Here is a 243793-nt window from a genome sequence, read left to right on the forward strand (position 1 = left end):
CGCCATTTATTACAGAGGCTCAATCATATCAATAATAAAGCGTATTCAATTGTTGAACAGCTATTGTTAACATTATTTGTAACGCTGGGTGTTAGTCGTTTTATTCCATAAGAATAAGTTAGTGTTAAGCTCCAAATCAATTTTAATGCGTTAGTGTACAATATGCACACACTAAATTTAAGTATTGCAACATCTTTAAAATAGAAGTTTTCTGTTCAAATTGAGTAAACACCCAATCAGCTATCAATTCTACATTACGTAACATATGTCAAGATTCTTCTGACGAAACAGTTAATACTAACCTAGTCACAATTGTTGTTCAATTTGGTGGTAAAATACATTAAACTAATATACAGTGGCATAGCCAAATGAGGCAAAGGGGCAGCTTCCCCCTGTGAGAAGTCTTGCCCCCTGTGAGAGGATTTTTTTTTAAATTCTTTTTTTGTAATTTGTAGTCCATTTTTAACCATTTTCGTCAAAGTTTTCCCCTGAAAATTTGCATTACCCGCCTCTGAAAAAGTCCTGGCTATGCCACTGGTAATATATATCAAGATTCCTTCCATGAAACAGTTATTACTAGCCTAGTCACAGGGAGAAATGGTGTTCAAGAGTTACAAGAGCTAAAAATAGAAGAAGTGCAAGAAATCGTTCAAACGCAGAGAGGGTGAGGCTTTTGATTCATATAATATCCGGAAGGCTACAGTATAGGAGCCAAAGGGTTTATTTGGCATGGATAAGGTGTCCAGGAAATGGTAACGTTTGAAAGTTGCAAAGAATAGGTGGTCAGAAGAAACCGACATAGAAAAAAGATGGAAGTATTCCAAAGATTGCGAGACTGCAATAAGAAGGTCGTGTGGCAATCGAAAAACAGTTTTAACAACTTTTATCACGTCCAGCACCAGTACGATCTCATGGCGTGAATGAATATAATTTTTGTGCTTGCAGTCAAAGATTTTCAGTCTTTTTCAGTCTCGCGATATTTGGAATACGTCTGTCTTCTTTCACGGTCGGTTTTTTCTAATCACCACTTCTGTGCAAATTTCCCCCGTCACCATTTTCTGGACACCTTACCCAGGCCAAATAAACTCATTGACTCCAATACCGAAACCTTCCGGGTATTCTCTGTACCACAAACCTTGCCCTCTCTGCGTTAGACGATCTTGCCCTTCCACCATGTTGCCATCAAATTGAACACCCTTTCGCCATATGACTAGGCTAGTATTAACTGTTTCATGGGAGTTATCTTGATACATATCACTTTCATGTACAATCGATAGGATCCGATTGCGTCGTTACTCATTTTTGCTCTATTTTGAGAATGTTATAATACTTATGTTTAGTGTGTGTTAAGTTAAAATAAATAAGACTCTTAGTCATTTTAGTTTTCTCTTCATGCATTTTATGGAACATTTATTATGTTTATATAACAATTACTTTTAAAGGCACAAATATTTACATATATTAATTTTTATAAGTTAAAAATGTACATTTAATGAAATTGTATTACCACATGTTGTGTAGTATTTATCATACATGTATTAGAATTCTTGTAACTAGAACAGGGCCCTTAGAGATAAACAAAAATAAATATATATATATATATAAATAAATAAACATAATATATCAAGAGATAACTAAATAAATAAAACGTAAATATGAGTTGAAAGCTTGTTCGTTTACTGTTTAAAGAACTAAATACATATCGCAACGAAAGTACAAAAACGTACTTAACAAAATGAGTTAAAATTACTCGACCCTTTTATTAAAGGCAAACACCTTTTGCTTTAATGTTATGAAGACGTATTGAAGTGAATACATTAATCAATTTGAAAGCGTTAGTATCAATGTTGAAAATAGCCTGTTTAAAATGTTACGCTCTTAAAATAGTAAAATAGGTACACAGTTTCTATATGTGTAATTGAGATAGAGCCTTCTGTCATTTAAATGTGAAGCTATACTTAAGAAGGCAATATAATTGTGTTACTCCACATATGTAGCCTTATCTTTGAAATACTCACTACATAACATTATACATCAAAATCAAGAAGTAGTGTCGACGAAAAAGTACCTTATATTCTGTGTAACTTGAGTTGACCATTTCAAATCGAGGGGTTTGTGCAACAAATTTGTAACTGAAATTTTTGTCGAAATTGAGTTCTTGATAACTTCGAAACAATATTTTATTTATATAATTATAAAGTTTTTAAAAATGAACCACCAAAACTATTCTGTAAAATGGTCATTTACGACTTTATTGAACCCCACAAAATATGTTTAAAAAACAAGCTAATGATTGAATTAAGAAAAGGCTAAATCTAAATGCCACTAATATAAGAGTGGCCTTTGCCGGGTCATTTTATATGTACATACATATCAGTCTCAAAATAGACTTACTTATTTTAGACCTTATACCGATCTTGGTTTTGATTCAGATATCTCACTTCTCATATATGTGATGCAATCAAGCAAAATCAGTCGGAACTCGGAAATATTGATTTTGAGATATAGCCAAACAAAGGAATTATTTCCTTTTGTTTCCTGTTGTTTTGCAAATTCTTTAATTACTCATATCTTTGGAACTGGTTGTTCAATTTAAATAGAGTTTTCTTCAAAATGCAGCTTTGTAAATGATGTTTACTCTCATATAAGAAACTGAAAATTTATTATTTCCGAGTTCCGACTGATTTTGCTTGAGCATATTATAAACTCTTTGTTATAAATTGAACATTTCTACCAATATCAAAAATCCACATAACATAATGAAACAAATGGTTAAAATGCTAATAATAAGAAAATACTAGCTACTTTTGTTATCACTTACCAAAACAGTACGTTTTTTAAACTATACTATAGATGAGTTCCGTAACTACGGAAGCTTCTTTTCTTTTCTTTTTCCGAAAATCAAAATATCAACAACAACAAATAATTTTTCCATGTCCCCGATTTTGTGGGAACGGATCACATTTTTGTATACTTGTAAGAACGGTGTCATATTTGTTTCTTCTGTAACTAACTTGATGTCATTGTGTTGCTCTATTGTGAATGATGAGCTTCAAACTGGGCAAAGTCTTGCAGAATCATTGGCAAATATCGCTTCATACTGTGAAGAATCTTGAAATCCCGAACCATACGCTCAGTTTGTCCAGTTGCTTCTTCCAATGGCTGCACTGACGGTAAGGTATCGACTGGCAGACCCAGCTGTCCCATCTATAAAATTAATGATATTGATAAACATTGTTAATGTTTTAGAAAATAACGTTTGTAGTTAAGACTAGGTGTTCACAAGGCAATGACAAAAGATTGAAATTATCTTTTTCTAATATGTGACCGTACAGCACGAATGAGCCGTAAATTCCCTAGCTGGCGTGACATCTGTCTCATTTTTATAGTCAAACACCAATCAATAATCCTAGTTGTTGAAGAGGATAATAAGCTTCTACCTCAGATGGCTGTAGAATTTTAATAGCTCTGGTCTTTGTTTGCTTTGGCTAATCCTGTTCAAGTGATGGGTTACCAGGCATTGTATTTTGTATAGGTATGTATAACCAACCATTAACAATGAGAGAACTTCCTTGAACCTCGTTTACTTGGGGTGATTTGAAATGACCGCCAGTTATGACTGTTTGATATTTATTGTGATATTTATTGTGGAAAAAGAGACACATGTAGAAACGAAAAAAAAAGCTACCATTTTGTTGAAGGAGCGAAGTTCAACAAACCATAACCCCGCTTCTGGATACCGTTTGAAGTCAAATAATATACCATTTTAAAGCTTATGATGTATATTTTCTAAGCACGAAATAAAACAAAATTTACCAAGGGAGGAATTTACGGCTCATTCGCCGTGTACGGTCACATATGTAGAACGATGCATCACGTGGTTGACAAACGGAGGTGTTTAGGTACTTGCAATGTGCATCCAGATTGGACTGAACGGCAATAAAACATTCCTCAACCTACATAGTATATCAGTCAATTGTCTGGCTACAAAAACGAATTCGGTTTCTAAATGTGTGTGTCAAATGATTAAGTTGTTGAAATTGCAAACAAACAATTTTGAGGTTATTTGCAGTTTTCACTCACCACATTCTCAATCAAGGACAGTACTCGTTCATTTCTCTTTTGCACCTCGTCAATTTTGTGGGTAAAGTCTGGAAGAGTTTGCATATACGCTTCATCTCGGAACACCTCGCCCAGGAGCTGCTTGTATCTGTATAAGTTTTGACGATGGATGGGTAACAGTTGGTCCTCCTGAAATGATAGTAAACTATATATTTAGCTATAATGTTGAAATATGATCTGCATCAACGTAGATTTTTCAAATCATATCTTGTTCCGAAACTTGTTTTTTAATGCCAATTGAGTACACATCTAAATGGTACTGGCATTTGGCGGTGTTAGAACTGTATAGAAAAGGTTATTTCAGTTAGGTATCTTATAGAGTTACGGTTTGTTATAACGAAAATATGCACAAAATAATTGCCTTGTCATTTTGTACTTACTCGAAGTCGGCTCCTGATAACGGCAGAAAGCTCAACAAAATTAGGCAGACCTGCAATCTGTATTGGTGGATCAACTTCTATACCATGAAGTCGCTCTTCCATCTGGAAAGGGAATATAAAGGAGAAGTACATATAAGTTTTATCTATCTGTGAACTTCTTTTTCTTTTATATCGATCCATCTCTCTCTCTCCCTTATCCAATCTACCCCTTTCCATTTATTATTTTTCTCCTAGAGCTTAATTATTATCTTCGGTTAATCGTGTTCATTGACAGCTCATGCAATAGTTTAGTAAGAAAATCAACTTGTGACTTATTAAAGATGAGGAAAATATCTTACATATTCCTCGTACAGCTCATTCAAATAGTGATTCAGAATTGTTGTCCTTTCAAGAAGTTGGTGTGATAAATTTTCTATCCTGATATGTGGTGAGACTGTGGTCACTGTCATTGGTGGTGTACTAGGTGGATGCGTGCATTGGAGATACAAGAAATCCTGCAATGGTAGCTGGAGGTATAGATTCATTTCTTGTAGTATGTACAGACTCCTACGGTTTCTTTCATACGCCTTCTCCAAATTGTTCAATTTTATTTCCGGTACATCAAGGTCGTTGTGAATTACGTTCAACTGACTCATCTGTAAACACAAGCAGTCACATGTTTAAAGATAATAATGAAAATGAAAAGAGTGATAATTATAATAATCATTAAGAAATAGATTGAAAAGGCATTCTCAACATAATAATAAATAAAACTCTTTCCATATTATGTCTTCTTTTTTAATATTTCCTAGCGAATCTTATTCTGCTTAGCAAACTATGGGTTCTAGCTCTACTGATTTAGCTGATCCGATTTAGTTACATTTTCACTCCCCCACCACCTCAACCACTATCAATAATCACCTCTCCAACTCCATACACACACCCTCATACGACCCCTCCCCACTAATATTCCCGAAGTCCAAATGTCCTCGGTGTGTTTTCATGTCAAGTGCTTAAAAAGTCGGTAAAACCGAACAAGTGTTAAAACGGTTAACGCTGCGAGGACATAAGCTATAGAAGGGGTAGTAGGGTATAAGACCTCATTTTCGCCTTTTAACGAGGTTTCTGTAAGGACAGGTGTTAATTAGGTCCTCGTTAAGCACGAGGTCCACAGTGTATCGGTGTGTTGTTATGTTGGAGTCCTCGAGAGTAATACAAACCAAACGCCCACATACACACCCCCACCCCACACACCTTTTTCAGATTTAATATACTTACCACGTTTAGAATTCTGTTCGTAACAGACAGTGTGAGTGTCTCAAGAGTTTGCAATTCAGGTGTAAAATCCTTGATTGACTGGGATAGCGTCTCGTCATCGATGACTTTCTGTAAAACTGCTTTATATGCACGTAGGTTGGTCAGATGAGTGAGCAATAACTCACTCTCCTAGATAAATAATAAATACTAATTAATAAATATTAAAACATTTAAGAATCTTACTCAGGGGTGTGAGTGACCACAGATAAAAAAAAAATTTGGAAAGCTCCTGTACTTTTGTACAGACGAAGTGCCACAAAAGAGATAAAAATCAAGATCAAAAAGTCTTAATTCAGATTTTAATCTGAACTCTCACACCCCCTGCTTACTTTAATAATATTGTTTAGGTACAGATTTGCCGTCATTGTGTTTATTAAACAGTATGAGATCCTCTTCAATTGACGTCTAACCATGATAGATATAATACAGATAATTTTCACGATATGAACGATAACCACTAAAAATTATTTTAAAAAAATGGTACTTCTTACTTCATTAGTACAGCATGTGTTTTGGACACCGAGATAAACCGACGCCGTGCTATTATACTTATTTAATACCAAATATCAACAATATGTAGTTTGATCCAACTTGAGTAAAGCTTTAATACATTTTACTCACAGTCATTTTACGTCTGTTGCTAACAGTCATAGTGGAAATATCTGGTAGGCCGTCGATCTTCATAGCTGGCAGTACATTGTCAGGACTGATGTACCTGTCCGCTCGCTAAAAAATTAATAAGAGAAATATGACAATATTACAATAATGTATGCGAGTGGATACGTAGAAGTGCATTATTCTGTACACTTTCTCGAGCAACAAGTGATACGCTTTTATTGTCATACACGAGAAAAAAAATCCCGTGATTTTTGCTATTTTAATAACAAAATGGCCATTAAAGTCCTTGTACTGGGATGTTTCACTCCCAACAATTATTATTAACCTATAATCAAAACACCTGGTTTTTAAATCATGATCTTCTTCCATTTTTCTTCTGACTGTAGTTGTTCACTTACATATTCTTCATAGAGGTCCTTTTCGTGGTGCTCCAGGCTTAGTGTTGATTGAATTAGAAGACCATACTCGTCATAAGTGCTCAGTAGTGTCGCTTCCCTGCTTGAAACCCGGTGTGTTGGAGAACAATAGCAAGATGCAATGACGGAAATCAAGAACAATGCTGAAAATAATCAGAATACATTTATTACTCTTGGTCATTTTATTATAAAACAAACACATCTAAACAATCTTGTAATTACAAGGTCCTTGATTTGAGTTGACGTAATGTGCGCTGCATAAAATGCAACCTTGGTGGTTGAAAGAAAAATAGTTTTAATTTCTGTTTGGTACAGTTTGGTTTAATTGTCCAAAAAATGCGCGGCATATGTAAGTATGTCCCAAATTATCCCAGAGTCTTAACCCAAAGTCGATAGCTCATTTTCTAATTGAATTTGCCTTTTCAATAATATTTAACAGCAACATCTAGTCAAGGTATTATTGTTTAAACTAATAATAATCAATTTTAAAATTGAAATAGTGATAATGATGGTTTATTCGCAACACTAAATATTTTTTTTATACCAACCGATGAGAAATAATGTAGGTCTCTTTCCATCTGGTGTTTGAGTTGCCATGGCAAATATAGAATGCCGGTATCTGTCTTAGCTCGCAAAACAATCAAAGTTAAAGTGAAATCGCTAGGTGGTTCAGTTCAAAGTTGCTCACAAATATGAATGGGATTACAGACTTGGATTCATATTTATAATATTTTCAACAGGAAAAACAAAGAAAAAATCCTCACCTTGTTATAACTTTTGACTCATCATCGGTTTAAAATAATTTTATGTAACTATCGTTATATTCTGTCACGCAAGTGTCATTTCAGCACGCACCTACCTGGTAATTCTTACACGGTTGACGTATAGTATGTGCATCCATGCATACCGAGAACACTACAACTGAAATTACAGCACTCGGGTTACCTTGAAAATCAGATATTAAGCAAAATCAGAAAGTTGAATACTTCGTTGCTCAATAGAGAATATTGCGTTACTGTGCGTTTGACTTAACTTGTATTGTTACGAAGAAAATAATCATGTTTTAAGTTGTTCTTTTACCTTTAATAAGAGGCAAATAATCTGAAGTAAGCATTATTCTTTACTTTGCATTGTTATTTTGTTGGCAAAGTAATGTTATAAGCTGTTATAAATACTTGTAATATGCTGGGTACACTAGGTTGGGAATCCAGGTATGAAAAAAAAATCAACTTTCTTTATAAACTCTTTCGATCGAAGTTGCAAAAATATTGCAAATTAAAAAGTAAAAGAAAAACCTTAATTTTGCGCTGAATAAATCCGGTTGAGAACCTCAAGTGACGTCATTGTAAAAATAAAGCTATATGTATATGTGATGGGGTATATCGAAAGGAGACAATTTTGTGCAGGATCGTAAACGGAGAAATAGTACAAAATATGCCCGGGTGATTTTTTTCACAATTTGGGGTTTTTGCAAATTTGTAAATGTTTAATATTGTCTTCAGTTTCAGACCGGAATATAGCTGGCATCTTGCGTTTTTCAATGTACATATGCATGTACATTAATTGTCAATAATATTTTAAAGGCCGATATATCTCAATTTCCAATTTTATAATACCATAACTTACGAACTCAATATCTTCACTCAGGAATGTCCGACTTCATTGGGGAAAACGGCGTTGTAGAGCAAAATATCTCTATATTTAAGAAATTTTAAACACTCAAAATTGATAACCTGCCCCAAAGTGTCTCTTTTTGATATACCACGTCACAAATTCAAATTAGTTACTTAATTAGCTTATTATGGACTGAAAATCAATTCAGGTTGAGGATCTCCACCCCTACGGATTTCTGATATTAGGAAAGAAAGGAAAACCTATCCAAAATGGAACACACGGAAATACATCCGGACACACATACATACAAACACACAGAAGGACTATACCATCACAATATCCCCCTCTATGGTTAAAGTCAGGGGGATAAAAACAGGATGTTTTGTAGCAGCTTGTTTAAAACATCCGGGCTACATTTTTATTTTACATCATTATTATCATATTCATGTAATTTTCAGATTCATTATATTAATCACGATATGTGTCCTTGAAAAATTATTAAAAGTTGTGATACGTCAAATACGTCACGCATTTAACAAATAGTTTTCAAATTGATTGAGATTGCACAAGAAATATAAAAATACTGGAATTTCTGCCTGTCAAATTCAGCTTTTCAAAACTACACACAAACTGATTTATCTTTAGTTTTCCATCAAAATGGAGATTTTGGTATCAAAAAGAAAGCCCATATTCTCAAAATGTGTCAAAGGTGGGTAAACCCATGCATTTCTTATTCACACGGTACTCTATGGACATTCCAATGCACTTTATATATCAACATGAAAGTGTATAGCTAGGGCTGCAAGGTGCAAGTCGAACATGAAGAAATAATAGGACCAGCCTCCTTTATATATTTTTCGGATTTGTTTTTGTAACCCATTACGGTCTAGACTAGTTGGAATGTGGTGTTTCATTTGGGTGTAGGCATGTCCACACCCCCATCCACGGGGCCCTCCTACAGCCGCACACACTTCTAACCACCCACACACCCCCTTCCCCATATCCCTAACCCCGCACCACCATCCATACCCCATACCAACACACTCTCTGTCCACTTATCAGACAATACCTTTCTCTAATGCTAAATTATTGCAATTGATTTACATGACCTTAGGGAAGCCCCTTATACCTTTTCACAATGCCAATTAAGTGCTTAATCAAGCATAACATTTTCGTTCAACATGTGTTAGTTGGTGTGATAACCGTGTACGATAATGGACAGAACTGACTCATAAATGGTGCAACAAAATATGGCAAATTTCATTTTGCATCCAATGTTTGAGTTGAAGAGAAAAACATTCAATTTAGTTTATCTTGCTATTGTTGGGTAACAGTTTTAGCTTTGTAATGCTTTTTGTTTTATTGAAGACCTGTTGATTCGTTATTAGCCATTTTAAGTGAACGAATTGATTCAAGAGTTACTTTGGGAATAGTCAAGAATTGCATGACATTATTTCTTCAAAAGCTGTGCTACTTTTTGACACTTAACAGCCCAAAGCTCATGCAAATAAAGTCAAAATAGATGCAATATTTCAAGAAATTATTATTTGTATTATTTTATTTGCAATCCATTTCTAAACATATTTCGATATTTTTTAATTTGCGTAAAATGACCAACAAATGTAATGTAATACCATGGATTTTACATTTAATTAATCCCAAATTTGGTACTTTTTGAAAACAATACTTTATCTGATATGGATTCTTTTCACAGCATGGGAAAATTGATGTTTTTCAAGGTTATTTATTGCTGATCATGTTGTCTTGTCATGCTTTAGTTGTGTCTGAACGAAAATTATGCCAAAAGTGGCATGGCACAAACCTGACTTTGGGCAACTTCCGTCGTCTTGGCATGTCTCATCAAACAATCAGCAATATTGTACCACTGGTTTGTACCATTTGATGAGGAGGGCGCCCTCAATGTTTTTCAAAATTACATTTTACATTTTACAAGATCATTACGATTGCAATGAACTTTTAGCGAACTAAAATACCCCGTAAAAATCAAGGCTTTAAGTGCTGCAAATATGACTGCAAAAATATACTGCTAGTGTTTATAGTGGGCAAGTATCCGGATAATCTCTAACCGGGTAGAAATTGTACCGCAATGTACCGCACATCTGCTCCCACTATAAACACGCTCTATAGATATATGGATAGTAATATCTACACGGATTGATAGGATAGCAAGATTCTTGTGAACAGGTTATAACAGTCTGATACACTAGTTCGATTCCTTTGTTGAGAGACCAGCACGCAGATATGCTCAATTGCTTAGTAATTATTGCAATGTACGTTCCCTTTGTGTACATTTGGGAGGAATTTATCACCAAAGCAGTTTATAGAAAACACATTATTTATAGAAAGTGCAAGTGAATTTTGACATGTAGTCATTGGGATGGCACTAAATTCACGTTTTGTATTACCAACTCAAGCCTATTCGCTACTTGCACGGTTCCGCCATTATGCACTATGTGCGGGAGAGCCTCGAACTGGCAGCATACATGAATGGGAATTGAACTAGTCATAACGTTCTGTGTAAGGTTACATAATTTTTCCTTTCATGTATGCTGCCAGTTCGAGGCTCTCCCCGCACATAGTGCATAATGGCGGAACCGTGCAAGTAGCGAATGGCGAATTATGTTGGCTTGCTCTCAACAAAATGAGGCAATGTATCGATCGCTTATGAATAATTCACATCAACTCTTACTTGGCCCATGTGATTGAGGTCACCACATAAAGGTGTCGTAAGTCAGGCAGCAGTGATTGTTTTTTTCCAAGAAAGTCTTCTAATATAATGACGGAAAGTCTTTTTGCTATATACAGGGTGTCCAAAAAAAAGAGGCCCCTCATTGCGCCCTCTTTTTCTCCTATTTCTGAAAAGTTGATTAAATATATTTTGGTATGTAAAGAATTCTTTAATCATTAGCTTTAATAAACCAGTACAATTATTTCAATCGGCTCACAACTTTTGAAGATATGCCCTTTTGAATAAAAGTACTCGTTTTCACTCTGTCCACGGATAGCAAACAGAGTGGTTGGGATGGCTCATGCTGTGGAGTGGCCTGCACGATCACCAGACCTCACACCACTTGATTTTTTTTCCTTTGTGGCAAAATCCAAGATCTTCGTAAACGTATTACTGAATGCATTCGCAAGTATCCGGCGCACAGGGATGGTACACAACGCAATTGATGCAATGAGAACCAGGGCTGAAACCTGTATTCACCAAGGAGGCAACCAGGTAGAGGGCAGAGCAGCACAGTAAACTCACTTCAGAAGAACCAAAGACAAACCAAACAGCCTTTCAGGGCTACCTTTTATCCTAAAAAGAGAAATGACTTATGTTGTAAAGAAAAAAAGAAGAAAAAAAAGTAAGAAAGTAAAAAACATAATAAAACAAAAAGGCATAAATAACCAAGAAAAATAAGTAATTCCAAGTAAAGCAAAAGAAGTCCCATTCGGCAATGTTCGGCATCCATTTTACCCACTATGACACTATTAACAAAATCCATTGCCATAATCCACCGGTAAAGCCCATTCCATAAATAAAGTTATTTTGAGGAATGTTTGATATTCATGCATGGTATGTGTACTCCTCGCCAAAGTAGCCAAACCTTCTTCGTGGACAGAGTGAAAAACAGGTACATTTCTTTCAAAGAGCATATCTTCAAAAGTTGTGAGCCAATTGATATAATTGTTTGGGTTTATTAAAGCTAACGACTCAAGGCTTCCTTACATACCAAAATATATTTGATCAACTTTTCAGAAATAGGAGAAAAAGAGGGCCAAATGAGGGGCCTCTTTTTTTTGGGTCACCCTGTAGTTATGTCGAAATTAGAACTTGCTGACAATAATACGAAGGAAATGCATGACAGGTATAAGATATGGAATACAAGTGAGTATTTGAAGTCACCAAACATGTGGGACCTCACGTGATCTTGGCGTCGTATTTGCCTGTGTGTTTGTAATTCATTCATTCATTCATTCATTCATTCACTTTATTTATACACGGTTACATGTTCAAAAATATTTGTTCTTCCACACGTCCGTGGTGTAAAACATTAAACATAAAAACAAGATTAAAAGATAGATATATAAAAGAACATTATTATATACAGGTTATTGCAAAACATGATAAGAGATCGTTTTAAAAACAATTATCTTACAGATGTAAAGAACTTTAAGAAAAAAATACATAAATCTTTAAATAATTCAAAGTTAAATTTACAATTTTTCAAAATAATAACACCAAAAACAATTACACAAATAATATCTAGTTAAAACATAAAACATATTGAGATGGATTGCATTTAAAAATAATGTTTCTTAAGTAACCTGTTTTGAAATTGCGAAATATTGCACGCTTGTTTAGTCAAATCAGGAAGAGCATTCCAGCATATTGCACCTTTATACGATAATGATCTTTTCTTGAACTCTGTTCTGGGTTTTGGGATGAGAACGTTTTTGTGGCCCCTTAGATTGTACCCACAATTTCTTATAGAAAATCTATTTGTCAGATAGGAAGGCACATGGTTATTCATTATTTTATACATAGTACTTGCAAGGTGATTATCATGCCTTTTTCTTAAATTGTGCCACTTCATAGTGCTTAATGCTGCCGTCGCAGATTCATATCGACCAACACCAGTAGATATTCTAGCAGCTCTGTTTTGGAGTTTTGGACCTTATGAAAAGAAGATTGGTTGCATGTACCCCATATAACATTACAGTAATCAAAGTGAGGTGCAACGATGGTCTTATATAACACATCGAGTGTCTTGGATGGAATAAGTGACCTTGCTTTATTAAGATAGTACAAGCCTGGTTTTACCTTCTTTTCAATATGATGTACATGGTCATTCCATGACAGATTTTCGTCAATTATGAAACCAAGATGTTTACATAATTCATGTCCTCGTGAGAAACATATCAATCTTTACTAATCAGATATAGTGGTATTTGGCTCCCGGTATGAATTATTTATTTTATAAGTAGGTACGGAATATCACACAATATTGACTACGGTGTTAGTGTAAAGTACCAATGAACCAAAAAGTTTGACTGAGGTAACACTGAGGTTGCAGTGACGTGGTCTGGATTCGCGGATATCACGTGGGCAGCCTGCAGTATTTTAAGATGGTTTACATGTAGTTAATTTTCATTTGTACACTCGATTGTTTATCTTGGTCAATTAGCATCTTTTTTAAATGCTGATAAATCTTGGTGTGCTGTACTCCTAGATCTGTGTCTCTAATGGCAGTTTGCTGTGTTTACATTCTTACCGACTCCCCCTACCAAGATCTACTTCAATGTCATCTGAATGAATCGATGGACTACTTAAAGACAAAGTATCCAGACATAGGATTTGTCGTGCTTGGGGATTTCAATAGAATGAATGTCAACAATGTTTTGCATGCACAAGACTTAAAGCAATTGATTACTTTTCCCACCCGTGGAGATGCAATTTTAGATTTAATTATGACCAACATGAGTTCTTATTTTGAAAACCCACTTGATGTGAGTCCCATCGGTAAGACTGATCACACATGCATTGTCTGGAAGCCTTATAAGATGTATCGCCAATAAAAAACTAATACCGTCACTCTACTACTGCTATTCAACTAGTGTGCATCACTCCACATGAGCTCTGACAAATCACCATAATTACGCTGTTTTTACTTCGGATTACCTATTGAATTTTATATCAACATCTTCATCTTTATGTCTGGAATTTACTGATCAACTTTATTTTATAAACTTGATCACTGTTTTGGAGAAAATATATGACATTTGATTTCATATTTTGTATTATAATTCAACTTGGACTACAACTCTACATCACTGGTATTGATTTTCTTCCAAGAACATCCTGCCTATATAACAATGAACTTAACGAGCATAACAAAGGGAGCTGTCAATCATCTATGGCAGTCTTTCCATGGTACTTTCAATGGATTTACAAATGTGGACATATTTGATCACTCTATGTGGAAAATTGAACCAAAAACTATGTCAACAACAATAGCTGTCAACCCAGATATATTTGATCAACTATCCTATGAACTATGTGCTAGATATGGTACAGCAGAAGACAAGGGCAGGTACGGCTGCATCTTCAGATGTGTTATGCCTGGAGATACATTACAACATGTAACCATCACTTGTTATGCATCTACCAACACTATCTCAGTCCAAGGATCACTCCATCAAACTTGGATAGATACCATCTTAACAGAAATTGGTAACAAATTAGCAGAAGAGAATGTTGCAGCCTTCCCCTTCACACCTGGTCCTTCTACTTCCACGCCAACACATAACCACGCTATCACATCATCGGACAAAAGTGAAAATCTGCCAACATTTGAACTCAATCACGAACTGATGACAGACTCTTCTGTTCAAACTAGAGTTACATCTTGTGATGCACAAACTCAAACTGACTCTGCTCCAGATGAAACACCTCAACTCAGAAGGAAAATTCAAAGCCTGCAAGACAAGGTGAAGGATTTCACCTCACAGCTACAAGAATTTAGAGACTTGCGACAAAACTTTACCCAGATTTCATCAGCATTTCGCGAACTCAGTGAGCGTAACAGTGTACTAGAGGCTGAAATTTTCAGTCTAAAGGAGACCCATGTGCAGAACTTTGAACTTCCCAAAACAGCAAGTCGCCTATCCCAGCCAACAGAAAGTGCACCAGCAGTAACAACATCAAATTCCTACAGCGCTTTATTTGATCAGGTAGCAGAAACTGCTGTTCCTTCAGCCCCCAGCATCGATTTGATGACCCCAGACAAACGTGTCCCCGTTAACTCGGCAAAGTCAAGGCCTACTACTAAACCAACTCCAAGACCAACAAGACAACCTACAACTAGTGAGAAACCACCGCCAAAAGAATGCCCACAGATCCTAATTTTTAGTAACTCTATATGCAAGCGAATTGATGAAGATAGGTTCTACAAAGGAAGGTCCACAAAAGTATTTGCAAAGAGTGGAGCAACCATAGTTGAAATTCAGAGACTTGTAGAGGATTGCGAGTATGAAAACCGAAACATGTCATCCTACAAGCATGGACTAATAATGTTAAGCGTGAATCAACCGAGGCTTGTGAAGCCAAAGCGAGACGTCTTGTCAATGCAGCACTTCGGAAATTTCCTAACGCGCACATCATTGTATCAAGTATTCTTCCCCGACTGATCCCCTTGCAAGAAGTAATGTCTTAAACGGAGTTATATATGAACTGAACACCATCTTTGAACGAAATTGTCACGCTAGTGCTCGCGTATCATTCGCAGACCATGCCCCAGTATTTGTTACAGAAGGAGGACATATTAGAGAAGACTTATATTGGGACAAGGTTCACCTGAACAACCATGGCATCAGCAGACTTGTAAGGAACTTTAGAAATGTAATAGACTCTCAGTCAACCCCTTTTATGTGGAATCAACATCAGCAAGGAACATAGGTCTTTCTTCTCGGATATATAGTGAACATGGTGAAAAACAATGTGAAATTAAAAGGACTATTTCAACCAATCAAACTGATCATTTATATTGTATTGGTTCTACATGTAATGATAACACATCTTCTTCATCTATGACTATTGTAAATAATTCTAATAATAACATCAATAGCCACAATGTAAATTCTATTCATTCACCTCAACATCATGTCTCAAGTGATACCTATTGTGCTCATGAAGTCACTCCCTCTCATCACAATCATCCATTCATTCATTTTCATTCAAGTGTTGTTGATATTATTGACCAAGGTAATAGTGATGATACAAGTAGATTATGTTTTCAAAAAGCAGATGTTTATCCTGAAAGTACTTCTGTAAATTACAATTGTTCCCACAATATACCTAGTAATAACAATGTTCATGTAAATAATATAACAAATGATATAAATATTGTAAATAATATGAGTGATGACACTAAACATGTTAATGCTATTCTAAAGAAATCTGTACATATAACTAGTGCTATTACATGTAGTAATAATGATGTTTCAATCAGTACTTCTGCTATGGGAAATGAAAATTCTCATGATATTTATGCCAATGGTACAGACAATGGAAATCTTGATTATGAAGAAATTACTAGTGTCACAACATGTGACAACAATGAGTGTACACACAAGTGTTGTAAGGTAAAAGATAAAAATAGTACCGGTAAATAAAGAACTGAAACTTTAAACACTGTAAAGACTGTCAAAATTTGCAAGAAAACTGAAAATGATTTTTGTGGTGAGTGTGTAAGAAAAATCTTAAAAATGATCTTTATGTAACTTGTAATAATTGTACTCTTGATTTTCACCTTAGATGTGTTGATGATAATGATGTTAAGCTAAATAATTATTGGTATTGTAAGAACTGTTTTCACAAACTTGCTAATGATGAACTTCCTCTTAATGAGGGCTTTATTGATTTAAAGTGTAAGATTAGGAAGGGTCTTAAAATAGCTCATTTAAATATCCAGGGTTTAATCCACAAAGTTGATGAGGTTAATTTTCTTTTGAATGACAATGCTATTGATGTGCTATGTATTAATGAGACTTGGTTAGATAAGGATGTTGATGACTCAGAAGTAGAAATAGATGGTTATAATACTTATAGACTTGATAGACAAAATGGTAAAATACGGGGTGGAGTTTTATGTTATGTTAAAAACAGTATTTTGTCAAAACAAAATGAGGATTTATATGATAATGATATTGAAGGTATTTTTATTGAACTTAATTTAACCAACACAAAGCCTATTTTAGTTGGCAGTATTTATCGCCCACCAGACTGTACTGTTGATTTTCTTGATAATCTTGATGATATATTTAAGAAATGTAACAATTTATATGATGATGTATATATTTTAGGAGACTTTAATTTAGATCAGGTTAAAATTGGTAATTTGAGTAATTTGAGGTTGGCAAACAATTCTAATATGAAACAAATTATAACAGATTATACAAGAATAACTGAAACTAGTAAAACAAAAATTGACTTAATATTTGTATCAAAACCAGAACTTATTATCTCATCTGGTGTTCATAGTTTAGGTCTTAGTGATCATTCATTAATATATGCTGTAAGAAAATGTAATAAGTTAAAACTTCCACCAAAAATTGTAAGATCCAGATGTTTCAAAAACTTTAATGAAGTAGATTATATTGATACAATCAAAAATATTGATTGGGGTAGAATTCATAATATAAATGATGTCAATGAAGCACTTAATGAATGGCAGTCTTCATTCAATGCTGCCTGTGACAAGCATGCACCATTTAAGGAAATGTATTTTCTATACAGAGATGAAGCATACATGAGTAAGCATTTATTGATAGTGTAATTGTTATCAATTAACAAAGGCGTTTCAGAGTTTGTTCACTCAGGCATGTAAGGTGATTCGGAAAGAATCTAGGCGTTGTCACTTGATGTCTTTCGCTCATAACAGCTAGATCGGTACGGAGTATTGTCCTTGTGCGTGTATGCTTGTTCGATTCGTGGCAGTCATTTTGTACATCGGTTATTAATTACTATGTCCGAGGAGGAATCGGGACCAAGCCAAGGGGCCAGGAGTAAACCTACTGGTTCTACACAAGAATTCGCAGGATTGTTGGACAATTTCAAGTCTTACTTTGAAGGCAAACTGGATAGTTTTCGCAAGGAAATTACGGATCAAAGTTCGCTGACCAGGGAAAAAGTGGAAAAGCTACAAACGCCAGAACCGGAATTTAATTATAAAAGCAACAAGAAACAATGGCGGTTCAATACTGAGGTAGGAGATAAAGTTGAAGAAGCGAGCGTATTTCTTGAGAAGAATAAAGTGGGTGAAGCAAAAGAAGTGCTGAAACAGGCTGCGGCGAGTATTAAACACAGAAATAAGCTGATTCGTCTCGCAGACAAGAGTGACGGGGGCTGGTTGGCGGTAGAAGAATACGAAGAGGATGACCTTGCGTCAGATAGCGAAGATGACAAGCGTATACGGTCAGCACAGAATCGTGGGGCAGCTCGTAAAAACGCCAAATTCGTCACAAATCAGATTCGTCCAAGCGCCGTGCTCAAGACCCAAATTTCAAATCCAACATGGCGGCTACTTCTACTGATTTTTTCGCGGCTCTAACCAATTCAACAGACGCAGTTTTGGAATTGGATTCTCACCGCAAAGCTCCGGTAACTGTTTTGGATGTGGGCGACCAGGGCATTTCAGAGCAAACTGTCCGTTTAAGCGACCCAGTGGCACCCACCCCCCACCTACTGGCTCCCCAGTCATCAACCACTGATTTTCAGAAATCTCTGCAAAGAACAACAGGTTAGTTTTTTAATTAAAATATGAATTTTGCACTGGCATGAATTGATATGGTAATGATAAAATAATTGATCCATGATGGATATATTATCATGTAGGCCTAAAGGTCTTGATCATCGTTATTGTATATGGGCGATGGCCTTTTAAAGAAAGCATACCAGTGTGGGTGTGGTCGCTGACGCGGCAAGTAGTCTATGCCTATATAAAAGGTTGGCATAGGAAATATTTTTGTTTCTTTTTCTTGCCTTGTTTATAGATCTTCCAAGAACATCGGTTTTCAACGCCTCTGATATCATTAATCTACCGGAACTTCCATATTTTTGGACTTTGATGACATGATGAAGAATTATTATGATTACGAAGCGGGTACTTCTGATCCTTTCATTAAAGGAAGACTCAAAACGTCTGTTCAGTTTTGGCGCTCAATTGGTGCAAATGAATTTGTAATAAGTATTATTGAGCAAGGATACAAACTTCCACTTATTTCATTACCAACATCCGTAGTTCTTATGAACAATAAGTCTTCCATAGCTCATGCAGAATTTGTTTCTAAAGCTATTTCTGAATTAGTAAGTGCAGGGTTAGCAGTGGAAGTAAATAGTAAACCGACTGTAGTTAATCCACTGTCTGTTTCTGTGCATAAATCGGGAAAACTTAGATTAATCTTAGACTTAAGGCATGTGAATGTCCATATTTGGAAAGATAAAGTGAAATTTGATGATTGGCAGACTGCTCTTAGTTATATTTCAAAAGGAGATTTTTTATTTTCATTTGATTTGAAGTCCGGTTACCACCATATAGATATATTCCCCCCTCATCAACAATATTTAGGGTTCTCGTGGTTTCTCAATGGTAAAATGAGATTCTATACCTTCACCGTTCTCCCATTCGGGTTAACATCGGCTCCCTATGTCTTCACAAAAACTTTGAGACCATTGGTAAAACACTGGAGAAAGTTGGGTTTTTCCTTGTTTTATATTTAGATGACGGTTGGTGTCGGGCTCCAGATGAAGAATCATGTTCTATTATTGCTAAGAAAGTGAAGTCAGATCTGATTAGCGCTGGTCTTGTTCCAAATTGCGAAAAATCTGTTTGGGTTCCCACACAGCAGTTGCAATGGCTCGGGTTGCTGTGGAATAGTAAAGATGGATATCTGCAGATATCTCATAGTCGGATTCAGGATATTATCGAGTCAATCAATTCCTTGATTTCTTCTCTGCCTAAAACATCTGCCAGGAAGTTAGCATCAGTCACTGGCAAGATTGTTTCAACCTTTCCTGTTTTAGGTAATACTACCAAGCTTATGACACGGTTTATGCATCACGAAATTATTAAGAGAACATCATGGGATGATCTTTTTAATATTCCTTCCAGTAGTTTGAGTATTAACGAGTTGTTTTTCTGGAAGTCCAAGTTCAAAATTCCAGTTAAGCGTGCTTTTGCTAAGTATCTTGTTCCACATACCTTTGTTTTAGTGACGCCAGTAGTACAGGATGCGGAGCTTTCATTTTAGGTTCTGACGTCATCAGTAATCGGACCTGGGACGACACTGAAATATTGGAGAGTTCTACTTGGAGAGAGTTGCATGCCATTCTTTATGCTTTGATTTCTTTTTCTTCAAGGATTACTTCCAGTTCTGTCAAAGTGTTTACAGATAATAAGAATGCAGTTTCTATATACCAATCTGGATCCATGAATTTGAAATTACATGTTTTGAGTCTAGCTATTCACAATTTTTGTAGAGATCGGGCAGTGACGTTGGACGTACAGTGGATACCGAGAGAAGAGAATCAATTGGCAGATGAGATCAGTAGATTTGTAGACTGGGACGACTGGGGCGTGTCATCGGCGGTTTTCTCTTTTGTAGATAACATTTATGGTCCTCACACAGTAGATCGTTTTGCCGATGAAATGAACTCAAAACTACCTAAGTTCAATTCCAGGTTCTGGTGCCGAGGGTCAGATAGAGTCGATGCTTTTTCTTTATCTTGGGAAGGAGAAAACAACTGGATAGTTCCCCCGTTAGCTCTCGTCACAAAAGCTATTTTTCATTTAGTCGCTTCCAAAGCAGTAGGTACTTTGGTGATCCCTGTATGGCCATCTTCTTCATTCTGGCCCATTCTTTTCTCCAGATATAGTAGTGTGAGATATATAGTATCAAGTGTGTTTGAGATTACAGATTCTCGTGGTGTGTTTATTCATGGTTGTAACAACCGCTCATTGTTTGGGTCAGACACATTTCAAGCACCAGTTATGGTAATTAGGCTAGATGCTAGATAAATTGCATCTGATGACAATTATAAATGTCGTGAAGCATGAACATCAACATTGGGTGATGGGTAGTTCGATGGACAAATTGCCAATGGGCATTAAGGCCAATGGGCCAGGCGATGGGTTAGTCGCTGGGAAAAAATTGTGAAGAAAGTAGCCACTGGGCTAGGTATATTGAGACTGGTGTAAGAGATAAGTCACTGGAATAATATAAAAAGCCATAATTGCAAAGGAATATAATTATATGTATATAGAATATGGGTTTTTGATGAATTGAGGACATTACAATTAAATTGGACCCGTATCTGTTTTGGCTTTAAGATGCGATTGCATAGCCAACGGCCTTGTTTTTGTTTTTGTTTTTGCTATTTCAGTTTACGTTCAACCCAAAGCACCTATGAGTAAGAATAGTACCAACATGGCATCTCCTAACATTCCAAACGATTTTCAAAGTGTTCTAAACCATGTGTTACAGTCTTCGAGAGCTACTTCTACATCTTCCAAGTACAATGCGGCGTTTGATTCCTGGGAAAAATGGGCAAGCAACAGAGGTTTTCCATCACTCCCGAGCAATACTGAACATGTCGCAAGTTATTTAGTTTCAATGTTTCAAGAAGATGCACCGCTTTCAAGAATAGAGGCAGCGTTTTACGGTATTAAGTGGAGACATGATATTGCTAATCACGATAATCCTTGCGATTCAAAATTCTTGCATTTAGTTGTTGAAGGTTTAAAGAGAATTCTATCAAAACCAGTTGTCAAAAAATCCCCAGTCTCTGCTTCTATGCTTCTAAAGATTTGTTCACAATTTGCATATCCTTCTGCGTCATTGCTGGATCTCCGCGTCAGTACGTTGTGCTTATTGGGATACGCGGGTTTTTTTAGGTTTAGTGAACTGGTAAATATTAAAAGATGTGACATTCAATTGCATGAAGAATTTGCTCATATTTTCGTGGAGAAAAGTAAAACGGATATATACAGACAAGGTGCGTGGGTTATCATATCGGCTACTGGGAAAGTCACTTGTCCGGTAGCTATGGTGACGCGGTTCTTACAGTTATCAGGGTTACTGGAGAAAGAATTATCTGATCAATTTATTTTTTGTGGGCTTTCTTTTTGCAAGAAATCATCCTCGTTTAAGCTTAGGAACAAACAACTTTCATACACAAGAGCGCGCGAAGTATTCCGTGATGCTATAAAGAAGATAGGAGAGGATCCCAAAAAGTTCTCTCTTCATAGTTTAAGAGCAGGAGGTGCTACGGCTGCGGCTAACTTGGGCGTCCCAGATAGGCTTTTTAAAAAGCATGGAAGATGGCGTTCAGAGAACGCTAAAGATGGCTACATTCAAGATTCTGACGATGTCAGAAAATCTGTGTCTCTCAATTTAGGCATTTAATGATTGTTGTTATTATGTTTGTATAATCTAAAATGAACAATAAGCAATTGTATCATGACTATATTTTTGGCAAGTCAATAATTGATTCTTGATTAGTGTTAATAATAAAATATTGAGCATCCTAATGTTTTCTCCTGATTTTCCCGTTCTTTGATACACTTATGAAGGGGAGCTAGCCCTTAGCTGCTGCGGTAAGACGACTCCCCAGTACAAGGATTTCAATGTTTGTGTATATAACATGTGGCGCAAGCGCGTTAGAAAATGTTTTATTCGCGTTTAAGCAGCGCGTATTTAGCGAATAAATGTATTTTCTATACAGAGATGAAGCATACATGAGTAAGCATTTATTGATAGTGTAATTGTTATCAATTAACAAAGGCGTTTCAGAGTTTGTTCACTCAGGCATGTAAGGTGATTCGGAAAGAATCTAGGCGTTGTCACTTGATGTCTTTCGCTCATAACAGCTAGATCGGTAAATTTTCCAGAAGTGGGTAAGTTTTCAGATTTGATTTGATTCGGTAATAAGGAGGCCCACAATAAAGTCAGGCCTAGTACGTTTTATAGACTCCGGCCCTTAGCTGCTGCGATAAGACGACTCCCCAGTACAAGGATTTCAATGTTTGTGTATATAACATGTGGCGCAAGCGCGTTAGAAAATGTTTTATTCGCGTTTAAGCAGCGCGTATTTAGCGAATAAAAGAAAGTTAAAGGTTGTTTACCTGAATGGGTGAATAGTGAATTTTTGAGACTAAGCAAAGATAGGGACTACTATTTTTCAAAAGCACATAAGACAAATAATGCTGAAGATTGGAGTAAAGCAAAGTCTCTTAGAAATAAAGTAAACAATATGAAATATTCACTGAAAAAGAGTTATTGTAATGAGGCTATAAGTAACAACATAAATAATAGTAAAAATCTTTGGAAAACAATTAAGAAAATTATACCAAACAAAACATCAAGTATACCTTCAGCAGTTGTTAAAAAGAATGGTAATTACTCAGGTAACAAAAAGGATATGGCAAATGAGTTCAATGAGTTTTTCACTTCAATAGGTAATGAACTTGGGAGTAAATTTAATAATAACAATGATAATTATGTATGCACTTGTAATACTGTATGTTCTCATCAAAATCATAGTGTAAACAAATTTAGTTTTAGAGCGATATCTAATGAATTTGTTCTTAAACAAATAAGTAAAATGCAAAATTGTAAATCGTCAGGATTAGATCCATTCAATGTAAGGTTATTAAAGTTGGCTGCGCCTTTCATCTCAAAATGCCTTGTTCATATTTGCAACCTGTCTTTGAATGGGTCTACTTTTCCTGATGCATGGAAGAAGGCTAAAGTAACTCCAATATTTAAATCGGGTGATAAAACTAATGTTAGTAACTATAGACCTATCTCTGTATTACCAATTGTATCAAAGATCATTGAAAGAGCTGTTCATGATCAATTATATGAATATATGAGTAATGTAGGACTGTTATCAAATGCTCAATCAGGATTTCGTCCAAATCATTCCACAACAACAACCCTTCTAGATGTTCAAGATTACATTTTAAAGAATATGGATACAGGTTATGCTACAGGTGTTTTATTTATAGACTTAAAGAAAGCATTTGATACTGTCAATCATGATATTCTGATTAGGAAACTTAAACAATATGGGGTATATGGGGATGAATTATTATGGTTTAAATCGTACTTAAACAACAGAGAACAAACTGTTAATGTTAACTCAACTTTTTCTGACTTTAGGCCAATTGATATTGGTATTCCTCAGGGCTCAATTTTAGGTCCTTTACTGTTTATCATTTTTGTTAACTGTTTACCTAATGCTGTGTCTGAATGTAAAACTGTAATGTATGCTGATGATACCTCTTTAATGTGTAAAGCTAAAAATGAATCTGATCTTAAAATTCAAATGGAGTCATGTCTAAGTAGGGTAGCTGAATGGTTCGAAGTAAACAAACTCACTTTAAATGTTGAAAAGACTAAGTTTATGATCTTTGGTACAAACAAAATGCTTGAAAAGTTCAACAATGTACATTTATTATATAACAACAATGATATTGAAAGAGTAGATGAGTTTAAATATCTAGGTGTAAAATTTGATAGCAAAATGTCTTGGTCAGCTCATGTTGATAATGTTAGTAAAACTATTTCCAAAAGAACTGGCATAATAAAACGTATAAAATATTTCCTTCCATACAAAACCACTGTAATGTTATCCAATGCTCTTGTTATTCCCCACTTTGATTATGGCAGCATGGTCTGGTCAAATTTTAGTGTAGAGTACCATAATAGGCTTCAGGTACTTCATAATAATTTAGCTAGAATAATTCTCTCAGCAGATATAAGGACACCAACTAATGATTTAATGAATACTTTGCAGTGGGTTAAACTTGATCAAAGATGGCATAATACTCTATTAATGACTGTTTTCAAATGTTTAAAGAATGAATATCCATCTTACTTATCTTCTCAATTTGATTTTGTTCATGATAACCATAATCATATAACTAGAAATCATACTTCTAATACATTGATTGTTCCAAAATTTAAATCAAATTCAGGTCAACGTACTTTTCACGTCAGGGCAGCCTATGCATGGAATTCTTTGCCACCAACAGTAAGAGCTCAGATGGAAAATATGAGTTTAGGCCAATTTCAGTCAAAAATTAAAGAAATTTAGGCCTGTCTTTAATTTTGTTCATTTGCTTGCTTGATTTTTGTATAAATATAATTATTGTATTTCTGTATTTTGAATGATGGTATTTATAATTATCTTGTAGTTGATGATACCATTATACTTATTTGTAATATTGTAACTTATGTAAATACATTATACTGTATGCTATTTTTGTAAATATTGTGTATCATACTATATTTTGTTGCTATAACATGTACATGTATACAATGAGGGCCTGCTTGAAAAGCAGTGCTTGTCACTGAAGCAGTATTACCCTCAATAAAGAAAGAATAAATAATAATAATAATAATAAAAAAGGTTCGACCCATGAAAGACTCTCAGATTAGGAAATTTGGTAGTTGGCTTCAGAGTCAAACCTGGGATAATGTCACCAATGCCCAAGGCACACAAGACAAGGCTGATGCACTGTATGGCTATCTAGACGATGCTGTCGAGTCATTCTTTCCAATGAAGACTGTTAAAATACATAACAATAAAAAACCATGGGTTAACTCCAAAATAACAAAATTAATTGAGCTACGAAAAAGAGCCTTCACACCGCAAAGAACTACATAATGGCGTCGATTACGTAACCGTGTTCAGCGGGAGATCTTCAAAGCAAAGACTAATTATTATGCAAATCGTGTGCGTCATTTGCAAAAGACTGACCCTCGCAAATGGCACTAGCAGGTCAAACTCATGACTAATAATAATAAAGTTGAACATACCCATCCCAGGTGTGGAAGATGGTGACCATGTAGGCATTGCCAATGCTATCAATAACAGATTTGTTTCTGTTTCAGATCATTTGTGCCCTCTCGATATCACCAAACTCGGGGGCTATCTTCCTGCTCCTACACCGCCACCTACTTTACACACGTGGGATGTTTATGCTGATGAACTTCAAAAAATAAAGCCATCAAAGGCATGTGAACCTGATGGAATATCTCCTAAATTAGTCAAAGAATTCTCTTATGAATTAAGTACCCCTTTTACTGACTCGCTCAATTGCTCGTTTAAAAAAAAAGCGCAGTGATTTATAGTGCGCTACGCACAGGCACAACGCCTAGACGTTGATCCACAAGCCTCAGCACACTTTACAGGTTGTCGCTGACCACTACGGCCCCACATCATTCCATAAACCGTTTCACAACAAATCAGGGACTTTGCTGCTTAAAGAGCACACACCCTAGACATTCCACAAATAACCATCGCAACCAGGATCAGCTCCCCGAGTTTCGTACGGGTTACAACGAGACAATTAGCAGTAAGTTCCTTGTCCAGGGGAATTTCAAGCTAACTCAATTTTCCACGAGAGCATATTATAGGCACCGCCAGGGTTCGAACCCGCGGCCTCTCGCACCAAAGTCGAATGCCTTAACGATTGAGCTATCTTGACTGCGAAGGTGTGGTCCCGAAACAGTGGAAAAGAGCTGTGGTTGTTCCCATCCCTAAGACACACCCATCCAGGGAAGACAAATGACGCCCTGTAAATTACGTACTGATTGTTTTGCCAAAGTCAGTGAGAGTTTTATTACCAACTGGGTGCTCGAGGATGTTTCAGAGAAAATAGACACTCAACAATTTGGTAATGTAAAGAGGGTGCGGGTGCTGATGTTATCAACAATATTGGTACGGTGGTCCTCACTGATTTCTCAAAAGCGTTCGACATGGTTGACCACACTCTCATGATTGAGAAGTTTATTAATTTGGGAGTCAAGTGGGCCATCGTACCATGGTTGTGTGATTTCATCAACGAGCGTGTGCAATGTGTTAAATATAATCAGTCATTCTCAGATTTTAGAGTTCTGAAAGGGGGGCTTCCACAGAGAACAAAAGTTGGTCTTCTGGGATTTCAAGCCATAATTAATGATGCTGCCACTGATCTTGCCCCAAATTCTAAGTGTTGGAAATATGTGGATGACCTGACACTTGCTGAGAATCGCACTCATTCCACGTCTGGCAAGCTCCAAGAGGTTTTAGATGATTTTTCGCAATGGACCATTGAAAATAAACTGTGTTTGAATCACAGCAAGTGTCAGGCCCTCCAGGTGTGTTTTAAAAGAGACGTGTCCCTTCCATCTGCCTTGGAGATTAATAACACCCCTCTTGATTATGTTAATGATGCAAATATTCTTGGCATGTGGATTCAAAACAATCTTAAATGGGACAAAAACATCCTTGAAATTACTCAAAAGCCAACCGCAGGCTGTGCTTGCTGCGCATGTTGACATAATATAGTTTTAACCATCAAGACCTTATTACCTCTTTTAGAGTATTGTGACATAGCATGACACTCATCTGTAACTGCAGGCCAATCTAAATCACTTGAACAGCTGCAGAGAAGTGCTTGCTGGATAGTCCTAGGCAGGAATTTCATATCTTGTTCTGAGGCACTGAGTGATTGTGATCTGGACTCTCTCTGTGACATGAGGGTGGCAGCGGCGTAGCTGGGATTTTTTTCCAGGGGGGCAAGCCTGCATCGGCGGGGCCAAAATCTACCAAATTCCCCTGCACTAGGGGGGGGGGGGGGGCTTTGCCCAAATAGACAATTTTGCCAGGCTTATTGATAATAATCGTAAAATATTGCATATCGTATGGTTTGGCGAAGGGCTCTCCAAAAATTTCAGAACAAATGATTTACTGGGCGGTCGCAACCTACGCAATGCTGACAAATTGTCCCAGCTTTTTGCCAGAACTTCGCGCTTCCAGTGTAGCCCCATCCCATTTTTTATTAGTTTATTGAATAATTAGAGGTTTTTTTTTTTTACCTGCCCAGGACTCTCCTGCTAACGTAATTTTACCCCTTTTATAATTTTTATTTGCATGACTTATTTACTGCTGTGTGATAAATTGTGTTTTGCAATGTGTCAGGTGCAATATTGTAATTTTGATTGTTGTATATAATATTATATATATATTTTTGATGTGTTTTAAAATGGTAAGTTTCAATGTAATTCAGCCTTAGGGCTGCGATATGAAATAAAATAAACATTACTACAATTACTACATCTATCTGCGTCTTGCAATCTATCTGTTGTCTTGCAATATGCTAGGTTTGTTCGAACGAACATTATGCCATAAACCTGGATTTAGACAACTTCCGTCACTTTGGCATGTCAACGATCAAAATTGAACTAAACGTTAGAAAAGCTGTAGCAGTATAGAAAATCAATTTACTTTAAACTTTAACTCTATTTGTCAGCTACTTGTTCTGCTTTCTTTCTTTCGTTCGTTCGGTGTTTTTTTTAATTTTGTACTACAAATACAGTGATCTCATTTGACCAAGAACTTCAACCGCCAGTGATCTCATTTTACTCAGCATTACGTGAAACGCCAGTCAGATAGCTCAGCTCAGATGCATCCATTACACAGTGCCCAATAAACACAATGCCCAACAATATGTGTCGTTTGGTCTAATAACCGTTAGGTCTAATACTCATATGGTCTAATAACCAGTAAGTCTAATACCATTCGTCTATTTATTAATAAACTAAATGCTTGTAAGACTAAATGGTGTGTAGACCAAATGAGTATTAGACGAAATGGCTATTAAACCTATTGGTTATAGACCAAATGGGTATTAGACTAAATGGTTGTTAGACTAAATGGTTTTAGACTTATTGGTTATTAGACTAAATGGTTATCGGACCAAAAGGTTATCGGACCAAATGATTTTTGGACGTAGTGGATATAGACCTAATGGGTTTAGACGAAATGGATGTAGACGAAATGGAAATTATACCAAATGGTATTAGACCAGATGGCAAATCCCCAAATATACGAGTTAGGTGTGAAACATGCACGAAAGGTTAACACCGTTACACGTCTGCAGATGTACATAGTTGCTAGCTGTTGCTAGTATGAACTTTCCTATACCATTCTGAATCAAGCACATGCACTTCAAAACCAACCTTCTACCTCTTGTCTGGCAAACATAGTCCAAAGGTCCCTTAAACGTAATATAAGGAATAAATAATCGTCGGACTATAGAGCTTCCACCATATAAGGTATATGTGATTCGGTTGTTTTCGTGAGTACAAGAAAAAAATACCGTATGTTAACATTAAGGGTCATTTCATTTAAAATACTTCTCAAAACGCCCCCAAACCAATGATAATCCTTTATTCTGGTAATCCCATTGAAACTTCATCGCTAAGTTAATATTCTATTTAATGCCAATTTTAGAAACAGTTAGTGTTATTATTATTGATCATAATATATTTCCGTGGGAAATTGTGATTGAAAGATGTTTTTGTTATCATTTGGTTATGATAATGTTTCAATGTATAATGGAAAGTATAAAAGGTCACGTTTCGATCTCATCAATTGCTGTTATAATATCTGGTTCCAGGGTGAAATGCTGCGGAAATAGTAAGTAATACACTTCCTGTATTACTTATGAAACAAAAATGAAAATAAAGAAAATCATACAGCCATGGCAAACGCCTTACTGCGCCGGTAGTATATCTTTCACAATAATTATTATACTCCCATATCTTATAACCATTTTTGAAGAAGGAAAACTCCAGTCATCAGAAGGTTTGGTAACTTTGCAAATTATTTATAAAATCTTTGTCACTGGTGATATATATATATAGCAGCCATTTATACATGAGAAATAAATATATTGCACAAAGAAGATTAAAAAAGATACAACTCCTTAACTAAATTGCTACTCTTGATTAAGTACATTTTCCAACATTAAGACATATTCCGTTTAAGCACTCAAAGCGAAGATTTTCATTCTTTTAGACTTTTAGAAAGCGTTATTCTTCTTATTTTCAGATTATTGAGCATTTAACATTCCAAGACCTTAAGGAAGTTCACAATTCAGGGACGTTCACAGTTGCCATGTTTACACTAATGTTACCGGTGAACTAAGATGGTTTACACTTATAACTTGATATGCAAGCTTAACTTTTAAGTTTGTTCGGCTTATAATAGGCGCGAGTCAATAAAGTCCGCACTCTAATCGCCCGCGTAAATTCACACAAGCTCCCGTCAGTCACACATTACGTAACGCGTAACTAGCGTAATCGCCTGTGCCTAACAGCGTGCACGCTATTCTATATCAATATACGATGTTATGGGTCTCATTTTTTTGCGCTTATTATAAGCCGAACAAACTTTAATGATGAGATGGTTGGAACCTCAAGGTTATCCTATCCGACGGGCAGATTCTCAAATGCAACTACCAAATAGCTTAGCTAATTGTCGGGCTCAGCCTTGATGTTGATGTTATACATCTATTGGCCTCAGGTAGCATTGACCTTCTAATCTATTCTTATTCTTATTCATATACGTATTATAGAGGGTATGCAATACCACGTCACTCATGACAGAGTCATTCTCATTTAAATAAAATTCTGACCCCCCCGTAAGGATAATACAATAAAACAGGTGAATGGTTGTGAAATCGAACTAGAGACCTGTCCCTCTGTCACCTGTGCCATTCCAATGGTTATATATAGCGTTCCGGTTGGTTTATTGCATACACTCTATAGGACGAATTGCAAACACAATACTATTTTAGTATACTCAGTTACCTAAGTTGCATCGCTACATAAAGATGGTCTAAATTTATACGACACATCTTAATTTATATATTGCCATAAGTCAATCATTCCTGATATGAAGTTTCATTTCGACCATTCGTTTACTGAATTTTATTCTTGTTTGTGTGTTCCTTGCGATGACTTATCGCCCCCACGAACATATTTGCTTACATCATCATCATGTGAGAATATTTTAGTTTCAATGGTAAAAATATCAAAGTATACTATTTTGTATTTATACGTAAATTGGTTAATTACTGTAAATATTGATGATGCAACAATTCACACTATTTCTAAAAGCCGTTAACTAAGTAATAACGTGAATACTGTTATTATACGACGTATATAAATAAAAATTCACAACACTTTTAAAAAGCGTTATAAGAATATAAAAATAAAGTTACATATAAATACATATAATAATAAATAGATGAAAATATTTACATAGTATTTTGTACATTTAGCAATAAATATCATTCGATATACCTATTCAACCAAATATTGGTTACTAGTATTGGAGGTTATTACCAACCTCATTTTAGCCGTATTTTTGCAAATATTGCATACAGTTTGTCAAATATAATGAATACATAGATTTAAAATAAGTGCAGAACACGCTCACAAATGAAACCCTTAGTGGGCCGGCTCACATGCAATAAGCTTTAAACGATAGAGTATAGAGTGGAAACTGTCCGAAAATTGTAGGAATTCATCTCTAAACAAGATCTGCATTTAAATACCCTGTGTAACTACTAATAAATATAGACCACAAATATTGATCCTTTGAAATATATACATAGTAACTGTTAAAACCGAGTTCAACCCTCTCCTTCATTGGTTACAACGGTAGGCATCTGAGGTGAACAGGTCTAATAGTAAAACATCGTCTGGTGAAACACATAACACGCGTGTGTTAGCTGGATCCACTTATTTGTCAGTCAACCTTTGGCGCCATACCAGCTAGTGAAGCAGGCAAAGAATATTCACAGTTACCAGCCCAGTACAGTCTGTCCACATAGAAGTACAAAGTAAATAGACCTCGGATACTGAAGGTATGAGATCTTATTTCAGTGCAATGCGTGTGTAAATGCTTCTTTGGCGCGCCAACTGCTGCGCGATTTGTACTTGCCGAGCGCACCACGCTCTTTAAGCGTCGCGGGTTTTTTTTTAACACGCAGTGCGTGTGACGCAAAGCATCGACCCCCGATGCCACAGCTTTGGCTTGTACTTCTATGTGGACAGACTGTAGAGAATGTTCTATACCTGAGCTGCCCGACATATTGGAAACTGAATTGTTACCTGTCAGTTGAGCATGTCAGCGATGATACCAAGCATTGGATGTCGTGCTGCGGTACATAATGCGGGACATAATGTCATGTTGTTAAATGTTTATCTCAGGTTTAACCTGCCAGGTTGTATAGAAGAATTGATATCAGTCTCTTCAAGATACCAGCTGAGGCATATCCCTAGCTCTGATGTGTTTCAGCAAGAGTTATGAAAGCCATGCGCGTTATTGGCAGGTATTCATCAATAGCTGCTAATATGAAATAGCCTCGTGTATTCCTTATAGCTTCGTTAGGTTGGTGTGATATAGTTACATTTGGATGCACCTCTTCATCATCATCGTTCAAATATCCAAGCTCATATCGCTGTAACAAACATTTTGGCAAAAAAACATTCTTTTAGAATTAGCAATATAAATTAGCAGCATCAACCAAACACAAATATTCAGCCACTCTACATTGGAAAATCTTGGGTGCCTATTTTTAAACGAGCGCTTTTGATCCAAAATATTAAAACACTTCAAAAACAGAAAGGCTCTACAAGTTTGAGTGGTATAAGCTTGATATGAACGTGCAGCATTTTAGTTTCTGCACGTGATGTGTTTTACCCAATCACAGTGCGCGATTTTGAATGAGTCGTGAGGGTAATAGAATACGCGAATGTAACTAGACTACCGTTTGAAACAGAGACAAAAAGTATTATGTTATCGGGTTTATTTCTAGAAAAGTATTATATTTCTGATCCGGTTTCAAAATACTGAAGTCGGCAAACTCTCTATTATGGATTTTTCTTTTGGAAAACCTTACCACTGTTTCCAGTTGGTTGATTACCCAGGACATAAAAATCTTTGCATTGGCGAGCTCCCTGTCAAATCTTATGATGACATCTGTAGAGTTGGCTTCATCTTCAATGACTTGCAGGAGTCCTTGGTAATATGCTCCTAGGTATTGCTGATGAAGTCTCTAGTTGTTCCTGTTCCTGTAATAAAGAAAAAGACCTTTCAGATTATATGTCCGATTACGACAACGATATAGCGGGGGAAAGGCTACCCAGCAGGTACATGTTAGGATTTCGACGTTGAATCAACGTTGATACAACGCGTCATCGAAGTTAGTTGAACATGTTGAAAGCAGGTTGAAATTTCAACCTAATTTCAACCAACTTTCAATGCAAACATTAAGAAGATTTGAAATCAGATTGAAGTCCATTTGCAAATACAACGTGATTTCAACCTGATTTCGACGTCCGGACGTCCAAATTTTAAGCTGATTTCAACGTGATTTCAACGTCAGGTGTGCCCACTGGGAAGTAAGAATGACTATTGGCTTATGATAACAGGCAACCAATAAAAGATTTCTATCACCCATAACAAAAGCTTTGTTATCCAGGTTTCAAAGGACCCGAAGGGTTTAGGCTTTAACTAACCAACTATACTGCTCCAAGAAAGTATCCTTACACTTGGAAAAATAATCACAATTTCAAACCTGAACCATATTGGGGTAATTTTTATGTTTAGTAGATGCACTGCACCAATGTGACTTCAAGAAGCAAAGTTATAAGCAATTGAATAGACGGAGGTCCAGTTTTAAAAGTGACACTCTGGCCTATTCAAAACTCACCGACTAGACATTTGGTTTGAGAGTGGTAAATGGCTAATTTGTGTGTGCCTTTAATTTAAAACAAAAGGAACAAAAGAAACTGAAACAAACGAGCTAACAAATAAAATGTAAGTTATGAAAAGTACAGAGAAGTAAAAACTGAAATAAATACTGCTCTAAATAAGGCTTCATTGAAGAAACTGTGTAGTCTCTTTGTTGCGCTTGTTGGAATCTTTTTGCGCCTTGTACATGTTGTATAGGCCAATTTGACACTTTTAAAACTGGACCTTTGTCTATTCAATTGCTTGTAATTTTACTTCTTGATGTCACATTGGATTCAATGTGGTGTCATAATGTGCAGGATTAGATAGTGCATCTATTACAAAAACAAATTTACCCCAATATGGTTCAGTTTTGAAATTGTGATTCTTTTTCCAAGTGTAAGGATACTTTCTTGACGCAGTATTTCTTACAATCTACTGCCATATTAACATGTTAAGACATAAAGTATAACATTTGAGATTGTATTTTGAATGAATTGCCTTGCACTAGATGTACGCTGTTTAACTCTACATCGTACCATTGATTATCAAGAAATAGGCATAAAGATTTGAATGTAATTCTTTGGAAATTTCACATTTTGCAGAGCCCAGGTACATTTCACTCGCACTTCCTACTTGGAATTCATCACGAATATCATTTTAAATGATTCATTTTATTAAATAAATTAATAGAGTCAACATTTTCCACATTTTTGGTATAGCTCTACACGGAACAAAAAACCCAGTTCAATGTGAAACGGCATAATATTGCTTTCTGGACAATGTTTTAAACGATCATTGTTTTCTGCCCTTGAATAACCTATGACCAAGATGGCGGTTTTGGTGATTGGATTGTCATTAGAAACTGTTATACATCTCGATATTGACAGTTTTGAACTCACTGTAATATACTTTTTTTATCGGTAAATGGAAGGGACAATCATGTTTTATAACAGGACTTAAATGTTCACTAAAGTATTCTAGTCTAGTTAATTTCACATTACTGTACTGTGCTCGACTTTAGAAGTGATGGAAGTGTGCGGACAGCGGTTAGGGTCTTCTAAAATCTGGGGAGAGATTTCACGCCAAAATGGGCTATTGTGTGAGAAGCCTCCAAAAATGCGGGCAATGGGAGAGAAGCCATTCCAGATGGGGAGCCATTTATTGAGAACTCAGACCTGGAAAATGTTTGGTCCATAACACTGCCGAAATCGGAAAAATGTGTCTAAATTGTATACAAAAATTGGGAAAAATGCACATTTGTTTAAAGAGACGGTCAAACAAGCCCTTTGCGCAGATACGTAATTATACCCGGGCCACGTGAGTATTAGTTTATTGTGGTACCATGGTTACACTATTAAACACTGGAAAATACCACCTACCTCACGAGTACATCATAAGACTTCTTTTTTATCCACGATTAATGTAGTTCACTACATTGGCAATTTTTGTATTTATTTTCCATGAAACTTTTAATGTATTTTAGAAAGTTCATTCACCCCCAAAAATGCTCACGGGCCAAGTTCAGGCCTGTCAAAATCGAAAATCTTACACCAGAAGTGTAAATTTCACGCCTAAGTTGAACACTGTGATTTAAAGAATATAGTATCAAGCATTTTAGTTTTCGTCTGATATTTACTAAAAAAAATTAAATTATTGCTTTTGATTTGGCCGACAAATTAATTTTAAAGTGAAAAGGTGTATCTCGTAATTCGATCAGTTCCAGTGCCTAAATGACTGAGTAAGCACTAGTATAACAATCAACAGCGAGTGACTAGCATGGGTGTAGGGGGGGGGGGGCACACCATAAGATTTCCAAGAAAAGAAGAAACTTCGCCCACTTATCGAGACGAATTTTTTTCAGCGAAAAACTTGCCGCCAAGGCGCCAAAAGAAATTTTGCCTGAACAAACCTTTCATGGCCTCCTGAAAATCTAATGGTGCGCCCATAAAGTATTACTGTGAGCTTTATTGAGAGTGGAAAAGCTATTTTACTAGAGACATGAATCGAATGCCCCAGTCTTGTATGACGCCAACTATTATATGGTACACCAATACTAAGCATGGCCTTCATCTCTTGAAATCAACTTTTTTTTTCAAATCAATACGAACTTTACTAACTTATTCGTTTCTATTCGGAATTCATCACAAATGTCACTTTAAATGATTTGTTTTTATAATAAATAAGTTAATACAGTCAACATTTTCCGCAATTTAGGCATTAGCTCTACCCGGAACAAAAAAAAACCAGTTCAATGTGATGTGGCACACTATTGCTTTCCGGATAATAGTATCCTTTTAACAGAGCATTGTTGTCTGCCCATGACAAATTCTATGACCAAGATGGCGGGTTTGGTGATTGGATTGTCATTAGAATAATACATCTCGATATTGACCGACTTTTGAATGTATTTTTATCGGTAAATGGAAGGAACAATCACATTTTATAACAGCTTCAGGACAAGGTTCACTTAAGTATTCTAGTCATATTTAGTTTCACTTGACTGTACTGTATTATTTAAAACAATTGCATTTTCTCTTTATATTTCCTCGTTCTTCGTCAGGGTATTTTATCCAATTACACAATGTTCCGCCCATTGCTAAAATACCACCCATATTGGTAGGTGACATCAGTAAAATAATAGGTAACAAATTAATTATGCAACTCTGCCATGGCTATTGTGTGGTTACAATAACGTTGAAGGGAATATGGTAGAATGGGGGAGGGTGCTCGACTTTCAGAGTGACGGAAGTGTGTGGCCAACGGTTAAGTATGGGTCTTCTGGGGAGAGATTTGACGCCAAAACCGGGCCATTGTGTGAGGCCTCCAAAAATGCGGGCAATGGGAGAGAAGCCTCCAAAGATGGGAGCCATTTATTGAGACCAGGAATTGGTCCATAACACTGCCGAAATACGAAAAATGTCAAAAACTATGTCTAAATTTTGTACAATGTTGAAGAAGAAAACAAATTGGGAAAAAATACAAGTTTGTTTAAAGAGACGGTCAATAAAGCCTTTGCGCAGATACGTAATTATACCAGGGCCACGTGAGTATTAGTTTATTGTGGTACCATGGTTATACTATTAAACACTGGAAAATACCACCTTACTCACGTGTACATCATAAGATTTCTTTTAACGGAAATACTCCATCAATTATCACTTATTATACCAATCTGTACTCAAATTATGAACAAAACTGGATATTTTTTTAACCACGATTAATGTAGTTCACAGCATTTGTATTCATTTTGAATGAAACTTCTAGTCTTTATCAGAATGTGATCAAATCTGCATAGATATACCTGGGATTACAGAGACTGTCAAACATTCAGTTCCTTAAGTTTCACTGATATTTGTCGAAATAAAAGGGGGAAATGGTATGTTTCCAGAAATGTAATGTTTCCACAGATCCATTGTTGTTATCTCGTCAAAAATGTACACGTGCTTGTATATTGAGGGTTTAATGCCAGAACCATCTATGGCCAAAATTACATAAATAGTAAATACAAGTGACAATGGGGTATGCATGGTCACTTATTAACAGTTAGTTTAAATGCAAAACGCAACGCAACTGACCATGCATATACCCCAAAGTCACTTACATTTGTTATGTTATGGGCAGAATTAACCGTCCATTTGTTGACAAAATGAGTGACATGTAAGGGCTGTGCAATAATTATCAGCCCCCCCCCGGGGGGGTAAAATTTCTGAACGGCTCGCCAAAATCGCTTGCCCCCCCCTCTCGGCCCGCCAAAATCGCTTGCCCCCCTCTCGGCCTGCCAAAAATTCTTTGCCCCCCCCCCTTGAACATGCCAAATTTTTGGGATCCCAAATTCCAAACTTTAAATGGTCTAGATGTATGTTGCGAGCGTAGCGAGCAGGAAAATTTGCATATTTAAGCGTTTCCGTACTGTTTTCCTAAGCCTTTTTAGAGCGTTTTATTAAAAAGGCGCCCTGTGAATGTGTGCCAAAAATCGCTTGCCCCCCCTCTCGGCTTGCCAAAAATTGCTTCCCCCCCTTTCGGCTCGCCAAAAATTTCACCCCCCTGCAATTTTTTACCCCCCCCCGGCTCAATTATTGCACAGCCCCTAATTTTGGACTTAGATGGTTCTGGCTTAAGTTCTCGATATTTTCTTAATTAATTACAAAACAAAACCCTTCAAAAAAGCATGTATAGCACACAAAGAAATAAACAAATATATGGTCCAAACTTATAAACGTTAAAGCGTATAAAGTTCATAATAATCATGTCCATCGTTTTCAAAGGATATTCCGCATATATTTAAGACCGTTAATGGTCGTGGAGGCAATTCAAGGAAGTTTTCGACATAATATATGTTTACCACAGATCAGCTTTGTTTGTCCATGACCCCAGTCTCCAATATACCTGCCCTTTGATTTCAGTAGAGTGGCATGAACAACCTTTTACTCTTTAGTGTAATACCGCTATATGTGGCTTGATATCCGATTGAAAACCGTATATCCCGTGTCCGTGAATTTGTATGAAAATTCTAGTTCCATCCACACGGATCGGATGTGATGATATGAAATATTCATAACCTCGTTAATATTCATAACCTCATTAATATACGCGATACATGCGATCCAATCATTTTATTTATTTGCCAAAACGCAAACGCTGAAAGCGGTTACTAATATCAGCGTAAATATTTAGTAACCTCCGCGCACGCCGTGTTGGGCGTTGAATTCGTATTGGTCGTTCTGTTTTAGCCTAATCTGTAAAATCGATGGAATATGACGGTGATTGTTGAGCTATTATGCATTATATAATTCCTCCGCCATCAGTGTGATTCCATTCACTCCACAAATGAGTGGAATCAAACTCGCGTGCCGCGAAGGCGGAGGAGACTAACACTATAGTTGACGCTGACAAACACATATGCGTTAGTAATATATGTATCTGTTAAAATCCAGCATTGTTTGTAACTTATCACCGGCCATTGGTTTTCCTTATGCACTCTCACCTGCTCACCCGCCTCATATTATACTAGTATCCTTCATTCAGAATCAACCTATTAGATTTGACTGAAATGGATCCATTATGGATCACGTGAACTCCGTAAAATATACTGTAACCTTCTAAAGCAGCCAACATGTTTAGTTAATCTAAATCTCTTTCTACAATTATTCAAATGCGCGTGTCACACACCTATATTCTCTGTGTACTATTTGTTTGTAAAAGACAGGAAATTGTTAAATTCGAAAAGGTTGGTTTTCCTGTATAGACTGAATCAAGTCTAGCTGGCTAGATTATAAACAAACATGACCGTGGTAAATATCATGCCTCTTTATAAGAGTTATCTATTAAACTGATGCATTTTTTGTAAGACATCTATCGAAAGGGATTGTTTCTGGGTTTCTGCCATAAAACGTCCAATATCTATTCTGGAACATTGAATAAGTAAAAATGCGGACAAATCTGACTCCGAAATATTCAATATTATAGATTACATTTCAATCTAAGTCGGTTTAAATGCTTTACTCCAATGGATTTGTTCCTGATCGCAATGGCTTAAATCTAGTCAATGTATGTCTCCTCTTTCCAGTGGTACAAAAAAGTACAAGCACGTCATAATTATTTACGCAAACCTCAAAAATCAGTGAAATTCAACCAAAGTTCGTAAAAGATAACCTCCCCCACCCACCCCTAAGTAGAACGGCGGCCGTGTAGGGACAATTTTTTTTCGCGAAAATGAGCACAAAGGATGGTCAAACGATTACATGAGCCGTTTGGTGGTTTCTTTATGCGCCTTAGTTATCATTAAAAGAGGACTAAAAGAGGCAGGACTAAAGGGGGTTGCATTTATCTACATTTCATTATGCGGGGGGTTAATTTGGTAACCCAGTTTTACTTTTCAAATCTTTTCAAGTTACATTGTTGAGTTGAATAAAGGCAAGTGGACAGGATTAGGATCAGGGTCATTGTATAAAATTGGCACTTGTTAAGATGAATACGCGACAGATATAAACAAAATATGAAAAGATATATACTTACTGTCATCCTGGTCATTGCCATTCTGTCTAATAGAGTAAGGCCTTCAGGAAACCCGTCCATGCCAAAATCGGGTGTAGCGATATCTGGAAGATCGTTTCGATGTTGTTCCTGAAAAAAAAAGAGATTTCTGTTAACGTTTAAGTTTAACACACTTAGCAGTAAAATTTACTTTAAGTACAAAGACACTGCAAGTTATAAGGTTTCATTTATTGGTAACACACTACTACTAGTATTACTACTTGTTGCGATTTGGCGATTTGGTCGTTCACAGCATCCTGTGAATGGACGTGAGTGAGCTTTGGCAAAAATTGCATTCATCATTTCATAGCGAGCGTGTAGAAGGATTCAAATATCACAGGTATACTTTTGTAGGATTGTGGTTCTTGAGTTATGTTGTAAAGAGGGCTGAAACCACATCACCTTAAGTTTGTAAAACGTACATAAGTAATTAACAACAATAAATCAGTGTTCCAAATATATGATTTGTAAAACATCATGGTGTTATATTTCAATAATATATTGATTTAGACAATGAAAATCTATCTTTTTGGATGTTTAGACCAACAATACTTAGTCAACGTTTAATGAGTACGAACAACTCCATAATATCTTAGATATTGTATACTCGAGACAAGAATACTAGTGGAAAAAGATAACTGAGCATTTAGAAGCATCATCATAACGATTACAGTGCAAACGTTCTAATACTTACAAACTCGTCCGTTAAATTACGAATACTGGTGTTCAGGGTGGCCGCTGTTCTTATAAGTATACTATAACTGGAATATATATTGCTTGAAGGTCTGCTAGTCGAATGTTCCGTACTGGTAACTGGTGTTGGATATGAAATGACTACCTTCCTTGTAAGTATAAACCCTAAAACTGAAAACAAAAGATGAAACAAAATTGAACTTCCTGAATAACAGTGCATTACAATAACAACCGTTTAATATAAAGTTAGTTTGGTATGAAGTTAAAACCATGTAGTAAATTCATCTTTATCGAATATCATCTTACAAGTTCTCATGAATACGAACCTATGCAGATACATTTGCGCATTGTATGTTTGTTTAATATTTCCATGTTTCTTGTGACTGATTATCGCTTAATGAATGCTTTACTTAAAGAATGTCATAGTATTTGAACAACCTTCATACTTATTTTATATGATAATGCGAGCCGAAAGCGTTATTGTTAGTCATCGTGGGTATTTTGGAGCTTGCGTCATCAGCCTTTGTTTCAGCAGAACGTGTAAAAGGGAATTCAGAACAAAAATCCTAGGAAAGCTTTCTTAAGGTGTGAATTGTTATTGTTATTTTTGTTTATTTTGCCATAGCAGGTTGCACCAGAGATTGATGGGTGACATTGTAATCATATTTACGCCCAGTAACACACTCTATAATTATGAAATTATTACATAATTATGTTTTTGTTTACTTGTTTACAATTATTATTCTTGTCCCAATTCATAGGTGTCATTGTTCCTTTTATAGGTGTCAGAAAAAATAAGACTAATAAAAAGCAGTGTTAACTATGTCGATTGATTTATTATGTTTTCTTCATATGCTTTTCTTTATAACGTATAATGACGACAACATCAAGACATTTCACCATATCAAGATCAGTTAAAACTTACGTTTCTGGACGTTTCATCAACCCTCGGTTGACTTCATCAACAGTGTTGCTGTTTTGAAGTGATGCGAGAGTTTGAGCAGCATCATTCCCTGTGCAAATTTCCTGTGCAACACATGATCGTATAGATGTAAAAGTTGGTAGGCTCGGTATCTTATCCAGATCCAGATTGCTTCTTTGATCCATTTTGTTTTACTGTTTGTCTCTAAGATCGTGGTCAGAAAGGATAATAGGCGGTACTAACTTAAAAACACATAATTTTTATGTGTAATTCACTATTTTTCATCATTTTCTTTACAATTCTCCCATTTTTTCTGTCACCCTGGGTGAAAAATAGTCTATTGTTAACCCAATTTTTTTCAACAACGCCTTCCGTCTACCGACGGCCTTACATTAACCGACGGCAATGACGAGCGGGGGGGGGGGCACCGGCCCCCCTGCCCTCCCCTCTGGCTACGCCACTGCAGAGCACTAACCCGGCAAAAGAACTCGCTATTGATGATGATCATAATCCCAAGCACCAAAATTAACCTACTTATTTGCCACAGAGTTACTAAATAAAGTTATCTGAAGCAAAAACAACAGTACCGTTTGGAGACTAATATAACTACCAGATATGCAGATGAGATACAAGGCACATATCAACTGATTAAATTAGGATATCATTGAAAGCCATGAAGAAAGCAAAGGCGCCAGGAGAAGATGAAGTACTTAAAGTTTCTCAAAGAATAACTAATACATCTTGCCAAAATAGAGCTAAATTCATCATCGGACTACCAGAAGTTGAGCTCATACACAGCCAGACCATCAAAGGACAGTTGCAGCAGCAACATTTTTCAACATTTTCCAGGAAGATCCGGGACTATTGTGCCAACTGATGCCAGATATGCAAACCCCAGATATTAGACTTCGACGGTCCGTACAAATCCCGTGACCTTGCAGTCGCGAACGTCGAACTCAGCCAAGCAATTTATTTGTACCATCCCGCAGATGGAATGCTCTCCTACGCACACTAACCCCTGGATTCCTTGCTATCAGTCCAGGCCATCAGCTGCAGCAAGGAGGTTAATGGCTATCCGGACAAAAACATGTCAGTAGTCTTTACAAGATGCTAGTACCATGCTTTTACTGCCTAGTTATGCCTTTACATCAATTAAATAATCATTTCAGGTGTTTGTATAGAATGCAGAAAGGGCGGAGAAAGGATAGATTACTTCATTAAATGAAATGTGATATATGTGACCTGCTACGAGGAAATGAGTGAAAAATCGCAAGTTGGTAGTTTGGAGACATCCTGGCTGCTGAGTTGATGTTCTTTGTTTACCACGCATCTGTACACACCAGTAGTATGTCCTTCGAGAATGGCCCATTGTGCCCCATTCACAAATGACATACATACATACTGCTGTCTTGAACAGGTGCACAATAAACAAAGAACACCAACGCAGTAGCCAAGGCGTCTCGAAACTATCAACTTGTGACTTTATGCTCATTTCGTGGTAGCAGGTCACATAATATTTTATTAGCATTGGGCTAGATTTGGATTAGTTAGATTTAATACTCCCCTATATTATTGTTTTACTTTGCGATTATTCTGATCTTTATTGAATTGTTATGGGTATTAAAATACTACTCTGATGTGGACAGACTAGTCACTTTTAAAATTCATAACCTGAATCTAAGATAATATGGACATTCGAGCTAAATGATGAAGCACTGTCATAAAAACGCAGAAGTTTCAACGGTATTTAGCTCGTCTTTCTTACGATTATCTGTCCCAGAATGTTTCTTCATCATTCCAAATTCGGCTTGTCTTTCTTTCCCGTCCTGTCGTTGTATGTTGGGCTAACAGTATAATAGCACATGTGTTGTGGATGTAAGTGGTCATATACAGGGTGTCCCAGAATGATTTATACCATAAAAGATGGAATTATTTAGGCATAAACGGCATTTTTATTGGTCATTTTGTTTTGCATTTTAAGTTCTACATATATTTAGCTTTCTCAGATTTTTTAGATTTTAAAATTTGGACGTTTCTAGTAGAAGTTAGAGAGGATTGCGTAAAAATGGTGAATTCCAAGTTATGACACAGCAACCTATTTTGAAAATCAGTTATTTGGAAAATGTTATGCAGTATATTTGCTGTGTCCTGTTCTTACTTCTACTCTATAGTTGATATCTATCGTTTATTTATGATGTTACGAAGCAAGGATTTGCTACATTTGAATGACCTTAAACTATTCTTTCTTTGGCGGCAGTTTTGAAGACAATTATTGTGGTGTGTGAGTTTCACCATTTGAAATGCCGGCATAGATAGATTTTTCATAAAAGTATAGAGAAGGTTCATCCTTAGTGTCACAGCATGCATTTATGTCCACGGTATATTATGGCAAACCCACAGCTACGTAACGAAGAAGATTCAAATTTAATGCGGAGGATCCTTGAGGAAGTTATATCCTCTGTGATAATGACATTTTGGGTAAAAAATGCGGTAAAAATGACATAAAAAGTACGTTTTTCAACATAAATATCTGATTTAATATTGAAATGTGTCACTTAATCCCATATTAAGAATTATTCAGCATTGTAAGCTCTACATCTGTGCCAAATTTGGTGCATTTCCTATAAAAGAATGCAGGATTTCCCCAATATATTGCACAGTGCGGCTGGACGATGGTGATAAAGAATCCATGTGTTATGATGCCTTTGCACTGTAAATTACACACATGCAGCTTTCGTCCATTTTCAGTAATAGCAATGTCACGCCAAAACGAATCAAGCTATTTCCATGAAAGTCACAGAATAAGTAGGAGACATGTGTGACATTGTATTGCACTTATTAAGATTAGATACACTGTTAACTATATATTTTTGATATTTTATTCAAACATGGTATAAATCATTCTGTGACACTCTGTAGCTAGCATCCCTCTGTGTTTAAGTGCTAAGGGTTTCTGTTACCAAATTTGACATGTTCCCAAACTTACATAGTGGTTTTAGGCCCTTTCACATCCCCAACCACAAGACATGCTAATGCAACTAGCATGCTATATACAGTGTCCCCGCAGAATAATTTTCATATTATGGTGTCAGTTTTATAGAAAACATTTTGTCTTTCCTGATTAATGATGTAATGCCAAAATATTGCTTAGAATATATTTAATTATCTAAAGTGATACGATATTTGATTGCTGCTTTGAGCGAATAGTGTTCAGAAGATTCAGAAGATAATACCGTTTGACCTATCTACGGCTCATCGTTCCGGAGTTATGAGCAAAAGAGGTCAAAGGCAACATTTGTGATCCACATATGGGTCAAAATAGTAAATTTCCTCCAACATTAATGAAAATTGTCTCGTCTGTTCAATCTGTTATAACAATCTCAAATAGGAATAGTTTTAAAAAAAGAACACGTTTTGTTACCTAGGTAACACAGCGAAATAGGTAGATTACCCAAGTAGTCCTAGGTAACTAAATGTTCTAGATCATCTAGATTGTTATTACAAGACGAAACGTTTGAGACCATTTTCATCCAAATTGGAGGAAATCTTATGCTTTGATCTACGTGAAGCCCAAATTAATGTGCCTTTCTTCTCACAACTCTGGAACGATAAGTCGTAAATAGGTCAAAATATGTATTTTGTATGTCGAGCATATCTTGGCATTAACAACTTTTTCGGCCAAGTACAAGTTACCTGGTAAAGGGGGTCGCCGTAATATCGGGCTGGGGCATTTGTATGTAAATGACAGGCTAGTGTTGCCAACAATCGCATGATCGGGCTTATTAACCTAAGGGAACAACCCAAACGTTCGATGAAGCCCTATAAACGAAAGTCCTTTCGTTAGGGAGGGAGGGGGTCAAAAAGTCCGATTAAGTTTGTAAAGAAGTAGTTAAAACATCGGTCAAAGTTGATCTTTTTTTAAGGATTTAATATATAATTGTAAACTTTTAGTATTTTCTGAAGTACATGTACTATATTGACATTTTACAGTGGTTGCTTCAAAATGATTTCAAATAAACACGCGTATAGATTGCAGTACTCGCAACCTGCAACTTGTAAGTTCATTTGTTTTAAAGCAGCTGTACCGAACTTTGATTCTTTTTTATTTGGCAATCCAGCAAGTCCTAATTTTTATGAAGAAAATTATTTCAAAATAAAATAGAATTATTGTTTCTTAAACGTGATCAATATCCTAGCAATGTCAAACCCCTCCACAACCCCATCGACCATAGCGACGGCCCCGTGCCCAATTAATATGGGTTGGAATATTTGATACTTACGTTAGAGGAGAGGGGGAGGGGGCTAGCCTTCGAACGAAAGGACTTTCGTTTATAGGGCTTCATCGAACTTTTGGGTTCTTCCCAAATCGAAACCGACTTTAACGAGGTCTTTTTTTTAAATGGTTAAACTGACCGGCTTTACCAGAAGAACAACGGAGAAAGTGGGTTTGGATTTTTTGGTCCTGCTGTGATTTAAACCCGGGACCTCTCGCACCAAAGGCAAAGACCTCAACCAGTGTGTCGAGCTGTTTCCTCTGTACAAAGTATAATAAAGGCATTAAACTCGTCAAAATAAACAGACTATAATTCAAAGTAGTTCATAAAAAGTAGTGTCACTTTAGATTGACCTTGAACTTCATTTGAACATTTTAAAGATCCTTCTTAATCCGGTAATACTACGGTTATTGCTTCCGTTAGCAGTTGGTTAGCAGTGATGCAGGGTGCTATATGTCCTATGTTTGTTTTTATGGTTACATTGAACATTACGACATTTCTTGAAATTTCGGCAACGAAAGAGAGGTTAAGAGGGTTTCTATTAGGAGAACTTTCGACAACATGCATGACAAATAAAGTGTTTTTTCAACAAGTGAGAAGAAAGGACACGTCGGAACAAGATCTTATTAGCCATAGGCTTCAACCTTGAATTTTGGCGGATTTGCTAGCCACGTTTTACGGACCCTCTGTTACCATACAGCGTGTCGATGGTCATACAGTGATCGACATAAATTCTTATTAAACTCATTGCAAACTTGAACATGTTGCGTATACCTGTATGTACCTAATGTCCCAAAAATGTTGCATGCAATTTTTGAAAATGATTAATAAATGCAAATTTTCTTTTTCGTGCAACTTCACAACAAAAATCAGACACGGTAACAATTCGTAAAATACTTATATGAAAATAATGTGCGAATATTCGTCTTACAAGATTTGCCCGATATGCAAGTAGGATTAAAGAACTGATTATGATAGATTAAGATTGAAACAACATCAAAATATGTGTAACCCCTTTTTCTAACTAGCATTTTACACAATAATGGTGTCAAAATCGTCCGACCACCAAATGGCTTCAATTGGGCCAAGCCCTTAATATTTCAGACGGAAACATTTCCCACACCCCCTGCATATGCACTTTACTTGTATTATGTTGGGGAAATGATTATAAAAGCATCAGTAATGATCTGCTGTACTTGTGTACTTGCGTAATATTTGTTTGTGTGTATTGTATACCTCGACGGCATACATTAGATCCAGCTTTAACAATCGTCAGTTGGAGCTGGTAGACTAATCAGCGTCCATCTAGAGATCGGAAGGTCGTGGGTTCGAATCCCATGCCGGCACATTCCCTTGGGTTGTGTGCCGGTCAGGATTTGTGTTTATTTGTTGTCTTGTTTAATTGTAACACTTTGGGTTGGTAAACCGTTCTTTCTTTCTTATCAATTATTCGTTATGAACACGGCAGAGTGCCGAATACGCAAAATTGCTGTTCTCAGTAAACGGCGTTTGAAAATCTTGGATCCATTCCATTGGTCCTTCTAAAAATTGAGAAAATTCGTGAGCACTCATTTGAAACGTGAATGTTCACGAATTATTTGCAATACTTGCATGTTCTGAAATAATCGATATATCTCTCAAAACGCGTTTTAACAGCTATTCGGCTTTATGATGTATCCAAAATGTCTCTACCACTGCGCCGAGGGTCGAATACGCATTCAACTACGGTGTAAAACCATAGCGCACCTCCTTGATTTGGGGCTTTTGTTTAGAAATTACAGTGGTTGTCCTAAGGCTATGTAAATCATGTGGGGAATGTTTGTACTTACTTAGGTATCACTGGAATGACGATGAACCTATAGCTATACGTTGGTATCAAATATATCAATATAGGACATTTAACATAAAAAATTCGGGGTTTTCAGCTGTACAATACTATAGATCAACCTGATTTGTGTAGCTAAGTTAATGATTCGTCTCTTTGCCGAATTCATTTATCACACTTGGTGCGCGATTCGTCCAAATCAAAATTTCAATAACTACGTCAGGGAGTAAGATTTACCATTAATTTTTGGTGGAAATAAAAGATAACCTGAAACGCAATCATAAGCATACAAAAACTCAATTTGCTCAAAATTCTCGATTCGTCACTCTGCCGAACTCATAACGATATATATAGTCCCTATGTAGATTTTCTCAATATCCGCGGTACTGAATCTTGATTTCATTTTACTTTGCTCACAAGCTGTCTAAGACCCGGGTTATAATCATGGAAAATATGAGAGGGTTTATATTTGCAGAAGATGAGATATGAGGGTGGAGGCACAACTTTTTTGTGTTAAAGTCATAATGTACGATCTTATAATATGAAATTGATTTATTTTTTTCAAACCTGATTTTTTTGCATATTTGTAATGTTTACATATGTCCCAACTTGCACCTAAATGGAATCGGCCAAATTTGTTGTCTTTGTAGGTCAACAGAGCAAAAAAGTTCGACATATTATCATAATTTAAAAATTATGATAATAATTATGTCCTCCCATAGAACTGCATGTTAAATGGCCAAAATAACCAGTGGAGTTTCTTTCACTTTACCTTGTTATTTCAGCTTAAAATGGACAGCAACCCTTCCCGGCAGTTATTACTACATGTAATATTATTTCAACATTCTGAATAAAGAATAACAAAATTAAAAGTTGACGGAAATCGTACAGGTTTTAATGCAATGCAACGCAACGCAATGTAATGTAATAATAACGTAGGAAGATGTATATACTAATAGAAGGAAGATGTATAAACTAATAGTAGGTAATGAATTTCTAAGCCTCCTAAACTAAGTCTCATTTCCCAAAGAACGGTCTTGTAGAAAACAGCTAAAAAAACCCAGGAATATTGTCACATAAAGAATCAATTTTTCAAAATGAAATATCCGTAGTTTGCGTCGTTTCAAATACTATTAACCAGGGGATTCCCGGAGTGTCGACACCGGACCCGGCTTGTGACGTTCAGATTTAGGACTTCCTAACATTTCAAATGATACCAGATACGGTATACCCAAAAGTGAAAATTTCACATTTTTTCGTTTGTACCGGTGTACTACACGGATCCCGAGAACCACTGAAATGAAACAGAAAGTGAGGCTTTTCTCACGACCACTAAACTTTAATAGTATGTAAAGAAGTCAGACGCGCCAACTTATAACATGCACCTTCAAGTATCATATTCGTGAAATAATGGTTTTGTTTTACATTATCCATTGGGGTTATTGACCGTAGCTAATTATTTCAATAGATATATAAACCTGCTTATAGATTATTAACCTCATTATTAATCGTTCTCGTTCCTACTTATCATTTCCTTCTGTAGTACAGTCACCTGTATACGTTGGATTCCCTTTGAATTCCTTCACGTGTCACACTATAATTTTTTGAAGGCATTTACTCACACTTTTCTTTACAACTTTCGTACTAACCTTTTCAAAACTCAGACAAAAATCAGGGATGCCAATGGGTTGTGAAAAAAAAAATCTGAAAGTTGCGAACGTAGGGAGCGAAGCGACCGAAGTCTCGCCCCCACGGCGGGGGGTCCAGGGGCCCGCTTCCGATGGGGTCCAGGGGCAAAGCCCCGGTGGTGTTCGAGGGGGCGAAGCTCCTCGAAGCCAGAGGGTTTCTTCACATTTTACACTGCAGGAGACACCATTTCTGAGGGTAAAATTACATTCAAATGGATTAAAAAATAAGGTTATTTTGAGAAAACAAGCCTAGATAACAGCCTTGAAGACTATCTATTATACATGTAATATTCTTCAAGGCTTGTTTTCTCACAATTATACCATAAAATATGCAAATTAGGTACCTAAGCCCAGGCAATTTTAGCAGAATTAGCACCCCAAAAGACCATTTTTAACATAAAAACCTGTTTTAGACTTTTTTGAAAAAAAAATGCTTCCTTCATCCCAAAAAGTGGTTTTAAATGTTCAGTTTCCTATACTTTTGTACATGAGAGACATTCTCCAAAGTATATTTTGGCCTAATAACATGGCTGAAATGGATATAAACTCCTCAACAAAAGTTTGGAAAGTTTTTTCACACATCTGTATCTCAAATTATTTGTGACATATTCATATCGTGTTGCATATCAATGGATAGCTACAATACTCTCCTTTACAATGACACCCCATTTGAAACAATAAAATTTTTCACGGCTGAGTACACGCCTTGTGAATGAAGTGGGGTCTCGAACAGAATTTGCCAAATTGACCATTATTCTGTGCTCAAACAACGCTAGCCACTAACCTCAATAGCGGGTGGAAAAACCACAGGCAGCCACAATAGTCAGGCACCTTCTCCTCATGCTGCTCACCGACCTGGTTACACGTTACTATGGCATAGCATTCCATTCTTCAACAAGGATTCGTCGCATGTCATTCAATGTGGTTGCATATGGGCTTCTCTGGCACGTACAGCACGATCAAGCTGGTCCCACAAGTATTCAATCGGGTTGAGGTCTGGCCCCCGGGTCTGGCCTGATGGCAGGCCATTTTGGCTCTACTCCCATATTCTGTAGGTAGTCGTTGACTACCGTGGCTCTGTGGGGCGAGCGATGTCATTTTGGAGGATTGCATTAGGTCCCAGATTGTGAAGATATGGATTGCAGCTTGCTGCACAGAATAATGCTCAATTTGGCAAATTCTGTTTGAGACCCCACTACATTCACAAGGCATGTACTCAGCCGTGAAAAATGTTATTGTTTCAAATGGGGTGTCATTGTGAAGGGGAGTATTGTAGCTATCCATTGATATGCAACACGATATGAATAAGTCACAAATAATTTGAGATACAGATGCTTGAAAAAACTTTCCAAACTTTTGTTGAGGAGTTTATATAATGCGCAATATAAAAACGATGATTCATCAAATTTTGACCCCCCCCTATTTTTTTGTTAAATTTTCAAAAAATATTTTTGGCCAAAAAAGCAAGTTATATGTCCTAAATTACTTATTATTTAATGTTCGAAACCATAGAAATACTGCTAATTGCCAATTTATGTTTACAAAGTTGGATAAAGTTGTACATTTTAATTACTTTTACTTCTACTGAACAGCTAGCAATGTATACTACTGTCTGTTCAATTAGCTTAGATTCTTGTATTTTTAAGATATTTGAAAAAATAATAAATTTCGGTCAAAGTCATCAAAGAAAAGTGTTAGCACAGCCTTAGACCCAATGTGATTTTAACTTTTCAAATTCCAAAGTTCAATTTAAAACTCCCATTTCTTTTCAATTTTGCCTCATTTTAGGCAGTTACTTGGGTCCACCAAAAGGGTCCGCGACCTTTTCACAAATCGAGTGGGACGGTCCATTCTCAACTTAGGGCATAGACCCTATCCAATTCAGCAAAACAATCTGTCCACCAATCTGTCCTGCCATTTCAATTGTTATAATGTACCGTTCCGGTTATTGGATAGGGTCTATAGGTGATAATGGTCCACCTGTCTTTGTTGCACGAAATTATATGCGCGATTACGTTTTATGCATAACATTATGCTGAGCATTATCTTTTTCCTAAACAATGACATTAAAATTATGGATTTCGTTCTTATTTCAACTGGTTTACAATGTAAATTGAGTTTTGTTTAATAACATCATTTCTTTCCAAGAATATATATAAATACGCAAGGAATGTATTTATATAAGCTTGGCCTATTCTGGAAAACCTTAGTTCATATTCACATTTTCATAACAACGTAATGTTTCAACAGCGGGGTTTCAACACAAATTAGGCCTACTGGCAAAATAGCTATTTAGCTGGACAATACTTATTGATGCGGATGGTCGCATAAATACTATCTCAGCGCATCTAATTATTATGATATTCGTCCCCATTGCCCTAAATGGATTGATTCAAAAAAGTTTATGGTACCCGACGTTCTACGGCTTTTTATAAAAATATCGCGGGAAAAGACCAAAATTGAAAAGAAATGGGGTTTCAAATTGAACTTTGGAATTTGAAAAGTAAAAATCACGTTGGGTCTAAGGCTGTGCTAACACTTTTCTTTGATGACTTTGACCACAGTGTTTTATTTTTTCAAATATCTTAAAAATACAAGAATCTAAGCTAATTGAACAGACAGTAATTCAATGTGTTCCTGACTGTTCAATAGAAGCAAAGTAATCAAAATGTGCAACTTTATCCAACTTTGTAAAATAAAATTGGCAATTTTTTTAGCCAGTAGCAGTATTTCTATGGTTTCCAACCTTGAATAACAAAAAAAATCGGAATTCCGATTAAAATCGGAAGATTGGCATCTCTGAAAAATGTAGTTTGAAAAACTTAATACTGCTGAAGATGGTGTTTTTTCCTTCAAAACTCCCAAAAGTATATGAACATGGGATAATATTTCCCAGTGTCTAATTTCGCGACCCATGTTTAAGAGCACAATGTTATTTGATTGTTGGGCCCGGGAGGCGATATTTTTTGCCGATAATCATTTGCATAGGAACCGCATAGTCAGCGCCAAAGTTCATTATTGATCGGATATTAGATACGTATTTAATAGTAATAGACTACTGTCTGTTCAATTAGCTTAGATTCTTGTATTCAATTTTGGTCTTTTCCCGCGATATTTTCATAAAAAGCCGTAGAACGTCGGGTACCATAAACTTTTTGAATCAATCCATTTAGAGCAATGGGGACGAATGTCACAATGTGCAGAGATGGTATTTATTCGACCATCCGCATCAGGAAGTATTGTCCAGCAAAATATTTGCCAGTAGGCCTATGCATAATTTGTGTTGAAACCCTACTGTTGAAACATTACGTTATTATTTATGAACTAAGGTTTTCTAAAATAGGCCCAGCTTATATAAATACATTCTTTGCTTATTTATTTATTTATTTATTTATTTATTTATTTATTTATTTCTATTCTAGAAGGTCTAAACTTTGAATATTTATTTATTTATTTATTTATTGTGCGAATGGGTCTGAGAATGGCTCTGAGAAGGTGTAGGCCTATAATAGGCCTATTATAAAACTACACATTTATTTTCAATTTGTTATTTCGTTTTGTTTGTTGAATACAAACTGAAAAAACTGTGAAACAAAAGAACTTTTGTACAAGAAAATATTATTTAAAACAATCAGGTTACAGAAACCAATTCTTGTAAAGTCACTGTATCTGAAAATGTCAAGCGAATGCTGATATTCTTGGGAAGGAATGGTGGTATTAAACAAAACTCAATTTATTGTAAACCATTGAAATAAAAACGAAATCCATAATTTTAATGTCATTGTTTAGGAAAATAAATAATGCTCAGAATAATGTTATGCATAAAACGTAATCGCGCCATATAATTTCGTGTAACAAAAACCGGTGGACCATCACCACCTATATAACCTATCCAATAACCGGAACGGCATAACAATTGAAATGGCAGGACAGATTGGTGGACAGATTGTTTTGCTAAATTGGATATGGTCTATGCCCTAAGTTGAGAATGGACCGTCCCACTCGATTTGTAAAAAGGTCGCGAACCCTTTTGGTGGACCCAAGTAACTGCCTAAAATGGGGCAAAATTGAATACAAATGGGGTTTTAAATTGAACTATGGAATTTGAAAAGTATAAATCACGTTAAGAACAGTCAATGAAAACTGGAATATGTTTAAAACGTTTCTGTTGGAAGCTATGGAAAAGTCTGTCCCCCATCATATGTCCAAGGGGAAACCATCCCACCCCTGGATAAACCATCATATAATCAAGCATATGAGGAAACGGGACAAATTATACAGTGCTGCAAGAAAATCCAAATCTGAGAGACTCTGGAGCTCTTACAAGAAACAGCGTAATCATGTAACCAAATTACTCCGTGAATCGTACCATCACTACATGGAAGAAATCTTAGGGCCTAGTCTTGATACCAGTCCAAAAACATTTTGGTCATTTATAAGATCACTGAGGCGGGAAGCTGTTGGCATACCTACCTTGGTAGTTGATGGAGAGACTTTTACATCTGACAAATCAAAAGCGGAGGCGCTAAATAGACAGTTTTCATCGGTTTTTACACATGAAGACCTGACATCCGTACCTGACAAGGGCCCCTCGCCATTCTCCAGCATAGATGACTTAGACATCGATCTGGCTGGAGTGATTAAACAACTGGCGCAGTTAAACACATCTAAAGCAGGGGGACCTGATATCATTACTGCCAGACTTCTTCACGACTATGCCACTGAGATAGGTCCAATGTTGCATTATATCTTTCGGCAATCGTATGCGACTGGCCAGCTTCCAGATGACTGGAGGAAAGCTCATGTGACTGGGATATACAAAAAGGTACCAAATCCAATCCAGCAAATTACAGGCCAATCAGTTTGACCTGTATCTCATGCAAGATAATGGAGCATATTGTTCTATCACACATGTCCAAACATCTCTCTGCAAATGACATCATAGTAGACAACCAGCATGGCTTCCGGGAAAAAAAGATCCTGCGAGACGCAACTTATCGAGGCAGTTCATGACTGGGCAGAATGCTTGAATAGAAGTGGGCAAATGGATGTTCTGTTGCTGGACTTTAGTAAGGCCTTTGATAAGGTCCCTCATCATAGATTGGCCACAAAGCTAGACCATTATGGCATCAGGGAAGAACATTTTAATGGATACAAGGCTTCTTGTCAGATCGCAAACAGTCTGTTAACATCAATGGTCAGTGCTCAGCTTGGGCCCCAGTACAATCAGGGGTCCCACAAGGATCTGTCCTTGGTCCTACACTCTTCTTGATATATATTAATGATATTGCAAGTGGGATAAAGTCCAACATCAGATTATTCGCCGATGATAGCATCCTATACCGAGAAATCCGGGGACCTGAAGATCATCAGATATTACAGCAAGATCTGCAAGCTGTCTTTGCATGGGCTGACAGTTGGCAAATGGCCTTCAATGCATCAAAATGTCAACATCTCACCATCACCCGTAAAAAGCAGCAGTCTGTCTTCAATTACTCTGTAGCTGAACAAGTCATCCAAAAAGTTGCTAGTCACAAATATCTTGGAGTCACCATTTCCAGTGATTTGACTTTCAAAGAGCACATTGCTAACATTCGATCTAAGGCAGTGAGTACCCTTGGCATCATCCGAAGAAATCTTGGACCATGCTCACAGAAGGTGAAACTAAAGGCTTACCAAAGTTTAGTAAGACCTCAGCTTGAATATGCTGCATCAGCATGGAGCCCATATACATCTAGGGACATCAAGTCATTGGAAACAGTCCAGCGTAAGCAGCCCGATTTATTTGTGGAAACTTTGATAGGCGGGCTAGCGCCACACCACTACTTCACCAGTTAGATCTGGACCTTCTTAAAACAAGGAGACTGTTCATTCAGTGTTCAATGTTCCACAAAATACATCATGGACTCATAAATGTCAACTTTCCACCCATCATCAAACTGCATCCAACCGTTGGGAGATTAACCCACCATCTCCGGTATCAGCCCATCAGAGCATCTCGGGACACTTACAAGTATTCATTCTTCATTCGCACGATACCAATTTGGAACTGCCTGCCTGTGGAAGCTGTAACATCAACATCAGTCCAAGCCTTCCAGTCAGCAGCACTCCCTGCAGTTAGAGCTTTACAGCCTTCTGCAGTCCACCAGGTTCTCTAAGCATCTAGAGTTCATTTTTACTCGCACATCTTGTACATATCCTGCACTATTGGCACATCTGCACCTGTGTTTTGAGCAGCACATTTCTCCTTGGACAAGCTATCTGCTTTATTTAGGAGCATAAAGACTGAAGGTCTAATGCTGTGCTAACACTTTTCTTTGATGACTTTCGCCACAATTTTTCATTTTTTCAAATATCTTAAAATTCAAGAATCTAAGCTAATTGAACAGACAGTAGTAATAGTATATCATGCGTATGCGTATGCGCTTTATTCCGTAACCAAACACCTTTCTGGCAGAACGTAGCATAGTAGTATAGCCTCTGGACTATGGATCCAGAGGTTGTGGGTTCGAACCCCTGGTACTTTTATTCTAATAAATTTCTTTATCTTTTGCACAGTATTTTTTGTGGGAGTTGAGAGTACATCAGACATATCGAATTGCATTCTGAATACGAGGAATTTTTCTAGAATAAGAAAAATTTTCATATTTTTCTAGAAAATAATAGCCCCAAAATAATATGAGAAAAACTGAAATGGGTGTTTCTTATAAGTACGTCCATGATGCTACTGAGGGGAAATGATATTGGCATCTATTTATATCAGTAAACTTGGCAAATTATTGCATGAAGTTATTCAAAAATTAATCACTCTAGTTTGGTATGTAGCTCAAGAACTCATGCTAAAATTTTAAGTATAGCATGGGGATGTGGTTTCCTACCTAAAAATTTCAGTCACGTTGCAAAAACAAACAAACCTTAAACAGACAAGTACATAAAGAAAGGCAAAATATCGAACAAGCATCAGCATACAAGTTAAATGACACTACCATTTGTATAACTGAATTAATAAGATGAGTTAACCTTTCAACAAACTATTTTATTTAAGCTTTAATTTCAATATTAAATCTGAATAGTCGACATAATTTTTCTTCCCAATCAACTATTTATTTGTCTTAATTTTCAGTAACAAATCTGTATTAGTCTATATAATTTGTTTTCTTATCCTGGTTGGAGTTCTTAGTGGAAAGGGGGGTATTATTAGGTTTAGATTTGGGTTGCTCATTTCAGAAAACCTCTCTATTTCCATTGTTTTTAGAAAAATGTACCTTAACTTTGAACAGAAATAATTTGAAGTCCAGAAAATTGGTATATTTTTGGGTATCTTCTTTAACAAATTCTGTACATTTTTGGTGTAAATTTTCAGGATCTCAGCTGCATGCACATCCCACCAAATCTAAAATCAAGGCCACCACACTTGGTACCTTACCCAGAATGCATGCAACATTATACGCAGATTAGTCCAAAATAGGCAGATAGTCTCTGTCCCCCACTTCACCCCTTCATACACAATATCCATAAATAACTTTACAGCATACACACTGTGCCCCAATACTTCCAAACCAATTTGGGACTAATCATAATATAGAAATACTGCTTTAATATGATGTAACATGACAACAGTGAAACACTGTTGCTCAAATGGGACATTGGGGAAGTATTATATGGAAGATAGGAGATCTGTATTAATGTGTTCTGTCATAACTAAATACATCTTGTAATGTAATGCTTATGTATTTATTAATTCTGATTTTTACACCATTGTAATTTTAATGTACTAGCATACTCTACAAAAATCCAGGCCTTAGATGCTGTATTTGTAACAAAATCTTAACTTTTTAAATCAAACGACTGAACAAGTTGTTTGTAAATGATTAAGGTCATGTCTTTGTCTTTGATCACACCACTAAATCAAGTTCCTATTCTTTTATTTGTTAAAAGGTACCTGAGAATTCATCATTTTCTCATAGTTAAAACGCGTCATCGTTCATTCAAAACACAATTTTCTAAAAACTTAGAATATATTCTACCCTAAAACCATCATTTTTTTGGTAGTTGAGTGGATCGATTTTTCACAGTGGTACATCAAACATGATGTAAACCATACCTAACTTTGTTTCCATTCAATTTATAAATATTAGGAGTACTGTGTTTACATATTGTATACAGCACAAACAGTAACTACTTCAAAAAGGTTTACATCTTTTTAGTACAAAAATATACATTAAACTTTATCATAATTATAATAGTACTGAACAACATTGCATTAAAATACTTAGAAAGTAGAAAAGTACTGATTCTTAGAGTATGCTTATGTGAGAATATATGATATATGCGCACAATATTGCAAATATTTCAAACATTAATTCTATTAATATAAAATGGTGATGCAATGGGCTATTCCTGTTGAAATCCATACACCCCTGTGGAAGACATGACCTTAATCTTCTACACACGGAGTTTGAATTTCAAATGGGGTACCTGAAATGGCAACTCCATTTGAAATCTACACCCCCTCATTGCACTTGTGGGAGATTAAGGTCATGTCTTCCATATAGGGTGTATATGGATTTTTACTTGAATAGCCCAATTTGTTTTAATGGAAATAGAAAGAGAAAATCCAATTGTCAGATGCTATACAATCTACTGCTCTTTTCAATTCTAATGTAAATGCAGATGTATTTTCACTTTTTCATTGTACCTTGCCTTTGCATTTTAACTTGAATTTCTATTGGAACATGTGACAATTACAAGGCCAAGAGAAAGTACATGAGCATGACCAGAGAAGATGTAATAACATCTTTTATTACATGTTCTTGGTATAACCAAACATACCCTATAAGGGGGATATACAGGGTTGTGAAAGCTCCCATATTAGACCCAAATCACACCAATGCTGGTGTTCTTTTACCATCAGTCAATTATGGAAATATAACATTTAGGACAAAATGTTCAGCTGAAAGTGTAAAACTAGTAATAGGTCCCAAGGTACACCACAGAAATATGAGTTGGCATTATGTCATGATAGCGTGACAATATCATCATGTCACATGTAGCGTATGTTCTGTAATTGTTCATGGTCATTATGTGGCAAAATATTGTCATATCATCATTACAGTTAACAAGCCAAATGTAATAACATCTTTTATTACATGTTCTTGGTATAACCAAACATACCCTATAAGGGGGATATACAGGGTTGTGAAAGCACATTGTCTTTACATCCTGGAACCACCACTAATTTGCATACTTTCACTAAATCAAAATTCTCAAAATGATTTAGTTCAAACTACCAGGACCCAAAATTGCAATGCTCAACTTCCTTTGAGCCTGCTTCAAACCAAAATTGTCATCATTTTTGGGCATTAAATTTTTTTAGCATCAAAATTGCAGGCATATTTGTCCAAAGTACATTAAGAGAGAGGGTCTGTGGGATGATGTTTATTATAATTTTGCCCCTTGGAAATTCTGCTTAGTATATTCTGGTTTAATGCACAAGACATAAATACATCTTCCTCACATTTCTCTTGCATTCATGTCTTCAATAAGAGTTGCAAAGATGTTGTGATGTGTTGTGATATATCTTGCAATATTTTACTCTTGCTTGCACACGCATTGTGACCCAATATAAATGAGGCTGAATGGATCAAACAGATATTTATATCATAGGCTACTGTTTTATATAAAACAATGATACCAAAATGTTATTCAGCATTCCTTTTTAAAACTTATGAAAAATAGATCATTTCCAATTATCTAGAAGCGTCACTTACAAAAATATATATTTTATTTTGCTATTCAAAATATAGGTATTTGCTATACAACTCTCAACACAAAATATCTGCTCTATATATTTTACAATTGGAGTCCCTGGTTAAACACAAAGAAAGAAAAACACAGATTTTATGAAGAAAATAATTATGTATAAATGTATTTCAGTTATCGTAACATCCATGTTATCAACCCAGATGTGAGTAGAGCTAACAGAAGTACCATTCTGGTTGCAAGTATTGTATCTGACGAATCTCGGTCTGGAAGCTTGTCAACCACTCTGATCTTCCACCCAATGAACTTCTCATCGTATGACTGTATTTTTAAAGAAGAAAAGAAAATGAAACATGGATATAATTACTTCATGAGAGACTTTATATGGTTGATGCACTCTGAATGCCTTATTAATGATGTAAAAGATACTGGGGGAGGTAAATGAATAAAGATAGGTAACAGCATCATCACACACAATATTGCCTCCTCAATACTACTGTAATGAATGAGAGATAAGTAGTTCACACTGTCTATGTGTGACAGGGATGGTCACATTCTCTTAAGTAGCCATATCTCAGTTAACATTTGAGCCCAAGTTTCTCATTGTTACATTCATTGTATGCGCTTCATTCTTCAACATGAATATATGACATTTCTGGTTCACTTGGATAATTTGGTGCCTAAGGGCACTCTCTAGATCCTACCCCTTTTCTATAGCAATATGATCAGACTCATCTATATTATATTTACAGTTTAGTAGTTCACTATTATTCACAATAGAGATTGTCACCTTCTGGGCGGAGAGACTAGTGAGATGAAGAATCTTACCTGTAAAAACGTTGTATGCATGTTGAGGAAACATGCTTTAGGTATATTTTAGATTATGATTGTTTTATGCTTTGCCCTATACCCTACCTGTTACCTTGTCAACTTAAAATATCCAAGCCTACCTGATAATACAACACATCTGGTTAGTTTCATCCAGTTTCCATACCACTCAGAGAAGATATCTTACACTTCCCACAATGCATTTCATTCATTTCAATTTCCTGTAATGATTTGCTATCTAGTGCAACATAAGTCGATTGTGACAAAAGTATCTCAATGAACAGAGCACATACATATCTGGTAAAATATATTGGTCGATAGTCATTGACTATCGACCAATGTTTAGCCAGTTTTTTCTCAACACGAAAACAAAGGGAAACTGTGCAAATCAATAAAGATTGTACTTTCTTATAACGAGGTGATGCCTCATATTGCAAAGGATTCTGGGAAGGGCAAGATATCTTTTCTGGATACCACTCAAGTTGACATGTTTATATTATACTATGTAACTGCACCCTTCAATTTGTCTTCTCAAAGCTTACCTGATAGTATAAGACATCTGGTGTAGTATGGTCTGGTTTCCATACCAACAATGCAGGTTCACCATCCTCGCATGTTTTAAACAAACCAGTTGAGCGGAACTCAGCAACGTCCCATAACCATCAGGAGATGCTCCTTGTGTACTTATCCATTCACAAAGTGGTCCAGCTAAGATAGGAATTCAAATTTGGTTTACATGAGCAATCAAATTAGTGAAATCTTATTTACACCTACTTCTAATCCTCCTTGAAAATAAACCAAAACTCAAAATAAGTTGGCCGAACGCAACACTTAAATAATCCTAAACTGAGATCTTACCCTACAGTAACCAAAACAAGGGTCCCAATCAGGAAGTTGTTACTTCAAAATTCAAATTGGGTCATCAGGTCAAAACTGGATGCTGTGTGACTGCTCAGGAATAAGGTGGGACATTTTAAAATTAAATTGCCTTAAAAAATAAAACAAAACAAAAAACACTGGGAACCCATGCTCAACATGCACCATTATAACTAAAATTTTACTCATACCCTTAAAACAAGTGTATATATTTTTTTAAATGTGCTTTCCCAGATTAAATATAAAACTAATTATAGTAATTTTATGTTTAAAAACAAATTGCTTACTATATATGTGACATGATCCAATCCACTGATTTGATAATTGAGTGCCCGGTATACTTGTTTGCAAAGTTATAACTTTTTTTAAATCCAATTTCTTGTCTTTTTTATTGCTTTTTGCTCCTTTTGGCGTATATATCAATTTCATTATTACACACTTTGGTACGATTAGATCATGCCACATATCTTATCATGGCTGGGCCATCCTTTCAAGTCTGAAATAACAGGGTGTTCAAGACACCTCAACATTCTGATTCTGTCCATAATTTACGTTAATTTATTCATTTTACATTTTTCATTTACTTACTGACTGGTCCAGCATAGATCGTAACTTCCTGTGTATAAAACAAAGAAATAAAAAAATTAAACAAACTATACAGTTGAAAAACATTACAGTTCACATCTGACATAAAGATATTCTGTAAATAGTATGTTTACTTCTTGTGCTGCTGGAAAGATACCAATCTGTAAATTACAGCTTCTTAAAATTTCAGATTTAAATGCAGCATTTTATAATTTTTAAGGCCATCTTAATTTAAGTTTTAAACTTAAAAACTTAATGCATTTTTAACTTTTTTTTTTTTTTATCTGTGGGGCTTTTTTACAAGAATAGACCATCTTTTCATCTCTCAAGAATTTTATTGAGTTTTACAATTTAGGCTACTTTGATGTCTGGCGATGTCAGACGTGAGATTTTTGTGTGGTGGATTTAGAAGGAAAAAAATAGCAGAAAAAAAACTGAATTACATGCAAAAAGCAGGTGCTTTTACTAATGCGTGCTTTGAGACAAAGTATTAAATTCAAATAGCCTAATCAATTCATGAAATCTCACATCACAAAACTAGTAAGACCCTGTTTGGGGAGTAGTAGAATAATGATATTGTTTAGGAAGAGTGTAGACTTGCAACAGTTAACATTTTGAGTCAGTCAAAAAGGGCAATAGAAACTTAATTTCTAGGCCAAACTGTCAACTGACCTGTCTCTCTTCTGGTGTCTGTACTCTGTATCCTCCCATATAGTCATTAGTAAGATAGAATCCATGATCACTACCACCAAATACATTGAAGATATAATACTGCCCTCTCTCTACTGTAACTACTGGTATCAGTTGTCCATTGATGTACCAAGCAATGCCTGGGCTAGGGAAACCTTAGTGAGCACATGGAAAACAACATGTATTTCAATCTTCATTTGTGTCATGTTTGTTTTTGAATGAGACCGTAACTGACCTCAATTACAACTCATAGATTTTAGTGTACTATCCTGGAAAAAGTGGTATGACCCAAATAAATCACAAAATGTGTTGTTAAGCTGATCTTTACCCTTAATCTTCACCTTGTACTAATCCTAAAACACAGGGTGTAGAGCTTTTTATATTTTTATAAAATGACCAGGGCATTGTAAACTTCCACTGAAGTTTACAAAGCTTCATAAGTCTCAAATTCAACTGTAACTTATGACACATCATAAAATTCATTTCACTACAATGACTTATGATCGGTACACTTGGTAAGTAATGGGGATTTACTACAGGGACCCTTCAAAAAGTTACGTCTAGTCAAATGGTATTCTTGCAAATGGTTACATGAGATACGAAGGGTTACAGATTTATTGAAATGGGCCCCCTGCCTGCAGGTCTTGAGTCACACTTACCTGTTATTCCAGTGTATCCACGGAGTCCACCAGCTTCTCCTATCTCAACAATAAACTTATTATCATCATATCCAACTCTGGTTTGTGGCCATGGGTTAGGTGCTATGATAAAAGAATAAATCATGTAGATAGGGAACACTTTTTTTTTAAATTTAAATCAAAATGCAAAAATATGCACCAGTGTTGAAACTTTCAAATTGTTGGTCAAAATTTTAAAAATTAAAAAAAAAGTTTCCTAGATCTTTATCTAGGTTTTGAAAATCAACAAGAAAAAAATATTACACTCAGAAAATAATTTACTTATGTTGTCCAAAAGATTTCGGGTAAAAATGTTGCTTCTTAATGATTTTCTCTAAAAGTGAACATATTTACATAAATCTGGCGCCACAGTTGAATAAGTCAGGTTATTTCTATTCTAAATATGTGTATGTTTATACACTTTAGACCCATAATTTAGCCGTTATGAGGCCAGAATGTTTTCCATAATTCCAGGGTTAAGACCAACTTTAATAGAAAACTCTGTCAGTTGGCCATAGAAACAAATTTATTTTGACCTGTCTTTGAGTTTTAGAAAATTGTTTTTATACAAATTCTCACGCATTATGAGAGTGACAAACCTGGAGAACATCTGCCTTCGTAGGCCCATTCAAGATAAGATGACTGACAAATTGCCAATCGCAGCAGACATAGATTATCATATGTGTTCCCATCTGAGCCACACTGAGGATCATATTCACCATTACAGTCATCAGACGGACATTCTGCAGGGAGAACAGTAAACATTCTTTGTGAGCAGAAGAAACATGGTAAAATAAAACTTAATTATGCAGTGCCTATAAACATGATTACACAAGATAGATATTATAAATGAATAATTTATTCATACATAGAGCTGCATATTCTCGATCAAAGTCGACCCCTTCCAAGGTTATATTGCTGATTGGGTGTGATCTCCAGTCATACAGCAGGAAAATTTCAATAAAAGCAGATATATTGGTAATTGGGATTACTGCCCATCACAGGACTGGATAGTTATTATAATCCCACTTCTACCAAAACTTCTTTGCTCCCCTTTAGAAAATATGTTACCCAATTCGCCTTGCACCTCTCAAAGACAAAAGCTACAACATGATTTGATTGTACTAAGATATAACATGCATCACCACTACTGCGCAAACTTGTCAATGTCAAATAATTCTGATATCGGTGGAGCACAATTACTTGATGAAAGTTGCTGTAACAATTGAGTTTGATGCAAATTCATTTATCCAAATCAAAAGTAATACCTGGTCTACATTCTCCTGCATAAGCTAACTTTAATTGTGGATCATCACAGGCTTGCATCCTAAAGTAGCATGGATTACTATAGGTGTCTCCATCACTTCCACACTGGGGGTTGTACTCCTCTGTGCATACATGTATAGGACAGCCTGTAGTATAACAAATATTATCACAAATTAGCTGAGTTTTTACACTGCTCCGCTATATATCTGTATATTCAAACCTTTTGATTGTTGTGATGTAAGTGCATGTCGCTATTAAGTGAGTCATAAGCACATATCATTAGATTTATTAAAGTTTACTTCGAGGAATGTTAAATATCAAAAATGTAATTTTTTAATAATTTGTCATATAATTTGTATTACATCATGAATTTCAAAAAATCTAAATTATTCGATATCATCAGGACATTCCTCATATTCAGAATGCAATTTTGATGTGTCTCATGTGTTCTCAGGTCCCACAAAAATACTTTGCAAAGTATTGTCGCTATCCAAAACTTAAATTAAGGGGTGGAAATTTCCTGGACTCTGACACCTCCTAAACTACCTACCTGGTGGTAGAGGCCTACAAACACCTTCATGCCTAAATGAAATGGTACCGTCTCTGCATATAGCGACATTCAACCAGCATTCATTGGTGTAAGACACCCCATTTGTGCCACACACTGGAGCATACTGAGCTGTGCAGTGATCGAATGGACAACCAACTGTCAACAAAGATAGAGCAGAGGGAATGTTTGAATAATTAATGGTTATTTTGTAGTCAGATAGAGTCACAGTAAGGAAACACCAAGCTCACTCCAATGAGGGTGCTCATTGAAAATCTTTAAATCTGAAGTACACAAAAATTGATCTCCCCCTTAAATTCCTAGAAAGCAGCTTTGTTCATCCACACCACACAAGATATTACACAGCTGATGTTGCTGAATATGTTTATTTATAATGTTCTTGAAACAGGCACTACACTTTTTCCATCACATGATGCATTCTTCCTCAACACAGTAATATCTTCCCTGTTATAGAGCACAATGGGACTACATGAATCGCCGAAGCATTATTACTAAGATAAACACCCCTATATAGAGTGTGCCTGGGTCCCCATTCCAAAGTGCCCACTTGGTCATTAGTGCATTACTCGGTGCAGTAGTGATATAGTCAACATTCAAGGAAGGATAAGTGTCTACAGTTAACCCCATGAGAACTACCTGCCGATTGACCAAAAATAAGTTTTCATTATCAATTGGACCAATCAGCAACATTGTTAGAATAATTTCACAATGCAAAGAAAATGGGGTGAATTATTTGCAAAGATCCATTCTGATTGGTGATTAAAGTGAAGATATCATGTAATTGACCAATCAGATTGGCAGATAGTGCTCAGGGGGTTAATCATTCATCTTACCTTGACATTCTCCGCTAGAAGCTAGTCTTAGGTTCCTATCAAGACATACTGCAGAACTCAGCTTACATGGGTTATCATATGTGATACCATTACTACCACACTGAGGGTCCCACTCCAAGGTGCAATAGTTAATGGGACAACCTAGGAATGAAGGAAATTTAGGAGGAAAAATTAAATAACAAGCACTATTACTCTGTGAAAAATTGCCATATGTAACCAAGATATTAACTCTCTTCACGCGGGTGTCGACTGCAGACGACAAGTTTCAAATTTTTTTTTAAAATTCACAAATTTCAGTAATGTAAATTTTTATGACCATATTTGAAATAAGCATGAAAAATGCATTAAAATGAGTACCAACAAGCCTAGTATTGGTCCAGTAGTTCTTAAGATAGCCCTTGATATTTTGAAAAAATATTTCAAAACTTCAACTTTTTCCGTTGAAGCGCATGGCTAGCACGCAGAGCATTAAGCATAGCACTGCACAATACAAATTGATAAACCTACAACAATTGGTGAATGAATAGAAAAGATAGAACAACTTTAAAATAGTTGTGGCCATCACCAACATATAATCACAACCCTAACCAAATCTCTAAAAGCTAATTCTCATCCTGATCTTTTTGGGTGGTGGCGTTATTTTAAAGATTGATTTAATTGACTTTCATCCCGACTTGCTTGATAGGGGGATGCTTATATTTGACTGTGTGTACAGATTCACACTAGATATTGTTTGGCATTACAGGGCACCAGTGTTACAGTTATTCACATGCAGTTGAGTTAATACCTTGTATAAAAATATAGATTTTGGTCTTATATAGTTATCAATATAAACTCAATACCACTCCCCCTCATTATTTTACACCATTCGAATCAGGATGTATCACATAGTGACAGATGTCGATTACAACATGAAAGAAATCAGGCAAATGTTGAGTAGGTGAATTGGGTATAGATTATAAACTTGACAATGTTAATGGCCAACAATTCATCTGTCTATTAAAGTAGAATTTTTAAAGTTGTTTCCAAAAGAGTAAAATGTTGTAAAATCATACATGTCACATATGTAAAAGATTGCCAAGGGTATCTGCTGTTACTATGTGATAACCATTTTGTGTGAAATCTCACTATGGATTTTCCTGATGGTTCATATCTATCAGTATGTGATACACCTGACATATTGCTTAGATTTCATTCAAAATCTTAACACAGCATACAAATTAACAGAATTGATCAAAATCTAAAATTCTCTTCAAACTTACCACTGCATTCACGTATTGGACTGCCATCCTCCTCAAAAAATAGTGCAAAGCATCCACCACAGTAGCTAGCCACGCACTGTGCATTGGGATATGAAGGGCAAGAGCTCACATCACAAGGGTTTGCAAAGCAACGCACTGATGGTATCCCTGGAGGACAACCACCTGAAATGAGAGAAACAAGATTACAATAAGATATGTCACTACACACCTGTAAATGCATCAAATCAAGTATAGAGGCCCTGCATTCTTTTATCGATTGGCTCCAAACAAAGGATTTGAACCAGTGTCCTTCACCGTAATCATGGCGTACCAGATCAAATGTTGTCATCAACCTATTTGATCGTAGTGCATTTGTTATGTGTGTGAGATGAACTGTCACGGTAGATTGCAATCATGCTTTTGCTGAATGCATTTGAGAAGTCTGCCATATTTATAGTATGATACGTCATATGCACAACCTCTGTAGGACCTGGTAATTTGTGCTGGGGGGGGGGGGGGTACACTCTAGATGTAATCTGTTCTTTGTGTCATATCCTTCCCCCACAAATACACACACCCCACACACTCAAAATGTGAAAGGGTTGAAAACTTTTTCGAGAAAAGAGCAATATATATCATCTTAAATCATTTGCGGTAATTTTGTAACATTTTTGTTAATTAAGTCCAGTAAGTCCAATAAATTAAGATATTTTCACTCACTGGACACAACATTAATCAATACCAATTTGCATTCTCACCTATTCTGCATTCACCACGATATTGTAGTCTTATGCTTGGATCCAGACATGAGGCAGCTCTACGTAGATGACACAGGTTGGAGTAGGTAGTACCATCTGATCCACAGTGTGGATCATATTCATCCGTAACACAGGTTACTGGGCAACCTAAAATTAAATGTACATGTGTGATAAATTGTATGAAAGGCAAGCCAAATCTTGCTATAGTTAACATAATTATACATTGTATGTAAAACAAATGCACAATTCAGTTTTGAAGCCCAACTGCCACTTACATAAATGAGGTCTAAATGAGTATGTGTTGCTTTGATAAAACATTTTGCAGGCTTCTCTATGCAGCTTCTAAGCGACCCCATTTCAACTTTATTTAGTTCTCATTTCACACCAATATGACTAAATTTCATCTCCCAAAAATGAAAAGCAGTTTACAAACCAAATATCTACAAAATACAAGTTAAGTACTCCTTGATCTAAGATAACCTCCGAGGCTGAATGTTAACAGTGGCTGTTAACAGGGGTGAGTCACGATATAAAAATGATCAAATTAGGAGGGTGAATAGGCCCATTGCCTAACATGGGCTGATTTTGCATGATTTTTACAGATTAAGGGGCAAGTGCATGGCACCCCTGACTGCCCTCATACACCTGGATCCACTCCTGGTTAAGTTTCACTACACCTGCTCTTCCAATGGCTGTGGATCAAGTGTACATATTGATGAAATACACCTTCATCATACACACACATATGCTTATACTTACTACTTGTAAATATTTCACACAATCTGCCAGTGTATCCTGTGTTGCATTCACATATGAACATGGTGCCCATTTGGGTACATGTACCCCCATTGAAACAAGGTTCTCTGATGCATGGGTTGACTATTAAGAATAGAAGGATATTGGCAATGTTAAGAATTTCATATCCTTTATTGTGGCATATAGACATAAACTTAGGGATTCAATCATGTTTTACTGTTATCATTACTGTTTAACAACGATGTCTCCACGTTGTCTGCATCTTTACTTTGATGCCCGAGCGAAGTAAACCACGCAGATGCATCAGACGCGAGCTGTTAAATGGTGATGAACAAAGGTGAAACATGACTGAATCCGTTTCAACAAAGAAAAAAAGCTAAAGTTCGTCTAATTCAGATTAATATTTCATGAGGAAAGTCAGTTAGTCATTGCCACTCAAACTTATAAGAAGTTCAGTGATTTCTTTATTGATACCAGCAATAAAATTTCAGAATAAAATGACAATATTTAGTTGTTACCGCCAACTGAATCCAACATGTAAACACACAAGTTCCAGGCATGGCAAATGCTCACACATAACGCATATGCGCACTTCCGTTAAACTTTGCATACATGCATGCTACTGGAAAAGTGTGGATTCATCACCAATTTTTAACAATGTTCAGCTCCTATACAAGGTATAGGAAAAGATGTTGTAGAGGGGAATCAACCAGTATATCGAATACTGCACCTAACTTGACCTCCCATTTCCATATGGGAAGAGTTCAAATATTACAATGCAGCGCAAGAAACAGAGATAGGGAGAAATAGCTGTGGGGATGGTCATATATTTGGCTTCCTCAAGACAGCAGGGTCAGCATATGATACACACGTATCTGTAGGGGGCATACAGTCACTTTATGAAAGAACCTCAGCTGCAGCGTTGATATGTACTATATGTGACTACAGAAAACACCAACTCAACCCTTCATTTCATAAAACATGCTGCTTAAAAACTACATGTTCTTGGTCTCAAATGATATGCTGTAATTGTCTTTCTGTTTTTGTCTGTCAAGAAGGACAGTTTTGTTTTAGTACTGTGTTCATTGTAGAAAGTGCAGCAATGCTCATAAATAATATTAGTAATAATAATTACAATCATGTGAGAAACAAAATAAATCATAATACTTACCTGAAATTGGAGTTTCACACCTGGGTCCAGTAAATCCCTGTGCACAACGGCATATAAATCCAGTAGTACTGCCTACACATGTGGCACCATTGCGGCATGGGTTGCTGCTACATGGTCCTAATGTAGAATAAAATAACAACATAGGATTTTGATAAAATAATTATGATTCATATTAGTTTGAAAGTTTTATTTAGGTTAATTTGATTTGAAATAAATTACCACTACTGCAACTACTGCTACTACTACTAATTTAGGAAAAGACCATTAACTTTGTTTTCTTCTCTCTTTTTTATTTCCCCTGACAAAATAAACTCAGTCAAAATAAGCTTTCAGATGATCAGAACATTCAATATTACATACATGAAATATTTTCATTATTTGAAAGTGTTAATCACATAATTCTACCAACAAAATGCTTTAAAAACACAATTTTTACCAAAATTGTTGGGTATTTGTAAAACAAAACAAAAATTGGAGAAAAAAATGAACTTGGTTAATTTTTCCATGACAAATGCTCACTGCAAAAACATATGCATGCCACAGCTTTGAGACATATTAAAGGGAGTCATAAATTTACCTGGAAGTTGCGTTTCACACCTGACTCCACCAAATCCTGGCGCACAAATGCAAATTACATTACCAGTGGTAGTAGACCGGCATGTGGCTCCATTGAGGCATGGGGAACTGCTACATGGTCCTGGAGTAGAATGAAACAGTGATATATGATTTATGACTCTGGGAAGCAATATATACAAGGTGATCATGCCTAATCACACACAAAGATGTCAACACTGGGGGCAGAGGGACATTCTTGAACACTTTTCAAAGTGGGAGACACAATGTCCCCCCCCCCCCAATATTTTGGCAACTTTAATCATAAGTCACAAGCATAATGTTCAAAGTTTGATTTCAAGCAAGCACAAAATATACACCAAATGACTTCAAAGGGATTTCACTTTGAAACATTTTATAACTTTTGAGGGGGCACACCCCCAGACACTACCTGCATTGTGCAAGACTATTAGACAGGTGGGCACATTCTGAGGTATGTGCTCCTACAAAATTATAGCATATAAATGTGAACTAAATGGTTTCAATTGGGCATTCTATTTCTGAAAGAAAAACAAATCTGTCGTGCAAGCGAGATGTGTGGCTATTTTCAAACAAATATTTTCCCCTACTTTTCAAGATGGATTAAGCCCCTGATCACACACGGCTGCATAAAATAAGGCACAGTGATAAGGGCACTGTTGCTGTTTAATAAGAACTTGATCAGTTGTGATAGAATGCAAAAACTCAAAGAGACAATATGAAACAATTCTATCATTTAGTGATTTACCAAATCTATCCTTTTCTCTAAATGCTCTGTATCTTTTTGTTTATTTTACTTCATATATTTGCTATCACTTCATTTGTTCAAGAGCCTTAAAGTAAAATTGTAAGATAGCTTACTTAAGATTTTGGGGAAGGGGGCAAATAAATATGAAATGATGTTACAGCCAAGGAGATTTTTCTTAAATGATAAATGTATTTTATGCCAAAGTAATGAGGTATAAACAAAGCTCATTTGCATCACTGACAATTGGTACATTTACTTCTGAATCCTATTCATTTTTTAAATGTAACTTTAAAAATGTTACATTTTAAAAGTTTTGTAAGATTTAAAAATCTTACATTTTGTTGGAGCTTTTTGCTCTTTCTTATTTACAAGTTATTTAGGACATTTATGCACATTTAATACAATAGTGTGAAGATCATACATTTTAGACAAATTGATGCCATCTTTGTAAGCAAATCTTAAAATAATGCTTTAATGATAATAGCGTAATATTGTACTATCCTTACCAGTTGTTGGAATTTCACAATTGCGTCCTGTGAACCCTAAGACACATTGGCATATATAACCACCTGTAGAACTATCCCGACAAATCCCACCATTCTGACATGGCTGACTATCACTGGTGCAAGGAGACACTAAATTGAATTGATGAAAATTATAGTGTTAACAATTTGAAAACAGAAGAACCTAAATTGACACTCACAACAATAAGACACTATGCATATGAATTGACTCTGCTTCTCTTCTAAACAGATGGAACAAACAATGATAAAATGATTCAAAACAATTGTGCTACTAGATGGGGGATGCATTTAAAGATATTATACCAAAAGATTACAGACTCATAATTACACCATATACGTACCGCTATGGCAAATCTGCCATCATGGTTTGTCGCTCATGGAGGGCAAATAAGGTACCGTATTCATTCCAATAAGCGCCCAGTGCGCTTAAAAAAGTCATTTTGGGTGGGCGCTTATTTTTTACCTAATTTATTCGTAAGAGGTGTTTATTCAACGCACTGAATGGTCTATTGTTCTATTGTGTCCGATTTGAGCGCTGACATATTGGAAAATGTTGCCAATCAATATTCATGAGAGTGTACATTCAACGTCCAATTTTCGAAATTGGGTGACTTGTGCTTGGCAGGTGTAAAATACATCTGACTGGGCGTTTTAAATACGTGAACGCATAAAGGCATTGGCATCATCGAATGGCTGCCTATAGTGCTGTTAGTGTTAGGCCTATGTGTGTGTGTGTGGGGGGGGGGCTGTGTTTAGTTTCTATAATAATTATTATAAGGCCTACATTTATTTGTTATTCATTTCTTTTCCTTTCTTTGTACCTGCTAAAGTATTACTCCCTCTTCTTATCTTTCTCCCCTTCTCCATCCCCTCTTACGTTTTGGCCCCTCTCATTTTCCTTACCTTTCTATTTATTTACGTCTATTTATTTATTTCTCTTTATTTCTCTTTCTCTCTTCCTCCAGTCCCCTCTCATTCTTCATATCCCTCCTCCAACCTCATCCCTCCCAAGACCTCTCACAGAAGAGCTGCCCCCTTCAGTACGCAACAGATTATGTCATTCTCCTTATTAAAATAAAATAAAATAAAATAAAATCTCAATTTGTAAAACAACTTTTATATAGGCCTATACCGGTATACTTATTATATGTTACATGCATACGTAGCTCCCGGGACGTAGATACCATTATTGTACTATACACATGGCAGCCTTGATGTGTAATCATTCAGCAGGCGCATTCAATTTATTTAAATGAAGCACCTAACGTCAGTGGGGTGACAACGAACTATGCATTAGCGGCTAATGTGTGCCTTTTGTGCTTACGGCTACTCAATCACACCCTTGGGTTTATGTATAACAATAGGTACTTTTCGTTCCATTAAGCGCTTTCACGCGACTTGCATTTGATCACTTATTGACAGTAGCCTGCTAGGTAAAGCGTTAATACACTGTCGGGCCAGCTTACCGATTTAATGGCGGAAGCCCTTTGTCCCAAACAAAAGGTACCTTTCGATGAATAGCCTGTCAGATTTCAAATCGGCACAAGGTTTCAATGCGTTACGTAATCTATTTCCTCTCCATCTTATAATAGCTCCATGTGTTTATTAGCCATGAATTTATGTACGTTGTAAAAGTGTCCTGAGTAGCTTTTCTGATCCAGAAAATGTAACTAAATATTGCAAGTTTACATGGGACTTCTAATCCCCCAGCTATTTCACTGTATCGACGTCTATCTGTCACTTTTAACATTAATAGTACCCTTTAGCAAGTTGATAATACCCTGGGTGGGAGCTTATTGGGGCATTGACGCTTATTGGAATGAATACGGTACCTCCCGAATTTGATCTGAAGTGCAAGGTCTACATCTGCTTCATGTAAGCATCATTTGAATGGCAACAAAAATGTGTATTGCCAAAGGGGGGCAAGACAGTAGTTATTAACAGTAGTTACTAAGTAATGAAAATAATTTTTTGTGTTATATAACCCTTCTGAAGAAAAATTACCAATTGAAAGGGTACAACAAAATTGAATATACCCCTTCAGCAAAATCCTTAAAGAAAACCCTGTACTATATGCCCACGGTTCCAAATAAGGTCTTTAAGTCAAGTTAATGAGGTAGTAAAAAAAAAACACTGTACAAACACCGCGTGTTGTATGCTTGTATATGCTTGTACGACACCATATATTTATATGCATATTTTACAACAATTGTGTGAAAATCAAATTTTTTTTAGAAAGATTGGGTTGTCATAATTACAAGCAATATTACAATTGCTTTAATAAGCACAAGAAAGTACTATGCTTACCAGGTGTTGGAATTTCACAATTGCGTCCTCCGAAACCACCGATACATTGACATATGTAATCACCTGCAGAACTATCCACACAATCCCCACCATTTAAGCATGGCTGACTCTCACAAGGAAATCCTAAATTGAATTGGAGAAAAAGATTGTAATTTGAATAAATATACACTCAGTCAAAACAATCCCCCCCCCACCCACCTGAATGATAACACACTACCAGTGTTATGTAACCGTGGTTATCTTAAGTTTACGGTGACATATTTTACTGCAACTTACATCAAAGATAGAGGACATTCATAGCCTTACAAACAAATAAACAAATAAATTTCATTGATGTTGGTAGTTGCAGCTTGCACCCGATAATGAGGGCACTCTTAGCTTTACAATACCCTATAGTTTCAATAACATAGGTTATCAACTTCTTGCAGGTTGAGATTCTTTTGACTGGGAGTGTAATAATCCCAACTTTACACTCACAACAATATATCAAGTCATAATGTGTATAACGTGACCAAAAACCTCCAAGATGTTAAACGACCCTAAAAATCTTGAACATTTTTTGAAGACTTATTGAATATATTGTGATTGTTTTCCAAAATATTTAGTCAAAACCAATCCACTTTGGAGAAAAAGTTCCTGTTTTAAATTGATTACAACTAAAACAAATCCTCAAAAGGTAAAATCTGTATCAGTCAGGGACAGGAGAACAGGGTTTTTTCCGCCACCTAAAGTTCCACCTTCTTCCACTGAAACTACATGGACATAACAACCTTTTTTGCCATTTACATCAAACTGCACTCAATGTGACTTACATGTAACCCCCTTTTACATGTAGAACTAGTATCTCAATTAACAATGTTGAAGTGCAAACATTCAATTGCAAACACCATTACAAAATATCAATTTACCGACATATGAAAATATACTGTTTCATGAACAGTGATTCATCATGAAAAATTAAGATGCGGAAAAAACAAACTATTTACCTGAAATTTGATTTTCACATCTGGGTCCAGTAAATCCCTGTGCACAACGGCATATAAATCCAGTAGTACCAGGAAGGCACAGGGCACCATTGAGGCAAGGGGCACTGCTGCATGGTCCTATAGTAAGCAAAAACAACAGAGTAAACATCAAACTCATCAGTTTGAATATACTTCACAAGATTTCATAAATTAACACTGCCACCATGCACCACCACCACCACCACTGCCACCACCACCACTACCACCACAATAACAACCACAACAACAACAACAACAACCACAACCACAACAACAACAACAACAACAACAACAACCACCAAGTCTTTTATTATATTTTATTCCAACCCCACACAGCCATTAAAGCACACAGGAATTAGAATAGGTCCTGGTGCTTCCACATCTTCTTGTATTGCACATCAAGTGATAATTTGTCATCAAACTCACCTTTTGTATCTGAATAGTTAAGAGAAATCAAGCACCGTTATCACAGGTGTAATGGTGTATGTTTTGACTGATTGTCTCTTCCAATTCAAATCATTTTTACAATTCCAATCATTTTTATTCCTGAAGATTAGTCTTAAATTACTTATAAAACTTCAATAAAGGTTCTTGGAAGAACTAAAAATAGAGCATAATATGTACCTGACATTGGAATTTCACATCTAGGTCCAGTATATCCTTGTGTACAACGGCAAATATATCCAGTAGTACCACCAAGACATAAGGCACCATTGAGGCAAGGGGCACTGCCACATGGGTCAGCTGCATTAAAATAAAATAATAATACATGATTTATGGTTCATCGATTTCAACCAACTTTGTCAAACTCACAAGGCCTCATATATCTGATAATATGCAGGTTCTATAAGCTCACTAGCCGTCTCAATTTATATCTTACGATTTAGATTTGAAACCTGTTATAGGACATCATTTGGCAAGCTTTAGGTGAGTCGGAGGGCAGAAGCCATTTTATTTTCAGTTTTTGCCACTGAACTAAAAAAACTGTAGTGTACTTCTTTATATTAATACATTGATATTACAAGAAATGAGGCAAGGAAACCAAAATCTCATTTATATTTCCATAGGCTTTTGGTTCTTGAGTTGGGGCCAATAATGTATCAAAATGAAAGTTTTGGACTTTTTTCCTTTAGCAATAAAAATCATCCATGTGGGGCAGTTGTTGCGATCATTATATTAACAGAATAATTGGTGTGCCGCTTGTTGGAGCAAAAAACTTAAACATATATGGGGAGCATGATGTACCTTATAGGTAAAGGAGGGCCCAGAAGCTGAATTACTTACTGAGAAATGGCTGGCCTTTTGTTTTAATATTGCTTTAAGTAAACTTATTAACCATTAAACCCAAACTCTAGTAGTATTATTAATTATTTAATATTGATGAGGTAGGCTCATGGTGAGTAATAAGGTTACTTTTAAATAAGAAATACTATAAAATTAATCTCTTACATATTTCTGTGTCATAAAATGAACAGACATAGCCAAGAAAAAATATGAAAATCCATTTATAGTATTTCCAAATATATCAAAATTCCATGTTCAATAATTTTCATCTAAAACCACAATCAATGCAAAACTATCTGGATCTTATGATATTTAGTACTTACCAGTGCATACTCCCTGATAGGCCAGAGTGAGTGTCGGATCAGAGCATGCTGCTCTTGCCAATTCACATTCGTTTCCATATGTCACACCATCAGACCCACACTGGGGATCATATAGTGCAATACAAGCTTGTATAGGACACGCTGGAAGAGAAATGCAAATGCAATACACATTTAGTTTTTGTATTGTCATGCCAAATATGTATATATATATATATATATATAAACAAATTCAAAGTATAGACCTCTGGCAAGGCAACGTTACTTAAAGTTTCACGGAATACCCTCACTTATATATATATGCTGCTTCCATACATGTATTGCCCAAGTCATAATAAAATACTAAATAACATAGCATTAATTATTACTTATACATATGTGACACGATCTGGTCCATGGAGGCCAAAAGAGGCACATTTGAAAATGGAGTTACTACAACTATTACCTTATACAAATATTAGGCTACCATATACTGAAAACACCAAAGGTCTAGTATACTTGATTCTTAAGTTATGAAGTTTTGTGATGTCTATTTTCTTATGTATTTTATTGGTTTTTTTTTTACTCCATATTTTTCCCTTTATCTCAATTACTAATTTGCCACCTTTGGCCCTCATGGACCAGATCATGTCACATTATCTTCAGCCTGTTACGTTAATTGCCTAAGTCATTCTTAGCGTAGCAGGCTGACGATATGTGAGATGTACGATTTTTCATATTTTTGCTTTTTTGAAAATAACTTTCAAATTAAAGGTCTGCTTTTATTAGACACTTGAATTACTGAACATTGAAGGCAAGTTTATGGCAAGTGGTATTTCTCATACCATATCATTCCTTCACCCAATAAATATTATCCGTCACTATGTGATAACCATTTTCCTGAAATATCAATATCTGTTATTATGGATTTGTTTTCAAAATGTTGCTAAAGCATAATAAATACAAATTAACAGAATTCACCAAATTCTAGGGTTCTCTACAAACTTACCACTGCATTCACGTATTGGATTGCCATTCACATCATAGAAGAGTGCTCTGCATCCGCCGCAGTAATTAGCCACACACCGTGCATTGGGATATGCAGTGCAAGAGTTCACCTCACAAGGATTTGCAAAGCAATCGACTCTTGGTGTCGTTGGAGGACAAACATCTGAAATAAAATATATACGATAACAATGATATACGACTCTATTCGGAGCGAGGTAAACCACGCAGACACGCCAGACGCGCAGACACGCCAGACGCGAGTTGTTAAACGGTGATGAACAATGGTGAAACATGATTGAATCCCTTTCAACAACGAAACAAGCTAAATTTCATGAGGAATGTCAGTGTTTTCAATATCCGTCATTATGGATTCTACTAGCTTGTTCAAATCCATCAGTATTGTGATACACCCAATACATTGTTTAAATTTTATTTAAAATCTTGTTCAAACATAACATATATAAATTAATAGAATCTAGAATTTCTACAAACTTACTACTACATCCAGATATTGGATTGCCATTCACATCATAGAAGAATGCAAAGCATCCACCACAGAAATGAGCCACACACCGTGCATTGGGATATGCAGGGCAAGAGTTCACATCACAAGGGTTTACAATACAACTGACTGTTGGTGTCCCTGGAGGACAAACATCTGAAATAAAATATATACAATAACAACAAGATGTGAATATACAACTCTACAATGCATCAAATCTCATATTGAGGGAGATACACTCAACAACTATGTTCTTACAAGTCATGTACACTTACAAGTCAGGTCTATACTAGTGCTGACTCTAATTTGAATAAATACATCTACAATTTTATTAATATTTGGAAACGTCATTTTTACTGGAACTGCAATTTTATTAGTATTATGAAACTATTATTTAAACCTCAGAAAAACTCCAAAATCTTAGCAGGGCTCAGAGAGTTTGTTGCCATCAGCCCAAACACTGAGACTCACATTAAGGCATCCCTAATTGTACCAAACATAAAAAAACACAATTCACAAAGCATCTGTAAGCTCAGGTATCTCATGTGATGCCATTGTGTCATCATGGGAATGTATGTGGCCAAGGTAGACCCCTGTGGCAATGTGTGGCCATGTACGTGTCTGGCACCCTTCTTGCAAGGTGCGATTCATCAACTTGGTAAATCAAAACTGCAGAAATTAAACCAAATACTGGAACTTATTTCGTTGACCCCCGAGCGACCTAATCAGTCACCTGATGATGTCTGATGGTTTCGTACGAAATGTTGTTTCATCAAAACATAAGCTCCCGTACTTTATGTAATTTCTGCACTTTTGGTTTGTTCCATTATAATATTAATACTTACCACTGCATTCTCCTGGATAGGCCAGAGTAAGTGTTGCATCAGAGCATGCTGCCCTTGCCAATTCACATGTGTTTCCATATGTCACACCGTCAGACCCACACTGGGGATCATATAGTGTAATACAAGCTCCTATAGGACAAGCTAGAAGATAAATGTGCATATGCAATACACATTTTGTTTTTGTATTGTCAAGCTAAAGAATACATATTAAGTGCTGCCTCCATGACTCCCAAGTCATAATGCAGTATATGAAGAGCTTTGTTGCAAAACCCCTTACATCCACTTTTGACTTTTTGAGAAAAACATCTTTTTTTAATTGTGCAAGTATTACTGGTTCGATTTGATTCAATTTGGGTTTGGATAAAGTGTTGATGAATAGAAACTAAAAGAATAGGTTTGGTACAATTTTAAAGCCTTCCTATTTATTTTATTATATCTTTTATATCGCGCCTTTTGTGGATGTAAGGGCTTTTGCAACAAAACAAATTTACCCCTTTTCTAGAAACCACCTTTGCAACCATATTTGAGCCCATTTGTTTGCATTACTCTATGTAACTTGACTAATGCTATCCAAATCAAAAAGAAAAATTGAAATATCTCATTTACTTTTTTAATTATGAATTTTTAATTAAATTCGGAAAATGGCATTTTTGAGTATTTCCGAAGCCACACCTTTTGTTAATTAAAATGATTTTTTCAAAAATAGTGACCCAAAAACAGTTCCCTTTGGTTGTAATAGGTAAAGAACATTCCATGCTACTATAGTATACATCAAAAAATTAAAGCAAAACAATTCTATATTAATTTTATGTTCAGATTTCGGAAATTCCCTAAGATTTCCCAAACGGGAAATATACCATATCTCCGGAAGGGAAAGTGGTATGAAGGTCAAACCACCACCGAAATGTGTATTTTTACCCACACTATAATGTCATATCAATAACTCAATTTCAGCCAAAAGTGGATGTAAGGGGTTTTGAAACAAAGCTCTTCATATGTTGTACAAATATTAAAAGATGGTAAGAATATTTCCATGAGGTGAAATATGAACTGTTCCAAGGCTTTGCCGAGTTGAATGGAACAGTCTGACTGTGGACAAGTTCACACCATTCAATATTTGTTTTATATAACTCATATATAAGTTCCCTTTCTTCCACTTAATTTTATAAATCACCAGGAAAACAAAGTAAATTAAAAAATATCTCAATGTAATTTATTTTAGAAGAAACACCCGCACCTATAATTGGTGAGTTGAGGTGGAAACCTCACGCTATGTGCTCGCGCGTCTGTCAGCGTTGCTATGGTTGCTCTACGTTAGTGTAATGGAAAAATGACTATTGCATTGGCGTGGAGTGCAACAGTCCTTTCTCAGCTGGCTGCTAAAAATAGCAGAAATAATCAATAGTAATTGGCCAATCAAACAACAAGAAACTTTGTATGAGTTATATAATGTAACGCATACAAAGATTCTTGTCATTTGATTATTTATGCTATATTAAGAAAAAGACTATTGCACTCCACGACAGTGCAATAGTCAATTTTCCATTGCACTAACGCGAAGCTACCATGGCAACCCTGACATACTTGTGCGTATAGCGACCGCACGGTGACCTCCTTGTTAAATTTAACAGTCCATATTTCACCTTATGAAAATATTCTTACCATTGAACTCATAAACATTCAATATTTGTATAATATACCATGCTGCAAAGTATCATCCTAGGCAAAGACCAAGGCTGAGGCTACATGTATATGACACAGAGCGCATGGTATTTTGTGTCAAGACTGAATCCAATAATGAATTTATCATTAAAGTCATTTAAAAACATTCAATTAATGTTTTGAATCATTTTAATTCTTTAAGGTATGCAATAATCCTTACAATGTGTTCACTCCTATAATGGGCTGGTCCAAAGGACATAAAAGGGCATATATAACACAGTACGGGAGGGAGGGGGTCTTCAATCTTTTAGTTTGTTCCCTTATGTGTGCTTACCGCTGCATTCTCCTGGATAGGCCAGAGTAAGTGTCGCATCAGAGCATGCTGCTCTTGCCAATTCACATGGGTTTCCATATGTCACACCATCAGACCCACACTGGGGATTCCATTCTGTTGTACAAGCTTGAATAGGACAAGCTGGAAAATAAATATGCAAATAATGCAATACACATTCAGTTTTTGTATTGTCATGCTTCTTCTTCTTAAGCGTGTCCAAGCGCGGGGTCAAATCGCCCGAGCCAATAGCTGGACTTGAGTGACGTGCAGAACCGTTGAATTCAGCTAGGTCCTCATGTGTGCAGTGTTGCCCTATCTGTGGACACACCAACAGGTGTTCCATAGTCTGTGAAACCGTTCCACACTCACAGGTAGTGTTTTGCCCTTCTGGTAGGTAGCCCCATTTCTGCAAAGCAACCTTGCACCTTCCGACCCCTGATCTTAGTCTGTTGAGACACCGCCACACAGGCCATGTGGAATCAGCTCCAGGTTGTAGCTGCTCACTGGGTTGCAGTCCCATAGCTGGTGAATTGGGAAATCTCTCTTTCCACAGGGTGCGTCTTTCCGCTTCCTTGGTGACTGTCCCAAGAGGATGAACTTTGCTTAGGAAGCTTCCCCTGGATGTAAGGCGTTTGGGTGCAGCAGTCTGGTTGAACATGGGGTGCTTCATATCAGTGGTCCGACGCTCACGCTCTCACATGCTGGTCACTTGCCGACGTACATCTGGAGGGGCTATAGCAGCTAAGGTGTAGAGACTCTCCATTGGTGTTGATCGGAGGCATCCAGTGATAAGTCATGCTAAAGAGTACATATGTGCTGCCTCCATGTCTCCCAAGTCATACTGCAGTATATGTAACTTTTTAAATAATATAGCCTATAATATTAGTTATTGGGTCAAGCGGTGATATGGTATGGGATATACCATGCTGCAAAGTGTCATACTAGGCAAAGACCAAGGCTGAGACTACAATGTATATGACACTGAGCACATGGTATTTCCTATACCATATCAAGGCTGAATCCAATAATGAATTTATCATACCTTAAAGTCACATTTAAAATTCAAAAATCAATGTTTTAATTGAAACAAAAGGGTATGTATGCACCTACTAACCTTGTCCAACACAGTACAGGGTAGAGATATATAGCTGCATACCATATAGTAATTGGTTATGATAATACCTATTATTTGGTAGGCGCATGTTTGAATTCCCAATCCAATAAGGGTAGATTTAAAGGAGTATTTCGTGATCCTAGCATCCTCTTTTTATGACATTTTTCAGTAGATATCAGTGAAAAAAGCTTATTCCCAAAATTTCAGTTGATTTTGATTTTGCGTTTGTAAATTATGCTTATTACACTGCTTCATATTTTTGTAATTTCATTCTGGTATACCAGAACGTAATTCAAATTTGATGATATTTTTGCTAAACGAATTAATCTGCAAGAATTTTTTGTACCTAAACATCATGCAGCCAGAGGTTTCCAGCGGTAAAAAAATCACACTTTTTTGAGAAAAGTGGGGGGATCATGTAATGCTCCTTTAAAATTAACTTTCTCTCTTCCCATCCCAGTTGGCACATGGATATAATATCCTATTACAGAACAGAACAAATTTTTTTGAATAAAGAAAATATTATCCTGTTTTGCCCAATGAAATATAGCTAAATCCTAATCCTTTAGGTAGTCCAATTTTAATATTTAGCCAAATTTTGGAAATAAGGGCCAAAAATGTGTTTTATGAGTGTTTTTGGTATGCAGTGACAATCAAGCCCAAAGACTTGTAAATTTTGGAAAGGACATGTTTCATTCTTATAATCAACCATTTAATTAAAGTAACACAAAAAAGTGAAAATTAGAGCAAAATTTTGGCATATACTTAAGATTTTGAATGCTTAGACTTGTTCTAAGTCTGTGATTTTTGTGACTTGAATATGCTAAAATTGCATGTTTGGCTCTTTTTTCAAGAAATTAGTAAAATAGTGAACTTTTTCTTTTATTTTTTTTATTTATTTTTTAATTTTTTTTATGTCGAGCAAACGAGCATATCTAGGCATTAACAGCTGAAATCTAGGAGATAGCGCTGACGAAACTTGTGCCAGGCACAAGTGACCTGGTGAACGAAGAGGGTCGTCGTAGATAGCTGGTCGGGGAATTTTTACAGGACAGTCAAGTGTAGCCAACAATCGGGCTTATTACCCTGATCGGAACCGACTGTAACGAGGTCTTTTTATCATGGGTCATCTGCCCCGCCATTACCAGATGAGCCAAGGGGAGAGGTTTATCTCCAGTTAGTACTAAATGAATGATTAGGATTGAGCTATGTTTCATTTGGCAGAACTTATTTGGCAGAAATTAGTGCTGTATTTTTCTGGAATGAGGAGTATACACATACCAAATATTCCAGCTTAGCCAAGAATGATCTAATTTACACAGGAAACCCCAATGTACAAGAATACAAGGTTTGGTCCAGGGTTGCCCAGGGAGTGGATTATCTCAAGAATTTAACAACAAATCATGAGTATGAGTCCTCTGTGAATAGTTGGGTTACAATTAACACTAGCGTGTCCAGGCTCTGGACCCCGAAAAAAAAGAAGAGGAGAAAGAAAGGAAGAAAAAAGGAAAGAAAGGAAGAAGTAAAGGATAAGGAAACAAAGAAAGCCAATGATAGCGAACAATATTTGAGCCCCCCCTTCCCCGCTTAATGGATTTAGAGTACCCGGTATGCCGCCATATTACAGGCCTATGATACGTCAGAATAGACGTAGGTAATCCAGGGGAATGGAGGAGATATGCCCCAACATTTTAAGTGGGGTGGGGTGGGGGGTGGAGTATCCTTTTGCCCTGCACCTCCCCCAAAAAATCACATATACCCTTTTTTTCTTGATAATTTGGTGAATTTAGACTAAAAGAGGGCCTGAAATTATGCATTTTAGTTCACCAAATACAAAATTTTCTTACGTAAGGGGGGCCCCCGCCAGGGGGCCAGCCCCGGGGACTGCCGCAAACGCTTGGCGTGCCAGTGTTGACAAGCTTCCTAAACCCACGATCCAAAAAGTGTGCATATATGTATATGATCGATGTGATTTAGAGTAGACACTTTTTAATTTCTCTGCGGACTTTTTGGAAACTTATATTGAATGTATTTTGATTTTTTTTTTAAATGTCTAGTCCAAATCAACCGATTTTGGCAAAAACAGAGCTGGGTTTTCAATGATATGGGCAAAATTTTAACACAATATTCTCCAAAAACACATTTGGGTCATCCGGCTGGTATAGAACTACCTATATTGGTATCGTCTCATCGCCTTTTCTAGAAATTTGCGCCTAAAAGTATTTACCAATTAATTTGCATGATTCCAATTTCAAAAATACAAAAAATTTAGCTTCTCAGAGGACACATCCCCTCTGACACCCCCGGGCATCGGTGGCGGAACCGGGGGAGGGGGGCCAGTGGCCCCTCCACTTTTTTTTGACCGGGGGCCTGCCCCCCACATTATCCCATAATGTGCTGTGTGTAACATGTCTGGGTGAACATAAATAATCAAATCTCTATTCTAGACCCTTAACATGCTTAACATGCTTACAAGAAAGTGTAAAAATGATGCACCAAATGGCTTCAATTGGACTTTCATTTTGCAAATTTTTCCAACTCCCATGTGTTAATACACAGTGTGTATGGATAAACAAATTCCCCTTTTCACTTCACTCAACACTAAAAGCAATAATTTATACAATAATAGTGAACATTTGTCCACGAATGGCTTCAATTTGGGCCTTCATTTAACCCATTTTCAGATTTTTCAACTAAAATTGTACACAATATAGTGCCAGAATGGTCCACCAAATGGCTTCAATTGGGCCTTCAGTTTGCAAAAGTTTTTCACTTTCAGACACCCCCTGCTTTCGCCTTTTTTGTTTCTACTTTGGACACCCGACACTTAATGTTTACAGTAATAATTTATACAGTTAATAACAGTGGGAACTTGTCTACGAATGGCTTATTAATATCTTCTTTTCACCAATTTTCGGCTTTTTCAAACTCAAATTGTGCACAATAATAATACCAAAATAGTCCACCAAATGAGCTCAAATGGTTTCAATTGGTCCTTCATTTTGCAAAAGTTTCTCACTTCTGAGAGGGGCACATCCACCCACAGACACCCCCTACGTCGCGCAAGCGCGACGTAATATACTTAGTGGCGCAAACCATTTAGATTCAGCCCCCCGCAGTAACAAATCCTGCACACGCCCATGATTAAACAGATGAAATGATATAATCTTACCGATGCAGCGAGTCAATGGGTTTCCAAATTGGTCAAAGTAGATAGTCTCACAACTGCCACAGAACTCATCTTGGCATCTTTGTGCTCCAGCACAATTCAGTGGAGAGCAGGGACCTGCAGGACATGTAGTCACTGGTACTCCATCTGGACAGATATCTACAATGGATCAAACCACAAATATGGATCATCTGATGGACCATGAAGACTGTAGTTCAATTACGATGGTGATGATTATGCTGACTGTCTAAAACTGGTCAACTAAACTGTTGTGTATTTGAGTGCATAGATGTGTGCCTCCATCAGTTTTGGACTTTTGTATGAATTTTAAACTCATCAAATTTGGACAAACAAACTCTGTGTATAAAAAATGTTAGTTGTTTAACGTGCGCTTCGCCTATGCATCAGCACACTTCAACAATTATTCCACTACCATTAGGATACATCAGAATAATTTCCGCTTCACCAAGTCCACAACTGATGCGCAGGTACTCTCAGCGACTTAAATTACCCCCAGGAGCTCACCATTTTTACACTTGGGTGGAGTGAAGCAATTGGGAATTAAGCTATCTTGCTCAAGGACACAACACACTGGCTGTGGCGGGGCTTGAACCCGCAACCTTTCGATTATGAAGCTCGCGCCCTAACCACTAGGCCACCGTGCTTCATGGTTATTCTAGAGGGTGCTACATATCTTTGGAAAGAATTAAGTCTATTTCTAGCTCCCCATATAGCTAGCAATGTCAATTCTACTATGTGAAGACTGCTGGATTTTGCCTGTATCAAATCCAAGTGTCCGCGGTTGGGAGTGAATACGAGTGGGGCGTATGTATATGCAGGTGGGTGGGTGTGTGCATATGTTTACCTGCAACCGAGGATTTGTACTCACAAAATTTTTCACATTCACACAGTGGACCTAGCTGCAAACGAGCACTGTTCAGGTCTGTAGTAGGTTCCATTTGCATGCAAAATGGAGATCCACTATTGTGCATTAAAAAATAGCGACCTTGATTGTTCGAGGGACTGACTGTTTATCATACGCATCTATACAGACAAAAAAATTGGCATTTTCGTTATTGGTTTAGCAATTAATTATAGATTTAGACGTCCTCGGTTGTTCGGCAATTCACAATGTCCGCGGTAGGGGGTGTATGTGTGGAGTATTTGTATGTGTGATAAAAGTTAATATACTTACAACAGTTTTGTTCATCGGATGCATCTCCACAGTCATTCCTAGAATCACACTCCAACTCATTAGGTACACACAACTGATTACCACAAGTGAACTCTTGGTCTCCACAGGAAACTATAAGAAGAAAACAAAACCAAGAACAAATTAAATGATACCTATAAATCTCTATGATAAAGGCTGTATCATAAGGATTATTATCATCAGGTTTTTGAGCTACTTATTGAAATGCTTGCTTCCAAATACAAAATTGGATCCTCTTGAACCTGAATCGTTTTATGACCTGGTGTGACACATAGGAGCATCTTATGTTGTAATTTGGTGAGGCAGTCATGTACATTACTGCAAACTGTTGTGTGACAATCATTTGGATACAGCCTGAGGCTATACTGAACCAGTAGGCTAGTGTTATGACAACATAAATGGATAAATTTAAACCACTGAATAAATAAAACTTCTATATCACCATGCAATTAAAAATCAACTCTTTTCAACGTAATATTTATTCTGATATTGATTTAATGATTTGCCAATATGCCTAATGGTTTATTAAAGTCTGTATCAGTGATTTTTCTGCATTGATCAATTAGCCTGGATAGTTTGATCATTTCAATCAAAATTCATTTTTTTGCATAAAATGACATAAGTTAAGTAACCCCTCCAGCCTTGACTGCACACTTCTGTGGTTATCCATGGTTTTTAAATTCAACTGCCTTGCTCGCTTTCCCCTCTGGGCTATTTGCATGATTAATAGCACATGTATATATTGGCATCAAAAATACCAGAATCCAAATAATGAATTTGAGTGTATTTTGTTTGTAAACTGACATTTGCTTTCTGCAAATCACTCCACTGTGAATGAATTTCATAGCGATTGAAGGCATAAACCATGTTGGTATGTACAATCATCTCAGTTGAAAGCCTTAATACTTTGTTTGGCTTTAATATCATTGGCAAAATTATTCAGTTTTTGTTAATTATTGTTATTATTACCCGTCATTAAAGTCCCAACTTACACTTGCGTAAATGCATAAGTGGGCAACGTTAGTCACACATTGCAAAACTCAACCAGCGTAGGTGCTGCACCTAACTGCATACCTGTCATTCTAATGGTTCTATGTCAACCCATGATGTTATAAGTCCTTGCATGCCAATTATAAGCAGGACAAAGTTAAGCTCAGTGTTGCCAAAACTTTTCAGTGTCAAGGCGGCGCATTGACTCGCCAGGTCATGATAAAGGATTCTCAAGTAGCCCAAAAAAGCGCCCAATACCGGATATTTGGGCGGATTTACCCAAATTTAGAACGCAAAACACCCAATTGGGCGGAAAAGCACTTGACTTTGAAACTTCCAGTACTTACTGCGAAGTTACTGACCGATCAATAAATGGTCACAAAACCCATTGTAATTGCAATTTGGAGCTTCAGAGACTCAAATCCTTTATAAATCGGCTATTAAATTGAAAGGAAAATACATCAAATTACTGCCGCGGCCTGAGACTAGCAAAAGTAGCCCAATTTTAGGCAAGTAGCGGCATGCTTTTTTGAGTAGCGGCAAGTGATCGCCAAGTAGCCCAATTGTGCGCCTAAGGCGCGGCGTTGGCATCACTGGTTAAGCTGCAAAGCTCACCTTGAACAGCAACAGGTGGTGGAGGGCCTGGTAACACAATATATGACCCAAGAGTTCCTGATGTTATCAGTGATATCAATGCTGCCTCTATACTATCAGTAACCTGTTGTTGAATTGTTCCTGGGTCTGAGATGTCATCAGGTGGGTACAGGAATACTATATTGAAGTCTGGAATCACACTTCCTTGTCTGGAAATATAAATGAAATATTATGGAGTGTCTAATTGTATATCCTCAACAACAGAGGATACAAAAGATGATGTGTGTTCATCATCTCATCAGGAATACTATATTGAAATATAAATGATACAGCAGTAATGGAGTGTCTTATTGCATATCCCCACAACAGAGGATATGGGTTGTGTGATATCATCTCATTCTACCAAGATTGAAGAGCTATGTTGGCTTAGAAAACTGAAATATTTGATGAAATATGGAACTAATTATATGAATATTCAAATATTCTTAGTCTTATTTTGCTTCTTATGACTTCTTATGACACAAAATGTTATTTTTTTTTTTTACAATTTTTTGGAATTTTTTGAGAAATTGGGGATGGGACTATACTCGAAGGTGGGACTATACTCATGTCAGTACGCTTGTAACATTGTACCATATTGTATTCATAAATGTAGAATTAATTTTTTCCACTTGCATACTTTGCCCACTACAGTCTTCTATTTATGAGTAGATCTACCTTACCTAAAGCCAGTGACAACAATTTCGCCCAGTGCATCTTGAAAGATGTTTCTAAAGTAGTTTGTGAGCTGAAAGTAATAGTAAAATATCAAATTTGAAGACCAAATCATCATTTCATGAATCAATAATGAATGACATGCAAGTAATTCAATTATGACACCATCTGGTCCATGGAGGTCAAAGGCTTCAAATTTAAATTAAGAAAATATGGAGTTAAAAAACAACAAGATACATTAGAAAATAGACATCCCAAAACTTCACAACTTTACACCCACATATGCTAGACTTTGGATGTTTTCAGTATATGATAGTCTTATACTTTGTATAAGGTAATAATTATAGTAACTAAATTTTCAAATTTGGACCAGATCATGTCATAGTTATCTTGCTGTGAAGCAATACTTATTGAGAGGTCTCAAACAAATGATAATATCATGAAAATGAATTCGATACAAATTTGTCAAAAATGTTAAGCTTGCAACAGATCATGCCCTTTCTGTATATTTCTGACTTCACACCTTTGGTCTGTTGTATGATGCGTAGGCCCCTTCCCTTGTTTGTATGATTATATTAGGGCAGGTAAGCATCATTAATTGATCTTGTACACTGGTATTTAATGTGTTGTTTGTACTAGTACCCTGACTCCTCATATCCATAGGTACCAGACTTGGTTATCAGGGACAGTCTGTGTAGCTCAGTGGTTAGAGCGCCCACCCTGCAAGCGAGAGGTCTGGAGTCCCTGCACAGGCAGTAATGTCCGGAGTTTTTTTATCTGGTTTATCTGCCTATGCATGTCATGTTTCCATTTGTAATTTCATGTTTAATTGTGTAGTGTGTCATGCGTAATTCTTCTTTCAACTGTATATTGATATATTAAGAATAATGATTAAGCTAGACATGATCACATTTTGAACATGTGAGGGCGGGCTTCATTAAGCTTACTTGTGCACCAAGATCCTGTCTTAACTGTGTAATCCAATAGGAAAATGAAGACAATTTGGATTTTGACCCTCAAAACTCCAATGTAGCATGATTTTAAAAAAATCTGCATTTGAATAATATTTGATACTATCAAGTAATGAAAGCCACATTTCATGAAACATTTGCGAAAGTTTTGTAAAATGGCCCTTCGTGCTCAAAAATTTAGCCATAAAGTACATACACACATGTTATGACATAGGAAGCCATTGATAATGCTGGGACACACAATTTGGCCCATTTTGGGACATTCAGGCGAGCATACTTTTCCTCATAACATTGCCAATTATAGGCCTACATACATGATTCTCTTTTTAATGAAAGCAATTTTAGATGAATTTATTAAATTTCAAAATTTTATGAACATGCCTAATTAAGCATCATTAATTTGATCTTGTGCATTAATTTGTAATGATTCAATATTTTTATGTTCTAGTGTATGATGCATGGGCCACTTCCCTTGTTCATATTTTGTACTTTGTTCTCAAAATTGCAAAAAATAACTTGGCCATTATCGTAGCAGGGTGATGTAATTTTCCTTACCAAAGCTTCTATTGACCGTTTTAGCTGCTGGTATTCAAATGAATTCTGGTCATTTAAACCAGGTGCAAACACTATATCCAGAGGAATGGAAGCTGAACCTATCACAGAGGGTAAATTAGCTCCTGGAAGACAAAATACAAGCAAAATAACATGAAATTCCTGCAACCATCAAACCCAACATCTGTCAACATTCAAGAGCAGTGGATGCTGGTCACAGGCCACCAACCGTCATAATGTAGGTTTAAAATTTTAATTATAAGATGAAGATGAAATTTGTTTTCAATTTCAGTATGACTTAGGCCACCTTTATTTTGCAAGTGTCAGTACAAGCCTGTTGTGAAAAAATTATCCAACGCCTGTTGCAAATGTTGGGATAGTAGACAAACAAAGTCACTGTTACAAAATAGCTCTTCTCTGTGCTGTGTTGTCTTCTTTTAATATGGAATTTTGTCACAGTGAAATTGGTGCCTCAAGTGCATTTCAACTTAATCTTATGTCTCTCTACAGCAGTATGCAGATATCTCTAGACGCTCTGTAGCTATTTGCGGCAGCGTAGATGTAGTCTATTTATGTCAGATCAGATAAATAAGGAGCATGGTGCTGGTAGAAAGAAAAGTTTTGGGAAAGCAGTCTTTAGATATCACTATAGAGCCAATCCATATCAACTCCAGGCACCTCTTCAATTTTTTTTCTTTTTCTGTGTGGGGGTAGATATTGATGAGAACGTAAAATTCTGAAAATTTGAGCTTCATACTCCATTTCGTTTTCCTGTGCCATCAATTTGAAATTTAGAGGGGGTCAGCGTAAAACATGTGTCGCGACGCGAAAGACGATGTTCGGAAGTCCATAAATGTATAAAGGGAACCCCCTACAACTTTGAAAAGTATTTATCCTGGGGAACTTTTTTGTGAAGAATCTGGCATCAGAAAACTTGTAACTCCTTTACTTTAAAAGATATAGGGCCCTCAAAAATACAACTTCATCCATCCAGGACAAACTTTGGGGGGGTCAGAACTCCAAAAGTAAAAATAATTTTACTGTCCATTTTTTTGCCAGTCATAGCCCTTTGGTAGGACATTACTCTTATCCCATATTGAGCCTATTAGAATACTTTTAGCTGAGATATTACCCATGCAAAAGCCCAATTGTACATTCAATGAATCAATTGTACATGATATATGGAGTAGGCAAACCTAACTGATGTTTTTAAAGCAAAGTCATCAAGAGCCCAAGCCACTATCTCTAAGAAATGTTGTCAAGAACATATTTTCAACATACCTGTTGATGGTGGGGCAAAATGTCTGACATTGGGTCAAAATGTACAAAGATGTACAATTGGGGTTTTGCATGGGTAATATCTCGGCTAAAAGTATTCTAATAGGCTCAATATGGGATAAGAGTAATGTCCTACCAAAGGGCTCTGACTGGCAAATAAATGGAGAGTAAATTATTTTTACTTTTGGAGTTCTGACCTCCCAAAGTTACAATAGATGAAAACTTAAAAATAAAACCTAATTCCAGTAAGTTGTATTTTTAGTTATAACATAATAGAAAATCAAGCACTTTAATGTCTTTAAAATTATTAATAAACCATTTTGATCATGGGTCAAAAGGTCATCCTGTTCTACTGATCATCAATAGGTTTACAGTTGATTTTGTATCATGTTGATTGCATTTCAAGCTTGTGTCAAACAAAATACAAAAAGAGATGGTGCAAAATGTTCACAGTATGTCCATTAAAAATATGGTGGCGGTGGAACAAAAAAGTTTGGAGAGCAGTTTTCAGATATCATTATACAATAAATTACCTTGACAATGATCATATGATGGGCAGCATTCATCATCTGTATATATCGGCTGACAGTTTTCAGCACCAGGTGGTGGAAACGGGCAATCTATAATAGCACAAACTGGTTCTCCATTGTAACAATTACACATCTGACATGGGTCCGTGGATGGGATAGGTTGGTTTTGATTTATAGGACGTCCAGCAGAATCCCTACAAACTGAAAATCAAGAATATACACATCCTGTGAGTGGAAAGTATGAAATCAAACCTTCTGCAACCGTGGACTTTTGTATGTCTTACTAACACATGCCATCCACATTATATTTTCATGTGTAATAGTAAGATTAAAATGCATTGGATTGGATCTATATCCACAATTGGTAACAACCATGTATATCTTTAAGCAAAAAGAGGATGACTGACCTTTTGACCCGTAATAAGATTATTTATTGATTTACAAAGAATATTAAAATTTTGTTTTTCATTTATCTATGTATAAATTTATAAAAACATAATTTTGTGTACTTTTGTTTTATTTAAAACAAACTAATGCAAAAATTGTTCATAATTCTTAGAATTTAATGTAATAATCATAACATACACATGCCTACTATAATATCATTTGCATATGAAATATGTTCTCATTACATATACATTCTCATTACATGAAACTTTAAGGCTTATGAAAACATTTAATGTTCCTTACTAAATCCAGTAAGTTGTATTTTTATTTATACCATAATAGAAAATCAAACACTTTAATGCATTTTTTAAATTATAATAAACCATTTTAATCATGGGTCAAAAGGTCATCCCGTTCTACTCATAGTTAATAGGTTTACAGTTGTTGCATCATGTTGCATTTCAAGCATGGGGTAAAAAAAATACAAAAAGAGATGGTGCAAAATGTTCACCATATGTCCATTCAATGTTACCTGCTCCCATGAAATGAGTGTTGGGAGTTTCAATACGTTCCACTTGTTGAGTTGATGTTCTTTGTTTGAAGACACCTGTATTGCCAGTGGTATGTCCTTTGTTAAGGGGGTACTACACCCCTGTGGTAAATTTGTGAATATTTTTGCATTTTTCTCAAAAAATAATAACACACTGGTAACAAAAGTTATGTATATTATTGGGGCAAGGAATCCTAAAATTCTATTGGGGCAAGGACTTCCGAAAGAGGAATGGAAAGCTGTGGATGTACATGAGCCCAACAGGAAGCAAATATCAACTGGACTATGTTCTGATTCGGAAAAAGTGGAAGAACAGCTTGCTGAATGCCGAAGCTTATAGCACCTTTTCCAGCATAGGATCTGATCATAGGATCGTATCAGCAAGGATCAGACTAAGTCTAAGAAAGAGCAAGGCTTTGGCAAGAAAGAAACACTACGACTGGAGGGAACTGTGTTCAAACAACAAGTTACAGCAGCAATACACAATTGAGGTACGCAACAGATTCCAGCCTCTAGAAGACATCAATGAAAATGCAACCAAGCGATATGAGAGATTCATAAGCGCCACTGCAGAAGCAACAGAAAAGATCATCCCAGTTAGAAAGAAAATCAGGAAGGCGTGCTTCTCAAGTGATCATAGAGTAACAACAGCAAGACAGAAAATCAAGAAGGCTTATGTGACATATCAAGAATGCACAACTGAAGACAACAGGCTCAGTTATAATCAGGCAAAGTCTGAACTAGCAGGAGCCTATAACCAGGCAACAGAGGATGATCTCAACATCAAACTGAGAGAAGTTGAAATGGCTCATGAACAACTGTAAACACAGTCAGAGTTGGAAACTGATTAATGCCATTACAGGAAGAAAATCGTCAATGAGGGGCCAGCTGAAAGGAGACACTCAGATGAAAAGGGTTAACAACTGGTATCATCATTTCAAAGACCTACTAGGAAGTTCCCCAGATATAGAGGGAGAAGATGATACGATAGAGCCCATCACAGATGATCTCGTGATTGAGGTTGGTCCTTTTAGCCATGAAGAATATACAAAGGCAAAGACAGCAATAGCAGAAGGAAAGAGTAGCGGAGAAGACGGCATCCCACCAGAAGTCTTAAAGAGATGTGACCTGGATGACCTGGTGCTAGGATTTTGCAACGATGCATTGCTGAAAGAAAGAATGCCTGATCAGTGGTCTATTCTTAACATAATCCCAATACCAAAGTCAGGAGACCTAAGTCAAGGAGGTAATTACTGTGGCATCAGCCTATCCTCAATAGTGGCCAAAACCTTCAATAGGTTGATACTCAACAGGATAAGACCCAAAGTTGATGGACTTCTGAGAAACAACCAGAATGGCTTCAGAGTGGGTAGAACTACTGTCAGTCACATACTGGCTCTTAGAAGGATAATAGAAGGAGTGAAGGCCAAAAATCTACCAGCCATTATAACATTCATTGACTTCCGAAAAGCCTTCGACACTATTCACCGAGGCAAGATGCTACAAATCCTCAGAGCCTATGGGATACCAAACAACTTGTGGATGCTATTGGACGGACATACAAGAAAACCAGAGCCAAAGTGATCTCCCCTGATGGAGAAACTGAGCTGTTTGACATTGTAGCCGGTGTTCTTCAAGGAGATACCCTTGCCCCGTATCTGTTTGTGATAGTGCTGGACTATGCATTGAGAATGGCTATAGATGGCAAGGAGGAAGCACTAGGATTCCAGCTAGAAAGGAGAAAGAGCAGAAGAGTTGGGCCAGAAGTGGTAACAGATCTAGACTTCGCTGATGACATCGCCCTACTGTCAGAAGAAATAAAACAAGCTCAGGAACTGCTACAAAGGGTAGAAGCATCAGTCGGAAGAGTCAGTTTAAAGATGAATGCCACCAAGACAAAGTTCATGTCTTTTAACCAAGATCAGCAAGTTAACATCAGCACAAATAATGGTACAAAGCTAGATGAAGTGAAAGACTTCAAATATCTCGGAGCATGGATGGCTAGCACAGAGCATGATGTCAAAACACGCAAGGCAGCCGCTTGGAGAGCATGCAACAGCCTAAGTAAGATCTGGAAGTCTGCTCTACCAAAGAACTTCAAACTGCGGGTCTTCAGCGCAACAGTGGAGTCTGTCTTAACGTATGGATGTGAAGCCTGGACCATAACTCCCAAACTATCTAAAGAGCTGGATGGCTGTTACACCCGTATGCTTAGGGCAGTGTACAACATCCACTGGAAGCAGCACATAAGCAACAAAGAGTTGTATGGAGACCTCCCAAGGCTCTCAGAGAAGATCAGAGAAAGGAGAACAAGCTTTGCTGGCCACTGCTTCAGGAGCAAGTGTGAACCTGTCGCCAACCTGATAAACTGGGCACCCAAACATGGAACAAGGAACCCTGGTAGACCACCCCTTACATATGTAGATGTACTCAAGCAAGACACCGGACTGGAAGCATCTGAATTGGGAACGGTGATGCAGGACAGGAGGATATGGAGAGCTGTCGTGGTTCGGGAAAACCACCCGAAATAAGCAAGTAAGCAAGGAATCCAATTACTATACTGAAATTTCAGTGACTCAAGACAAACGGTTCAGTATATATGATAGGAAATGAGGTACATCCTTGCGGTACCTTATTTCTTATCGTAAATAACTGGACATTCGTCTAATCAAATGCTTGTAACTTTACTTCTTGAAGTCACATTGGATTCAATGTGGTGTCATAATGTGCAGGATTAGGTAGTGCATCTATTAAAAAAACAAATTTACCCCAATATTGTTCAGTTTGGAAATTGTGATTATTTTTCCAAGTGTAAGGATACTTGGCGCAGTATAGAATGAAGCCAACAAAAGTAACACCATAGGGATTACAAAGCGACCAAGGTGGCTACTATGGAATACAGCTGACTAAATATGCATTACCATTCTTAGACAGTCCTACTCACTGTCTGTGATCTATACTGGTAACAGTGTGTTTGAGTATGTTCTTATTTGTCCATCATACATAATATGTGTTAATACTTCTAACCACCGTATCAAACTAGTTAAAAAGTGCAATTTTGTATGTGTGTGTATCTTTGTAGGTGCGGCAGCATGTGTTGACCAAATGAAGCATGCTTTTCCAAAACTCTCAAGGTAGATCCAATGCCACCCCTATGTTACTCGCTTACTCTGTTGGTTCATTTATATCAAAAAGAAATTTTTTTTCACTAAAGTATGCAATAAAATCATAATTATAATTATTTACCTTTTCTAAAGCAACCACCTGCATCTCCTCTTGACAAAAAAATGGCTGCTTAAGTGTGACCAAGTATAAGTTAATGAGAAAATAGTGGCATGCAGTGGAACAAACAAGTATTGGAAGAGCAGATTTCAGATATCACTGTACAGTAAATTACCTAGACAATGATCATATGATGGGCAGCATACACCATCTCTATATATCGGCTGACAATTTTCAGTACCAGGTGGTGGCCTTTGGCAAGCCACAATGGCACAAAGTGGGTCTCCATTGTTACAGCTACACGTCTGACATGGGTCCGTGGATGGGATGGCTAGGTCTTGATTTATAGGACGTCCAGCAGAATCTCTACAATCTGAAAATCAAGCATTAAAACATCATCCTGTGAGTGGAAAGTATGAAATCAAACCTCCTGCAACTGTGGACTTTTGTATGTCTTACTAACACATACCAGGTTTCATATGAAATAGTAACAGTAAAAATGCATTTGATTGCTACATCTACAATTGGTAGGTACCTGCATGTATTGTCTTCAAGCAAAACGAGGATGATTGACCTTTTTGACTGGCAGTGATCAAAATTATTTTTTATGATTTATAAAGAATATTATAATTCTTGATTTTATAACATTTTACTATTTTGAAAATAACTTTGAAATTGAAAGTCTACTTTTATTAGACACCTGAATTACTGAACATTGATGCCAAGTTCATTCATTCATTCATTCATTTATTATTTTTCACTCATCAAATTACAAAAAGCAAGAATACATACAAAATCATAATATAAGTGAGAGTGAAGGAATCACAGGAAAGGCCAAGGAGAGGCCTGAAAATCAGTGCTCCCTTGATTGGTTAATTCATCATTTGACATGGCAGCAGACTGTCACTTCAATGAAGTAACAGTAAGCTGTCATATCTTGATATGAATTAACATAAATAAATAAAAAAATAACAGTTAACAATAGTAAATAAGAAAATGCACAACACAAATAAGTAATATACAATATAAATATCCAATGTGGTCATATAAACCAGATACAATAAGAGTTAATAGTAACTTTGCATAAGATGTTTTTTAAATACATGGCGGAATTGATTAATCGATGATGAACTTTTAATGCTGTTATCAACATTATTCCATAACTTAGTAGCTGCATATTTGATGGATTTTTCACAGAAAGCTCTTTTGATAAAAGGAAGCCTCAGACGATCTTTATTTCTGGTGTTTAAGTCATGGATTTTAGACTGTTTTATAAACAAATCATCAAAAACACTTGGTAAAAATCCATTTTCATGCTTGTACATAAATAAACCAAGTTCAAATGTATACATGTCCCTGACACTTAAAGTATTATACCTAATCAGTAAGGGATTAGTGCTACTTCTATAATCACTTGCACTTATAATACTGAAGTGCCCTCTTTGAATTTTAAAAAGATCATTTATGTATGATGAACATGCACATCCCCAAGCTAAAATACCATAGTTGATATACGGTAATATCAACGAACAATACAATGTATGTAACGCCTCATGTGGGAGGAAGTTTTTTAATTTATTAATGATACCTACATTTCTTGAACATGTTTTTACAATATTATCAATATGTTCTCTCCAAGTGATATTCTGGTCGATTTGTAGACCTAGAAACTTAGTGCTTGGCACTCTTTCAAGCGGTGTTCTTGCTGTAGAGTGCCTGTCAGAATCAAGAAAGAGTAACAAGTTGTACTCGGGTTTTGTGTTCTTCTTGGTACCGAGTAACATATAATTAGTTTTTTAGCATTGACAGATAATTTATTTACCTGGAACCATCTATTCACATTAATAAGCTCTTTGTTGAAAACCTCCTCAACAACATTAAACTGATTGTGAGAGTAAAATAAATTGGTGTCATCAGCAAATGAAATCACATCACAAGTTTATAATCTATATAATACAATACAATTCACAGCATGGTATTTCCCATACTATATCATCGCTTCACCTAAGTAATATCCATCACTATGTGCAAATGATATTAAACCATTTTTCGTGAAATCTCAATATCAGTCATTATGGATTTGACCAGACAGTTCAAATCCATCACCATGTGATACATCTGATACAATAGATTTTATTCAGAATCTTGTTAAAACATAATACATACAAATTAACAAAACTGATCAAAATCTAGGATTCTCTACAAACTTACTACTGCATCCGGATATTGGGAGTCCATTCCCATCAAAGAAGAATGCAAAGCATCCACCACAGTAATTAGCCACACACTCAGCATTGGGATATGAAGGGCAAGAGTTCACATCACAAGGGTTTGCAACGCAATTGACTGGTAATATCTCTGGAGGACAAACACCTGAAATAAAATATATACGATAACAATGAGATGAGACCAAATTTTAACGAAAAGTTGTAAATAATGGTATTTTACAAATTGACCTCAAATGACCTTTGACCTCAGTATATGACCTTGAATACCACCAATTTGGGTTCTTATAATGCAGCTATGATCCAAGTTTGATATAAAATTGGATGGTTTGAACCCAATACTACAAATTAATTGGTTGAGCTATGAGTTTTAAAATATTGGACGAGACGTAGTCGAGTCCAATATTTTAAAAATCATAGCGAAACCAATAAATTTGTAGTATTGGGTGAAAAAAAAACCATCCAATTTTATCATTATTATGTTTTCAGAATCTTACATAATTATTTTTTTGAGTCAAAATCAAGTACCGTGACGGTGAAAACAATTAATAAAGTATGGTACCGGTAAAATTATTTATGATCGATAGGTACGCCTGCCTACTGAACAACGACCCTTCGGCTTCAGAAAGTTACGACTATGGTATTGGCAGAGTGAAATGGACCCCAGATATAAAACAAACTAAGTGCAGGCTTCAACATGTTCGATTCAACGCAAAACGGTTCCTCAACAATAATTTGGACCATCATATGACATGTTCATCTCATGCATAATCATCATGATGTAAGCTTACAATTATCTTCCATTTCAATCCAAAACCCTAACGTGTTTGTGGTAATCACACACCCTGTCATGCCTGTCGAGTCTTCTAGTATTCATGGTAGTTCAAAAAAACCTATTGACAGGTAGAAATCCTCAGGTTTTGTCAGGAAATTGGATAATTTTGGTTCATTTTCTATCCCGAAAAACGGCGAGGGTGCCGAATTCGGAAGCTGTTCACATTAAGATTTTGGGCCGGTTTTACAACTTACTTTACTATTGTCACGGAAATTCACCAAACCATTCTTGTTTAACAAATATGAATAAGTAGAAAATGCTACATTGCATTTTCGTGCCTGAAATCCTTGGACAATTCTCTGTCGCTAGAGCCATCGCCGCCAAGCGCTGACTGGCTGACAGCTAAAATTTATTATTTTCATTTTCAACAACATAATTTGCACACGGTACCAAGGACGGTACGATAGTCTCATTTATGTAATTTATGGTCCCCATACCAGCCGAGAAAAATAGGTAGAGAAGCGACACTCTCTGCAAACTGCCTATACCGTGCTATACGGCAGTTGAAGACATCTAATACAGCAGAGTGAGCAGACAGTACATGTACAATGTGATTCTCTCATTTATAATTAGGATTAGGTCATTGCCAGAGCTTTGTTTTGTGAGCGGTACAAAGCGTATAAGTCCGCCCACCGCTGTCAATCATTCTAATGAACAAATAAACAAGCTCTGGCAATGACGTAATCCTAATTATAAATGAAAGAATCACATTGTACATGTACTGTCTGCTGTACTAGATGTCTTCCAACAAGTGCCGGAGTGTCGCGGTCCTGATACGAGTGGTCCTTAAGCTAAACGTACATTGGCGGGAAATTTAAAATTTAAAATGTTCACGCTAAACATTTGGGTATGAGCATGTGAAAAACAGCCCCGGTTTTCAATAAATAGCGCCCAAGTGTGTGAAAAAATCGGGCTCTTCAGCTCTGTACAAAGTATAGGGACCAAGATTCTGAAAACATAATAATGTTTGCATTAGGATTTATATTGTTCATATGAGATCAAATTTTAACCAAAAGTCTCAAATAATGGTAATTTACCAGTTGACCTCATATGACCTTGGCCCTCAGTATTTAACCTTCAACACTTATTTTTCACCAGTACTATTTCTTTATTATACATATGTACATCCATAACTGCTACACGTGTCTCTATTTACATAATAGCTAGGAATAAATACCACTCATAAAATCTCAAGTGGAGGTCACTTCAAATCATACCCCAAGTCACATATGCTTTAGAAATACAGAGATCATTCCTTTTAACCATGGAAGAAAAAGATAAGAAGGAACCACAACGACTTCGATCGGCCAAGTTTTAATCCGCTTATCTATTGACGCATGAAAAGGAAAGCTATTAATGGTACTTCCTTTCATGTATAGTCCATTTACCGCGGTCGCTGCTTGGCGAAATCATAAAAAAAAAAAAATATATAATAAACCCATCCACGAACAACAAATGCTACCGGAAGTAAGATTCTGGAATTTCCCTGATGCTTTGAGCATGCATAGTAGCTTTGTTTCGGGGTTTACAGTCACACTGTTTTCTCGATCGTGTTGTGTAGAATATGTACTTTAAAACATCGAAAAGTTCATCAAAATCGGCCGTTTATTGCTGAATTCCATCTTGATCAAATATGGTAAGATTTTGGTGACTTCATTTCGTAAATGTTTGATGAAAAATAGATGTAATTTCTTAAATAATTCAAAATGTTCCGGTTGAGTCCGGTACATGAAACCTGATGAATTTAGTAGCTTACATATGTATAATCGTAACTAGCTAACTCGTTTCAGTGCCAAAGACTGCCAACTCTGAGAAAAAAGTCATCAAAGTTTAGGAAAATTGGGCAAAATGGAAGATAGAGATGAAGGGCGCCATCTTGTTGTCAAGTCAAACCTTCCCAGCATGCAACAAGAGTGTTTTTTCGGAAAATTACGGTGTCGCCGAATCAATTTGATCACACACGGAAATTACCGAATATGACCGCTGATCACGTCACCAGAGAAAATCATGTAGTGTGCTTGCACGGAAGGTCATTAGTTCAAATCATCATCAAGACACGCTCCAGGAGACATGCAAATGCATGGAGTACAATACCAAACTAATGGGTATTGATCAAAGTAAATCCTCATGAATAACAATGTGAATTAAATGTCGGTAAAGGGAGTGAACAAAGTGAATGCGTTCGTTGTGGTTCCTTCTTATCTCTTTCTTCCATGTTTTAACCAAGTGACTTGGGGATGATTTGAAGTGACCTCTACGTGAGATGAGTCTGGTATTTATTCCTAGCTATTATGTGAAATGAGACACATGTAGCAGCTGACAAGTGCACCGCTTTGATATGGATGTATATATAAATTTGCTTGTGTTTATGTATGGGTGGATGGCAGTGCAGGGTGTGTATGTATGTGAGTGCATTTCATTTGCTTATACAAAATATAACTACATAATATATTACCTTGACAATGATCATATGATGGGCAGCATTCATCATCTGTATATATAGGCTGACAGTTTTCAGCACCAGGTGGTGGAAACGGGCAATCTATAATAGCACATACTTGTTCTCCATCGTAACAACTACATATCTGACATGGATCCGTGGATGGGATAGATTGGCCTTCATCAGCATCTGTGCAAACTGAAAAGCAAGAAAATAAATATACATCAGTTTCAGGTTCATCATCCAATAAGTGGAAGATTTTTTTTAAATATGCAGCTAGAGGGCAACATGTCTAAATGTTGAACATCCATGAGTCCTATGTCTCCCACTGGTACATGAATATATCATGTATACACGTCCATAGCTATATAATTGCATCTTAGTGGATTGTACACGCACTAAAAAAAGAAACTTGCCATTTCATTGAGTGATCATCAATCTGAATACACTTTAATAAAAGCAATAAAACTGATAAGAACATGAAGAATGTTTTATTTTCTGCAGTGTGATACCAAATTTGTGTAGAAACAATTCAATCCAAATGGTTGAGAAATTAATGATTAAAAGAAGTTTGGTGTGATTTAAAAGTTGCAAATTGAAACAGATTAGCCTGACATGGTCCACTCACTGAAGTTATCAGGTTTATGCCATCCATCGATAAAAAAAATCTTTTTACACAGTAAATAATGCAGCAACTGTTTGAATCATACCAAATGTCATTCACTCTTGATTTCTTTTTAAATAAGTGCGGCATGATGTTGCAGCTAACAAAATTCTGTACACGTTCATTTGGATTTGATTGCTTTGAATCAATATTGAGCTGTAATAGTTATGAACATCTACATGTAATCAGGCAGGCTTTTTTTATGTATTTATGTACAAGTTAACCTCAAATCACCTTTGACCTCAGTGTGTGACCTACAAAACCTGTATAAATATATTTAATTAGAATAAATTCTATTTGATCTTACCTGTTGGGCACCCTTCCTCATCTGAATTGTCACCACAATCATTATAATCATCACACACATAGCTCGCTGGTGTACAAAGACCATTGCCACAAGTGAATTCATCATCTACGCAGTCTCTTCGTGCTGTAAATGAATTTAAGATAATAATTTTAAAACTTATTATCAAACAATAACATAAAAATATCATCAAAAGTAGCTACCCCTTTTTTGGAAGATAATAACTCATTCATCAAATTTTCAAACTGATATTGCATAGTGAAGCAAGGGCACAGAGTTGACAAAATCACAACAACTGGTATGTAGATTTTTGGATCACTATAATCGATTTTGGAATAAGCCCCCAAAATTTCAAACCCTATGAAATGAGGAGTCAAATGTTACCTGGAGTCATATTTTGTAATTCCAATGCATTCCTCAGGTAATAAGCACATGAATTTCTTCAATACAATTTTGTTCAGTGAATCTGTATAGTATATTCACTGGCCATTTATCAATTTTCTCTGACCACGATCTACTGTTCAATACACACAAAGCAATGCAAACAACGTTTCCCTAAATATGGGTAGGGCTTTCAGAGTTCCAGATGTTATAAAACAATCCCTAAACATGGGTCCCGATTTGAGAAAAATTGATCAAAAACTATCAAATCAGACAATTTTTTAGGTAAAAGAATCACTATATATAGGTAGGGGTTTCAGCGTTCCAGCATAAAAAATTTAAAAAATGGGGTGTCAAATGGTTTTATGTTGCTCCTCCTCACAAAACAATTCAAATAAATAACTGTCCCTTTGGGGAAAAAAGTTAAATCAGCTCCTTTAATGCCCTTTCAACTAATCAAGACCAAATTCTCAGCAACCAAACAATTTGGAATGTCAAGGTTGGTTATACACCTTCTCCCAACAAATGGACATATTTATGGACACTCAATAAATATTAAAAAGAATTATATCCAAAATTATATCTAACCCCCATCCCGCTAATCAAAACAAAATAGGGTAATCATGATCATTCAGACAGACTCTTGACACAGACTCACATAATAATTTTGTCTGTGAAATTCAGATAAAAGGGATACTTTGGGTAAATCTAAATATGTTGCGTATCAGAAAAATTTCAGAAACAACACAATAACCAAGGTACATCAATCGAACAATCATAATTACTCGCCACAATTATTCTGCTATAATTGTTTTTGGAGTCAGCCAGCACTGAGCAAAGTACATTGCGATTGTCCAGGGAATCGTCTTGATTGATATTTGATATACATGTAGAAAACCAAAAGGCCTTGTTTATCCATTTAGGTTGCTATTACATTTAATGTGTTTAAAACTGTAGTCCTTGAACAACACAAAAAGGTACTTTTCTGTCCAATTTTGTCCTCACGTTTGCATAAAAAGGCGTGGGGATCTAATGAAAAATCTGTGAAAAGGGTATATGAACAATTGAGAAATGCTCATGGTGACCCACTTTTGTGTTGGGGGTGGAATTAAAATCCTTACGACATCCATTTTCATCTTCAGCATCGGCACAATCACTCTCATAATCGCACACATAATCAGGTGGCAGGCAAGCAAAGTAATCAGGGAATGGCTGTTGACATCTAAAGAATCCTGGCGCACAGTCTGTAAAAAACAATGAAATTAGGAAAACAATTCAATATTACCAACATGGGTGAAAGTAGGCTCTCAGTGGGAATGGACAATTCAATATAACCAACATGGGTGAAAGCAGGCTCTCAGTGGGAATGGACAATTCAATATAACCAATGTGGGTGAAAGCAGGCTCTCAGTGGGAATGGACAATTCAATATAACCAATGTGGGTGAAAGCAGGCTCTCGGTGGGAATGGACAATTCAATATAACCAATGTGGGTGAAAGCAGGCTCTCAGTGGGAATGGACAATTCAATATAACCAATGTGGGTGAAAGCAGGCTCTCAGTGGGAATGGACAATTCAATATAACCAATGTGGGTGAAAGCAGGCTCTCAGTGGGAATGGACAATTCAATATAACCAACCTGGGTGAAAGCAGGCTCTCAGTGGGAATGGACAATTCAATATAACCAATGTGGGTGAAAGCAGGCTCTCAGTGGGAATGGACAATTCAATATAACCAATGTGGGTGAAAGCAGGCTCTCAGTGGGAATGGACAATTCAATATAACCAATGTGGGTGAAAGCAGGCTCTCAGTGGGAATGAACAATTCAATATAACCAATGTGGGTGAAAGCAGGCTCTCAGTGGGAATGGACAATTCAATATAACCAATGTGGGTGAAAGCAGGCTCTCAGTGGGAATGGACAATTCAATATAACCAATGTGGGTGAAAGCAGGCTCTCAGTGGGAATGGACAATTCAATATAACCAATGTGGGTGAAAGCAGGCTCTCAGTGGGAATGGACAATTCAATATAACCAACCTGGGTGAAAGCAGGCTCTCAGTGGGAATGGACAATTCAATATAACCAATGTGGGTGAAAGCAGGCTCTCAGTGGGAATGGACAATTCAATATAACCAACATGGGTGAAAGTAGGCTCTCAGTGGGAATGGACAATTCAATATAACCAATGTGGGTGAAAGCAGGCTCTCAGTGGGAATGGACAATTCAATATAACCAACATGGGTGAAAGTAGGCTCTCAGTGGGAATGGACAATGTTCTATTTGAAATCCATACACCCCATATGGAAGACATGACCTTAAAATTCCACACAGAGAGTGTGAATATTAAATGAGGTTACCTGAATGGGTGACTCCATTTGAAATCTACACTCCATATGTGGGAGATTAAGATCAAGTCTTCCATAGGAGGTATGGATTTTATCTGGAACATCCCATTCTTCACCTTGGTAGCAAAATTAAAAGCAGGCGGGTAACCACTACCCTGGCATCAAAAATATATGTGAATGTGGCCAAAAAATAAACATTGATACAGGCTAAAGAACCACAGGCTGCAGTTAGACACATGCTAAGGCCAAAAAATGTTTGTTATATTGGAGTAACGGGCTGATCGAAAATAGGGTAGGTAGGTCGGGATTTTTTTTTTTTTTTTTTTTTAGGAACTGTTTTTGAACAATGTTGAACGAGTTAAAACATTCCTTTTTAGCACGACAAACGCATCCTTCGCAACTTCACCAACTTCCTCTCTTTGTACCTCTTCAAAACTGCATACCACTGTAACCAGATGTCAGTATGAAAGGCCCTGTAAGGTTTACATTGGCTCGATCAATTGCATGTCTCGATATTCCGCGAGTCAAATCGTCCCTCGCTGCCTGGACTCTTTGCACGATATATACGTGTTGGAATTCATCACACAGTTTTGCGCAAAGTCCCCGACCAAAACGTGTAATTCCACCCTTGTAATTGATTGGAATATTGTTTTTGAACCAGATTTACCAAACACTGAAACAGGGTAGCCGTCAGAGTGTTACAAGTAGTCGGAGGCTGCCATGACAAACACTGGTTTGGTACTTCCGGGTTGAGTAAAATTCTGTTTTTTCTGAGGAGCACCGTCATATTTTTGTCGAAAAAAAAATGTTTTTGCTTGTTTTAGGGTCGGTAAATCGTCTTTTTATTTTTATTTTTTTCAAAAAAAAAAAAAAGTGTAGGGTCGGGCCTAATAATAGGGTCGGTCGGGTTACGCCAATATAACAATTTTTTGTTTGGCCTAATTGATCACAAGAATTCATGTGGTGGAATAAACACATTCATCCATGTGCTACACTTTTGGGAATCTTTTTCCTTTGTATTTTAATACCCAACATTCAAGTCTAGATCCTCATAGTATTGCTAAATGAAGATATCAATTTTTCTATGTTTGGGACAGCTGTGAAAAACGGTAAATTGTGCTACAAGCAGAGGACATGATAAAAAAATCATTCATGTTTATTTTGATGGTGTCCTAAAAAGATCTGCCCTTCGTAATTTTAAATTTCGATGTGCAAATGAGATCCAAAATGTAGGCCTTTTTTTTCATTCAAAAAAGTTCTTAGCCAAAAACAAGTTTTAAAAAAAAAATTCATGGTAAACATACACCAACGTCAATGCAAAACATCTTAATTTAAAAAGCATCTTAACTTGTTTCATTTGATACCAAATTTGCTACTTTAGTACTTGCAGATATTTTCCATGTTTTGGATGATGTCCCTGTTTGCTTGTAATTGCCCAGAAGGATTTCTCTCATACAAGTTTGGCCCAAAAAGACATTGGTGATTAAGTCATTTGTTGTAAAACAAACGGCTGTACATAGAAAGTATGACTACTTGGTATATAATGGCCTACTAGAAAAACTGACCAACCCATATAGACATCAATTTCTCCCACATGCCAACCATTGTTTGGCCCACCTTACTAATCAGAATTAATGATCCATTTAGGATCTTGTGGGACATATGATTGCATAAATCATATACGGTTTTCTACTATGGGAGATCAAATATTCCAGAGTTCTGTGAGAAATTAAATATTAAAAAAAATATTGTATATATAGCTGTCCTCATTAGAGGGATGTGATCTAGAATGACAGATGAATCGTTTATACAGTCGGCCATCTCAAAAAAATGTCACATTGAAAAAGAGAAATTAGTCAGATTTATTGTATTTGAGCCGAAGGCTACAGATGTAGACAAAACTTCTACAATATCCTAGATTAAAAAGATGCCTTTTTAATAATTCAACATAGTAAGACATAAAAAAGACATACGTGGGAATGGGATGTTGCATTCTGCATCTGAAATCTGCCTTCCACTGAACTCGTAGAAGACAGCACTGCATTGGCCACAGGTATTAGGCAAACACATTACAGCTGGACCATAGGCAGGGCATGGAGAGGTTTCAGGGTCATAATCGCATGGATCAACCACACACTCCACACGTCCTTGTTCACAATCTACAAAAACAAGTAATGAAAATTGTTAATATACTATCCTTTAACATCTAGGTTTTATCAATATTTTAAACATCTACTAAAACGTAATTACCACCCCCCCCCCTCTATTATGAGATTAATAACTCAAAAGATATGCATCAGAACAAACTGAGATAGCAAAAAGAAAACCAATTTTGTTTTGCAAATATTTATGCCTCATTTGTCTCAATAGTGCACAATTTGTTGCCATGGTGACCCACTGAATGTTGCATTTAGTTGCACTTATATGAGAATGTTGCTTTTGTTGCTAGAGTGACTGGTCATCACTAAAATGACACTGGTCACTGGGGGTCATCCTTGACCAGTAATGTAGAGAGTGTAATGGTGCACTGACTTGAGTAGCTTTTGAGTGCAACTTTTGAAAATGCATCTTTTTCATTCAATGAGTCAGCATGGCTACAAATTTTGAGCTATCAAGTCAAATGAGGTATTAAAATTTGTAGAATTAACCTGGGTTTGTTTTTGCTATTTCAGTTCATAAATAGTGCAATAAAATAAGAGCCAATGGGGATGAAACCAGTTCAATATCCAGTCTAACTTAATATCACCTTGGACTGGGCAGACATATTAATAATATATTATAATGTACTTTGTATGAGGGCCTGCTTGGAAAGCAGTGCTTGTCACTGAAGCTGTTTTACCCTCAATAAAGAAAGATTTCTATCTATCTATCTATCTATCACACAATTAACTATAGAAATTCCTTGCAGGTATATCTAAAACAACATAGTACAAGAAATTCTTTTAAGGTACATTGTACTATGTCTAATTCATTCATTCATTTATTTATTCATTACCACAATTCACTTAAACAAGTTGTATCAAATTTGAATTATTATCTTACCACACAGTTGTGTTTCATCTGTTCCATCAATACAATCTCTAAAGTCATTGCATACTTTGTCAGCTGGAAGCACCTGAATATCTGTATACCACCTTGTATCTCCTCTGCATGTCTGGATGATGTCTACAATTAAACACAACCACAAATGACGACTTCACATTCAGGTGTTTTTGTTACAGTATATAAGAGTCTTTACATTTGTACATAAATAGTTTCATCAAACCATTAATGAAAATAAACATTTAATGCATTCCTTCTTTATAATAAACAAGCATTCTGAATTAATTAATGTCACAATATTTCAATAGCCCTTTGAATGTTTGATTAAAAATGTTCAAATTTTCCCCCTTTAATGTAGTCTGAGTTTTCTCTTCAATACACTCTGGCTCTTTCATATTTTGTTTATTTAGATTTATGACACACTCGTTTGCTTTGCACTATAACATGTAGAAAAATGCAATACCCTGTTTCATGATAGCCTGAAAAATGTACCTAAATCAAACAGATGAACGCAGGACGTCCACTCAAAAATCAGTGGGAGTGGTCTAGTTTATAGACACATAACCTGATATGACAATTGCATGATTTTGGGTGTCATCCATCATGCTGTAGATGTATGATGTTATTATTGATGATCAGAATTATTGATGACATATAAACACACTTGTAGAGATGTGCACATGTAGCAAGATGTATGCAAGACTAATGTAATACTCTCACACACTTCAAGTACACATGACTATAGATAGTGAAGTTGGAAACAAGTTTTGTTCACTCTATAAAACAACATTTCATGATGGTAATTTTATCATAGTGTACAGCAGCTAACTCAAAATATTGGACCTGCGTGTCATCTATCACATATAGTAGAGGATAGCAAAAACAAAATTTCCTATATTTTATTCTCTAAATAAAATACCATATAATCTAGATCATCCTATCTTTTAAGCTTGTGCAATGGGAGTATATTTTGAGCTGACATTTTGAGCTAACAATGCTTGTATTTCAGACTAATACAGACTATTTATGAAGTCCCTGCAAATGGTATGCTGTGAATTCTCGCATATTCATGAGAGCCGGTCTTTGGATCTTGCCGTGTCTAATCTTCACGCCAGCATTTCGTGCATTTGCGTATACGCCATAGGAGGTTGCGTGTCTTCGCGTATGACCGTAAAAATATGTGGTACATGCGCAGCACTTTTGCCTGTCACATTCCATGGAACGATTAGCCCTCCTTATCGGGTGATGCTGAGACTTTGACTGTTTGGAGTTTGTCTGTATCTCGATAGTCCATGGCTTGTACATACTTTAATTCTAGTGAAATATATATCCATGCATTTCCATGAAAAAAAGTTGGATGCAAGATTTGTGACTTCTAAGTCAGTTGAATTTTACCCAATATATTTTAATACACATTTGTGCATATATCGTACCTGTGTCAGTTCTTGTTGACAAATTTATAACAAATGCGTCATCTCTGTAAGGTGCAAAGGCCGTCAAACCGACAAACAGTGTGTTTTCACCAACAGGCGATACCACATCCAACAAAGTCTGAGATGTTCTATAACCTATCCCTGGACCACCATCAGCATTGGGATCAGGGCCGAAATAAAGACGTCCACGTTGCTCTGATGTAAATAAATTAACAACTGCATAAACACGTTGGCCTACAGGAGCAGTAACACGCCATAGACAAGAAAATTCATCAGATGGATAATTCGATGGTACTTGGTAGAAGAAAGATGATGGAGCAGCTATCTCACCACAAACTAGAGGAGAAAGAAGATAAACTGTTAAATATACCGTAAAACCTCGTCTACAAGCATATAGAGTGTCTCTGATAAAAGCTAAATTATTCCAGGCGCCATTATGGAGTTTGAGCAAATAAATTACAGATCCAAGCATATACAAACAAGTATTATTGTAAGACCAATCTATTGTATTGGAATATTTACGCTTGTTTCGTGTTAATTAAGCTTTCATCAAAAACACTTTATATGCTTGTAGACGAGGTTTTACAGTACAATATATCTTTATTCAAATAATCCTGTATGTTTGTGATCTACAACTTTGCAATATTGATGAAGAACAAATTGAGAGCAGCATGGCAAAAATAGTCGAAATCTTTGGCTCTGGTGCAAGAGGTCCTGGGTTTGATCCCTGGTGCAGGCAACAATCATTTATCCAATAATAATTATTCAATTATCTTAGTTCTTTCTCTCATTCTCTCTATTGATAGAACAATCAAAATTTGAAAGAACCAAAAACCATTATAGCAGTTACTATCTATTCAGTGGTTCATCTCAACAAAAGCCCTGCCAACTACTGATATTTGGCCCTTCAACAACTCTAAAATAAAGGAAGAAATGAGAAATTGGGGTCTATTTAGCCCTGAAGCATGTACCTTTGAAATGTGTTTACGTTTAGCCCCTCGTTTAACCCTCAAATAAATAAAGTTAAGAACCCTAGCTTGATCTATATTATTAAGTCATCACTGCCGTGCCCAATTCCTTCCATAAAAAGGCAAATAGTTCCTCAATTTTTTGTGGCTATTATGTATTAATGTACAAACTTCTCAACACTTACAATCGGAACAATCCTTCTCATCCGAATTATCCCCACAGTCATTGTCGCTATCACACTGCCAAGTACTTGGTATGCAGTCGCCATTATCACAGGTGAATTCAACACTCAAGCAAGTATTACACCCGATCTCATCAGATCCATCAGGACAGTCATTTTCACTATCACAGACATAGGTACTTGGTATACAATTTCCATTACCGCAAGTAAATTGGAATTCATTGCAATCAGGACAATTTGCTTCATCAGATCCATCACCACAGTCATTGTCAGAATCACACAGGTATCCCTCTGGTATGCAAAGACCATTGCCACAAGTGAATTCATCATCTACGCAGTCTCTTCGTGCTGTAAATGAAATAAAGATAATAATTTAAAAACTTATTATCAAACAATAACATAAACATATCATCAAAAGTAGTTACCCTTTTTTGGAAGATAATAATTCATTCATCAAATTTTCAAACTGAAATTGCATAATGAAGCAAGGTAAAGAAATAGAGGGCACTCACACAGAGTTGACAAAATCATAAGATTGGGTAGGTAGATTTTTGGATTGTATTTAATTTTGGAAAAGGCCCCCAAAATATTAAGCCCAATGAAATGAGGAGTCAAAGGTTACCTGGAGTCATATTTTGAAATTACAGCAGAGCATTCCTCAGGTCATAAGGATTCAGGAGAAGCATAGTTTGACTTAGGCTGATGAACTGTTTTGAGTTATTAGCAAAAAGGTCCAAAGTCAAATTTTGATCTCCACATGTGGTCAAATTTGAAAAACTGCTCTGGTCTGTGTCAAGTCCGGGGAGAGGTATTGACGTATGTAAGGTATACAGGGATGTGCTCTTGCAAAGAAAAAACCCTACGCATGGATCATGATATGAGAAAAATTGGTTGAAAACTGTCAAATCAGCCTTTTTTAAAGGTAAAAAAAATCCCTAAATGTAGGTGGGGTTTCAGAGTTCCAGATTTGAGAAAAAACATCCCTAAACATGGGTCCCGACTTGAGAAAAATTTATCAAAAACTTTCAAATCAGCCATTTAAAAAAAAAAAAAAAAAGATTAAAAAAATCCCTACATATTGGTCGGGTTTCAGAGTTCCAGCACCACACCCCTGTAAAATTGGGGTGTCAAATGGTTTCACATTGCTCCTCTTCATAAAACAATTCAAATAAAGAATTGTCCGCTCGGAAAAAATTCAGGTAAAATCGGGACCAAAAAAATTAACATAATGTTAAATCAGCTCCATTAAGGGCTGGAGTATGAACGTTTGGACAGTATTTATTTTGGGACATTAGAGCACATCAGACATATCGAATTGCATTCTGAATACGAAGAATGTCATTCTGATATCAAATAATTTTGATTTTTTGAAATTCGCAATTTAATACACATTTTATGGCAAATCATTAAAAATTGATATTTTTGATATTTAACAGTACTTGAAGTAAACTTTATAAATCTGATGATTTATACTTAAAGTGTATGTAGGTGGGATGAAAAGCCGACGATCAATTGAAAATTTTAACCTTTCAGTATTGAAAATATGGATTTTTTCCCAAAACACCAAAAAAAATTAGGTCTTTTTGGGAAAAAATCCATATCTTCAATATGAAAGGTCAAAATTTTCAATTGACCGCTAACTTTTCCTTCCTGCTACATACACTTTAAGAATATATCATTAGATTTATATAATTTACTTCGAGGACTGTTATATATCAAAATTTGAAAAATATCAAATTTTATAATTTGTCATAAAATTTAGATATATTGTAATTTTCAAAAATGAAAATTATTTGATATCAGAAAGACATGCTTCGTATTCAGAATGCAATTTGATAGGTCTGAGGTGCTCTCATGTCGCACAAAAAATACTGTCGAAATGCAATAAACGCTCATTTTAGATCCCTTAATGCATTTTCTCCTAATCCAGACCAAATTCTCAGCGACCAGACAATTTGGAATGCCAAGGTTAGTTATGCACCTTCTCCCAACAAATGGACAGATTTATGGACACACAATTACAGATTAAAAGAATTATATCCAAAATTATATCTAACCCCCTCCCACTAATCGAAACAAAATTGGGTAATCATGATCATTCAAATTATTTTTCCGATCAAATTCAGAAAAAAATGGATACTTTGGGAAAATCTATATATATGTTGCGTATCGGAGAAATTTCAGAAACAACCCAACAACTGAGGTACATCAATCGAACAATCAACATAACTCACCACAATTATTCTGCAATAACTGTGTTTTGGAGTCAGCCAGCGCTTAGCAAAGTACATTGCAATTGTCCAGGGAATCGTCTTGATTGATATTTGATATAGAAAACAAAAATTCTTGGTTTATCCAATTTAGGTTGCTTTTACATTTGATTGAAAAGGGGTGCTTAAAACTGTAGTCCTTGAACAACACAAACAATGTACTTTCTGCCCAATAGTTTGTGTAAAAAAGGGGGAGGGAATTTAATGAAAAATCTGTGTTAAGGGCATTTTAATAATTCAGGAATGCTCATGGTGACCCACTTTTTTTCTTTTTTGAGGGGGGGGGTGAAATTATATATCCTTACGACATCCATTTTCATCTTCAGCATCAGCACAATCACTCGCATAATCACACACATAATCAGGTGGTAAGCAAGCAAAGTAATCAGGGCGTGGCTGTTGACATCTAAAGAAACCTGGTGCACAGTCTGTGAAGAACAAAGAAATTAAAAAAACAATTCAATATAACCAATGTGGGTAAAGGAGCTCTCAGTGGGAATGGACAGAATATTATGAACAGTACATTGGCCTTTCCAGTTGAAATCCATATACACCAAGCCACTATGAAAGACATGACCTTAATCACCCACACAGAGGGTGTTAATTTTAAATGGGGTTACCTGAATGGGTGACTCCATTTGAAACCTACACTCCTATATATGGGAGATTAAGATCATATCTTAGGGGGTATATGGATTTTAACTGGAACAGCCCATTCGTCAACTTGAATGGAATTTGAATCAAGGGACATTTTGGGTAGGAATATTAAAAGCAGGTGGGTAACCACTACTCTGGCATAAAAAGGTAACATTACCCAGCTGTAGTTGGTATAGCTGAATTACATCAGTGAATTCCATATATAGGTGAGGGGGCTTTTTAGGTAGCAGCACCTGGGCTTTGTAACACCATATCTCTTCCCATTAGAGAGGCCCATATTACTTACTTTTATATTTCATCATTTTAAAATCACATTCTGTTTGCATGATATTATTTCAAGTGTTAATTTTCTGTTGCTTTATCCCAGGGCAGTAGTTTGTATACTGCACTTTGATTCTTTATGAAAAAGTGCATTATAAATAAATCATGTATAGGCACAGTACCGACATGTTCTGATTTGATTGGTCAATGACCAAGCATTATGCCCCCATCATACTTTCATGTACACGTCATGCCGCATGCCGCAGCGGCAATCAGCAGAACGTATCGACCAATGACAAGCCTTGATTGTGTCCGTTTGTCTGCAATGCGTGTGTGCCACGCCGCTCAGCGGCAAGCGGCATGGTAGTATGAAACCAGCATTAGGCCTAAGCTCCTCTTTGCAACAAGTCTGTGTAAGTGCATCATTCATTGAAAGCACCTGCTCAGTGAAGTACATCGTAACAGCTAGTCATCACTTGGTTTTTTTAACAACTTAATACAGGCTAAAGAACCACAGGCTGCAGTTAGACACATGCTAATGGCAGCACAATTGATCACAAGAATGCATGTGGTGGAATAAACACATTCATCCATGGTAACTTGTGCTTAACTTTTGGGAATCTTTTTTCCTTTGTATTTCAATACCCAACATTCAAGGCTAGATCCTCATAGTATTGCTAAATGAAGATATCAATGTGTGTATGTTTGGGACAGCTGTGAAAAACGGTAACTTGTGCTACGAGCAGAGGACATGCTAAAAAATCATTCATGTTTATTTTGATTATATGATAGGTAACTGCTCTCTCAAGCTTTATTACCTTGATATACCTTATAAAGATCTGCCCTTCATGATTTTAAAATTTGCTTGCAAAAAACATGGTAACTTGTGCTACAATAACTTGTGCTATGGCAACTCATGCTACAGTTTGTCCGGCCAAAAAGATGGAAACGAATTAAGTAATAAATACATTAACTAATAACTAATAAAACATGAAAAGCATCATAAATATGTAAGTTTCACTATTAAATGAGTCATTTAAAAACAAAAGACATGAAATAGAACCTTAATGAAGATGTGCAAAGGAAATCCAAAATGTAGGCCTTTTTTCACTCAAAAAAGTTCAAATTTAGCCAAAAACAAGATTTTCAAAGAAAATTCATGGTAAACATGCACAGACATCAATGCAAAACATCTTAATTTAAAAAGCATGTTTAACTTGTTTCATTTTTATACCAAATTTGCTACTGTAGTACTTGTAGTTTTAAAGGTATTTTCCGTGTTTTGGATGATGTCCCTGTTTGCTTGGAATTGCCCAGAAGGACTTCTCTCATACAAGTTTGGTTAAAAAAAAGACATTGGTGATTAAGTCATTTGTTGTAAAACAAACTGCTGTGCATATAGAAAGTACGACTACTTGGTATATATGGCCTACTAGAAAACTGACCAATCCATACACAAAATGCCTCCTATATGCCAGCACAACCACTGTGTGGCCCCCCTTACTAATCAAAATTAATGATAAATTAGGATCTTGTGGGACATATGATTGCATAAATCATATACGGTTTTCTACTATGGGAGATCAAATATTCCAGAGTTCTGTGATAAATTACATATTAAAAAAATATTGTATAAAATAGCTGTCCTCATTAGAGGGATGTGATCCAGAATGACAGATGAATCGTTTACAGCCGGCCATCTCAAAAAAATGTCACATTAAAAAAGAGAAATTAGTCAGATTTATTGTATTTGTACCAAAGGCTACAGATGTAGAAAAAACTTCTACTATATCCTAGATTAAAAAGATGGGTTTTTCATAATTCAAACATAGTAAGACATAAAAACGACATACGTGGGAATGGAATGTTGCATTCTGCATCTGAAATCTGCCTTCCACTGAATTCATAGAAGACAGCACTGCATTCACCACAGGTATTAGGCAAACACATTACAGCTGGACCATAGGCAGGACACGGAGGGTTTGCAGTGGTAAAATAGCATGGATCAACCACACACTGCACGTGTCCTTGTTGACAATCTACAAAAATAAGTTATGAAAATTGTTAAAATTGAAAACTGTTAATAGTAAGCATATAGTTGATAATCTTGGGATCATCTATATCCATAATTATATTGATCATTCTCTTCAAAATCTCATATTTATATGAAATAGTAAAACAATTTATTCAATCTTTTAAACATCTAGGCTAGTTGTTTTAGATTCATAACGTCATTCATAACCTCATTAATAAACGCGATGCATGCAATCCAATTACATTTAGTTATTTGTGAAAACGCAAACGCAAATCGAGGTCATTAATATCTCACAATTGACCTCAAAATGCGTAATGGTTTGCAAGTAAATATTAGTAACCTCCACAAGCGCCGTCTTGTGCGTCGAACAAACTGCACGCGCGCTGGCTGCCGTAGTTGGATTGCGCGCTACCATATTTGCACAGTTTGCGATACGCAATTTTGTTATTGGTCGTCCTGTTTTAGCCTGATCGATTCTTGGAAAGGGAAGTTGTAAAAAATCATCTATTTTGACAAACTTTTGAGCAAACTTTTGTGTTATTTTGTAAAGTGAAGAGATCAAAGTGATGGTTATGAATGAAGTTAATAACTTTGCATCGGTAATATGTCGGGCATTGTGAAAAATCTAAACATTTTGCTTTGGACATCAGAATATCCCTCTGTTCACAATGCACTCCAAATAACCGATGCGCAGTTATTAACCTCTAATTGATGGGCCGTTCACAGAATTCATGTCAATGTTTTGTCACTTAATTAGTTACTTGCAGATATCTAGCGAATTCTCTTGGTCGGGCTGATATCACACCAGGAGAAATAGCTTCATGCAAAACCAGTAGGCCTATATATTTGTGCAGGTCCTCTGTTCGTCCAAAGGGACAACAGAAATAATGTTCCCATGTCCGACTTCTGGGGTCCAACTAGGTCCATGATGAGAGGCTTGTGTCGTCTACACCAAAATTAAAAGGCTCATCACACAATCAACTATAGAAACTCCTTACAGGTATGTCTAAATCAATATTCCCTACAAGAAACTCTTTTAAGGTACATATTGTATGTCTGTATCAAAGTTGTATTATTTGAACTTACCACACAGTTCTGTTTCATCTGTTCCATCAATACAATCTCTAAAATCATTGCATACTTTGTCAGCTGGAAGCACCTGAATATCTGTATACCACCTTGTATCTCCTCTGCATGTCTGGATGATGTCTAGAATTAAACACAACCACAAATCACTTTTTATATGCAGGTGTTTTTGTTACAGTATATGAGAGTCTTTACATTTGTACATAAATAGTTTCATCAAACCATTAATGAAAATAAACCTTTTATGCATTCCTCCTTTATAATAAACAAGCATTCTGAATTAATTTCACAATATTTCAATAGCCCTTTGAATGTTTGATTAAAAATGTTCAAATTATTTCATTTTTTCCCTGCAATGTAATCTGGGTTTTTCCTTCAAGCTTGTATCTTACATTCTTATTCAGTGGGAGTGGTCTAGTTTATAGACACATAACCTGATATGACAATTGCATGATTTTGGGTGTCATCCATCATGCTGTAGATGACGTCATCAGAATTATTGATGACATTATGAACACACATGTAGAGATGTGCACATGTTGCGAGTTGTATATGTGTAGGTCTAGAATATATACTCTCACACACCTCCAGTACACATGACTAAAGATGTGAAGTTGTAAACAAGTTTTGTTCACTCTATAAGAGATTTCATGATGCAGGGGTGTGAGAGGCCTCTGACAAAAAAGGAAAATTACTAAACAAGCTGAAAAACAGCGTAAAATCAGGGTAATTGGGGGTGAAAAAAAACCAAAAACATAAAATAAAATAAAAAAAAGCTGAACTCTCACACCCCTGATAATGATAGTGTATACCATAGTACTCAAATATTGGACCTGCCTGTCGTCTATCACACGGTAGAGGGTGGTAAATACAAAATTTCCTATCATTTTATTCTCTAAATAAAAAAACAGAAGATATAGATCATTCTATCTCTTAAGCCTGTGCAATAGGAGTATATTTTGGGCTGACAATGCTTGTACATATTGAATTATATGTATAATATCCATGCATTTCCAAGAAAAAAAGTTGGATGCAAGATTTGTGACTTCTAAGTTCAGTTGAATTTTCCCCAATATATTTTAATAACACATTTGTGCATATATCGTACCTGTATCAGATCTTGTTGACAAATTTATAACAAATGCGTCATCTCTGTAAGGTGCAAAGGCTGTCAAACCGACAAACAATGTGTTTTCACCAACAGGGGATACCACATCCAACAAAGTCTGAGATGTCCTATATGCTATCCCTGGACCATCAGCGTTGGGATCAGGGCCAAAATAAAGATGTCCACCTTGCTCTGATGTAAATAAATTAACAACTGCATAAACACGTTGGCCTACAGGAGCAGTAACACGCCATAGACAAGAAAATTCATCAGATGGATAATTCGATGGTACTTGGTAGAAGAAAGATGATGGAGCAGCTATCTCACCACAAACTGGAGGAGAAAGAAGATAAACTGTTAAATATACAATATATCTTTATTCAAATAATCCTGTATGTTTGTGATAAACGACTGATTTTAACAAATCTATCTACAACTTTGCAATATTGATGAAGAACAAATTGAGAGCAGCATTTCAAAATAGTTGAAATCTATGACTCTGGTGCAAGAGGTCCTGGTTTGATCCCTGATGCAGGCAACAATCATTTATCCAATAGTAATTATTCAATTATCTTAGTTCTCTCGCTCTCTCTCGATTGATAGAACAATCAAGATTTGAAAGAACCAAAAACCCGTATAGCAATCACAATCTATTCAGTGGTTCATTTCAACAATAGGCCTGCCAACTACTGATATTTGGCCCTTCAACAACTCTAAAATAAAGGAAGAAATTAGAAATTGGGGTCTATTTAGCCCTGAAGCATGTACCTTTGAAATGCGTTTAGCCCCTTGTTTGACCCTCAAATAAATAAAGTTAAGAACCCTAGCTTGATCTTTATTGTTATCCTCACAAGTCATCACTGCCATGCCCAATTCCTTCCATAAAAAGACAAATAGTTCCTCAATTTTTGTGACTATTGTGCACAAACTCCTCAACACTTACAATCATCACAATCCTCCTCATCCGAATTATCCCCACAGTCATTATCATTATCACACTGCCAAGTACTTGGTATGCAGTTGCCATTATCACAGGTGAATTCAACACTCAAGCAAGTACTACACCCGATCTCATCAGATCCATCACCACAGTCATCATACTCATCACACACCCAGATGTTTGGTAGACAGACACCATTGTTGCATGTAAATTCATCGCAGTCGGGACAGTCTGCTTCATCTGATAAATCACCGCAGTCATTGTCAGAATCACAGACAAATGTACTTGGTATACAATTTCCATTGTCGCAAGTAAATTGAAATTCATTGCAGTCTGGACAGTTTGCTTCATCTGATAAATCACCACAATCATTGACATTATCACACACATATGCATTTGTTACACAGTTTCCATTATTGCAAGTAAATTCATTGGCATTACAAGCTGGACAGTTTATATCCAATTCATCTGAATTGTCACCACAATCATCATAAGCATCACACAGGTAGCCCACTGGTACACAAAGACCATTGCCACAAGTGAATTCATCATCTGGGCAGTCTCTTCGTGCTGTTTAAAAAAACAAACATAAATAATAAATTTGTTACAAAAATAGTAGCTTGAAACTTAATAATCTTATAGCGTATCAAGACTTACTTGTGATATGTAAAATCCTGCATCCTTGGACTCAAACTTATAATGCTATTGATGACTGTCTCTGTATATGTGACAGGATCAAGGGGAATGAGTCACATGTCAACCCTGGTTGAAAATGAGTTTTACATGTTTTTAATACTATAGAGGACATTTAGAGCTTTCAGAAACTGAAAACCCTGAAAACAATATATAAGAAAAGAATTTGAATGCTTTCTTTGCCAATATCTAAAAAATAAGCGACATCCGACTCATTTCCCTTGATCGTGTCACATATTAGAAGCAGCACACAGATGGTAATTGAAGGGAAGTATAACAACCATCATCTGCACCATCTACCCTCCACATAAACTTTCTTGACCAGAAGAGTTCAGATGTAAAATGCGATATATGCTATTTTCATACTTTTTGAGACAAAGCCACCAACATGTACCATATCCTATATACATGTACTTTTAAAATTCATGTAAGAAAATATACCTTTTATATGTTAACTCTCTTCACGCGGGTGTCGACTGCAGACGACAGTTTCAAAAAAAATTTAAAAATTCAAAAATTTCAGAAATGTAAATTTTCATGACCATATTTGGAATCAGCATGAAAAATGCATTAAAATGAGTACAAACAAGCCTAGTATTGGTTCAGTAGTTCTTAAGATAGCTCTTGATATTTTGAGAAAATATTTCAAAACTTGGAACTTTTTCCGTTGAAGCGCATGGCTAGCACGCAGAGCATTAAGAAGACATTTTAAAACTTTAAGAGCTAAAAGTGCTATAAGGTTGAAATGAATGTACTGAAGGTGATAGAAACACAAACTACCAACAACCACAAACACACATAGACAAATGACAATCGCCACACACAACAAAAAAATCCTTACGGCATCCATTTTCATCTTGAGCATCGGCACAATCACTCTCGTAATCACACACATAATCAGGTGGTAGGCAAGCAAAGTAATCAGGGCGTGGCTCTTGACATCTAAAGAATCCTGGTGCACAGTCTGCAAAACACAATGAAATTAGGAAAAAAGTTAACATATTTTATATCCATACAATGTATGATTGTCAACTGTAAAAAAATAATTCGTAATTTTACACTTCTACATCAAATGAAAAAAAAATCATAAAAATATTGTCATCATGTTCAAAGTAAACAAGTACATATACATGTACCATGGTCATGCGTATATGATGCATGGCCGTAAATGTACCCCTCCCGGCTGAAACATGAATATTAATAAACTGAAAAATGTACGGCAAGAATTTTCGCCCATGTATGTCAGAATTCACTTTTCAATGTGCAAACTGTAGTTAAGATAATGAAAATGGTCAAGTCATTTGAGAAAAATAAAAATGGTGCGCAAGAACCGGACCCTTTCAAGAGAAATATACAGCTTATTTAGAAAATATTGACATAGGGTCATCGGCAGAAATATTTTGCACATAGTTTTCTCAGTCGTCAAACCAGAGATTTTTCTCAGAAGTCAATACCCTGGAACAGATGAACCAAAGATGAATACCCTAGCCATTAGTCCACTAAGAGAAACAAACAAACAAACAAACAAACAAACAAATAAACAAACAAACAAAAAACAATGCATCGAATTCCGTACTCAACCATTTCCTTAACCATTTAACATTAATGATAAAACAAGAGTGACATACTTGGGTTACTGCATTCTGTATCTGTAATCCTCCTTCCATTGAACTCATAGAAGACAGCTCTGCATTGACCACAGTTATCAGGCAAACATGTTGCAGCAGGACCATACGCAGTACACTGAGAGGTTGTGAAGAGAATATCGCATGGATCAATTGCGCAATCAACCCGTCCTTGTTCACAAGCTATAAAATAATACCAAAAATGCATTTTAGAAACAATTTAACTGAAACACATCAATTAAATATTCACACAGAATTATGCAAGTTTATTTACTTGCTAAAGCATTGGAGTGACTAATTTGAATTGTACATTCTGTTGAAATAAGAGCAATGGTCCAAGAATTGATCCCTGTGGGACTCCACAGCTCGCCTGCTCAGTTTCAGAGTTAACCGTTGGAGTTATATGACACAAAATTGTTTTCTATTTGAAATATTATTGCTAAACCATTCATAGGATACCGCTCTGAAACCACAGTGATATAATTTATGTAGTATAATGCCATGATCAATCATATCAAAAGCTTTTGATAAATCCATGAAAATGCCAAATGCCTTTATTAATCACTTTACTGATATCATTAACAAAATCCATCATAGCAATAATGTTGTGCGATTTGTTCAGAAACCATATTGTTTCTTAAAAAGTATATTGTTTTCACACAAGAAGTCATATGTCATATACACAAAGCATTCAAGAATTTTTGTTGAAAGATATGGTAAGGCAGATGAAGCCCCTGAATATATTTCTAATTTCCTTCTACTTGTATGTTCAATGCTTTTCAAGTGATTCATACTGACTTGTCATTCCAAGAACAAACTCAGTCATTGGTGACAGATGTTTTTGCCTCACACTTCTGGAACTTTTTTTCTGAACGCTTGAGACTCTCACAAAGATTTATGCTCTTTTTTGTATTATTTTGTTCAAGTGAATAGTATTACTTCAAGTGAATGTAATCCTCAAATGACTGTCCATTATTTATTTCATTTGTTTATTTCTAAAGATATGCCTGACTAAGTTGCACTATGAGGTTTTCAAAATCATGGAATTTATTTAACTTACGACACAGTTGTGTTTCATCTGACCCATCAAAACAGTCTCTAAAGCCATTGCATATCTGGTTGCTTGGAAGTACCTGGATATCTGAATAACCTGCGCATGTCTGTATGTCTACAAATAAAATGACAATATTAATGACAATTTTTAATCATTATATAAATAAATATAATGATAAATGATACAGTATACAAAATGATACTTAAGATGAATTAATTCTCAAATCATAACATACATGATCAAAGAGTTTCATTTCAACATTGAACTATTTTTCGCTCACGTTTTCACTAGATCGACTATAGCGTCTTCAGCAGATGGTGACACTGTGATATCTTGTTTGTACCTCACTGATTGTAGACAAGACATCACAGCATCAACATCTGCTGAAGACACTAGAACCATTTTATTTACCACTACGTTTGAATATCCATCAGTATACATAATATGCCTCTTTATTATAAAAGGCGGTATAAAACTATATAGTCCACCATTTTTAGGGTGTTTTCCACTCAAATGATTAGCTTTGTTTGTGACTTCATTCTCCATTTTGATATATTCTGCATTAAATTTTAGCTGCTGTGGAAGATCCAGCAGATAATTTACTGTTTCATCCGTAGGCAGCAGGAAAATGTCCAAAAGATGCTGGCCTTTCATTTGGACATCCAAAGGTTGAGTAAATCAAATTATTGGGTAATGCAAATCTGCTTCATTTTGAACAACATTTAAACTATAATAATTGTGTGTACCTGTGTCAATTGTTGCAGACAAGATTACATTAAACTATAATAATTGTGTGTACCTGTGTCAATTGTTGCAGACAAGATTACATTAAACTATAATAATTGTGTGTACCTGTGTCAATTGTTGCAGACAAGATTACATTAAACTATAATAATTGTGTGTACCTGTGTCAATTGTTGAAGACAATATTACAACAAACGAGTCATCTCCATACGGTGCATATGCTGTAAAACCAACCCACAGTGTGTTGTCACCAACAGGTGATACCACATCTAACAAACTTCGATCTGAATGATATGATAAACCAGGACCAGCTACATTTTGTAACTCAGGATCAGGTCCAAAGTAGAGACTACCAGGCGGCTGTGATGTAAATGAATTGATGACTGCGTACACCCGTTGACCTATGGGAGCATTAATACGCCATAGACATGAAAATTCACCACCAGGGTAGTTAACTGGAACTTGGTAACCAAATGGTGTTGGAGGAGCACCGGTAGTTGCTATGGTGATATCTGGATTAGCACAAGCTGAAAGGAAACACAATGTAAAACAACATGAAATATACAAGTACAATACAAATACTATTTCATTGTGGAATGATGTTGTTCAACCTTCTGATAATGTGATTGGGTGATACTCAACAAATTCAAAATTCTGCTGCCAGATTAATCTTGCTACTAAGAAACATGATCTCATTACCCCAATTCCCTGCAATTTACATTGGCTGCCATTTAACCACATTTATATACATCTTTACTGTGTTTTACATATCACATATAAATGTATTTACAGTCTTGCCCCTGTGTAACTTGAAGAACTTTTTAGTCAATATATCCCTACATGTAGCCTTCATTCCTTTACTAAGTTTCTCCTAACCATCTACATGTAATATGCACCATTGACTCATGGTCACTGCTCATTTTTCATTGCTGCTACTGAACATTGGAACCCGGGGGGCGCTCAACTCAACTTTAGAAGTGACGGGTATGTGCCTACCGGTAACAAAGAGTTATTTAAAAAAAGGGGGTCATTAGGTACAAACAAAATAAAAAAGGGGGTCATTGGGTATAATATTTTGAAAAAAAGGGGCTCATTGAGTATAAGATTTCAAAAAAAGGGTCATCGGGTAGAAACTTTTGAAAAAATGGAGCAAAATTTTGAAAGTTTCGGCATAATTTTGAAAAAATGGAGCAAAATTTGAAAGTTTCGGCATTTGTTATTGCCAATTACGCTTATCTAACCATTAACAATGCAAATCTTATGTCATCAACTCATGCAATGCTTACCTCCACAAAATGCTCCTTCATCAGAATTATCTCCGCAATCATTATCTGAGTCACACAACCAACTATCTGGTACACATAACCCATTATTACAAGTAAACTCATCATCCTCACAGGCTGTGCGAACTGAAAATAATTATGGACAGATTTTTAACATTGTAAATGTGTGTTTGTTTGAGGCAATCAATTTTGAAAATTGGAAAATAATTTCATTAATCTGAGATAATTAGTTTTGGAGATATCGTCAAAACAAGTCAAAGGTCAACAACCTTTTGCATAGGTTCAAATTTTTCAACATTTACTTTTGATATACATGACATTTATCTTACCACAGTTATTCAGTTGTATACTCTCATCAGCTCCATCAGCACAGTCTGCCTCCCCATCACATACCCAGTCTGATGATTACTTACCACAGTTATTCAGCTGTATACTCTCATCAGCTCCATCAGCACAGTCTGCCTCCCCATCACAGACCCAGTCTGATGATTACTTACCACAGTTATTCAGTTGTATACTCTCATCAGCTCCATCAGCACAGTCTGCCTCCCCATCACAGACCCAGTCTGATGATTACTTACCACAGTTATTCAGTTGTATACTCTCATCAGCTCCATCAGCACAGTCTGCCTCCCCATCACATACCCAGTCTGATGATTACTTACCACAGTTATTCAGCTGTATACTCTCATCAGCTCCATCAGCACAGTCTGCCTCCCCATCACAGACCCAGTCTGATGATTACTTACCACAGTTATTCAGTTGTATACTCTCATCAGCTCCATCAGCACAGTCTGCCTCCCCATCACAGACCCAGTCTGATGATTACTTACCACAGTTATTCAGTTGTACACTCTCATCAGCTCCATCAGCACAGTCTGCCTCCCCATCACAGACCCAGTCTGATGATTACTTACCACAGTTATTCAGCTGTATACTCTCATCAGCTCCATCAGCACAGTCTGCCTCCCCATCACAGACCCAGTCTGATGATTACTTACCACAGTTATTCAGCTGTATACTCTCATCAGCTCCATCAGCACAGTCTGCCTCCCCATCACAGACCCAGTCTGATGATTACTTACCACAGTTATTCAGTTGTATACTCTCATCAGCTCCATCAGCACAGTCTGCCTCACCATCACAGACCCAATCTGATGATATACATGGGCCATTCTCCCTACGTGGAACCTCACATTTGAACTCACCAAAGTCACACACTATACAACAAAAGAGACAAGATAAGGAAAACAATCAAAATAGTTTAGTGAGTCTGAATGCACAAAAATAGGCCAATGTGTTGGAAATCACATAATTACAATAATTTGCTGTAAACATAACTCAACAGCAAAAACAAGTAGATTAGTCAAACTGTGTCCACATCATCAGAAGGGCAGTTCTTGACTACAATGCTGGATCATGGGGCTTCAACCAACTTTTGAAAAAAAAAAGTTAAACTTTTTTTTTTTTAATAATAAACTTAAACATATTTGTGAAATGACCTTAGATCTCCTTTGACCTCACAACTCTTTATATTGCACATGTACACAAGGGTCATTGTGTCCAATTCCCATCAAAATCTATCAAAGCATGTGGGAGAATTAAATCAACAAAGGAAGCCATGGGTTACCAGACACATGTATATACATCATACAGACAGACAGACAGACAGACAGACAGACATACACTGGAGCTCATTTCATAGTCCGCTTTCAAAACTTTGTTTACATGGACAAAGATGTGACATAATATGAATTGTATATAAGCCATAGGGCATACTCTTTTATGATGAACCTTGAATTTGAACCTCTTTCACTCGCTGAAAGGAACCATTTGCATGGACAATACTCGGCTATTAAATATACCATTCACCAAGTAATTTGAATTTATCTACAACCAGTGTTCTACAGTTAGAACATCAATCAATGTTGACACTCGACAATAATAATGCTAGTAATACTAGTATAAGTAGTATGTTGTCTACATGTAGCTGCAGAAAATAATAGCCTGCTATAAAGAAATGCAACATATATCACAAAAAGATTACTATACCATTTTCACCCTAATGTGGGGATTTCATTGTGCGCAGCAGAGCTTCGCTTAAGGTGCTGGCATACACATACACACAATTACAGATGGCGCATAGATGCACGAGCAAAACAACTGCCTCAAAGTGTTGACATTACTGCCATATACCAGGTTGAAAAATGTTGTAAGACTACCGTATTGTTTGTAATAAACGCTCCCCCTCTAATAAACGCCCCCCTCCAATTTTTCTGTGAAAAATTGACAAAAATGCAAACATTTCCATGCCATCCATCGCATATCGTGCAGGTAAGCTTAAAACTTGCATCAGTCATGTCAGTCACGATCGCTAAATTGAATGGACAAAACCTGTGATGACTCAACTCCCATCCATTTCATTGCCTAATTATGGTAGAATTTCACTAATTCCATGCACTTACAGGTGTAATTTTGTTGAAAGCCCACGAAAATATCATTTTCAGTGGGCGCCGCCATCATGTATAGTCGTAAATCCCTCCTTTTAATAGGAGCACCATCGGGAAATTGAACCCGATTTTCAAGCTTTTTTCAATGACAATTCACTTCCAATAAACGCCCCCCTTTTGGAAAAATGCAACACGGGGCATTTATTACAAACAATTAATACAGTATGTTAATTATTGCAAATAGAAAATCACGATTGAAATGCCAACTCCTTGCTTACATCTTTCTTGGGACCTTTTTTGTATATAGTTTCTTTCTTTCTTGCGACCTTATATTTATTTCTGTATGGGTAGCTCCAATTTATTGCTGGAATTTGCATTACTTTTTAATGTATTTGTTTATTTTACCTGGAACATTAATTTACATATTTTTCTTTTGTTTAACAACCCATCAGGTGAAGTTTAATGGTAAAGAGTTAATATTCATTTGTGGGGACTTAACTACAAAAATGTATATGTCCATTGCTTTTCTTGGCACATTAGGCAAGGATTGCTTGAGGCTCTTACTGAGAATGTATAAAGAATATGTATAGAGGGTCCGTCATTCACTCATAGGAAATTCAAATTTAATACAAAATAAATTTGCTAGCATGGATATTGATATTGATCTGTCATTTTTGACATTTGCTTGAAAAAACCCTGTCAGAACTCTTCCCCCTGTTGCCCTTCCCCCAGTAAAAACCCAAAATTGCAAAATATTTTAACTTTTGCAGCAATTTTGCACAAAATTTGTTGATTTTCACTTGAAATTCACTTTGCCCCCAATGCCCCCGGAAAAAAAATCCTGGTGCCGCCACTGGTCTACTACGCTGAATGAAGATGCCATTATGGTGTTACAAGCAAATGACAAAATAAATTTGTTCAACCAATGTGACATCTCTTACCATTATCTTGCCCATAGAGAGATGCAATGGAGAAAATGGTTGCATGTTTGGAGGTGTGTAATTTAGAGAGGAAAGAAGAATATGAGAAAGAGAAGAAAAGATTATGAGAAAGAGAGGGAGACCATAAGGATGTATAAAAGTTTGGTTGAGTAAGGATGTGAGAATTTGAAAATAGACACATCCATATAATACTTATAATACCAAATTTGGACCCATCATGGACAAATGTAATGCAAATTGCCGAAAATTTTGGCTACAATAGGCAAAATCTGTTATGGGCAAAAATATTTTGAAAAATGACCCATCTAATATTGGCATTGGAAAAGGGGTCATTGATATACATTTGTACCAAATGGCCAAAAATGAGACCCATGTTTGCAGCACATCCTCAAATCTGGTACACTGGTACTGAATACTCCACCCCCCTTGGCGAGAGAGAGGGACGGAGGAGAGTAGGAAGGAAGGAGAAAGATTTACTAATCAATAAGAGAGTGATTCTATCAGCAAGTACTGTAGAATACATCATCAAATCTTACCGCAGCCAATTTCATCGGAATCATCGCCACAATCATAGTAGTTATCACACACCTCCCATTCAGCAATACATGGCCTATCGCTGGGTACCCTACATTCAAATTCGGTGTCTGAGCAACCTATAGAAACAAGAAAAGAAAATGATTTTTTTTACATTTATATTGCATTTATGGACCTCTCCTAAAATATTGATTTTCTTTCATTTTACCTCATTCATTCATTTGATCAGCTCAAAATTAATATGTATCTGAAAACAATATTTTGATAAGGGGATGGTCCATGTATGTAGATTTCAAACTAAAATTAACCTCATAATCGGCAATTTTATCTTAAAAGTGACAATTTTGGCAATTTAATTCCACTTTTACACCATATATTTCATCATTTTAGCTTCATACGGCAATTTTTTGTGCCTTTTGCATGCATTTGTACCATAAACTTATTCTGTCCTCAAAAGGTGCTGGCTTTAATATACTGTGTATCCCCCAAAAAAGGTTACATGTAGATTTTTGAAAATAATTTAAGTTAATGTTAACAAATATAAATGTCCTTTTCATGACATATTCTATATACCCTCTACTAGTACCCCCGTGAATGACAAGTTCACAACTTGCATATTTAGCCCGCATTCCACACATTCCAAAGCAAGCTGTTAAAATGTACAAGAAAATGGAAGAAAAAACAAAAATCATTACCAAAATATAAAATCCTCACATCCTGCATACATATACCCTCATATAATGCTATCATAATTTCCACCTATATGACAAACACCATGGGGATAACTATCATTACAGAATGTCAACTAACCTGGTTGTCCATCAACATATCCAAGAAACAAGATGGCTGTTGTCAATAATATTCCAAGTGGTAAAGCCATGTTTTGTCCAACATTAAAGTTTTAAAACTTTTCCAAGTTGGCTAAAGGAACAAGAATCCTGGACTACATCATTTTAAATATTATATCCAATATCAAATCCACTGGTAAATTCCTTTGAGTATGAACCAGACAACCTAAATAAGTAGCCAAATTCTACACAATTATGCAACACCCATATCACTACAGGTATCACACTCACTGTAACACCTAATACTGCACACATACACACCAAGGGTGAACTTTTAACTCGGTCTTGTGTGTTTTTCATATTCTCAACAACAAGGCCAAGTTCAAAAAGGTACCATAAGTAAACTGAAAAGCGCAGACATTTCATTTCTGATGATGAAATTAATAACAATTGATGTAAAAGAACAATAGGAATTTTGACCTCAAAAGTTGCTTGCTTAATGTAATCAAATTGAAAAGAAGCCTTTATGGATAATCAGTGACCGTCATACTGGATATGTATAAGAAAAAGAAGCTATAATTTACTTTAAAAGGGGAAATTTTTGCGTACATAATTTTTAGCGCTTTACCAATTATGAACCGTTTCACTTGTTTTAAAATTTGTGATTCTAAACTTCCATACATTAAACTATACACAAAAGGAATATGTTTGTGCATTATTATTTTTGAGGGAGCTACTTGAAACATGGAAAGGGCAATAGTAAAAGTAGTGTAAAAATTTATAATTTTACAGTATATAAAGGGGATAACCACTGAAGCATGACAGAGCTCAAGTTCAGACAGTCTTTGTCACTCCCATGCAAGACTGCACACCCAGCCCACATAAAGTCAATGGCTTGGTTCTGTTGGACTGTGATATAAATATACATGGTGCCTCAAAAGTTCCTTTACCATTTTAAAATGCTACATCTCTTGTGCACATCATCTTATGAACAATATGAATGGATTTCTGTAAGAAGGACACTTGTACAATTGTTTTGAAACCAAACTTGACCAGTTTTCTCAGAATAGACACATATCATCACATTAAGAAAATCATACATAAAATAAATCACAGCATTCCACTTGTAAATTGCTACTGGTTCTCTGAACAACATCGCAAGACACTTTCATCACCTCTCTCAAAAAAATAATAACATGTGTTTAATATTGCTTTTCAACAAACAATGAAAACAGTGTGATATTAAAATCAAATGAAATGTTGGGGTTCTACTACTAATATTGCTGTCTTGAGTGCAAGATTGCATAAATGGCTGGGCTGTATTTCATTAGTCATTACACCAAAAATGAGTTACAAAAAAGGGAAACATATCACAAAGGCCTACTGATGAGTAAAATGAAATTGTTTACTTTAATAGAATATATTTGATGACGTTTTCTTGGTCTCAAATGAAATTTCTTAAAATAAACATGCTTAGCATAGTAGTACGGTATCTTAACTTTGAAGTGTAGAAAGGATGGAAGTCCAAAATGACTGCTTATAACACAGGCTGCCATGTGAGCAATTTTGGATAATATCATGGTCATATAGCTGAAACTTAATCAAGTATTTGCTTGTTTTGAGATATTTTGTGACCATATTTAAACTTCAAAAGTCCAAAATCAATTAAATATAGTTGGTAAACAATCCCCTGCAAACACATTCCTGCTTAAATATCTAAAAGTTGATATAAAAAGGGTACTTGAGCTGCACATGAACTCTATGAAATACTAAATATTTGGGTGGTTTGGAAACAGTGTTAACACTTTCAAGGAAAAAGAATATTATATCACGTTTGGTATCAGAATAATCATACATACATGTTTGCTCTTTTCAAATAGCCTATGTATTTTGACTTTCCTTATGATCAATAATACTAATGAGAGATACAATGGTTGAAAATGGTAAAGAGACTTTTGGGACACCCTGTATATGGAGGACAAATTTAGTTAATTAAATCTGGAGTCTCAAAGCTGCCGTGCGTGTTAGTAAAATCCTATTTAAAAATCAAGATTTTTTTAAACAAAAAGGCGAAAATAAAACTCAAAATTCCTATTTGATTTGAAGTCTTCAACAAGTTTAGAAATTTTCAACAAAAACACATTCCACATTAGGTTTTCAATTTCTCACAAGCTTTGAGACTTGAGGATTTAATAAAGGTGGTATAAAGAAATAAACTCCCATAGAAAATGTAGTGGAATTAATTGACAGGGCTACAAAATCCCCGGTATCGTGGTACCGGCGTTCCCAGAAAAAAAATTCATAGTCGCAGAAAAAAAAGCCCGATCGGACAAAGTTTGAAATTTGACCCCTCCGTAATGACCTTTGACCTTGGTTGCCCTCAATTTTATTTCGGGCATATATTCCCCTCGTATCAAGGATTCCACCCACCGAATTTGAGCCCGATCGGACAAAGTTTGAAATTTGTCCCCTCCGTAATGACCTTTGTCCTCGGTTGACCTCGATTTTATTTCGGGCATACATTCCCCTCGTATCAAGGATTCCACCTACCAAGTTTGGGCCCGATCGAACAAAGTTTTGAGAATTTTGATTTCATCGAATGCGGACGTGTTTTCGCACTTCTCCACATCAACATGTAAAATCAATTGGAAAGTATTACGAGTGATTAGGCCTGCTCACTGCATGCAACCAACTACGTTTACTTGACTATTTACTTGGATCTTATTTTATATTGGATGTTACTACACTAAAGTTTTCATTTACAGGATTTTTTCATTTACGGAAGTTTATGGACCTATGCTACTATGGCTTCTGAGGATGTTTCTGTCGCTGTTAGCGACGACGTGGTGAACGACGCATCACAGCAGGTTGTGGACAAACTCGTAAGCATGGTCCAAAATGACCAATCGCTTAAGAAATTACTTAAGCAAACTATTGAGGAAGTAGTTGCAAATAAGCTTGCAAGTGTAACCAAGAAGCAAGAAGAACTGGAACTAGAATCAGAAAAACTAAGAGGAGAAATCCACAAATTAAATGTGGACTTAGCTAAATTACAACAGACCGTAGCACATCTTCAAAAATGTATGAAAGAGATTTCACAAACCGTGTCAACATTACAGATCTTCAACAATATACTAGAAGAAACTGTTTGTTAATATCTGGCATCGCTGAAACCGCAGAGCGGAGGGACCAAGATGGAAAGCTACTTCCAGAAGACACTGATAAAGTCCTTATTGACTTTGCAAAAGAAAAGTTGGACATAGAACTGAAACCAGAGGACATCGATCGCACGCACAGAGTGTCAAAGAACATGAGACGCGATGGAAAACCAAGAGCACTAATCGCAAAACTCACTAGGTATAACACAAGAGACAAACTAATCAGAGCACGACAGAAACTGAAAGGTACCCACAAAGGAATACAAGAACTACTCTGCAAGACAAAGCAAGACCTTCTAAACCGAGCAAAAGACATGGTAACCAAAGTTCCCCGAGCAAGAGCAGCCTGGTCATGGGATGGAGTCATCTACGTTACCATACATGACACTGTAAGACCAGTTCGGCATGTTATCAGAGTTAAGTGGGACATTGACAACCTCATAAACTTATATGGTGAGGTACCAGATGTAGATGTGTCTTAAATTTTCATGGGTGAAAGAATCCACCATTTTGAAAACTGAACATTGTATATATTGTAAACTGAACATGTCATATTCTTCATAGTGTATCGACTTTTATACTGGCTACAAGGCCAACAAAATTAAATACAATTGATAATCTGCTTGCATACAACAGCCGTGATCATTACTTTTACAAGTATATTTTTTGAGTATAGCACTTCATAGTTAATACTTCATATGTTTAATGCGTTGCTCACACCTAATGTATGCGTTATAAACGCCTGATTATTAATTATTCGTATTCTTACTTAAACTATTATATGCAATTGTATACTGTTTAAGATCGATTTGGTTCCTGTTGCATGCAGTGCAGGTATGACCACTTTCTATGATTTAATTGATTTTATCAAAGTTATTTATCTCATTGAAATAGTGAAGATAGTTTATCTTCAAATTTAAGAAGTTTTTTCCTGCTATATAGGCCCTATACGAAGTTGGAAATTTACATTTTATCAATTTTTGTGTTGTTCTTTGTTCTTTTTTATGTTGAGTAAAGATGTATGTGTAAAGTGCTCAAAAACTGTAAACCAATGTCACAAGAGTATATCATGTAAAGTATGTAACGGTTATGTTCATAAAAAGTGCACCTTATTAAAACCAAAAGAATGGATTTGTCAGAAGTGCAGTAGAGTGAGTAGACCTTTTGAAAGTTGCAACAACTCAAATTCTGATATTGAAAATGAAGTAAACGATTTAAACCAGTCCCCGCACGTTAAAAATATATCGGATGTAGACCTAGAAAAATATGATAATATGATTTTTAATCCCTTAACTTTTGATTGCAATTTAAATAATAAAAACTATAATGATTTTGTAGATAGTGTAAACTGCTATACGCATGAATGTTCATATGTTACCCCTGCACAGTTCTGTTCAGACCCTGATGCAAGTCGTGGAAAATTTAATATACTAAATGCCAATATCAGAAGCTTGTCTAAAAATTTTGAAAAACTCAAAACATGTTTAAATACATTGAACCAAAATTTCAGTGTAATTGGTATCTCCGAGACTCATTTGAACGATAAACCACACAACTATTTTAATATTCCTGGATATAATTTGGAGAATATGAACAGGACTGGTCGGGAAAAAGGTGGTGTCTGCATGTATGTTTCTGATAAAGTAAGGTATAAACTCAGGAAAGATCTTTGTCATGCAAATTCAAATTTTGAATCTTGTTTTATTGAAATTGAATGTAAATCTAAACAGAATGTTATAGTGGGAGTATTATACAGAGCACACACTTCAATCAATGATTTCATTACAGACATTGACCCTATTTTTAAGAAGTTAACTTCGGATAAAAAAGATATTTATATTATGGGCGATTTCAACATCGATTTGCTTAAAGTAGACATCGACAGACCTACCCATGATTACCTTGAACTTCTTTACTCCTATTCATTAATACCTACTATTTATAAACCAACTAGAATCACAGAATCAACTGCTACAATTATTGATAATATCCTTACAAATAATGACAATATTATCAAATCAACAATTATGGTTACCGACATAAGCGACCACTTTCCAACTACTTTATCGACCAACCTCGAGGTAGAAAATCGAACGTGTAAAGGGAAAGACGTAATTTACAAAAGAAATCACAATAGTAAGAATATTGCTCAATTTAAAACAAGACTATCCAATGTTAAATGGGGTGAAATTCTTGATAATATTGATGCAAATGATGACTATAATAAATTCATTGACACCTTTAATACGATTTACGATGAATGTATTCCGCTAAAGAAATGTACTGGTAATAGAAAAAAAGAACCAATATCGCCATGGATTACGAAGGGATTGTTAAAAAGTATTAATAAAAAGAATATGTTATACAAACAATACATTCAATCTCCAAACGACAAAAAATTTCAAATATTCAAAACATATAAAAATAAGTTGCAAATGCTTATTCGAAAATCAAAACGCAAATACTTCTTCTCCAAGTTTGAGCATGCTAAAAATAATATGAAGCAAACATGGAAAACAATTAATAATATTATAATATTATATCTACTGGGATTGTTCCTGATAAATTAAAAATAGCAAAAGTCATACCATTATACAAAAAAGATGATGCTGAGGCATTCTCAAACTATCGCCCAGTTTCTCTCCTACCGTGTTTTTCAAAAATTCTTGAAAGGTTGGTTTTTAACAGATGTACGGATTACATTGACAATAAGCGAATCCTTAACCCCAAACAATTTGGCTTTCGGTCAAAACATTCGACCTTTATGGCTGTAGAGCAAATGGTAGACAAAGTTATTGCAGCAGTTGAAAGAAATGACTCGACTATTGGAATATTTTTGGACTTATCAAAAGCCTTTGATACAATCGATCATAACATACTCTTACATAAATTAGAACACTATGGATTTCGTGGTATTGTGTTAGAATGGTTCAGAAATTATTTAAGTAACAGAAAACAGTATGTCTATTATAATTCTTATGAATCAGAATCACACGATATTATATGTGGTGTTCCACAAGGATCAATCCTGGGGCCACTTCTATTTATACTCTATGTCAATGATATAACCAATGCATCTAAAGTACTCGAATTCGTCCTTTTTGCAGACGATACCACCATTTTATACTCCCATAAAAACGTAGAACGCCAGACAAACCTTGTTAATGAAGAGTTAAAGGAAGTAAGCAATTGGTTTAAAGCTAATAAATTGTCAATAAATGCTACCAAAACAAATTACATGATACTTGGCACACCCAAAATGACATCGACGAATCAAGACCTGCAAATCACACTGGATCACTCGGCTTTAGAAAGAGTGCATCAAACTAAATTCCTTGGTGTACTAATAGACGAATGTCTCACTTGGAAATGTCACATAGATTGCGTATCTAGAACAATTTCAAGAAATGTCGGTGTCATGAATAAATTGAAACATTTTGTTCCAAATCGTATTTTATTTACACTTTATTGTACGTTAATATTGCCTTATTTGAATTATGGAGTACTTTTATGGGGAAATACATGTAAAACTTACTTAAATAAAATTGTAAAAATTCAAAATGGGCTATTAGAACAGTGGCAAACGGTCACTACAGAGACCACACAGCGCCATTGTTTGCTAATTATAACATATTAAAAGTTGAAGATATGTACACACTGGAATTAGGTACATTCATGTACAGGTGCTCTATAAATGAGCTGCCCTGTTCATTTGATAATTATTTTACCAAACGTTCTGACATACATAACTACAAGACACGATATGTAAATGACCTAAATCTAACCAAAAATAAGAAAGTCTTTTCTGATCATGCCATACGTACAAGAGGTCCCATTCTTTGGAATTCTTTAGATAAAAATCTGAAAGCTTCAAAATCTGTTAAACATTTCCGTAATCAATTCAAAACAAAACTGATCTCTAAATATAATTAATCTTTTTCGTGAGCACCCCCCCTCCCTTGTCTTTTGGTTATGCTATGTGATGTTGATTTATTTTGTTAATTTCATTTGATTTCAGGGAAAGGTTAACTTTCAGACCTTTTTGGTCTTCCAGCCTTTTCCTCCATATGTACCGTGTTTATATATATTTTTTATGTAATGTCTTTGATTTTTATGGAAATAAAATATGAATGAATGAATGAAATGAAATGAAATGAGTTTGAAATCCATGACCTTTGACCTTGACCTCCGATGACCTTGAAAACTACCCGATAAACAGCGCCCTCCCGGTACCCATATATGTCTGAAATATTGGAACGATGCGTCGAAGCGCGGCGAAACGCATAGCCGGATAGACAGACAGACAGACAGACAGAGCTCATTATTTTATTAGTACTAGTGCACCTGCAGCTGTGAGAGCCCTGATGCTGTGAGAGTACTGGCGCTCTCAAGTTTAAGCCCAATAGGGCAAAGTTTAAATTTAGCCCCTACATGACCTTTGACCTCGGTTGACCTCAATTTTGTTTTATGCATATATTCCCCTCGTATCAAGGATTCCACCCACCAAGTTTGAGCCCGATAGGACAAAGTTTGAAATCCATGACCTTTGACCTCGGATGACCTCCATATAATGTTTTTCATGCTCCCCTCTTACGAAGGATTCCACCCACCAAGTTTGAGCCCGATCGGACAAAGTTTGAAATTTGACCCCTCCGTAATGACCTTTGACCTCGGTTGACCTTGATTTTATTTCGCCCGTATATTCCCCTCGTATCAAGGATCCGACTCACCAAGTTTGGGCCCAATTGGACAAAGTTTGAAAATTTGACCTTTGACCTTGACCTCCGATGACCTTCAAACCCCACGGTCAACATGCATTTCCCGGCACCTACCCATGTCCCAAATATCGGATCGATGCGTTGCAGCGCGGCGGAACGCATAGCCGGACAGACAGAGACCGCTTATTATTTTAGTAGTATGGGCATAGCCGGACAGACAGAGACCGCTTATTATTTTAGTAGTATAGATAGATTTTCCTTCAGATCTGAAAATATTCTTTGAAAACCACCTCTTGTAAAATATATTTCTGCGAACTTTGAGAGCTTTTGAGGATAGCTCATAGCTGATCAATAAAATTGAACGCGAGAAATATTTGTAAACAAAATATGAAAATAAACAGATGCTTTTTTATTAGTTGATTTTAAATTTTGTATGACTCCATCCACTGTAGTCTCTAACGCTGCTGCGTCAACAAGAGCTCCAGACCAGACGACACCGCTGGGATCCCAGAAAGTAAAGGTAGCTATAACTGTCATCTTGTTTTTTGGGTTCATACCACTAAATCCGCTATAGTCTCAACTAAGCATAAAAAATCGGTACAATATTAACAATTTTAGTGTTGAAAATTATGTTTGCTGGAACTTGTGAATGTGATCTCTACAAATTTGAAATGAAAACACAACAATTTAAGCGATATTTACGATTATGTGCGCATGAACAGACAAGGTCAAAACACGGTTAGCAGTCGGATGCCACACAGGAAAATCTGGCCTTTTTATATGGCAATAATTTTCTCAAAAAGTAGACCTAAATTCCGTCAATAAATTCATCAGGATTATCCATAATTCATAATTTGCAAATGTTCTTGTGTACAAATCCAAAAGTATTTCGGTATAAAGATCTTAAACATACCTCAATAATGTTTCGTACTACACCATATAGTACTTTCTCAAACAACAGCCGGCCCCTGCCTGGACCACGCTGGGGCTTCGGCCCTGGACCCCACCCGTTCTTACTCGTGCTCCGGCTCCGCGTGCTGGCAGAAAATATTCCAAACAGCACTTTACGTTCCCAGAAAGGAAATTATTTTTTGCTGCCCTGTTAATTGATACAAATTCTAGATTTGGAATCACTATACACAGAATTAGAATTAAGCACAAACTCAAACTCTTTTGAAAATTTTAATCTATATCTGTCCAACTACTATTTTGTGTCTACAATGTAAACTCCAACGAACTTACAACGCTAGACTAGCAAGCATTTTCAATTGTTTATATAGGCCTTCAGTTTATATACAATGTAGGCAAATCAATTGAATAATAATTATCAAGGTCAAAATTTGAAACTGCTAAAAATGTTGTTGAAAATTTCACCAAATTATTCCTCATTCAACCATTCATTCATTCATTCATTCATTTTATTTCCAGCATTAATTCATTCGTTCGTTCGTTCGTTCGTTCGTTCGTTCGTTCATTCGTTCGTTCGTTCATTCATTCATATAAAAATATCAATATAATTATACACTACAATATCACTACATCAAAATACCATCAAACAAATTATGAAGGAAATGGCAAAAAGGCCAGAGATGGTCAAACAGAAAACCCAGGAAACAAACAACAACAACAACAACAAAAAAACATAAAATCCAGAAAAAAATTTATATTTTGCACCTATTTATAAGCAGAAAAGTCAAAGGTTACAATTTTGGTCTCAGTAAGGATCACAATTCAAAAAATACTCTTCACAATTATTATGTTAAATTGATGAGTCAAAGTGTGATATAAAATTGGACACGCCCACATTTATTGGTCGAGCTATGAGTTTTAAAATATTGGACGAGACGTAAATTTTGTAAAGCAGTACTTGGTGTACATAAGAAAGCTACCAATAATGCCGTATATGTATATGTGGAGAATTGGGAAGTTACCCCATTCTTATTTCTATGATTGCTTTAGCTATGTTTGACCATATCTTGTTATAAGATGCATGTCAATAAAATCTGATTCTGATTCAAATTAATGAAAATCAGAGTTTTATGCTTTTATTAAGCATAAAAATATAATAGCCAGAGTATGGCACAATGGGCAAGTAGACTATGGAGAAGTCTATCTGCATACATGTAATTTGGTAACAGACTTACCAGTGTTGATATCTGTTTCACAATGTACGCCTCCATAAGAAGCTGGGCAGAGACAGAAGTAACGACTTCCCCTTCCTCCTCCATCTCCTGATCCTCCTCCCCCTCCTGATCCTCCTCCCCCTCCTCCTCCTCCTCCCCCGCTACTGCCGTCTCCTGTTTCAAAACATACTCCACCATTCAGGCAAGGTTCACGATCACAGGGAGAGGCTGAAACAAATAATAGAGATTACCAAAGCATAAGGCCATTATTTCTAGTGAGTTATTAGGGTGGTTTGTTAGCCTCTAGTTTGTTTATAATGTCAGAAGCATCGTTCACATTGTTTTGAGGGTATAAGTTTTAAGAAATAGTCACAACATGTTGAGATTTTGGATGTAGGTCCATTATGACTAATAATTAGCATATACTAGGATGTGCATAGACATGATAGAAGAGTAAGTTATCTGGAGGTGGTTTATGGACTTCTGGTAAATGCAGTTTGTTCTAATATCAGTTCTAATATAAGAGTTAAATGGGCCAAGAAAGTCGCATGTAGGCTCCATCTTCGTTGATATATTTGGAGTTGAACATATCTACGAGTGTGTTTTGTACATGTTGAGCTTTATCATGCATTTTATCGTATGGTATTTTTTCATAGTGATGTGGTTCAAAGCTGTTCAACTTTTCTGTGTATCTGTTTGACATGATGCAAATGCCTCTAGTTTGTTTTTGGTTTTTGATGACTACATGTACAGGGTGTCCCAAAAAAAAGAGGCCCCTCATTGCGCCCTCTTTTTCTCCTATTTCTGAAAAGTTGATTAAATATATTTTGGTATGTAAAGAAACCTTTAATCGTTAGCTTTAATAAACCAAAACAATTATTTCAATCGGCTCACAACTTTTGAAGATATGGCCTTTTGAATAAAAGTACATGTTTTTCACTCTGTCCACGGATAGCAAACAGAGTGGTTGGGATGGCTCATACTAGCCCATACTGTGGAGTGGTCTACACGATCATCAGACCTCACACCACTTGATTTTTTTCCTTTGTGGCAAAATCCAAGATCTTCGCAAACGTATTACTAAATGCATGCATTTGCAAGTATCCGGCGCACAAGGATGGTACGCAATGCAATTGATGCAATGAGGACCAAGGCTGAAACCTGTATTCGCCAAGGAAGCAACCAGGTACAGGGCAGAGTAGCACAGTAAACTCACTTCAGAAGAACCAAAGACAAACCAAACAGCCTTTTGTTTCAGGCTACATTTTATCCTAAAAAGAGAAATGACTTATGTTGTAAATAAAAAAAGAAAGCAAGAAACAACAAAGTAAGAAAGTAAGAAACATAATAGAACAGAAAGGCAAATTAACCAAGAAAAAACAAAGTAATTGCAAGTAAAGCAAAAGAAGTCCCTTTTGGCATCCATTTTACCCACCAATTAATGACATTATTTAAAACAAAATCCATTGCCCATGAACCCACCGGTAAAGCCCATTCCATAAATAAAGTTATTTTATAAAGTTTTCATTGAGGAATGTTTGATATTCATGCATGGTATGTGTACTCCTTTTCAATCTTTCAAGTAGCCAAACCTTCTCCGTGGACAGAGTGAAAAACGGGTACATTTCTTTAAAAGAGCATATCTTCAAAAGTTGTGAACCGATTGATATAAATGTTTTGGTTTATTAAAGCTAACAATTCAAGGTTTCTTTACATTCCAAAATATATTTGATCAACTTTTCAGAAATAGGAGAAAAAGAGGGTGCAATGAGGGGCCTCTTTTTTTTGGGACACCCTGTATATCGTGGATGTTATATAGAGTTTATTGTGAAGAGCATTTCTTTCTTTTCTTGCAAGATTTGGTTGTGGCCATGTGAATCTTAGACGGCAAATTTAATTTTTGGTTTTCAGAGTCTAATGGTACCCATTTTGATTTGAGTCTGAAAGGAGCAATTTTGTTGTTGTTTTTAGGAAACGAAAAAAGAAAACCCTGTTCTACGGGCTCGACCGACCCAGAGTTTGAACAAATTGGGAAAAAATATTTTCCTGTACAAATGAATGCTGACCCAAATTTCAGCAATTTCAGGAACAAAATGTTTTCTTTGTATTTTCTCAAATTGCAAATCATTTACAAATTTTGGTGATTTTTTGGGTCATTTTCAAAAAAAAAAAAAAAAAAAAAAAAAGAAGATACTCTCATTTTAATTGCAAAATTGGTGTGTGGCGATGTGCATTTGCACAATTTGCAAACCTTAAACATGTTAAATGGTGTAGATAATATAACGCGAGCCATGCAAATTACATAGGCCTATGATAAAATGTCACTTTCGCATGATTATGCACAAAATTATTATACAAGCCAAGATCATCATTTATGGGTCATTTCAGTTCTTAGTCTTCGGCATTATGTTGACAAACAGTCATTTCTTCTCCTTCAATCTCCATCTCCTTCCAGTGGCGTAGCTGCCGGGGGCAGGGGGGGCACTGCCCCCCTGGCAAAATTGCCGATTTGGGCCCCGCCCCTAGTGCAAGGAAAAAGAGGAAAAAGGAGGGAGAAAGAGGAAAAAAGAGAAGAGAGAGGGAGAGGAGGGGCAGAGAGATGGGGAATCCATACGATATATGCAATATCATACGATTATTATCAATAAGCCTGGCAAAATTTGTCTATTTGGGCCCCGCGCCCCTTTCCCCCAAGTGCAGGAAAATTGGTGGATTTGGGCCCCGCCCATACAGACTTGCCCCCCTGGAAAAAATCCCAGCTACGCCGCTGTCTCCTTCATTCGTCCTACTGATTCCTTCTCTTTTCCTTCCTCTGTCTATTCTTCTCCCCTTTCATCCACCTTATTCTCCTCCTTCTACATCATCTCATTTTTTTCCTTTCTGTTCTTCTAAACCTTTTCATCTTTTTGTGTACATCTAGGCCTATCTACTGGTCCAAATGGGATATGGCCTAAGTGGGACATGGCCTAAGTAGGACATGGCCTAAGTGGGACATGGCCTAAGTGGGACATGGCCCTAGTGGGACATGGCCTAAGTGGGACATGGCCCTAGTGAGACATGGCCTAAGTGGGACATGGACCAAGTGGGACATGGACCAAGTGGGACATGGCCCTAGTGGGACATGGACCTAGTGGGACATGGCCCTAGTGGGACATGGACCTAGTGGGACATGGACCTAGTGGGACATGGCCCTAGTGGGACATGGCCCTAGTGGGACATAGCCCTAGTGGGACATGGACCTAGCGGGACATGGACTAAGTCGGACATGGACCAAGTGGGACATGGCCCTAGTGGGACATGGACCAAGTGGGACATGGCCCTAGTGAGATTGGACCAAGTGGGATTAGACCAAATGGGATTGGACCAAGTGGGAACTGGACCAAGTGGGAATGGACCAAGTGGGATTGGACCAAATGGGATTGGACCAAATGGGATTGGACCAAGTGGGATTGGACCAAATGGGATTGGACCAAGTGGGAATAATCCAGCATGTCTGCCCCCCAACTCAACTTAAAAGTTGGTAACCATGAGAGTTAGAAAAGGGGCAATTTTTTACCAGTAGCGAGGACGAAAAATAAGCAAAAATGGGAGTATTTAATTTGCGCTGTCCGCAAAATTTGACTGTGAAATCAGCAAAATAGGGGGGTATTTAATTTGCACTGTCCGTGAAATTTGGAAAAAAGGGGTAGGCCCTACTTCGGAAAATCCGGTAATTCTATATCAATATTTAGTGTCATTGAAAAGCTTGTTTGTAATTCAAGTCAATTAAAACCACAAAAAAGGGCTTGTTTTTGACCAAATTTTGTCCTCAATTTTGCATGAAAAAGGGGGTAAATTTGATGAAAAATCATTGCAAAGGGGATCTTCAAAAGATTTGTAACTCTCATGGTTACCAACTTATGTGTTGAGTTGTGGGCCGGGCTTGTCTGCTGATTTAAGTATAGAGGTTATATTGGTTACAGTCTTTTTGAAGTCATTTAACCTACCACAATTCATGGCTTCATCTTCTCCAGTCTTGCAATCATTTTTACCGTCACAGATTTTAGAATTGTGGATGCAACGAAACTCTTCAATTTCCTGACATTCATACTGTTCAGTACCACAGGCTACAGAAAGAAGGAAAAACTCATTTTTAGAGATTATTTTGCTACTTAATTTAATTCAATTTCATTTCATTTCAATTTATTTCATTCCATTTTTTTTCTATTTCATTTTTTTCTCTCTTATATTATTTTTCAAATACAAACTGTCTGAAAAACCCTGTCTGGGAATAACCATCATATTATTCAGATATCATACTTCTGCCCTCACTTATATATACTATATGCATGATTAGTTTATACTTATTTTCTGCAAAGCAGGATCGTTTTGACCCTAAACAGAGTACAAGAAAAAAGAAAGAACTAAAAAACAAAATTGCTGATAAAGAATGATCACCCCGGATCTTGCAAGTTCACAAACACCCAATGCACAAATATAATACAATTTTCCCTGCTTCTGTTCACACATAAAATGAGTGCAATCATGCAATTGGCTGTTCCATTTAAAAACCATATGCCCACTGGGGCAGATTTTGGAATTCCAGGCAAATTCAACTGTATACATTAATCCAGATCCAACTATTTTTATAGCATGGAAAATTTTGGCATTCAAAACAAAAATGTAAAGCCAATTTGTGGATTATTGAACTGGATTTTATTTAAGTTTCAACCATTTTCAACTGGAATTTAACACAACACAAAACTAGCACAAATGCCAAGCTGTATTTAACATAAAGTGCAACTGGAATTGAGATGACAGTGAAATCTTGCACAGGAAGTGTGGATTTTCAATGGAATAGCCCAACCCCAGAGACAATCCACCTGTAAATCACATAAAGCTGCAACTCAAGTATATTGAACTAGGGGTCAAATTAAATTGGTTGAACATCAAGTCATATGTAAATATTCTCAAAAGTCCTTGGATTTCATGTTTTTTCTAACAAGTTCATGTCTGGTAAGCAATTTCAAAAGAAATGCCTCAATATGCTGATATGACCCTGTACAGCAGAACATAATTATACAATGCTCAATTCTGATTAAATTGCAGTGTGATATATTTAACAATTATTTTAACCTATATTGGTAGTTAATCCTGTTACATCATCACTACTATGGTGAATAATTAGATGTCTTGAGGCAGGCTGCATAGTGTTGTCTTGATTTACAAAAGTATTATATTTTTAATCAGTATTATTAAATTCACTAATCATTCATTTTGACTTACGTGGACAGCTTAGCTCATCATCTTGCCCCACACAATCCACGTACTCCATCACACCATTTAGCGCCATCCAGACAACGTTCACCAACCGATTCCAGACATTCAAACTCATCACTTTCACAATCTGTTTCAAAGCAAAAATTTTTGTTTACTTTGTGCTTGATGAGTATCACAAACTTGTAGAAGATAATATTGATTTTTATTCATACAAATTAATATTCAAGAACTAGTGAACTTGTCTATTGCCTTTTACAAATCTTAATTGCCAATAAATAAGTGGCAAAATCAACACCTGCTCTTCCATATCACCTCCTTTATCTCATCAGACTCTGTTTACACTGAAGGTGTCACTAGTAATCCCAGATGGTCTGCAGAGATGATACATAACCCATATACTCAAGTTTGGTTTGGGTAGCGATGTGCTGCTGAGAATTTGAAAGTGGACCCATATATATACCAATTTTGGATCCGTCATTATACCAAAACTCAAAAGTTTTTACAACTTTTCCCAAAATTGTTGGCAAATCTTGAAAATTATGGATACAGTTAGGCAAAATTGGGCTACTTTTCAGAAAAAAACAACCCGTCCATATACCAAATTTAGCCTTGATAAAGGGGTAACTGAAATACCAAATGGCTAAAATGATAGCCATGTTTGCAGCACATCCAAATACAGTCATTTGTACTGTGTATGCTGCATTTACATTTTACATAAGAAATAAGACATCCAACCTTAACTATTTCTTAATGTGAGACATCTGATCCAACTAGACCTTCATCCTGGTATCCAAGCATGCTATTCCTGATGTCATTATTATTCACACATACTTGGGTGCTGTATGATGTCAATTTTCTGATGGATGTATTTTACTCCTATTTTTGCCTGTATCTCAATTTCCTATTTGCCACCTTAATTGGATCAGATTGCAATACTCACCGGGAATGTCATCCACTACTTGAATCTTCCATCCTAAGAACCTATGAGTGTAACACTGTGGAAAAGATATATTAAAAATGTTATCAAACACTAAAAGAAATAACCTCTTTCTTGTTAAATAATCATCACTAACTTAAGCGTGTGTTATGACAATTCATGACACTATTTTTGGTTAAACTGCCTGTGATTTCTTTATTGAGACCTTTTTAAACATTATGCTTTTTCACTGAGACCAGTAATGACTCCATTATATAAATTGCGCCTAAGCAATGCAACATATATGGATTTCATTAAATGGACTAAAAATAGCATATACCATATAGGTCTACTTATTGATTCACTATGAAGGCACTTATATAATAGTGCCTACTCCTCAGTTTTATACCAAATACAAACTTTATACCTATTGTACCCAACTAGATTTTCATTATCATGATTAGGCCTACTAATAGGTCACTCTTTTCTAATAAAGAAAAGACATACATTTTAATGAAATCAAAACCACTCATGCTTAATTTTCATAGTAGAATATAATTTCTGTCACTAAATGTTAGCATAGGCCTACAAAATGCCATAATAGACATTGCATTTTCCATTTTTAGAAAAAAAACTCTGTCACTAAAAATGGACCAAATTGCCAATGTCATAAAGTTAGGCACTTTAGACCTAAGTTAATTAGCTATGTAGATCCATGTTTTTACTGTGGACAAATGTACTAAAATACTAGGTGATCTTAAACTTAAGCTGAGCCAAATGTAGCTGATGAGATTAATAAAAAGATCAACTAAGTCTTGATCACCATTAATCGAAACACGTCATACGATAGCTTTCTATAGTTTCTCAAAAATAGAGAAACTCTAGTGTCTTTTTTCCTACACGGAATTAATGGCCTTTTGCTTGGAATTTCTTCACATCCACCCATATTACAACCTCTATACGGATTTTTTGCATAGCAAAATATAGCTTCTTTTTACCTAAAACTTAGCAATTAATTTGCATGAGGGTAAAATATATAGCTATACCAATCTTTTCGATATCTGAACATTAGATCATGTAGCTCTATTACCCCCCTCAATAATAATTCATTGCAAATACATGTACTACTATTTTAAACATATCCATTGCAGTTATAGAAATTTTAAGAAGTATACAAATATTATAGTTAAGTATCAGTTTTCCCTTTAAAAAGAGATTTAAGTATTCATTGCAATGCAATGCTCATTGTAATATTTTGGTTGCATATTTGTTGTTTTAAATGTTCCCTGGACAAACTTCAAGTAAACTTTATCAAAGTAAAACCAACAGTCACATCTGGAAGGAATGTCAGAAATCTAGAATACAAACCTTCCAATGACTTGATTAATGGCTGTTGATACATCCTGTCCATGTTAAAAGATCTCATACACTGTGCCTTTTGATGTCAAGAAAAGACAATTATGGAGGAACTTTGGGTTCAACCCATCATTGGAGACACAATCAATAAACTAAAAGATGTACAGCTGTGCGCAAGTTGATAGACTCAGGTGATAGAACTGGCCCTCATGAATATCCCCATTGCACACAAAGTACATGTACTCTGCCTGTTGATGTGATATCTATCTCTTTATCTATGATCCTACCTGATAATAGACAGTATCTGGAGTGTCAGCATCAGGGGTCCACTCAAGAATTCCTGGGAGTCCTGGTACACATTCTTCTTCTAAGGTACTATCTCTGTAGTCATGGAAACTATCAAAGTCATCAGGTGATCTGGGTGCAACACTTCTCCACTCACACAATGGACCGTCTATTGAAATAATAATTACCATTTTAACAATTAATATTGAGCATGTTTTATGCCTACAATTTACTTGTATCAAAATGATCTACATTGTAGACACTAAAAGATGTTCAACATACATAATGTAGCTTCAGCTATTTAAAAGGAGTTTTCTCCTAAAAATTCTTGCACTTGTCCACAAACATTTATGAACAAACATTTGTGAAGAATTAATGTTTCAATCCCTATATTTTCATCAATATGGAGGTTTTGGTACAAGTAGAAACTTGAAGTAGAAACTTGAAATATATCACACCAATTTTTTTCTAACCCATTTAGTATTCTTTGACATTCAAATGGACATTATTGATCAAATGATTAAAAGTAGGAATTATCAATATAAACCTTTACAGCTGCTAAATAGTGGTCAAGATCATTCCATGTAGATGCGAAATAGCATGTGATTAATTTGGGAATTTGACAAACTTACCCACAGGACCAGCATAGATTTCAATGTTCTGGAATAGAATGACATTATTAAAAATGTTTAGGTTAGGAACTAAGTAAGATGTATAACACCTATAATGGAAGACAGAGATAAAAAGACCAATTTGCGTCTGACGTCATCTGTTAATCAACGGTCGAGCACAGTTTGTTTACAAGTGTTGTGATATGAGTTGCTGAACGCAGCGGTAAAACTGGGCGCCTTATAGTTAATTTTGCACTTTCGAACATACATACCATCTCAAAAGTTAGGTCTTTATAGCACTAAACTTTATTTTGCGAAGGCACCATGTCAACAATGGCTAGAAAAGTTGCTTTTTGCCTTGTAAAAGTACGTAATTTTTCGCCATTTTCTGTTCTTCCTTTTCTCCGATTGGCACTAGATTAATAGATCTTCCTTTTACACGCTATTAACCAATCAAGGATCATACAGCATTTGATATACAGTGACGTCAGACGCACACTAGTCTTTTTATCTGTCTTCAATTTTATACCTCAACAATAGTATCTCATTGATCCTAGAGTATCGGGCGACGCTTGAGGCTTAGGAGACACACTCACTGAAAAAGTGGACATTTTTGCTGAACATTGTTTTTTACACTTTTTTGGCTCATTGCAAGTACCACAAATATAAAAATGTCCGAATGTGTTCTTTATTGTAGAGGTCTATGTAAGAAAACTTAAAATCTCAAATTTAAAAACAAGCAAATCAGTTCAAAATCTGTAAAGTGCAAAATATTACACATATAAAAATTACATTATTATGATAGCTTATGATTGCTGCTGATTGTTTGCTACTCACATCAGAAATTGGCATAACAGGCCAAAACAAATCACAATTCCACTATCAGTTGGATCTACTCACCGTATTACAGGTATTTGAAAATGAAACTCCAGCCTGGTAGAGTGTACTAATCAAAAAATATTATGCAGAATATAAAAAAAGTAGTTCAACTTCCCATATTTTTTTTCGTTTTAACTGACCAGTCTCTCCTGTATGGTAGCTTGACTAAACCACCACGATTATCGTTAGTGATATAAAACGGATGGTATGAAGCAGATAGCTGGTCATCGTCACCGCCAAACACTTCAAACCTATATGTCACTCCCCTTTTGACAGTGATAACTGGGATGAGTAAACCGTTAATGTACCATGCTATTCCCCAGCCAGGTTGACCTGATAAGAAAGCAAGTATACATTTATGATACTGATAATATGAAAGGAGAGACTTTAAGCATCATTCTTTACTTATAGATGAGTTGACCTCAATGTTTATCAACAAAGGCAAGGGACCGGTATATCTTTATGCCTGAGTGAACCCTATGCAACCACTACACTGTTCAATAGTCTTGTTGTGATGTGGCGGGAGTTTTAAAAACACGAGCCCTGAACAAAATATGATGCGCGCGCATACTGCCAGGCAAAAAAACAATGGAAATTATGATGATTCGTGCGCATACTGCCAGGCATTGACGTCAGAAGTCAACTCATCTATACAATGATGTCCTGCATAGCATTAGAGACAAGTTTTACGATAGAATATCTGGTGAATTACATCAACACATTAAGGCACTATTGGGCTATTCCAATTGAAATACATACACCCTCTATGAAATTCATGACCATAATCTTCCACACAGAGATTGTAAATTTCAAATGGGTCACTCATTTAGGTAACCCCATTTGAAATTCACACTCCCTGTATGTGAGATTAAGCGCACATCTTCATAGGCGGAGTATGGATCAATTTCAACAGGAATACACCATTGTGTGTGTATGCTAGCCCTTTTAGCAAACACTCATAATTTCAAGCTGGGCCCAAAAAATGCACACCAGTGTCACTGACTTGCAGAGAGTAAAAAACACTGCAGGTGTATAACTGTAGCCGGTTGGGTGATATCGCATTGATTCTCTTTATTAATTGCTTTGTGATAAATTGAACATTGCAAATAGTATTTCATTGCTGCAACATAAAGACACTAACATGCTAGCAGCAGCTGTTCATATCTTCAAGCGATTTACAATATTACTGGTCATCATAAAGCTTAGATTCTCCTTGTTATGCTATAGCTACATGACACTTCACAACAGCATCTTGAGATCCATTTGTTGGCAGATATAAGTTGCATGCTATCATTGCTGCAACTTTATGGACTAACATATGCTAGCTTGCAGCCGCTATTCTTTCCTTCACATGATTTACAATATTACTTGTCATCATAAAGCTTAGATTCTCCTTGCTGTGCATGCCACACACTTTGATGAAACCAATAAGCTCCATACGGACAACTCTTGTTCTTAGGGCAAGAGTGTAATGATACTTCACAGCAGCGTCTTCAGATCCAATTGTTGGCAGATATAGGTAGCATGTTATAAATCCTTATATTTACTTATTTACCTATCAACACCTACCTATAATCCCCTCATAGCCTCTCCTTCCTCCAGACTGTCCTATAGTTGCCCTAAATGTAGTTGGTGTATCTGCAAAAATGAGTAGCTGTGGCCATGGTGGCATAGGCTGCCCAGGACCTCCTTCTAGAATTTCACATCTAGAACCCCCACGTCCAAAATTTATGCGATGATTTCCTGAGTGAAATTGTAAGAATGGGAAAGATATTAATCAAGTGTCATGAATGCATGACTATAATTAGTATTTTGTACGGATCATGTTTTACCATATCTGACATGATTTGCCCCTGATTGAGACAAGCGCATGTTGGACTGACAGGTGCCCCACATGATGCTTTTAAAGGAGCTCCTACTTCAGTTCAAGACTAAAATCAGCCAGCTTTTATGAATTCCAACAACTAAAGTAAATTGTTTAATACTTCTGTGGTCCAGGTACGTGTTGGTGATCAGTGATCATATAGAATAGTTGAGGTCTGCTCCCATTCTACACGCCGATGACCAATGTGCCAACCATCTTTTTATCAAGACCATTGATCAGCCAATCAGCATGACTGTTTATCACTTCTGCGTTCATGGTCATGTACGCTCGACGCACAACACAGACCATGGAAGTTTTACAAAAATTTGCTTTATATGATTGAATCACTAACCTGTTGGGACACTATGATGTTTTAAGACTCTCCCTTCCTCATCAATTGGTCCTATAGCCCATGCTATATACACATCTCTATCAGTAGGTATCACCTTATCACCATAAATGTCACCTGGTATAAAGGAATACAATTTTGAACAATCACAATCTAAACCTTTTTACCTTTTTGTTTGTTTGTTTGTATTTATTAATGCATAAATCTCAAATCACTTTTATAGATATTTAATAGCATGTATTGGGTGCAGCAAATAGGCCAAATCTGTGAGTCATCCAATCAGATAGGTCTAATGATGACAGTAAGTAAGCTCAAACATGATACAATAGCCCCCACCTACCACAAAACAAGACTATTATTTTTTTAATTTACATCGCCAGGTTTATGTCGCTAGAGCTTCAATCGGCACTCTATTCAACTGCCACTTCATTGGCTTCCTTGATATAGTAGTGTCCATGTGTGACACACCGGTGATTAATATAAAGGCAGTATAGCATGCAGTCACTTCATCCGCATTGCACGCTACATATGTACCACTTTTGATTGCATGTATAGAAGTATAGCATATTTAATTACATACAAATTGCAGCCTGACAAATTACAATTGGCTTATTAATATTAAAATATAATGATAATTAAAACACTTGAAAAAAATAATATACAGTTTCAATAAGATCAAGGAAAAACACAGCAACTGCTGTTAAATAGACTTAGTAGTAGTAAAACTTTATTTATTCAGGGTAAACTCAATTCAGTAATACAATACTGGTCTCCCATGAGAACCTGATAATAGAGGAATAGAGGATACTGCCCCAGTGTAGTATCTAGTCATTTAAGGGGGTGCGACACCCTTGCCCAATTTTGTGCCTATTTTTGCATTTTTCTCAAAAATTATAGCGAATTGCAATGGTGACAAATAAGATATGTGTATTATAGGGGCAAGGACAACAACTACATTTGTACTACACTGGAAATTTTATTTCAGCACAGACAACAGTTGTGGAGTTACAGTCAAAAATGAGGGAAACCAATATTTGATCAATAAATCAATATCTACTTGCCTTGAGTTGCTGAATTTTCAGTGCAGTTGTTGTAGTCCTTGCCCCTATAATATACGTATCTTACTTTATTTTATTTTATTTTTTTATTTATTACATTTGGCAAAAAGCACAGGCAATACCCAATAGTGCTCAAAGAGCACTAAATTAAAGGGAAGCCCTACATACAAAGCGAACAAAAATTAACTGAGAAGCAAAAACAAGATAAAAAAGACAATTAGTGGGTTTTTAGCGGGTTCGCCGTCGGACAAGTTTAGAACAGTTAGACAGTTCTAAACTGGTCCGACGGCGAACCCGCTAAAAACCCACTAATTGTTATGAATTCCCGTCGTAAAAGCCTATCCCACAATTTTATAAAAAAGACAACTATTGGAGGGCTTTAACTGCAGCCTTGAAAGCGGAGGACAAGATGGGACAACAGACAACATTTTCTGGTAGCTCATTCCATAACATAGGACCAAGGTGGAAGAACTTCTTTGACAAAGTGTGAGGCGGCTGAAAGGTAGGTAGAGAGCTCGGGAATGGTTACATCTTGAGTTGGAAGGTGAATGAGGTGTGAATACATTAGGAGCAGATAAAAGGCCGGCAAGTATTTTGAACACATGGAGCACCGTAAAGGAGTCGCGACGGGCCTCAAGAGAGGGGAGGTTAGTTTGGAAAAGGAGGCTGTCATGATCCAGGTCCCAAGTTTGTAATATGACCCAGCAGGCAAACCTCTGAACAGATTCCAGGCGGTTAGTTTGGGTTTTGGTGAGTGGGTGCCAGGTTGAGCTGCTGTACTCAAGAGCTGGCCGGACCAGAGAAGTGTACAAGGTGCGACGAAGCGCTATAATTTTTGAGAAAAATGCAAAAATAGGCACAAAATTGGCCCGGGTGTAGTACCCCCTTAATACTAATAAAAAGGAGCTCTAAAGTAAGAGGATACTTTATATGAATAGCATTAATTTTCTTACAAAATTGCAACTAAACAGATTGCATACATTAAACATTTGTGACCGTACAGTACGAATGAGCCGTAAATGTCCTCAATTGTATTCTGAGTTACAGTGTAAAATGGGCATGAAGGTCGTATTCATAGGTACCTCAATTTGGTGCTACGTGTACCTCATTTAATGAGATACACGTAGCACCAAATTGAAATACCTATGAATATGACCTTCATGCCCATTTTACACTGTAACTCAGAATACAATTGAGGACATTTACGGCTCATTCGCGTTGTACGGTCACATTTGATCAACAAACCTATGAAGTGTGCAGGAAGGTAAGTGTCCCCCCACCCAACCCTTCTGGCTGACAAAAGTGGGTTGTTGTACTCCGCTTCCTTCACCTCCCCCTCCAACACATGCATTGGCTTTTATTCTCACCTGTGTCTAGGGGCCTGGTATATGAAATAGTAGCTATTCCTTCATAGTATGCTGCATACTCATACTCTACATCATCAGTACCAAATAATCTGTCATCTGGACATGCACCTCTGCTATTCCCATTGCTAGTAACACACTATGGCATACAAACAATAAAATTGATAATTAACAAGAACATGTTGGCTTTCTTGCTGTATTCTATCAAACTACAAAAAAGTTTGTTTCCTCTAGGAATGAATATTTCAATTTTGGGACCAATGATTTACACCGTTTAATTTTTTCATTTGAGAAAATTCTACAAGCAATGATAGTTTTAAAATATTTTTTTCATTGAGCTTGTTTACTAGGGAGATGAGATCATTAGTACATATTAAAAATCAATCTAAAGCTTTCCTAAAAGCTCAATTTTTCATATTTACCCTATTTGCAACTGATTTGACAATAAATATACAGGATTTGAAGCATATTTTACATAACTCTTATAAACATATGAAATAGATTAAAATGAAAAACAGCATTTTGGTTTTTGGAACACCTACAAGAAACAAATGTGAAGTTATTTTTTAGTCTTATCAAAACTGGTAGTAAATCATGGCTGGAGTTCATTTATTTTATTTATTCATAATATTTCAATTGATTTATATCATGCAGCTTGGTAACATTACATCTAAAGTCTCAGAATGACTAGTACCCATCCATATGTCAGTTGACATGGTTCCATAAAAACTCGATAGTTGCATATGTGCTTACTATCAAGCGCTTTTGAAAGATGCAAACATGAAAAGCCCCATCCACAAAAGTGTAAAGGGTTTTGAGAAAATCATTGATACACATAGTTACATACGAACAAGTAAACATGCAAATTTGTGTCGCAACCCCATTATAGCTCAGTTGGTGAAGCGCCAGACTTCAAAATTTTCATTTGGCCTTCAACTTGAACATGGTTAAGTGAACTACATGACTGTGTATATTTGCCTTGATTTGTACACTCAATAAATGACTTCAATGTCACAAGATGACCATGACAACCATCAACAAGATGCGGAAAGATTTAGAGAAAATTATGCCCAAACAAGAAACCAAAAGTCTACCTCTGGGCAGACCAGAATGGAGAAGAAGCACTCTGAGGAGACACCCCGTTCTGGGCCACTAAAGCTAGGCAAAGCAAGGCAAGTTAAGGTACATTTCAAGATTCACCTGTGCTTTAAAACAAGATTGCAAAATTAGACATTAACTTTGTTTGTACTGATACAGGGTTGTCTTTGAAAAAGTTCTGGTGTGTACCAGTTCTGATCATTTTGAGACATATGTAGTTTAATTCAAATTTATCCCTTTTATATTATTTGATTTGTATTCACCTTTTATTAACTCGGTAATCATTAGCTTTTATTCAATCAATTAAATGAACCAAGATTTAAATTACTGACTTCAACCTTACTAATTACCAAACAATGCAATCATCCACCCTTACCACCCAAGTATTAAATAATTCCACCCATACACTCAAATCATACAATCAACTTACAATCACTCACTTAATATCAGGTGATACCACAACCAGGGTAACCTTATCAAAGTTCATCCACTCAATATTTTCACCACAAAACAAGTCTTTTCACAATGTACAATTTAATAGTAACAAAACTGGTGCCTTAGGGCTGCATTAAATGCTTACTGACCCATCATATTGGCAAATCCTGTCAAAAACTACGCACAAATTTGGTCTCCCAAATGTCTCCTTTCAACAATACTATTATGAGAGTCTTGTTCAATTTTTTTTCCCTGTAATTTGTTTTGACACTTTTGGTTTACTAACATTAATTCAATATTGAAAGCCCAAATCTGTGAGGGAAAGGAGAATTGAATTTCACTAGTCACTCTACCTTCTTTGTAATTTACCTATAACTATTTTTACTATCCATACTTTAACATACAATTTTATATTCCCTGTTCCAATATAAAAAATGTAATTCCAGATTAAACCCATACACCCCCATATGAAAGACATTCAGGTCACCCCATTTGTAATTCATACCCATTATGTGAAATATTAAGGCCATGTCTTCCATAGGGGGTGTATGGATTTCAACTGTATTAGCCTATTTTTGGGCTTCATGATGAACAGGCAGCTGATTACTGCCTTCTTTAGATACAATAAATATTAGTTTATTGACAACCCGTCACATTGTATTCTAAGAAAAAATCGACACATCTGTAATTGGTCCAAAATTGTGTACAAAAATAGGGGATATAAGCAGTGGTGTAATTTCTTTTTGACAATTGGGGGGGGGTGGGTTTGGGGAAAAAATCTTGAAGTATAGTGAATGCAGCCCCATTTGGCGGGCGACTGGAATAAGTTGATGGTTCAAATGTGCTCTAAATTTTAGCATATTTTGAAGCTAAACTGGTGAAATATGGTGCAAAATGGAATAAATATGCATGAAGCATGCAAATATTGACACTTTTAGGCTAAAATTGTCAAATATGAGGTTAATTTGGTCAGAAACCCACATACAGGCATCAACATGGGGAACTCTACGCCTTTGGGGATAAGAACATAAATTCAGGCTCTATATTTAAAAATGGTTAGTTATTAAATGCTCAGCATTTTAGTCATGGCTAGCGATATCACTAGGAAATTGCCTTGAAGATAACTAGTGGTGATTTAGTGCTAGCTATTTCTGATTGATATATTGGTAATAAAACAGAAATCATCTCACCTGCTCCCTAGAAGACAGGTAATAATCAGTCACATATCCCCCTTGCTGAACTATTGGTTCAATGAATCCCACTACCACATCACTGCCAATCATAGTGGTTTCAGTCTCAGACCCACTGATGCCAAAGGCTAGGTATTCTCCAATCTATAATGCAAAGAGAAATACAGGTTACTATGCATTATCTAAGAATTAGAAGGAAAAAGAGGAATGAAGGAAGAAGGAAAGGGAAGAAAAGGAAAAGGAAAAGGAAAGGAAAGGAAAAGGAAAAGGAAAGGAAAAGGAAAAGCAAGGAAAGAAAGAAAGAAAGAAGAAAGAAAGAAAGAAAGAAAGAAAGAAAGAAAGAAAGAAAGAAAGAAAGAAAGAAAGAAAGAAAGTAAGAAAGAAAGAAAGAAAGAAAGAAAGAAAGAAAGAAAGACACACCCACACACAATAGAAAATAAATGTGATTGCTCTCACCTGGATGCGACCTTCCAAAATGACTTCTATCTCTTCTTCTTCTTCATTAATTCTCCAGTGTACGTGGAATTGATTTCGCTTTAGAACCTCACAGTTGTAATTACCAAATTCATTCTACATATATGAATTAAAACAAATCCTGATCCATGTAATTCATTATGACATTGAAAAATGAAGCATTAATATTAGCAAAATATAACTCATGCAATATGCAAGATCAAGAAAAAATAAAACTATGAGACATTTTTTTACAAATTCAATGACCAACCTCAGAACTTATTTCAACTAAGAAAGTTTAGAAGTATATTGTTTGTAAAAATAGAACTGAAATACGAAAGACACAAATCTAGAAAGTGTTTTCTCAAATTTTTGAATTTTTTCTTCGTTTTCAAAATATACCTTAAATTATCTCAAATTTTGGTCAAAATTGAAAAAAAGGTCAAATTTTGATCTTTATTGATCCATATTATTTTTTAAAACGAAGAAAAATTTCAAAAATTTAAGAAAACACTTTCTAGAGGCCTGTCTTTAGAACACAAATATGAAATTTTCATCCACTTTGATATTTTGGGTAAGTTGTTATGGCGGACAAAAAAAAATTGGCATGGAAAATCAATTTTGGTGCATTTCTCAGAAACGCCTCATTTTTGCAGAAATCTGCCATGCTAGTTGGATTCCTTGTGTCATTTCCTTTCTAAAAATGTATACTTTTATGTACTTATCATGATTACTTTTAAAGATACAATACAATATAATGTTTAAAATTTCTGACTTTGAGTGATCCTGTGTGCCCCCTTAACCTTCCATGAAGTGCTGCATTGAAAAACTGCAATTGTAAACATTCGTATTTTTAGTCCGGTGCCTGTCCAAATTTTGCCAATTTAAAGAGTTAGTCTGTCAAAATGTCACAATTTCTAACAATTTGAACGCTGTCAAAATTTCTGAAAAGTATTTGACAGTTATGCCTGTCACATTTTATTAAAATCTGACAGGCAACTGTTGATATTTGGGTGTATCTTTAGTGTAAGATGATTAACAAAAGATGAGAGAATATTAAAGCATCCCTCATGGTAATCTAGACACCAATTGCTGCACTCTCTTGCACGAAGGCTAAACCAAACAAAATTTGGGAACCCTTATTCTACAGAGTGACAAAAAGTTACTGAAATTTGGCCTCACCAATTGCACATAAGGTGGAATATTCAGATCAGCAGGAGCTGGAATATCAATATGCCCAAAGTTTTGACTAAATGGGATGCACCATAGGCTAATATAGCCAATGTCAAACACAGTCAGCCAATCTGGTAGCCACACAAATATGTCCACAGACCCATCCCAGCCTATACCATCATATGGTATTGGACTGGGATCTACAGTGCGGCGGCTTATTTCATCAACATCTGGTACCCTATAGGTAATTAAAAGAAATAAAAACAGTATTATTCCACTGGTTGATCACCTGCAGGATGATTAAGATCAAATGAGAAACAAAGAATATATGTGACCAAATCAAATAGAACAATATAGGCTATTCCACTTGAAATCCATACTCCCTGTGGAAGACATGCCCTTAATATTCCAAACATGGATGTAGATTTCAAACAGAGTCCCTCATTCAAGTAACCCCATTTGAAATTTACATTCCCTGTTTGAAAAATTTGGATTTCAACAGGAAAAGCCCAATGCCATGTCAAGTCATGTAGGAGGCTGTATCACTTGCATCCATACCTAATTAAACATGACATTTCCATAGCCATATGAGACAAATACTATATGGTAGGCATATTTTCGTGAGGTATATATTTTTGTGCTTTTTCACGTTTAATTTAAGTCTAAGAAGCATAGATTTAAAAGTCTACAAAAATATTTGTTATTCATAGGCTTTAATGTGTAACTCTACTTGTAAACACAAATATGAAAAACTGCAAAACTGTTCTGTAGAGTTCAAATCTCAAAAAATTAATACCGTGAATATATCACACTTTACAATAGTATAGACATCAACTACATGACTTAATATCTTGGTGTGAATTACTTATCCAGTTGGTAGAGCAAAGGTACATTTGACTTGAATCACTCATCTGGTGGTGTCCGATGGTATCTGACGAAAGGTCGAGTTAACAAAATGTAAATTTTTGATTTAATTTTGTATTTTTGTATTACATGACTTTATAATGACTTTAAAAACAACATCAACTTTACTTACTGAAGGTTGTCACTAGCAATTTGCCAATAAGCTTTCCATCCTTTTTCATCTGGAGTGTTACCAACACCAACCCAAAAGTATGCATCTGTTGCAATCAAACAAAAGCAATTCAATGCTAATCTACACTGCTTTATTTTCACATACCTATATACACTCAGATAATTAAAATGATCAGACTTGCATTTTTCAAAAAACAAGAATTAACATTGAGATGTCATTTCATTCAATACTGTTCAGGCAGCAGCACACTTGTACTACCAAGTACTGAAGTCCCATTACAATGAGAAACACTTTGATCAGAACCATGAGAACAGAACAGAACAGAAAGAATGCAATGTCAGTTTCTGATCCTGTCATCTTTGTTTTTTCAGTTTCCCTTCACTCAGAGAATTTCATTCAATGCAAGACAGATACTTAAAATTGTCCACATAGCACTCTATGCATTTCTACTATTAACATACAACCCATACTCACTGGTTGCTTTCACAAAACATGTGTTTGACAGGTACATAGTGGGTAACTCTACATAGGAGGTGGATCTACATTAAAATGCATTCCTGGGATGTATTTCAATGTGATCTATCTTGTGCATTCAGACAGCTTCGCACCATGAGCACTCTACTAAAGTTTGTTCGGCATATATAAGGCGGAAAAAAGACTCATAACACCGTGTATTGATAAAGAATGGCATGCACGCAGTTGGGCGCAATGCTTACGGCTAGTTGTGCATTGCTTAATGTGTGACTGATGCACGCTTATGTGAATTTACGTGAGCGGGGGTTGGGACTTTATTGATGTGGGCAGTAACAAAAGCCGAATAATTTCCGCCTCATATAAACCGAACAAACTTTATTGCATAGCATCGCACCCCTGCACTCACACGCACTGTGACCCACTTATACAAGAACCATGTTCACTACGCAATCATTTTCTGGATGCAAATTTGAGTGCTGTGTAGGCACTTTCTATTATGGATGTGCATCCCGGGAGATCCCATTGATGGAATTTTTGTGAATCCTGTCCTCCTGTGGAGTCACTTATTATATGACCTTTAATGAAAAAGTTAAGGTCCAAACCCATACTTACTTGGTCCGTTGCCATCATAGGACACATCTCTGAACAGGAAGGTATGCTGATCAATAATCTTAACATTGCGTGCATATACATTGTGAACTCGTGGAGTGAAACCAAGATTTAAAAGGTCATGTGGTCCAGGTGCAATAAAATTATCAGGGACTGTGACTGAACCAAAGTTGGCCTGTTAAGTAGAAAATGGAACTTATTAATATTGTTTATATTAGACTGAAATCACAGAGCCATATTGTTTCGTCACACAGTCATTTACACCCACCCACCCCACACACCTATGCGCAGACACTGGCAAACATTACTGTGCACATTTTATATTTGCATACTGTTTTCAATCTAGTAAATTGTGTAGATTTCTCATTTATGTATCCTGGTGTTTATAAAGGCACACCCATAGGAAGTATAGTAAATATTGAACATGTGGTCCTCACGTATGTGTATCTGTATTTTAACGCACTTTTGGGGTATGTATAACATATGTACTTCCAAGGACATAAGGACATGCAAAATATCCTTAGAAGGAGAAAAAAGTGATCAGAAATATGGTATACATGTATTTCAGTACAATGTCTTTGGTAATAGTAATACATCCACACCCCACCCCAGTGCATATACCCATCCCCCACAGCCAACCACAGACCCACACCCACCCATCTTGTAATAACCGACAAATTGAGGATTATCCAACCGCGGACCTTTATCTTAGAAATGACTTTTCACAGCTGAAACTGTTAACCCACTTGAAAATTAAATCCAGCTGAGACCTGACCCTGTATCGGCAAGCTTTATGCATTTTGTACATTGTTTACAGTATGCTGGTGGGGAAAGAAACCAACAATGTTTGTGGTTTGTGTGTGTCTAAATGTTTTCACAAAGCACCTGTTTAAGTCATCACACCAAGGCTAAAAAGGGGTAAAGGGGGCCAAGCACTACGAACTTACACACTATACTGCTGTATCTAAATACTCGACAGCTTTGTAAGGTCAAACTTTTCACTGTGAGGTTACCACGCTTGCTTGCGGAAGCTGTTTTGTGTGACCTTTATGCTAATTCAGTGACCCGTGTTCACTCATGCTGCCCTGCACTTCCCGCCGTGAATCAAATCCTCCTCAGACACGCTCCATAAGATATGCTAATGCATGGAGTACAAAAATTACTTTGATCAATACCAGTTAAACAGGTGATTGGTATTGTACTCCATGCATTTGCATATTATCTGGAGCGTGTCTGAGGATGATTTAACAGAGTAAAAATAAAAACATGTTTCTCGTCCGGTTTAAAAAAGGAGGAAGAGGGGCTTGAGGCCCTTTTTTTATTTTATTGTTCTGGTAGGTACGACCCCGCTAGTGATCACAGAACCATCCAGAATTGTTTCTTGCATATTAGCAAGGCTATAGAAAACATCTCAACTTCCAAGACATCTTTCTTCAAAAGTTTTGACTGAATTTGAAAAAACTGAAAATAAATTTGAAGCGGCCTCAAAAAAGGAAGCGGAAGGGGACGAGAAACATGTTTTATTTTTATTCGCCTTATGATCTTCCGTGCAGTAGAAAGCGGGAAAATCCGAAATATTACTCAAATTTGGTCCAACTTTGGCCTAAATGTAACACAAAAATCGAAAATGTAACACGTTTAAACTAGCACAGTGTTATACTGTGTAGTTTTCCGATGATGCAAAAAATCAAAGTATTCATCGAAAAAATCCAAGAAATTGTGAATCTTGCGATGAAATTTATACATCAAAATGTTTCAGAATTGTCAACTTGCCTAAAAATTCCGTTGATCAAAAACATGTGCCCTGAAAAATGTCATTATTTTCCTTATCTCTTCACCGATTTTCAAGGTTTAAAAACTTACGTGTAGATTGCCATTTTGTCTAAATGGGAGTAGAAAGTTGTCAGATTCAAAACATTATTCAACCCTCAAAGACCTTTCTAAAATCCCGTGCGAACACACAAAGATTAAAAGTTCGGCTGGTCTTTCGGCAAACATCGGCAGAAACTCGCTGAGTCGACTGTGATTGGTCAAGCGGCTGGAGCATGCGCGAGTAATTTAACAAGCATTTGGATACAGTAATATTTGTAGTGCCAAGGGGTATCCATATGTGCATCCTTATTTGACAATACTAAATGCAACTACAAACTACTACAAACACATCCCATCCACCTATTCTATGGCTACAAAGGACTTTTGCAGAAGGAGTTTTGCAGAAAAAGAATGTTGGTTCAGACCGTAAGACCTACTGTTGATTCTTGTAAACAATTTATTGAACAAATTATTTATGGAAAATATTTTAAGATTCTTACAGCAGCCAAGCGGCAGTAGACAGCAATGGAGCCATAGTCATTGATGGTCTTTCCCCTAGGTAGTCTAACTGATACATAGTCATGTTCATACTCATCCCACAATGGGGCGATACTGAAAGATACAAATTAAATATATATTTTTTTAATTAATCTAAACTGGAAAAGAAATTTGCAACTGACTTTGCTTCTTTACAGCCAATACCATTGGGATTTCAATAGGCATCTGATTGATGATAGTGTGACATCAGACAATGGGGAAGGTCTTAATGCCTGGTTTCAAGTGTGTGACTATTGGAAGCGGTGTCCCCTTTCTTGTTAATGGTGGGCTCCTCCACTCTCCCCTATATGGATTCCCTTACAAACCACCGTTCTTTATCCATAATTCTTGGGCCTGCAGACTCCGCTATATATTATGGTGTTTTTACCACTGGCATACTACAAATAATGGGTTTCCTTTTTATCTCTTTAGCTAAATATGTCCCTGGTTTTTCTCTACCAAAATATATATATTTTGATATCATTGCAGGAGAGTCAACAAAATTTTAATTGACCCTGTCAAATATTTGGGCTGACAAATCTTTTGTTTGGTTTTGTAGTGACTGACTCACCTGCCATCAACTGGTAGAATATCTCCATCAGGACTAGGACCATCCCCTGGACTTCCCCAGATATAAGTTGCTGAAAAATAAATAAGAGAAAACAATGTTATCACCGGTACCCAAGAGCTATTTATACTTTTTATAAACATGTTTTGTTCTTTGTTTTGGTTGTTGAAAAAAGACAAAAACACAATTTTAAGTATAATTAAATATTAGGTTTAATGAATTAGAGTCTAGTATCTTTTATCAAGTGAATCTCAATGTGTTGTTGTGGAGCACAATGCAGTTACAGCACACACAAAGAAATTATAATACAGAGAGATTTTAAACCATGCATTATATGTAGAGGTTTGAGTGTGTACTGTGTGCTTGTGATCACGCTCTGAAGGGAAGCGTGGCGAATGGTTAGAGTATAGCGTCCGGGTTAAATTCCGGAGGTTTAGATTTGCTGGGATATTGACTTGAGGAAAAAATATCTGAAATTAAAGCAACCTCTGTATATTAAATTCAGACTTCCGCTCTCCCCATGGTTCATTTAGTGATAGTATTACAACCAGACAATAGTGTTGGCTAACATCTAGAAACAGCACATCAGAGTGATCAAGATTCTTTGTAAGGTCAAACAAGTCTCAGAGGTCCCATGCATTCTTGAAATGTCCCATGTTTTCCGAAGAAGTAATAACTAGTAGCAAATATTTTGTTAAATTATCTGCCCTTTCTGCTAATATTACTTAATATGTATTACCTAATGGAAGACCATCAAAGGTGAAGTCTCTAATAAAGAGTGTATTTTCGTCCTCGGCATAAATTGTTCCTCGAACTCTGTGTTGGTTTTGTTCAACACTACCGTCAAAATTAAAGAATCCAAGTAATTTTCCCAGGTAAGGTTCCTCCAAATAAATTGGAACGTTCAGCTGTGTAGGAATTGTGATGCGACCCAAGCTTCGTCCAGTTGTATGACACCAGATTCCAACATAACTGATATTATGGATGGTGAGTGGTCTTGGTAGGGTTACTGTTACATCACGGTCAGTGAAACTACTGCGTAGTGGATTCGCCCTGATGGATCAAACAAGATAAATATTTTAATCAATCTTACTGAATATTTTTAATTTGAATGAAAGGTACATTTAGGATACTGTGGGGGAAAATTAATGGATATGCATCTGTTGTTTTGAGGGTATTGTGAAAATTGTTAACATTTTGCTTTGGAACCAAGGAATATCCAGGGCAGCCCTTATAATGATATGACAAGCCCCAAGCAAAATGTTACGATTTTCACAATATCTGTAAAAATATCTAATACAGAGTCATTACCATCATTCATAACCATCACTTTCCACTTATTTATTTCATCTGCATTACATTTTTTTTCCTAAATTTGAAAACCAAATACAATTTTAACATTTTTTCATTTTTCTTAATTGAATAGCCAATCGAGAAAATACCACCATGCAGTGGCCAATCATAATATACTCTGATCAGCTTGTAATCAGCAAGACTCATAGCATTGTGGATAGAATAACATACAAACAACTTGGCACATGGTGCTTTGAATATTGCTTGACTGACGAGCACTTTTGTAAATTTACATAGGCGTAAGTTGGGACCTTATTGACGCATGCAAGAAATAAAAACCAAATAATTCTTGCCTATTATGAGCTGATCATTATAGTATCGCGCACAATCATGTGATGTCTAAATATGGCGGCCGACACCCATGTAAATGGTTCAAACGCATAACACGTTACACAATGCTGTCATTCAATAACCTGAATTTGCATTTATATATTTAAAATTATCTAGGATTGGATTAAGTACATCGCATTCATGATTAGGCTCTTCACAATTGATTTTGAGTTTACTGTTTCCCTCCTACATCCAAAATTGAGAATTGCAAAATATTTAATTGTTTGATTTTTATTTAACATTTTCTCTGTTATTGACATTTTAATTAATTACATTAATTTACTACTTTTTAATACTTTGATCATCTTAACTATGATGCTGAACAAACAAATAACACCTCAGCGTTAAAATCAACTATAATTGCAATAAAATTAAATCTGCAGTACCAAAATGTACTGTTGATATTGGGACGTTATCACTTGTTTCAAAATAAAGAAAATAATAAGTAATTAATAATTAATAATTAAAAGTTACCCTGTGCCTAAACAGTAAACTAAGAATTAATAATGATGGGCCTTATGAATGATGATCCAAGATTTTCTTTAATTACCCCAGTTATCAACATCATTGATTAGGCCAAGTAAAATAAATAACATGTATATCATCCACGCCCTCACCGATTTTTGGGAATTTACAAATATTTTACCTATTTGCTTCCTTAATTTGTTTCTAAAAATGTTTCTAATTAATATGATTTAAATTAATGTTCAACAGTTATGAGAGCCAAGGAAAGAGCTCTGAAATATATGTACCAGTCATAATGTGCAAGTCATATCTCTGTACTCTAAGAATAAGGATTTCAAGTTAGATAGAAATCTTTCTTTTGTTGTTGTTGTTGCTGTTATTAATCCTGTGACTTTTCTGTTATTGTTGATCCAAAGTTGGCAATATGGCAAGTGTCATCATAGCAGTGAAGCATGACAACAAGGTCAAATAACCAAATAAATATTATAGACCATATCAAATAAACTCAAGTGGAACAGTATAACAATTGAAATGCAGCCACGTTGGTTCTAAGTTTTAAGTGACAGAAGGACAGGTGTCTAGTTCGATTCCAAATCCATTCATATATCACACGTTTTATTGTATTATTGTGTGAATAGCCCTGTGGTACCTTATGGTGGACAGAATTTTATTTAAATGTGGATGAGTGATGTAGTATTCGATAGGGTTTATTGCAAAGAAAGAAAAGAATAAAGAAATGAGTGCCAATAAAGCTAGTCAGCTGTGTGTTCACAGTTACAATAATGTGCGGAAATGCTGGGATATTTCACGCATCTCGCCACACCCTTTAATCAATGTTAAATGCTGTAAATAGTGAAAGCTGGTTGAATTGAATTTTGATTTAATGTAATGGTGGCGCATCGGTATGGGCTCTGCCTCATAATCGGAGGATTGAGTTCAAACCCAGGCTGGTGCCATATCGAGTTGTGCACTTGGGCAAGGGGCTTTACCTTACTTGCCTCTCTCTACACAGGGTTTAAATGTGAAGCTGTTCTGAATATTGCTCATTAATATTTTGTCCCAAAGATATGAGCATGCCTTGGACATTGAATGGCAGCCTAACATATTCTAATGACAGCAGCATATTATGTAAAGCACTTTGATATGTTTGAAAGGCACTATATAAATGCCAACGTTTATTTGAACCAAAATATCCTACCTGAAATCATCATCAAGAGCTTTGTATCCAGATGAGTCAACAGCTCCTTGTCCAACCCAGTAGTAAGCCTCTGCAATTTCACAAAATAGACAAATACTAAATGTTCACACAGCTCTGCAAATAGCAAGTTTTATGACATTTGTTTTTAATCCACTACTATACTATAGTCATAAATGTTATTTCTATATTAACTTTCAATAAATTTAACTGCTTTCATTTCACTTATAAACTAATTCTACAACAACAAAAATTTGAAAATCATTACTTCTGGATTTCTTGAATAAAAGTATGAAAAGCAGCACCCTCAAGAATGAAATGTTTACAACCTACAGGCCATAAACTTGTTATTCCCTAGCCAAACCAAAAAAATCAGATATTTTTAAGATGGAAGGTAGGTCGGTCATATCTTTCTGTTGTTAAAATTTTTTTATAAAGATCATTATCAAAACCTCAATTAAAAAAAACATATGTTTAAAATATGTATGAGCCATTTTCTGAGCATTGTTTTGCCTAAAACCCCATTACATTAGACTTGCTAAGATATGTAGCCATTTTAGAGTTGCTCAAAACAATATTGGTTATATCTCACAATCAATATTCCCAACATCCAACTCATTTTGCTTGATCATGTCACAATTACCAGGATGCAGTGAAAATGAGTGCCAAGCAGATCACAAATTGATTGATCACATAAAGGTCTATTTTAATGCCTGAAAATGTCTTCTTCTCTTTATCTCTTTTTCTCTCTCCCTCCCCGTCCCTCACTCACTCTCTCTCTCTGTTCCTGGGGGACACACCCATTCAAAGAGGCTGTATATGCACCTGGCAACTTGTGGACAGACCAACACCTTTTGTGTTTTTTTTTTTGGGGGGAAGGGGAAGGTGGGCTAATCTTACCATTGCAACTTCCATCATAGTCCAAGTTTTCAAAGTAGATTTGTCTGTTGTTCTCTATATAGACTGCATCCGCTCTTACCCTTGTACCAGTAAATGTACTAATTGGTATCCGTGTATGACTTTGGAAATTCACCGGAATATCTATTTGAGCAAAGCTCACCTGTTGTAACAAAATAATAATAGGTTTGAATCTAGTGTGACACAGACATTACACTGTATCAGGGTGCTTATGAAAATTAAGAAATGAAAGTTTAGAAGGTTTAGAAGGTACTTATCATTCAGATATTTGATGAATTCAGTGGTGGTGCCATGTGGTTGGCAGCACCAATGGGACAGGGGGGCTTTGCCTCTCCCCCATGCCCCCGAAAAAAGTCCTGGTGTAGGATGAATTAGGTGTGCAGTTGTCATTCATCAAATATACAGGAGTGCTTATTAGGGGAAGGGTACTAATTAGGTCAAATACAGTACCTACCGTAAAAACTCACTTACTATCAAGCACTTTTAAAAACATGAAGTTTTACCAAAGTCGGGCACTTTACCAACTGAGAACTGAGCTAATGGGGTTGAGACACACGTTTGTAGGTTTATGTGTATCGATGATTTGCTCAAAACCCTTTACATTTTTGTGGATGGGATAATGCTAACTATCTCAAAATTTGTAAGACAATTTCATTTCATTCAATTTTTTTACAAAAATTTAATTTTAATTTTCAAGTGTATGTACTTACTCTGAAGGTTTGACACCACACTGAGAGCCATCTATATGTACTGATATCCTGAGGCAGTCTTAAGATGATATACAACCCATTTTCATCCGCATCATATTCACCAAGTTTTAGTGGACTGGAAAAAATAAAAAGTATGATTACATTTTATTAACATTTAAGTGAATATTACTCAACTGATTTTAAATCATCCTTTACCTGTATTAGAGGACAAACATAATAGTATTCAGAAGACTGTAAAGAACCACAATCCATTTTAAAACATAAGTTGACAAGCTGTAGAGACAGGTGTTTTAAGGGACTTCCATCTGGTCACGGAAAAGGAAACATATCTTCAAAATTATGGGAAAAAATAAGCCCTTCTGTAAGAATATATTTCCCTGAACATGTTTTATGTTGCAACAGTTAAATATATTTGACAAAATTTAAATTATTACTGAAGTAAATTAATATTACAGGCTATCTCAAAATAATGTTAAATGTAATTTTTGATGTGTTCATAAAAAACACTTTTTTTTTAGAGATAAGGATCAAAGTGGCCGGCCCTTGAATATGTTGTGTCAGAACAAACCAATGTTGGCTACTTTTCAAGAACAATTAAATTAATATGATCAAATATGTAAAAACTGTTGTAATGATCCATGGTCTGCCCTACTATAGTCATCTTTGAATATCTCTGCCTTTAAATTCAATGATATGCTTAAATATATTTACAAACAATAAAACAGTTGTTCTGAAGCAATAGGCATAACCTTTATTTTATTCCCCGGTCTGTTACTATTGTCACACAAAAATCAGTGAACCAAATCTTTGTAAATTTTCACACAGTCAACTGCCAATGGTGGAGTTGCTGCTATTATTGACAAAGTCATGTTCATGCTTTAAACTCCTAATCTTACTTACATATCATATTGTCTGTAATAAATGCCCCTCCTCTAATAAATGCCCCCTGCGATTTTCAATGAAAAAGCAACAAAATGCTAAAATCTCCATGACATACTATGTGTCACATCAGGTACATGTATGTCAGTGTTCAAGATTGCTAAATTGCATGGACATATGGAGGGTTGACAAACAGAAGGCCTTAACTCAAAAAGTGCCTTTTTGAGAAAAATGAGTAAAAATAATATTTTGCATTGAGATGGGACCAAGTATTATTGTGCTTTAGATGCAATAGGAAGTTGAATTGAGTTAAAGCTTATGATTTTAAGAATCTGTGGGTATTACAGATTATTTTGGTACCAAAATCTCAAAATGGCCAAAAGTGAGTTAAGGCCTTCTGTTTGTCAACCCTCGATATATTCTAACTTAAACGTCCATCCAGAATTTCACAAAGGAAGAAAGCATGTTTCTTCATCATGCCGACTTTTTGTTGGATGAATAACTTTTTACATGATTATAGATTTTTGTTAAATGGCATACAGACCTACATGAAATAAAATAAAATACTACATGTACTTCATGATGTGATTTTAAAATACTCTTGTTGAATGAAGACAATTATTTGTAGGTTAAATTGATTGTAATTTTAAAAATGCTTATACCGCAAAGATTTGCATAATGGCACACATGGGCTCCTTTGCCTTAGAGTAAATTTCATGTACAAATAGAAAGATCCATTCCCTGAAAATCCCAACAAGAATTAAAGGTCTTGTCTTTATTTAATGGTGGTATTTTTACTTTTAAATTGTGCCTTAAATTCCAGTTATGTCAAGGGAGCCATGTGCACCATTATGCAAATCTTTAGCTCACACCAAATCGAAAATATAAGAAAATATTGTCAAGGGAATAATATACTCCTAAGAACTAACACACTTGATAAAGTTTACTTAAACATTTTGGACCATTTTCATAAGCGTGCTGTCTAAATGCCTCTTTGGAGAATATGCATGTATACATATATTGAATCCCACATGCACATCAATTTGAAGCTACACCCTTTTTAGAATACTGGTTAGCCATGATTTCAAAATGTATTATATGAACTGTTTTCAAAACCTTCATATCAAAATTTAGAATGCAAAAACTGTTTTGCCCCTACATTTGTATGTACTCACATATCATAGTCATCCAATGGTACTATTTCTCCCGATATATCTGGCTGTGGTGATGATCCAGCCCAAAAGAAAGCATCTAAAATTTGAAAATTATGTACATAATATTGCAACGAAAAAAAAGCACATATACATAGTGGAGTTCAACATACATTCTAGGTATATAAAAGAATAGTCGGTAGTGTTGAAGGGGTTTAAGCTTTAATCCTGGAAACATTTGGGCCTTACATGTGCTAAATTGTTGGTCTAAAGTATAAAAGTATAGCCTACATATTCAGAATGGCAAACACTTGATGAATCCATCTGTGTGGTAAAATTTTGGCAAAAATCTCAAAAAAAGGCGTTTTTACCCAAATGTTTTTGAGCAACATTACAAAAAAAAATCTCCAGTAAAGATTTTTTTATTATTAATTTTCAAAAACTAGATATAAATATCTTTAAAAGGGCATTTCGTGATCCACAGCCTCATCCCCCCACTTTTCTCAAAAAAAGTTAAGATTTTTATATCACTGGAATACTCTGGCTACATAATGTTTATGTACAAAATATTTCTTGCAGATTGATTCGTTTAGCAAAGATATCGCGAAATTTGAATTTCGTTCTGGTGCACCAGAACGAAATTACAACGTATTGTCTATGGAGCAGTGTAATACACATAATAAAGCTGTGGTTAGTCTATAACTATATCATGTAAATAATCAATCAATGACATTGTAAGAAAGTGGGGGTTAAAAACCATGGGGTCAAAAAAATATTGTTCAGTTTTGATATCAAATATCATACTATATATTAAAATTATTTGTTAAACTTCTTCATCATTTACATTTGACAAAGATACAACAATCATGATCAGATTCAATCCAAGTCAAGAATGATCAATAACCATTATCAAAGAAAACAACAAGCATGACCAGATCTTACTGCATTATGTTTTTGTTCTGTAAAACATTTTACACTAGCTAGTCCAATGAGTTTTGAAACAATTACCATAAACACTGAAGGGATAATCATAATCTTAAATCTTAATATTACATAAAGACTTTTTTTCATAATCACCAATTATGTTTCGGTGCCAAAACATTAATTTTAACAGCATTCATATTCAAGAAGTATATAGTATCACTTGTGCTGTTAAAGTATTTAACAAATGATTTCTGAAAATGAAATTTGTCCATTTTCATAGCAATTTGAAGATTGCTTCATTAACCCTAGAACTACAAAGAGGGGGGTTGTACCAACCCCCCTCAGATTTTTTTATCCGTCATAAAAAACGCATGCATTTACGCCCAAAACGACCTAAGCTACTCGTAGATACATCCTTTGCGCTCATTTTGGTGATAAAATGTTCACCCCAGCACCTTACCTGGGGGTAGGACCGGCCATCAAAGATGACCTGGGGGGGGTTGGTGAGGCCCCAATGATTTTCATTATGCTCTTGTGAAATTATTTCAAGAGCTAAAGACTTTTTACTTATTAGTAGGTATAAATAGTCATTTCCTTTAATATTTAGCAGAAAATTTGGTGAAAATCACATTTTTGTAGAATTTTATTTTGCCTACACTTTTGTACATAGCCAGAATTTCCCAAATTTGCATGGGTGCCCTCACATTATGACGTCATAGCGACATTATGAAGGGAATGTTTGTACTTATTTTGGTATCACTGGATAGAGGAGACCCATAGCTTTACATAGTACCATATACAACGGTATGACATTTACATGTATAATTGAAAATTAAGGGGGCTTGCAACAACCCCCCTCTTCATAGTTTGTGTTACAAAATATGGCTCAGTAGTTCTAGGCCTAGGGTTAAGATCAAGAATTTCATGAATGGGATTTACCAACTTTAGATGGTAAAAATCATGAATATTTCCTCATAAGGTTACAGGTATGAGAATTCCCAAAATATGCAACATTTTAGGATAAAAATATGCAAGATGCTGGACTTGCAAAATCCCACATGAAATTCTTTGTCTTTTTTTTTAAACTGAAAATCTGTTGTAAAAGTACACATAAGCAAGGCATATTATTCATTGCTAGCACTTAATCTGATTGTAAACATCATATATATGTTGTGAAAGGATTAAATATGCTTTCAATTTGCTTTCTGAATGATTAAATATTAAAATACAAGTAAAAACATAATAAAAGCCAATAATTGAAAATTTCCAAAATTCCAAATATTCCCGGGCCCTTCAAAATCCGGAAACTTTCTGGGAAACTTTCCAAAATTCCCGGAAACCACCCCTTTACAACCCTAGGCCTATACCCTAAAGTATCGGTTCATGTTGTATATTTTAGGCCCTAATGAGTAATATGAGGACAATGTCACCAAACTTGGTATTGAGTTATAATTTACCACTAAAAATTCATGTTCTTTAAAAATCATTTAAATGTCCATATACATATTTTCAACACCAACTTAGCATTCTTATGTCACATGTTGGTGGCTATTTTAAGCTGATTAAGCATTGTTTATTACACAGTTAAAATAACATTTGACTTTTTCACAACATTGTCCTCATTTTGCTTAACATCAGGTCATAATTTGTCAAGAGTGCAAAAAGGTTGTTATTATTTTACAGGAAAAGCATTTTTGTGTTTTAATTTGTTTATTTTTAATTTGTTAAAATCATTTAATAACAATTTAACTATATTAGTATTTTGGAGTTTTCATCATAAAATTATTTTAACAACGACTTGACAGTTTTGTTTCTGATTAATAAGACAAGTAAAATAGCTCAAAATGTGTGCATTTACCTATATTTTCAAAATGATAAAATAACGAAATTTTGCCAAAAATGTCACAACCTTCTTGCACTTACATAATGACTATAGTTTTCAGCACAGTACTTCAGAGGTCCGCCAATATGGCGCAGTTTATGGCGTATACAGAAGTGGGGTTCTGGTACCTCATTCGCTAGTCAAACTGCGTATATAGCATCGCATGACCTAGTTCTATTTACGCCATAATCAGACAGAGCAGACGGACACATCTGAAGTAATTTGCTGAATACTATAGCTCCATAATCCTCAGTATAACCTTACCTGGTGCTCTTCCATCATATTGAAATTCCTTCACCAGTAAAGTTCTTGCATCTAATACATACACAACTCCAGCTATGTCATGACCAGTAATACTGCTACTTCCTTGGCCCTGAAACGTCCCTAGATACTGACCTGTGTCTCCATTGTATGGCACCCCTGATATCAATCCTGAAATTACGCAAAACACATGACAGTTATTATTTGTGGGATCATATCGATATATATCAATTTATTTCCCATTTTACTTTCAAAAATTAAAAAACATCAAAATGACACAAAACAAAGGATGGAGGAGATGCAACTCAAATCAGAAGTCTGATGAATGTTACACCACTTTATGCTCACTGGCATGATGTATAGTGAGTAGGCATGAAATATAGCAATGTCATCAAATAGATGTTATTCTTAGCAGAGAACTTGAAGAGAAGGGTCTGAAACACCCACAGGAAATCCACAATGGAGAGTGCAGACTCCAACACATGGACAGAGAACTGGAGACCAAGGGCCCCCAGCCAGCCTGGACCTCTTCAGGGAAAAATCAGACTCATAAAATCTAAACCACAAAGGGGACTAAGTAAATTTAGATCTTGAAACATTCATGAAAGTGTAATAAACAGTCATCAACCCTAACCAAACGAAATCTCACTAAAGCTCTGCGCGTGCATGCATTCCATGTGATGCCATGACACAATCAGCCTAAGTCATTTATATACCCAGGGAATCACTGGCCTGGCCACGGTAACCCCTGTGGTTACAGATCGGTGATCTTCTGTGTGGCGTCCCTGTTTCGAATCCCCAGGGTACAGAGTGACTTCTTTGTTCATCTTCTCCCCTTTTTTGTTTCTTCTTTCCCTACCGATAGCAAAAAAACATGGGTTCGGTTAGGGTTAGTTTCTCAACCGTAACCCAACCAAGTCTCACTTAAGCTCACTATTAAAATCACTGCTCATGCATTCATTCCGTGTGATACAATGATGCGATGACGTAATCAACCAAAGTCATATACACCCAGGGAATCACTGGCCGGGTCAGTGACGCCACACTAGCTACAGATCGATGATCTTCTACGTAGGTAGCATGTGGGGGTTTCCAGGTTTGAATAAAAGGGGTAGGCTACCATGTGACACTTTTGTTCATCTTTTCCCCCTTTTTACACATGATGGATTCGTCAAGTATTTGCCATTCTGAATATTGTACACATCATGGGCCTTTGTCTCTGTTTTACCTAAAGTGTCCCAATGTGTATTTGGGGTATCACTGTAAAACATCATCATCATTGATTTTTCATTCTACATGTTAAGCTGTAGTAAGCATAAGTATAACTTCTGACAAGTTTACCTTAAACTAATATGAATGGCCAGGTTCATTAAAATCAATCAAGAGACAGGGTCTACCACAAAAACGAAAATGTGTATGTGATTGCATAAAAACTGAATGTAGAAATAGTCTAGCACTTAACAAGTGGTCTACAGGCTCTGTGTCTGTGTTGTTATGAGAGAAAACATCAAAAACACTTGCTACAAATGTGTTTAAATACTACATGAGTTTTGCTTCCCTTCTTTCAACTTCAGCTTTATTTATGAAGCTGGTTTTCATCTGGAAAGGTATAGGCCTATTCAACAAAACAGGACTGTGTTCAAGTATCTATCGCTCTTACTATGGAGAGAATTTAATTTTTATCGTTCATTTTCGCTCTTTTGTAATTTACTTATTTTTTACCGGAAATTTACCGTAATTTACCTGTAATTTACCGCCATTTTTAATTTACCAGTAAATTAACAACACTGACTTCATGGCCCTAGTGGTTCCTTCCTCACCATAGGGCCATGACCTCCGGGGCACACGGAGACAGCCACACTGAAAGTTGCAGTTTCAAAGGTTCACCCTGCATTCATAAAAGTACTCATGTGCAGTGTCTTAGCTAGCCACCTGTCTGGCCGTCATTTTAGACGGGGAGTTTGCTTCACCACCATGGCCACCATGTTATCTCTATGAGACATTTAAAACTTTTGTTATGGTGACGATCGCTACGGCCACAAATTTGGTCATTTTACAGCCTTCAAATGTACCGGGTACCCAAAATTTTCACACATCCACCAAATATGTTTTGTTTAAGTCTTATCTTCATGTGAGGAACGGTAAGAAGTGATATTTTCTTAATAAAATTCGATATTGTGTACCCTGGACCAGATAGGCCCAGGAGCCTCAGACCTTCATACAGAGAAGGACAGTGGAAATCACTTGAAGGAGGTGTGAGTACCTCGGGCTAGGCTAGCCTTAGTGCCGTACTATTACGCTGTCTTTCCTATTCGGCGAGGATGTTTACAAATAGAGAGGTACACAAAAGACTGTTCCGCTTGTCCAAACACTCAAGTATCAGAAGGATGGCCCACAATAGCGTGATTCACATAACATAAATACTAGGGATTAAAAAGCTGTCAAGTAGAACCATGTGCTTCTTTTGTCCAATTTGCCATCAAAATTTCATATGGAAACAGTTCAGACCCAGAACACGATCATGTCAGAAATTAATATTTTGTTCTGGGACTGATTATTCAGACTAGGCTAGCCTAGACTCGCTTGCCAGTCCTATACGCCGTGCCTATGTATAGGTACAGTGTGGATGTCTCCGTGTGCCCCGGTTTGTGCAATAGTACGGAGGTCATGGCCCTATGGTGAGGAAGGAACTACTAGGGCCATGATCAGTGTTGTTAATTTACTGGTAAATTAAAAATGGCGGTAAAGATCCATGAGAAACTTAGCTGGAAACCACATATAAAGACAATGACAGCAAAAGCCAACAGAACCCTTGGTTTCATCAGACGAAATCTGGGCAGATGTTCTTCCTCCATCAAGCAACAAGCATACACAACTTTAGTCAGATCGCAGCTTGAATATGGGGCAACAATTTGGGATCCTTACCGGCAGAACCAGATCGACAGCATTGAGAAAATTCAAAGGAGGGCAGTACCGCACGCTTCATAACTGGCAATTATCAAAGGGAAGCAAGCGTCACAGCTATGAGACTTGACATTGGACTACCAACCCTTGAGGAGCGGGCAAACAATCACGATTGGTGACAATGTATAAGATCCTCAACCATCAGGTAGCTGTTCCCCTTCCTGACTACATCACACCTCAGTGGCGGATCCAGGATTTTTGAAAAGGGGGGGCACAAACTTAGAATCATCGGCGCGGCAGGGGGGTGTCTGAGGGGGGGATGTGCCCCCCTGAGAAGTGAGAAACTTTTTCAAAATGAAGACCTAATTGAAGCTATTTGGTGGACCATTTTGGCACTATAATTGTGTACAATTTTAATTTGAAAAAGCCGAAAATTTGCGAAATGACGGTCGAATTGAAGTCATTTGTCGACAAGCTTTCACTATTATTGTGTAAATTATTGCTTTAAACATAAAGTGTCGGGTGTTCAAAGCAGAAGTGAAAATGGCAACTTCTTTATGCATACGCAGTTTGCGCACAGGGGTGTTTGAGGAGAGATGTCCCCCCCCCCCCGATAAGTTAGAAAATGTGTGAAAATGAAGGCACAATTGAAGCCACTCCTAGACCATTATTCACTATTACTGTAGGCCTAATTATATTGCTTAAACATGTTAAAACATAAAGTGTACGGATGTCCAAAACAGAAGTGAAAACGGTCACCTGTTTATCTCCCCTCAGAAGTTGGAAAATGAAGGTCCCATTTAAGTCATTTGGTGCATCATTTTTACACTTTTATCATTGCTTAAAACCCGAGGCCCGAACTCAAGTTGCAAAATTTTAAATATTACACTTGTCCGGGACTGGTCCCGACTGACACTTTATTAGGCCTAGCATGCACGGATTGGTGTTGAAGTCAACATTGAGTCCGTCGTAATACTGGTGATAAAATGTGACGGGCCCTGCGTATCGGCGGGCCCGCAGTAATTTCACAGGCTTTTGGGCAGAGGACTCGCCTTCAAACAATGCCTAAAATAATCACAGACAAGTATAGGCTTGGGCCCACTCAATTACGTGCAAATATTTTCCCCCTTCTTCTCACCCGGTCTTCTCCATTTCCTCTTCTTTTTCTCATTTTCACCCTTTCTCTTCTCTCCTTTCTTCATTTCTTTTAGCGTGAAGGGGGCTGGCATGGGCACGGGCCAGTGTGCCGTTCCATCTGGATCGCGCCTGGTCCAAAAAAAAAAAAAGCCTATTGACTTTTTTTTTATCCATACAGCGGAGGGAGGGTGTCTGAGGAGGATCGCCCCTCATAATATTTGGAAAAAAAATTAAAAGGCGAATTAAAGCCAATTCATGGACCATGAAAGGGGTACCGTCCGGGTGTGCCCCTGCATGCATCCGCCACTGGCGAGGCCGTTGATGTAAAAATGAAAAGTAAAACAAAGGGGTTTTATTTTTTTTTTCCAACAAAATTGTAAAAAAAAAAAAAAAAATTAGGACCCTCGAAAAGGGGGCACGGGCCGGTGTGCCCATGCCTGGATCGCGCCTGTCACACCTAAAGGAAGAGCAACCAGAAGTCAACACCAGCACAGATTCACTAGACTGAGCACATCTTCAGATTCATACAAGTATAGGGTACAATTACCGAATAGGGTGCAACTTGCTAGCTTGAGTCCAATCCTCGTTTACGGCGTTTAGGGTTAGGGTTTAGGGTTGGGGTAGGGCAGTCTTGTAATAAGACTAGTAGAGTTGCACCCTATTCGGCAATTGCTCCAAGTATAGTTTCTTCCGCTGGACCATGAAAGATTGGGATGAGCTTCCTCACAGCACCATAGAGCTGCCCACCTTGGAGCAGTTCAAGGAAGCCGTCAGCACTAGCCCTAGAACTCTGGCTATAGTATCCGTTTTTACTTCCACTAGGGCCAGAGGCACTACATTGAAAAAATTGTTGGAGATGCTTGAACGATCCAGTACAAAAAATCAATGCTTGATCGAACCAATACAAATGTGTGTCAGGTCACTAATTAACATGATAAAACCCACTTGAGAACACACAATCGGCAGTCATTTCTAAAGATGCATTTATACTCAATCGCACGCATGATCAGTGTACTAAATCGCTGTCGTATTTGCCTGCTGAGCATGCGCATGAATCGCTGTTTTTGAAATGCGAAACGTAGGCCTATATTGACACCCTCTGTCGGTCAACGTTCTCTAGAATTGCACACATAACTTGTGCAGTTAACGACAATGATTAAGTCTAATGATGAGTAACCTATGGGTAATTGGGTATAAACACAGCTTTACACAATGACTAATTTACATAGGCACAAACGACCGTGTTCATGTACGTTACTCAGCCAAACACGGCAGAGTAGGTCCTGGACGTTCGGTACATGTTCCTATCTTGTCAACGTTATACCTTTCCAACAAGGAAAGAGATACGAAAAGCGAACGTCTAGTCAGCACTGAGTAGTTGGCATCACTGTTTTTACTTGCACCTTGACCCACACTTTGACTTTATATATTTGGCACATGCACGAGCCATCCATCGTCGGCAGCACCCTCGTCTAGATGAGCAGGCTTTGACGAGTAACCAAGTAGAAGTAGAAGTAGAGGACTGGCTTACACCATTTTGGATGTCAATGGGAAATACACACTTAACGATTTGCTCAGGTTAAAAATTTGAAAAAAGTGTATATAAAATTGGTACCCACCTTAATGTACTTGCCAATTAAAGACTCGGTTCAAACAAAATTAAGGATCGAATGCATTTTAGTGTCCAAAAAGGCAAAATTATCGACGATCGTCAAAGTTCTGCCGAATTCTAAACCCTTCTCAAGGGAATAAAAATATCCGATCTGCGATCAAAAAAAAAACCCACAAAATTACAACTTTAATTTAAACATACATTTGTACCGTACTATAAAATTGGCATGATAAGACGTATTGCCAAACAATCAGTGCCGTACTATTACGCTGACTTTTCGTGATTCGGCGAGGAGGCGATTTCGACCTCCTGGTTTGTTTACAAACAGAGAGGTAGACAAAACACCGTTCCGCTTGTCCAAACACTCAAGTATCAGAAGGATGGTCCCCAATAGCGTGATTCACGTAACCTGAATAGGGATTAAAAAGCTGTCACGTAGAACCATGTGCTTCTATTGTCCAATTTGCCATCAAGATTTCATATGGAAACAGTTCAGACCCAGTACACGATCATGTCAGAAATTAATATTTTGTTCTGGGTCTGATTATTCGGACTACCAAACAATATAGAATAGAACATTTGACGTCAGCTTCTCAAAATATCGGAGAAATATGCTCACCAAACATTGGGAAAGTATGCAATCCAATTCCCATTCAAACGCGTGGGAAACTAAAAGTGCATACTGCATATTAAATCCCGGACAGGCTAGCCATAGAACTACATTGTCATGATTGTAAATTTGTAATATAGTAAATATTTTTCTCGCAATCTTTACAGAACATTTTTACCTCAATGCAGTGAAGCTGAGATCAGATCTTAACACCTAAATGACATTGGCCATGTCTAAATGTAAAGGAACCATATTTATCACAGGAATTCCGGCCAAAATACCATTTTTTATGCGATTTTATTGCCACCTTCAGTCGTAAAAATGTTCATTTTTGGTACCAAGCACTTAAATGATCTGCGCAGGCGTATAAACAGCACTGATAATTTTCACACAGCTTGTAGGATAAAAGGTATCCTCGTTCCTTTAATATTATTTTGAAGATTATGAGAAAATAATAAATAATAAAATAAATAAATAAATAAATAAATAAATAAATCAATCAATCAATCAATCAATCAATCAATCAATCAATCAATCAATCAATCAATCAATCAATCAATCAATCAATCAATAAATAAATAAATAAATAAATAAATAAATAAATAAATAAATAAATAAATAAATATATAAATAAATAAATAAATAAACAAACAAACAAACAAACAAACAAACAAACAAACAGATAAATAAATAAATAAATAAATAAATAAATAAATAAATAAATAAATAAATAAATAAATAAATAAATAAATAAATAAATAAATAAATTAATTAATTAATTAATTAATTAATTAATTAAGAAATTAATTAATTAAGAAATTAATTAAGAAATTAATTAATTAATTTTAAGAAATGGAAACCCATCAGAGTTATGATGTTTTAGGGGAAACGCCCATTGTGTTTTTGGCCTTGAGTATGCACCAGCAATCATTCATTTTTCATTCGTTATTCATTCATTCATTCATTCATTCATTTATTCATTCATTCATTCATAAAAAAAATTCATTCATTCCGATCATCATCCCCATCATCAAACTCAAGTGCAACGTAATTTTCTGCTTTATCTTCAATATCACACTTTGATTTGCATGTACATGATGATCATTCGGTTGTAAGTGTTTCTTCATACCAGAACGGAGCGATGATAGGCCCGAGAACACACAATTTCACTTCAAGCTGAAAAGCTAAATATTCATTCATTCATTCATTCATTTATTTCCATATATAAAAATATACAACTACATCAAAAATAAAGAAACACAATATGGCGGAAAAGGCAGGAAGGCCAATAAGGCCTGAGAATTGCCTTTCCTGACGAAAAAAACAAAACAAAGATTATGAAATCAACAAAATAAATAAAAATGACTAACAGACATGACAAATTACAGTGCTCGAGAATGGCCTAATTGTACTTAGAGATAAGTTTTTATTATAAATATCCACCAAACAAAATGTATATAGGCCGACTGAAGGAATTTACTTTCCACTAACATTATCAATTGAAAGTGTGTGGGAGAATCTAGACTTCAATATTATAATAATAGTCCCTCCACCATATAAATTAATACATGATTAGGGACTCTTAAGTTTTGGTTTATTTTTTTCAATTTATCTCCATGCAAGTATGATCATCCGGAATGATAATAGGACTAGGCCTATAGGCCTATAATATGAAATTCTCAATATAATTTGTATGATGCAGGTGTAACTTGAAGATCCATCTATCTCACCTCCCTGATTATACGTAAGACTCATGTAAATACCTCGTAAAACAAAAGAATTTGTGACTGACTTTATGCATGCTAAATTCATCCAAATTTAGATTTTTGCTTTTTTTTAGCAAGCATAGCCTATAGGCCTAGACCGAACTAGACTACCCCGTAGTCCACTTGCGATATTGTATTTAAGCTTAAAACTCTGATTTAATTAATGCGTGCACAATTGATAGATTTTCACATCTGATCAGTCACCCTACTCCCTCTGTTTGTTAGCTTCCCAAGTGGACTACTGACATTGCCTTGCGGTTAAGATTTTTAACACGGGACTCTATGGAGAGTTAGGCCAATTTCTGGCCTAACTAAAATTGGCCATGATGTAATGCATCTTTAAATAGATCTGCCTTGTGATTGGTCGCCCATACCTCGCTATGGTTTAAATCGTCTGGGTCCGCGCCATTACCATTAACTACACCGTAAACAACTGTCTGTGATATTTGCGGCGCTTTTGTGTTGACGCGAAAGTTAATCTCTCATCAAACATCTAGCGCGTACTTGTGGTTAATGGACTGATAAACAAGTATGCTTGACAGTGTGTTTTAGAGAGCAAAGTCCAGGGGTAAAGTTCTGCTTACAATTCAAAGTTCACAGTCGAATTTACGGGGGTCTACCAATAAACTGGTAGATTCCAAAATCAGAATATTGTTCAGTATTAAAGTGAGCCGTTATAATTATGCAAGATAATGTTGCATTCAATTACTTTTATTGTCACTAATTGCCTGATATTTTTAACTCTTTATGACCATTTTACTATTGAATACTTTAATTTTAATAAACATCAGTATAATTTTGAGTTTAACGAAATGGGTTCATCATGACTAATAATAACATATTTTAAATAAAATTCGACTATGGCATAGTCTAAGACCGAACAAGATTCCTGCATACAAACCGGCATACAACCACATCTACTAAATAACAGCCATGCAAGAACAAGCAAATGATAACCATTTTATTTGTTATAAAATAAGCCAACTCATTTTACATCGCCACTTTAAACGAGTTTAATATAGGTTTGGCAAAGCAGGCAAACAATCACCCAAAGTAGCCAACGCGCGTCGTCCACATGCAAACTTTGCCCCCCCCCACCTTTGTTTCATTCATTCATTCATTTATTTCCATATATAAAAATATACAACTACAACAAAAATAAAGAAACACAATATGGCGGAAAAGGCAGGAAGGCCAATAAGGCCTGAGAATTGCCTTTCCCTTACGAAAAAAAAAAACAAAGATTATGAAATCAACAAAAATAAATAAAAATGACTAACAGACATGACAAATTACAGTGCTCGAGAATGGCCTAATTGTACTTAGAGATAAGTTTTTGTTTAAGGTGTTTGCGGAAATGTTTTATGGACTTTGAGTCTTTAATTTTTTTATCTAGAGAGTTCCAAAGTATGGGCCCGCTCGTTCGAATGGAATGGTCGGAAAAAACTCTTTTATTTTTTGTTAACTGGAGATCATTATTTCGTCTTGTCTGGTAGTCATGGATGTCAGAACGTTTTGTAAAATACTCATTAAATGAATTGGGTAACTCATGTATGGAATTCTTGTACATAAATACACCAAGTTCAAGAGAATACATATCTTCTATATTTAAAATGTTGTATTTGGCAAATAAAGGTCTGGTATGACTTCTATAATGACTATTAGAAATTGTTCTTATTGCCCATTTTTGGAGTTTGGTCAGTTTATCTAAATAAAGTTTACATGTATTCCCCAGATTAGAATTCCATAATTGAGGTACGGCAAAATAAAAGTACAATATAAGGTATATAATATTCGATCAGGAATAAAGTGTTTTAATTTGTTCATGATACCAATATTTCTCGACAAAGTTTTGGAAACGCAGTCAATATGACATTTCAGGTGAGGTTTTCATCTATTAAGACACCTAAAAATTTGGTATGTTTCACTCGGTCCAATAGTGTGTTGTTTAGGACGATGTTTAAATCTTGCTGCACTTTGACTGATGTCATATGAGGCGTTCCTAATAACATATAATTTGTTTTGCTTGCATTTACTGATAACTTGTTTGCTCTAAACCAATTGCTTACTTCTTTCAATTCAGCATTCACGACATTTGTTTGATTCTCAATATTTTCATGCGAGTAAAGGATAGTGGTATCATCAGCAAATAGTATAAAATCCAGAATATTAGAGGTACTAGTGATATCATTAACATATAATATAAAAAATAGTGGACCTAATATTGATCCTTGCGGAACACCACATACAATATCTTTAAGTTGTGAGTCACACGTGTTGTAGGATACATATTGCTTTCTATTACTTAGATAATTTGTAAACCATTCCAATACCACACCACGAAATCCATAATGCTCTAATTTATGAAGAAGTATTTTGTGGTCAATTGTATCAAACGCTTTTGATAAGTCTAAGAAAATTCCAATAGTTGCTTTATTTTTGTCCACTGCTGTATTAATTTTATCCACCAGCTGTAATATAGCCATATAGGTAGAGTGGTTGGATCGAAATCCAAATTGTTTGTCATTAAGGATTTCGTGAGTATCTATGTAGTTAACACATTTATCAAATACAAGTCTTTCTAAAATCTTTGAAAAACATGGTAAAAGTGACACTGGTCTATAATTGGAGAAGACTTCAGCTTCTTGTTTTTTGTATATTGGTATAACCTTAGCTATTTTTAGTTTTTCAGGAACAATACCTGTTGAGATTGACATATTAAATATGCTTGTAAGAGGTTTTACGATTTCCTTAGCTACTCTTTTTATAATGAAATTTCCTATGTTATCATTACCAGCACTTTTATTTTGGTTAAATTTATCAATAATTTTTATAATATCCATTTCCACAATTGGGCTCATGTACATGCTACTAAATCTTGGATCATGAAGGTAATCATAATATTTTTGTCGGAATCTTGAATACTGGATGCAAGTTCCGGGCCTACATTACAAAAAAATCATTAAATTGATTTGATATATCGTCAGAGTTTGTATATATGTTGCCATGACCATCCTTAAATTTATTCTGGGAAGATTTCTGCTTTCCTCGTCCAAGAATATTATTTATTGTATTCCATGTTTGCTTCATATTATTCTGGCTATGTTCGAATTTCAAGAAATAATATTTTCTTTTAGCTTTACGTATAAGCATGTTTAATACATTTTTATAAGTTTTAAATTTTTGAAGTCCATTTTGACTTGGGGAGTGAAGATATTGTTTGTATAATTTATTGTTCTTATTGATACTTTTTAGTAGGCCTTTTGTGATCCAGGGAGACATTGGTTCCTTCTTTCTATTATTAGTGCATTTCTTAAGTGGTACGCATTCGTTATATAACTTATCAAAAGTTTCTAGGAACTTATTGTAATCATCATCTACATTGTTGTTATCAAGAACTTCCTGCCACTTAACTTCTGATAACCTCTTTTTAAATTTTGCAATATTATCGTCAGTGTGATTCCTTTTGTAAGAAATTCTTTTAGAATTATTAGATGGACTAGTTTGGGTATTACGAGTTGTTAACACAGTTGGTAAATGATCAGTTATATCGGTAACTATTATGGAGGATTTAATAATATTTTCATCATTGGTTAAAATATTATCAATTATTGTTGCAGTAGTTTCAGTAATCCGTGTTGGTTTGTATATCGTAGGTAATAAGGAATAGGAATAAATGAGTTCAAGATAATCATGAGTAGGTCTATGGGTATCTACCTTTAAAAGGTCAATGTTAAAATCTCCCATGATATAAACTGATTTTTTCTCTGTATTCAGTTTCTTAAAGACGGGCTCAATATCTGTCATGAAGTCATCAATAGACGTATGTGCTCTATATACAACTCCGACTACAATGTTCTTAGCATTATTACATTCAATTTCAATAAAACAGGATTCGTAATTACAGTTTGCAATACAAAGATCTTTTCGTAGTTTATAATTAATTTTGTCAGATACATACATGCATACGCCACCTTTCTCTCTTGCAATTCTATTTGTATATTCTACTTTATACCCAGATATGTTATAAAAGTCATTTGGTTTGTCTTTAAGGTGAGTTTCTGATATCCCAATTACACTAAAGTCATTTTTCAATATATTAATGCATTCTTTGAGCTTTTCGAAATTTTTTGATAGGCTTCTAATATTAACATTTAGGAAACTAAATTTGCCAATACTAGAATTAGAATCTGAGGAAAAATGTTCAGGGGAAACATATGAGCATTCATGACTCCTTTCCGTATCATCATTTACTACATCGTTATATCTTTTTTCCGTTGAATTACAATCAAATCGTATAGGATTAAAAACCATTTTATCATATTTTTTAGGTCTACCTCAGTAACATTAAATTGAGGATTCTCGTTTAAGTCATTTGCATCTTCTTCAAAATCAGAATCAGGAATAGTGTTGTTTGAGCACTTTGAGCACACCCACTCCTTAGGATTTAGACATTTTAGTTGTTTTGGCTTGAGTTTTGTACATTTTTTGTGCACATATCCCGTACACATTTGGCATGATATATCTTTGTGGCATTTTTTACTATTTTCGAGCACACAACACAGACATCACGAGTATTTAAATTAGAAACAGACATAGAAAAATATATAAATATACACAAATATAAATAGATTAAAAAATCAAAGGTTTATATAAAATGAAATAATGAGGATTGCTAGTGTGCGGATAAGGTTAATCCGATTTTGAGGCGTTGCCACCGCAGCCATGATATTAAACATATTCAAGTAGTAAATTGTATGAAGTTTTTAACGGGTTACTTGAGCTTCTTCTACTATTGATTTTGCTTCACGAAGTTGTAGATCACTTTTATTGAAATAAGCGCAAAGCTTGTCAACAAATTATTAACGAATCGAACATGTATCGATATATAATCAAGTTAACAATTACATTTGTGAGACATATTTTATTATACAGTTCTACATGCATGATGATTGTATTGCTTTTCAAATATGAAAACAAAATGGCGTGCTTGCCAGTTTTCCAATACCATTAAGGTATAGGACATTTTTTGTTTTTGCTATAGCCCCAGAATGACTGTATTTAATTATGTTTGTACTCACTCAGGTAGCATTGTGTGTGCATTTGACATCCTAACTAAGTGCTATTCATTTGTTATGGGCATTTTAGTGTCTAAAATGCCCAAAATGAGGGTTTTTCAATATTGCCGTCCATTTCTAATCGTCACCCCCATAGACTTTACATGTAAAATAAAGAGGCTTATACAAATTTAATAGCACCTTCGGATGTAAAATTCACAAAATGCTTTTTGAGTGATTACAAAGATAATCAAATACTTTTCATGCAGGGGCTATGTGGAATTTTTTAATGTATTCCTTGTACAATGAAATTTCACAATAAAATGTCCATTGGAAACAAAGGTGCCCCCCCTCACCCCCCCCCCCCCCATTACTCTAAATATTAGAAGTCACGCGAAATCTATACATAACACTTAATAAGAAATGTTACAAATGATAATAATTCAACAATTTTCCTTTCCCCAAATGGAATGAAATTTCAAAACAAAAGGAGCAGAGATGCGGGCTTTTGAGATACTTTATGTATTTGCAGATATTTCTGTCTGTAAAGATTTTTTTTCCCCGAGCGATTCTTAACTTATGACGGTCATTTTGAATTAGATTGATCCACTTCTAAGCCACAATAACATTAATGCGATGGTAGCTTTATAATAATACATTAACCATAGCTGATCAAGTTGTACTGACAAAATTCAAAATGGTGACTTACCGGTTTTGAAGAGGAAGAAACCAACAAATGACACCAATAACTGTAGCTGTGACATTCTATATCACCAATATATTCCCATTATCCGACTACATTATATCAAATTTGAAAGATTTTCCTACAATTTTTTAGTAGAAAGACACTTAATAACAAACGTGACAAAATATGGAGACTACCGCGACAGGACTTATTGTTATACCCAAGTTACATGCCAACTTTGCAGGTCAATGAGTCCTTCTTCACAAAATTATATTTACATGTAACTCCCCTATCATTCCATTTTTCGTTAAGCAAATTTTTGTTTGTTAAGTTTTGTTCGTATTTACATAATACCTATATCACTAGCTTGAACTTGCTTTGATGAAATGTGAATTTATTTACAGAACAAAAAATTGTGCAGTTGAATAATTCTTTTGATTTCTTTTGGACGGCTTTTTGTGGTGGTTACGCCTGCATACCTGTTGGCTTTCACTTAGATCACTTGTGAAGAAATTATTCATTTTGGTTTGACTAAATTTCCGGATGAGTTAATGCACTTCACAACGCTTGTGTTATGCTTGCAGAAACTTAGTGTTGTCGCTTCAGAATATAATGTGATATCAATTAGCATCACACAATAAATCAATTACACTTTTATTGGTCAAGGTGTTTGAAAAGTATCGATTTATTGGTCAAGGTGTTTGAAAAGTATCAATTTATTGGTCAAGGTTTGTGAAAATTATTAAAGTCAAGCTCGGATGACGACAAAAAACATTCTACGAGCCAGACTTACCCAGATTTGACGTTCTGAGATTTTTTTTTTTTTTTTGCCCAAAGTGGATTGATTTTCACCGAGAATCTAAATAATTAAAAACATTTGTTGGCAAAAATTGTTTTAGATTTTTCAAGCTTTCTATGATTTTTTTAGGGTCAAATTTTCATGAAACGCCTATGAACATTTTTATCATGGGCATAGAAATTGGCATGGTTAAACTGCAAAAGTAAAATAATGGGAAAGGGAAATAAACATGTAGGCCAGCCTTTAATAGTACATGTAACTGCGACTATAAATTTTTAACTCGGGTATTACATTTTAAATTAAATATACATGAAAAGTGTTCATTTTACATGATACATTAAACATAGTGTGCCAGATCGACTCACGTCTCATTTCGCTGTATATAACCCACGATGCATAGCTTTATTTATTGCACAATAAAATCATTAAATATGATTGGGGGCTCTGCAATAATTATGAGCCCTGGTCAGGGGTGCAAATTGTGATTTCTTCCTCAGGAGCAAGGATTTTAGGCTCAAGATTTCCTCAATCATACTAGACATAAAATACCGTAAAACCCGTCTACAAGCATATAGTGTGCTTCTGATGAAAGCTACATTAATCCAGTCGCCATTATGGAGTTTGAGCAAATAAATTACGGATCCAAGCATATACAAACAAGTATTATTTTAAGACCGATCTATTGTATTGGTATATTAACTCTTGCTTCGAATTAATTAAGTTTTTATAAAAAAACACTATATATGCTTGTAGACGGGGTTTTACGGTAGGTTTGTTCTGCACTTAGAAAGATGAGAATGGTAACATAGGATATTTTTTAAAAAGATTTTACATGTAAAATCTTTGAGCTTTCAAAAAGGGTTTTATTTGGAAAAATGCGCGCGCACAGCGAGCAAAAATTTGGTATTTTATATTAATTTGGCCCATGATTGGTGTGAATTTTGCTGGGACACAGGCTTCTTTCCTCCACCCCCCGATTTTCTCAGTCATTATTTGTCAGAGAGAGCACTTTTCTCTTTCATTTTTGTCGCTCTGCCACCCCCCCTCCCCCTTCTGATAACTTCTGATCAAGAAATTCCTACCTCTTTTTTTGTGTTTGGTCTTTCTTCTTTTGAGCGTTCTTTATCATTTGAAAGGAACAAAGATTGAAATATTTGCTTTGCAAGTTAGCACTAGCATCTGCTTGCAGCATGCCCTTTGTTTAACCTCAATTTTTGCATCAATAGGGAATCAAATTTGCATAACACTTGCTGACCCTTAATTGTATCTCCATTTCTGTTACTATGGTTGCTTACTGCCTTTTTATATTTACCTCTTACAACTTGTTCAGTGCTTTATGTTCTCTTTTTAAATTCCCTCACAATTTTCCAGGTCGTCTCCTCACTGGCACTTCTGATTGTTAGTATTGATACACTGAATTCCTTATGACTTTTTTTCATACAATCCTCATTGCCTTCACTTTATAAATTTCCTCAGGTATGTGCCCCACCTGCCCAATACCTCCTCTGATGATAAATATTATAAATGTCCTCAATATGCATTGTTACTCATATCCATACTCTAACACCAACGCCTTCCTCTTTCAATATTTAAGGCTCTTATTTCCCCGTTTATTTCTTGAACAATCATATGAATTCCTCAATATTTTGCACAAGTGTCTTCCTCTCTTCCATTCAGTAGCTTCACTGCTTCATCTATTAATTTATTATCTTTTGCTGAGATCTGTTTTCCTCTTCTACCTCCTCCTCCTCTTCTTCTTTCCTCTTTCCCTCTGCCTCTCATCTCTTCCTCTTTTTTCCTCGCTTTCTTTTTTCTTCTCAAGGCATTATTTCCTCAATTTTGACTGTCATTTCCTAGGAGCGGTGCTCCCCGCTCCCGCACAATTTGCATCCCTGGCCCTGGTGGAAAATAAAATTGCACAGCCCCAATACGAATTGAACCAATAACGGAGTCGAGTGTTCATAAATATTTTGGAGGGAGTCCTTGAATCTGGAACTTGTCGTCAAAATATTACTAGCCCACGTTGCGTTACGGAAGATTCAACAAAAATCAAACCCCTGTTTGGGAGAATTATGTTGCGATGTTTAATTAATTAATTAACCGTCAATTTAGATTTATATCATCTAGTAATAGGATTAGTGCTCATCCTTACAGAAGAAGAGGAGATCAAAACGAGGTGGAAACAGTATTGTGAAAACCTGTATGCAGCGAAGGAAATACACCTGAAGTAGAATCTGATCAGGAAGACGCAAATGCTGACCCAGACATCTTGATGTGTGAAGTTGAACAAGCCATAAAAAGACTCAGGAATGGTAAATCACCCGGAATTGACAACATCCAGGCAGAATTGTTGAAAGAAAGTGAGGCTGAAGGAGTCGCCAGCATGCACAAACTCTGTAACAAGATATGGAGAAGTAAAGAAAGGCCGGAAGACTGGAAAAGAGCAGTGTTTTACCGTTACCAAAGAAAGGGGACACAAGGGAATGTGCAAATTACCGTACCATATCTCTTATCTCTCATGCCAGCAAGGTGCTGCTCCATATCATTGCTGAAAGAATTAGGGGTCATCTAGAAAGTGAGTTGCCACCAGACCAGGCAGGTTTCAGGAGAGGAAGGGGAACCAGAAACCAAATTGGAAACTTGAAAAACCTAATGGAGAAAAACATGGAATTCCAGCAACCTTTATTTCTGTGCTTCATTGATTATTCCAAGGCATTTGATTGTGTCCAGCATGGAAAATTATGGATCATCATGAAAGATATATAGGGGCTTCTCTGCACATGTGGTGGATTTGATTAGATCTCTATACAAATGACAGGAAGCCACAGTAAGAACAGAAGGTGGAGATAGTAAATGTTTTACAATTGGTCAAGGAGTACGCCAGAGATGCATTTTGTCACCATACCTGTTCAACATATATGCCGAGCATATCATGCGGAATGCACTTGATGGCTACTCGGGTATGGTTTCAATTGAAGGACGACAAATAAGCAACCTCATGTATGCTGACGATACCAACCTCATTGCAAGAACAGCTTCTGATCTACAAGATCTCATTAACCGAGTTAAGAAGGGCAGTGAGGAGTATGGATTGTTCCTCAATGTCAAGAAGACAAAGGTCATTATTTGTTGTGGAAACGTAGACCAACAAGTGAAGGCAGGTGGGGAGGACATAGAGGTTGTACTTTCAACTTCCTTGGATCCCTCATTGTAGAGGAATGAGGCAGTTCCCAGGAAATCAAAAGACGCTTGGCTATGGCAATAACGTCTGCCATTGTACTCACAGACATTTGGAATGATAGAGGAATCTCCATAGAACAACAAAATTGAACATCGCGGATGCCCTGGTCTTCCCGATTGCCACACAATGTGTCTGAAACATGGACTATTGGAAGAGCAGATAGATCTAGAATCCAAGCTTTGGAACAGTGGTGCTGGAGGAAAATGTTGAGAATTTCTTGGAAAGAACACAAAACAAATGAATTTGTCAGAAGCCAGATATGAGATCACACCTCATTATGCCAGAAGATTGACCGGAACAAACTTCAATATTTTGGCCATGTTTCTAGAAGAAATGGAGATTGCTTGGAGAAGATCATTGTTCAAGGTCATGTTGAAGGACATCGCAGAAGAGGTAGACAGAAGACACGTTGGACAGATGGAATCAAAGAGTGTACAGGACTATGTCATACTGCAGCCTATCGTCTTGCACAAGACCGAAATAGCTGGAATGACATCATCAAAAGGGTCTCAACGGGTCAGTCATGACTCATAGGACGACGACGACGATGCTTATATGCTAAAAAATGTGTTATGTTTGAATGTTTCTATGTTCCAGTGTATATTCCGTAAACCTCTTTCCTTGTTTATATGATTATATATTATGCTTGCGAGTAAGCATTATTCATTAATCTCGCACACTGGTATGTAATGTGTTGTTTATACTAAATTTACCCTTACTGCTCATATCCATAAGTACAAGACTTGAGTCCTGTTTATCAGGGACGGTCTGTGTAGCTTAGTGTTTAGAGCGCTCGCCCGCAAGCGAGGGGTCTGGGGTTGGGCTGGGGTTCAAGTCCCCCACACAGGCAAGTATGTACGGAGGTATATTTGCCTATGCATGTCATGTTTCCATTTGTAATTTCATATTTTCATAATTTCATGTTTAAATGTGCTATAGTGTGATTATCCCAGCAAACACAAAAGTTTTCGACATCATTCGCAAAAGGTTATAAAAGGTTGTCAGAAAACGTTTAAATGTCGGGTTATATAAAGGGTATATTAAGAGTAAAAACGTTTTCATAACCTTCAAAAACATATTTTGATAATCTACTGCTCAGCAAACAAAAATGTTTTACAGAAAATGTTTACATGTCGGGTTATATAAAGGGTATAAAAACGTTTTAATAACATTCCAAAAACATTCTTGAAACTTGATACAAAACATTCTAAACAAAATTGTTATTTTGGGGTTGAAAAAATATTTTGCGAAAAATGTTTGCCCAAAATATTTTCAATAACGTTTTAAAAACGTTTTCATGACCTTTATATAACCCGACATTTAAATGTTATTAAAAGGTTTTGAAAAAAAAAAAACATTTTAAGAACATTTCTGTGGTTGCTGGGTTCAAATATTTTAACATAATGTTAAAAGTATTGACACAATATTTGACAAAAATGTTTGCAAAAATAGTTTACAATAACATTTTTTGAAAACATTTAAAAATATTGTTGTAGTGTGTTTTCGTAGAAAACGTTTTAAAACGTTATCATGACCTTTATATAACCCGACATTTTAATGTTATTAAAACGTTTTTACCTAAACATTCTAAACAAAATGTTATTTTGGGGTTGAAAAAATATTTTGCGAAAATGTTTGCCCAAAATATTTTCAATAACGTTTTAAAAACGTTTTCATGACCTTTATATAACCCGACATTTAAATGTTATTAAAAGGTTTTGAACAAAAAAACATTTTAAGAACATTTCTGTGGTTGCTGGGTTCAAATATTTTAACATAATGTTAAAAGTATTGACACAATATTTGACAAAAATGTTTGCAAAAATAGTTTACAATAACATTTTTTGAAAACATTTAAAAATATTGTTGTAGTGTGTTTTCGTAGAAAACGTTTTAAAACGTTATCATGACCTTTATATAACCCGACATTTTAATGTTATTAAAACGTTTTTAACTAAACCTAAATGTTCCAGTGTATGTTGCGTACGCCTTTCCTTGTTTAAAGCCTTATTATAACATTTTCAAACAAAATAGATTAACATTTCTTTGCCATAAAATGTTAGCTTTTACTGTCAGATATAGCCCTTTTATTTTTGAGCCGAACAACTACGGCAAAGCAAAGAAAATTGGAATTTACTACTAGCGCACATACGTACCACTCCTTCGGTCATGTTGTGGTACGACCCTTTGTTGTGTGTATCACCGTCCCGCACGCCGTGTACGTACTGTGTGTTATGAACATCGTGTATGCGTTCGATTAATAATTCCATCGTAATAATAAAGCGCCGGTTCCGGCGTTTTATTCAAAATCTCGGATTTTGACAAAACTACAGCACCTAGAGTCTTGATTTTTGCAGGGTATATTGGTTTAATAAAGTACAATTTAATCGTTTAAAAAAAGGAATTTTAAAAATTCAGTGAGGGCGTCTTCCTCAGCAAATGTTATCATATTGCTTTAAATGGGGTATCTTAAATACGAAAAGTTTTTCAAATGATGAAGAAAATTTTCGAATGATGGTCGGCTTTTCCTCCCAGCTACATACACTTTTAAATTATATAGGCCTGTACTCTATACGGATAATATAAATGTGCTCTTTCATTTAAGGGGTGGGGTATGAACGTTTGGACAGTATTTATTGTGGGACATTAGAGCACATCAGACATATCGAATTGCATTCTGAATACGAAGAATGTCCTTCTGATATCAAATAATTTTGATTTTTTGAAATTTGCAATGTAATACACATTTTATGGCAAATGATTAAAAATTGATATTTTTGATATTTAACAGTACTCGAAGTAAACTTTATAAATCTGATGATTTGTACTTAAAGTGTATGTAGGTGGGATGAAAAGCCGACGATCAATTGAAAATTTTGACATTTCATATTGAAGATATGGATTTTTTTCCAAAACACCAAAAATATTAGGTCTTTTGGGGAAAAAATCCATATCTTCAATATGAAACGTCAAAATTTTCAATTGATCGTCGGCTTTTTCTCCCAGCTACATACACTTTAAGAATATATCAATAGATTTATAAAATTTACTTCGAGGACTGTTATATATCAAAAATATGAAAAATATGAAATTTTTATAATTGGTCATAAAATTTGTATTATATCGTGAATTTCAAAAATGAAAATTATTTGATATCAGAAAGACATTCTTCGTATTCAGAATGCAATTCGATATGTCTGATGTGCTCTCATGTCCCACAAAAATACTGTCGAAACGCTCAATACGCTCATTCCAGATCCCTTAATGACATAACATTTGAAAAATATTGTAAGGATCAATCGAGGTTTTGACTTTTAAAACCTACATCTTGGTCAAAAATTTTGCGTGAATAGGCCGTTTTCAACAGATTTACAACATTCGCTTTGCTATAAATATTGAATTGCGTCATCTATTGACGTAATGAAAAAAGTGTTTTAGCGGGAAGTGTTAGCTTTCGTTAGATAAAAAAAAACACTTTTGATTGGATGAAGGGAATATTCGATCACAGATGCCGTACTAGTCACCAGCTAGAAGCTCATACAACTCTTATGATATCATAATATACATTTCATCTTGTCAAAACCAAAAGTTATTTACTGACCTGACAGTTTCGACCATCTTGGACGATAATCATCTTCAGAGTGATGTTTTTCTCTCCACCTTCTGTTTACCAACATCATTTAAAAACATAACTCTGAAGATGATCATCGTCCAAGATGGTCGAAGCTGTCAAGTCAGTAAATAGCTTTTGGTTTTGACAAGATGAAATGTATATTATGAGTTTCTACATACCTAATGAACCTCTTCAAGTACTGTTGTGATATTATGCACTCAACTGTGTAGTGTAAGCACAGACTGTGTAGAGACAATGCATTGCTGGGCTAATTCTGCTTGGACAAATTTGTGCCCTCAGGTGTATCGAGGGTCTGCGATGCATAGATGCGTTTATAAGATAATCGTTTTGTAGCCAAACCTTTAGATATGCTGCTTAATTGAGCATAGCGTTTGAACCCGAACTAGTAATGAAACTTCAAGTAAAGGTTTCTGTTAGCCAATGTGATTCTGATTCATTGTTGCCATGGTCTCTTTTATTTTCTTAGAATCGAAATTGCAATTGCATAATTTGTATTGTTACAGTTTATATAAAACTCTCAATCGCAGAAAACCACTTGACCAGTGTTCGCAATTGTATTGTTATTGGGGTGTGTGGGGTGGGTGTGTGGGGTGGGGTGGGGTTGTGTGTGTGGCTTATGGATTTAATTAAATATTTTACCAATGTGATATCGGCATTTGTTCTGACTGATGTCTAAGAAATAAGGTACTATCATGATGAATACTGCAAAATTTTATCATTTATATAGTTGTATTCTTTTTAAATAAAAGGATAAAAAATATGGCAAGAATACACAAATACAGATTGAACTCTGAATATACCCAGCACATGCACCCTTGTGCAGTCAATTTGTTAGCAAAGAATAAATATCCAACAGGATATAACTTTTGAAAAGTTGTTTTGTAAATCACCTACCATCGTTTGATTTCTGAGTGCAAGAAGTGCCCAAGTCCATGTTAAGCATTTTTAGACCCCATGTTTGTTTCAATTGTATAAACTAAACGGGAAAGCTGAAACGCTTGTGGAAATCCTGTAACACAAAATCGAGTAAATCAATTATAAACTTATTAATCGATATCGATTAATATATCGATTAATAACACATGCTATTTGGCATGTTTAACTCCTACCAATAGTTTTAAATGAAAAGATGACTGTTATGAAACCTCATTTTTGAAGTAATCTTATAAATTCGTTACGCATATTATACATGTCATATGCTACCATAGACAAGTAATCTGATTCATAGATTCATTCCATCATTTTACCCTATCAAAAAGAGATTTCGGTATCTGGAGAAAGCCATGGATCTTTCTCTATAGCCCCAGTAAATGTTAAGCCTGATATATGTTTCAAATGAAAGTCGGGACATCCACCTTTAATAACTCCTTATTGCAAAACTGTACTTTGGAACTTTTTGTAAACCGTTGCCTAACTGCCTGTGCACACTTCTTCATTTGAATTAAATCAAGTCATATTAAGGCTATACCTGGTGTGTAAACAAAAAATAATAAGAACAAAATATAAAAAATGCATACATGCACGTACACATTATTTGTAATCATTGAAATCCACATTAACATATTTTTTTTTTAACCACATCACAAATACGGCATGATAATTTGTATTCATTGACGCAGGTCAACGCATATTTACGGTTGTGATTTTGGATAAAGCAGCAGACAGCACATTTCTACAACATAAAGCATAACAAAAAAGTTTGGGTTTAACATTGATTTCGAGATTTTAATGATCTTGGCAAGACGGTAGTGCAGACAATCGAGAAAAGAATCTACCCTTTTGTGGTATAAAACTGCTGCGCGTACAAGGGACGAAAAAGGAACTACTAACTTTGGGCCATACACTTCCCGGATACACTTTCAACGTCTGTGTGCGTTTAAGGCAACAATGTGGAATCCTGTTAATACCGTGTAATTTAGTGCAACGACATTCTCAAGTTGTAGTTTGAAGTTGGAAAGCAAACTATATAGCTAGAATACGTAGGTAGAAGAATGGAACGCCTATTATATCTGTTAATATTGCCATATCTTGTCGCAATCCAGTTGGCATCGGTAACGTTAGCACAAAGTAAGTGAAAAAATACTTTACTACATGATAATGTAAACGTGAATCCACCTTTTTAGTTATGTTGAAGTGCTCTATGAAAAGAGTGACATTAATTTTGACACCTATTCCCGGAGTTTGACCGACGCGACACCAGGTAAGGTGGTAGGCCAATTTTATTTTCAGTAAAATGAGCGCAAAAGGTGGACTTAAGATTAGCCATGGTGCACCAGAAAAAAATTTGTCAGAAGGTACACCCTTGGGAAGACAAGGGCTAATTGATTTCCTACAAAACATACATTAAAGAGTATATTAAATGTTCAATTTCCAGATGAATTCCATAATCTAAATACGGTCTATCATACGGGCCAAAGCAATTTTGGAATTTCTGAGATATTGCAATGACTTTCGCCACTCATACAATATGCACTGATTATGTGTATTAACAAACATATATACCTGCAATATATATAATTCTTTCACAAAATATGCTTTTATACCTTGGTAATAATTTCTTTCCTCCCTTGAATCCTGAGCTGAGGGGAACCTTGGAGCTAGCAACGGTTTCACCATGGATGTCCATAAGCCTCTGGTGGCGACCATACTTCTTGCATTATAAATTGCTAGAATCCGGAGTTCTTGGCAGCTGCTCTTTATTGTCAAGCCATCGTCTTGGCTTGTGTCCTGATATTTTGACTTCTAAAGCATAGATGTCTGTCCTTTGGCATCCGTACGAATTGTACAAAGTAAAAGAGTATCAAGAGTTGTTTGGCTTTGCTTGTGACCTGGCTATTTGTTGCATCTATGATCTATGATTGTTCTCTGGAGACTCCCATTATCTATCTTTAAGCAAGACATCTGAAAGACCAACAGGCTAAAACCTCTTGACTCTTTTCTTGAGCGCCCAAGCTTCTGAGCCATGTTGCTAATGACAAGATTAGCACCCGGTAGTGTTACATTTTTGTGTCTGTGCTGATCAACTTAGTGACTTCCACGTAGATAACCTTTGCATGTTACCCATAGCCCTAGCCAGTACATACTTTTGTTTGATGTCTATGTAGAGTTCTCTGCAATAACTCCTCACAGGTAGCGAAGGTTTAGACATTTTGCAGTTTGTCTCTTTCAATGACAATGGTCATGGGTGATAATCTGAACTTCGGTTTTCCCCTTGTTTATAATGAAGCCAAATTGCTTAGTCTCTGATTAGATTGCTTTGTTGTCTGTGCAAGTTTTTATTAAATACATATACACGATTTACAGTAGCGTAGTCAGCGGGGGTCAGCAACATGAGAAGGTGTTTAAAATGTTGTTATACCCTTTATATAACCTGGCATTTAAAGGTGTTTGCCACCTTTTTTAATTTTTGCGAATGTTTTCAAACACGTTTTGTGTTTGCTTGGTTATCAGGCTATAGTTGGATATTTCAACAAGGTTTAAAATGCAGTTTGCCCAGCATTCATATTTTAATAATATGGCTGGAAAGGTCAGCCTATGAGAGGGATTGAATGTAATATTGGTTTTATCTTACACCATCAGCGGCTTAAGTGATATAAAATGAGCGTTTATTGCGTTTCGACAGTATTTTTTGTAGGACATGAGAGCACCTCAGACCTATCGAATTGCATTCTGAATACGAAGCATTTCTTTCTGATATCAAATAATTTTCATTTTTGAAAATCACAATATAATACAAATTTTATGACAAATTATAAAAATTTGATATTTTTCAAATTTTGATATATAACAGTCCTCGAAGTAAATTATATAAATCTAATGATATATTCTTAAAGTGTATGTAGCAGGGAGGAAAAGCCGACGGTCAATTGAAAATTTTGACCTTTCATATTGAAGATATGGATTTTTTTCCCAAAAGACCTATTTTGTTTTGGTGTTTTGGGAAAAAAATCCATATCTTCAATACGAAAGGTCGAAATTTTCAATTGATCGTCGGCTTTTCATCCCACCTACATACACTTTAAGTATAAATCATCAGATTTATAAAGTTTACTTCAAGTACTGTTAAATATCAAAAATATCAATTTTAATGATTTGCCATAAAATGTGTATTAAATTGCGAATTTCAAAAATCAAAATTATTTGATATCAGAATGACATTCTTCGTATTCAGAATGCAATTTGATATGTCTGATGTGCTCTGATGTCCCAAAATAAATACTGTCCAAACGTTCATACCCCAGCCCTTAAGTGAAAAGATTTTTTCAACCTTTACAAAGGGGTGATATAAGCCCCCGCTGGATTTGTTTCGTGACGCCGTAACACGGCACCATTGTAAGGGTCGGTCCATCCTTTGTGGTTATGTAAGCAAACAAAACCCTTATTGGGTTTGGGGGTATGGTTCTACCTTAAAGGAGTATTTCGTGATCCTAGCATCCTCTATTTATGTCATTTTTCATTAGATATCCACGAAAAAACCTATTCCCAAAATTTCAGTTGATTCCGATTTTGCGTTCGCGAGTTATGCATGATTATGTGTATTACACTGCTCCATAGACAATGCGTTGTAATTTCGATCTGGTGCACCAGAACGAAATTCAAATTTCACGATATCTTTGCTAAACGAATTAATCTGCAAGAAATATTTTGTACATAAACATTATGTAGCCAGAGGTTTCCACTGATATAAAAATCTCAACTTGTTTTGAGAAAAGTGGGGGATGAGGCTGTGGATCACGAAATGCCCCTTTAAGGAATCATATTTGATTCTATGATTTTTGGCTGAAATTCATTTATGGCCAATTGGCTGTGGATGTTTGTACTTTGTGTGGTATTTGCTGCTAATTCTGCTGGTTATCCTGCTCAATTTGTTTACTCATCATGCTCATTCTAGCTATCCAGCATGTCCAGTTGCGCAGTAGCGTAGCCAGCGGGGGGGGGGGGGGCAGAGTGCCCCCTGACAAAAAAATGAAAGAAAAAGTGCCCTCTGACAAAAAAAATAAAAGGGAAAATCAGGAGGGCAAAGGAAAAGAAAAGGGCAAGGAGCCCTTTTCTACCGAAATTCAGCCCGAAAATAATACACAATTTTTCCGCGCTACGCGCGCATATAGCAAAGATTAAGCCCTTTCCATCCTGATAAAGGGCGAAAATAGTGTAAAATACCAATTTTTTGCGCGCTACGCGCGCACATCGTCCCAATAAAGCCTTTTGTCTCTATGTATTTTATGGTGCAACAGTAATTTTTTTCGTCTGTGCCCCAAAATTTTTATTTTGACCCCCCCCCCCCCCCTGACCAAAAAAGCTGGCTACGCCCCTGCCAGTTGGTTAAGTTTTGTTCAATGCATCAGTAAAATAAACTTATAAGCACAAGTACAATGCCGCATAGGTCTCCTAACATTATGAATGTAAAAGCCAATACGTAAGGGGATTCCCCATAAATCAAATATCAGGAAACCTCTATGACTTATTGAAATAAGATGCTAAATTTAGAATTTAGACATAGGAGATTCCCCGCAAAACAAATCAGTTTGCGTGTTTCTTAAAACACTTAATATTTACCCGGGAATATTTGATGAGGGAAATCTTGATTTAAACAAAGGGTACAATGTTCCTGCCTATTAGTTGACAAACCTACCCGATCAGGTATATTTGCCACTACAATTCAGTACATTAACAAACAAAGCGCTATCGCCTACATGTACCAGCCTAAACCCCAAAGAGGGTACCCGTAGACATACGTTACTCTGGTGTCATGAAGCTTACCCTGGTGTCTTCTTCTATTACCATGATTACACTAAGGTATTAAAACACACTCGGTTGCGTCTTTGCTAGCGTCTGAAAATAAGAAAAGTATCTAATGGGATATATAAAATAAATGGTTCCAAACTAACCAGACCATTACAATGATTACCAGAAACACATTAATGGTCTGGCTCACCTGATATTTGGAAGTCTTAACCTCTTCGATGTTGCAACAGCTACAGAGTCATGTTAAACATCAAGCGTGTGGATCGAATTCCAAATGAAACCATCTACAACCTGACCAACACCACTCCACTGGTTGCCAGAGTCAAGAATCATCAACTCAAATTTCTCGGCCATATACTGCATCTTGAAGATGGTGAGCCTGTGAAAGAATATGCGCTTTATATTCCACCACATTGGAAGAGGAAACCGGGACGGCCGCGCACACTGTACTTACAGTATGTCCAGCACCTCCTGGGAAATACTGAAGGGATGCTGCAGCCAAACAAAATTGTTTCGCTTGCCCAAGATCGCATTAGTTGGAGAAAGCTTGTAGTCGCCTGCTCCGCAGCCGACTGATGATGATGACATCTTCGATGTTGACACCATCAAGCAACGAACATATTCGCCGTGTTCCAGGCTTTATTGGAACATACCCTGGGACCATACTAATTTACATCGTAATACATGTGTTTCATATCGTATTCATTAATAGTAATTGATTAGGCCATTAGTTGTTTTATTTATTTATTTATTTATTTATTTATTTATTTATTTATTTATTTATTTATTTATTTATTTATTTATTTATTTATTTTTTTTTTTTTATTTTATTTTTTAATTTATTTATTTATTTACTTATTTATTATATTTATATTTATTTAATATGATTTGCGTAAATATCATTTCAATTTTTTTAGATGTGTTCCAATTTGAAGCAGCAGCATACGAAGCAGTTGAAAATGAGGAGCGTATTGATGTTATCATTTTACGATCTGGTGGTACTTCAATGGCAACAGTAGGTTAGTATAAACTGCCTCTATTCATCGTCCCTGTTTCTTATTATTCTTACTTCCATTCTTCCCCTCCATCTACTGCTCCTCATTCTTCCTTATTCTTCATATCTTCCACCTCCGTCTTCTTTCTATTTTCTTCTCCGCCTTCTTTTTAACGTATGACTCAGGACTCACACTCGAATCCGGACTCGAAAACATTTTTCAAGGACTCTGACTCGGACTTGGATTCGGAAGCTAAGGACTTGGACTCGGAGTCAGGCAAAATAGGGTCTTTTTAGGTCTTTTATTTTCGGACATTTTAAACTACTTCTTTAGCCTGCTCAACGATCACATCAGACGATTAATTTGTTTTGCATGCAAACACATTCAGATTGCAAATAAAAGTACAACTACAAAGCAGATTGCTTTCAGTTATATCTTTAATTGGTTAAATGGATTTTAATCATAATCATTTGTTTTGATATGACCAAGCAATTTTGGCAAGCCGAGAAGAGGGTAAAAATTAATTGTGCATACCTAAAACAATACTAAGTGGAACAAACAAATTATGTTTTTACTGCAAAATAATATAGCACTAAAATATATGCCTACGTTGATGGTAAAAACCCCAGTGCTTGAATTTGACATAAAAAGACTCGGACTCAGACAACAAAGACTAGGATGACGAGGACTCGACTGCAACACTGTTTCTATATCTTATGTCATATTCTTCTTCTTCTTCTTCTTCTTCTTCTTCTTCTTCTTCTTCATCTTCATCTTCATCTTCTTCTTCTTCTTCTTCTTCTTCTTCTTCTTCTTCTTCTTCTTCTTCTTCTTCTTCTTCTTCTTCTTCTTCTTCTTCTTCTTCTTCTTCTTCTTCTTCTTCTTCTTCTTCTCCTTCTTCTTCTCCTCCTCCTCCTTCTTCTTCTTCTTCTTCTTCTTCTTCTTCTTCTTCTTCTTCTTCATCTTCATCTTCATCTTCATCTTCATCTTCATCTTCATCTTCATCTTCTTCTTCTTCTTCTATTTCTTCTCCTTCTTCTTCTCCTCCTCCTTCTTCTTCTTCTTTATCTTCTAATGATGCACAGGGAAGACATCTGGGAAATAATTATTTTGTACAGGCAGGAAAACTAAATCAATACCCGGGATCGATTTTACACTTGTATTCTCCTATGCACGATTTGATATTCAGGCGATAAATCTTTGGATAAAAATTTGTATTTCTAAAGGAGCCAATTTCAAGGCTTGTACTTGAATATGTGTTGAAAGAATATGGTAGTCGTTAGCTTGCCTATTGACAAAGAACCGTGCGTTTTGAACTCAAAAACTAACAAAAATTCTGATTTTATATGTACAGAACAAAAGAGAATCGGACAGCTGCCCTAAGTTCGTAAATACTCGGGTCACGGAAGATACGCGGTACTATAGCGCAGCGTAGGCCATTGGTGGAGGTACTCTAAAAGCAGATGACGTACCATGCTCACTGACATCTACAGCAGTCACCAGGCTATTGTCAATAACCTTAGTCGGATGTCCCTCGGCTCATTATGCGTCTCAAAACTATTAAACAGGTCGGAACAAAATGGCCATGCTTGGCTGTGGATTCGACCTACCATCATGGCGATTTCTGCCATGACGATATCGGGGCGATGACACTGTGTGATGATGAGTCTTTGTTGAACCTTAGCCCCTTGATATAAGATAGCTAAAGTGTATCGATTTTTCCCCATCTAATTTCCCCCTAGATATAAGATAGCTAATGTGTATCGACTTTCATCCGGTCTAATTTTCCCCCTTGATATATTATATCAAGGGGGAAAATTAGACAGGAAGAAAATCTTTAGCTATCTTATATCAAGGGGGAAAATTAGATGGGAGAAAAATCAAGATAGCTAAAGTGTATCGATTTTTCTCCCATCTCATTTTCAGATATTACTACCATGGTTATAAACGGACAACCCTTGGGTTTTCCTAACAGCATTTCATTTGGGGCAGGACAAGTCTCTTTCCAACTGGGAACATTATTTGCAGACAACCAAGTTCAAAATGGCGATATTGTTGCCACATTAACCTTGTCAAACCCCTCAAGTGGAACTATTGGACCAATAGGAACCACAACTGTTACAATTACTGATGACGAGCAACGTAAGTGTAAACGTAAATGTAACATTAACATAAAATATGTTGCCGAACCAGACGTGTGGAACATAACATTGAACACGCTGAACCTTTAAAAAATAAATCTGGTTTTGCCCAGAATGAGTCCAATTTCACATCGAATTACGAATTGTAATCCATTGTAAGTTACTACTAGCATAGTAATAATTAAGTGAATACATAAATGAAATTAACGCTCGGTATATTCATCGTATGTAAGCCTTCGATTCGGTGGAACATATTAATTTATTTGCAGCTTTAAGAAGAATTTGAGTAAATGGAATGAACTCAAATAGGGCATCCATCTAGGATGCTTCGTTAGCTAGGAAACATAATAATAAGGTCATGGTCTAGAGGCCTTATAGGGTGTAATATGGGTTCATTTGTCCTTTATTGCTGGGTTTTGGCAGTACAAACTATTCCTTAATTGACTTTATTTTACATGACGAACAATTTGAGACCATTTTCAATTGAAATCAGAGTACTTTAAAAAAAATTATTTGAGTTGTCCAATAAGCTGATCATCACAAAGATTTAACTGCACATTATATTAGTCATTATTATTATTACAAATATTGGCATTATGACATAATGGTATTATGTAAAACAGCTAATAAATCCTGCCATCTTGACGGGGGGGGGGGGTGACGCGTATGTAGGGCTGTAAAGACCCCCTTTTCAGCTTCACTGACACCCAAAGACCCCATATTTTTTACGAACACATGCTCTGTCACCCGAAGACCCCCTATTTTTCAATTTGCTCTGTCACCCAAAGACCCTTACAAGTTCAAGTTGAACAGCAACTTTCATTTATCACTGATTTTGTTACTTATTTTGAAAAAACAAAGAAATTTGAAGCCATTTAGAACCAGAAATTCGTTTTTCGAGGTTTCTGTTGCGCTGTTACGGTTCTCACCAAAAGATTCCATTAAAATAAGGTAATGTTCTAACCCAATGACTCCATATTTTTACATTTTGCTCTCACCGAATGTCAGAAATCATGCGCTCACCCAATGACCCCATATTTTTAACATTTTGCTCTCACCGAATGCCACGTAGTGCGAAAGTGCCAACCCTACACATATATCCATTTCAAATTGAAGTGCCCCCCCCCCGGGTTCATTTTATCCCATATCTTTCTCTAAATTAAAAAAATTAAAAACAAAAACCCACCCCACCCCAGTGTTGACCTTTCTGCTTATAACTGAAGAACGATATGTCGCAGATCGGTCAAATTATACTTTTTTCTGAATCGTTATAACAAAATCTTAGCAATTTTGAAATTTCAACCTGTTGTGTGAAATTTGCCCCCTGTTGACTCCTAGGGACACTTTTTGGGGCGCCCTCTACGGAGGCGTCCCACAATATAGGCATGAGTTTGTGAGTAGCTTCTAATTTCACTCTTACTAGATTTACTCCGCAATTGTTTTGCTAAAATTATGCCCTTGCTCAGAAATAACACCACAATATGCTTGGATTTTATTTTATTATTGTTTTCTGTTATGCACGGGATAAAATGGTGTGCGTATATTCTTTGTTGAAAACACAAAATTAATGGATTTGTAAAAACACCAAATAATCCGTGACCTTTGTACCTTTGTAAGGCTTTTAAACTGGTTTAAAACCAGTTTACCGCCTCTTAGAACCCGATAGACGGTGACCAACACCATGGACCACAATAGCCTAATCTCAATGGCATAGTCCAATAACCTCAATTAAACAATCATAGTGCAAAATTTGACCTAAGTTGCAGAGTATGAGTTTTTGTACCCAAAGTTTCAAAGTCATTCAATGAATGTACAAATGTATTGGGGTTAAACCGATGGCCTTTGTTTGTTAATTACCATAAAATCCATGTAGTGGTTATTGTCAAACTACAGTTGCCAAACTTACAATATGGTGACCCAATAATATGATTTTTATTTGTGGATGAATTTTGCTGTAATCAACAGAATCTGGCGAATGATTCAATTTCAGTCCAGATTGATACCAAACACATTAAAAGTTGGTACATTTTGATGAAAATGTGATATTTTCTTTTGAAATAATGCTGGGCTTTTCTTCTTACCAACAAGAAATCATCACCACTACGAAGAGCCGTATGCATTATTTTTGTGATGACCTTCAAGATAAATTGGCTATCAGAAACAGAGATAAGGTTGTTTATTCTACCAGAAGAATTTAGGCAGATATGAAATATGTTCGAAGTTTTATAATACTAGTCAACAGTCGTTATCAGGTGTTAATTCTAATGATATACATTTTGCAGACATGCTGGATCAGGGAATAGATCCATTGTCCATAGGGGAAGTCTTATAGATAATATTATATCCTGAATTTAAATGCTATGAATGATATAATTAAGATCTTATAGACATCAATATTGTCTTTTCAACAGAAACAAGAACTACCTTTAAACAAGAATGTGTCTTTAAAAAGACAAGTTCACGGATCAGGTGTATATAGTACATGTGCTTTGAGCTACTTTGGTCTAACAAATATTCATATCTAACCTACTCTGCACTTATTCGACAATAAATAAGTGATATGAGGCTTAATAATGATACCTGCGTCTTGACTCTGCAAAACAATATTTTTTAAAAACCTCATTTTGCATTTAGTTTTTTAAGCCCCATCGGGAGCCACCTACAGGATCTCATTTTACATTTAAGTTTTTATTGTGTTGCAAAGTAGCAAAACTTTCTTTATATATGGTGCAATTTGTGCCTGGAAAAGGCTATCCCCTCTTACAACCTATCGACAGGTCTGATTTCTATAATGAGATGTCACCGGGTTTGCAAGAGATAATAATACCAAATCTAAACACCATGAAATTCACCACATCACGACCAAGCTCACGTTGGGCGCCCCATTCCTTTTTTAAAGGAATTTTTATTAAATTAGTAAACATAGCTTATCGTTTTCTACGCATTTGTTCTGCTCTACAGACGTCGCTAAGTTGATTTCCGAGGGTACACTATGGCCCCTTCTTCCAATTAAACCAGGCTGTTCCCTCATAATTCCTAGATTCATTGACCATGTTGGCAGTGTCACAAGTATAAAGCAGGAGTTTAGCATTGGTAAACTATGAACTTCAGAATTCGGCACCATTGATTGTCAGCCATGCTGAATGTGGGCACGACGTTCAAATGAATCAAACTGATATCATTAGAAACTATCCAACTTTACACTCATATATCCCAACCTCCCATCGCGGCCTCCCACACCTAAAATTATCTATCCACCCTATACAACCGAACACCCACTACGCACCCAAATCAACACATCTATTTAAAAATCTATTGATCTAATATTTATTTTCAGCTGTTTTTAGTTGGAGCCAGTGGGGTCAGTATTCTACATGTCCTGTGACCTGTGGTGGTGGAAGTCAAACCCGTACACGAACTTGTACAGATGCAATTCCAGATGATATTGGGATGTGTACACCAGGATCTTCTGAAGAATCAATGAGTTGTAATACACAAAGTTGCGCCACGGGTAAATAAATATCATCATGATAATTATGACTTTATTTCAATAATAATCATTCAACGTGGACAATGCATATGCTCTTATCTGTTGAGTGACTCGAAAGCAACTTTCATCATTAAATAAATAAATAAATAAATAAATAAATAAATAAATAAATAAATAAATAAATAAATAAATAAATAAATAAATAAATAAATAAATAAATAAATAAATAAATAAATAAATTAATAAATTAATAAATTAATAAATTAATAAATTAATAAATAAATAAATAAATAAATTAATTAATTAATTAATTAATTAATTAATCAATCAATCAATCAATCAATCAATCAATCAATCAATCAATCAATCAATCAATCAATCAATCAATCAATTAATTAATATGAATAAAATTAATTAATTAATTGATAAAATAAAACACCCTAACCCTAACTTATAAAGCATTATAAATCAAATGGTCACTGGGTTAGCAGATTGCAAACATCAAATTTTAAAAATTTTACAGCAATTTTACTAGCAGTACTTTTCATGTTCCGTACAATTCGGTTCATGAGATTGTATAAACGAATCCAATTTCACGTATTCCTACACCTCAATGGTAGCCATATTTGGGTCCCCGTCGGCTCCATCTCACATAAAATGTGAAATGATGCGGCCTTGGAGGGTATTTTTTTAAAACTGCATTCTATCACCCGTGTTACACGTAGACAAAAGAATGATGACAGTTTACAACACAAAAGAATCTAACATCGAATTTTAAACGGCTTTAATCCACCGAATTGGGCAGTCACAACACCAGTTTGGTGCTGCAGGGACCCAGTCAATGGCCGACCAAATCCTGACCATGACTTGGCTCGTTGGATTCGTCTATAGATGCAAACCAATAAGGTGGTGTAACGGGCCCACCAGAATCTTTACAATCTGGAAAGAGGCTATCCAGGCCAATAAAAATAATCTGGACTAAATATTAAAGAATATTAAACAGGTTCCATCAGAGCACTACCCTTACACCATATTTTAATTAATTTGATTTTAAGCTTTCTGTAATGTATTCGTTTGTTTTTTAACCAATTAAACCAATTTGTACGCTATGTGTCTAATATTAATTTCCACTGAACCAGATGTACCAGTTTGGGGCCAGTGGGGTCAGTATTCTACATGTCCTGTGAGCTGTGGTGGTGGAAGTCAAACCCGTACGCGAACTTGTACAGATGCAAACCCAGATGATGGTGTGACGTGTACACCAGGAGCTTCTGAAGACCAAAGGAGTTGTAATACACAAAGTTGCGCCACGGGTAAATAAATATCATCATGATCATTATGACTTGATTTCAATATAATCATTCAATTGAAGACCGAACTAAGAAGACTAGTTTGCGTATGACGTTCTGTCAACCAGACTAAAAAATGCCGTACTGCGCAGGTCAGCAACCAATTATCACGTCAGACGCAAACTAGTCTTTTTACAGGGGAAAGAAGAATTACGCATCGCACACTAGCACAATCATGAAAATGGAAACATGACTTTCCCCTGTCTATTGACACAGTATAGGCCTATTAGAATAACGATTAAGCATCATTAATTTGATCTCGTGTGCTAGTTTGCAATGTTTGAATGTTTTTATGTTCCAGTAGGCTATATGATGCGTAAGCCTCTTCCCTTGTTTGTAGTCTTTTTGGTTCGGTCTTCAATTTAATATACTAGGCGCGGAGAAATAGAAGCCCCTCAACGCGTGCATGTCATACCACAGCTTTTGCAGTGTCTACTTCACTACACGCACGGCAAATGTACTCGGCAAATGTAGTGATCTAGCTGGATAGTAGTTTGTCTAGGTGCATGATATGATACACACCGCGGGAAATACAAAATGTAAACGTATAAAACCATGCACGTACTGCGTTGCAAAGACTATTTTAAAAACTTGAGATAGAGAGACAACGTTGCGCTTCCAAATAAGAATTTTCGAAGAGATCATCCCCAATGAAAAAATTGCATTTTTGGCCAAGTATTAAAGGTAAGTCTTTTGAATTCTGAAAGTGTATTTAGGATGAAAAACCAAGCATCATATGAAAAATGTGACATTTCGTGTTCAAGATTTCCAAAACCACGAATACATAAGCTTACCCCGGAAGCTTACGAGAAAAAAACCATATCTAGTGACAGCAACTTCGGCTTGTAGTAAAACCATGTCCTACTCGCGTGGAATTTAATTTTTGGACTTCGAGGGCTGTTAAAATTAATGTCAATGATGTATTGTTTTAAATAATTTGCCATAAAATTTGTACCATATCGCGAAATTAAAAAAATATAAATTATTAATATAAGAAGGTCATTCCTTGTCCTATTCTGAATACATTTTCACTTGCGTCTGATGTGCTCTAAGGTCTCACACAACAAAAAAGTTTGCACAGGTGGGTCTCGGAGCCCATAAGATTATTTGCCATTAGAGCATTATTATAAATGGTCACTGGGTTAGCAGAGTGCAAACATTTGGACTATTCGGGGAATTTCAGTAGCAGTATTTGTCATGTTCCGTACAATTCGATTCATGAGATATTATAGATTCAAACCAATAAGGCGGTGTAACGGGCCCACCAGAATTTACAGAAATTGAGGGAGGCTATCCAGGTCAATAAAAAATCATCAGGATTAAATCGTGATATTAAAGGAATAGGTTCCATCAGAGTAATACTTTTACGCCATCTTTTAATCTCTCTGTAATGTATTTGTTTTTGATTTTTTGTTTTTTAACCACTTTTAAATATATTTATGAATATATTTGGACACTATGGGGTCTAATATTTATTTTCAGATGTACCAGTTTGGGGCCAGTGGGGTGATTATTCTACATGTACCGTGAGCTGTGGTGGTGGAAGTCAAACCCGTACACGAACTTGTACAAACCCAGATGATGGTGTGACGTGTACACCAGGAGCTTCTGAAGACCAAAGGAGTTGCAATACACAAAGTTGCGTTACAAATACGGGTAAATAAATATCATCATGATCATTATGACTCGATTTCAATATAATCATTCAACGATTCAACTATTTTAAACTGTTGAGATTTGGTAGTTCACAGCATCTTGCGAATGGTAGTGAGCTTTGGGAAAAAATTACATTGATCATTTCATAGCGAGCGAGTAGAAGAATTCAAATATCAATTTTCATTGGGTGGCAGAGTGCAAACGTCGGAACTATTCACCCATTGGGAATTGAACTAGCCATATAACATTGCGTAGAGTTTTGTAATTCTTCTTTTCATGTCATGCTCTCCTTGCATCATGGCGGAACCGTACAATAGACGAATTCTGGGATTTTTAAACAGACAAAAGCAGCACCAAAATTATTTTTAATTTTAAGTTGCATTGTTGTAACATTTCCGTGGAGGCTTTAAAAAAAAGTGGTCAAACGGTGATAAAGTATCACAATCATGACTCTTTGGACCATCTTTTTTGAACACTAGACGGTCATGATACCATCATTGGTGTTTTTCATAACAATTTCGAAGAACGTACACCTTGGAGTTAGCAAATAATAAAATAATGTTTTAAAGAAAAACAACAGCAATGTGTTGCCTTTGTAATCAATAAAGAAAATACAGAAAAGATATTTCCCCCTATGCTTCTCCGAGCAGGTAGAATACATATATAATCCGTGCAGCAGTAATTGTTAAATATGTCTAGGCCTACAGCTGCATCAATTAAAATAATAGCTATTTCAAATACACTTTTTTATGTATACCTATAGCCTACTTGTTATGTTTGTATTATTTGTGTGTGTAGGGGTGTTCTTCCAGCATCCATCATACACAGAAATGGAAAACGTAGGAAAGTTCAAAGTTGCTGTTGAACGAACAACATTTGATATCGAAGTGACAGTAGGTAAGTCTATTACGGAAGCATATTAGTGCCAAAAAAAAAAAAAAAAAAAAAAAAAATTAGAAATATTATTGCGAATATTCGCAATGTTATTGCGAATATTCGCAATGTTATTGCGAATATTCGCAATAATTATTGCGAATATAACCAATGTTATTGCGAATATTCGCAATAACATTACGAATATTCGCAATAATTATTGCGAATATTCGCAATAATTATTGCGAATATTCGCAATAATTATTGAGTATAAAACTATCGACAGTAGATAGCTGGTGCAAAGTGTGAACATACCACTATCTAGAGTAGATAGTGTGTGAGTAAAAACCTTTCTAAAGTAGATAGCAAAGTATGAATAAAACTATCAACAGTAGATATCAGGTTATAAGTATGACAGTAGGCCTATATATAGCAGATATCAATGTGTGGGAATAAAAGTATCTTCAGTAGATAGTAGGTGTGATTATAAAACTATCTAGAGTAGATAGCAAAGTGTGAGTATAAAAGTATATTCAGAAGATAGCAGGGTATGAGTGTAAAACGAGCTAAAGTAGATGGCAGGGTGTGCGTATAAAAGAATCTTAAGTAGATGACAAGGTGTCTGTGTAAATATATCTACAGTAGACAGCAAAGCATGAGTATAAAAATATGTAGAGTAGATAGCAGGGTGTGAGTACAAAACGTTCTAAAGTAGATTTCAAAGGGTGAATAAAACTCCCTACAAGTAAAAAACGGAGGGGGAGGATTTATAGTAGATATTAGAGTTTGAGAATAAAAGTATCTTCAGTAGTTGGCTGTGAGTATAAAAGTATCTTCAGTAGATTAGAGGGCGTAATTATAAAACTATCTAGAGTAGATAGCAAAGTTTGAGTATAAATGTATCTTCAGTAGATAGCAGGGTATGAGTGTAAAACGAGCTAAAGTAGATGACAGGGTATGCGTATTAAAGAATCTGATGTAGATGACATATCTAGAGTAGATATCAGGGTTTGAGAATAAAAGTATCTTCAGTAGATTGCAACATGCAAGTATAAAACTATCTTCAGTAGGTAATAAAGTGTGAGTATCAAACTATCTATAAAGTTATAGAACCGTGACGCCGAAGCATGAAACACCGATTGCATTAATAAGTAGGCCTACATAATCAAACTGGTGGTGTGATTATTGCGAATATTCGCAATAATTATTGCGAATATTCGCAATAATTATTGCGAATATTCGCAATGTTATTGCGAATATGCGCAATATTATTGCGAATATTCGCAATGTTATTGCGAATATTCGCTATGTTATTGCGAATATTCGCAATAATTATTGCGAATATTCGCAATAATTATTGCGAATATTCGCAATATTATTGCGAATATTCGCAATGTTATTGCGAATATTCGCAATGTTATTGCGAATATTCGCAATGTTATTGCGAATATTCGCAATAATTATTGCGAATATTCGCAATAATTATTGCGAATATTCGCAATATTATTGCGAATATTCGCAATAATTATTGAGTATAAAACTATCGACAGTAGATAGCTGGTGCAAAGTGTGAACATACCACTATCTAGAGTAGATAGTGTGTGAGTAAAAACCTTTCTAAAGTAGATAGCAAAGTATGAATAAAACTATCAACAGTAGATATCAGGTTATAAGTATGACAGTAGGCCTATATATAGCAGATATCAGTGTGTGGGAATAAAAGTATCTTCAGTAGATAGTAGGTGTGATTATAAAACTATCTAGAGTAGATAGCAAAGTGTGAGTATAAAAGTATATTCAGAAGATAGCAGGGTATGAGTGTAAAACGAGCTAAAGTAGATGGCAGGGTGTGCGTATATAAAAGAATCTTAAGTAGATGACAAGGTGTTAGTGTAAATATATCTACAGTAGACAGCAAAGCGTGCGTATAAAAATATGTAGAGTAGATAGCAGGGTATGAGTACAAAACGTTCTAAAGTAGATTTCAAAGGGCGAATAAAACTACCAACAAGTAAAAATCGGGGTGTGAGTATTTATAGTAGATATTAGAGTTTGAAAATAAAAGTATCTTCAGTAGATAGCAGGCTGTGAGTATAAGCGAAGTTTGAATAAAACTATCAACCGTATGAAAGTATCTATAGTAGGCCTAGATATCAGAGTGTGAGATTAAATTAGGCTATCTTCAGTAGATATCAGTGTATGATAATACAATTATCTACAGTAGATAGCAAAGTGTGAGTATAAACTATCTCCAGTAGATAGCAGGCTTGTGAGAGTAAAACTTCCAAAGTAGATAGTAAAGAGTGAATAAAGACTATCAACAGCAGATATCAGGGTGTGAGTATGAAAACCATTTTCAGTAGATACCAGGGTGTAACTACAAAAATGTCTTCAGTAGATAGCAAAGTGAGAGTATAAAATTATAGATAGTGTGGTCTGAGTAAATCAGATAGCAGGATGTTAATAAAAATAATCTACAGTAGATATCAGGGTGAAGTATAAAACTAATAACTATAAATTTATCTACATCAGATAGCAGGATGTGAAAGAAAAAAAGAAAGATAACGAGAAAGCACTGTTGTGTTTAGGCAAACACGAATATAATATCCGTTATCTCCCCCCCCCCCTCTTGCCCTGCCTTCAAACAAAAACTTGATTACCACGATGTGGAAGCCCTTGTTATAAGCTTTCATTTCTTATATCTCAAGGTCATAGCACCTCAAATAAAAAAGCGCCCAATTGGACGCCAAGAAAGAAAAGCAAAATGCGTACACATTCCCCTTTTAAGGGAATTTTATATAAGTTTTATATCAAGACGTACGTTCTAAGCCTTTATCTTTGCTAATATAGATAGCTACCAGTACTACACTGTGTCAATAGGTCTAACGTATTTGCTCTTGACGTACGTTCCAATCCGTTATCATTGCAAATAAAGGTAGCTACCAAAATGCCATCTTTGCACTGCACTGTGTTAATAGGTCAGACGTATTTGCTATTGACGTACGTTCAAATCCGTCATCATTGCAATACAGGTAGCTACCAAAATACCATCTTTTGCACTGACTTTTGCACTACACTGCGCCCGACACTGCGTTCATAGGTCGAACGTATTTACTAATGACGTACGTTCCAATCCGTTATCATTGCACATACAGGTAGCTAGCCAAATGCCACCTTTTGCACTACACTGTGTAAATAGGTCGAACGTTTTTTGCCTTTTAAACCTGTGAACTTTGACCTCTGGGGTTGCGGCTACCATAGGATACATCTGGGGCCATGGGGCAACATTTTACCCAGTATGAACCCTGAGGGCGCTGTAGTTCTTGAGCTAGAGCTGTTTGAAATTTTACACATATTGGTCCCTGTAGCCCATAACCTTTAACCTCTGGGGTCGGGGCTACCCCAGGAAATTTCTAGGGGTCATGGGTCATCATTATACCACGTATGGACCCCAAGCCTACTTTAGATCTTGAGAAAAGCTATTGAAATATTTGCAAAATCATTGCGAATATTCGCAAAGTTATTGCGAATATTCGCAATAACATTACGAATATTCGCAATAACTAGGTAATGATTTGCAATAACATTGCGAATATTCGCAATAATTATTGCGAATATTCGCAATAATGTATGGGTGGCCAATATTGGTGGCCATTATTGCGAATATTCGCAATGTTATTGCGAATATTCGCAATGTTATTGCGAATATTCGCAATGTTATTGCGAATATTCGCAATAATTATTGCGAATATTCGCAATGTTATTGCGAATATTCGCAATAACTTTGCACAATATCTAAAGTAGGCTCGGGGCCCATACTTGGTATAATGATGGCCCATGACCCCTAGATACATCCTGGGGTACCCCCGACCCCAAAGGTCAAAGGTCATGGGCTACAGGGGGCCATATGTGTAAAATTTCAAACAGCTCTAGCTCAAGAACCACAGCGCCCTCAGGGTGCATACTTGGTAAAATGTTGGCCCATGGCCCCAGATGTATCTTATGGTAGCTGCAACCCCAGAGGTCAAAGTTCAAAGGCTTTAAAAGGCAAAAAACGTTCGACCTATTTACACAGTGTAGTGCAAAAGGTGGCATTTGGCTAGCTACCTACCTGTATTTGCAATGATAACGGATTGGAACGTACGTCAATAGCAAATACGAGTCGTACGTTGAACCTATTAACGCACTGTAGTGTAAAAGATGGCATTTTGGTAGCTACCTGTATTTGCAATGATGACGGATTTGAACGTACGTCAATAGCAAAGACGTTCGACCTATTAACACAGTATAGTGCAAAAGATGGCATTTTGCGTGAGTATAAAAGGAGCTACAGTAGATTGCATGGTGTGAGTATAAAAGAATCTACAGTAGATAGCAAAGTGTGAGTATAAAACTATCTACAGTAGATTTCCGACCCTGTCGCACTTTAATCTCTACTTAAGTGAGTATAAAATTACAATAGATAGCAGGATGCGAATAAAAACTATCTACTGTAGATATCAGGTGTGAGTATAAAAACAATTTTCAGTAGATACCAGAGTGTTACTACAAAAGTAACTTCAGTAGATCGGAAAGTGTGAGTATAACATTATAGATAGCGGGGTGTGAGTATAAAAGGAGCTACAGTAGATTGCATGGTGGGAGTATAAAAGAATCTACAGTAGACAGCAAAGTGTGAGTATAAAACTATCTACAGTAGATTTCTGACACTGTGATTCGTCGATTTATGTCTGCCGCGAAATTTTTGGACGTCCAAGATTGCATCTTGATCAGGCGTATAATTTTAGACGTGTTTTGTTGCTATCGGCCACCCATACATTATTGCGAATATTCGCAATAATTATTGCGAATATTCGCAATAATTATTGCGAATATTCGCAATGTTATTGCGAATATTCGCAATGTTATTGCGAATATTCGCAATAATTATTGCGAATATTCGCAATGTTATTGCGAATATTCGCAATAACTTTGCACAATATCTAAAGTAGGCTCGGGGCCCATACTTGGTATAATGATGGCCCATGACCCCTAGAAATTTCCTGGGGTAGCCCTGACGGCAGAGGTCAAAGGTCATGGGCTACAGGGACCAATATGTGTAAAATTTCAAACAGCTCTAGCTCAAGAACCACAGCGCCCTCAGGGTTCATACTTGGTAAAATGTTGGCCCATGGCCCCAGATGTATCCTATGGTAGCTGCAACCCCAGAGGTCAAAGTTCAAAGGCTTTAAAAGGCAAAAAACGTTCGACCTATTTACACAGTGTAGTGCAAAAGGTGGCATTTGGCTAGCTACATGTATTTGCAATGATAACGGATTGGAACGTACGTCAATAGCAAATACGAGTCGTACGTTGAACCTATTAACGCACTGTAGTGTAAAAGATGGCATTTTGGTAGCTACCTGTATTTGCAATGATGACGGATTTGAACGTACGTCAATAGCAAAGACGTTCGACCTATTAACACAGTATAGTGCAAAAGATGGCATTTTGCGTGAGTATAAAAGGAGCTACAGTAGATTGCATGGTGTGAGTATAAAAGAATCTACAGTAGATAGCAAAGTGTGAGTATAAAACTATCTACAGTAGATTTCCGACCCTGTCGCACTTTAATCTCTACTTAAGTGAGTATAAAATCACAATAGATAGCAGGATGCGAATAAAAACTATCTACTGTAGATATCAGGTGTGAGTATAAAAACAATTTTCAGTAGATACCAGAGTGTTACTACAAAAGTAACTTCAGTAGATCGGAAAGTGTGAGTATAACATTATAGATAGCGGGGTGTGAGTATAAAAGGAGCTACAGTAGATTGCATGGTGGGAGTATAAAAGAATCTACAGTAGATAGCAAAGTGTGAGTATAAAACTATCTACAGTAGATTTCTGACACTGTGATTCGTAGATTTATGTCTGCCGCGAAATTTTTGGACGTCCAAGATTGCATCTTGATCAGGCGTATAATTTTAGACGTGTTTTGTTGCTATCGGCCACCCATACATTATTGCGAATATTCGCAATAATTATTGCGAATATTCGCAATAATTATTGCGAATATTCGCATAATATTGCGAATATTCGCAATGTTATTGCGAATATTCGCAATGTTATTGCGAATATTCGCAATAACTTTGCACAATATCTAAAGTAGGCTCGGGGCCCATACTTGGTATAATGATGGCCCATGACCCTAGAAATTTCCTGGGGTAGCCCTGACGGCAGAGGTCAAAGGTCATGGGCTACAGGGACCAATATGTGTAAAATTTCAAACAGCTCTAGCTCAAGAACCACAGCGCCCTCAGGGTTCATACTTGGTAAAATGTTGGCCCATGGCCCCAGATGTATCCTATGGTAGCTGCAACCCCAGAGGTCAAAGTTCAAAGGCTTTAAAAGGCAAAAAACGTTCGACCTATTTACACAGTGTAGTGCAAAAGGTGGCATTTGGCTAGCTACCTGTATTTGCAATGATAACGGATTGGAACGTACGTCAATAGCAAATACGAGTCGTACGTTGAACCTATTAACGCACTGTAGTGTAAAAGATGGCATTTTGGTAGCTACCTGTATTTGCAATGATGACGGATTTGAACGTACGTCAATAGCAAAGACGTTCGACCTATTAACACAGTATAGTGCAAAAGATGGCATTTTGCGTGAGTATAAAAGGAGCTACAGTAGATTGCATGGTGTGAGTATAAAAGAATCTACAGTAGATAGCAAAGTGTGAGCATAAAACTATCTACAGTAGATTTCCGACCCTGTCGCACTTTAATCTCTACTTAAGTGAGTATAAATTACAATAGATAGCAGGATGCGAATAAAAACTATCTACTGTAGATATCAGGTGTGAGTATAAAAACAATTTTCAGTAGATACCAGGGTGTTACTTCAAAAGTAACTTCAGTAGATAGGAAAGTGTGAGTATAACAATTAACATTATAGGTAGCGGGGTGTGAGTATAAAAGGAGCTACAGTAGATTGCATGGTGGGAGTATAAAAGAATCTACAGTAGATAGCAAAGTGTGAGTATAAAACTATCTACAGTAGATTTCTGACACTGTGATTCGTCGATTTATGTCTGCCGCGAAATTTTTGGACGTCCAAGATTGCATCTTGATCAGGCGTATAATTTTAGACGTGTTTTGTTGCTATCGGCCACCCATACATTATTGCGAATATTCGCAATAATTATTGCGAATATTCGCAATAATTATTGCGAATATTCGCATGTTATTGCGAATATTCGCAATGTTATTGCGAATATTCGCAATGTTATTGCGAATATTCGCAATAACTTTGCACAATATTTAAAGTAGGCTCGGGGCCCATACTTGGTATAATGATGGCCCATGACCCCTAGAAATTTCCTGGGGTAGCCCCGACGGCAGAGGTCAAAGGTCATGGGCTACAGGGACCAATATGTGTAAAATTTCAAACAGCTCTAGCTCAAGAACCACAGCGCCCTCAGGGTTCATACTTGGTAAAATGTTGGCCCATGGCCCCAGATGTATCCTATGGTAGCTGCAACCCCAGAGGTCAAAGTTCACAGGCTTTAAAAGGCAAAAAACGTTCGACCTATTTACACAGTGTAGTGCAAAAGGTGGCATTTGGCTAGCTACCTGTATTTGCAATGATAACGGATTGGAACGTACGTCAATATCAAATACGAGTCGTACGTTGAACCTATTAACGCATTGTAGTGTAAAATATAGCATTTTGGTAGCTACCTGTATTTGCAATGATGACGGATTTGAACGTACGTCAATAGCAAAGACGTTCGACCTATTAACACAGTATAGTGCAAAAGATGGCATTTTGCGTGAGTATAAAAGGAGCTACAGTAGATTGCATGGTGTGAGTATAAAAGAATCTACAGTAGATAGCAAAGTGTGAGTATAAAACTATCTACAGTAGATTTCCGACCCTGTCGCACTTTAATCTCTACTTAAGTGAGTATAAAATTACAATAGATAGCAGGATGCGAATAAAAACTATCTACTGTAGATATCAGGTGTGAGTATAAAAACAATTTTCAGTAGATACCAGAGTGTTACTACAAAAGTAACTTCAGTAGATCGGAAAGTGTGAGTATAACATTATAGATAGCGGGGTGTGAGTATAAAAGGAGCTACAGTAGATTGCATGGTGGGAGTATAAAAGAATTTACAGTAGATAGCAAAGTGTGAGTATAAAACTATCTACAGTAGATTTCTGACACTGTGATTCGTCGATTTATGTCTGCCGCGAAATTTTGGACGTCCAAGATTGAGTCTTGATCCGGCGTATAATTTAGACGTGTTTTGTTGCTATCGGCCACCCATACATATTGCGAATATTCGCAATAATTATTGCGAATATTCGCAATAATTATTGCGAATATTCGCAATGTTATTGCGAATATTCGCAATGTTATTGCGAATATTCGCAATGTTATTGCGAATATTCGCAATAATTATTGCGAATATTCGCAATGTTATTGCGAATATTCGCAATAACTTTGCACAATATCTAAAGTAGGCTCGGGGCCCATACTTGGAATAATGATGGCCCATGACCCCTATAAATTTCCTGGGGTAGCCCCGACGCCAGAGGTCAAAGGTCATGGGCTACAGGGACCAATATGTGTAAAATTTCAAACAGCTCTAGCTCAAGATCTACAGCGCCCTCAGGGTTCATACTTGGTACAATGATGGCCCATGGCCCCAGATGTATCCTATGGTAGCTGCAACCCCAAAGGTCAAAGTTCAAAGGCTTTAAAAGGCAAAATAGGTACGACCTATTAACACAGTGTAACGCAATAGGTAGCATTTCGTTAGCTACATGGGTTTACAATGATAACGGCCTGAATCGTACGTCAAGGAAATTGATCACTTGACAAAACTCCCTTAAAAGGGAATGTGTAGGCATTTTGATATTGGTGCCTTGGACCACCTCAAAAGGTTGTCATTGTGGGACATGGGGTGTGGTTGGTTAATGGGTGTTAGGAGGGTAAAGGGTTGTCAAGGTTTGTAAGGGGGGTGAGCAAGGGGTGGTCACCAGTTTTTAGATTTGGCGCCCTATTGGGCGGTTTTTTTATTTTACGTGCTATGAGGATGATACTTATATCAATTAAAGCTTATAAAAAGGGCTTCAACATGATGGTTACCAACTTTTGGTTTTGGCGCCCAATTGGGCGCTTTTAAAACCACAGGTGCTATGAGGATGATACTTATATCAATTAAAGTTTATAACAAGGGCTTCCAAATGGTGGTCACCAATTGTTAGATTTGGCGCCCAATTGGGCGCTTTTTTATTTTAGGTGCTATGAGGATGATACTTATATCAATTAAAGTTTATAACAAGGGCTTCCACATGGTGGTCACCAACTGTTGGATTTAACGCCCAATTGGGCGCTTTTTTATTTTAGGTGCTATGAGGATGATTCTTATATCGATTAAAGTTTATAACAAGGGCTTTCACATGGTGGTCACTAACTGTTGGATTTTGCGCCCAATTGGGCGCTTTTTTATTTTAGGTGCTATGAGGATGATACTTATATCAATTAAAGTTTATAACAAGGGCTTCCACATGGTGGTCACCTATTGTTGGATTTGACGCCCAATTGGGCGCTTTTTTATTTTAGGTGCTATGAGGATGATACTTATATCGATTAAAGTTTATAACAAGGGCTTCCACATGGTGGTCACCAACTGTTGGATTTGACGCCCAATTGGGTGCTTTTTAATTTTAGGTGCTATGAGGATGATACTTATATCAATTAAAGTTAATAACAAGGGCTTTCACATGATGGTTACCAATTTTGGAATTGGCGCCCAATTTGGCGTTTTTTTTATTCTAAGAGCTATGAGGATGATTCTGATATCAATTAAAGCTTTTAACAAGGGCTTTTACATGATGGTCACCAAGTTTTCGTTTGTGAGCATAGGGGGGCCACGGGCATATATATTCGTGTTTGCTCAAACACAGCTGTGACATCTAGTTGCTTTTCTTTCCCTGGACAACATCCCGGGACAACATCAACGGGTTGCCATGGTGGGTCAAGGGGTGTGGTTGCTTTAAGGGTCTTAGGGTGGGTTAAGGGTTGTCACGGTGGGCAAGAGATGACATGATGGTCACCAATTTGTGACATAATCAAGGTGAATGAGTCGGATGTCGTTAATATTGTTTTTGAGATATTGGCAAAAACAGTGTTCCAATTCATTTGTTTTATATTTTCAGCCATTGGTAAATTGTTCATAACTCAGTAACCAGATGTCTGATTTTGATGGGGTTTGCACCAAAATGTAGCATTCATAAACTGCCAGAAGATGATGTAAAAATAAAACTTCTAATTGAAAATTGCCGACATGTGACTCATTCACCTTGATCATATCACATTTTTTGATTTGGCTCCCAATGGGGCGCTCTTTTATTGTAGTTGCTGTGAGGATGATACTTATATCAATAAAAGCTTATAACAAGGGATCTCACATGGTGGTCACCAACTTTTGGATTTGGCGCCCAATTATTTGGCGCTTTTTGTTCACGGAGTGAACATTTTCCCCACTTGAACCCATATCTCATATGCACAGTTTATCCCTTATATACACTGTGTGTTAAATAGCTATTGTAGCCCAACAACCCTGTGGTTAAGAGGCTAGGAAATAATTCCTAATGTCTCATACCCAGGTTTGTATCCGGCTTTATCTAATCCTGCCCCACATGATAAGGACTTTTTAGCACATCTTATCTTGTATTGAGACAATGGCAGCCAAGACTATTTTTTTGCTTTTTTCTAAGCATGTTCACTATTGGATTGAGCCATCACATGATTATAATAGGCTTTACTGATTAGTGGGTAATGTCAATGCTATTGTTTATTTTGTGATAAGGCTGAGCATATTACTGCATGAAAAATACACTACTATTTTGATACAGGCGATTTACTCAATTCCTTCCAACTGACAAAATCTAGTTCCTGTTATCTACCCAGTGGTGTTTGCTTATCATAATTGGATCCCTAATAATTATTGGGCCAAGGTTATTATCTGTATGGTATATTTATTGAATTTCAATAGGCCTATGATAGTGTAAGTGATTTGAAAGTTTCTATTTCAATGAGTTTCTTGCTGGATGGAGAGTTATATAAGCTAGAGTCAGGATGTAGGTATCATTATGCGTCAAATCACTAATTTATTGTAAGATCAGTGCAGAGTAGGTTAGATATTAAAATGAAAAGTTAGAACAAATTACTATACACCTGATCCGTGAACTGTGTCTTTTTGAAAGACTCCTCTTGTTTATTTTAGGTGCTATGATCATGAGATATATATTGAAAAGACAGAAAGACAGAGCTTCTCATTGATACTTTGCAAATGTTTCTATAACTTCATAGATAGCTTTATACTCACACTTTGTTATCTACTGAAGATAGTTTTATACTTGCATGTTGCAATCTACTGAAGATACTTTTATTCTCAAACCCTGATATCTACTCTAGATATGTCATCTACATCAGATTCTTTGATACGCATACCCTGCCATCTACTTTAGCTCGTTTTACACTCATACCCTGCTATCTACTGAAGATACATTCATACTCAAACTTTGCTATCTACTCTAGATAGTTTTATAATTACGCCCTCCAATCTACTGAAGATACTTTTATACTCACAGCCTACTACTGAAGATACTTTTATTCTCAAACTCTAATATCTACTATAAATACTCACACCCCGATTTTTACTTGGGAGTTTTTATTCACCCTTTGAAATCTACTTTGGAACGTTTTGTACTCACACCCTGCTATCTACTCTACATATTTTTATACTTACGCTTTGCTGTCTACTGTGGATATATATACACTGACACCTTATCATCTACTTAAGATTCTTTTATACGCACACCCTGCCATCTACTTTAGCTCGTTTTACACTCATACCCTACTATCTGAATATACTTTTATACTCACACTTTGCTATCTACTGTTACTGTAGATAGTTTTATATCACACTCTCCTATCTACTGAAGATACTTTTATTCCCACACACTGGTATCTGCTATATATAGGCCTACTGTCATACTCATAACCTGATATCTACTGTTGATAGTTTTATTCATACTTTGCTATCTACTTTAGAAAGGTTTTTTACTCACACACTATCTACTGTAGATAGTTTTATGTTCACATTTTGCACCAGCTATCTACTGTCGATAGTTTTATACTCAATAATTATTGCGAATATTCGCAATAATTATTGCGAATATTCGCAATAACATTGCGAATATTCGCAATAACATTGCGAATATTCGCAATAATTATTGCGAATATTCGCAATAATCACACCACCAGTTTGATTATGTAGGCCTACTTATTAATGCAATCGGTGTTTCATGCTTCGGCGTCACGGTTCTATAACTTTATAGATAGTTTGATACTCACACTTTATTACCTACTGAAGATAGTTTTATACTTGCATGTTGCAATCTACTGAAGATACTTTTATTCTCAAACCCTGATATCTACTCTAGATATGTCATCTACATCAGATTCTTTAATACGCATACCCTGTCATCTACTTTAGCTCGTTTTACACTCATACCCTGCTATCTACTGAAGATACATTAATACTCAAACTTTGCTATCTACTCTAGATAGTTTTATAATTACGTCCTCTAATCTACTGAAGATACTTTTATACTCACAGCCTACTACTGAAGATACTTTTATTCTCAAACTCTAATATCTACTATAAATACTCACACCCCGATTTTTACTTGTTGGGAGTTTTATTCACTCTTTGAAATCTACTTTAGAACGTTTTGTACTCACACCCTGCTATCTACTCTACATATTTTTATACTCATGCTTTGCTGTCTACTGTAGATATATTTACACGGACACCTTGTCATCTACTTAAGATTCTTTTATACGCACACCCTGCCATCTACTTTAGCTCGTTTTACACTCATACCCTGCTATCTTCTGAATATACTTTTATACTCACACTTTGCTATCTACTCTAGATAGTTTAATAATCACACCTACTATCTACTGAAGATACTTTTATTCCCACACACTGATATCTGCTATATATAGGCCTACTGTTATACTCATAACCTGATATCTACTGTTGATAGTTTTATTCACACTTTGCTATCTACTTTAGAAAGGTTTTTACTCACACATTATCTACTCTAGATAGTTTTATGTTCACACTTTGCACCAGCTATCTACTGTCGATAGTTTTATACTCAATAATCATTGCGAATATTCGCAATAATTATTGCGAATATTCGCAATAACATTGCGAATATTCGCAATAATTATTGCGAATATTCGCAATAATTGCGAATATTCGCAATAATATTGCGAATATTCGCAATAACATTGCGAATATTCGCAATAATTATTGCGAATATTCGCAATAACATTGCGAATATTCGCAATAACATTGCGAATATTCGCAATAATTATTGCGAATATTCGCAATAATATTGCGAATATTCGCAATAATTATTGCGAATATTCGCAATAATTATTGCGAATATTCGCAATAATCACACCACCAGTTTGATTATGTAGGCCTACTTATTAATGCAATCGGTGTTTCATGCTTCGGCGTCACGGTTCTATAACTTTATAGATAGTTTGATACTCACACTTTATTACCTACTGAAGATAGTTTTATACTTGCATGTTGCAATCTACTGAAGATACTTTTATTCTCAAACCCTGATATCTACTCTAGATATGTCATCTACATCAGATTCTTTAATACGCATACCCTGTCATCTACTTTAGCTCGTTTTACACTCATACCCTGCTATCTACTGAAGATACATTAATACTCAAACTTTGCTATCTACTCTAGATAGTTTTATAATTACGTCCTCTAATCTACTGAAGATACTTTTATACTCACAGCCTACTACTGAAGATACTTTTATTCTCAAACTCTAATATCTACTATAAATACTCACACCCCGATTTTTACTTGTTGGGAGTTTTATTCACCCTTTGAAATCTACTTTAGAACGTTTTGTACTCACACCCTGCTATCTACTCTACATATTTTTATACTCATGCTTTGCTGTCTACTGTAGATATATTTACACGGACACCTTGTCATCTACTTAAGATTCTTTTTATACGCACACCCTGCCATCTACTTTAGCTCGTTTTTCACTCATACCCTGCTATCTCCTGAATATACTTTTATACTCATACTTTGCTATCTACTCTAGATAGTTTTATAATCACACCTACTATCTACTGAAGATACTTTTATTCCCACACACTGATATCTGCTATATATAGGCCTACTGTCATACTCATAACCTGATATCTACTGTTGATAGTTTTATTCACACTTTGCTATCTACTTTAGAAAGGTTTTTACTCACACACTATCTACTCTAGATAGTCTTATGTTCACACTTTGCACCAGCTATCTACTGTCGATAGTTTTATACTCAATAATTATTGCGAATATTCGCAATAACATTGCGAATATTCGCAATAATTATTGCGAATATTCGCAATAATTATTGCGAATATTCAATAACATTGCGAATATTCGCAATAATTATTGCGAATATTCGCAATAACATTGCGAATATTCGCAATAATTATTGCGAATATTCGCAATAATATTGCGAATATTCGCAATAACATTGCGAATATTCGCATAACATTGCGAATATTCGCAATAACATTGCGAATATTCGCAATAATTATTGCGAATATTCGCAATAATATTTCTAATTTTTTTTTTTTTTTTTTTTTTGGCACTAATATGCTTCCGTAGTCTATTCATTGTCAAATAGAAAAATATATATTTAAAGATTAAGTCGAGTCGTGCCGGTGCCATATTGTTTGCTCTCAAATATTGAGAAAAATAAATCCCACACTCACAGAGAAAGGTATGGGCTGAATCAGGGCTGAATCTAAGGCTTATTGTAAATGGGATTTATCCCCCATCCCCTTGTGCATGATTGTTCATTGGAGGTGGAATAGCGAAAAATGTCGTTTCAAATGGCCTATTATTTGTTAGAACTCAATAAACTGCAATACATATGGAAATATAAATGTGGCTTCCTTGACTATTTTTTTCTATACGACCAATGTATTAATAATAATAATAATAATAATAATAATAATAATAATAATAATAATAATAATAATAATAATAATAATAGTAATAGTAATAGTAATAATATTATATTTATACATTAATGCTTATGTCATTTCAATGATGTTATATTCATTGTGGTGACATAAACATTATTTAGATCATGTTTGTTTATTTTATGTCTTAGGGAATGATCACTTCTGGCCTTCATGGCCTTTTGATCATCTCCTCCATGTCATTTTACTCGTCTTTTTTTGTCTTTTCGTGTTTTTTATATATTCTTGCTTGTTGTTTAATGTTGTTGTTAATGTAGATGATGTGGAAAATAAAGACTTATTATTATTAATAATAATAATAATAATAATAATAATAATAATAATAATAATAATAATAATAATAATAATAATAATAATAATAATATTTATTTGAATTACTTGCAAAATACAAAAGTAACAAAATAACAGTACATTTACACACACTTTACATTTCTTAAACATGTCAAAAGCAAGTAATTCAGGATGAGTGAATGGGCTAAAAGTCCAAACACAGAAGTGCCCACTCATCCTGTACATGAATAAATGGTTAAAACTCGAAAGTATATAAAAATAGCAAAAGTTACATTTCTTAAAATAAAACCATTATGAAATCTTGAAACAAATATAGGCCTATACATAAAATTTGAAAGTATATAAGCCAAAGCATGTAATACCAACAGATCATTTAAGCATATTCAAGTACAAAGCTTTACATTCAGACTTAAAAACAACAATATTATTAACATGATGCAATTGATGTGGAAGAGAAACAAACATAGAATTAAAGAAAGATGAAGATTTGGCAGTTTGGTGCCACAGCCTAGAATTATCCAAAATACTTCTTTCAATCAGAGAACTAAAAGAAGCAGGCCCAATCACATTGATTATTTTAAATCCCAATACTAATCTTTGACACTTGTAAACATCCTCAAGCTTAATCAATTTAAGATCTACAAACCTCTCAGAATATGAAAGACGATCATCATAATCAACTTCAGGAAAATCTTTGTAGAACTAAGTACGAGTGATTTTCCTCTGGACTTTTTTCCAACCTATCAATGTGTATTCCTTTGAAATGGCGACCAGACACAAACACAATAAACAATATGTGGCAAAATGAGAGATTTGTATAGATTAAGTAAAGCATCAGAAGTCATATTTCTAGTACATCTAATTATGAAACCAGAGAGCTTAGAAATTTTATTAGCAACATTACCAATATGAGAGTCAAAAGAAAGATTTTTACTGAAAGTAACTCCAAGCAGCTTGAATTCATCAACTTCTTTAAGCTCAGCGCTTCCCATAGTATAAGATCTACAGAATTTAGGAGACTTAGATCTAGTCATGTGCATGGTGGAACACTTTGAAAGGTTCAAAGGAAGTTTATTACAAACTGACCACTGAAAAATATTTTCAATGTCCTGCTGAAGAATCTTATGGTCTAAATAACCATAGATAGGACGGACATTTAAATTATCATCAGCAAATTGGAAAAGAGAAGACGAAACCACACCATATAAGTTATTTACAAACAGAAGAAATAGAGTCGGACCAAGAACAGAGCCTTGAGGAACACCAGAAGTTGCATTACACCATTCAGAAACTACACCTTTGAAAATAATTCTTTGCTTTCGTTCGCATGTACAAAAAGTTTTGAATCCACCGAAGAAGTTGACCTCTAATTCCCATAGAATGAAGTTTACCAAGCAAAAGATTGTGGTCTACTTTATCGAATGCAGAACTAAAATCCAAGAAAATACCATCAACAAGCCAACATTTTCGATCATCCAATGATTTACTAAGCAGACATTTGCTCACAATTTCTGATACTGAGAAAACCAAATTGATTATCAGACAAAATACCATTTTCATTGACATAATTCATTAAACGAGAAGAAACTAATTTTTCCATAACCTTACCCACAATACTTGTCAAAGAAACTGGGCGGTAACTGGGTATTACCGTGCTGATATAAACTGCAAAATTTATATTTATAGCAAAACTACTTAATCTGAAGGCTCCGATGAATCAGTGAATTATAACGCACTATGCCTGTGATAGGGAAATGTTCCCAAATCAAAAGGCAAATAGAAAAAAAAGAACAATGGAAATATGTCAGTATAAAGTGGAAGAATAGAAATCGCGGATGTGTAACAAACTTTATAATATCAAAATGATTAATACCCATTTAGTTTGCAGTGTTTTGGACAAGATTGGCACACCAAAATGCAACAAAAAAGATCTGCCTAATTTGTAGATTAATTAATGTTATACAAAGATTAAACTATCAATTCTGCTCGTTCCACGAGGATCCAATGTTGCGTTTGGAATAAGTACGCTTGCTGAATGATGTGCACCAATCAGGTTGATACAGCTAGGCTGCATACAAAAGATTATTTTTATCTAAACTTTATTGGATACGTGGACATGATGGATGTACTATCTTGTCATTATTTTTCTTTCTCCTAGACATCACTGCTACTGGCGATATAGTCTTGAGTGCAAGCCAGATCACACTTCCCATTGGTGTCAATAGGGTTGAAATCGAAATTACAGTGATAGATGATATGAACCCTGAAGCAGACATCATGGCTTCATTGACATTGTCAAATCCTTCAGTAGGAACCATTGGAAACCCAGGTACTACGACAATAACCATCACAGATGATGATGGTGGCCCCTCTATACCTGGTAAGTGTTTTGTTAAAAAAGTTGGATTTTATAGAGCGCAAGAAGAAAATATATTTAGTTTTTTTCAGGATGTTTTGTAAAACTGCTACAGGTGGAAAAGGTGATGTAACCTAATTAACCTTCCTTGTCACGGTGAGCTACGTGTGAAGAGTAAAGTTTACTGCTTATTTAGGGGAGCTAGGCTATCCAAGAAAAGAAAAATCTCTAGAACTGAATCGTGATATTAAAGGAATTACTGTCTATTCAATTAGCTTAGAATATTGCTTTCTTTAAGATATTAAAAAAAAAAAATTGTGGTCAATGTCATCAAAGCACAGCCTTAGACTCAACGTGAATTATACTTTTCAAATTCCAAAGTTCAATTTGAAACTTCATTTCTTTTCAATATTAGGCAGTTACTTGGGTCCACCAAAAGGGTTCGTGACCTTTTCACAACTTAGGGCATAGACCCTATCGAATTTAACTAAAAAAGCTGTCCACCAAGATGCCTAGTCCACGGGGTGATTCGCATGATAATACAGGGTGTCCCAGAAAAAATTACTGAGCAAATAAAATTGAACGTAAGTCAAGAAATAGACATCAGAATAAAAAAATTTAAAATGTAGCGCATAGCTTATTTTGTTGTGCATCACATACGAAAAATTTATTTGATTCGGTTGACTGGTTGCGAAGAAATGAACGATTACATTATGTGTGCATCAATTCAGTTCATTCCAAGTTTGATCAACAAACGTTTTTTTTTCATACTCGCTCACCAGTGCCTAAAGTGTCATTCATGCTTTCACTGAAGATGAATAACAGTTTGCCCGTAAAACTTTGATTTCTACAATTGGAAGCTTTCCAACTTCAATTCTTCATATTGTGCATGCATATATTTTAAATATCCCAAAAACTTTAATGTGCGTGGGAAATTTTTAAGCCAGCTGGAATTCTTTATGCAATAATTCTTTATGCAACATTAACGAAAAATACATATTTACATGTAGGCCTACCGAGCATCATCTTACATGCAAGCTTTCATTTTCAATATAGTGCAGGTTTTCAAATTTGAACAAAACCTAATTAAATATTTTGCAAGAAACAGATTGTTTAAAAAGAACGAGGATTTCACAGAAGAAAATATGAAGTCCATTGACAGTTAACAACTAGTGTGCATTATGTTGAATGATCGTTCTTTCAAACTTGGAATGAAGTGAATTGACACATGCGTTATGTAATCGCTCATTTTCTTGGCGATCAGTCAACCGATTCCAGCGAAATTGGCGTATAAGATGCAGAATAAGATGGGCTACACGCTGATGTTTAGATTTGTGGATTCTGATGTCTATTTCTCGACTTACGTTCAAATGTGTTCGCCCGGTAATTTTTTCTGGGACACCCTGTACAATTAAAGTTTTAAAAAAACAGGTGATAGGTACGAATGGTTGTGGAATCGAACTAGAGACCTGTTCCTCTGACACTTAGAACCGTGGCTGCCATTTCAATTGTTATACCATTCTGGTATTGAATAGGGTCTATAGGTGAGGCTGATCCATCGGTTTTTGTTGCGAAATTAGGTGAAGCCCCATGAGGTATGCGCGATTACGTTTTATGCATATAGCATTATTCCAAGCATAAGTTTTTCCTAAACAATGGCATTAAAATTATGGATTTCGTTCTTATTTCAACTGGTTTCATGGCTACAATGTAAATATCAGCATTCGCTTGACATTTTCAGATACAGTGACTTTACAAGAATTGTTTTCTGTAACCTAAGTCGTTGTAATTGTAAATAATATTTTTTGAACAAAAGTTCTTTTGTTTCCAAATATCCTTTTTTTATAGTTTGTATTCAACAAACAAAACGAAATAACAAATTGAAAATTAGTGTATAGTTTTATAATAGGCCTCGGCCTCACACCTTCTCAGACCCAATAAATAAATAAATAAATAAATAAATAAATAAATAAATAAATAAATAAATAAATAAATAAATAAATAAATAAATAAATAAATAAATAAATAAATAAATATATAAATAAATAAATAAATAAATAAAATAAATCAGCAAGGAATGTATTTATATAAGCTGGGCCTATGTGGTTTGAAAACCTTAATTCCATCTTCACATTTTTATAGCAACGTAATGTTTCAACAGTGGGCTTTCGACACGAATGACTGGCAATATTATTGTTTTTGCTATTTTGCTGGACAATACTTGCTGATGTGGATGGTCGATAAATACTACCTGAGCGCATCTAATTATTATGACATTCATCCGCATTGCACTAAATGGATTGATTCAATTTGAAAAGTATAAATCACGTTGTGTCTAAGGCTGTAATAACACTTTTCTTTGATAACTTTGACCACTTTTTTTTCAAATTTTTTAAACAAAAAATAATCTTAGCTAATTGAACAGACAGTATAACTTGTCTGTATCTGTCAACTCTGATCAGAAGAGCAGATGTTGTTTTATATGTTTTCAGATCGATCCTGTAATTCGGGATCTGGAGCCAGATATCTGCTCTTTTGATCAGAGCTGCACAAGCTTATACTAATAATGTATAATTCGTTATACACTCACAACTGGACTTACTAATATTCAGTGCTGATCCGGAGAGCATCATAAATTATAGAGTCTTCAGTTCGATTATGTAAATCGCACGTAAAATGTATTTTTTATTTCTAAATCAGTTGGAACGTGGAGTTCATGGGGTGCATGGAGTGATTGCAGTGTAACATGTGGCAATGGTGCTGAAACTCGAATTCGAAGATGCACTGGGTCAGCTCAAGATTGTATAGGGGATGACACAGACTCTCGGATTTGCGACGCTGAAGATATTTGTCCAGGTACGGGTTAAAAGATTAAGGATGGAATAATTTTGTACAGCTTATATTTGATGATTGAGTATTGATTATAATGTGTATTAACATATTACATTAGTTCTATATAATTACATTCAGGGGTTAACACCTTACTCTTTTCGAAACTGATTGTGAGATACATACATGTATGGATCTGTGCACTGGACCGATGCGACGGCTTAACGTCCCCTCCAAAGGATGGAGTACTTTCATGATTTATTTTCCATATTCTAAACGAACCATAGGAGAGAGTAGAATATTGATATTTTGATATTTATGGTGTCATTATAACAGAATGGACTGACTGGGGACAATGGAGTGGATGTTCTTTGACATGTGGCGGTGGGTCGCGTAGACGCACAAGATCCTGCAATAGTTTTGGCACAGGGGCATCATGTCAAGGATCCAGCGCAGATCCCGGCGAATGTAATACACAGAAGTGTCCTGGTACGTTTCTTCAATCTTGTATAACAATTATTTGACAAGTAATAAGACGATTTAGCATTTTTTTAAACTTGTACAAAAGATCATTGATGGAAAAGAGAGGCCAAGTCTGCGCAAAAGGCTGGTAATTCAAAATGTGTAATGATGTGTGCAAAACAAGGGATAAACATGTTAAATTCTGAGGTTTGTAGGAAAAGATTAAGACTAAATATAAGTTGAAGCTTGAACGTGAGCAATAGAAAGAGGATTCCGTTCCACAATCATTTGGGGGTAATATCTGAGAGTACATCCAACTCCCCGTAGAATCATCTTGACAAATTCAAACTTATAGTCACTCGCGGAAAGCAGCATTACACCAATACCTTCACTCACTCTATCGCTCGCCATGACCATAGCATTGAAATATTAAGTTCAACGTAGAAAATGTTTTTTTTTTTAAGATTGTGAATATGATGATAATTTGTGGGAAAAATAGCAAAGCTATCCTTGCATAACTCGCATACGATATCGCATACAGAGTTAAACGTTTTATTTGAGTGATTTCTTTGTTATTCAAAGGGCGTTGTCAAAGCGAGGTTGAGGTTACGCCTTATGGACGCCAGAGGACACCTGATGATCAGCCAGTTGGTACTATCCATGAAGCTGAGACATTGTGTCCGTGGTACACAATAAACGAAGGTAACTAAAATAAGTTGGTACTATCCATGTAGCTGAGACATTGTGTCCGTGGTACACAATAAACGAAGGTAACTAAAATAAGTTGATACTATCCGTGTATCTGAGGCAGTGTGTCCGTGGTACACAATAAACGAAGGTAACTAAAATAAGTTGGTACTATCCATGTAGCTGAGACATTGTGTCCGTGGTACAATATAAACGAAGGTAACTAAAATAAGTTGGTACTATCCATGTAGCTGAGACATTGTGTCCGTGGTACACAATAAACGAAGGTAACTAAAATAAGTTGATACTATCCGTGTATCTGAGGCAGTGTGTCCGTGGTACACAATAAACGAAGGTAACTAAAATAAGTTGGTACTATCCATGAAGCTGAGACATTGTGTCCGTGGTACACAATAAACGAAGGTAACTAAAATAAGTTGGTACTATCCGTGTATCTGAAGCAGTGTGTCAGTGGTACACAATAAACGTAGGTAACTAAACTAAGTCGGTACTATCCATGTAGCTGAGGCAGTGTGTCCGTGGTACACAATAAACGAAGGTGACTAAAATAGGTTGGTACTATCCATGAAGCAGAGACATTGTGTCCGTGGCACACAATAAACGAAGGTAACTAAAATAAGTTGATACTATCCATGTAGCTGAGGCAATGTGTCCGTGGTACACAATAAACGAAGGTAACTAAAATAAATTGGTACTATCCATGTATCTGAAGCGGTGTATCCGTGGTAAACTATAAACGAAGTCGCTACTATCCATGTAGCTGAAGCAGTGTGTCCGTGGTACACAATAAACGAATGTAGCTAAAATAAGTTGGTACTATTCATGTATCTGAAGCAGTGTGTTCATGCTACACAAGAAACGAAGGTGACTAAAATAAGTTGGTACTACCCATGTAGCTGAGGCAGTGTGTTCGTGGAACACTGTAAACAAAAGTAACTAAAATAATATAAATATTCGTATCTTTAAAATATATACAATGTAAGCAGTTCTCCACTTAATTTATATTTCAATAATTTTTACTCGTTCTATGTTTCTAAACGAAACCTTCCAAAATCGCTTTTTTCCGCAGGGAATCGTATCGGAAGAGCAACGTGTGTAGAAAGAAATGATGTAACATTTTGGGAGTGGACCGTTGATTGCGGAGGAGAAAAGGAGGACTTAACGGTAAGTTGATTCAAAAATTACCAGTATTACCACCAAAAGCAAAACAAAGCAAAACTCAGCTACCCAGCTTTTATACTCGCTTGTCAGTCCGGGAAAATGTTCTAATTTGGAAATGTAATTCCGGGCAAATTTCCGGATTACGAAATGTCATTTAAATATCACATATCACATTGCTTAATCAGTAAAGGGGTACTTATATGCATATCTGTTGAATTCGGTAACCTTGGGTAATTTTCTTTGATGGATATTGATCATATGCATGAATCTTGCTATGGTTATCTGTTCAACATGTAATATCACGCAAATCTGCTGTTAGTTTTTCATGATTTTATGCTAGGTTCGTCATCCATAATTCTTATTAAGAAATTATTGTTCACCACTCCTAGACATTTTCTGGCCAAATATAATATTAATTCATATTTGAATATTATATTTTAAGCTACAAATATAAATTGAGCAAGTCTGTGCACAATGCATTGTGGGATCGACATTTCCTGATCAGCGTGTTGCCATGTTTGAGTCATTTCGTAAATGTGTGTTGCCAGATTTGAGTCATTTCGTAATTGTAAATTTGCCCTAACTGCTTGCCATTCTTTTAGATATGGCAAAAGTTGTGCAATTTATTTTCAGATCAATTATTTGTAGTAATAATTGAAAGGAACATCGATCTTTTAAAGTAAAAACCTTTCTTGATAACGTTTCAATGGTTACAAAACAACCACCATTTTAGTATATAGTGCAATAACAGATATTTCTGAAATTTAGATTGAAAGCATCCTTTTAACATATTTCATGTTCCTCTTTATTTCAATAACGAAGGTAATAGTCACACCAGATAACGTCAATGACGTTTTAGATGATGTTATGGATATTACAGGCAGAGATATAGAACCCGAAGATGTCTCTAACGTCATCGATATTCTTAAAGATGTGGTTGACTTGGAGCTTCCCGACAGAGAGGTATGACATGTTTACATGCTTTAGTAGTCGATCCTTACACAGTGGGCACACCTGACGTTGATATCACGTTGAAATCACGTTGAAATCACGTTGAAATTTCAACGTCAAAATCAATTTCGACGTTGAAATCAGGTTGAAATCACGTTGTATTTGCAAATTAACATCAACCTGATGGACTTCAACCTGATTTCAACCCGATCTCAACCTAGAGATCAGTTGAAATCAGGTTGAAATTTCAACTAACCTCTTGGTTGAAATCAGGTTAGGTTGCAACTTCGATGTTGTATCAACGTTGATTCAACGTCGAAATCCTAACCTGTGCCCACTGGGTAAGCACGTACCTGAATCTGAAACCTTTGATTCAATGACGTAGCCGCAGGGCCTTATACCTGTATTTCTGCTTGGATCAGTCCGCCTTCCATGTAACATTACGATCAAGATCATGTATCACCTAGTCCGACGCGTAGGACATTTTTTCTAAGTTACCAGACTATATACTCAGCTCAGAATATGATCACTATCTCACATGGCTCAAGAAAGACGAATCGCGAAAGTCCAGTGACCGCGCCGCCCAAACCGGTCAGTGGATCTTTGTGATTAATCTTTCTTGAGGGATCAGAGTCACAGTATAGTTGGTAACTAAGAAAAAACAGGTCCTATTCGTCGGACTATACTACAATCACCCTCTTTTTTTCTCATACATAATATAATCTTGCTTACGTAGATAACGGATAAGGTAGTGGATATCATAGACAACCTGTGTCAAGTTAATCCAAATGTGTTGAGGGAAGCCCAGAAAATGAACCCACCAACAAGCGAAGCCGTGGAGGTAGTTGAAAGACAATTCAAAGTAGTGCAAATTCAACGTCCAGATATCGGGGATTGGCCTTACCGTAGAGTTACAAATAACGTCGCTGCTGAGGTGAGTTGAAATCCCCCAGTTGAAATGTAGATGCATCATATTTTTAGTCATATTCTGGTATTAGGCTACTGTCGTCGTGTATATAGTATGCTAATGAGGTAATTGCTTACTCCTACAAATCACTGCGTGTGATGTGCAGTGGTGGACGAACGTTCCTTTAAATTCAATATACCTTGATCACTCTATCTAAATAGAATTAACCAAAATCACAAATTCCTCACTAATTAATAATATGCCAGATTCACAATAATGTATAATCATGACTGATCTGTGGTTTCTGGCCTTGTATGACAAGTTGGTCAGTGTCTTAAAGGGTATCATATCACACATGATTTTTTACGTCTTTTCATTTAGAGTGAACAGAGCATTAGCATACAAAACCGCTACCCAAATTTATCAAAGTAATAAACTATAGAAATTCCCAATAGCAGTGTGTCACATTGGTTAAGGTCCTTCTTTACCTTTGACGCGCGAGGTCTCGGGTTCAAATCTGTTCTCTCCGTGGCTTGTCTGTTCAAGGCGGGGCAGATGAACCATGATAAAACAGTCGGTTTCGAGCAATGTAATAAGCCTAATTGTTGACTACACTTGCCTGCCTGTAAACTGTAAAAATCCCTGGCCAGCTATCTACGGCGACCCGTTCACCAAGTCGCTTGTGCCTGGTCGAAGCTTCGTCAGCGTTATCCTTTAGATTTCAGGTGTTAGTGCCTAGATACGCTTGACGTAAAAAATAAATAAAAAAATACACGTTACATATTTTGAGTACTTAAACATTTTTAACACGGTATAGCCTCATATCACTTCTATTATATACGTCTGCACATAAATTATATATAATAATATATATACAATATACCTCAATGGGTAATCAAACAATATACCTCTTTTTCTTCATGACATGTTATATTTTGATACAGGTTTATCAGGTTAGTAATGAAGAACTATGTAATGGTGTTTACGCCGCATCGTCCAGTGGTCCAGGCGTTTCGTCGAATAAGCTTTTAACACGAGAACGACAAAGCTCAACAGACGTGGATGTTGAAATTGAAGTTCCACCAGGTAGGCCAAACAGATTTTGATTTTTATATATAGTACATTAATGTAAACTGTAAAAATTTCATTCAATTAGCTTTAGTTATTCAAAAGTTATCGTTATTCAACGGTTCAAGTCCCCGCACAGGCAGGTATGACCGGAGCTCTTCGCTGGCTTATCTGCTTAATGTTTCAAAGCATGTTAAATGTGCTTTATCAACGTTTCCTCAGGACTTACGTTTCGAGGACGCGTGTCTAAGTCCTCATCGTGCACAAGGTCCTGGACAATGCTCGCTGTGTAGGTGTGTTGTTCAGTTGAAGTCCTCGGAAGTAATGGAAGGCTAACGCAAGGGTACACGTCACGCAAGCCCGTCTTAATACCATACAATATAACGGAATAGCACTTTAGCGGATAAAGTAGCAACAAAATTTTTATCTGTAAATACCGCATAGGGTCCTGTATACAGCGATACTGGTTGTTTGTAGTGTTCTCCTGATGTCATTTCGCTCCTTCTCAATCATTTTATCAGCTATCTGCAACCAATATCCAAACGGAACTCGTGTTATACTTGACGTGCTTGTCAGTGATAAGTTGTTGCCATCTACTGATCTTCAAACTGTCAATGAAGCTCAAAATAATTACGACAGAGTAGCTAATTCACCTGTTATCTCCGTTACCGTCGGAAATCAAGAGGTTTGGAATTTGCAGGAACCAGTTAGATTGGTGTTCACACCTCTCGAGGTAAGAATTTGTTTTATAGGAGCGATGAGATTTGAAAATATACTTCTATGCCTACTAATATAATACAAATGACTATAACCACCACCACAAGCAGCAGTAAGAATGCCAACACCAACACTACCAGCTTATACCATCAATAATATCACCATCATCAAAGAATCGCCGGAAAAATCATTGTAACATTTTTACTTATCATTCCCCAGATTCATGCTAACAACACAGAATGTGTGTTTTGGGATACTATTCTTAAAGATTGGTCGAGTGAAGGATGCAGATACCTCGGGGAAACACCAAACTGGCAGAGGATATGTGAATGCGATCATCTTACCAACTTTGCTGTTCTCATGGTATATTTTTGTAGTTCTTCATAGTGCTTATGATCTCACACCACCAAATCAAAGTACCATAGAGATATGTGCTAAATTTGCCTTAAGAAGACGTCATTTTGTCTTCACATGAGCGACTCAGTTCTTTGCGACAGTTATGATGGTTGAAATTAGCCCTTGCCTGATCCCACTGGCTGGGGGAAAACGGTTAACCGTCATTATTTTTATGATAGGCCCTCGACGTCTATGATGTCCGGCAATTACCTAATTTACATGCAAAACCATGCCAGTGTTTCTGTATAAAAAACAGAAGAAAAAGACTGCTTAAAATCATGAAAAATTACTCGATCTCTCCCATCTTTGGTACACTTGAAGGATTGAACAATACTATTCATGACCAATCCAAATTTAGACAACAGTTATACAGATTTTAATGCTTACTGTAGGTGTAAATGATTTATTATGAGAATTAAAGGAGGCGAACAACCATACATGTAATACTATTTGATGGTGTGAAATCTTATACTTTATTTCACTACCTCCAGTATGTGGTACCAGCTTTAAAGTTCAGCTTGTACTGCGTCAGCTAAGCGTTACTTATAATACATTTACCCGCGCGATCAAAGTGGCGCATATGCACACACAAGATATAACGCCAAGCTAACGCAGCACACGCTGAACTTTAAAGCTAGTCCCACTGACTGTAGGTAGTGAAATAAAGTATAATACCAGCAAAAGTGACAGTGTTACTAATAAGGGCGTCTCCAAATTTTGAGAAAGTCCGGACGATATATTGTTATTTATTTTACTTGGCTTAATAACAGACCCCATATGACTAGAGGTTGTCAAATATCATGTATGATGTGTAAACCCAAATAATAAATTTTAAGTGTAATAGTGGCGCTTTTGTTTACCTATCTTTCAGGATATTTATGGAGGCACAGCTATAACAAAAACGCAAGCATTCATTTTGGAAATCCTGACTTATGTTGGCTGCTGTCTGTCTATACTTGGATTGGGAGTAACACTTATTACCTATTGTACAAGCAGGTAAACTTGTTAAGGTTATACAATGTATTTTTGGTCGAAGCAGCAGAAAAAAAGTAGTTCACAGCATCTTGCGAATGGTAGTGAGCTTAACAAAATTGCATTGCTCAATTCATAGCGAGCGTGTAGAAGAATTCAAATATCACAGATATACTTTTGTAGGTCCTGTGGTTCTTGAACTATGTTGTAAAGAGGGCTGAAACAACAACACTTTTGTAAAACGTACATAACTCATTAACAACAATAAATTAAGCAAGTTTTCAAAGTATATGATTTGTATAATGAACTTTTGCAAAAGTGTTATTTTTCAATAATATATTGATTCAGATAATGAAAATATCGTATACCCTTAAATGAATATGTTTTCAGTATAAATTAATTATAGTGTAAGTTGCCAGTTTGCATATTGAAAAACATGTGCTGAGAGTAAAGAGACTTGATTGACCGCTTGAATATATTTATGTCATTGTGCTATTAGCGAAAATAGGTGCGAATATTTTATCCAGTCAGGATTATCAATTGTCCCCGAGAAAGTGTTACTTTTGAAGTTAAAGATACATTTGATTGAATTATATGAAGCATCAAAGTTCTCCAAACTTGGATTAAAAATACAGATTCCAGTCATAGCTTTTTCTTGAAAAAATAACCACTTAGGCGACGAAATAAAACCCTGTTCTAGAACCCAGAATTTGCGTTTTGGAGAATATATTTTCTAATTTTGCTAAAATCAACAGTCGTTTAGGTCCCACAATTGATTAATTTTGACTGAACATCTGTCGAAAATACGTTTGTCAGATTTTGGTGAAATTTTAGGGTAATTTTAGCGTCAAGAGAAAAAACCCTGCCCGACTGATCGACCCTACTTGATAAGTTCGTCAGCTCATAGAGCAGGGGTTTTTTTCCGTCGTCTTAACACAAGCGGTGTGAACCTATAACTTGGATTACACATGACGTTACGACGCATCTTAAGTCCCTGACCCATTGTGTAAAATAAACCCATCGTAACATTGTAAACTGTCCGTATCTAATACGAACCGCACCTATATATATAACCACTCTTCTCAAATTAATTTAAGAAAACATTTTAAAAGAACATTTCAAAATGAAATCTCTACTTCGCCTTCTGTGTTGCAATAATTATAATAACAGTTTATATAGAGAGTGTTACGGTAATCATGTGTAAAACTACTAAGTGTCACTAACGGTATCATATTAATTCTGTTCTCCCACATAGAAAGCTGAAATCCAAGAGACCAAATCAGATCTTGATGGGTCTAAGCTCAACTCTGTTAGGTCTTTATGTGGTGTTTGTGATTCTAATAAGCATTGACACAGACCGTGAGAAGGCAGAGCTTCAGGTTGTCGCATGTAGTGTACTTGCCGGTATTTTGCATTACTTTACATTAGCATCACTTTGTTGGATGGCGGTGGAAGGCTACAACATGTACCTGATGTTCGTCAAAGTCATCAACAGCTACGTACCTCATCTTATTATCAAAGCATCTGTATTTGCTTGGGGTAAGTCTCATCTGGATTGGCCTATAATAGATAACAATGATAAAGAACCCGACATACACTCCTATCACAATGCTTCGCTAATTAGAAAATGATAATCAAATAATAATAGGATAGTTGACAATCTGCATTGGTGTTTATTATAAGCATGTAGTTTTACATTTCTGGCGCTAAATTTGTCTAACTGAAGTCTTAAAAGAAAACATTCCCAACAGACCTCTACCATACCTTGGTATGGGTACCAAGACATTCTAAAAGTTCTGAAACGATTGAAATTATTTGGTATATTTCATCGACCAAAAGTCGCCAATGATTAACAAAAGGGCAAGTCCATCACAACATCCTAGGACTTCTTCTGATGAAGATGTGTGTCACACATCGAAAATTCAAGGTTAGTTGGATTTTTGTGCTGAATGTCAGTTTAAACTTTTAGAAATTGTTTATCACCAGCACGTATGAACTTACATTCGAGTATATTTCATCTTGTCTTTATTTTATGTGTTTAGGTGTACCATTGGTTATAGTGGTTGTAACAGGCGCAGTCGCAAGAGGAGACTACGCAAGAACTGACTTGTAAGTTTAATAAGTTATAGTAATCGACTCGTAAGCCTATTCCATTGTAAGTCTAATAGAGTTATACACTCGTTAGCCTATTCCATTTTAAGTCTAATAGAGTAATAGTAAACGACTCGTAAGCCTATTCCATTTTAAGTCTAATGGAGTTATAGTGATCGACACGTTAGCCTATTCCATTGTATAGTCTAATAGAGTTTATATTTATCGACTCATTAACCTTTTCCATTATTAATTTACAATAGCCATTTCAATTCCCAAATAATATCAAATGACACGTTAACATTTTAATTAATTTATCTTTTATTTCGCAGCTGCTTTCTTCAGAAATGGCCATTAGTTGGAGGTGTCCTCGTTCCTATTGGACTCATCATTCTGTTCAATATCATCATCTTCGTACTTGTCATGGTGCGACTATCACGTGAGAGTCCCGCAACGAGAATACAAGCCAAGAGGAAGGGTCTAAGGGTAAGACGATTACGGAACGCTGTCTGCATCATGACACTGATGGGTTTGACTTGGATCATTGGATATCTGTCAATTATCAAAGCAGCAAGTTTCTTCAGTCAGTTGGTATTCTGTTTGCTGAACGCAATGCAAGGATATGTTATCTTCATGTGCTATTGCGTTCAGCAAGCTGATGTGCGTAACTATTGGCGAGAATTATGTGGCACAATAAGACCACGCTCAAAACCCAGCTTCTTTTCGTCTTCCAAAGGAAGAACTTCGCGTGAAGAGTTCATCAGCAGTAACCGTCGCTCAGGAAGCTCTGCTGATGACGCTGTTCTAATTAATGGAAACTCCGCGATTTAAGATGAAGCACACATTAACATTTACGACGCTACTGACCATGATCTATTGTTATGCATTTGTTTTCAGTAATGTCAGATAAAAACACAGTGGGTTTTCAAACAAATCCTGGTGTTAAAATTAGGCATGAAATTCTACCTTTTACGGCAAGACTTTTTATTTTTACAGACTGAATTTCGCCAATGAGCTTTTTTTTGTTTAACTTTTTAGCGTTTCAAACTAATAGTTCGCTAAAGAAAGATTTTTCCCAATAAAGGCACATCCATGCGGCCGGGATTGTTGCATGGGTCTATATATCACAGTTTTGTCAGAATATGCGTTTTGATTTCACCATTTGCAACTGCTAAAATGTCCAACTCAGTACCTCATTTCAACATTTCAAATGCAACCAGCAGAAATAATCGATATTTCTATTGCAAAATCATCCATCCATGAGTATATTCACATGTTGATTTTGAAAAATAAAATGGCAGTCAGAAGTTGAAAATGGTGCAATCAAAACAGAAATGCTGACAATTTCTGATATCCCCGTATAATGTGCTTTAAAAAGTTGTAAAATATCTTTCATTAGCGAAATATGTAACTTTGAAAAGCTAAAAAGTTGACTCCAATAAAAGCTCATGGGTGAAGCTCAGGCTTGTCAAAATCAAGGGCATTATTGTTTTCTTCTGATATTTACTGAAAGAATGAAAAGTATTAGTCTAGTGCCCGAGTAGACTATGCCATAGTCGAATTTTATTAAAAATATGTTATTATTAGTCATGATGAACCCATTTCGTTGAACTCAAAATTATACTGATGTTTATTAAAATTAAAGTATTCAATAGTAAAATGGTCATAAAGAGTTAAAAATATCAGATGATTAGTGACAATAAAAGTAATTGAATGCAACATTATCTTGCATAATTATAATGGCTCACTTTAATACTGAACAATTCTGATTTTGGAATCTACCAGTTTATTGATAGCGAACCCCGAAAATTCGACTATGGACTTTGAATTGTAAGCAGAACTTTACCCCCTGGACTTTGCTCTCTAAAAACGCACTGTCAAGCATACTTGTTTATCAGTCCATTAACCACAAGTACTAAACATATTATAGTACAAGACGCGCTAGATGTTTGATGAGAGATTAACTTTCGCGTCAACACAAAAGCGCCGCAAATACCACAGACAGCTGTGTACGGTGTAGTTAATGGTAATGGCGCGGGCCCAGAAGATTTAAACCATAGCGAGATATGGGCGACCAATCACAAGGCAGATCCATGTAAGGATGCATTACATCATGGTTAATTTTAGTTAGGCCAGAAATTGGCCTAACTCTCCATAGAGCCCCGTGTTAAAAATCTTAACCGCAAGGCAAAGTCAGTAGTCTACTTGGGAAGCTAACAAAGAGAGGGAGTAGGGTGACTGAAAAGATCAGATGTGAAAATCTATCAATTGTGCACACATTAATTAAATCAGAGTTTTAAGCTTAAATACAATATCCAGAGTAATGGGCAAGTGGACTACGGGGTAGTCTAGTGCCCGAGCCAAAAACCCAAAAGTAGCGTGCGCACAATGGTTTTTAGTTGTTTCTATATCGTCAAGACCTACTGAGTCAGAAATTTACGGGTTCCACCTTAGCATCCTTGGGCATTTCTAGATATCAAAGATGGCCGCCAAAATGGCCAGCAGCACATAGCAATAGCCATATATTAGATATCTAAGCAGGTATGGTGTGATGAAGTTATAGTGTCTTTAAATGGGTCACAGGGTCAAAAAAATCATGTTTGGCATTATCTCAACCAGATAGGTGGGTGATGTCAACCACATTCGTACATATATAGCTCAACCGTGGCTGCACGAATTTTGATCAAACTTTGATTTTAACCTTTGCGAACGCTACTTTTGGGTTTAGACGATATTTTGGCTTTCGGCACCAGACTATATTGCTTTTTATTTGGCTGAGAAAATGTATTTAGAATTGTAAAGGTGTAGCTCATAATTTCAATTATTTCAACACCGAATTCGATCGGCTCAGTGCCTAATTAAATGATTGAGTCAGCCTTGTATAACAATAGCCAGCGAGTCACTTATACTAGCTTTCTGAGTGTTAATTAATTGCTATTTTATAAATATGTATACAGAGTGTATCAGAAAAACTTGTCACAATTTTTTTCCATAAGAAATGAAAATGTTACATCTAATTTTTTTTATATGGTTTCTAGCATTGCTCTGGGATTCTGCTTTTTCTTGGGGCATGCCAGAATTTATGTGGTCCAATTATAATTCTATAAATTGAACCCCATATGCAATTGAGAAGGTATATTTATACGGAATTGTCTGCACTTTATGCACATCCCCATATCTCTGGATGCATATGTGTAGATGAGATGAGAATGGGACCCACTATGTATTGTAATTATTCTGTCTTCATCAGATATCTAAGTTGGGTACATTCTTGGCAACTTTTGTTCCCAAATCAGAGCAAAATATGTCATAAGCTACTAAATTACAAGTACTTTGATTTGTTTCTAACAATGTGCAGTATAAACCCTTATATTTGCAATGCACACAAGTGTTTTATATTATATAAACAGTGAAAAAGTTAATCTTGTGTGTAAAAGACTTATATGATAATAACGGCAATTTTTTAAGCTTTTTATATATTAAAAGAAAGTTCACCATACCCGACCGTAATTTTGTTTTCTACTTTTCCTTGATTCATGCAATACCTTGGAAGAGAAATTGTAGGGTAGAATATGATGTTGATTTCAAATCCAGCAATGACGATTTATTAAACAAAATAAAACTAGTAACAAAGTGTGTAAATTGATACACAATATTTGTATCAAAAAAATATTTAATAAGCCAATATCAGAAAATAAATGGGCACAAGATTTTAATGTTGCTAATTTGGAATTGAAAAAAATTTACTCTATATCAAAACTCTGTACACCTTCGATTAAGTTAAGATATGTTCAATTCAAAATTTTATATATATATCTAGCAGTAAATGGACTATTGTCTCGTATGGGTATTGTTCAGTCAAATCTGTGTTCCTTTTACAAATCTCACGTCGAAACGATTCGTC

The 243793-nt window shown here is 36.0% G+C and overlaps 3 protein-coding genes and 1 long non-coding RNA gene across 14 annotated transcripts; 1 reads left to right on the forward strand and 3 right to left on the reverse strand.

The window, feature by feature from the left end:
• Positions 1-5877: 5877 nt before the first annotated feature.
• On the reverse strand, positions 5878-6910 carry LOC140167744 (uncharacterized). Its single transcript, XR_011861071.1, has 3 exons — positions 6815-6910; positions 6420-6524; positions 5878-5927 (listed from the first exon to the last, which is right to left on the reverse strand). It is a non-coding gene; the product is annotated as an uncharacterized lncRNA (long non-coding RNA).
• Positions 6911-58237: 51327 nt separating this feature from the next.
• On the reverse strand, positions 58238-146673 carry LOC140160065 (uncharacterized). Of its 11 annotated transcripts, XM_072183338.1 has the most exons (55): positions 146542-146673; positions 144923-144977; positions 143989-144109; positions 142710-142829; positions 138745-138951; positions 127939-128055; positions 125097-125231; positions 124015-124137; positions 122890-123255; positions 121991-122098; positions 120934-121113; positions 120147-120269; positions 118616-119182; positions 117673-118005; positions 116565-116687; positions 115297-115482; positions 112831-112953; positions 110259-110603; positions 109106-109441; positions 107673-107795; positions 106604-106789; positions 103405-103527; positions 101906-102028; positions 100950-101132; positions 97646-97807; positions 95610-95807; positions 91279-91476; positions 89471-89592; positions 87953-88017; positions 87252-87439; positions 85629-85739; positions 84437-84592; positions 80151-80291; positions 78155-78295; positions 77304-77465; positions 76809-76970; positions 75824-75964; positions 74841-74960; positions 74199-74315; positions 73213-73335; positions 70888-71016; positions 69620-69739; positions 69043-69159; positions 67875-67994; positions 67116-67262; positions 66379-66540; positions 65117-65257; positions 64266-64421; positions 63718-63861; positions 63049-63192; positions 62432-62533; positions 61755-61927; positions 61086-61113; positions 60164-60329; positions 58238-59114 (listed from the first exon to the last, which is right to left on the reverse strand). In XM_072183338.1, exons 2-55 carry the CDS (start codon positions 144932-144934, stop codon positions 59009-59011), a joined length of 8625 nt encoding a protein of 2874 aa, XP_072039439.1. In that variant the 5' UTR covers positions 144935-144977; positions 146542-146673; the 3' UTR covers positions 58238-59008. The 11 variants fall into 11 exon arrangements, with proteins under 11 accessions (XP_072039439.1, XP_072039454.1, XP_072039449.1 ...); XM_072183353.1 differs by lacking the exon at positions 91279-91476; XM_072183348.1 differs by lacking the exon at positions 76809-76970.
• LOC140160120 (protein Skeletor, isoforms B/C-like) lies at positions 146600-186119 on the reverse strand. The gene is made up of 20 exons (XM_072183400.1): positions 185913-186119; positions 172121-172288; positions 169075-169150; positions 167021-167135; positions 166293-166452; positions 165396-165465; positions 162789-163102; positions 162053-162122; positions 161445-161556; positions 159136-159307; positions 158050-158134; positions 157023-157251; positions 155844-155957; positions 155388-155531; positions 152668-152803; positions 150246-150359; positions 149599-149772; positions 148170-148362; positions 147172-147199; positions 146600-146708 (listed from the first exon to the last, which is right to left on the reverse strand). Coding segments are annotated over exons 1-19 (2502 nt in total). The 5' UTR covers positions 185968-186119; the 3' UTR covers positions 146600-146708; positions 147172-147198.
• Positions 186120-195193: 9074 nt separating this feature from the next.
• On the forward strand, positions 195194-243288 carry LOC140160205 (adhesion G protein-coupled receptor B1-like). The gene is made up of 21 exons (XM_072183485.1): positions 195194-195629; positions 200225-200326; positions 202229-202444; positions 205781-205954; positions 207073-207246; positions 208765-208938; positions 209737-209835; positions 227430-227651; positions 230328-230483; positions 230793-230945; positions 231501-231620; positions 232696-232790; positions 233610-233750; positions 234475-234672; positions 235590-235731; positions 236235-236446; positions 236650-236793; positions 237698-237822; positions 239054-239337; positions 239841-239907; positions 240222-243288. Exons 1-21 carry the CDS (start codon positions 195554-195556, stop codon positions 240718-240720), a joined length of 3573 nt encoding a protein of 1190 aa, XP_072039586.1. The 5' UTR covers positions 195194-195553; the 3' UTR covers positions 240721-243288.
• The last annotated feature ends 505 nt before the right edge of the window (positions 243289-243793 follow it).

Source organism: Amphiura filiformis, chromosome 1 (genome assembly GCF_039555335.1).
Source record: "Amphiura filiformis chromosome 1, Afil_fr2py, whole genome shotgun sequence".
Lineage (NCBI taxonomy): Eukaryota > Metazoa > Echinodermata > Ophiuroidea > Amphilepidida > Amphiuridae > Amphiura > Amphiura filiformis.

Bases quoted from the DNA above. Each gene is read 5' to 3' on its own strand.
- LOC140160065 (XM_072183338.1), bottom strand. The intron at 77,466-78,154 runs GTAAGTATTAAT...ATTTTATTTCAG, and splicing joins CTATCCAGGAGAATGCAGTG to ATGTTTGTCCTCCAGGGACA. The intron at 74,961-75,823 runs GTAAGTACTAAA...ATTTTAATGCAG, and splicing joins CTATCAGGGAGTATGCACTG to CTGACCCATGTGGCAGTGCC.
- LOC140160120 (XM_072183400.1), bottom strand. From the start codon at position 185,967: ATGTCACAGCTACAGTTATTGGTGTCATTTGTTGGTTTCTTCCTCTTC. The intron at 166,453-167,020 runs GTAAGTACATAC...TTGTTACAACAG, and splicing joins TGTGGTGTCAAACCTTCAGA to GTGAGCTTTGCTCAAATAGA. The intron at 155,958-157,022 runs GTGAGGCCAAAT...TCATATATGTAG, and splicing joins TTCCACCTTATGTGCAATTG to AATGAATTTGGTAATTACAA.
- LOC140160205 (XM_072183485.1), top strand. From the start codon at position 195,554: ATGGAACGCCTATTATATCTGTTAATATTGCCATATCTTGTCGCAATC. The intron at 230,946-231,500 runs GTACGTTTCTTC...TGTTATTCAAAG, and splicing joins TAATACACAGAAGTGTCCTG to GGCGTTGTCAAAGCGAGGTT. The intron at 233,751-234,474 runs GTATGACATGTT...TTGCTTACGTAG, and splicing joins TGGAGCTTCCCGACAGAGAG to ATAACGGATAAGGTAGTGGA.